Consider the following 288,358-nt stretch of genomic DNA (forward strand, 5'->3'; position numbering starts at 1 on the left):
CTGTCAACCTGTAGGTATGTATTTGCATGTGTGTGCACACCCGCTTATGTGCCTGAGTGTGCAAACATGCCCCTATGTACATGTGCTGTCACAGGTAATCCACAGAACTGGTCTTCACCGTTTCTGTTGAGGCCTCTTACAGGACACTTGCCGGCCAGACCACCTGTCCCACCAGTTCCCAGGATTCTCCTCTCCACCTCCCACCCCCACCCAGGAATGTGAGCTTATGGATTCATTCTGCTGCGCCCAGCTTTGGTGTGGGTTCCGGGGACTCGGGTTCACACGTTTGGGAGCCTAGGGCTTCACCTGTCCCAGCAGCCCTGTCTCTGGGTTTGATGAGAACCTAGCAGCCTCCTGGGGAATTGTGGGAGCAGTGTCTTCCCTGCTGGGTCAGGTTAGGAACAGAACTTCTTCTGAAATGTTAAGTTGTCGCATAGGTTTGAGGTCCATCTGTCAGAACTCAAAGAAAAGGTGCTGTAGCGAGTGTAGACACAGGGACGGTAAAGCAGGAGGCACCGCAGACCTTCAAACCAGAGACCCGAGGACATCAAGGCATCCTACAGACTTTGATTCCTAAAGGCCTAACGCCAGTCTCCATAGCCCACCTGAGCCAGAACCTTTGCACCCTGCCCAGCCGTGTCAGGGCAGGTCCTCCTATGACCTCATCAGGACCCATTGTGACGGTTCCAGCCCGCAGGTGTGATGCTGTGGCCCGGCCTGGATTTCTCTGGGTGAATTGAGAGGAGCTGTGGAGTGGTGCCCTGTGCGACTTTATTGTTTCTAGCGAGGTTGTGTGTGGTTTCTTGTTTGTTTTTATGTGTGCTATGTATGTGTGTATGTGTCAGTGTGTGTAGGTGTGTGTTTACAGGTTTGCTTGTGTGTTTGGCTTGTGTGTGTGTGTGTATAGGTTCGCTTTAGTGTGTACATCTGTGAGTGTATATCTTGTGTGTGTACGTGTGTGAAACTATATACATAGGTTCACGTGTGTGTGTGTGTGTGTGCCCACACACACGCGTGTTAGGGGCACCTCTGTGCGGAAGAGTCAGAATCTGACCTGTGAAGGGCAGAGGTCAACCCGGCTGCTGTCTCTAAGGTAGGCATCAATCTTACTCACTTTGAGGCAGAGTCTCTCACTGGCTGGAGCTGGTCAAGCGTCTAGACCGGCTTGCCGGTGACTTCCAGGGTTCTGCTGTGCCAACCTCACAATCTCAGATTAGAAGCCTATGTGGCTGATCTGGCTTTTTAAAATGTGAGATCAAGAGATTGAATCCGGTCCTATTCTTACATGGTCATCTAGTTACATTCTGGACTACCTCCCCCGAGCCATTAACTGCGTGGGTTTTGTTTGTTTGTTTGTTTTTTGCTTTGTTTTGTTTGGTCTGTGTGCATGTCTGTGCACCACATGTGTGCCTGGTACCCCAGGAGGGCATTGGTCCCCTGGAATTACAGATAACTGTAAGCTGGCCTGTGGGTGCTGGGAATTGATCTGAGTCCTCAGGAAGAGCAGTCAGTGCTCTTATAACCTGAACCATTGAGCAATGTCTCCAGCTCTCGTGCCTAGATTTGTATGTTTGCCTTTTTTACTTTTATTTTTATTTTGGAGTTTTGTTTAGAATTTTCTGAGTTTTTATTTTTTGCTTTTGGAGGGTGGGGGTTCTGAGACAGGCTTTCTCTGTGTAGCTTTGGAGCCTTCCCTGGAACTCAGAGACCATATTGGCTTCAAATTCACAGAGATCTGCCTGCCTCTGTTTCCTGAGTGCTGGGATTAAAGCATGTGCCACCACCACCCAGTGCTTTTTGATTTTTTAATGTGTGTTGAACCATCCCTGCATCTCTGGAATGAAGTCATGGTGGATAACCTTTTTGATGTATTCTTGAATTTGGTTTGTAAATATTTTATTGAGACTATTTTGCATGTATGTTCATAAGGAAAATTGGTATGCAATTTTCTTTTTTGCTGAGTCTTTGTGTGGTTCAGATATCAGAGTTATTGTGGCCTTGTAGAAAGAATTAGGCAATGTTCCTTCTGTTTCTATTTTGTGGAATAATTTGAGGAGTATTGGCATTAATTCTTCTTTAAAATTCTGGTAGAATTCTGTGCTGAATCAATCTGGTCCTGAGTTATTTTTGTTTGGGAGACTCTTAATTATTGCTTCTATTTCATTAGGGATTATTAGGTTCATTTAAATTGCTAATCTGGTCTTACTTTTACTTTGGTAGGCTGTATAAAGAAATGTAGCAATTTCTTTTAGACTTTTTCAGTTTGGTAGAATACAGATTTTTTTTAAAGTATTCTCTGAATATCCCTGGTATCTGTTGTAGGTGGACTTTTCTTTCCCACCCACCAGTTCCCAAACAACCAACACAGAGACACAATATTAATTATAAATGCTCAGTCAATAGCTCAGGCTTATTACTAACTAGCTGTTAAAACTTAAATTAATTCATATTTATTATCTAAGTTCTACCACATGACTTATAGCTTGTTATCTCATCTTGTGCATATCCTGGTTCCTCTGTGTGAGAAGGGTGTATTCGCCCGGTATGCTTAAATAAACACATCAGCTCAAAACAACAGTTATAATTTAATAATTGAAAGGGACTCATGCAACTGGAATAAAAGTTCCGATGTCCAAATGGGTCAACACCGCATGCAGAGAGTGAGTACACCTGGATCTCCAGGTTTTCTTCCCTGAGGACCAGGTCACCACACCCAAGCAAAATGTGATTGGCTGAGTTCCCCATCATCTCCCCCTTTTGTCTAAACAAGATTGAACCAAATCCAATACAACTATATACAATAGGAACAGATACCAAATATAAAATTACAAGCAATAAACAATATTAAGCAAGAAACACATAACAAAAGTTTTACTGAGCATTTTATTTTAAGGAGTCTAAATAATGTATTTAAATTGAGTTTAGCTAAATCATGAAGAGGGTAACTATAATTATCCAATCTTTAACTCCATCACTTGAGTAAACAGGAAGTACAATCGAGAAACTTCCAAAATGTACAACAAATGACAGAGACAACTGACTGCCTGGGCAATCACCCGAAGTCTCATTTGCAATGTTGAGGCAACCAACTTTGGCTAAGGCCTAATGTAACTGACATACCATTTTCAAAGGCAAGAAACTTTATAGAACTATCTTACCCTGGTTTGGCAGGATATAACAGTCCTGTTTTATCCATTTACGGATACTCTGTATCACTGTCAGTGGTTGAGGTATGGGCATCTCTTTGCCCAAAGGCCAGTTCTGCCAAGAAGACAAGCTCCAAGTGGAGTGTCTTTGGTGCTCAACATTCTCTCAGGAGTAGAGCAGTGTTGCCAGGAGTGACTGAGTCTCACTACCACGGAACTCTAGGTTAGATTAAAGGCCATTTTCTACAGCTCTTTGAAGTGGTTGAAGATTATACTATCCATACTATATTAATTATATTATAATCTATATGTATCTAAAGCACCTGATTATCCTAAATATAAATATGACAAACATAGATGACTATTGATCTATAATTCTCAAAATCTATCTAACTTAAAGACTAAGAGAATAAGCAACTGTGCAATAAATGAGGACAATGACCTCCAAATGTAAACAATGTATATCATTACATAAACAATATGTAAGTATTTAATCAGAGGTGAAATGTACACTGTAATATGGTAAATATATATATATATCAGTACATAAAAAATGTTTTAAACAGAGGTAGAAGCATACTCGCATACAATATTCAATGTAATTTAACTTTGTATCAATATACAAGAATCAATGCCAATATAATTGTCTAAAAACAATAACTCACAAATACCAATCCATTATCCCATTACCAATTATTCCTCTTTTTTTTTCAAGAACACCCCTGAGCCTATAAAATATCTCCCCCATCCCTCAACCACATAGCAATTATAACCAACCCCTAAATGATGTCCCTAAACCTGAGGGCAAACTCTGCTGGGAGAGGGGACGTTGTCCTCTAAAATTGCTTTCGGCTGTCATGGGGGTGACGTTCTTCTTAGGGGATCCTGTGAAAGTAAATGATGGGAAAATTCCAAGATCAATATTTGGTCTGGTAAAATTGCAAATAGTCTCCGAATGTTTTGTAGAGGTCTGGCCAGAATGTTGTAAAAGATGGCACCATTTCCTCTAACCAAGTTGGAACTGTCATGTGCATCTGGTACCAAAAACAGGTCTTGTAGTGGAGCTATCAGTATCATGACGTCATATCAACCAGGTGGAGTTGTTGTTGTGGGGCCCCATCTTCTTCCTGAAAACTTCAAAGATTATTGCAGGAAAATTTATTGTTTCTTATGGGAAACTTAAGCATTACCTATATAGACATATACAGACATATATATTCAATGAAAGGTATGATAAAGACAGAAACAGATATGAGGAAAGGCAAAGAAAGTTTATAAATTATTATTATAACTTTTTTCTAAGAATCCTGGATTTAGTCTGTAAAGACCGCATCATATTCCTATTGTCAAACCATATTTTGAAAAAACTATAGAATATGAGAAAAAAGGTGAATCCTAGAAATAACCAAGCAAGAGGGATATCATAAGTATCTTGTAAAACCTCACCTATGGTGTAAGTAAAAAATCTCTGGAAGCCCTGAATGGTTAGATTGTCTGGCATTTTCCTTTTTTTAAATTTGAAATAAATCTTACCTGTGTTTTTTTCAAATCAGCAAGAGTAGGTGCAATAACCGTTGCCTGCCAGTAGGTGGCGGGGTGTACCTGAATCCACATGGCTGGCGAATGATAATGAAAAAAATAATCTGAAAGAAATACTCGAATCAAGAAGTTAAACTCACAGACCGTGTACTGTGTGAATTACTTAACCACACTAGGAAGATCTCCTGCTCAGATGGCTGTAGAGCCGGGCGGCAGGCAGCACAGGAAGATGGGAAGCGAATCTGATCTCCATGGGCAGCGTGGAGCAAGGGCCGGCAGCGCAGCCTTCGGGTTCCTGCAGGCAGAGTGCAGCACGGGGTGCACACAAAGGTGCAGGTATCTATGACCAAATGAATACAGTGCAGCCCCATCTGATCGGAGACTTAAAGGGCTCTAGGAACCCCACATTGGGCACCAAGTGAAGGGCATATTCGACTGATACACTTAAATAAACAGACCAGCTCAAAACAACAGATATAATTTAATAATTGAAAGACAAGGAAACTCACGCGACTGGAGTAAAAGTTCTGATGTCCAAACGGGTCAGGCGAACACCGCGCACAGAGAGTGAGCACACCTGGATCTCCAGGTTTTCTTCCCTGGTGACCAGGTTGCCACACCCAAGCAAAATGTGATTGGCTGAGCTCCCCCATCACGTGTATGGCTGGTGACTCCTCTGACTCTTCCCTCTTCTTCCCAGAGTCTTTTGTGCCTGATTTTCCCACCTATACATCCTGTCTAGCTACCTGTCAGTAATCTTTTTATTAAACCAATCCAAATAACAAATCTTCACAATGTACAATGCCCCCCTTTTCATCTCTAATTTTATTAATTTGGATCTTCCCTCTCTACCTTTCCGTAAGTTGGCTAAGGGTTTATCAATCTTACTGATTTTCTCAAAGAACCAACACTTTATTTCACTGATTCTTTGTATTGTTTCTATTTTATTAATTTCAGCCTTGAGTTTGTTTCTTGTCATCTACCTTTTTGGGTGTTAATCCTCCTTTTTGTTATAGACTCTAGAATCCAGAACTTTCAGATGTGCTGCTAAGTAGTTAATACAAGATCTCTCCAATTTTTCTAGAGTCTCTGTTGCAAAGTTGGGTGTTATTCTAATGGGTCTGCCTTTATGTGTTACTTGATCTTTTTCCCTTGAAGCTCTTAATATTATTTCTTTTTTCTGTATGTTTAACGTGTTCTGGATAAATTCTTTTTTGGTACTGTCTATTTGGTGTTCTACATGCTTCTTTAGGTTGGGGAAATTTCCTTCTATGATTTTGTTGATAATATTTTTTGTGCCTTTGACCTAGGTTTCTTCCTCTCTATTCCCATTATTCATAGATTTTTGTCTTTTTGTGGTGTCCCAGATTTCCTGGATGGTTTTTACCTGGATTTTTTGAGACATTTTCTTTGACGAAGGGATACATTTCTCTCCCCTTGTCTTCAACACCTGAGATACTCTCTCCCATGTCTTGTAAACTGTTGGTGAAGCTTTCTGCTGAGGTTTTTTGCTGGACTTCTAAAATTTTCATTTCCAGCTTCATCTCAGTTTTGGGTTTTCTTTAGTGACTCTATTTGCACCTTCATGATTTGAACTGTGTTCATTATTTCATTCCACTGTTCAAGTTTCACAGACTTCAGTGGGGATTTATTAATATCATTTTTAAGGTCCTTAAACATATTCATAAATGCTATTGTTAATCCTTAGGTCTGAGCATTTCACAGAGCCTGTTGCATGGGTACTGGGCTCTGGAGGAAGCACATTGTTTTGTCTGTTGATGCTTGTGTTTAGGCTGCTGTCTAGGCCTCTGGTCTAGGATGATTGGGACATTTCTAGGTGTTGGTACATGATCTAGTTGTTGTTGGGTGGGTTCTGTCCCTTGGTGTTTGAGGCTCTCTCTAGACCTTGGGAATGTGTGATACCTGTGGGCTTCCTGGTAGAGTGTGTTGCTGCAGATTGGGAGGTCCTCGAGAAGAATAAAGGTAGGCTACAGAGAAAGGCTAAAAGGGGCTTCAGCAAAGAGCTAAAGGGATCCTAGACACCCCAAAAGTCAGAGTCCCCAGTGTTGGCAAAGGCTGTTTGTTTCCTGACCACTCAAATCCAATTAATTACATAGAAACTATATTGATTATAACACTGTTTGGCCTATTAGCTCAGGCTTCTTATTAACTAACCCTTATATCTTAAATTAACCGATTTTTATTAATCTGTGTATCACCACGAGGCTGTGACCTACTGGTAAGGTACTGGGGCAGCTGTCTCCTTTGGAAGCTACATGGCATCTCCCTGACTCCACCTACATTCTCTCTACATCTCTGTTCGGATTTCCCGCTTGATTTTACTCTACTAAGCCATTGGCCAGAACAGCTCCTTTAATAACTAATGGTAATAAAACATATTCATAGCATACAGAGGGGAATCCCACATCACCCCAGTGAGTTGGCAGTATGGTAGGAAAGGGGACCCTGCAAACAGATTGGCGTAAGGCAAAATATAATGCAGAGAGACAAGGATGAAAGGGGTGGGGACCCTGGTTCTCCAGTGAATGGAGTTGAGGTGGGAGGAGGGGCACCGGTAGGCGAGGTGTTACCAGGCTGAGGTGAGAATGGAGAGACCATCCTAGAGAACAGGAAGTCTAATTACCAGAATCCCTGCCGGGGTGGAGTGGGGTGGGGGTGGGTTTGGGTGGTGGAAGTCCCAGGTAGAAAGCATTTGCGTTTCTAGGTATCAGGTAAGGAGGGTAAAGCTGGGTGCACAGCAGCATTCAGTGAGTTCCCAAGGAACAGAGGTAGAGTGGGAGGAAAGAGGCACTTACAACCTTTACTGCAGGGCCAGGGATGCGACTGGAAATCCTGTAACGGAGGATTGGAAGGAGAATGAACATCACTGCCCCAGTCCCAGCCCAGTGTGGTCACCGGGTGTTCCAAGTAGAGAGTCCCTTAGACTTCGTTTTTGATTTTAGCTCTTTTCTCTCACATCTTTTTCATTATTCTTACTTTATTTTTTCTAGGTTTTACTATCCTTTATTTCATCCTCCTTTTCTTCTTTTATTTGTTTGTTTTTAGGTAGCATTTGTAGCAATCTTAGCTACAATGACTTCATCCAGTGAGGAGGGGTCACCAGAGACCAGCCCAGTGCCTAGTATTTTTGAAGAGGAAAGCTTCCAGTCTCAATACAGAGTCCTGAGGACCATCGGCCAGGGGAGCAACGCTAAGGTCCAGCTGGCCCACCACCGCCTCACAGGTACCCCCGTGGCTGTTAAAGTGCTTCAAAAGAAGAAGAAGTGGTGTCACTTAATCATGTCTGAGGTAGATATCATGATGATGGTCAACCACCCCAACATCATCTCACTCCTCCAAGTGATTGAGTCTGAGAAGAGAATATACCTCGTCATGGAGCTGGCTGAGGGACAACAGCTTTATCAATACATCCGAAAGACTGGCCACCTGCAGGAGGACGAGGCCCGGGGGATATTCAGGCAAATACTAGCAGGTGTGAGCTACTGCCATGAGCTTGGAATAGTCCATCGGGACCTGAAACCGGACAATATCATGCTGGATAGGAATGGAAAAGTCAAAATCATCGACTTTGGCCTTGGCACACAAGTCGAACCTGGGCAGAGGCTGAACCGGCACTGTGGTGCTTACTCCTTTGGGGCCCCCGAACTCTTCCTTGGCAAGCTATATGATGGCCCCAAGATTGACATATGGACCGTGGGAGTCGTCTTATATTTCATGGTAGTCGGGAAGGTCCCATTTGATGCTGTCACCGTACCAGAACTGCGAAGGCAGGTTGTGGCAGGGAAGTATACTGTCCCCTTGAACATGTCAGAACTACTCCAGGACCTGCTTAGCCGCTTAATGACAGTCAACCCCAAGTTTAGGCCCACAGTGACCGAGGTGATGACACACCCCTGGCTCAGGGAAGACTTGGAGGCTTCAACAAATCAATGTGAGGAAATGGTCCCCAGCTTGCCTGACCCGGCAATTGTAGAAGCCATGGAATATATGGGGTTCCAAGCCCAGGATATCAAAGATTCGTTACGCCAAAGAAAGTATAATCAGACCATGGCGTCCTATTGCTTACTGCAAGAGCAGGCTCTCCAGGGGCATGGCTGCACAACCCGGGCTCAGCCCAAGAATCCAGGGGCGACTCCATTCCCTTCCCTTGAAGATCCTGCTGCTTTCCCTCTAGAACTGAGGAGGAGGGGAAGTGAGCCGGCCCTTGGCACATTACTCAGAGGGCCAGCCACTTATGGTCATGTGCCTGCCTATGGCCAGCAGGTGGGTCAAAGAGGAAGCAGACGTCCCACTGGGTCTGCTCTGCAGAGGCCATCCACACCGGATCAAACTCACCAACGTGCCAAGAGTGCTCCCTGCATTTACTCAACGAGCAGCAGCAGTGAGAACATGGAAGACTTAGGCTCCCACGGCCCCTCAGCAGAGGACAAGCCCACCCACAGACAGGGCCAGCCCAGGGGCTTGAAGGGATGGATAAGGAGGATAGGAAGCACCCTGAGGGGACTGTGTTGCTGCTTTCCCTCAAGAAAGAAACCTCGCCGAGGGCAGAACCGAGTCTCCCCTCAGAAATGAGGCACAAGGAGGGAGACTGGAGAACAAGCAGCAGGTATGGCCCATGTATCTTTGTGCTTTGTCCCCCCTGGTCCCCTCCTCTATTACTGACTTCCACATCCCTGCCACCCTTCAGCAGAATTCCTATCTTCTCTAAGCACATTACTTTCCATCCCAAGCCTCTCCCTGCTTCTGTATTTCTCCTCTTCACACCATGGACTCAATACTACTGATGTGAACTGTTGGGACCTAATGGAGTCCTGGCCTTCCTACTCACCTCCCCTGTTGGTGACCTTTCTTGCCCTTGTTCTGAGTTTCTGAGAAACTTATAAATTTCTATAGTTTCAGAGTTGTTTACCAACCCTGCTTCCTGAGTACACATTGCCTTGGCCCTAACCTGAGGATCCAGCAATGAAGATCTCCATACTGTTGACCCACCTGTGTGGGTTAGGTATAAACTCCCCTTGGTGATGTATAATAAAGGGCTTCTGATTCTGCACCATCCAGAGCTGATGTCCTTCACTCGGACTTGGCATCCAGGCTGCGCTGACACGCAAGTGGAGGTCCCACTGAGATCCAAGAAAGAGGGAAATGGTCAGAGTCGTCCTGGGCTGGCAGGGATGCATTGGGAAATCAATCAAGATGGGAACTGCTAGCAGAAAAGAGAATTGCAATTTCAGGTAAAAGGACTGTTAGAGCAACAAGGAACAGCGGTAAAAGAAAGAACCATAGAAACCTTTATTAAAACTATAGAGCAGGCCAGTCCTTGTTTATTATGGGAGGCAGTCTGAATGTTTCAGATTGGGAAGAGGTGCACAGAGACCTACAAAAGAAACCACAACAAGAGGTCCCTGACAGCTTTCCCACTGCGACCTTTTCACTGTGGTGGTTAAAGATGCTCTGTTAATGGACAGGGTGAAAGTTAAACAGGAGGAAGAAGCAGCTAAGGAAGTTTTAAAAGAAATTCAGGAAGAAGAGACCCACCACTCTCTGTGTTCTGTAGAGGATCAGGAAGGGGAGAAAGGGGCATGTGGCAGTAGTAATGGGAAAAATGTTGGGAGAGGATCATTATAGAAAATCCACTCTGCCCAGCTCAGAAAACAGTCAGTCGCTAGGCAGGAGTCTGATGATTCTGAGTTTTTAGAGGATAGTGAGGGATCATCAGAAGATGAGGAGGAAATAATACATAGGGAGATAAGAGATCTCTGTAGAAAACTGAAAAAATATAAAGTAGAAGAAGATTCACCCCCAACTCCTTCAGCCCCATCGGCTGATAATGATGAAGGGTGGTGGGTGGTCACATTCAAACAAGGATGAAAGTAGAGGGGTATGTTTCCACTCTGCACACATGGTGGCACCTATAATGGAAGTACCAGATCCTAACAATCTGGGGCAGGTGACGTACCAACATTTTCCATTACAGTTTAAGGAGATGAAGCAATTAAAGGAAGCTGTTGTTACATATGGGGCCCAACCACCATTCACATTGGCCACGGTGGAACCTTTTTCCACTCTGAATTTAACACCTAGTGATTGGCAGCAATTATGACACGCTGTTTTATCTGGGGAAGACTTATCTTCTGTGGTGGGGAGAATACCAGGAAAACTGTTTGCAGACGGCGCGATTAAATGCTTAAGCCGGACAAGCTCAGTGTAATTTAGACATGTTAACTGGAGCTGGGGCTTATGCCAATTTGCAGCAGCAAATTTTGTACAGTCCGGTGGTATTTGCACAAATAGTAGTCACCACTACTAAAGCTTGGGAGGACCTACCCAACAAGACAGCAGGAGATCAGCTGTCTAAAGTTTTACAAGGGCCTTCAGAAACACTTGAGGACTATGTGGATAGGCTATTGCAGTTAGCAGGGAGATTGTTTGGTGACGCCACGGCAGCCATGCTCATAGTAAAACAACTTGCATTTGAAAATGCTAACAAATATCGTAAGGAAAGCCTTACGTCCTCACAAAGCAGAGAGACTATATCAGGATATGCAGAGATACAGATGGGAATCTCATTCAAGGTCAGGCTATAGCAGCAGCTATTCAGCCTCAGGGAAACATGCGAGGACAGGGAGTGGGGGCCAGAGGCCGTAATTGTTTTAACTGCAGAGCTGCTGGCCATTTCCGGAAGGAATGTCCACTGCTGATGACTGGAGGAGGAAAAATGATTGCCGCTCCAGGACAGACATAGATGGGAAATCCCTGCCACCTACCATTAATCAACAGCAGGGAAACTGGTAGAGGGCCCTGCTCCAGGGCCCCAGAACATCGGTATGTTGAGCAATGACCACGGGACCATGGAGGCAGTACCCCAGGAGTGGCTATATTCAATTCTTTCCACAAGGCAATCCTTTTGCTTTGTAGACCTCATCAGAGCCACCCTAGGGAGTGCAGGATTGGACCTCTGCACCTCCGCCTGAGCAGTCTTAATGCCCCAAATGGGAATGCAGGCTCTTCCTACAAATGTATATGGTCCCTTCCTATCGGGGTCTATGGGACTGATTCTGGGAAGGAGCAGAACTATCTTAAGAGGAATTCAGATACACCCAGGTATCATGGATTCTGACTATCAGGGGGAAATCAAGATTATGACATCTGTCTGACAAGGGGTTGTGGCCATTCCTCAAGGTGAGCATATAGCTCAATTAGTACTAATTCCTTATCTGAATTCCAAGAATGCAATTAGCAGATAGAGTTGTGGAAACCTGGGATTTGGATCCTCAGGGCCAGCTGCCTTTTGGATTGCTCAATTGAATGAGTGACCACAGCTCAAAATAAATATAGAAGGGGAAACTTTTGAGGGTATTTTGGATTCTGGAGTGGACGTGTCAGTGCTATCTATGAAATTTTGGCCTTAGGCTTGGCCCCTGGATGACAGTGCTGCACGATTACAAGGAATAAGTCAAGCAACTCCTCAAAAAAGTTCAAAAATACTGAGATGGCATGATGAAGAAGGACATGAGGGGTTTTTCCAGCCATATGTTCTTCCCAGCCTGCCTGTCAATCTATGGGGATGTGATCTCTTAGCAGAGATGGGGGCTGTCTTAACAACACAATCTGTAAAAGTGTCCTCAGGAAAAGCCACCTCTCTGATGAAAGCTATGGGATGGTGACCTGACCAGGGCCTAGGCGCCTTGCATCAGGGCCTGACATCACCTTTAATGCCTGATGACCAGGTTACTAGCCTTCCAGGGGACATTTTTAGTGCAGGTTACTGTCCCACTGCCTGAACCCATACCTATCACATGGTTGTCAGATGACCCCATATAGGTGGAACAGTGGCCCATAACTGAAGAAAAATTGTGGGCAGCCCATGCTCTAGTACAAGAACAATTACTTGCTGGGCATGTAGTGCTATCCACATCCCCCTGGAATACTCCTATTTTTGTAATAAAGAAAAAATCTGGTAAATGGAGGTTTTTTTCAGGACCTTCGTGCAGTAAATAAAACCATGCAAATTATGGGTCCACTGCAGCAAAGGCTCCCCTCTCCTGTGGCTATAACCAAAGATTGGCATCTTATTGTAGTTGATCTAAAGGATTGCTTCTTTGCTATTCCTCTGCATCCTGATTATTGCTTTCAATTTGCTTTCAGCCTATCCTCTATTAATTTTAAAGAACCTGCATTATGCTACCATTGGGTTGTATTACCCCAGGGAATGTCAAATAGCCCCACTATATGCCAATCTCATGTGGCATCAGCACTACATCTCATTAGACAGAAATATTCTGATCTTTATATAATCCATTATATGGTTGATATTTTTGGAAAAAGTGTATGATGCATTCCCTGACATGCAACAAGCCCTAGCAGCTGCTGGATTGATTATTGCACCAGAAAAGGTTCAAGCCATGTCCCCATATTCTTATCTTGGACACATTTTGCAAAAAGAAGAAATTAAACCACAGAAGTTGCAGTTTGGTTGTGCTCATCTTAAGACCTTGCATAATTGGCAATGCTTTTTGGGTGACATGCAATGAATATACCCTTCACTATCAATTCTGGAGATCTTAAACTGTTATATGATATTTTACCTGGGGACATTGACCCTCATCCCCCTGAATGCTTTCTCCTGAAGCCAAAGAAGCTCTAAAATTGCTTATGCAAAGTACAGAACGGGCATTTACAAAGGGTAGATTATGATAAGCCCATACAATTATTAGTGTTAACCTCTCATTTTGCACTAACTTGTGAGTTTTTTTTGGCAAACTGGACCTATTATAAGAGTACATATGCCTGCTTCTTCATGTGTTATTATACCATATTACGATTTAGTTCTGTAGTTGCTCTGGAAAGCTAGGAGGATGAGTATACAAGCCTTTGGCAAATTTCCAGACAAAATTGTACTCACTTATAATAAACATCAATTGTTACATTTACAGCAATATAATGATGATTGGACTCTATATTTATTAACAACTGATGCAATGATTGATAATCATTATACCCACCATTCATTGTTAAATTTCTTTAAGAATCATACTATTATTTTTCCATGGATAGTAAAACCTAGGCCCCTGGTGGGAGCTTGAACAGTTTTTACAGGCGGTTCCCCAAGAGGAAATATTGTGGTAGTTTCTCAAGATCTGATATCTCAAACACCTGTTGGCGATGTCTCTCCTCAGGCAGCTGAAATAACAGCCTGTATATCTAGCATTGCAAATATTTTCTGATGAGCCAATTAATTTATATACTGATAGTATTTACTTGTCTCAAATTATTTTTTTATTTTTATTTTTCCATTCAATTATTTACACTTCCTTCCCTCCTCCCAATCCTCTCCCGCTTCCCCATACCCCCTCCTCCCTCTCTCATCCTGCTTGAGAGAGGGCAGGAAACCCTGACCTGTGGGAAGTCCAAGGACATCCCCCCCCCACATCCAGGCCTAGGGAGCTGTGCATCCATATAGACTAGGGTCCCCAAAAGCCAGAACATGCCATAAAAACAAGTCCCAGTGCCTTTAACAATGGCTTCTCAGTCAGCCCCCATTATCAGCCACAATCAGAGAGTCCGACTTGATCACATTCTCATTCAGACCCAGTCGAGCTGGATTTGGTGAGCTCCCATTAGAACAGGCACACTGCCTCAGTTGGTGGACCAATCCCTCACAGTCCTGACTTCCTTGTTCATCTTCTCCCTCCTTCTGCCTTTCAACTGGACCTTGGGAGCTCAGTCCATTCCTCTGATGAGGGTCTCTGTCTCTATCTCCATCTATCATCAGATGAAGATTCTATGGTGATATTCGAGATAATCATCAGCGTGATAGTTGGGCAAGGACAGTTCAGGCACCCTCTCCTCTGCTGTCCAAGGACCTAGCTGGGGATATCCCCATGGACACCTGGGATCCCCTCTAGAGCCAAGTCTCTTGCCAATCCTAAAATGGATCCCTTAATGTAGGTATCTTCTTTCCTGCTCCTATATCCGCCCTTCCTCCATCTCCACCCTCCCACTCCCCCAGGCTCTTACCAGTCCTTCCCTTCTCCCTTTGCTCTCCCCCTCTCCCCTTTCCCCAACCTCACCCACACCTATGCCCCCACCCTCATGCTCACAACTTTTGCCCTGCAATCTTGTTTGCTTCCAATTTCCAGGAGGATCTATATATGTTTTTCTTTGGATTCACCTTGTTATTTGGCTTCTCTGGGCTTATGAACTATAGGCTTAATGACCTTGGTTTATGGCTAGAGTCCACAAATGAGTGAATACATACCATATTCATCTTTTTGGATCTGGGTTATCTCACTCAGGATATTGTTATCTATTTCCATCCATTTGCATGCAAAATTCAAGATGTCATTGTTTTTTTAGCACTGAGTAGTACTCTAATGCATATATATTCCACACTTTCTTTATCCATTCTTCCATTGATGGGCATCTAGGTTGTTTCCAGGTTCTGGCTATTACAAATAATGCTGCTATGATTGTTTTTTCAAGGTCTGTGAAGAATTTTGTTGGGATTTTGATGGGGATTGGGTTGAATTTATAGATTACTTTTATAGATTGCCACTTTTACTATGTTGATCCTACCCATGCAAGAGCATGGGAGATTCTTCCATTTTCTGGTATCCTCTTCAATTTCTTTCTTCAATGCCTTAAAGTTCTTGTCAAATAGATCTTTCACTTCCTTAGTTAGAGTTACCCCAAGGTACTTTATGCTATTTGTGGCTATTGTAAAAAGGTGAAGTTTCTCTGATTTCCCTCTCTGCTTCTCTATCCTTTGTGTATATGAGGGCTACTGATTTGTTTGAGTTGATTTTGTAACCTGCCACATCACTAAAGGTATTTATCAGCTGTAGGTATTCTTTGGTAGAGTTTTTGGGGTCACTAATGTACACTATCATATCATCTGGCTTGCTATACATTGCTTTTATTATATTTAGGTATGATCCTTGTATCCCTAACCTCTCAAAGACCTTTATCATAAAGGGGTGTTGAATTTTGTCAAATGCTTTTTCAGCATCTAGTGAAATGATCATATGGTTTTTTTTCTTTCAGTTTATTTATATGATGGATTACATTGATAGATTTTCATATGTTGAACCAGCCCTGCCTCTCTGGGATGAAGCCTACTTGATTGTAATGGATAATTTTTTTCATGTATTCTTGGATTCTGTTTGCCAGAATTTTATTGAAAATTTTTGCATCGATGTTCATGAGTGAGATTGGTCTGTAATTCTCTTTCCTTGGTGGGTCTTTGTGTGATTTTGGAATCAGGGTGACTGTAGCTTCATAAAAAGAGTTTGGCAATGAGTCTTCTGTTTCTATTATATGAAACACATTAAGGAGTATAGGTATCAGCTCCTCTTGGAAGTTCTGATAAAATTCTACATTAAAACCATCTGGTCCTGGGCTTTTTTTTGGTTGGGAGGTTTTTTATGGCAGCTTCTATTTCCTCATGACGTATAGGTCTATTTAAATTGTTCACCTGGTCTTGATTTAATTTTGGTAAATGGTATTTATCTAAAAACAAGTCCATTTCTTTTACATTTTCCAACTTTGTGGCATATAAGCTTTTGTAGTAAGACCTAATGATTCTCTGAATTTCCTCAGTGTCTGTTGTTATGTCCCCCTTTTCATTTCTGATCTTGTTAATTTGCGTGTTCTCTCTCTGCCTTTTGATTAGTTTGGATAAAGGTTTGTCAATCTTGTTGACTTTCTCAAAGAACCAACTCTTTGTTTCATTGATTCTTTGGATTGTTTTCTGTATTTCTATTTTGTTGATTTCAGCCCTCAGTTTGGTTATTTCCAGTCTTCTACTCCTCCTGGGTGAGTCTGCTTTTTTTTTTTTTTTTTTTTTTTTTTTTTTTTTTTTTTTTTTTTTTTTTTTTTTTTTTGCTTTCAGCTGTGCTGTTAAGTCTCTAATGTGAGGTTCTCTGTTTTTTTAATGTGGACACTTAGAGCTATGAACTTTCCTCTTAGCACTGCTTTCATAGTGTCCCATAGGTTTGGGTATGTTGTGTCTTTATTTTCATTGAATTCAAGGAAGACTTTAATTTCTTTCTTTATTTCTACCCTGACCCAGGAATGGTTCAGTAGTTGACTGTTCAGTTTCCATGAGTTTGTAGGCTTCCTGGGGGTAGAATTATTGTTAAATTCTAACTTTATTCCATGGTGATCCAATAAGACACAGATGGTTACTAATTTTTTTTGTATCTGTGGAAGTTTGCTTTGTTACTGAGTATGTGATCAATTTTCAAGAAGGTTCCATGAGATGCTGAGAAGAAGGTATATTCTTTCCTATTTGGGTGGAATGTTCTATAGATATCTGTTAAGTCCATTTGATTCATTACCTCCATTAGTTCTCTTATTTCTCTGTTAGGTTTCTGTCTAATTGACCTGTCCATTGGTGAGAGAGGAGTGTTGAAGTCTCCTACTATTAGTGTGTGAGGTTTGATGTGTGCCTTGAATTCTAGTAATGTTTCTTTTACATAAGTGGGTGTTTTTATATTAGGGGCATAGATATTCAGGATGGAAACTTCATCCTGATGAATTGTTCCTGTATGAGTATAAAGTGTACATCTCCATTTCTTCTGATTGATTTTAGTTTGAAGTCAATTTTGTTAGATATTAGTATAGCCACACCCATTTGTTTCTTCGGTCCGTTTGATTAAAAAACCTTTTACCAACCCTTTACTCTGAGTAGATGTCTGTCTTTGTGGTTGAGGTGTGTTTCTTGTAAACAGCACAATGTTGGATCCTGTTTTCACATCCAGTCTCTTAACCTGTGCCTTTTTATAGGTGAATTGAGTCCATTGATATTAAGTGATATTAATGACCAGTGGTTGTTAACTCCGGGGTTTTTTTTTTTTTTGGTGGTAGAGTTTGTGTGTTTCCCTTCTTTGAGTTGTGTTGGTGAAGGGTTGTTAGATGTCTGAGTTATTGTGGGCATTGTTGGGTTCCTTAGGTTGTGATTTTCCTTCTATTACTTTCTGTAAGGCTGGATTTGTGGCTACGTATTGTTTAAATTTGTTTTTATCCTGGAATATCTTGTTTTCTCCATTGCTGGTGAATGAAAGCTTGGCTGGGTATAGCAGTCTGGGCTTGCATCCATGGTCTCTTAGTTTCTGCAGCACATCTATCCAAGACCTTCTGGCTTTCATGGTTTCCATAGAGAAGCCAGGTGTAATTCTGATAGGTTTACCTTTATAAGTTACTTGACCTTTTTCCTTTGCAGCTTTTAATATTCTTTCTTTATTCTGTATATTTTGTGTTTTGATTATTATATGGCAATGGGATTTTTTTGATCCAGTCTGTTCAGTGTTCTGTATGCTTTTTGTACCTTCGTAGGAATATCCTTCTTTAGGTTGGGAAAGTTTTCTTATATAATTTTTGTAGAATACATTTTCTGGGCCTTTGAGCTGTAATTCTTCTCCTTCTACCCCTATTATTCTTAGTTTGGTCTTTTTATGGTGTCCCAGATTTCCTGGATGTTTTGTGATGAGAATTTGTTGGATTTGCTGTTTTCTTTGATCAATGCATTTATTTTCTCTATGGTGTCTTCAGCATCTGAGATTCTTTCTTCTATCTCTTGCATTCTGTTGGTTATGCTTGTCTCTGTAGTCCCTGTTCATTTACTCAGATTTTCCATATCCAGCTGGCCCTCGGTTTGTGTTTTCTTCATTGCCTCCATTTCAGTTTTCAAGTCTTGAACTGTTTCCATTATCTGTTTGATTGTTTTTTATTGGTTTCCTAGGGTATCTTTTAGAGATTCGTTTATTTCTTCAAACTTTTTGTTATTCTTCTCATACATTTCTTTAAGGGAGTTTTTCACATCCTGTTTAAGGGACTCTATCACTTTCATAATGTCTATTTTTTTTCTACTTCTTCTGGATTAGGGTGTTTAAGTCTTCGTGTTGTATGTTCACTGGGTTCTGGTATTATCATGTTCTTTTTCAGATTGTTGGAGGAATTCTTGCCTTGGCACCTGCCCATCTCTTCCCTCAAATGCTCTCCAATGGATCTTCTGGTACAGGATCAGGGCCACTTGCTGGCCAGGACCTTTGCTCCGTACAAGCAGGGCTGGGACGGACTAGTCTGGGAAACTGCGCTGAAGCAATCAAGAGCCCAAGGCCGAATCCCTGCCACGCAGTGCGGGAACTGGAGCTAAAGGCTCCCAAATGCCCGAGTTGGACTCCAAATGAAGGTGTGTGGTTGATCGGCAGTTATGATTCACCAGACTAGCTTTAATATATATAATTCAGTTTTAATAAAGGAAAGGAAAGGGAACTTACAAATCCAAGGTTCCAGCGAGGAGCGCAGGAAAACAAAGAACAGGCCTGCAAGATTTTATAAGTCAATATTAGCCTAAGGGGGACACGCCTTTAGCCAAAGGGGGACACGCCTTACAAAACAAGGTTTTTGGCTAGGCTTCCCCTTCACTTCTAAACTCCATAAGAAGTATCACCTTAATGCTCGGACCCTGCAGCACCATACTGGTTGCCCCAAAGCCACTGCCTTACAAATTACTAGCCAATGTTCCACTTGTGCCCCTTTTCATAATGCACCCATTGCAGGAGTTAACCCCCATGGACTTAAGCCAAATAGCATTTGGCAGATGGATGTAACCCACCTACCTTTGGCTGGAAAACTGAAATACATGTGTGTTTAGATACTTGCTCTAAAGTAGCTTTTGCTTTGTTGCATAGTGGGGAGAAAATTAAGGATGTGATAGCTCATTGCCTGCTGGCTTTTACTTATATGGGCTTACCTAATGTTATTAAAAACAAATAATGGTCCTGCATATACTAGTGGAAAATTTTGAACCTTTTGTGTAGATAATGATATTAGACGTATTACAGGTATTCCATACAACCCCACTGGACAAGCTATAGTAGAAAGAATGCACATGGTTCTAAAACAGTATTTCATAAAAATAAATAGGGGGGAGTATATTCCCTCTCCCAGTACACAATTGGCTTCTATTTTATTTATTTTAAATTTTTATATTGTGGATCGTGAGGGTCACTCGGCCATGGAAAGACATTGGAATAAAATTTCTCAGTCCTTGGGATGGGTACGATGGAAAGACCTTCTTACAGGATGGTGAAAAGAGCCCACACCCCTGTTGGCAAGGGTGATGGGGGCTCTATGTGTTTTTCCCCCAGGTGAGGACAAACCTATTTGGATCCCGGAACGATATATTCGACCCGTGGATAGCACCTTCAAAGGAAGCAACACAGCTATGGGTGGGAATGATGATGGTCAGCATCCTGGTGAGTCTCACCCTAGCAGAGCAAACTGTATGGAGCCTGGAAGGAACCCTCCAGTATTAATGCCAGTGAGCCAGACTAGTCCTTTATACCCATCTTTTTATTCCACCAATTGTTGGAAGGCACAGAATCACTCATATAAATGAAAATTATTCATTCTTACATCACTGTGTAGTACTGACTAATGCTTCCATAGCTGATTTTACTCCAAATGCTACATCTAGCAAGGTTGTGGGACTAAGAAATATTTGGTATTCCATGAATAAGGACACATGATCATGGACCTACCCCAGCTCCCCATTGCTGACCTACAGTAGCTGGCTTTGATCCACAAGGAACTTTGCTTTTGGGAGAGTGTATCAGCCAAAGTCCAGATTTGTTGAGAGGTAGTATTAACATGTGGTGGTACTGCCATGGGCCTGCTGACTTTGGAATAGTACTTAGGGAGATGTTGTTCTTGATTGTTCTTCCAAAGACTGCAGCCTGAGCATTTGCTGGGATGGAAGCTCCTCGGCTGCCCTGTTAGTTCATGTACCAGTGATCATTCCTTTGCCAGTCCAAGATATTCCTAGCACTGAACTGTTCCTTGGGGAGCTGGAGACAGGCAGCAGGGACAAGCAGCACGCTACGTTCCTGATGAGGATCACCTTCTCCATGCCAGTGACTGCAATGTGTCTTACCTAAGCACACGAAGATGACATGAGAATGTCAACCCCTGCAGCTGAGGTGCTGGACAGTGGGGGTGCTGGGAGTGGGGATGTTGGGACAGTAGGAGTGCTGGACAGTGGGGGTGCTGGACAGTGGGGGTGCTGGACAGTGGAAATACTGGGAGTAGGGGTGCTGGACAGTGGGGGTTCTGGGACAGTGGGGGTGCTGAGACAGTGGGGGTGCTGGACAGTGGGGGTGCTGGGACAGTGGGGGTGCTGGGACAGTGGGGGTGCTGAGACAGTGGGGGTGCTGGACAGTGGGGGTGCTGGGACAGTGGGGGTGCTGGGACAGTGGGGGTGCTGGACTGGACAGTAGGGGTGCTGGACAGTGGAAATACTGGGAGTAGGGGTGCTGGACAGTGGGGGTTCTGGGACAGTGGGGGTGCTGGACTGGACAGTAGGGGTGCTGGACAGTGGGGGTGCTGGACAGCTGGGGTGTGGGACAGTGGGGGTGTTGGACAGTGGGGGTGCTGGACAGTGGGGGTGTAGGACAGTGTGGGTTGTTGGAGATGGTGCAGAGGACTATCACAGGTGTGGCAGGCGGCCAGGCCACCACCAATTAGTGAACACTCCTTGTCCAGGTCTTTCTTGTAGACACGCAGACTTCAGCATCCTGAGGAGAGAGTCTTCTCAGGAGCAGGTTCCTGTTGTACCCACGGCTCAGACTGGTGAATACTGACTCTTCAGTGTTCCAGGAATGAACAAGTTCTTCTCTCGTGTCCACATGGGCTGCATCCAGAGTGTGCCAGACAGGAAGCTCAGCCAGCACTCACCCACCAACAGAAGCAATGCACTGGGAAGGCCTCACTTCAGGCTGTGACCTTGGAGCCACTGATTCCTCTGGCAGGTTGGAGAGGGCAAAGCAGCCCGTACTGAGGGATCTTGACAGTGAGAAGGTCGTCCCAGAAGGACTGCAGATGAAAGGGAAATCCTACCAAGGTGGAAATACCACCAAGGGGGAAATCCTACCAAGGGGGAAATGCCACCAAGGGGGATATCCTACCAACGGGGAAATGCTAGGCTCTACTATAAGCCAATAGTTATTGTTATTGCATAAATAAAATTATATGTAATAGGGTTAATGTTTATGCATGAAAATTGTGTGTCTATTAATACATGTTGTCCTAGCTATGTTTTTGTTCCTGTGATAAACTCCATGACCAAAAGCAACTTGGAGAGGAAAAGGATTCATTTCAGCTTGCAGTCCATCATGAAGGCAAGTCAAGGCAGGAACAATTGACCATAAGAACAGAAGCGCAGCCCAGGGAAGAATGTCTTGCTCTCCAGACTGCTCAGGCTAATTACATCATCCGGTCCATCTGCCCAGGGGTGGCACCGACCCATTGGGCCAGGCCCTCCACGTCAGTCATTCATCAGGAAGATGTCCTACAGACTTGCCCACAGGCCAGCCTGATGGGGCGTTTTCTCAAATGAGGTCTCTCTTAGTGTTTGCCAAGTTGACAGAAAACAACCAGGACACACGTAAATCAATAGTGGATGCCCAGGTGGCAGGGAAACACATGTTGGTACATTTGGGAAGACTAGTGTTAAGGTTCAAAGATAACTAATCCAAGAATCCGTCTCTAGGAACAGACCAAGAAATGATGGCACACTATAGGGAGAAGTCGCGTGGGGAAGCTTAAATAGAGTATAGGGGATAGAAAATATCGTAATATAGACAGTTGACTATACACTCCTGGGTGCCCACAGCTCAGGAGCAGAGGGTCCAAGGCTGTGACATCAGACATCCTTACGTGCCAGCCTAATTCAACCAGGAAATGAAACCCACGTTGGCAAGGCTCTCTCTCGCCTTTGTTTGGAGGGAAGGGTTCCTTTCTACCCCTTGAAGTTTTCAAGCATTTCCCACGGGTACCTTCCCAGGCTGGGCTCTGCCCTGGAGCCTTGGGCCAGGAATGTAGGGTCCCCGTAGCAATGCAAGTCTTGATCAGAGCAGCAGGACAGCAGCAAGCGTGGAGGTGATAGGATGGGACACTGGTCAAGCCCTGGAGAGGGGGTGAGGTCATCCTGAAGTGAGAACCCTTTGCTGTCCTGCCTCTTTCAGTCTGTGCCACAGAGAAGACCCTCAGTCCCCAGTCAGGCTCCAGACTTTGGATACCAATGGCACGAAATACATTTCTTTTGGGGACAGGATTTCTCTGTAGCTTTGGAGCCTGTCCTGGAACTAGCTCTTATAGACCAGGCTGGCCTCGAACTCACAGAGATCCACCTGCCTTTGCCTCCCGAGTGCTGGGATTAAAGGTGTGCACCACCACTGCTTGGCTGGAATACACTTTCTTAAGTAGGATACACAGGGCTGTGAGCTATCATCACAGAAAGACATGAAGAAACTCCCACAGATGTGCTACAGAGCTGAGCTCAGAGAAAATCTCAGTTGGAAGGGGAATTTTGAAATTAGACATCTTTGGTCACTTCCCACTTAGTCCCGTCTTACCAAGACCCACTGACAAACAAACTGCTATTATGGTTCAAACTGAGTCCCAAATTTGAATGTTGTACCTCACCCAGCACCTCAGAATGTGGTTTTATTTAGAGACAGGTCAATGGCATAAATGAGCCAAACTGCAGCAGACATGGTCCAGGATGACAGGTGGCTGAGGAGAGGGGACATGGGAACCATTGAGCTGGGGAGGCTGGATCAGGCGTGGGTGCTCCCCCCGGCCTCCCAGAACCAGTCTGCCAACCTTAGACCTGAAGCTCCTGCTTCCAGACTATGAGAAATGAGTCGTCATGAGCCTAGGCATGCCAGGAAGCCACGGTGCTGGGGACAGAGTCCTGGGTCCTCCTCACAATGTCACTGGTGTCAGAACCCATGTGGTGGAGGTCCCCTGCCTCACATGAAATGGTACCCGCTAGATTTCCTACCTCTCTTGGATGGAACCTCTGCCTGGGTTGGGTTGTCCTTCACAGCTGAGCTGGACAGAGCTGTGCTCCAAGCCACACTGCCGTCTCTATGAGCTCTGCTGTGCATGCTGGGAACTTCCAAAGACCTTGGCAAAACTCATCCTTAACCAATCAGAAAAGTTAACGCGGTCAGTACAGTCGGGTAGGTAGAAGGCTAGACCATGCACTGTTCAGAGCTGCCCATCCCTAGGGTGCAATACTGGTAAAGTTGGCCCCGTTGGAGCCTTTTCATCACCCAGGTGTGTGCTTCCAGCTCCAGACACCAGGGGGCCAGCTCTCCCCAGTTTGTTTCTGAGTTTCATGGAATCTCAAACACCAGCCACTGTTCACTATTAGGCACCTTGGTGCCCTCCTCATTGAACACACTGCGAGCTCAACTCTGTCTTCCTTGGCCACATTTCAGCTTCAGCTCTTCCAACCTGGACTCCGCTTCTACGGGTATTTAACGGTGCCGATGACGTCATTTTACTTCTCTCTGGAGTTTCGCTCTCTGCGAGCTGTGGAATGACTGGATGGACGAGAGAGCCCTGCTGTGAACAAGGGCCAGCTCCCAGCCTGGCTCCTCCCAGGACGGCAGGGCAGACTGCAGGCAGATGACTCAAGTGACAAGCTCTCAAGAGGGAGAGCGCAGGGAAAGACAGAGCTGTCAGCTCTACTTTAAGCTCATCAATAAACACAAAGTCCAAACCCTGGGACTGACACCAAACCGAGCAATGTGACACCTGGGGCTCGAAGCCTTTCTCGAAGGTTCTTAGTGATGCTGGCTTTGCTCTCTGGCACCTGCCTTCAGGTGAGGACCAGCATGCTCCTGCACCACACAACCATCTCGCCTCGGACAGCATCTTGAAGAAGTCAAGACAAACCAAGAGAAGATGTGTCACAGGAGGCTGAGGGCCAGTGCCTGGCTTGTGTCCAGAGCCTCGCTGGACACAGAGAGACAGACATTGGGCATGAAAAACTGTCCATCTGTGATGGAGAAAAACGACAAAGCAAAGTCTTAGGCAGCTCTTGCTTCCCAGGCAGTTTCAAAGTCTTTTACAAATATTTCAATTAATCATTTTTTTTCTTTCTGGTTTTTTGAGACAGGTTTTCTCTGTGTAACAGCCCTAGCTGTCCTGGAACTCACTCTGTAGACCAAGCTGGCCTCGAACTCACAGAGATCTGCCTGCCTCTGCCTCCCAAGTGCTGGGATTAAAGGCACGCACTACCACTGACTGACTTAGTTAATCTTTAGACATCTCTGTAAAAATCACACTATTAACACCGCCATTTTACAGATAGAGAAACTGAGGCAGAGAGGACACATATGCAGAAAGTGGCAGAGCCAGGACAAAAGCCCCAAAGTGAAGCTTCATATTCATGTACTTGGGTTGGTGGGATGGCTCAGTGGGTAAAAATGTCACATAAAACCAGAAACCTGAGTTCAATCCCCTGGCCCATATAATGGTAGAAGTATCATTCTACAAGAATGTCCTCTGGCCTGCACACACGTTATGATACATGTCATGAGCACATGAGCACGCACACATATCCACACACAGAGATGCACACACACACACACATGTGAGCACAAGTTATTATACATGTCATGTACACATGCGCATGCACACGCACACACACATACATGCGCACGCACAAACGCGCACACACGCACGGGATAATAAAAACTAAACAATCCACATACCTAACTTCCGCATTACTTTCTGCACAGTGATAAACTACTATGTCCAAAGGCAACTTAAGAAAGTTGATTTTTGCTTATTTCAAACCTCAAGATGGCCATATTGTTTGGGGAGGCATGGGTGGCAGCAGAAACAGGATGCTATGTCCGAAGCTGATCATATTCCTACACCCAGGAAACAGGGAGAACAAGCAGGAAATGGGGCTACACTACAAACCCTCAAAGCCAGCCCACACACATACTTCCTCCAGCGAAGCTCCGTGTCCTAAAAGCTCCATAATCTCTCCCAAAAGTAACACCAAGTAGGGACATGAGCCCATGGGGGATGTTCCTAACAGCCTGTGATCCCCACAAACCTGTATAAAGGTGGAAGAGAAAGCGGACTTCACCAAATTGTCCTCTGGCTTCCACACACATGAAAACACCACACACACACACACACACACACACACACACACACACGATAATAAATAAACAAGAATCCATGAGCTCAACCCCTGTGTCCTACCCTTTCTTTCTCTGAGGTGGGGGTACATCTCTCACACTGTTGCTCAGGCTGATTTTTGAACTTACAGTCTTCTTGGACCTGCTTCCAAAGAGCTGGGGTGTGAGGCATGTGTAACCACACTCGCTTTGTCTGGGGTGCGAGGCGTGCGTGACCACACTTGCTTTGTCTGGGGTGCGAGGCGTACGTGACCACACTCGCTTTGTCTGGGGCATGAGGCATGAGTGACCACACTTGCTTTGCCTGGGCCGTGAGGCGTGAGTAAACACACTCACTTTGTCAGGTTTACTTGGGCAGAGCTCATAGGTGGGATTATTTTGAGTGGTAAAAATGCACAACCAATCTAATGGCACAATTCATAGTGGTCTGTGACTAAGTCCCTTTATTCAAGAGTGTTTCTGCCTACTGCTGGGGTGGGCTCCCATAGTGGTGAGTACACCAGCATGCACAATGAGCGAGAAAATGAATACCATACTCAGGAGATGAGGTTGGCACTGTAGAACATCTCCTAGCTGTGAGGCTTTGCTCGCTGAACAGGGGGAAAATGAGTGCGTGAACTCATTGCGTGCTAATGTGATGTAAGGAGAGGCCAAGTGCATGCTGGGAGTGTGGGGTGTGCGTCCCAGGCTGAGGAGGAAGGGCAGGGAGTCCAGATGACTCTTCTGATGAGAAATGAGTAAAGACCAGCATGACGGTAAGCCCCCCCCCCCCCATGGTGTGGTCTCTTGCCACAGGGCTCTTCCATCTCAGCCAAGGGTTTCAGGCTCATCTGGGAGGCTAAGCTGCTTTGAGTGATCCTAAACTGTTCTTCCCAAAAGACATCCTCCCTCGTGGAGAGAGGCTTAGGGACATCGTCACAACTCACAAGCAGAAGTCTGCCCAGCAGAGTTGATGCCAGTCAGTATACCTGGCAGACCTGCTAAGCACACCCATGACAAACACTCAACAATTGGCCTCCAGAGGATAGCTCTCAGCTGCCTGCGTAGTCATTGGGAGGAACCCGAATGTGTGACACAGAGAGGACTTTTCTAAAAGCAACATTAGGGCTCACAAATGACTGTGTCTCGGGCTGGGACACACGCTGAGTCCCTCATGTCTACAGCTGAGGAATAAGTGCATGAGACCTAGGGACTCCAGCACCCTCTGACAGCTCATGGGCCCACATCAAGTCCCCAAGCAGTATCAGTCTTAGGCTGGAAACTCCCTACCCCTACCCTCCAACCCTGGAGCTAACCAGCCTTGGCCCCAAATGTGTTTACTATGTAAATTCCCAGGATGGGGAGCAGGGGAATAGCAGGTGGCCTTCATGGACACAGTGGACAGGTGGATGTCTGTTTAGGCAGCATGTATATTTGCAAGAATGGTCTATGGCCACACTATTCGACATAGCTGATCTCGTCTGAAGACTCCGGTTTGACAGAGTTTAAAGCACATGCCTTGCAGGTGGCAAACATGGGGTCACTCAGACAGGTCCATCTCTCTGTAAGCTCCTGCAGCACCATCCTCTGGCCATCAGGGTCAAGGAGCCAGCATAGGAGCAGCTGGCTCGCTGTGTGTTATTCCTTCTGTTTGGGGAGCACAGCAGTTTAGGCTCAATGCAGGGAATGTTTACACTCATAACTGGATGAAGAGAATGCTGAGAATCTGCCCTCTGCATTGACAGAGTGAAGTCCAGCGCTGGGGAGGACACTAGAGGATGTAGGGAGGGCACACGCGTTGCCAGGCTGGAATGAGCTGCTCCGTGCTTCCAGCCCTATGCTCCTCCCCTAACTCTGGCTTCTTTGCAAGTGACCAGGAAGCCAGCCACACTGGGGAATGGTGCATCTCAGGGTCCTCTGTGTCCAAACCAGGACATCTGGCAACAGAGGCAGGAAGGTGGCATTGCAGGCGTTTGCCAAGTGTTACCTGTAATGCATCAGCCTCAGGGCCCTGACTACTGACCATCACTCTGCCTGGCCCAGTACTGGCCACTGCATCCAGCCCTGGCTCCAGGATGACTCTAGCTGCCCTCCTAGGATCCCTGGGTGCTGCAGGTGGCAGAGGTGCTGCCAGTGTTCCCCTCCTGGCTGCAGGCATAGCTGGAAGAATAGCCAGAGTGTACTTCACTGCTGTATTGGGGTGAGCCCTGCCTTTGGGAAAGAGCCCTGTTCAGAGAGTAAACAGGATCTAGGAACACAGCATTGTGATGCAGTGTTGAGAGCCTAGATCCATGTCCTGGGAATGTTTCTATTATCTCAAAGTGACAGACACTGACTTTACCTGATGAGGAAGAGAGCTGGCCACAAGCATCCAGGAAGTCTATATAACATGGTACAGCAAGGAGCAAGACCTCAGCCTGAGTGGGGAGGGTTGGCAGGAGGGTCAGACTGTCCCAGCTAAACTCATTCCTGGCACTAGTCCCTGCCTGTTCAGAGCCTGTAGTGAAGCAGGGCTTCTCTGATGCTGTCCCCAAGTAGGACAGGAAAGACTCTGGAGCTGAATGACCTGCCCCTGCTCAGAGCTGATCCTTAGAAATTCCAGGTGTTTGCTCATCTTGGCTGGTAGCTGGTGTCCTGCTCGGCCATACAGCTGTGACTTCGTAGTGCCCGTCCACTGTGGTCACATGGCCTACTTCTTCTTAACCACCTGTTGCAGAAGGAACGAATGTCATGGTTCTGGCCTCTGTGTGGTCCTGCCATCCTCCGAGGAGCTGAAGGAGCATCTCCTGGGAATCAGGGCTCCATCACTTCCTGTCAGGGCACACAGTGCTCCCGGCTTTGCATCCTGCCTGAGAGTCATGCTATTGCTGGCCTGCATTCCAGCGGCCTCTACACACCCAGAACCACAGCCCTGACCTTTGTCCCTGCTGTCTCTGAGTTCCCGGTCTTTCCCAGTCAGTCTCAACAGGGCCTGCAGACCGTGCAGCCGCATATGGGAGGTGACAACACCCACTCGCACTGATGACAGGGGAGGAGATGGGAGGACCAGTACACTGGTGCCGCCCGAGCGGGAAGCTCGGGACTGTCCAGTCTCTAGTTCACTGTCTTCTGCAGGAAGCAGTAGACAACGCCTAGTTCTAAGAGAGCCCTTGTGTACCTCCCAACAGAAACCACAACCTGGGACCCTGAGATGAGCTCAGAGCTCAGAGACATCCTAGTACTACTGCCTACCTGGGAAGAACTGCGGCTGTCCGTGGAGGTAAGCAGAGAGACAGTGGGGGTTCTGTATCCAGAGGGATCAGGGAGGACAGGTGGGGCCCCTAGAGGGTTGTTGGGTGGACCATGGAGGCTGTGTGTCTAGAGGGAAGGGTGGCAGCAAGGATCATGTATAGAAAGCCCCAGGTACAAGAATACACGGACCTCACGTTACTATGAAGGACACCACTGAGCTATAATAAGCACCGACCTTACCAGTTACCTAGAGGCTAGCATCTTGGCTTCCCTGGTCTCCATGGGGTGCTGGGTTGTATGTTTCCCCCTCCATAGCCAGTGTCATGGGCTTCCCTGTCCCTCGTAGTGTCTGGAGCTTCCATGAGCTGAGTTTTTTACGTGGGACCTGGCTGACCTCCCATTATCCAGGCTGGTGACTACATAGGAAAGAATTTGGCAGCTCCCGAGGGTTCTGAACGTGACTAGATCCTCTAGCCCTTTGCCCCGGCCACACTTTAGATTTTGACACATCTCCAGCTTCTGTCTTCATCTCCACTGTCCTGTAATCAAAGACACAACTATCACGGGGCACACCCTCTTTCCCAGGCCAAACAGCTTCCTCCCTGTCTTTCCTTCTCTCTTGGCTTGCCATCCCTCTACCCAGATACTGTGGGCACGAGTTGTGTTACCCTCAGTTAGGCCTCTTCAGCCCCAGGGACAGGGACTTGCTATCTGCAGAGAGGAACCCTCGCTCTACCTGGAAGTCAGCAAATGCTATGGCGAGGTCACTGGTCTTATGGGATTCCCTCCCATGCCAGGTGGCAGCACTGTGCGGGTACCGAGAGGGGTACTGACATTCCAGGAGGTGACCAGAGATTACCAAGATGGATACTTGCTAGGTTTCACCCTCTGCCCACAACCAGGGCCTCTACAGTACCTTTCCAAGGGAGTTTTTAAAATCAAATCTATCTCACAGGGAAATTCCCATAGCTCCAGAGTGCCCCTAAAGAAAGAGGGCATCTCCTCTCTGGGTTGGAACACATCCTTAGGCTGTTCTCTTTGGGGAACAATGTTTAAATTTGTGCCTTGGAAACAAGTGGATGGCCCAGGCCCTGGTCCCTGGCTCCATCCCCTGCCTAAGCAGATGATACTGCTCCCTCCCTGACTCAGCGTCCCTGCCAGTCCAGGGTCTTATGAGGAAGTTCTGCATTTGGCTTACACCCCTCCTTTATTCCAGGTCACAGCCACAGGGCAAGAGCTCTTCCGGCAGGTGTGTGATATGGCACACATTCGAGAAGCCCACATTTTTGGCCTCAGCATCATCAGAAGTAAGCATTTCTTGGCAACCCCAACACAGGCTGCCCAGGGCCAAAAAAAGGGGGGAGGGGGCCATGGAATTCAGGAGTATCTGCCTTGCCACAGACTCTGCCCACAGATAAACCAATAAGGCTATGTACACACATGCATGGACACTTGTACACATGCACCACAAAATGTACATACTACTCACACAAGTACAAAGCACGTGTGCACACATACACACAAACTCACATGCCACAAACAAGAAGTGCATATAAATATTGATCATACACATAACACAAGCACCCACCACACCTATATGCATAACGCATGCCATATAGTCTCACACACATACAGTTAAACCATGTACTCCCTCATACATTCATGCACATGCAGTTATACCATTCACATTCAAACACACATGCCCATACTTGCATGCTACACATACATGTATAATTATACACACAGTACACGTCCATACATTAGTACACGGGCATACTCACTTGTGCTTAAGCATGCACTCACCTCACACGTCTGTACATTCACATGCTCGTGAATATAAGAACCAAATTGGGCAGGAGACCAAGGACCTCCAACCCAGCAGAGAAGGGCCAGGAGGAAGTGGGGAAGTGGGGAGCTTGGGCAGGCCGTGGAAGGCAGTGTGGAAGTGACCATGTCTGGGCGGGGGACAGCATCCCTCACCTGCATCACACTGTCTCCGGAAGCAGCTCTATCCAGATCTGCCTGCTGTCTGCTCTCTGTATTCTAGTCTCTGTGCTGGCACTGCTTTTTCCGTTGGTGCTCAAGGGCCACACAGCTCCTGTGGGATGTGACGGACACTTTCTTAAGCTCCTCTTAGGGGAGATGATCCTTGGTCAAAAGGCTTTTCCAGGATGCTGCTCTAGAGAGGGCAGCTGGGACATGACTCTATGTCCTGCCTGCAGTCCCTCAGGCCCCCGAAAAGCCTAGAAGAAAAGGTGAAGTGGTGAGGAGTGATGAGGGTGAAGCCGTAGGAGGCGCTAGGTAGAGTCCCCAGAGAAGGCGACTGCAGCAGCTGCAGTGGATAGCCCTGTGCTGGTCAGTGGGGCGCTGTCTGGATGGGGTGAGGTACTTCTCCCTGAACACCCAGAATTCAGTTTCCCTAGAGATTAATTAGTCTTCTGGGGTCATGAGATACCAAGCTACCAGTAACTGGTATCTAGCGTGCAAGGCCAAAGCCCATGGTGTGACCGAGACTAGGCCACATGTTCTAAGACCTTTGTCTTCCTGCTGAGGCTCAGCGTCAATACCGGGAGCTGTTCACACATTAGGACTTTGACAGCTGTGCAGTCACACCTAGAAAGTGGGCTTAGGTAATCAGGGAGCAGCTGCAGGAGGCCATGGGTTCTAAGTCCAGCTCTATTCTAGTTGAGAGGCCTGAAGGGCTGCAAGGTGGAGTAGCCCAGCTGGGTACCAGCTGAGGAAGCCAGGGAGCATACCTTGGGGCTTGCTGGGACTGGGAGTTAGTGTTTGCTCATGCTGTGCCTTCTCCCAGCAGGGACACTCCTCATGGGAGGGGTTCAGCTCCTGCCAGCCAGCCTTACCATCTATCTCCTTCCATGTGTGATGTCAGGGAACAAGGGGTCAGGACACAGACAAGGAAAGAACCTGGGGTTCCCTTCCTCTGAACTGAACAAAAGGTGACAGGCTCTGAGCTCACCTAGGGTCCTGAAGAGAGCAGAAAGCTGCCAGCTGAGCCAAGTATGCCACTCCAGTGTCAGCCATTGTTTGGGGAGCTGCTGGCTGCAAGGCCCAGCTCTTTCTCCTCCACAGGGGCCCCAGGTCACAGCAAGCAGCCAGCTAGGAATTTTATTGAATCTGGACTATGGTCATATTCCTGGATCAGGCTGTACATAGAGCTCTCAGCCTGCCATGTCCAAGAGAGTTGTAAGAAAAACAGTTCTCCACAGGGGTACCACCCTAGGTGTGTTGTGGCCTCTGCTCGCCTGGACTTTGTAGACCCCTGCCACCCTCATGGGGCTGTCCTTGCAATAGGCTCTGAGTTAAAGATGTTTACCCAGGCCTCTCCTGGTGCTGGATATAGGGAGTGGGAGAAGCAGCAGGCTTTTCCATCACTGAATCATGGACCCCTGGGCAAGAGTCCCCTTGGGGACCACTGCCCACCCTGCTCTATCACGTGGAGGCCGACAAGATTGTATTTTGGTGGTCCTGGGAATTGAACCGAGGACCTTACGTGAGTGAGGCAAGCACTCTGCCACTGAGCTACAGCCCCAGCCTTACGATTTCATTGTTTAGAACAGCTTTAGTTTCGTGGCAAAACTGAACAGAACATACAAAATTTCCCATGTGGCGAAAGTTCCAGCCACCTACCCTAGCCACATCATCTAGAAGACAGGAGATTTTTCACATCGCCTGATCTTACAGTGACCAGCAGCATCACTAGAGTCCAGGGCAGACGGGGCACACTCTAGGTCTGGGGAACTCACAGCACCGTCTGGCAGTGCCACTGCGCCAGTCCTTGGGCTCCGTGTCCTCATCCCTCTCCCCACCCCAGAAGCTCGGATCCATTTCCGGCCTCCTCATCCCTATTTTCCAGATTGGAGGTTCACACCGTACAGTGTACAACCCATTAGCCTGAGACTCCTAGTGACATTCAGTGTGTGCTGGCTGGAAATCTCCCTTCTTCTCAACCCTGAGTTTTCTTCCATTGCATTCTCCTGCCTGAGGATGCCTCACACTGAGGAACTTCTTGAACACAGGAAGGTCGGGCAGACCAGATAAGAAAGTTATCTGGTCAAAGTCCTGGGTCTCCCAAAGCCCAAAGTGTGGACAGTTTGTGTTGGGGTCCAGGGCCTTGGAGCTAAGTGACCAGGTTTGAGGGCACAGGAAGGACGTGGAGTCTGGGCCTGACACTTCCCGAGAGCCCTAGGCAGTGGGTGGATACTGTTCTAATTGGGCCACTGCGTACATTTGTGACCCACAGCCTTGAGAACTGGAAGTCAAGGTGATCAGAGCTGGATCCTTCGTGACTTCTCTGCGGCCTGTGACAGCCTCCTTCCTGTGTCTTCCCCTTGTCCCTCTGTGTCTTGGCGAGTCTCAGTCTGGCAGAGCCCTGCTTATCCTTGAATCCCCCTGATGAGCTCCTACAGGTGATGGCTTCAGGAAGCCTCATCTCTGCCTACCCCAGCTGAGGCCTGGGGTGGGGGAGGAGTGCAGGGCCTTCCATAGCGGGAACAGTACTGACTGCTGGTGACTCTGAAAACTCATTCAGCACTCTGCCTTTCCAGACCCACAGCAAGGCTGGCTGGTTCAGAAAGACATCTTAATGGATGGGCCCGCTCCCTTGTGTTAGCCCTGCAGTTGCCTCCTGTGCACTTTCTAATCCCCCAGCCTCTCGTCTATGTGGGCTCTAGCACCCCCAGGCATGTCTGCCAGGCGGCCGCTGAGCCGGAGCGTGGGAGTGGATGACCATGAAATGTGCCTTACCTGATAACAACAAGCCACAACTCTGGACCTGATCATACGGCTCTCACCAGGTCCACAATGCCAGGGTGCCTGCTTCTCAGTGCTTCCCAGACGGTCACTTCTCTCTTGAGTCTGCTCTAAGGCGTTACCTCATTCTGGGCACCAAGTCTGTGAGAATGAGAACGGCAGAGACAAGCTCTTGGGGCTCCACATTCTTCTCTAGGGCCCTTGTTCATGCTTTCCAGCTTAGACAGGCAAGAGACAATAGGTTTCTCCAGAAACATAGGAAAGCTTGTTCTAGCCACAGACACCTCCAGTAACCTTTTCTCAGGGCAGCCCTGCCAGCAAGCATGGCTTGGGTCACCCACGCTGGTCAGTTTGGGTGACGGGTCACAGGTAGCCCTGTGGATGATTAGGTCTGCAGACACTGTCGGCATGCTCTCCCCACAGTGAAGACCAGCCCAGATAGCTCTGCCCTGGGAGGATGCTTGCCATTGCCACAGCCTGAGACGGCCCCTCTTCCCTGCGGTGTCTAATCTCAGTGCTCAGCCTCAGAGGCAGCTGTGCTGACCCAGCTGCATGCAAAGCTCTAAGCCCACAGACAGACTTGCTCCTGCAGGGCTCAGCTCTTGCCTGATGGGATCCCCGGGAAGAATGAGAGTGTCTTCTCTGCCCTGGACTTCTCTCTTCCAGACAATGAGTACGTGTTCCTGGATTTGAAGGAAAAGCTCAGTAAATGCTTCTCAAAGGACTGGAAGATGGAGCCACACAGAGTAAGCGGAGGGAGAAGGAAAGAGCCAGGGCCATCACTGTGGCCAGTGACTAGGAGGGCTCTCGGGTTTGGGAGGGGCAGGTGCTGGGTCAGGCCCATTCTTTGTCCCTGCAGGGTCACCTGTTTGTCCAGAGTTGTCCTCTTGTCTGCTTGCACTGACCTCAAGTCCTGCCACTTACGTCCTAAGAGTTGAGGGTGGGTGGATCGCCAGTCCCATGTCCTCAGTGTGATGCCTGTAGCTGCCCTTGGAGTTTTCCCCTTTAAAGAAAAATAAGATAAAACAATACAATTAACTATCACAACCACTAAGTCTTGGGTATGAGGTGTCCCCAGGTAGGCCTGTGGAAGCTCCCCGGTTGTGCATGCCTCACTGGGGCTTCTTTTCAGGCTCCTGCCTTTTTCTTTGTTCTTCCGACAGAGGGGTCAGATATCCAGGGCGCCCTTTATCATCTTCTTCAGAGTGCAGTTCCACGTGGAGAACGGGAGGGCGATCAGGTAACTACGCTGCCGACAAAGACTGCCCGGGAAGGGAAATACAAGCCACAAGATAGGCAAGTGTCTTCCAGTGTGCTCTGAAAAAGAAAGGTCCTTTCATAAGGATGCGATCCCTTCGAAGCCAGGCAGGTGTCTCCATCTGGTGGCTGTAGCTGAGTCTCAGAGTTGAACTTTAAATGGGAATTGTGCTTCCTGCCAGGTGTCCCAAGTCTACTTGGGCAGGGAGGGTCCTGGGAAGGGTGAGAGAGAACTGGAAGGTTCTTGCTTTGCAAGAGGTAGATCCACTGCCATTAGTGGGCTGCCTCAGTGCCTGATGGGTGTCATCGAAGAACTAGATTCTCTCCAAGCAGAGCTCTGGGAAGTTATCAGCAGGGCTTGGGTGTTCTTGGGATGGCCTTTGGCAAGTGCAAATCTGCTGCTGGTGCCCAGAAATGGTGAATGGGGTCATGGAAGATTCTGGGGTCAGAGGTATGTGACTATAGAAGACTCCATTCTGGAGCATACTAACTGAAGGAGGTTCTAGAGAATGGGAATGTGTGGCCATGTGGAGCGTTCTAGTGATATCTTAGCAGGGAAAACCAGAGGCTGATGCATGGTCTCTGTACTGCAGTGGCCAGCCAGGTTGCTATATTAAAAGATATAGGAGAGTCCTCAGGAGGTTTGCACTGCTTTGGGTTAGCTGATGGTACTGGACAGACTGGCTGACTGGGAGGCAAGTCGGTGGCATGAGTTTGCCCTCGTGCCAGAGACTCAGGACCTCCCTCAAATGGCACCACATGCTCCTGGATCTCAGCTGCTGGAGGGCCACACCCATAGGGACAGACCTTGTCCTTGCCCCTGGCTTCACCCCTGTCTCACTAAGGACCTTGTAACAGGAGATGTCCTCGTGTATGAACAGACTAGGAAGTGGCCACCAAGAGTCCTCAGAGGCCTGTGGACTAGGAATCCAGGCCTGGGGAGGTATAAGGCCAGCTGCAATGGGAGGATTCACTCTTCCTGATCCTTCTGCCCTGCTGCCTTCCAGTGACAAGACAGCCCGGCGCCTGTACTACTGCCACCTGAAGGAGCAGGTCCTGAGGTCCAGGTGCAAGCACAGAGAAGAGGCCTACTTTCTTCTGGCTGCCTGCGGGCTGCAGGCTGACCTGGGAAACCACCAGGAGACGGTTCACGTGGGCAAGTACTTCGAGCCCCACGCCTACTTCCCTCAGTGGGTAAGGCCGTGTGGCACCCTCCTTGGGATGGGCAGGGGGAGGGGGAGGGACTAGGGAGGGACTTGGGCATGGAAACAGAGGGACTCAAGCCCAAGGGGGCTCGCCTACCCAGCAATGGCACTGTGAAGGCTGGCAACACAGTGTAGGAGCCGTGGCCAGGGCAGGCTATGCCTTTGGTTGTGCAGAAGTCAGCCAGCTCACCATCTCTGCACTGCCTTAGCCCACCCAGCCTGTGTAAGGACAAACCAACCTGAGGACCCCTCTGTGCCTCAGTCTCCTCACCTGTGTCCTAGGAGAAGTGAGCACGAGGTACCGCTCCTTTGAGTATAAAATCCTAGCTTCACCGCCAAGCTGAGCAAACGGTTCTGGGGACTGTGGGCCCCGCACACTCTCTCCCATTGGCCCTCCCACGCCCACACCCCTTCTCCTTTTCCATCCTCTGGGCCTTAGGCCCCATGTACCTGCCTTGCAGAGCTATCTCCAAGGCCAGGTTGGAGGCAACTTTACTCAAAGCCTCCCTTAGCCCACACACCCTTCTGTCCCTCACTGGAGCCTGAGCCTTTTGGTTTCAGCCATGGCTTCCTCACTGGGGAGTTCCCCAAGAGTTGCAGCTTTTGGGGTGAAATATGCCCCCAAAAACCTCTAAGGAGGGCTGTTTCTGTGGTCCTTATTAGCATCAGGGTTACACAGGAGAAGGGATCAGGACCAAAGATTTAGGGGCATCGCACAGAGAAAGGGCAGGCTGAGGTCTGAGATAGTGGTGGCTCTGCCCTCAGATTATCAACAACAGGGGACCTGACTACATCCTCAGGCATGTGCCTCGCATGCACCGTGAACAGCGGGGCCTGAGCCCCAAGGAGGCCATAGTCCGCTTCATCAGGGATGCCTGCCGACTCGAGGACGTTCCTGTCCACTTCTTCAGGCTGTACAAGGTCTTCCCCATTGTATCAGGGGTGGGAGGAACCTGGGGCAGGGGTAGGTGTTTCTCCCACGTCTGACAATGTGACTAAGATTCCAGGGTATTGTAGGCAGGACTGTCCTTGGATGAGTGATGAGTTGGAGGGTTACTTGGTCGCTGTTGTAAGGAGGCCGCTTGTTTGTTTCCCCGGCCACCCGGCAGCTCAGACCTGAAATAATCACACAGAAATAATATTATTTAAATCACCTCTTGGTCCATTAGCTCTAGCTTCTTATTGGCTAACTCTTACATCTTAATTTAACCCATCTCCATTAATCTGTGCATCACCACAAGGTCATGGCCTACCAGCAAAGTTTCAGCATGTCTGTCTCTGCCAGCAGCTCCATGGCTTCTCTCTGACACCAGCCTTCTTTCTCCCAGCATTCAGTTTAGTTTTCCCCACCTAGCTAAGTTCTGTCCTTCTATAGGCCCAAATCAGTTTCTTTATTCATTAATGGAAATCACAGCATACAGAGGGGAATCCCACATCAGGTAGCTGTCCTGGAGCTGGCATGCTGGCTTTCTCTGGTGTTTGACTTCTGTTAAACCCAGCTTGCTCAGCTTCTGCTATCTGGTCTGGTCTAGCAGTGGGCTGGTGTGCCTGGCCACTCTGACCACCCCCTCATTCACTGCCTGAACTTAGCATGGCATCTGTTCTCTGGGGATAGGATAGCCCCCCACAGGGGGCACGAAGAGCAGAATTTCGTCTATGGGGTTAACAAGATTCAAACACCTACGGAGCATACCACGCCTGTACCCTGGGAGGGCTGCGTGGTGGCTTGGGCTTATGTAGAACGACAAGAGGAGCCTGAACAGAGCTCCGCATTTGTGGGGCCTCTAGCCTGTCAGACAGACCTCCTTCCACCTGCCCCAGGGCCAGAGCTTTAACCTCTGACCTGTGTCCTTTTAGGAGAAGAAGGATGATCACCCTACCATCCTCCTGGGACTCACTCTGCAAGGAGTGCACATCTCTCGGGTGAGGGCTCCTCCCTGTCTCTTTTCTCCTCCTTCTCCTGCAGTCCCGGTCCCCAGCCTGCACTCTGGTGCCACATTCCTCCACATTCTTTCTATCTTTCAGGAGGCAGACCCCACGCCACAGCCGCTCTTCCACTTCCCCTGGTCACACATTTCGAAGGTGACATTTCTGGTGGGTGTCTGAAGCGGGAGAGGATCCACAACACTCAAGGGCCCTGAGAACGGAGAACCTGCAACTTCATTCTCAGAACAGGATCGGGATCCATGTGGCCTTTCCACACCGCCGGGCATCACCCAGCCCTGCTGGTCCTCACAGCCATGTCTGGAGGCACAGCCACAGTGGTATTCAGCCTCTGAGATATGCACAGCTCTGGCCACCACTGGCTTCTGAGCTCCCACTTAGCAACGACGAGAGAGAACATGGTTCTTTAGAGACACACTGTGCGGCTTCCGTCCTCCTTGCTTATTGCTGAAGCTGTCTCCACTGGAGAGCAGGCTGGCTCTGGGCAGTGACCAGGGCTCAAGGCAAATCCTGAACAGGCAGATAGGTCCTACAAAGAAAGGCTGCCCTAGGATCCCTCTATCTTCTCAGGGCTGGGGACAGACAGTATTGAGCCACAGTAACCAGAGACCTGTTTCCATAGGGACACCAATTCTCTAAACTTCAAGTGTCAGCCAGGGCCCAGTTGGGGCTTATGGTTGACACTGAAGTATTTCTCCCCTGCTGCTGGGACAGTTTCCTGGACTGTAAAATCATGCTGCTCTTCCTGTGTGTCCAGGGGAAGAAGCTGGAAATCCAACCAGAAGGACTGCCGGCAACACAGAAGCAGCTGTTCTACACGGGCTATGCCTGGCGCTCCCACTACCTGCTGCAAATGATTCGTGCCACACACCAGTTCCACCTCAGCTTGCAGCCTGTGCTGCAGTGGCTCCGACAGCTGGAGGAGACAGAAGGTGGGTGTGATATCCAGCTTGGTCCTGTTACTTAGCTAATGGCCACACATCCTCTCTAGGGTCTGCAATACAGAGAATCAACCCTTGAGACTCCCGTCCTGAGGCTGGCCAGCTGTTCCGGGCTTGGCGGCCAGGACACACCTTGTATTGCACCTGTCGTTGCTGGTGGTCATCAGCTCCTACCCCACCCCAGGTGTTTGGATAGAAAACAGTGATGATCTGTCTGTTACTTCACTCTGTACATGATTCTATATAATCTTATTCCTCACATCCTTAGCCCTACAAAGAGCCAGAGATACAACCTGAAGGGAGGGCAGCCTTGGTGCTGCCCTGCCTTGCTTCACACTGAAGCCCACTGCAAAGGCAGGCATGTGTGTGTGTGTATGTGTGTGTGTGTGTGTGTGTGTGTGCATGCACACGCATGTGCATATGTGTGTACCTGAACATATTCAGAGCAGTGAGTGAGTGGACCTCTGTGCCGGTGTTAGGAGGCAGGCCCTTGAGGATGCTGGGTGCATATTCTATATCAGTGCATCCTTTGAGCCAGCAGCTGTGATCTGCTCTCCACTAGTCCTGTCCTGGGTCACAGGGAGCCAGGACTGCTCAGGATGGGTCTGCCGCTAAGGGCATGGCGTCGCAGCCTCGAGAACCACCACAAGAGGATGCCAGGAGGCTGCTGGTGACCAGTTCCATTCATGCTTGTCTGACTGTCACTACGGGCTGCGTGCAGGGGTCACTCCCCGGGGTGTGCTTTGCTCCACATCCATCAGCAGGGTATGGGACTCTGACCAGCGTTGGTCCAGGAATGCAGGAGGCATATTTCATCCTCCAGCACCAACTCTTACGTTGTCTTCCGCACAGAGAAGAAGTGCTACCAGGAATCCTACATCAGTGGCCCACTGGAGTTAGACCTGGATCCACGCAGCAGGAATTACCTGGGCAACGAGGACAACATGGATGGCAGACAACGTCCCTTCCTCTCCCACGCAGCAGGAACCGATGCCCACGCCCAGCGTGGGGCGTGTGAGATGTCCGTGGATGAGCCCACGGGGACTGAGAGTCTCTGTGGGACGACGCCATCCAGGAGTTCCTGGAGCAGCTTCAGCAGCCATGACACCGGTACCAACAGCGGAGGTGAGCAATAGACATTGCTAGTCTGGTTCCCTGGCTGCAGGCCAGAATGGCCACTCAGGGCTGCACAGAATCTCATACAGAGCCACTCGGGGCCAGGCAGATCTGTCACGAACACTGCAGTCACATTCTCAGAGTCTTGTCCAGGCAGCTGGACAAGGGCAGCTGGCCTTGTCTGAAGTTACTTGAGCCACTATCTGTTCCCTAGGCCCCAAAAGAGAGAGGCACTGAGAAGGTGCCATCCCCAGCTCTTAGGGGGCTCCTTGGCTCCCACAAACAGCAACTTCTGCCTCTCCTAACACTAACTGGAGCCACTCTGTGGAAGACAGGATGTCGTATGTCAGATGGAGCCCAGACACCATGGGCTTATCTGAGACTATGTGCTCCTCTCGTGTGTGTGGAATCACAGACAGCTTGTGGCTTTCTTGCTGGCAGTTCAGACAAGCAGACGGCCTCATTTAAGGCAGTCCTGTGAGAGGGGGGTTACGGCAGGAAAGAGCCCAGGGCACAATACAGCACAGCAATGAGGATGAGCCCTGCTCATCTTTCTCCTCCTCATCCTCCTCCTCTTCCTCTACGTCTTTCCAACAGCTCCCCAGAGCCCTTCTCAGGAGTATGAGTCATGCTGATCAGGCCACAGGGTCCAGAGAACGGAGGCCATGCCCCAGGTAAGGTCTCCTCATGGCTTCTGCTCCCTGCCCACCTAGATTTCCAAACTGGGTCCTCTGGGCCCTGAAGAGGCCTCTATGGGCAGCCCTGGAGGTACAGCCAGGTTCTTGGGAACCAAGGGTTTGGCAGTGACTCTGCTTCAGTCTCGGGGACTACATGAGCAGGTTCGCTGAGTGGCACACCAGGTCCAGGGCGGTGTGGCGCCCTCAAGCGGTAGAACGCACACCTTTTCTTGACCTCTATCCCACGGGTTCTAAAGAGTTGCTATCGGCGCCCCAGTCCTAAGACCCTGAGTTCCTACTTACCAAAGGCACCAGATACTAAACCAGAGGCCCTGTAGAACCTCGGCAGAGGACAATGTGGGTTCCATGCTCCTGGACTGACTCTGAACTGGCATGCAAGCCCCTGCCAAACATCCCCCAGGGGACAAAGGAGATCAGGATATTGTTGGCCAGCAAGTGTGTGGACACTGGGCTCACAGAGTTAGGCAGTGCTAGAAACGGGGAGGAGAGAGCCTGAGAGGGCTGTCACAGCAGAGTCCAGGCCTGGGGTAGAGCCAGCTCGTTTAATTGAGGAGCTTACACACCCTCCAAAGCACCCTGAGGCTCTCGGCTAGAGGGCCTTTACTCTGGAAGACTGAAGAACAAAAGAAACAACAAAAAACCAAGAGACCTGCAGACAACAGATTCTATGCATAGCTCTCCCACCTCCGCCATGTGGCAGGGTCCTCCAGGCAGATCCACCGGGAGCATCACTGCGGTGTGGGGGCTACTCTTAGCTGGTGGGATCCACACAGTCTGTGGACAAGTGTGCTTAAGTGAAAGATGGCCATGTTTTGAATCTCAGGTGCTCTCAGGGCTGGTGTGTGGTAACTGTACCCAGAGCTATTCCTCAAAGACATCAAGTAGTTCAGAAAGGAGGGGAAGGAAGCCTGGGCTGGTGTCACGGAGTCCCTAAAAGAACTCCTAGAATGCATCGGAGTGACACAAGAGCCCACAGCCCAGCCTGGGCACCATTAAAGAATCTGATATTATCAGGGGATAATACCAAATCAGTGTTCTGGAGCTGTTGCATGCTGGGTGGTCAGAGGAAGCAGGACGAGGCAGCTTAGAGGGCAATGTTTTATGAGCACTGAGACAGAGCACACAACAAGATGGCCTATCAGGTCCAGGACAGATTGGCTAGGCTAGAATTAGAATGGTCTGGGAGGAGCTGGCATCCTGGAACACAAACAGCACAAAAGGCACCAGTTGTCGGGATGAGAACTACCAACACAGCTGTATCTCTCTAGGCTGGGGAGGCCGACCACAGGGGTGACCAGGACCTCCACAGCCTGGAGCACGTGTGTCTGCACCAGCCTTCCCAACACCTTCTGAGTACTCACCAGCTACACCTGAGGCTGTGCACCGCTGCAGCTGCCGGTGCCCAGAGGCCAGGGCTCCTCTCAATGGCAAGAAGTTCATAAACTACCTCTCCTGGAACTGGCCTGGTGAAGACTCACCCCTGCAGCAGCCTGTGGTGTAGGCAAGAGCTACCCAGCAACCCTGTTTGTGCCAGTCAGCCTTGAAGGTGACTTGCTGGCATCCAGCACCACCAGCTTTTGACCAGGTCTGGGCAAAGCAGTCCCTGGCCCTCAACCCTATCTGCCCGCATATCGATCACCTATTCTTTGCCTGATCACCTGTAGGAGGGGTAGAGCCAGTTCTGACCTTAGCCTAGAGGTAGGGGTGGGCTCTGCTCTTCCTGTCTCTCACCAGGCCAGCATAAGCTCTGAGAGAACCAGGAGTGAACATTAGCCCTGAAGCAGCTGGGCTCTAATCTGTGAGAGGTGTCATAGCGGGGCATAGGCATTAGAGGGCGCCTCATGACTGCAAAGTCAGCCTAGGCTCTGTGGCCAGGCTTTTCCACCAGGACTCTGTAATCCCTTGTCCCATAGCTGGCTTCTAAGTGCTGCACCAAACACAGGGGCTTCTCTTGTAGTGTGTGGCTTAGTCCCACCCAGAGACCCAGAGACCCCTGCAAACAAAACACCATTGGATGTAATGAATTCTTTTCCTGTAAGAACCTCTTACTCTCCCCTCAGGGCTTCCTCCACCTGGGCATGACAGTGTCACCAGGACAGTGGGGTAGGGCTGTTTGGGGGTCTCCTCCACCTCCTCACCACAGCCAGAGAGGTTCAGGAGCTGATGAGCAGGTGTAATCCATGGGCTCTGGGAAGACCCTGGAGTGTGGTGGGTTATCAACCCACAGATCCCTCAGGACTCTTCCCGCCCCGAGTCCAAAGGAGAACCTGATGCCACTTTATTTGGACAAGAGGGGACTTGTGTGTCACCGCTAGTCACAAGTTCTTGGTAGCTGTGCCCAACACTAGGCCTACTGGTGTTGGGGCCCCATCTGGGCCCCCTTCTAGCCCCCACAACCCTGGGCCTACTGGTGTTAGGGCCCCATCTGGGCCCCCTTTGAACCCCCACATTTGCCAGAGTGGAGCACAAGTCTGGCTGGCTGGGTAGGGCAGCACTTCTTCACCTGGGCCTCTCTTCCCTGTGCATCCTGAGCCCAGGCAGAGAGTGTGAAGTTGCACCAACCAGCCAGGATGGTGGCTGAGGTATGACTCATACAGGGGAGCTGATTGAACTGAGGGTTCCATTCCCTGGATGATGTGATAAGAACAGATTGGGAATTGTGGACAGGACAGGGCGGCCAAGGCTGATTCAGGCTCTCCCGAAGACCAATGTACCCCATTGGTACAAAGTGGGGTTAACTAACCCTGACTGAGAGGCATACTATCTTCCATTAGAGAATCTGTGAGAACAAGAAACCCCAGTGTCAGCGGAGGTCTGTGCCAGTGGAGGTGCCAGGCGTGGGGCAGGGCTGATTTCAGGACATGTGCGCCCCGCCCCCACAGACACACAGATACACACGCACACATACACACACCACATTCAGGAACAGGAATGCAGACAGTGATTCCCATGACACGAAGCTATCCCAGGGAGTCAGGATTGTATCCAGCTGCCCTGCCTTAGCGTCCCCTTACCACATATGCCCCTAGAGAGTGTCAGCCAGAGGCAGAAATTCCCCTCTCTGGTGTCCCTATCCCTCAAACTCACGTGAGGTCACTCTGACCCCAAGCAGATCACCTGGCCCTGGGGTTCCTAAGTGACCCCAAGGAATAAAATAGCCCGCCGTTCATTTTTATACTGTTGCTCACAGAGCTGGCTCTTGGCAGAAGTCAAATGTGGGCTGGGACTTGGAAGGGCCTGGGTCTCTGGCTTTGCCAGTGTCTTCTTTACCACCTGTGGAACCAAGGTGTTCCAGACAGAGCTGGGTATGTGCTGGGTGCAGGGTTAAGAGCAGGCAGCACCGTCAGGGTTTGTCCTCCTCTGGGCCTGGATATGCCCTTCCCACCAGAGCATGGCCTGCCATCACAGCTGCTTCTCATTATGTTTATGAATAGCACAGTAAGAGGCCAGCTGGGTCTTCCGTCCTCAGGGAGAAGGCCCCGTGCTCAGTTGTCCCCTGCGAGTCCCGTTGGCCCAGGACTGTGGTTTTCAGTACTCCCAGGAGCAGCAGAGGCCAGTTCAGCTCACTCTCAGTGTGTGTGCGGCAGCAGCTAGAGCTTCATGGAGGTCAGGACCTGTGCTCCGTGTCTTCACAGACAAGAAGACAAAACCATTGGTTGACTCTGAGAAGTCATTTGGGGCCCACAAGGATTCCTATTTCTGTCCTTCCTCTGGGCCTGTGGACAAGCATGGGGAACTATGCCAAGTGTCTCTGACCACCAGATTGTACAAAGCTGCAGACCGCAGTCATGACCCTTGGGACACAGAAAGGACGATTAAAGGCCAGGCTCTCTCCGTGCCACTACCCAAGAGGGTTCAATGGGGCAAGCGAGGAAAGGCGGGGGCATAAAAAGGAGCTGAGGCAAAGTCCCCAGGCTCCTTCCTGTATTCATCTGTGAGACTGGAGAAAGAAAGCCACCACTCACAGTCCCTCTGGTCCCTGGGCAGGGGCTGGAACCCTTTGACTAGTTCCCTAATACATAGTGGCTTGCCATAGGAGCTAGTCCTATAGCAGGGCCAGGATCACGGCAGAGCTAAGCATCCAGATTCGAGAGACCCTCCCAGGAGTGTGCTTGGCCAGCTACGCCCACTAGAGGTGTTTCTACAGTGCCCACAGTGTGCTTGGCCAGCTACACCCACCAGAGGTGTTTCTACAGTGCTCACAGCGTGCTTGGCTGGCTACACCCACCAGAGGTGTTTCTACAGTACCCACAGTGTGCTTGGCCGGGTATACCCACCAGAGGTGTTTCTACTGTGCTCACAGTATGCATGACCAGCTACACCCACCAGAGGTGTTTCTACAGTGCCCATAGTGTGCTTGGCCAGCTACACCCACCAGAGGTGTTTCTACAGTGCTCACAGCATGCATGACCGGCTACACCCACCAGACGTGTTTCTACAGTGCTCACAGCATGTGTGGCCAGCTACACCCACCAGATGTGTTTCTACAGTGCTCACAGCATGCTTGGCTGGGTACACCTACCAGAGGTGTTTCTACAGTGCCCACAGTGTGCTTGGCCAGCTACACCCACCAGAGGTGTTTCTACAGTGCTCACTGGGACTGGAGCTCAAGAGCCTGCTGTAGGCCATTGTGTCCCACGGGAGGAGGACCTCTGGATGAGGCATACAGACAATGGTGGCTGCTTGTGTGATATGGGCAGCAGAGCAGACCTACACAGCAGCTCTGGCTCCCCTCCTCAGCAGGCAGAGGCCAGAGCACTCTTCCTCATCCCCCTTCTGACGGGAGCGCCTTCACTTTGTGAATGTCTCTGACCCCAGGGTCTCATAGCCGTGTGATGCGGGACAGGCAGGGCAACCATCTCAGCACCAAAGAAGACTAAGCTGGGGCTCCCACGGTATGCTGATGTGGTTGCAGTTTTGGAAATATTCAGGGGACAACGTGTGGCTAGGATCTTATCCCTTTCTCCTTGATATCATCACCCTTCTGGTGATGAGTGGTACAAGGGGACCATGCAGACGGGATTCATCCAGGAGCTGTGACAGACAGCCACCGGCTGGGCGTGTTACGGCTCAGTGTAGGGCAGCAGGCTTCCCGGAACTTGGGTTTGCCCCCGGTTTGCTCCATTCTGGAACAGATAGCAGAGTGGAAACATCTGTTATGACTCCCCACACCCCAAGCCAGAGCACATGGTCTTGGAGTCACGCAGGGTCTAGACACAACAGAACCAGCCTCCACACCACACAGCTCCAGTTTGGGGATCTTAAAGGTCTTCTGTGTCCCCAGTAACAAGCCGGGGAGGAAAGGCACTCATGAAATATCCCAGAAACAAGTTACATCCGCTACAGCAGGAGGAAGCTGGCTATTCCAGTCACACGAGGTGGTGAGGGACTAGGGCCCAGCAGGCAACATGGAGGGGGACCATTGCTGGCCATCGCAAGGCACTGGGAGTAGTTCAGCAGCAGCCCTGCTCAGCACATGTAAGGATCCTGCACTGATCCCCAGCACTGCAGGTACTGGCACCCTGAACCTGTGTTTGTCTGCCCACTTTCTAGAGGTTGGGCCTGGAAGCTTTGAATCTTTCCCTCATTTGTCTCTAGAAAGACAGCAGAATTTGTCACACGGATTCATTTTTCTTAAGAGAGCACAGCCCTGGGACCATCTATGAAGGTTTCAGGCCTCAAAACCAGGTTGAAGATGGGGACACTAATCTTGGGACTTCAGTGCCATGAAGAGCAACTGGCTGTAGCACGTTTTAAAAAAAGCCCAGAGATAGAAATTGGGGTCTAACCTGAAAGTCAGAAAAGCAAAACAGCCAGCCACTGGCTCTTATCTCTACCTCAGTCCAAAATGGCGATCACAACTCAAGGAATTCCAGAATGAGACTGTGAGAGCTGTCTCCTCCCATTTTATAATCCTCCCTAAGGTTGGGATTAAAGGCGTGCACCACTACTGCCCTGTTTCTATGGCAAACTAGTGTGGCTACTGGGATTAAAAGTGTGTGTCACCACTGTCTGGTCTGTAAGGCTGACCAGGACAGCTGTTTTATTTCTAATCTTCAGACAAGCTTTATTTATTGAAATACAAATGAAATATCACTACAGCTGGCTTCTGGGGACATGTGAACAAGTCCCCTGCACACTGATGTCTGCTCAGAGCTCCAGTCAGCAGATGGAGGCTTCTGGCTGCTGGGAATGGGGCGGTGGGCTGGTGGTTCTCCACGTCTCACCTGCTTTCCCACCTTGTGGTCCCTCAGACGTTGGTGGCCCTGGCTTCAGGTGTCTGCCCTGAGCTGCTCTTGGCATCTACGCCAAGAATGGCTGGCTAAGCTGGGCAAAGCTGAACCCTGCTGGTCCCCTTGCTCAGTCACCACCTGGGACATGGGGTAGGGCAGGCCAATGGTTCAGGCCTTGGGACAGAAACCAGAAGTCAAGGTTACAGAGTGTCCAGGGCCTGTTGATGGCACCTTCACCCAGTGCATGCTGAGTCCCTGACAGGCTTGATATGTTGGGTTGATGCCCTGTCTGGCCACACTGGGGTTTAGAGTACACAGGGCCAGTTGCTGGTCATTTAGGTTCCTGTCACCTAGTCTTGGGGCATACTTGCCTCTGGGTCTGCAGAGACCAATCTTTGTCTTACCCGACCTGTGGTCACAGTGTCTGACCTTCAGTGCTGAAAAGGCATGGCATACTGTTCTAAATCAACACATTGATCTTCCTACAGATCCTAGTCCTGGGTGGGGACTTCCTCTTAGCCATGGTCAGGGCCCATCATGGCCTAGAAACAATGGAGGAGCAAGGAGCTACCTGTCTGCAGCCTTACCTTCCTCTTACCCCTCCCCTGCATCCCAATTATTGACCAAGCCAGCACCAGTGGATGCAGGGGTCAGCCTCTGGTGGTGGCCAGCCATATCCTGGCTCCCTCCATGAGGGTGCTTGGGCTCCTGAGCAGAACCCCCAGGCCTGCTCGCCTTGACAATTCCCCTGCAGGCCCTGAGACAGAGCATGCTCGTCTGCTGGAACCCTTGCCTGGGGGAACCCATCCCAGGCAAGCCCCTCCTATATGCCCTGATGGGGTACCCTCCAGGGATTTCCTGGGTGTTCTTGTGGCCTCATCAGCCCGTTTCCCCTCTCATCTGGGACTCACCTCTACTGGCTCCCATTCTATAGAGATCAACCTGAGCAGTGGGGGACAGGGGACAGGGGAAAGATGAGCCCTCATCTGGCTGTTCCTCTGTAACCAGCCAGGTCCAGCATCCCCATAGTCCTGTGTGTTGTAAGTCTGAGTTTCTGCGTCAGCCTGGTAAAGCTGAGGCACATCTCAGACCAGCTTAGAACCGAGAAATGGAGTTCTGGTCTAAAACTGTTTCCTAGTAACATGCCCTCTTCAGCTACAGAGAACACCAAGGGTAGGGGACCTGCTAGTCCTCTTCCAGGCATGTGACAATGAGGCTAACCTGTGCCACCCCTGCATCCACGTTGGAACTGGACTTAGGCTGGACTCCAAGGCAAGTGGAACGCACTGTCCTCTGTCTGCCTAAGCTCCAAGAGCCCTAACAGCTACATGCAACTCTATAGAGCACAGCCTGAGGGCTTGCCATGGTTTCCCTTGAATAAGGGCCTCTTGTCACTTATGCCCAGCCTGGAACCTTAGCTCCCTAAGGGGGATTATGTAGTGATGAGCTGTGGGCTGCATTCCCGCCCATTTGATAGACCGCCCCTTAGGTGGGTGGAGTAGACAGAACAGGAAGAGGAAGTGAGGTAGAAGGATCAGTCAGATGCCACGCCTCTCTTAAGTTAGGCAGACCGCCATGCCTCTCCTGAGAGAGAAGCCAGATGCGATGAAGCTCCAGCCCAAGATGGACACACGCTAGAATCTGCCTGGTAAGGCACCACTTTGTGGTGCTACACAGATTATTAGATATGGGTTAGTCAAGATGTGAATAAGAGCCTGAAAATAATGGGCCAGGCAGTGTTTAAAAGAATACAGTTTCTGTGTAATTATTTTGGGGCATAAGCTAGTCAGGAGGCCGAAAGCAGGGCGGCGGGAATGCAGCCCACAGCTCATCACTACAGGATTAGAACTATGAACACACATATCTTTGGTGAATGTGACCCTGGCACTAGGCTAATTCTTGCAAGGCTCGCATAGCCTGTGTTGACCCTCTGGGTTTTCACCTCCATTCCAGAGCTGGGAGGATGGGAATGGGGCTTTAGATTGGCTGGGGCACAGAGATGAAAGCAGGCAGAGCTCAGGTACGGCTTGGGAACCTTAATGTGCAGATCCTGGACCTCGCTATGCATCCCGAGGTGACAGACGCAGCCTCTTACAGGCTCCCTCACTGTGGCAGACAGTCCAGCTCCTTTTCCAGATGTGGGCCCAGCCACGCTCCTGATCCAAGAGAAGTCTCCTCTCTAGCCACTCGGTTCCTGTCACTCTAGGGTCCGGTGATCTGGAGCAAGGTTCATCCCAGGCCCAGGGAGCAAACGGCCATCTTGAGGCCAAGAGAACGCTGTTTATTTCTGAAGTACACACATCCTAAAGCAATGACATGAAGCACATCTCAAGAAAGAGTGGGTGACCCTGCCAGGCCCATCCCTGACCTCTGCATCTGTGAGCTGCGAGGTCTCCTTCTGGGAGCTCTTCGTTCAACCTGCCGTGCTCGAGCCCCAAATTTTAGGCCCCGTAGAGTCTCTGCCATGTGCTTCTGCCCGGGGGATACACACAGAATCATCAGTAACTTTGCATCACCACCTTGAAAAGAATTTAAGATGTCAGGTGTAAAGCATGAAAATGACATTCCTAAGTGCTAGATGGCTATTTGAATGGAGAAGGTCTGCCCACACTCCGAGTAGGGACCATGGACATGGAGAAAGTCTACCCACACTCTGGGTAGACTCTGAGCAGGGACCATGGGCATGGAGAAGGTCTGCCCACACTCCGAGCAGGGACCATGGGCATGGAGAAGGTCTGCCCACACTCCGAGCAGGGACCATGGGCATGGAGAAAGTCTACCCACACTCTGAGCAGGGACAACGGGCATGGAAAAAGTCTGCCCACACTCTGAGCAGGGACCACGGGCATGGAGAAAGCCTGCCCACACTTCGAGCAGAGATCATATCCTAGCAAACAAGAGGTAAAAGTCATCAAGGCCCTGGGCTGGAAGCCATTGAAGGCCACTCATCCCTCATTGGGGTCCTCTCTCCATAGTTTAGAGACCCAGCCATGGAATGTGCATGCCACAATGAAGAGATTGATTGTGAGAGTCCCCCTGAAGAACTTTGTAGTCTAGCTGAAAAGAAAAGAGGAAAGTCCGCTGTTCAGGCCACCCTGCAGAATAGCTACAGCATAGTACCAGCCACGGTGACTAAAAGTCTGAAGACACACTGGGGACAGGACATGGCAGGGGCCTGGCAGAGTTGTAACTTTGCCAAAGATTGTGTGTCGTGGGCAAAGGGACAAGCAGGGCTAGGATTGCTCCCTAAGGCTTGGCTCTCTGTCCCCTCTGTTTTGGGGCCTCTCAGGAAAACGAACCGATGGAATCTTGGAGCAGGTGCGTGAGCTTGCTGTTCCGATAAGGGATGTGGTCACAGTGCTCTGACAGGGCTCCAAGGACATCTGCGAGGGCAGCCAGACTCCGGTTGATGAAGGAGGTCTCCTTCAGTGCCAAACCAGTCACCCCAGACACTGCTGGAGAAACCAGCAACCTGTGAGCATGGACTCAGGGCAGGAGGAAGGCAAGCAGGGATGGTTCTCGGGAGGCACCGTGCAACCTGCCCAGTTTCTGTCAGTCACTAAGATGAGTTCCCCATTTGGGTAACTTCTGATAGCAGTTCCTGTAGGCACAGACCACAGTGTGAAAGTAACAAGGGTCTAACATGGCCTTCTGTGCCAGCTCACGGTCTACTCTGCGTTGCCCGTTGCTGAAGCTGACACTCACCCTGGGGCAGTTCTGGTCCCTGCTCACCTGCACACTCACTGCCAGCCAAGTCCACAAGCTGCAGCTTGGCCAGCACCTGCTCAGATTGGTCTGCAGAGTCCACTGGAACGATGTGCGGAGATGAACCCTGGGGATGGGCAGTCCACCAATTCCCTGCCCCTGCTTTCTTCTGGAGGGAAGCCTGGCTGGACTGTGGGGCTGGGGCAAGGAGAACGACAAACAGAAAATTCACAAGGGTCTGCTCAGCCTTCTGTCAGCGTGAGAGCTGCAAGTTTGCCCTCCAGACCCGACTTCTCCTTCACTTGTGGATATGGAGTTAAGAAGTAGGGTGACAGTCCTCGCCCCTCTGGGGTGGGATAAACAGCATGTTACACTAAGGATGATTAAGCCAGGGCCTCTGTGCCCCCAACACTGAATGATGCTGTTGGAACAATAGTATTGGAACAATGCTGGCAGTGGTGTGAACTAAGACCTCAGACTGAGCTGCTGTCCTTGCTCAATATGCTCTTGCAAACTCTGCAAAGGGCTCATCTTGAGGTGTCCATCCATCTTGCTGTGTGCTGTTCCCAAACAAGTCTCTTAGAAATACTTTTGTTTTAGGCTTAATCAACCTGTCCTTGTTGTGCAAAACAGAAAACAAACCTCCTTTTGTCATAAAAGAAAGCAGAAACCAGAGGTGGTTTTACTACCCAAAGGACAGCCTATGGCACGGCGTGTCTGGGAACGCCTTGGCAGGCAGCTGGGGCTCTCTAAGCATCACGAGGCAGGGGCTGCCTAAGCCTTGCAGTGGTCAGGTCCTGCAGATGGCTGTGGCTAGTTGTAGCTGGGCTGTTACTTAGATCTAATAGATTATGCTGCCCTTGTCAGGCTCTTCTCTGGCAGAATCCAAGATGTCTACACTGGCCTTCCATGTGAGTGAGAACCATGCCCAGGGCTCTGCAGTCCTGCAGTGTATGTAGGATGCTCAGAGCAACAGCTGTCTAGCATGGCATGCGAGGCCATGGGCTTGCTGCATTTAACTGCTGGGGTGAGTCTCATATGGTCAAACTGTGCATGACTCAGGTGGCTGACCCCTAAGCTGCTGCCTTAGCAGTCACTGGCTTTTTACAATGTGGGCTTTGTCTTCACATGTGTGTGTGGGTGTGTATATGCAGACAACCTTGCACTCTAGACAACCGACCCCCAGGGCCATGCGCACTTGGTCCTGAGCGATACCTCGAACTGACCTGGCACAAGTGTCAGCTTACCAGTGCTGCCCAAGGAGGAAGCTGTGGTCAGCGTTGCCGTGACAACCAGATGAGATCGGGAAGAGTTCTGGTGTACCAGGGTGGGGTGCTGTGCTCTGAGTTTCACGCCTCTGTGGATGAGCCCCACAAACTCCACGGCACTGGTGACAGACCTGGCAGAGGACACCCCATTCTGATGTGGGGAGGGAAAGCTGCTCTGTGTTCAGGTTAGCCTAAACTGACTCAGCCGACAGACAGCTCCCATGCGAACTAAGTGTGTCAAGTTCAACACAGACTGGCAGACCTGGAGAAATAGACCTGTAATCACAAACGCTCTTCAAATACAGTAGGGGGATCCCAAGTTCAAGGCTAGCCTGGTCTATACCGTGAGTGTAAGGCTAGCCTGGTCTATACAGTGAGTTCAAGGCTAGCCTGGTCTATACCGTGAGTTCAAGGCTAGCCTGGTCTATACAGTGAGTTCAAGGCTAGCCTGATCTATACCGTGAGTTCAAGGCTAGCCTGGTCTATACCATGAGTTCAAAGCTAGCCTGGTCTATACAGTGAGTTCAAGGTTAGCCTGCTCTATACCGTGAGTTCAAGGCTAGCCTGGTCTATACCATGAGTTCAAAGCTAGCCTGGTCTATACCGTGAGTTCAAAGCTAGCCTGGTCTATACAGTAAGTTCAAGGCTAGCCTGGTCTATACAGTGAGTTCAAGGCTAGCTTGGTCTACACAGTAAGTTCAAGGCTAGCCTGGTCTGCAGAGTGAGTTCAAGGTCAGTTCGGGCAACTTAGTGACATCCTTTATCTAAAAGTGAGGAAGGCTGAGGATATTAGCTCAATGGTGAAGCACTTGTGTGAGAATCAAACTGCCGAGCTTTGAACCTGTACAGCACACCCGTGGCACACTCTGTGAATGATTTCCTAGGTTGGCAGCACTGACTCCATTCCACTCAGGGCTGGGAGTGCACTGCTGTAAGGTTAAGGACCTATCTTGTGGGGGTACTGGACCCCATGAGCAACTCACCTGCAGGTCAGCTTGGGTACTTCTGAACGTCCCTCCTGGGTTGTTACTGCCTGGCACTTAGCCCCAGATATCACTGTAGAACCATCTTTGGCCAGAAGGTCAAAAATGTTGTTGTTATAAATTTCTACTATGGAAACATCAACCTTTGAGCTTCCTGAAGGGTTTTCTGACATGAGCCTAGGAGAAACACAAGAGTTTAGGAATCAAGGAAACTCAGTGGCCCCTCACAGAAAGTGTTATGAGAACGGCTCTTGAGGGCAAATGGTTGCAGCCCCAGGAAGCACAAGGCGCGTGACCTATGAAAAATGGGGTGTGACCCCACTAGCAGCAGGGTCACCGGGGAGAGAAGACCTGGAACCCTATGGGTGAAAGCTATCTTGAGAACAAAGCTACCTCATAGGAGCTGTCTGTCACCAGCTGCCACAGCAACAGCAGCCTTTGGTATTGGGCACCCACTTCGTGAAGAGCTGTGAGGGGCACAGCCTGGGGCCTACACCTGCCCTTTGTCACTCACAGGTGCCCCGGCAGCTGCAGGCCACAGCTTCTGAGCAGTTGTCCCTCTCAAGGTTGGTTTATTTAAAGGCCTATTTGGTGAGGAGATGACTGGGCCATAGTTCCTTCTTTATATACAGTCCATCCACTCAGGCCTCTAACAGATGCCTTCCAGAGGCTGCCTGGGAACTACCTCAGGCTTACAGAAGGCAACTTCAAGACTTACAGATAAAACAGCAAAGCCCAACATGGCAAAAGTGGCTACCAACACTTGCCTTTCTTCTTCCCTCCCCTATGTTCTCCCCACTGCCACTCCAGGCTGGGATGGGATCTCAGGAACAGGGATCAAATGCACTGTTACTGGGCTGTGGGGGAGCCCTGGCTGCCCTGACACCTACTGGCCTCGACAACCGCGTCTGCTCAGGAAGCTGTTCTGAGAACAGGGATGAGAGAGGCCGTCCAGAGGGATGCTGCAGGTCAAACAGCTAGACTGAGAACAGGGCTGTCACGCCCCTGTCCTACACAGGCTGGGAGACCGCATGGCGTATATAGAACATGGCCTCACCTTTATCCCATTCCTTCCTCAGACTGTGTCTCTGAGTGTCAAATTAGAAAATAATAACTAGGATTTAATTCAAAAGACTTTTCCAAACACCACACAAGCTGTTGGCTAAAGTCTACAAACTGCTGAAAACTACAGTCAGAAGGTTTAGCACTCAGTGGCAAAGCATTTGGATGGTGAGCTGTGCATGTCCTGTCTCCAACAACTGTGGGAACTGTGATGAAGTTTATGAGGGTACCAAGGCTAGATCTATGTGTTCCTATCACAAGCATCCATGTGTTCCTGCCACACACATCTATGTGTTCCTACCACACGCATCTATGTGTTCCTACCACACGCATCTATGTGTCCCTACCACATGCATCTATGTGTTCCTGCCACACACATCTATGTATTCCAACCACACACATCTATGTATTTCTGTGTTTCTGATCACTGCTTGACATGTAGGAAAATGTGGCGTGTTTGTGTTGATAAAAATGACAAGGGAGACTAATCCAGAAGGATCAGTGTCATCTTCCGGGGTTAGAAGGGAGGGAGAAGGGTACAGGATAGGAAAAAACCCCTCCCCCTGCACACATACACACCAGAGAAACATTCTCTGACATCAGGCCCAATGTTCCAGTTCCATATGTGGGTAGAACTGACAGCTTGTGTGTGTGGAAGTAACCCACATGCCCTGAACCAATTGCTCTCAAAGTCTAGTCTCGAGTGAGGAGGAAATAAAGAGCAGAACACTCTCCATATTTCTAATATGATTATCCTTGTAAATGAAGGAAGTCAGGCAAGGGGGCGCTGGGTCCCAGTCCATCTCCCAACTGGAAGAAGAAAGATTTCCAACTCTGTCAGATTCGTTCTGATCCAGTCTGTCACTGTGCCCCAGGGGAGGAGACTTCAAACAGGGCCAGATGCAAGGGCATGTTGGGCTGGAATGTTCCACAGAGGCTCATGTGTTTGAACGGTTGGTCCTCGGCTGACAGAGCCATTCTTGAGGGTATTGCCTGGTTGGCAGATGGAAGCTAACAGGGTGGGCCTTGAGAATTATACCACAGCCCCGCTCTGGCCTAAGCTTCCTGCTTCCTGATGGGTGCCATGTGAAGTCACATTACCAGTCCGTGTTGTCCCAGTCACCAAGCTTTCCCCACCCTCTGGACCATGACCCCAAATCAGTCCTTCTTCCCTTAAGTCGTCCCTGGCAATCTGTCACAGGGTTGAGAAAGTACATAAAATTCCAGGAACGAGGGACCTCAAACATTGCTCAGGAATGGGACCCACAGTGAAGTGAAGTTGGTAATCTGATTTCTACATAGTCCCTTGAGTTTCCTATCAGCCAGAAAGGCTTCCCAGGGCTCCTTGGGCCCAAAGCCTTGGGATCCTTCTGGGCTTCTTTGCTGTCCTGATCACCGACTATAGTCTGAGTAGAGATGTGACCGGTTGCATGCAAATGCCTGCTTTAGACTCAATGTGAATGCACCTTAAAATGCAAGTTAAGGCCGAGGAACAGACAGACTCCTTTAAGCAAGCACATGGCTCACGGGAGTGATAAAGTAAGGGTGTTTTGAAGAAAGGTTTCTCCATCTACAAAGATTTTGTTTCAGAACACTATTGCCAGATAAGAGGCAAGCCAGCAGGGGCAGAGCTTACCTATGAGGGAAACTCACTGCTGGATGTGTAGACAGGGAACTTCCTGAACATCTACAGATCCTGGGTCCCTCAACCCTCAGTCACCAAGGTCAGTCCTCTGAGTCAGCTTGAGACAGATCCCCTGTCACTCAGACTGCCCTTGTGCTATCTCTAGCTTGCCCCACTGGGAAGAGGCAGGACAACACAAGATGTCTCCAGCAGATGGCATGCACAAAGCAACCAAGCGCACTCTTTCCACAGGGAGGGAAGTGTCTGGCTGGGACAACCCCCTCAAATTCTGGTATTTTCCAGCTACTTAAAGACATGACCCCCTTTGGGTGTGGGCACAGGTTCTGAGGGGCCACTCTCACCCTCAAAGCTGCGTGACGCGTCTGAGATTTGCAGAGGGTCTGCCCCTGCAGCCCAGTGACCCAGACTGGCAAGTCTCCTGGAAATAGCCATGAACAGTGGAAACTTAGCAAGGATTTTGCAACATTCTTTCCAGAAGCAGTTAGTACATGCAAACTGATAAACACATCTGCTCATGTGCACAAATATTTAATGAACGCTGGTTTACACAGGCGGAGGTGGGAGTTCTTACGTCATTGTCTGGCTCTGGTATTTAGGAGAAGGGCAACACAATAAGAGGATCCCAGAAACAAAGCCACTCGTCGGGGCAGGAGCCCCAAGAAACTGGCCTTGCTGCTCTGTGGGGTTGCTGCCTGCAGGGTGTGGTCCCCAGGAGCCAGGAGCTCCACTAGAGATGTGCAAGGTCCAGCCTCAGGCCTATGTATACCAGGAAAGTGGCCTCCCAAAGGAGCTCTGGTGACAGCCACAGAGGCAGGTCACAAGGCTTACAGTATTCAGGCTGTCCCACTAAGACTACTGAAGACCACCTTTGGGGTTTTCCTTCTAGGATGACTTTGGCTGGTAAAATGATTAGCAGGAGCAGCCAGCACCCTCTGGGGATGTGCTAATGGAACAGGGGAGCCTCTGATAGGCCAAATATACAGGAACGTCTACCATAGCTGAAGCATAGCCTCCCTAGGTCCTCTCTCCCCAAACACAACCTTATCTACCCCTTCTCTCCTGTGAACTGTCTTACTCAGAGCTTGCTCAGGAACTTCTACCCTAACAACAGACCTCCCATGTAAACCCATAGTGAGAACTATGAGTCAAGAACACCCACAAGCGAGGGTCTGCTGCTAGGGATGGTCGAACAGCCCCTGACAAGCCACTGGCTTTGTCCACCTTCCAGCCCCGGCATGTTCTCTCAGGACTCAGTGCCCACTAGCCTCCTGAGGTCTCACCACACGGTATACCTGAAGAGTTCCTCAGCTGCTCTGGGGATGACCCCCAAGTCTTCACGAGCACCTGATGGCAGCGCAGAGTCATCTTCAGAGTGGGGCCCCAACATGGTGTAGCTTTTCCCACTTCCAGTCTGTCCGTACGCCATAATGCATACATTATACCTGAAATTCAAAACTGATTTAGTACACAGACTATAAATGGAGTCTGGGGGTTTCTACCTGGGCACAAACGTCAGTGCTCCTTGGAGAAGCTCTCATTAAGCTAATCAGCTAACGTACCCTCAGCAGGCCCTTGTCTCAGGCTCAGAGGGCCTTTCCCTTGGCCCCTCTGCCAGCCGGTGGCTTCTACCCTGTTAACTCCCAATGTGGTTGCAGGGTGGCTTTATATAAATTCATGGTCCTAAATCAGGCTTGTTAGACCTGACTGGTGCAAGGCTTGCATGGCTCCCTCGGAAGGTGTGCATACTGATGTGCAAAGCTTGCACAGCTCCCTCGGAAGGTGTGCATACTGAATCCAGCACTGAACCTTTAGTTATACTCAGAACAGCCACTTCTAAAGTATTTCCCTTTTTTACGTTCATTTTATTTATTTGCTTGTGTACTGTCAGGGGTGGGGCTGCTCCATGGTCTGTGTGTCACAGCACACGTGTGGAGGTCAGGGGTCACTCCATGGTCTGTGTGTCACAGCACACGTGTGGAGGTCAGTGGTCACTCCATGGTCTGTGTGTCACAGCACACGTGTGGAGGTCAGGGGTCACTCCATGGTCTGTGTGTCACAGCACACGTGTGGAGGTCAGGGGTCACTCCATGGTCTGTGTGTCACAGCACACGTGTGGAGGTCAGGGGTCACTCCATGGTCTGTGTGTCACAGCACACGTGTGGAGGTCAGGGGTCACTCCATGGTCTGTGTGTCATAGCACATGTGTGGAGGTCAGAGGTCACTCCATGGTCTGTGTGTCACAGCACATGTGTGGAGGTCAGGGGGCACCTTGCAGGAGCTGGTTCTCTCCTTCCACCATGTGGGTTTAAAATTACATTTAAGTTTTTGGGATGTCTTGGCTGTAAGGAAGCAGCCTGACCCTACTGCCCAATGCGTACTGCAGACGTTACCAACGGCCTCTTGGAATCACCTGGTTATGTTCAACAACCCATGTACTCCTCACCTTAGAAATTCTGGCTCAGTTATCCCAATTCGGACATATCTGTTTAGCCTAGCAAGTTAAACAAGTTTTCATGAAAGCATTCTGTGTCACATCTGCAGCCACCGGAGAGAAAGCAGAAGCCTCCAAGGCTTATCACTCCATTCTTTGGGGATGGGGACCCCGAGGAGAACAGGGCATAGCAGGTCTCTCAGCCACCAGGTGCTTTCCATCTAGAGCTGCAAAGACTCAGTGTGGCCCACATTCCACACGTCTACCACCTTCCTGAAACCTCCCTAGGCAATGTCCCAAGTGTGGTGGCTTTTGCTTTTTTGCAACCAGCAGGCAAGCTCCTGGTGGGGCCAAGCCACTGGACATGTGGAGCTGAAGGAAGCCCGGCATTTGAAAAGATGCCCTGGGCTGGGTTTAAGATGGAAGGCACGTCTGGTAGGTGGTCTAGCCGCAGTGCCCACTCCACTTAGTTAAAGGATGAACTCCCTGTCATTTCTGGTGAAGGGCCTATTTTGGACAGACGTAAAAACAGATCTGAAGCAGGAAATGCTTCCCAGATGAGGGAGGATTGGCCCATGGACAAGTGGCAGTGGAGAAGATGTGGGTGTCCCAAAGTGGACATTCCTCTGTAGATGGCCAGGTCTCTGGCCACACAGCACCCCGGTAAAAGCAACTCTGTGGTGATGGCAGCTTCTCCTTTGCTAGGAAAGTCTTCTTCGGGAAGTTTGAGAGAGACTTCTCTACCAAAAGAGTTTCTCAGAATGCCTTCGGGTTCCGGGTCTTGGCTCGGAGAGTTGCAGTGCAGCCTCTGCCCCACAGCTCTGACGCCTGCCTGTGCCCAGTAGCTGTGCTAGCTGTGTGTTCCAAGACTAGAAGCATGGTTCTTAAAGAAAACAGCTCCCAGTCAGACACTGTTGCTCTCAGTCACTTCTAAAGTGGTTAAGAATTTAAAAAGAACTGAATGGAATGTTCTGCAGATATCTCTCAGGCCCATTTCATCTGTGATGTCCTTTTTGTTTCTGATCTGGATGCCCTGTCCACTGATAAGAGTGAGTTATTGAAGTCATTGACTGTCTCTGTGTTGGGTGATGGAGGACTCTCATTGGTTAATAAAGAAACTGCCTTGGCTTTTTGATAGGGTAGAATTTAGATAGGTGGAGCAGACAGAACAGAATGCTGGGAAGGAGGGAAGTTAGTCAGATGCCTCAGACAATCGCCATGCCTCTCCTCTCTGGGTCATATGCGATGAAGCTCCAGCCCAAGATGGACGTACGCTAGAATATTCCCTGTAAGCCACCACCTCGTGGTGCTACATAGATTATTAGATATGGGTTAAAGCAAGATATGTGAGAATTAGCTAATAAGAGGCTGAAACTAATGGGCCAGGCAGTGTTTAAGTGAATACAGTTTGTGTGTTGTTATTTCGGGGTATAAGCTAGCCGGTGGCCGGGAGCTGGGCAGGATGAAAAGCAGGCCTGCCCGCAGCCCCTCACTACAGTTGGGGTTAATCTGTGGGTCTATGCTTAACAGTGTTTGTTAAAGTGTTTGTATCAAGTTGGGTACATCCAAGCTTAGTGCATATGTTTACTATGTAATGTTCTCTTAGTGGACATTACATAGTGACCTTTACGTCTTCCGATGAGTGTTGGCTTCTAAATTGTCAGGTATTAGAATAACAAGATTTAACCAGATTGTGATGGTGCATGCCTTTAATCCCAGCACTCGGGAGGCAGAGGCAGGCAGATCTCTGAGTTAGAGGCCAGCCTGGTTTACAGAGGGAGTTTCAGGACAGCTAGGGCTACACAGAGAAATTCTTCATTGAAGAACCAAAGGAAAAAAAAAAGATAGCAACACTTGCTTGTTTCCTGGTTCTGTTTGCTTGGAATACTCTTTTCCATCCTTTTACCCCTAGGAGCTATCTGTCCTTGAAGGTGAGGCAACATCAACACAGAAATAGCTCCTGTTTTCAATAAGCTAGCTTGCTTTTTTTGGATGAGGAATTGAAGTTGTTAACATTCAAGGCCATGATTAAAAGATGTGTATTAATTATTGCCCTTTCATTGTGTGGTGTTTGTTTTCTTAGGCCTACTTTGCCTAACAACTATGCAAACGCCATTTGTTTTCCACTTGTCGGTGTGCTTATCCTTCTGTCTGGCACTAGGCATTCCTTCCAGGAGTCTCTGTAGGGTTGGCTTGCTGTTCATAAATTCCTTTAACCTTCTTTTGTTGTGGAGTGTTTTTCTTTCTCCTTCAATTAGGACAGACAGTTTTGCAGGGCATAGCAAGTAGTCTGGGTTGGCATCTGTGGTCTCTCACTGTTCCAATGCCTCTCGGTTTTTAAAGTTTCCATTGAAAAGTCAGTTGTGGCCTTAAACAGGACATGTATACCACCCCTCTAAGGATCAGGGGACATCCTAGGAGAGAAGACAAAAAGAATGGAAGAGTTTGAAGATGGGGGCAGGGCTGTGAGCTGTTATCTTCTGAGTATGGCATCCATTACAATCACGTGGTCACAGCAACTACAGTCACCTACAGCAGGTTTACATGAGACTGTACCTTTTAGCCAGCAGCAGACACGGGGAGAGGCTCACTGGGTCCTACCCTCTCTGATGAACTACTGGTTACTGGTGGATTCGGGAGTAGGCTGAGTCTTTGTCTTCAGCTGTGGACCCAATGCTAAGTCCACCAGCTCCATTGGCTAGTTCCAAACCTACTGCTATACAGATGGACCCGGTTAAACTCAGTGGGTCACACACAAAACAACATTAACGCGAGACAGACTTAGGGAAGCAGATGCTAACAGAGGTAAGAGGAAGGTAAGGGGCAGTGTGGCACAAGATGGATCAGAATGCAGTGAGTGTGTGTGTGTGTGTGTGTGTGCGCGCATGTGTACCCATGCATGCATGCACATGCCTGTGTGAGATGTCAAGTTGAATTAGTAAATACAAGATAAGACGAAGCTGGATGCCTCTAAAGCCTCACATGGTGAAGAAAGCTGCTCCTCCAGGCTGACAGCGAGCAAGGCGGCTGCAGCCCAGCTCGGAACCCAGGAGCTCACCTGATGCCAGTCCTCACTTTGCTCTGCTCCAGGACAGAGTCTCCACTGACAGACACGGAGCCATGCTGGGGCACCGTCAGGTCTCCTGCCACTCTCCCAGCCCCTGAAGCTCCAGCCATCCTATGGCCAGAATGAGGGACCTTATGTTTAAATGCACTGTGGCCCTGGCCTTCGGAATATCTGAACTCACCCATCCAGAAGGGATATGAGGAGGGGGCGCACATCTCCAAACACCGCTGCCTGAGGTTCTGCTGGGCCATACACTCTGGGAGTAAAGAGAGCACCACATTAAAGAGGCAGAGCACCAAGGCAAACACAGAGCCCTGGGAGAGAGAACGCCCTACAGCTCCCCATACGGAACGCTGTCAGACAAGAGTCAGATGAGAGCCTGCCGTCGTCTACAGAGCCTGCCGTCTACAGAGCCTGCCGTCTATAGAGCTTGGGGTCTGCTGCTTCTCAAGATGGCAGGGGTTAAAGGAGAGCAATGGCAAGCTGCTCACATTACATTAGCGTGTGGGGAGAGCAGGGGTGTGGAAGGAGGGCCGACCCTTGGGAACAGACAATCTTTGGTGGCTTGGACTCTTCTATCCTGTGCCCTGGCCTTTATACTGGGAGGACCACAAGGTCCATGGCCACTCTGTGGAAACTCTGTTGGTCCTGTCCCCTCTAGAGCAGAGGTTCTCCACCTGTGAGTCATGATCTCTGGGGTTTAAAATGGCCTTTTCACAGGGGTTGCCTAAGGTCATCAAAAAAACACAGTCATTACGGTCTATAACAGTAGCAAAATAAAAATAATTTTATGATTGGGGCGGGGGCGGGGGTCACCACAACATGAGGAGCTGAATTAAAGGGTCACGACGTTAGGAAGGTTGAGAACCGCTGCTCTAGGGGCTTCTTTTTTTTTTTTTTTTTTTTTTCCGAGACAGGCTTTCCCTGTAGTTTCTAGAGCCTGTCCTGGAACTAGCTCTTGTAGACCAGGCTGGCCTCGAACTCAGAGATCCACCTGCCTCTGCCTCCCGAGTGCTGGGATTAAAGGCCTGCGCCACCACCGCCCGGCTCTAGGGGCTTCTTGACTGGGGGCTCCATCCTCTTGCTCACTTGCTGGTTGGTCCTGAGGGGCAGGCTGGGAGAACCTGGGTATCTCCAGCTATGGGGGAGGAAGAGGCCCGGGTGGGGCAGTAAGCAGAGCCTAGGCACTTGGGTCCCATCTGTCCTGTCTTGCCTAGGGGATGCCATGACACTGAACCCCATGGCTATTCACTGTTACCCTGACAAAATACTTGTTACCAAAATTGGAAGGGAGAGATTTTTACCTGGAGCATTACCATATGGCTCATCTGTGAACACAGACACAGGAACTTGTAGATGAGGCCCACATCTTCCTAAGCCCTATGGAGCTGGTGTATCTGGACACTGAACCCAGCTCTGCACTTCCCCTTGAGATGGTCTCACCTTTCAAAGGTGTAGGTCTTCTCAGCAGGAGGGCGGCCAGGAAGCGCACACCTCACCAGGACTGTTTCCTAACAGAAGAAAAGCAGAGCAGCAGATTCAGGCAGGCCTCCGTTAATCAGACAGGTCAAGGCTAGCGAGTGCCGCCCAAGGCAACTCCAGCCGTTGCATGCCTCTGTCGGCAGCTTTCCCTGGAATGCAGATGGGGCTGTGCAGGAACAATGCTGGTAATAGAGACAGCAGCCAGATGGCCCCCGGGAAAGGGCATTTGATTCCTGGCCCTTCAGAGATGGGGTCTGCTGATCCCTGACACAAGAACCCATCCTGCTGAGGGTACAGACATCTCAGATTGGGCCCAGGTCCCCGTGGGGCCAGGCAGTCACATTACATAATCACACCTAATAGAGGTGAACTGCCTAGTCTTAAGCCACACCAACTTTAGGTCTTCTTGAAAGGAGGGAGCTTAAGAGAGGGTCTATGAAGGCCAAGCTGGCCTCAAACTTCGGACAATCTTTCTGCCTTTGCTTCCTCAGGTCTTGTTTCACTTACAGCTTATGAAGAGAAGCCAAGGCATTCCAGGGGGAGAAAGAGGCAATAGCTTCCTCCAGCTAAAAACAATCCTGGGTTGTTCCTAGCCCTAACACAAATATGAATTCACAAATAAACAGGGGAGTGGGAAAAAAGAAACAATAGAGTCAGGGAGACAACCTGCAGACATCTGACTCTCCACCTGGAGGGTAAGACCGGGTAGGGGAGATGCTTCCAGAATAATGTATAAAGGGAGCTGATGGATGGGTTCCAAGGAGAGAAGGGCTGGCACACAGACTGACTTTCTGCTCTGAGCTCAACCCCTGGGCCCCATGCAAAGGTGGAAAGAAAACTGTGCAGAGTTGTGTATACACACATAGACACACACAAATAAAGTTCTTAAAGAAAAAATTCATAGTGTGTATGCAGATATACGTATACATCCATGTGAAAAGTGATGCCTGTTTTGGGAGCAGAGCTACAAGCTACAGGACCAGCAGCTCTTCACTCTAGACATGGTCGTTTGTTATTGTCTACAGCTAAAGGATCCATGGAGGCTTCAGGAGTACATTGTTCTCCATCCAGTCACTGTCATGGCTTCCCCGACGACCCCCATACACATAGTAACATCAGCAGGTGCACCATGATGGCTCCCCAACAACCCCACACATAGTGACATCAGCAGGTGCACCATGATGGCTCCCCAACAACCCCCACACACAGTGACATCAGCAGGCACAACATGATGGCTCCCCAACAACCCCCACACATAGTGACATCAGCAGGCACACCATGATGGCTCCCCAACAACCCACACACACATAGTAACATCAGCAGGCACACTATGATGGCTCCCCAACAACCCCACACATAGTGACATCAGCAGGCACAACATGATGGCTCCCCAACAACCCCCCACACACAGTGACATCAGCAGGCACACCATGATGGCTCCCCAACAACCCACACACACATAGTGACATCAGCAGGCACACCATGATGGCTCCCCAACAACCCCCACACACATAGTGACATCAGCAGGTACACCATGATGGCTCCCCAACAACCCACACACACATAGTGACAGCAGCAGGCTCACCGTGATGGTTCCCTGATGAGACACACACACACACACAAACACACACACACCAACATCAGCAGGCACTCAGTGCATCTTCAACTATCTCTGCCATCAGGGCAACACCACAGGCATCCCAGCCGTGTAGGTGTGGCGGGTTACAAAAGTACTGTCAAACAACGGCCTTTGGCAACTCATCTGAGAGTAGACGAAGCCTTGATTGGGCCTACAGAGTCCCTGGACTTGGTTCAGTGTGGTCATGGCTGGCCCTCCCCTGTCCTCAGACCAGCACCTTGGGCATTCCACACATCACCAGTTAAAGGAGGTAGCAGGTACCTGTAGGAGTGACAAGGAAAGTCATTTCCTACCAGGCTACTGAGGCCTTGCTTTGAGTCCCTAGGTCAGGCAGCAACTTCAGCCAAGATTCAGGAGCACAGACAGGGCGGGCCAGTCCACAGGGCAATGGCTGTGCAGGAGAGGCAGAGCTGGGGTGACAGTCTGTCCTAGCACAGGACCATCAAATGCCACAGTGGCCTGTGGAGTCACGTGCAAACTTGCACATCTAGGCGGTGGTGCCATTAGGGAGATAGTGTACAGTGGGTGCCATTTCTGGGAGCCCCTCTCCTCATAGGGTCCACACGCTGGGTAACCATGGCTACCTTACCAGCTGTGCCCCTACATACTGTGCTCTATCCCTGGGTGGTTCTTAATTCTCTTCCCATCTAGAACCCTGAAACATCAACAGCAGCAGACACCCAGAAGAAACAAAGGCTATAGTGTTTTTTCTAAGATCAGGCTGATGGCTTCCTGGCAGGCTCTCACTGTCCTCCACTGACCTTTACCTCACTGTGGCAGGACATTTTTACCGTCAGCCACAAGTGACTCCAAGGCCCCAGCATGACACATACCCAGCTATCTTCAAGTGCCTGAGCTTTAACCCTAAAAAAAAAGTGAAAATGTTAAGGTTTACAATGTCTGTCCCAAACCCCAAGGGATATTATGTTTGGAACACAAAATTCCATGAAAGCTCCCCAGTACCCAGAAGGCTCTTGACCATGTAGAACCATGTAGAACGCTATTCCACAATGGATGTCATGCATAGCAGCATCAGAAACTATCCCAAGAACAATGTTCTATTTTTAGCAAGACAGTTTAAATGCTCTTGCCTGCCTGTGCTCCAAATCTCCCCTTTCACATAACTAAATGTCCCTTATTCACATAAACCAGTGACTTCTCTTGGCTATTAAACAGGGATTTTGTTTTGTTTTGTTTTTGTTTTTTTGTTTTTTGTCCCAATGTTCACACCCTGGTCCCCTGCAGTATAGTGCTCATCTGGATGGGAGTCACCAGATTGACCACGGCCCTTTTCCCAACTGGGCCATGACAGTCTCTGGACTCACTTGCAAGGAAGCACTTACGTGTGTGTGCACGCACACACGCACAGACATACAGACACATGCATGCACATGCACACACACAGACACATGCATGCATAAGTGCACACACAGACATGCACATGTACATACACAGAGATATATACATGTGCACACACAGATATACATACACACACACTGCTTATCATCTATTTCTGAGGCATGTTTTGTGATCTGGGAATTGAGCTCAGGGATTCTCACATGGTAAGCATATAGAGAAACACATAAGGCCCATTCTCTGACCTTTATGATTATTTTCTCATTTGTATCCAGTTCCTAGCATATCTTTAAAAGCCATGAAATCTCAGGGATAAAAAGTAAGTTTTAATCCAAACTCAGGGCACTCATGTATGAGTCCAGTGAGGGGAGGTGCGTAAACTTCAGCCCTGTTTGGCCTGAAACCATCCAAATGCATGGTCAGCACTCACACTGCCCCTCACCCTAGCCTCTCTCGGGCTTAGTCCAGAGTTCTTAGCTGGAGGGGACCCGGTCATCTCACAGAACAGGATGCTCCATGCTCCGGCAGAACAGCAGGTTCGAGATAACTTCACAGTGAACACCAGGGACTGCCCCCACAGGCAGGAAGAGGCCCTGCCATTCATGTTGGGGAAGCAATATCTAGATAGTCCCTGTAGGGGGCAGATACCTGCGTGACACGAGGAATGTAGGTAGATATGTAATCATATTACTACATTTCTTCCTGAGGCAGAGACACTTGAGAACGTTGGCCAAGAAGCTAACTGCCCAAGACAGCAAGGAAAAGGCAGTTTGAGTGTGGTCAGTGTGGGTCCTGTACTGACATCTGAATGGCTATTTATGTTAGTGAATATGTTAATGCTAATGAATATGTTTGTGTTTATGGTGACATTAGCAAAATTACACAGTGTGAAAGCAAAGCCCCCAAGAAGCGCAGCTAAAACTAACCGATGGCTTTTAAAGAGCAGCTACAAGTAGAGAGATGATATTCATGCAAGAACTGACAACTAAAGCAAGAGGCCCCCAGTAGATGACAGCTATCACCTTAAAGTAAGGCTGATGTGGGAGTCCCCCTGTATACTGTGAATGTGTTTTATTACTACTGGTTAATAAGAAAGCTGTTTCAGCCAATAACTTAGCACAGTGAAGTCAGGTGGGAAATCTGAACAGAGAGAGAGTAGGCGGAGTCAAGGAGACACCACGCAGCTGCCGAAGAAGAAAGATGCCAAGAACCTTACCAGTAGGCCACAGCCTCGTGGTGACACACAGATTAATAGAAATGGGTGATTTTAAGATGTAAGAGTTAGCCAGGAATATGCCTAAGCTATTGGCCAAGTAGTATTGTAATTAATATAGTTTCTGTGTGATTATTCTGGTCAGGGTGGATGGGAAATGAACGAGCAGCCTCCATCTAAATAAGGCCCTAAACAACACACAGACCCTAAGATGTGGTGAAGAGCTGGGCTCCATTCCCAGTGCCCTTGAGCCCCAGGGCAGTGGCAGGCCCAAGTATGATATTAGCACAAAGGTTACATCGGGACCAGGACCTGAGAATATGGGAGGAGTAGGGGGGTTAGAAGAGGCAAGGGGTGGGGGAAGGAGATGGGTCACCTCACCTTGGGGAGGCCCTTCCCTCATTTGTTGTCAGGTTCAGGCTGATGACCATTATATGTAGGGGATTGATAGCTTGTCCAGACACAGAGCCTTCTGGAATCCTAGTTTCTAGGGTGTGTGCTCAAGTACCATAGTCACTGGACAACAGAGTTTCTGTGTCCCATGAACTCTGAAACAAGGTGTGCAAACAATGGAAACAAGCCTCCTCTTCCTCTTCGAGCTCCCCTTACTGCTGCTAACTGGCCCACAGGTTCTTTTGCTGTCCCAGCTTGCCAGGTTTGAGTCACCTTCTCTGAGCTTCCTCCCTGTATACCTCCCTCTGTACTGTGGACTGCTCCCTCAGGCCCATTCTCTTTCTCAGATTAGGAACAGGACATCTCTCAAGTCTACCTTCTGCTATGTCATTGATCGACTTTGGGAACACATGTACAACAGCTGATGCTGAAGGCCAAAGGACAGCCTGCTGGAGAACAGACATGGTCTGGGAGTCACGGTGATAGTCACTGGCCAGGTAAATTCAGGTTGCCCACCCACTATCTCCGTAGAGATGAACAGTGGCACACCTTCTCTACCACATTCTCAACCGTCTCGGCCCACACAGCAGTCCTTTGCTGTGCTGTTCTTCTACTGAATGATGGATACACAGGGCAATGCCTGGAAAAGCCCTGGGACCCACGGACCACATTAGCAGCTGCTGTATATTGCAGTTACCTTCCAGGGACAGAACATGCCTTAAGTTCCCTTTCTCACATTAGATGGGCTCTTGCCTTGAGGAAATATGGCCTCTTATTAATGGTGCTAATCTCCTTAACAATTTTAGGCTCTCTTTTAACATAAGTACTGGCTATAATATCAAACTTGCCTTTTTCTCTATGCACTGTATGTTTTGTATTTCCACCCCATTTGCTGTTTTTCATTGAAGACTTATTAAGAGTAATTACTGATAACCGTATGACAGAGTCAATATTGGGATCTCTTGAAATCTCCACCACCAAATAAATTAATCCATTACTTTTAAGTTTAGCCTCAGGTTAAGTTCTTAGGACAAGGACAGAAGGAAGCTATATTTTTACAAAAAAAATCATAAAAAAGGTCTTTAGCAGTTGTTAAAAGTATTGTTCCCCTCTGAATCCCCTTGACCTGGGCTTCCACAGTCTGCATGGCCCTTGGCACTCCTGTCTTCCAAGCTCCTATTAGGGCAACCCACTAAATTCTGCTCACAGCATTCAATCTCTTCTAGTTCAAAGTCCCAAAGTCTTCCATAGTCAAAAAACAAAACAAAACACCAGCATAGTCAGATGGTGCAGCAATAGTCCACTCCTTCATATCAACTTCTGTTTACTTTTAGATTACTGCCATAAGACACCATGAACAAAACAGAGTTTACTGGCACTTAAGCTCCAGAAGGTTGGGGTCCATGATTGCAAGGTGTGGTGGAAGGAGCAGGAAGCTGAAGACTCACACCTTGAACCATAAGTATGAAGCAGAGACAGTGAAAGGGGAATGGGGCAATGTAACATAAGAGCCTGCTTGTCGCCCCAGCCGTCTGGCTAGCTTAGCCCCGAAATAACCACACAGAAACTGTATTCATTAAAACACTGCTTGGCCCATTAGCTCAGGCTTATTATTAACTCTTGTCAGGTATATTAACCTATTATTCTTATCTGTGTTAGCCACATGGCTCAGTACTTTTCTCAGTGGGGTAGGTTACATCCTGCTTCTTTGGTGTCTGGACAGGATTGGAGGAACGGGCTTCCTGCTTCCCAGAATTCTCCTGTTCTCACTGTCCCAACTCTACTTCCTGTCTGGTTTCTCTGCCTATACTTCCTGCCTGGCTACTGGCCAATCAGTATTTATTTAAAATATAATTGACAGAATACAAACAATTCTCCCACACTAGGGCAAGGCTTTGAAACCTCAAAGCCCACCCCCAATGACATTTTTCTTCCAGAAAAGCCATACTTCCTTAATCTACCCAAATAGCATTATCAACTGGGGACCAGGTATGGGGACCAAAACTATGTAGAACAGCTTATTTAAAGTGTCACAGAAATTTAGAAATTCAAGTCAATGGCAGGAAGAACCTCCACTGCAGTCAACCGGTATTTGTTGCAAAGCCAACAAGCTGTTCTCCTGAGTCTTTCAAGTAAGAGGTGGATCAAATGAAAAGTGTAAACAAGCAAGCTGTAGGGTTCTCCAGGACAAGGGCAGCCATGTGAATCTGTTCTTACTTACAGGGTAAGTCGAGAGGTGCTGGGCACTGAGATCACAGGAGGAGCCAACAGAAACTCAAACTCTTCAGGTTTCAGGAATAAAAATATCATGAAAGCCAAGAGATGCAAGGCCATGAACCAACCATTCACTCACTCAGCAGATAAGATTACATGCAGTCCTAACATGCAGACGTACTTATTAAACAGTTTGCATTCTGCTGATATGTCTTAAACACAACCCAAAATGCTACAATCAAAGGAAATATCTTACTTTGTTGAGTAAGACTTGAAAACACTAAGACCTCTGAACGTGATGAGTGGAATTTGGGCAGGGCCCTGGGAGGTCTGCTAAGGGACGGTAGAATAAAGAAGCAACACAATCTGATTTCCCCACCAGCTGGCAGAAACCTGCCCAAGGATGTGTTTTCTCAGTGGGTAATTCATGAGGGTTGACCAGAAGGCTGCAGCCTAGAAAGGCTAGAGTGGGTCCTGTTTAACTACTGGTACTCTGAGAGCTCACCTAAGGAATGAGAGAAAAGGCTAGCAACTTGAGAATGGGATGTCTTTGCAAGAGGGGGGACTTGTTGCTTGTTTTTGTTTGTTTCTTTTTTGAGACACAGTGTCACTATGTAATTCCAGTTGTCATGGAACTCACCATGTGGTCCAGGCTGATGTGGAACTCAGAGATCTACCTGCCTCTGTCTTCCAAGTGGTGGGATTAATGATGTATACCGTGACAATCAGCTGTGGAATGTCTTTAAACCCCAGGTCTTGAAGTCTTTTTTTATAAGTCTCCTTTTGCTTGCCTTAGCAATGCTGGTGCTTGAGGCAATACAAGGTGTGTGAGACAGAACAAAATATACTTTGGGGGATGGTGAGAGGGATTAGAGGTTAAAGGAGCTGTCAAACTGACAATCTGAGATCTATCCCTGGAACCCGTGTCAAGCTGGGAGGAGAGAAGCAAGTCCTGCAAGCTGTCCAGTGACATCTGCATATGTCACATACAAAACGAATAAATGTAATAAAGATGGCTTTAAAGAAAAGAATTTTAAAGACCTTAAAAGCGTTTATTTCCAGAGGCTCTGTTAATTTTTGAAACAATTATTATCATACTTTATCCTTTGTAAAAACAAAAAATAAAAGGCCATCAAATCACTGATTAAAAGTATTTCCAGTGTTGCTGAGATCTATGATGCACCATCTTAAGACTGATCCCTATGAAACAACTTTTGGAGCAGACTGTAACCAACAGCCTTCAGAGCAGGAACTGGAGAGATGGCTCAGTGGCTAGAAACACTGGCTGCCCTTGCACTGGACCTGGGCTTGGCTCTTAGCACCCACAAGGCATCTCCCAGGCATCTGCAACTCCAGTTCTAGGGTATCCAACCCTCTCCTGACCTTTGCAGGCACTGCATACATGCACACCATGTACACACACATGCAGGCTAACCACCAACACAGAGTAGACAGACTCATGCTGCCTGAGTGGCCACACTGACTCTTGTAACCTGAGAGAATGGTCAGACTAACTCTAATGACCTGAGAGAACGGCTACACTGACCCATGTGACTCGAGAGAATGGCCACACTAGCTCCTATGACTTGGGAGAGTGGCTGCATTAACCGTCATGACTGAAAGAGTAGCCACACCAATTCTCACGACCTAGAAGACTAGTCACACTATGCCCATATGTCCTGAGATCTCAAGTTAGACCCAAACCTGCCAGTATTAACAGTCAGTAGCTTTCTAAATTTATTTTGTGATACCTGCAATAAGTTAGAGCAAAATATAAAACCAGCCCGACCCAATATAACTTGATTTTTAGACTTTCTAACGTGTACACTGATACAGAACTGACTGTGTTAGTACCAAGACCCTGCGTTAAACACTTAGCCCACTCAATCTTGTATTCTTGCACACACCTGCTTCTCTTTTTTTTTTAGCACAGTCTAAACTGAAAACAAAAACCATCTCAATCTACTTGTAAAGCTACCACGTGCTTCCTCAAAGGTCAAGGACTCTTAAAACACAATCAACATCTTACTCATCATACCTTGTGAGGTAAGTGCTCTTGAAGAGTGGCTGAGCTCGCCCACTTCCTGTTGCTAGGACCAAATAACTGAAGCTGGGTAAGGCACCAAGAACTTTGTTTGGATCAGCGTTGTTGTTCAAGGATGAGGTGACCTTGGCGGCTTAACCTTTGTCATAGTTCTACATCACATCATAGTTGGCGTGTGTGCCTGAGAGATCTCACGGCAGGATGAGAAGGGACAGGTATCCGGGAACAGTTTGTCCCTTTTTATAACAACCAGTTCTTGCTACACAGGTGCCCTCTAGAAGTGACCTAATCACCTTGCAGTAAGCACCATCTTTTTGTGTGTGGGGGGTATGTGTGTGTGTCACATGAGTGTGTAAGCATGAAGAGACCAAATGAAGATTAGGTACCTTGGTTCATCTCTCTTCCTTACTATCTTGAGACAGGGTCTCTCACAGAAGCACAGGCTACGAGAATATGCTTGTGTACCGCTGCCCCCCATGCTGAGATTACAGCACACACACTCACACCTGGCTGGTGCTAAGGGTTCATGCTTACCTAACAAGTGCTCTTACCCACTTAGCCATCTCCCCTGTTCTAGGCCCTGACTCTTAAAGACTCTACCCATTCCCAATACACCATTCTGGGACCAAGCTTCCAGCACAAGGCCCTTTGGGGGATGTTCATATTCAAACCATGACAGTTACAGAACTTGCCATCCCAAGCATGCCACTTTGACACAGAAGGGTGACTTCTCATTAAAGGCACTTGAGAACAGAAGGCATAAGGACAGCTGACCTTTCTTTCCTCATAAAATTTAGAGATGGAAGTCCCTGATCTCTCTTTCAAATTTGGAGATGGATGTCCCACATAAGGGTGGTTTTCTCACTGAAGGGAGGTCAGACTTGGGTAAGCAGCTTTTATTTATGATAATATCATACCATACCATACCATATCATATTATTTTTTAGTATTTATTTATTCATTATGTATATAGTATTCTATCTGTGTGTATGCCTGCAGGCCAGAGAGGGCACCAGACCTCATTACAGATGGTTGTGAGTCACCATGTGGTTGCTGGGAATTGAACTCAGGACCTTTGGAAGAGCAGGCAATACTCTTAACCACTGAGCCATCTCTCCAGCCCTCATATCATATTATTGACTCATGGCCTAGGAGATCATTTATGTTTTTCTAAGTCCCCAGATGTCCCCAATAGCCTTCACAACTGTGTCTGAGAAAGCCACATGTGATGTAGGTATGTCTTCTATCTATCTAATGATTTCATTGGTTAATTAATAAAGAAACTGCTTGGCCTGATAGTTTAGAACATAGGTAGGTGAAGTAGACAGAACAGGATGCTGGGAGTGAGGCAGATGCCTCAGGCAATTGCCCTGCTTCTCCTCTCTGGGACAGTCGCCATGCTTCTCCTCTCCAAGACAGACGCAAGTTAAGATCTCTCCTGGTAAGCGACCACCTTGTGGTGCTACACAGATTACTAATTATGGGTTAAAGCAAGATGTGAGAATCAACCAATAGGAGGCTGAAACTAATGGGCCAGGCAGTGTTTAAAAGAATACAGTTTCCATGTAATTATTTTGGGTAAAGCTAGCCGGGTGGCGGGACACAGCCCCGCTGTTTCATCTACACTCATGGAAACCACTGTGTAACCGGAGTCATATGTTATAGCCTCTCCCTCCTCTACTCTATCTTTTTTATAATGCATATTTATTTGTTAGGACAATAATATTCATTTTCTAGTGAGGCATCCTTCACTGTTGTTTAATCTTCAGCTTGCTGGTCTGGAGATACAGCTGGATACAGGTACTTTGGTAGCATGTGGACTCATGGCCTGTCATAAGGACATGAGATCATCCCATCTCCAGTTCCGTGCATGCTACTATACCTCCACGAAGACTCTGTCAGCCCCGAGGCCGGCAACATCCACAGAGGACTAAAGGGAGGGCCCAAATGGCTACTGGTGATGTTCCAATTTCATCTTTTGTTCTTAGATGGGATCACCCATAAGGACAAACTTCCCCTCAAAAGCTGCTTATTTCTACTGAAATCTACTTCTCACGGGAAGGGGACCACAGATGGGGAACTCTTTCCCTCCACACTTCTCAGAATGCACGGAGTCTCTAGGTTCTGGTGTAAAGGAGCTCAGACACTTTAGCATATCTTACATTTCAGTTGGCTTTCGTCCCGCCCTGAGATCTGTTTTCAGCCCAGCATCTCTCGCAGTGCATTCTGCATGCTGAGTCATGGTTATCATCTGTGAAACCTCCTTTATCATGGATACAAGGGGCCCAGTACAGTCACCTAGGACTTCCCCACCCCATGAGCACGATACATGTCCAGCCATAGTTGAGTATTGGGCTCTATAGATAAACCAAGATATCTGAAGAGATGGAGAAGAAAGAGTCATGCCCACTTCAAATTCAGAATTGTAAGGTCCATATTCACTTCGCTGCTTTCATGCTTTCTCGTGACTGAAATCTTAGCCCTTGCTTTCTTGGTCTTTTGAACCACAAGGCCAACACTGGTGAGCATGGTACAAAGAATGAAACCAACGCATGCCCCTTCTATCCGAGTGCTTCCCAGTGTAGGGGGCCCAGGACACCCGGATGTGACGCGGCAATGACAGCATCTCTGATGTCACTCACTAGGAACTACTTACATCATCAACAGCGTGGACCGCTTCTCCTAGGGTGGGGCTGCAGAGACAAGACAGCGGTTATCAGAGCGCCATTGTAGGCCACTTCTTCCTGACACCAAACTCTACGTACTGGCTATCTTATGTCTGCTGCTCTGTTTCCACAATGCTTGCCTGGACTCTGGGTGCTCTCCCCTGATGCTCGCTCGGTTCCCGAACCTCTGCCACACATCCCACCTTTCCTTTCATATCTCCATCTCCTGTGTGTGTTCCGAGGGTGGGTCAGCTATGGGCTATGATCCACGCAATAGCTGACGCCCCACCCACCGGCCACGTACCAGTTTTAGGACAGGAATGATAAGGAAAGCCATGTCAGACTGTGTGCCTACAGGAGCTCCAATGCCTACAAGAACCAGGAAACTGAAAAAGCTACTTTATTTCAAAAAGTATGTTTCAAAACAAAAATTGAAGGAGAATAAGCAACCAGAGCATCAGTGGAGGTTCTGACCTAGGAGGGAAAGGAACAGCCTAGTGACCCAGCCATACTGGAAACGTCTGCGTCTGCATCTGAACTATTCCACATTTCGTCTGGAGTGTGGGATGCAGTGGGGTGACTGAGAAAGCACTTCTGATTGCCTCAGTTTACACTCATTTAGACCAAGGATTGGGCGGGGGTGACTGCTACACCCTACAGATGGGCACAGCTGGACAGCTGGACAGAAGCAAGCCTGTGAGCAGGATGTGAAAGGTGCCTTCAGGAGAGCTCACTGCTCTTCAGAGCTAAGTCTCACAGGACATTGCTCTTCTCCAGTCACAGCTTTGGACAAACGGCCGTGGCTAGTGTTGTGAAAGCATCTTTTGCTCCATGGCTAGCAGAATGGAAGATTTGGAAAGAAAATATCTCTGATACCACTAAACACAGAGACAGTATTTGGGTCTTGGCCATATTGCTTCAAGATGTGTGTTTGAATCCTAGTGCCCATACAAGACAGTTCAGGTCTTGCATATCTATAACACATTAGAGATAAAATAGGAGGGTGCATGAGGCTTGCTGGGAGCCAACCAAGATGAAAAGTCAAGCTCCAAGCTCAAGGAGAAATGCTACCTCAAAAGAACAAGATGAAGAATGACAGAAGAGGATACCCAGAACGCTGCTGCAGCCTCTGTGCATGCACCTATACAAACGTGTACACGTGCAACACACATGGCATGTGTCACACTAGGAGTGTGTAATAGACACAGAAAAGGCTCAGCGAGGCCTCTCAGAAGAGCAAAACTGTTATGGGATGGGACAACAGGATCCAATGCATGGAGCAGGCCAGGGAGTCGGTGCCCACTGCAGACCCAAGGAGACCAGCATCGCCCAGGGATAGGGGACAAAGAAGTGAGAGGATAGGAGCAGACACGTCAGCAAGGAAGCTTCTTAGGAGAAGGGGATATGGGACACGGGGCATGTCCTGCTGAGCTTAGTTAGCAAGTACTCATTTAGTTTTACACTATCGCCACCAAGACCTCCTGTAAGTCAAAAGTATCAACTATCACAACTTGACATTCCTTAATCTTGATGAGAGCAGTCTCTGGAAGGAAGGATGAAGGGATGTCCCCTTTGGTGCAACCTGAACGGGAGGCTAGATGGGGCGGGACCCTGCTACTGGACAGGACAGAGACAGCCCAATGGATAAACTAATGCAGATAGATATTCTGGCCACAATGAAAGCTGCTCTCTCTGGGTCTGCCCTGCATCATCAACAAGGAGGGCCATCCCAAAAGACAGCTTCACCTAGGTGTCAGGAGCTACTCAAAGCACAGGGCTGGGAGCACAGGGGCATGCAATTCCTGCCACTATCCTAAGCCTTTCTCTTCCCTTGGGTTGGGATAGCCCTGACCTAAGCTATGCACAGACAGAAAGTGAAAGTCTATTACCAGTTCTGTGAAGTTGAACCAACCAGCTCCTCATCAACTGACACAAAGGGACGAATGCGACAGTGGACTCGGATGTTTCCTGTCAGCTCCTACAACAACAAAGAATTCTCAGCAACACAGAGGCTGGCTCTGCAGCAGGCGCTGGCCTCTGAAGTTTCCCACAGGGTTGCCAGCTCAGTGCAACTCAGGGTTTTTTAATTCAACCTTAACAGATTGTTCCTTAAGGAGCAACAAAAATCCATTTCTTGGTATCAAGGGCATTTTATGAGGAATTTCAAGAATTTGGCTTGTGGTTTGTACCCTGATGATTTACCACCTAGAAGAGAATAAAATGAAGTGACCTGTGCTCACAGCACACAGCCTCCTCCAGGTCAGAGGGCGCAGATAAAGGTAGGCCGCCAGGCTGCACCTGTGCCCCAGACCCTGGTGGGGTCTTGACACCTGGGGGATTGCCTTGAAGCCTTCCATCCGTCTTCTACAAAATACCCAAAGCATCCTGCGCTCAGCCATGACATCACCGCTTTCTAGCCATTCACTCAGTTCAGTCCCACTGCCGTCCCGAGGTGCCTGGAGCCCGCAGAGTCTGGTTGGTTTCTTTCTTCCGATGGAACCACTGCGGTTCCTAACCCAGCAGGCCTCCAGTTAGCACAGCCCTTGGAGCCCTCCCCTGCTTGCCATCTCCAACCCTCATTGCTGGAGACAGTCAGACCCAACATACCTGGTAACCAGGCATCGTGTAACCAAATGACTGGATGCCCTTCAGATAGCCTTGGTTCCACTCCCCCCCCACCTCCACCCCACAGAAAAACACTCAGGAAAATGCGAGGACCATTAGCACACCAATAACTCTGGTAGGAAAGGCTCACACAGGAAAGCAGCCCTGGAATGCTTCAACAGGGTAGGATTAGGGTGTAGGCAACTGAGACCAGGGAAAGGAGGTGGGACCCAGCAAACCCGTATAGTTGCGGAGCATAAGTACTACCTCATATCACCCCAGAAAGGGGGTAGGGAGGAAGGGACGGTCAACATTTGGGCAGAGGACTCCAGCAGTCAAGGTGCTACAACTAAAGCAGAAATACCTACATTTGTCTGGAAGTCATCAAAGTGGCCTCATGATATCCATAGCTTGTGGGAAAATCTTTTGGTACACTGTGAAGATGTATCTCAGCCTAAGGCGCCTTCTGATTGGTTTAATAAAGAGCTGAATGGCCAATAGCTGGGCAGGAGAGACTAGGTGGAACTCCCAGGGAGAGAGGAATTTGGGAAGAATCTGAGGCACTGGGGATTTTGCCAGTGAGACACAGAGGGAGTCAGACATACGGAATGAAGGAAGGATAAAGAGCCGCACGGCAGAGAGTAAATGAACATAAATGGTTAACTTAAGTCTTAACCGGTAGTTGTAAACAAACCTAAGCTAAGACCATGCTTTTATAATTAATAAGAAGTCTCTGTGCCATTATTTGGGATCTGGCAATACAAAGAAAGTCTGATTACAATAGTTACTCAAACATGACCTCACTATGAGAACCTGTGTGGACTCAGGGTGCATCGTTGCTGTGGGGACCCTATGCTCTTCTGCATCTGTCACCCATCTGTCTGGCTTCCTGTATCTAAAGCAGGCTCAGCCCATCACAGGCTCAGCCCATCACAGGCTCAGCCCATCAACAGGGTGCATCGTTGCTGTGGGGACCCTATGCTCTTCTGCATCTGTCACCCATCTGTCTGGCTCAGCCCATCAACACTGTCTCACCCTTTCCAATTTTCTATCATCCTCAGCTATGGGAAGTTTGCCTTCTCATAACAAAGGCATCAGGAAAATGAGGATACACAAAGCCATGGCAGAGCCTAGAGGATATTCGTGAACACTGCGGAGAGCCCTCCGCACACGGCCAGGCTCCTTCTCTCTTCTCTCGCGAGCTTTCTGGCTGGGTACTGAGGAGATCAGTGGGTGGTATACTTCAGCCAGCTGGTCAGCACATCTGGACCTGTCTGTCTGTATGGCATACAGTACTGCCTCCAAATGCTTGCAAGTAGGCTCTGCACATCTGCCCAGGTCTTTAGGACCTGAAGAGAAGTGGGAATGCCTTGTTTTCATGAGCTCTTGTTGGATTCTCCGGGGAGGGGGATGGTGTGGGAAATCCTTTGGATATGTGTTGCTTTTATTGATTAATGAATAAAGAAACTGCCTTGGCCTGTGATAGGGCAGAGGAGAGCTAGGTGGAGAAAACTAAACTGAATGCTGGGAGTATTTGATTGAAAGTGAGACCCCAGCCCTCTAACACCCCTATATCCATGGAGTCTGAGATGAATGATTGGAAGCATCATCCCAGCCTCTGGCCTGGGAGTTACTTTGGTCTGGACTCCAACTCCTAGCCTGTCAAGTGCTGACCCCTTCCCAGGGAGGGTCAGGAGCACGCCCACCAGCTATTTATGCTCGCGCTGGAAAGAGGACTACGTGGTCTCCAGGGTTTGTGTGGGCTTCTCTCCCTGCCATGCTGTCTCAGTCCACCAGAGAGTGCTACATTTATTAAACATGGGCATTTAAATTTGGCCTAATATGGTTTAATTGGAGTTATTTGCATCGGTGGAGCGGCTTTTCTTAAGATTAAACCAAACAGGGAGAAAGAAGGTGGAGTCAAGAGACACCATGGAGACACCAGAGGAGAAAAACACAAGCTGCCAGCTGGAACCTTGCCAGTAGGCCATGAGCCTTGTGGTAAAATATAAAATAGAAAGGGGTTAACCAAAGACATAAGAGCTAGCTAGCAATACGCTTAAGTGATTGGCCAAGCAGTGATTTAAATAATATAGTTTCTGAGTGGTTATTTTGAGTCTGGGCAGCCAGGAACAAACAAATGGCCTCCTACAACAGGGGACTTTTCCTTTAAGAACCAGCAGTGCTGTGAAGATCAAAATGTGTGTGTGTGTGTGTGTGTGTGTGTGTGTGTGCATGTGCACACACACTTGTTTTTTTGATGTGGGATTTCCCTCTGTATGCTATGAATATGTTTTATTACCATTGATTATTAAAGAAACTGTTTCAGCCAATGGCTTAGTAGATAAAGCCAGGCGAGAAATCTGAACAGATATAGATATATATATATATATATATATATATATATATAGAGAGAGAGAGAGAGAGAGAGAGAGAGAGAGAGAGAAAGTAGGCAGAGCCATAGAGATGCCATGTGGCTGCTGAAGCAGAAAGATGCCAGCCACCGACCAGAACCTTACTGGTAGGCCACAGCCTCATTGGTGATAAACAGACTAATAGAAATTGGTTAATTTAAGATGTAAGAGTTAGCTAGAAATATGCCTCAGTCATTGGCTGAACAGTGTTGTAGTTAATAGAGTTTCTGTGTGATTGTTTGGGTCTGAGCAGCCGGAAAACGAATTTGCAGTCTCTGCCTACATTTTTGTTGTTGTTTTAGTCTGCTTTTCTTTCTAAGAGAAAGAAAGAGAACATAAAATTGGGGTAGGGAGGACCTGGGAGGGTTTGGGAAAGGGGAAAACATGATCAGAAATATGATACAGGAAAAGAAATTTTCAATTAAAAAAGTGATTTTAAAAAAGAGAAAATTCCTTAAAATGCTTTAGCCAATGCTTGTTCCACAAGTACCCGGAAACTATCCTCTAAGGCCAGTCAGTGTTCTAAGCACTGAAACAGGCAAGCAGATGGTTCTCAAGGACTGCGGAAGTCCAGGGGAGCTGCGTCATAGGCTTTGGGAAATTAGTAACCGGGGTTCAGAGACACTAAGCAAAACACACCATGGAAGTCACACCTTTGAGAAGTTGGCCAGATGAACTACAGACCTTAGCTGCTTGTGTTAAGTGTGTGGAGGCCTGAGCTTGAACTGCTGGTCCAAGGGACCTTAGGTCTTCTGCCTCTTGGGAAGGCAAGAGATCCTTGCATCCTCCTCTGTGGTTGAGGGAGGCAGAGCAAGACTTTGAGGGACAAAGCTGTTTGTGAGACCCCGAGGACCATGAGATTCTGGGGTTCTTATATCCCGAAAAAGTTACCCCTACTCACCAGTCCCACACCTTATCAGCTTAACTGTCAGTCTCAGGTGTTGTCAATGTTACCGACAGAGACCAAAGCTACGGGTGGGTGCTCTTAACCCTAATACTGTGGCGAACCTCTTTCCCTCCATCACTGCTTCTTGGCTCAGCAGAGTGGCCAGTGGCTTCTTCGTGGAGAGGATGCTTGATCCTAACTGACAATTTCTGGCTTACTCTCACTTCCTCTGCCCTCTCTTGGGCTGTGGCTCCTGCCCCCAGGCATTCCTATGGGATTCTAGCAATTTTGGTCAGCTGTCACTCAGGTGAGGCCTCACGCTCATCCTTGGGCATATTCTGAGTTGCTGAACCACTGTGCTGGCAATGCAGGCACTCACCACCAGGCTGTTATGGAGGGCTCTCCTCCTCTGCTGCTCCAAGTGGTAGCGTGACTCCAGTTCCTGCAAGCACTGCTGTAGGTGTGTAGCCTCTGACTGAGAAGCTGCAGGGACAGGTCACCCCAGGTTACAGTCTGGTTCTCAGGAGGAGACTCTGTTGTCTCCTAGCCAAGAAAAGTTTAAATCATAAGGAGGTTGGTGTGGGGGGTACAGGCTGTGGGCCACAGTGGGTTCTCCAACTGAGGTTCTGGGTGCTCAATGCTCATGGTAACTAGTGATTCTCAAGGAGTCTTGGTCTAATGACCACCCACTGAGGGCTGACATGTCCCCGGCTTGAGCTTGCTCAAGTTATAAAAGTTTCCATGAGGTTACCTCCTCTGTGTGGGACAAGGACACGTGGCAGAAGTTGGGCTGACTTCTGGCTCTTACTATACATCTTGAGACCCAACATTTTCTCTGTCCTATCAGGATGACCCCATCTTTTACAGGAAGACCCACACTGCTTCACACAGACTCCCCGTGCCTGTCTCCGACACAGCAGAGGTGAGAAACCCTACCCTGAGCAATCTACACAGACGCTCTTCAGCTTGGCTCACAGCTGGCCTCTCATCTTCCTCGACCTACAACATGAACTGCTCTGCCTGCTTTCCTGTCAGAGTTATGGAGTGGGGCTGCTTGAGCAAGGGATGTTGGTGAAGGGTACATGCTGTCTTAGTTGACTAGGACCTTCTGAGACTCCCCCACCCCTGGCAACAGGAGGAACAACAGCCCGGGATGCCCTCCTGGCTGCATTTCCCAGGTACAGCATGCACAGCGCTCCTGTGGGTAGTGATCGATGACCATAAAATCATCACACACGCATATCAGCATTTCCTAGGGAGAAGCCAGTTGCTCTACATTCCATTCTTCCCTTTAGTTTGTCATGATTCACTCCTGCTCCTCCTGGGAAGGATGATTGACTCTTCCCATGCAGCATGCAAGTGAAGACCATACACATGTGTACTATACACACACTACACATACTACCAATGTACACAGACCAGACACTCTACATGTATTCATCATGCACAGCACACACACCATTCATGAGCATATGTACACATATCACATCATACATACAACCACACATATGAATACACTATAGACCACACATATACATGTAATGTATACACATTTACCACATACATGTGCACATGTATACAAACATACCATTCACACATATGTATGCACACATACATATGCATACCTACAAGGCCTCAGGAACTGCCAGGAGGATTCTGAAATAAAATGAACTGTACTTTGGAGACTACCATGAAATCCCAGGGCAATCGCTATCTAAGCTAAGATGCTAGCCTAACCACAAAGCAGTAAGCAGATGTATGTTTTGATGCACCTCTTGAAATAACAGCATGATGGTCAGCTTCGGACTTGCCACAGGTGTGGACTGCATGGCACTGGAGAATAAACGGGGCTCTTGTACATGCAGTGCGGCTGGAGGGAGACAAGTGGGACTTCTGGATATGACAACTGAACTGGCAGAAGAGAACTCTTCACTTCCTAGGTTGGAGGAAATCTGACACATGGCCCTGAACATCACAGCTGAGAACATGCTATGTGGGTGTCGGAGGGGAAGAGGTGAGCTACAGGGAAGGCAGGCAGATCGTCAAACACGGGAGGGAGGGCATCTCATCATGGTGTGAGTGGCACAGTGTTTGTCCTTGCCATCACTTAGCATAGGCTAGGAGTAAAAAGAGATGGGGCTGGGGTCCCAGGCTGGTCACTGTTCACAGGGGTCTCACAGTGTGTACTTGGCCATGCTCTCACCTCGAAGAGCCTCGCTGCTCAGCTCTGCCCTCTGCACAACAGCTGTGACGTCAGAAAGGCAGCTCTGGTACTCTTCCTGATAGTTTTGTATGAGCACCAGGAATGAATTCCGAAACTCCTTGACATCTTGTTGAAGCTTCTGTGTAATCAAAGCACAGTTAGCACAACTGATCATGCTATTATCAGCCACTACAGCCTAACTGTACAACTGATCATAAAAGCCCACAGGGTACGGAAGTGGCCTATAGCCAGCCGTCCTGAAGTGACCTGCTATGAAGTAGGGGCATGTAAGGCAGTGGTTCTTCGACAAATATGCAGGGTGAGTGTTCACAATTCCCTTCAGAAGTTCTTTTATGTTTTGTTTGTTTTTGTTATTTTCATTTGTTTGTTTTGTTTTGAGACAGTGTTTCTCTGTGTAACAGCCCAGGTTGTCCTGGAACTCTCTTTGTAGACCAGGCTGGCCTTGAACTCACAAAGATCTGCCTGCCTCTGCCTCCCAAGTACTGGGATTAAAGGCGTGTGCCACCACTGCCCAGCTCCCTCCAACAATTTTAACTCAATATAGCACTTCGAGAGCAGCTCATGATTCCATATATCCCATATTACTAAGGTTCTTAGGAAATACAAACCCAAGTTACATGCCCAGTCTCTGTAATACAGCTCGCTGTGCCATCATGGACATCTGACCCATTTAACAACCTGATCATTTTGGTGGAGCACTGGGGCTGTGTGAAGCAAGAACAAAGCTCTGATGAGCTGTCCAGACCAACTTCTGGAGGTTTCATTACCATGAACTCAGGCCAGTAGGAAGCAACTGCCGTATCTATGTGCATGGTAGAGTTCCAGGAACAGCCTGCATCCGAGTTTTCAGGGAACTCTGAGAACAATGCAGCTAATATCCTGTGCGTCATGTCACACATTCCCCGTCCAACCCCAGCTGTGATCCCAAGGACTTTCAGCGTGATGATTTGACAATGAACAGATGAAACGATGTGGTGTGGTTTAGTGGTCACTCTCAATGATACATGATAACATGCTATGTGAGCTTAACCATATGGTTTTTCTCTTTAGTTAGGAATAGTGGAGTTTGTTTCATAAACAGAAATAAAAATGGCAAAGCTAAGCTGAATCAAGGTGCTTTATCATATAAAGCAGATAGCTGTGTAGCTTATTCAAAGGCAGTCTGGCTATACTACGGTGGGGGAGAATTTGCGAGTGCTATCTGAATTCCTTCTGAACAGACACAGCTTAAACCTTCACATCTGACCATGGCACGTTAATCCTGTTTGCAGATGGATTTTTTTTTTTCCTGTTTCCCATCCTGGTCACATTGTTTTTAACATAAGGTAGAACAATGTTTTTAGTCAATGGTATAAAAATATCTACCACAATCTCACACTGGAGACTTGCCACATTTTCTAAGTCAGATAGCTGCTTTCCTGGCTTTTCCCTCAGAAGCCACCGACAGTCTTAGGGCAGCTCGTATAGGATGCTGAGGCACGGGGTACTTATGTCATTTACAAACACTTTCTAGCACTGTGGGGGCTGGAGAGACAGCTCATCAGTTAACGAGCACTCGGGGTTCAGTTCCCAGCACTCACATAACTGTAACCACAATCTCAGGAGACTGGATGCCCTCTTTTCCCCAAGGGCAACGGCATATAGACAGACTTGCAGGTAAAAGACCCACACATAAAAATTAACAACGGTGACTTATGAGGCTAAGTCTCCACTGCTGCCATCTCAAGTCATTTGTCTACTGGCCACAAGCTACTCATATCTCATCTTCGCTCAGATGCTAATAGTGCTGTAGGCTCTTTACTGAGCAGGGGAGCTGAACCCGTCTGAGAGAGCTTTGTTGAGCCTCTTCTGACACACGTGCTCCCCTAAGCCCTACGCCACTCGGCATCCCGTGCACACATGGTGATTTTGGCAGTGCTGAGGTCACTTCTGCCCTAGTCAGGCAGCAAGATGGAGGAAGGCTGCATGGATGCTTCCCTGCTGATGCTGCCTTGTTCTGAGCAGAGCATCGTGCCAGGCCTCATGCCTGCTCCTGTCCATCCTTTCCTGGTACTGTACAGAGAGAAAGAAAATACAATGTAAGGTTTTAAAACCTTGAAAACACAGCAGGTACCTTCCCCCAAGAAAAGGAAACTGATGGTCCATGATACACACTACACATTGGAGCTTAAACTAGAGTGGGGAGAGTCAGGAAAGGAATCCCAGGAGCACGGACAGTTCAGGGTTACGGGTTGTGGGGCTAGGCCAGGAGGCACTGGCCAGGTAGAAGGGACAGACAAAGCCCAAGCCAAGGCTGTGAGTGACAGACCTCAGGAGAGAAGTGACAGGAAAAGGAGTGCCAACCTGCAGAGAGGCCAACGGCTAGGGCATTCACTTGAGGGTGGTGCTAAACCCAGGAAAGGCTTTCAATAGGAAGGCTTTTCAACAGATACACATTTTAAAAATGATCTTTCTGGATTTCTGTGGAGCATTGTGAGAGGTAACAGAAAGTACTCCCTGTGGCATGCTAGAGGGAGCTGATGGAAGAGAGTTATCTGTCTATGTTACTTTCATTGGTTAATTAATAAAGAAAACTGCCTTGGCCCTTTAAGAGACAGAAAATTAGTTAGGCAGAGTAGACAGAACAGAATTCTGGGTAGCAGGAGTGGGGAGACGCTTCAGGCAGTTGCCATAGTGAGTTGCCATGATTCTCCTCTCTGAGATGGACGCAGGTTAAGATCTCTCCTGGTAAGCCACACCTCGTGGTGCTACACGGATTACTAAATATGGGTTAAAGGAAGATGTGAGAATTAACCAATAAGAGGCTACAGATAATGGGCCAGGCAGTGTTTAAAAGAATACAGTTTCCGTGTAATTATTTCGGGTGTAAAGCTAGCCGGCGGCCGGGTGGCGGGACGCAGCCCCGCTGCTTCCTTCTACAGGGAGCATCTAAGACTTCATGAGGACAGAGAAAATATCCAGGCTCCAGGACAAGACAGGGCTGGCCAGACTTCTACACTGGCCTCCGCAGGTGTCAGTGAAAGGGCCCCAAACAAAGAAGGTGATGACTGTGGGTTCTGCCTCTGTTGCTTTCCTGTGTGTTGGGGGGGGGGGAGTCTATCCTTCCAATGTCTTTATACGTAGTGGATGCTGGCAGGCCCAGCCTCTCAGAGGCACCAGCCACACATCTCAGTGAACCGCACTTGTGCTCACCCCAGCCAAGGGCTCACAGTCTGTGCAATAGCAGAGCAGTGCTCAGTTTTCAGCAGATAAGCCCTCACTCTTTAGAGCAGAGAGAAGAAAGCAGGGCCCAAGCCTCTGATGTGTTCCTGTGATGGAGACAGTGTCTGAACTCCTATGGAAGGGCCCTGTCCAACACAAACTTCTAGTTTCTGGCTCAGTCCCTGATTGACCCTGAGAGCAAATAAGCTCCCTCAAATAGGATGGAAGCAAGAGAAAGGTGCCCCTGGGGATGCCCAGCAATCCGTTGTAGACGTAATGAAGGGCTGTGGCTGGCTCAGGTCTGTCTGCTGGGTTGGTACGGAACTGTTCAGAAGTAAAAAGGCTATAAGGGAAACTGAAAAGGGGGCCTTAGGAACAAGCTTCCACAGCTTGATTAGGGGCTACAGTGCCCTTCCAAGACTCACGCTGACAATGTCCACTGCGGTGATATAAAGGTGGGGTGAAATCATAAAGACTCTACCCTCATAAATGGAAGCGGCTAGACAGTTATTTGCTCATCCACTCTACCACATGAGGACATCTAGGCAGTGCCAATGACAGACATGAGCTGGCCATACACATCAAACCTGCAGTGCCTTAATTTTGGACTCCAAAACTGAAAGTAACAAATGTTCTTTGTAAATGATATGGAGTCTCAGGTATTTTGTTACAGCGACATTCTGCAGACTTAGTAAACACTGAATTGTACAACTTAATGTGGAGGACTTCATGATGCATAAATTATACAACGCATCTACTAAGAAACAGCTGCTGGGTGTATCATTAATGGACTATTCCTTAAAAATTTGTGGGCACCAAGATAAATAATTTAGAATTCATTCCCGTTCCAGCATAGGATGGCATGCTAAGTGTCACCTGGAGAGCTCATTCTACCTCACTGAATGGGACAAAAGATCAAATGAAAGTCACATGTGCAGGAGCTGATTCCAAACACTACTCATGCTGGGTATGTTGGTCTATCAGTGTACAAGACACATGGAAATGTTACCTCTGCCAATTTCAGGTGCAGAATAGCATTTTCTGTTTCCAGTTCAGCTATTCTTTCTTCTTTGACCTACAATCAAGGATCCAAACAGAAAACCCATCAACACAGCGCTTGCTTGGTCACACTGAAATACTGTGAATGCACAGAGAGCACAAGAAAAAGCGGGAACAGTCCCAGCAAAGAACTGCCGGGAAGGTCGCTCAGCTCCTTCACATGCTGCCGAGACAAGACAAGCCCACCTCAGAAAGGCCTGGTTTGCTCTCCCGCTCACACCTCATGGTTCTGGGCTCGCCCTACCAAGGGCAGTCCTGACACTATCAGCAGCAGCCTCATGGACTTACCAGGAATGCAAAACTCCGCACTCTATCCTTTGGTCAGAAAGTACCAGAGGGCAGTGCTGGGAAGTGGGGAGTTTACAGAGGAAGCCATAAAATCAGTCTGCTTCACAAAACAGAAACAGCCAGGCAGTGGTGGCGCACACCTTTAATCCCAGCACTCAAGAGGCAGAGGCAGGCCTGGTCTACAGAGTGAGCTCCAGGGCAGTCAGGGCTATGCTGAAAAACCCTCAAAAAACCAAAAGAAAAAATTATGTGTATGCATTTATGTTATATATAGAATTAAATTATATATAATATATATTCATATTTTATTATTATATATACATATATATAAAATAAAAAGCCAAAAACAGGTCCCTGAAAAAACCCCAACCCTCAACATTGAGTGTGTGTGTGTGTGTGAGAGAGAGATAGAGAGAGAGAGAGACAGAGACAGAGACAGAGAGAGAAAGAGAGAGAGAGAAAGGGTGAGTGTGAGTGAGGTGGGTAGTCTTGGAAGGTCAAGGAGAAGGTGAACAGAGGTTGAACTCAGGAAGGAAGGAAGAGCATGGACCACTATAAAGTGCATGTTTAACTCCCACATATGACTGGTCCTGGTGCGGTCATCTTACTGGGGGCTCAGTGTCCCAATTGTGGATGTGTTATTCCTGCAAACTCAGTCCACCCTGCTGAACATACAGTCTCTGGAATTAAAGATCGGTACCCTGCTGGTGCTCCAGGCTTCACAGAGAATAAATAAGTCCCTCTTTCTAGGGATCCCATCATTCCTGCAAGGCACTGTCTTTCCTGCAGGAGATTCGGTCCTTCCTTTCATAGGTCTAGTCATTTTTGCTAGATTCAGTCTCTCTTGCAGGGACTTCAGTTTCCAGATGGAGATGCTGTCCCTCCTGTTAGAGAATTGCTCTCTAAATCGGCTCACAAAGAACCTATTATCATTAAAGATAAAATATTTTATGTAACTGTGACTATATAAATCCAAAACCTAGGATTTACATTGCATTAACTGTTAAATTTCTTTATTATAAAAAATCTCTGGAATGTTTTGATGAAATTTACTTAATTTATAGATTTCAAACTGTAATAGCAGCTGCAGTTATAAGTCTGGTATGTGTTTGGTCAAATTTATTTCAAAATATTTTGATTTTTTGGATGGTATTGCACATGGAATGTTTTCCTAATTTTACTTGTGTTCATTGCTAGAACATAGAAATGCCATTTACTTCTGCAGATGGATGCTATGTTCTTTGGTCTTGTATAACTCACTTTTTAATGTAAAAGGTTTTAGCACATTCCTTAGGACCATACCTATAATATGGCTTCATCTGCGAGAAGACTGCTTTATTCTTCCTCCTGATGAAATGCCTTTTCCTAGCTTTTGTCCCTAAATGACCGAGCTATTCTACCAGGAAAATGCTGTGCAGCAGTGCCAGTCAGATGTGTTCACCATGAACCTGGGACACAAGCATTCCCAAGTCTGGGCCAAGCAGAACGGGTCTAAGAAGTCTGTGAGGACAATCCTTTTAGGTTTGCTCTGACCCTAGGTCTCTCCAGTGTCTCTGCTAGACCACGGTGTAACCTGTGGCTTATTACGGACTGTAACCTCCACCCCTAACCCCTAATTCACATGGTGAAGTATAAGTCCCTGTAGGTATCTTAGCAGGAGACATTGGAAGACAGTGCCTACAAGGTAATTGATCCCTTGAGGGTAGGTTCTTTTGTAATTTCATCAGTATCCTTCTGAAAGGACTCCAGGACACCATGGGGAAGCAGCCACCTGCAAACCAAGATTTCTGGCCGCACACAGAAACTTCTGCACAGTTGGGGAGGCAGTCCTCCATGAATGAAATGCATTCTTGTGTGTGCGTGAACCTGCAACCCACTGCTGCAGACCCACATCTCCTGTGAGAGCTTCCAGCTGCCCTTACTCGTGGATCACCTCACAGGCAAGGCTTGAGCCTCCTCTGAGCTTACCATGCAGCCTGTACACTACAACTGCGGTGGGGTAAAAACTACATCTCAGACTTCTTGGCCTGCGTGGAACTGCGTGACGGGAGCCCACACACTCAGCTTACCCCAGTGTTGGGTTGGTGAGTACTTTTCCTCTGAGTGGAGTGCCGAGGCACAGGGCCCCAGGATGAAGCTTCTGTATGGCTGAGCTGGGGCTTGGATGGAGAAGAAAAATTTAGCCCTTTTTGCTGGAACAAATGCTTCCTCCTTCAATGTGCACTTTTCGGCAAATTCACAAAGATCTGAAATGCTGCCTGTAGCCCTCACCAGTGTTCCTTGAGCTCCTCATCTTTTACCCTGGAAGCCTTGGCCTTCAAGGTGCAGCTTATGCTGTCGGCTGTATCTCTCTGACCAGGAACTACTACCTGCTACAAAATGTCATTTTGTTTGCTTGTTTTGTTTTTCCGAGACAGGGTTTCTCTGTGTAGCCCCGGCTGTCCTGGAATTCGCTCTATAGACCAGGCTGGCCTCAAACTCAGAAATCTGCTTGTCTCTGCCTCCCATGTGCTGGCATTAAAGGTTTGCACCACTACCACCCAGGAAACTCTCATTTAAAAAAAAGCAGATCAGACCATGTCCTCCCTCCAGTGAGATCACTTCTATAGTGCCTCCAGGACTGGTAGAACAGAGCCTTTAGATGTCTGTCTCAAGTCCGTGTGGCGTAAGCTCCTGTTCCCTCAGCCTCTACGTTGCTTCTAGTGTACCACCTGGCCTGGCTGGTCACGTATCACTCTCCGCAGAGACCTCTCTCTTCTAAGTCCTCAGGTCCGATCCCTACAGACCACCCGTGTGGTGTTGATTATAGATCTTGTAAGGCTCGGGATCCCTGCTCAGCATGGTATTTATATTTGTTTACTTTACCGATCTACTTGTTCTGCTGTGTGCTCTAAGAGGGCAACAGTTAGGATTATATAATTTCTGCTGGGTAACTACTGTAGTCCCCAGACTTGCTCAGTTCATAGATGGTCAGCAGAGCTGAAGGTGCCAGGTTAGAAGACACCGAGATGGATTGAAGGGTCCGCTGAGCGGTCAGGGAGGCCTCACGTGGGAATTGAAGGAAGGGCCTTTAGGGCAGTCGGGAGAAACAGGTCAATCATCCTTAGATTCTGGATGCTGAAAACACAAGGCAGATCAGAGTTGGTCTCGTTCTCCTTCCTGAGAGGGCTCAAGGTGAGATTCACAACTCCCGTTCTCCAAGGTCCCCCACAGCCCTAGGAAGCGTGGTTTCAAAGTCGGGGCTCCCCTCAGACTCACCCGCATTTGATGTTGAAGCTGTTGCAACCTCTCTTTTGAGAAGTCCCACGGCATAAATTTCCCTGGCATTTCCCGACCTCTTTGCAGTAGGCAGCGAGTGAAGGGCGTGGTTAAGTCATGGGATACTTTCCCTGATAGCTTCTGCGCATGCGCCGTGCCTACCCACAGACGTTTCTCTCGGGTACTGCTTACCGGCTCATAGCTCATAGAACATTGGGCGTTGCTCCTCCCTTGAAAGTAGAGCGGGATCCCCACATTGCTTGTAGAATATAAATCACCTTACCATGGCCTGAAAACCTATTTCACCTACATCTCTTCCCAGTCCTCTTTGGTCCTGCTCCCTGATGCATCCTGTACCATCTCAAGAGAGCAGACCATCCCTACAAGGTCAACCCCCACAGACCTGTTCATTTCTCATACGGTTAACAGCTAATTACACACAAGTGGTCTGCTTCTGCCTTCTCACCCCTGACCCCACCTGTGCTTGCAGCCTGCCTAGGAATGCAGGGTCACCACTGCTGGTTCACTGCTTAACGCACAAGGGAATCTCAGTACTGGCGCTGATGCTCCCACATCGGTGAGGAAACGGGTTGAAGTACTACTGAAGGAATAAAATCCTGTCACCAGGGGCGCAAAAATTCTGCCAAGTCAAGCAACTTACATTTTGTTTAATCTTATCATAAATGCATAAATACACCTGAAATCACCTTATTATCTGGGAGAGCAAAGAGAAAAAATTTCTACTTTAGGAGACGTTCTTATGAAGTGTTAGAAACAACAGACAACACTAGGAGAAAACCACGACTTCCCTAAGAGGGAGGGGCACATAGGAGGAGAGGTGCTGAGTCAGCACTGATTCAGTTTCTAAGCATCTCTACAGAATCTAAAAGCACAGCAAATTAAAACGTAGTATACACAAACATTATAATTCCAATATATAAATTCTGGTTTTACCAAAAAGGTTCACCACAAGTCCCTTCAACCCTCAAACATGCCTTCCTTCCTTAAAGGTTTTTTTTTTTTTTTTTTTTTTTTGCATTTTCGCAGCTCATTGCTGACCGTAATACTTTACCATATACCAGGACTCAAAGTTATTTCCCTTTCATCTGAGATTCTATATCCTTGGCCAGTAACTCCCCATTCCCTCATCCCATTTCACCGAGGCCCTGCGCTGTAATGATAGCCGCAGCATTTGCTTTTGGTCTCCTAGAATTAGTAAGTATTCCTTGTACCATGACAGTAAAACATACCGTCATTCCAGTCATCTCGAGTGGGTTCTTATGCCTGAAACGTTCTTATTACCAGGATACCTTTTATGCAACGTGCTTAATCACTGAGAATGTTCAGGGAGTCCAGTGACCAAGATGGGACAGTGAAACTTGAGACATGGTCCCAAGCACAAGCACTGTCATGAAGAAAAGGCCACCCTAGTCCTTAGCTGGTTGGAATCAATCAGATAGCACTTGTACACAGAAAAACAACTGAGGGACGCAGGAGTGACACTCAGCACTGTTTAATGAAGTAGTGACAGATGGAAACTGGAGAGAGGAAGGCTGGCATTACAAATATAAACTTTGTCAGCACTTGGAAAACAAATAGCAAATACACTTAAATAGATACGAAGTTTATTAAAAATAGGCTGCAACTGAAATACAGTAGAAATAGAAAACAACAGCAGTTTGGGTGCTTCCCCACAGTAACACACGCTATGTAACGTGCTCTTACAACACATATTCACATTAGATCTTACTGTCCAGGGATGGCCAAGTCTATTTCACTATGGGTTCCACAAACACACATGCAGAGTTTTCAGATGTTTGCAGGCTCTTGTGTGCATCTGTCTTCCCATGTACCAGCAACAGCAGGTATCTGCTCTTCTCTGGGAGGTATGGATATGCCACCCAAAGGCTGCCAGTGCTCCAGACACAAGGAGATTGCACTTCCTAGGCAGGGCAAGTGTGCACATCCTTCATTAACTCTCAGGACCATTCAATTCTCTTACAGAGGAAACAGCAAAGGCACACTTTCAAATAGGAAAGCTTGATAGACATAAAAAATATTTACATTTTTATTTCAACAATTTATCATACAGTTCTTATTAAAAGTGGTTTTTAGGGTTGCAAATGCCTCTGCTCTATTTGAAAGTGTGCCTATTTTCTTAATGTACAGATATGTAAGAGAATAGTAAGGTCCAAAAAGATAATCTGGACCCACATTAGGGCTTTGTTAAATAGGAAGTGTGCTTGAAATCATAAAGCTTGCAAAAATAAACTCATGTTTTTCTCCTCAGCTGGAAGAATGAAAACACAAATTCACAAATTAAATTTAAACAACTCTATTAAGCTGTGAACGAAATGTAGATTTGAGCCACCACCACGTTGTTCTTACAGTATTTAGTTTAGATGGCACAGTAACTGCTTCCTCCCTTTTCTGACAGCATACCTATACAAATTTTTCTTTACGAAATTTAAAATTTCTGATAGTTACGTTTGATTGCCACCTGTGAGCTCCCTCTCTTCTCAGATGTCTCCGCTCCTACCTACACAAATGCCGTTTAGCTAGAGAGCTCTAGACCCTTTGGAATATCTGAAATACTAGGTTAACTTCCTAACATAACCACCATCTTTAATTTTCACCAATGATCAGTCTAATGATGATTTGGTAATTATAAAAATAAAATTCCCTAAGATTAAATCTTTAAAAATTTGAGATTTTTCAAAATTGAATTATTAATTAGATACTCAATCTCAACATTTAGAATTGACCAGGGGGTTCGCATTAGTCAAGAATGATGTGTTGTGCACCTTACAGATAAGAAACTCCATCTAGCCACCTAATGCACACTATAGCAGATGCAGTGGAGACACCTGCCCTGGGGCTTGGGAGGAGGCAGCTCTACGCTGAGAGTCCTGTTTCCTGAACACAGGTTCCACCAGAACACAGTAACGGTCTGTGTAGCCAAGTGGAGTTTTGAGAAAGAAGATAATTTCTCGGCCTATGGTCCTTGGAATGATGATGGGAAAGAAGAGGGTAGAGGAAATACCCTGTGGTCTTTACTGCCCTTCATTCTGCCCTCTGAGTCCAAGACTCCCAAAGAAGCTAACAAAGAAAGATAACTTCATGTGAGTCAATCAGAAAGAACTAGGCAAGATTTTCTTGGAAAAGTAAAACAAGATTTTAAATTGGAACATCTCTAACTTGAAACCATTTTAGAAACAGAAATTAGAAATCACTTAGAAATAGAACCGTTCCCTCCTCCTCCTCAGGCTCAACCCCACAAAACCACTGCCAAGGGCAGATCTTGTGTGAGCACAAGGTGCTCTCTTTCTCTTCTCACTTGGTGTTCAGCTCATTCTCAAGTTCTGTTAATTTACGAGAAGCTTTTACTTTGTCAGACACATCTTGCCCTTGTGAAAAGAGGCGCTGGCGCTCTTTAAATGTCAGGTTTTCAGGGGCTCCAGAACTGCCAGGTGAGTCTGCTTCTTGGCTGGACAAGAAGAAAACACAAAAGATTATGCATCAAAATACAAGTACCTAGTCTTTAAGTAAATTTTCCTAAGGACCATAAAGTTTCAGTGAGACTTTATGAGACTTCATTGTTGCACACTGCTGTAATTACATGTTGTGGCTGAGACAAACACCTACACTACAGTCCAAGAAGAACTTTAGAAGCCAACATATGCTCATATAGTTAAATTTAAATGAAAAAAGAGGACCGAGACAGTGGCACAGGCCTATAATCAACCTGGGTCAACAGTTAAGACGTCGAGTAAGGAAACTAGGGATGGCTGAGTTAACCAAAGATCACAGGAATACCAGGAATACATGGCAACTAGCCTGTAATTATAGCCTCAAAAGGAAGAGACGGGATTTCCAGAACAAGCAGGTTAGCAATACTAACCATACTGATAAGACAACTCTGTCTCAATGAATAAGGTAAGAATGATTTAAGGATGATTCCTGTCAATATGAAGTCACCACGTGCACCCACATACATTCAAACATGTGGCACATACACACAAACATGCCTGTATGCCTGGTGCCACCCATCCACACTAAAAATGGGGGAAAAAAACAACTCATTGAGTTCAATTTCAGCAAGCAGGCATATCTTGCCAGTTAAACAGGTTTAATTAATGGGGATCCAGTTTAAAAACACAGCATCTCCACAAACCTTCCGTGTACTTGAGAGGCATTACAGACCAGCCCAGTCTAATACTAAGACACAGACCAGCACTGTTAGAAGTGCAGAGAACATCTAGGACGACCAAATGTTTAGCTCAATTCCAGAAGGAAGCAGACTGTCACCACAAGCTGACTGACAGGCCTGGCCTTCACGCCTCTAGCATTTCCATTGTGTAGCAGGCAGGTCCAGGATCCACCCCAAACAGAAGCATGCTATGTAGCAGGCAGGTCCAGGATGCTCGCAACACCAACTTTATTTCTTTTTTTATTTTTATTTTTATTTTTTATTTTTTTTTGGTTTTTCGAGACACCAACTTTAAAAAGGTCTGCACATACAAGTGTGGGGACCCACACCTATAATCACAGCACTAGGGAATCTGAGGCACTGGGACTACCACAAGTTTGAGACCAGCCTGGCTACACAGTAAGTTCTAGACCTACAAAGACAGACCCTGTGGGGGGGGGGGGAGGCACGGACCCTACATTTTCATATGTTGTACAGTGAAAACACCGGAATGCCTGGTGAAATCTGACACGATTCGCAAGGACAAGAATATGAGAATAAACCAGCACAGATTAGACCCAGCTCCGCCCAGCCCTTAAGTACCTTCTCGTGTGCTTCTCTCTTGGGTCCCGGGAAGCATCATGGGCTCCCAAGGTTGTTCCTGCAGATCCCGTGTAAGAAGAGTGCGGTCCTTTTCCAGGAAAAAAAAAGGCCAAGTTAAAGTATTGAATTCTCTCTAAAACTTTACTCATCATTGAGTGTCTGCAGGAAAATAAGCCTCCTTTAATTACTGAGAAAACAAGAAGTCAAAGGCTCTTCATATGCTCAAAGATTCACCAGTTAGAACTCACTACTCTTAGTGGCCCGGTAATCCAATCACCACCATATCCAATAACTGACATTAGGCCTTTTGTTCTTAGATGGAAAAACTGCAACTGTCTTTAAAGAAACAAATCAAAATAATAAAATATCTCAAGTCAGCACATGGCACAATAACCACAAATACAGAAGACAAACCCACGTAAAACTTAAGTGGGAAGTAAGCAAAATATTTTAGACATACTCCCATGCACTGTAGAAGTTTTGTGCTTATTAAATTTTTTGTGAAAATTGTATTTATTTTTATTTTATGTGTGAGTGTTCTACATGTATACCTGAATGCCAGAAAAGGGTATCAGATCCTATTATAGATGGTTATGAGCCACCATGTAGTTGTCGGGATTGAACTAAGGACCTCTGGAAGAGCAGACAGTACTCTTAACCCAGCCATCTCTGCAGCCCCACAAGTTTTCAGACACAATCACTGAGAACAAATGTAACCCTAAAGTTTAAGAGTTAAACTTACATCTATGATTAAAATTCCTTTGTATAGGATAACTACTAGATTTCTTTAAGACAGCTGTAATTATTAAAAGCAAAATAAAGCTTTTGAAACAAATCAGTTACCAAAACCAAACTAGAATAAAATTCCTAGTATTCCACATTAGTGCTGCTGATAAAAAAAATTCCAACGAAACGAAATGTGAGGGCAGAGTCAGACTGCTCCTGTGCGCATCACGTCTGTGAGGGCAGAGTCAGACTGCTCCTGTGTGCATCATGTCTATCCTGGCCAAGAAACCACAGCTGAGCTTGATGCCCAAGTTAGCCAACATTTGCCAAGACTTCAGGCCAAGAGATGAAACGGATAAAGGTTTACCATGTATCAAATTATATATAATGTTGTAATAAATAATATCTCAGTACTATTACAGTACCCAACATAACATTACAAAATAAGGTAAGGGGGCTGGAGAGGGAGTTCGGCTGTTTTAAGAGTACTTGCTGCCCTTGAAGAAGACCAGGGTTGGGTTTCTAGCATACGTGAGAAAGCTTACAACCATCTCAATTTCCTGGTGACACAGACACACATGCAGATAAAACACTCATGAAATAAAAAAAGATCCACATCTAAGAAACCAGCTCCTAATAAAATAAAGTACAAAAGGCTCAGAATATTTGGCAAACATGGACAAGATTGGATTAAACAGACCACAAAATTAACACCATGTTTTTACATTAAAATACTCCTCTTTAGAGACAGGAGAATGAAATTTCTTCCATATAAAGAGCCTATGGGTAGATTATTTTGGATTTATCCAGACAGAGCAAAGCAGCCTTCAAACTGCAACCTCGAAACACCTGAAGTTCCCACGTCACTACAGAGCGTGTCTCTTCAGCAAAGCCTCCTGCAATCCACAGCCAGCTATGACTGTCCGCATGAGTAACCTGCATAGCTCATTTAAATTCAAAACTTTATATTCATGTTGTCTGTTAGTAACAACACTTCTTTGTACTTCTGCACTTTGCTGAGAGTGACACCGGCTTCTTCCATGAGCAAAAATCAGTTCAAATTTTTCCAGAGTGTTTAGAGTTTGCTATAATGTTAAAACACCTGACTATATATACAAAATTGCCAATCACAAGTAATTTCCAAAGAGCTCTAGCAAAACATAAATATCATTTAAAGCCACATTGCCACTGAAATTCTTGATCATTTCAATTCCATAAGCTCTGTATCTCACATGACCCCTTGGCAGAGGCCAAGTCCCACCTGCAGAGGTACGCTTCAGCACGAGGGAGAAGACGAGGCCAGAACGTTGCTGCATGTGCTGCAGGCAGCTCCAGAGAGGTGCGTGAGGTGTGAAATGAAGTAAGTGGTATAACTGAGGGGCCAAAGTTGACAAGTATGTTTCCTAACTATATTGAAACTATCAAATTTGTCCAATGTTCATAAAATTTGATATAAGATCAGTAACCTTTTTCTTCAAAATTTACTGCTATTCCATAAATGCCTTGAAAAAGCACCAAATTCTCAACATTTATAACAGAAATTTTATAAAAAGGATTGGACTTTTTGGCTTTTAGAGTGACTTAATGATACTACTATATACCAAAACAGATTAAAGTCTGATACACATGGGAAAAAGAATTCTGGCGCCAGGTGGTGGAATCCCAGCACTCAGGAGGCAGCACTCGGGAGGCAGAGGCAGGTGGATCTCTGTGAGTTTGAGCCCAGCCTGGTCTATAAGAGCTAGTTCTAGGACAGGCTCCAAAGCGACAGAGAAACCCTGTCTTGAAGAAAACAAAAAACAAAAACAAACCAGAATTCTGGCAAGCTCTTTGCAGGAAATAAACTCCACTGAGTCTTAAGAGAGTTTGGCTTCTCTTAGAACTGCTGAGTTGGTATTTGTGTAAAAGGCAAGCAGAATTTTAAGGCCACTCAACATTCACTAAAATTACACTGCTGTATGCTTGATGCCAGAATTTCCCTTTCATGTACGGCCAAGGAAGTTGAACACCTCAATGTTAACATAACTGAGCATAAATGCAATGCTTGCTACAATTCTGTGGCAACAGCCTCTGTGCTCTGTCATTTACAGCCCCTCCTCCCACTCAAAAGCTCCAAGCCTACAAAGGCTTGAGTGCTATGCTATGAGGTGCAAAAGAGCAAGATAATGAAGGGAGTGGAACAAGTAAGAGGGACAGAGGAAACACTTCAAGATTAAGGTCTGTGGGCAAGGGCTGCCTGTGTTAGGAGTGAAGATGTACTGTTAACAGTTCAGTGGATATTGTAACACCCAACCAAGGCTCCACAAAGGGTGTGAGTCACCACACAGGCCTCAGGAACAGAAGCAAATGTTCTACTCACAGTAAATGACGTGAAGTTAAAGTGCAGGTGATACTCTGGCACTCTGCCTTCAGAGACATTGGTATGTTTGAGAAGGCACTTGCTTGAACAAAGGTAAGAATTACTTGAAGACGTACAGAAAAAAAGCCAAGACCAACAGTACTTGAAATAATTTGGTAATAGTGGAGGACTGACTGTTGTCAGTGGATTAGAGACAGAATGCCTTAAAGTGTAAGACAATTGGAATACCAAGAACAAATTAACAGAGCATTAGCACGAACACCACAATCACAGGCAGAGGGAGATCACATGCTTAAAGTGATCAGGTAATACCCAAGGCCAAGACAAGCATGGTCTCAGTGTACCGTACCAAGTGGCAGGGGTACAGAGATCCCAGGCTCAATCATCAAGACAAGAGAGGTCTGATTCGCCATTCCCTCTTTACCTCTACCTTTCCAGTGGCCAGGCCGGTAGAAGCTCGGTTTGCCTGGAGGGGGTGGGGGTGGGCCTGCTTTGTTAGCAGTACTGTTGGCTTTGGCCAAGGGTAGCTGGAATGAGTTGGAGAGAAAGATGCCATCCGAGGCTGGGCGTGGCTGCTGCGGCTTAAGGGCAGCAAGAGGAAGGTGCTCATGAGACTTTCTTGTGCTGGGGTACTTATCCTGACCTGCTGGGCCGCAGTCCTCCTCCTCCTCATCATCATCATAGGCAACAAACTTGGCAGTGAACAGCGAATCTGGGGAGAGGACCTGTGTTTTGAGGTAGGAGGCGTTTCGCTGAGGTGGGGGAGGAGGGGCGCTGGGTGCTGGGGACAGGGATGGGGGCTCATAGTCCCGTGGAAGTGGAGGTCGGCTCAGCCCAGGGTCTTCGGGCTCCAGCAACCTGCGTGCTGCCTCGTCGTGCTGTCTGCGCCTCTCAGCTTCTAGGCGGCTGTAATACCCTTCTTCCTGTCGCCTCTGCAGGCAGGAATAAACAAGAGTGCAAGAGGTCAAGGGTCAGGGGGCATCAGTGGACCCTCTGAGCCTTCACAGGGAACGACAGGTACACTGATAATCTCTATTGTCACTACACTGGCATGTCCACAGGACATCACATCTCAGTGTCATAATCACTGTAGCAGAAGAAGCAGGCCAACTCAGCCTGTCTTGTCTTGAGATGCATGAATACAGGCAGACTGCCCCACACTAACACAGACTGCTCGGAGGCATGGGATTAGTCAAACCTTAGGACCTTCCTGTCACACAGTTAGACTCTTTATTCTTCTTCTTCTCCTCAAACTTTTCCTCTCCCTTTCTGTTTGGACAGGATATTAACTTACCTGTTTCTTTTGTGTTTCAATAGAAAACCGTAAATAGCAAGAAATATGACCCATTTTCCCAAAGCCACAATCTAATAAGTGTGCTTTCCACAGTTAATGTATGTTTCAAATCTTAGCAAACTCTCTGAGGAACAGAAAATGAGAGCCAAGCATTAATAGTAATAGCAGATATATTCTGACACACACTGTACATTAATAGTAATAGTAGATATATTCTGACACACACTGGACATTTTTATCCAGGCAAACTACAGTTGACAGTATTGAAATTCTTTTAACATTTAAAAAGGCAACAACACAGTTTTGTTAAGGATTGGCAAGAGTTTTAGAGCACAAGAAGAAAATGAAAATATGAAAAGGGATGAGAGAGCAAACAAAATAATCTGCCTTGACTTAAGCAAATGTTCAATGCTAGGAAACCAAGTGCAGCCAGGCTTATATTCATTCAATCATAGAAAACTAACAGTAGGGACTTTGCTGGTATGATGTTTTTTTTCGGTCCTCACTAGGCTGCATCCTTTTCCTGGTCTCTATACAGCTACACACAAGCACACACAGTGAACATACACATCCTAAGAAAGAAAAGGGAAGACTAAAGGCCAGTCCCACTCATTACCCTGGTCCCAATTTCCAGCTTTATTTCTTGTTCTACGTTGTAAAATCCTAAAGGAAAGGTATTTTTATCTTCTTGACTATACCAAATCAGTATGATCTTAATTTGGGTAATTAAGCAACAATGACGTCTGTGGCTTTTAAATGGTACTGTCGAGAACATTAAAATTACATGAAGAACAACCGTTTGGTAACACTGTATGGAGAGGCCAAACCAACCTTTTTCAGTTATACCAAGAACAAATACAATTAAATGACCATGGTGACTTTATCCAGAAAACGGACGCACATGTTTCATAAGAATCACACTGTGGACATTCTGCAGTAAAAATAGTATTTCAGTTTCTTTTTACAGTGACTACTCAATTATAGAAACAGTTACTAAAACACAAGGATGTTTGACATAATATGAAAACACACATTGGAAAAATTAAATAACTGAGAGTTTCTCTACACAGAAAGCACAGCCTGCTTCCCTCTGAGCACACAGCTCTGATGCAAAGACCAGGCTGCTTCATCAAGGCTCCAGCAAGACCCAGGCTGTTCTAATTACAACGAGGCAGCCCCTGAGCTGGAAAAGCACGCTTCCCTGCAGACTGAGAACTCTCGGGGAATAAACAGCAAAGTGAGACCACCACCATAACTTAGAAACTTGGCTCCAGTGATGGACACTTCCTGATTTCCTGCAGGGATCACCACTTCGACTGACATTACACAAATGAAAGACTCTTGGGTAAGTGGGCCCTAAAAGCTCAGTGTTTCTGTTGCTCTCCTACAGTAAAAGTAGGGTATCAGTTACTGCTCTAGATGCAAGTGTGTGGCCTCACATCATCCACTCTGTTTTCATTTAAATGAACCACACCATGTCTATCAATCTTACTCTTAGATGGTCTTTTGACCAATTCATCTCTTCATTAGAAATTTAGACCTTTCTTAAAATTTATGATTTTTTTTTAAAATTTTTTTTGGGGAAGAGGGTGTTCCTATTTACATAGTTCACTGGGACTATCAAGGAAGTAACTGTTAATAAAAACTAAACTTTTCTCCATCCGAAGTAGTGACACTCAGAGCTTCTACCTTCACAGAAGGTTAAGTAACCAAGAAAAATAGCTTCTCTCAAACCACACAGAAACATGCAATCCTCAGTGACAGGGCAGAGCCGACCTGGGCTCAAGGTAGCAGCCTTCTCACCTAAGAGAGCCTCAGCCTCAGACACAGAATGATCTGAGAACTACATCTTAAAGTTCCTGCTTTGAAGAATGTCAAAACTGTTATTTTAAAATTCAACTAGGAAACTTACTTGAGTTAAAACTCACATATAGAGATCAACAGAATATTTGTTGGGTTACACACTAAATTTTCCTTGTGTGTGTTTTACGAGCCATCTATCCTCTTTACCACCAACCAGAATTAAGTAGTTTTATGAATAACCTGTTTGAAATGGTTAATGAGAACCGACCGTCTTGCTATTCTCCTATTGCCTCCCAGAGTTCACACTAAATTCTCACAATAACCGAACAAGCAACACTTTCATAAAAGCCTCCTGGACCCTGTCTGGAAACCAGAGTACTACCATGTCCCAGACCCCAGCTCTGGGGCATGGTGCTCAAGAGTTGGAGGGAAACCAGCTCAGAAGCAAAGGAGCCTGAAGACAGTCCAGAAGAGAGGTAGGCAGGCCAGATGGGGCTAGAGTTTTTGGTCCAATAGCAAAGGCTGGGAGATCCGTCCCTGTTCTGTCTTATGCATCCTAGATACACGTATTTCTAGCCCCCTTTGCCCTAGCCGACCATTTATGTTCAGGCTAATCTGGTAAAAACTAGCTGCCTTTAGAGGACCATGACCTTTTCTTCAGCGTCTCTCTTTACTCGCTCCTCCTCCTGATGGCGGCGGTCTTCCTCTTGTCTCACGCGATCTTCCGCTTCTCGTTTGCGCATTTCTTCCAACTGCTGCTGACGCCTGCGCTCCTCATCCTGCAACTAACAGTAAACTGACTTTAACTTTCACCCCGTAAACCCACTAGCACAGACATGAAAAGCACATCCTTAAACAAGCAGACACAGACACACACCCACACCCACACAGACATGGAAAGTCAAGTAGAAAACACCAGGCTAAATCACTGTTGGACGATTATAAAGCTCATGTATTAATTAGCTCTTATCATTTCAAAGTAAGTTACCTAAAAGCTTTGTTTCCACAGTCCCAATGTTATTTTTCCATTAATCATGACTCAAAGAAACAAGTTATTTCATAACTCATGCATTAATCATGTACAATTTTTTGTTATAGTAAATGTTAGCTACCTCCTACAAATCACCAATAGGCTCTGCTTTAAGAACTACAGATACTACAACCACCCTAAATGTTAAGAAAAGTCCTTTCTCATGTGACATGGGTAGGTCTTGCATAGCAGCACAGAGCTGCTGTCCTGAACCCAGGCGTGGGTGAGTTATTAAAAGCAGTCTCCTTTACTTGGGCACAGGGTGAATGACTAGGGCTCCTCCTTCAGCAATTCCCCACCCTCCATGTATCCACCTGGACTGAGAGTCCCTTCCTAGCTGACAAGACCTCAGACTTGCACTTATGAGTCTGAAACTGGGATTTGGAATAAACTCATCCTGGCTCATTTTTCTGTATATACGCATATGGGGGACCACTGCTGACTCCCCAATATAGGATATTCTGATCTAGGTATGAGCTAGTTTGAAAGTTCTCATGCTTGTCTTAATCCACCACCTGATACTTCTCTGGCTTTTGCTTGTTCAAATTCTACCTTTCTGAAATGACAGAAGGCGCACACCTTTCCCACCCAGTGTCAAGCACTAACAGCTATCTTCCAATGCCTGTGACATGCTTCTCCCTGCTGCTTGTGGCTCCTGACCTCCTGACCATATTTCTCTATTCTTCAAAAGCTCTAGGGTGATCTACAGCAGTGTCTGTGGTCTTATCACAGACAGTGGTAACACTGAAATGGTTGCACAGGTCTGTGCTAAAGCAATACCTACAGTGGCACGATGACATGTCACCAAGAAGACCGTCTCAAATTCTCCACAATTTAAAAGAATCCTAAAATTATTCTGCTGATCTCTAGCTACTGAATACTTCATATAAAATTCCTGTGCGATGCAGCTAAATTTCTATAAAATCACCAGTTTTCCTATACATTGTTTATAGAAAAAACATTTAAACTTCTGGATTTAGATTATATGTGTATGCTTTACAAAAAAGCAAACCAAAATAAATAAATAAACCAAAACAAACAAACAAACAAACAAAAAAACCACAGCTGGGCAGTAGTGGCTGATACCTTTAATCCTAGCACTTGGGAGGCACAGGCAGGTGGATCTCTGTGAGTTTGAGACCAGTCTGGCCTACAGAGTTCTAGGTCAGCCAGGGCTATGCAGAGAAACAATGTCTGAGAAACAAACATAAAAACAAAACAAAACAAAAATCCCACAAAAATCTAGTAATCTTATCCTTTTTCAATGGAATAAAACATTGTATCTAGAGCTGGAGAGATGTGTCAGCAATTAAGGCTACTCTTCTAGTGGGTCTGATTCCCAGCAAACCTGCAATAATCTGTAACCCCAGTCCCAGGGGATCTCATGCCATCTTCTGGCCTCCAAGAGTACCAGGCACAGACATGTATGCAGGCAAAATACTCGTACACAAAAAATTTAAAAAAGTAAAACCCCACTGTATCTAGTACAAAAGAATAAACCAGTCTGTACTTTTGGGTTATTCATGTCCGTAAACAATAAAACGTCTCAGAACTGTCTTCTCAAAAAGACAAAAAGCTTTTTCTTTAACATAAGGTCCAAATAGAGACTGGGATTTAGGGAGTGGATTTTATAGCAGGCATAGACACTGTTTATGAAAAACAAAAGAAACTAGGAATCAAAGTCTTCCCTGAGGACTGCAGTTGAGGGTGCTGGAGCCAACTGTGCACATCCCAGAAGAGAAGTCACAGACAATGTCCAATGTGCACGGATCACTGGGACAAACAGAAGCAGCACCCCACAGAAGCACCAAAATTAAACAGCACAAGAACTAGCAAATGCTCAGAGAAAGAAATTTAAGGGCAAATGCAAAGCTACATTTCCTTTCTCCAGAACTAAGCTCTTCCTGTTGTTCAGCCTGGAAAACACTGCTCACTGGTAAGCTGACTAGTTCAACTACAGCACTCATTGTAATGAGCACAACTGCAGTACAGAGCTGGCAAGAGACATTTTCTCTAAAAAGTATGGTTCTACATTCTCCTAGCTGGTGAGGTGGTCATCCAGGGGTCTTCTCAGTGTATTAAGCTCATAGATTACTGTATTTTTTAAAAAGACAAATTAACGGGTACTTTTATAACTAAGACATTTCTTTCTATTGTTTAGTATATTGTGTACTTCTTACTTTGAAACTTTGAAATGTTTTGTTCCTTTAAAATATCTTCCCCACTTCCCCTCTCTGTAAGCATTAGTGTCTTACAGATGCTGAGCAGAGAAAGGGCGTCTTCTAACTGCTCTGTAGCCAGTGACACCTGCCTGCCTGCTACAGTCTAACCAGGCGCAGGCAAGGCATCTCGGATCCAATCAGGGCAGTCTGAGCCAGTGCTAATGTAAACTTCACACTCTGGAGTGCAGGGGCAGTAGGAATGCCTGGCAGGTTCTGCACCAGTCTGCATTTCTAAAAAGGTATTTCCAGGTCAAACAATAGTGTAGGCTAAAATTTGTGTGTTTATAAATTCACAAAATATACTAACATTATTATCACTGTTCAATTAACAACCACATTCAAGTTATCTTAATATAAAAAGAATGGTGATTTCCTTTATTTGTTGGCATCTGAAATCTGTCAGACTCTTTAAAGGCTTTGTAAAAATTCTTTTCTATACAGCTAATATTTTTTTCTAAAATACAATCCCAATTTTAAGATTAAAAATAAAATAACGTTGAAGACTTAATACTAAAGATGTGTTTGAACAACACAGGGAAGCCTGGTAGGCAGTCCTCTGAGACTTTAGGGCGTGGTCAGAACCTAGATCCACAAAGGACCACCTGTTCCGGCCTAAGGAAAAAGCTCCATGTCCCGAGTCAGAACTGGTGAGAAAACAATGACCCCTCTCAAAGTGGCCGAGGACATTAAAAAGAGGACCCCCTGGAGCAGCACAGAGTAATTCTTCTTAGCACACATGATACAGCTCACACTGTCTTCTTAAAGAAATGTGAATTCTAAGTTCTACACCAAAAAGACAGTGGCCCCTAAGCAAGGTAGAGAGACTCAGCAGTCCAGGACACATCTGAACGCTTCCTTTGATAGTTATTATTCTAATTAGGTCTGAAGTACTTAAAACAGCTCTTGACCCCTGGGCAGCTCAAAGGTTGTGTCTTAGCCTTCTGCACAAAGGCCCAGCCCGACAGTGCTCTGACTTAGCAGGAGAGCCTCTGCACAAAGGCCCAGCCCGACAGTGCTCTGACTTAGTAGGAGAGCCTCTGCACAAAGGCCCAGCCCGACAGTGCTCTGACTTAGCAGGAGAGCCTCTGGAAACAACTTTTCACTTTCTTCACCCCACAGAAGCTCGTTCCTGTGAGTAGTCATGTTACCCAGGGTACCACATGACCCATTCATATGTGGTGACAAGACAAAGCTCAGACAAGCCATTGAAGGACGAACAGGCCCAGTATCTGGCTGGTAGCCCAGTACGTCACTTAATAAAAAGGAAGTGCTTTTGATGAAGCAGAAAATATACATACTGTGACAGGAAAATGCAGGCCAGAAAGCAAACTCATAGTGGTTCTCTGGGGCAGAGGGTTAAGGCTCCCACACTGGGTTTGGACTTTTCCTGGGCCGTAGAAGATTTGTTACGAAGAAATGTAAAATAAACAACAGAGACCTGTGTTATACAGCCATCACCAGGCAGTCAAGGACTAGCTTTTAGACGTCAACTAGTAAACCCAGCAGGCAATGAGAGTAAACAGCCAGGACAGCAAGGTGGGCAGGGGCAACAGTTTCTGAACAGACTGAAATGGGATCATGTAAGGCTGTAAAGTTCACATGACTAACAGGTGTCTCTTGGAATGGGGAGATCGAGGCAGAGTGGCTGTAGTCAAGAGGCACAAGAGGGATTTAGTTCTGCACAGGCTGTATTTGGAAAGTTTCCCCTTTGCCACCAGGAGGAGATGGTATACAGGCATGTTGGTAGCCAAACTTATTGTGCAAGAGGGCTAGACTAGAGCCATGAACGAGATGTCACTGCCATCATTATTGATCTTAAAGTTATGGATCTAGAATGAGCAGGCAGAAGCAGCAGGAGGCAGGCCATGGACCAGCAGTGGCATCAGACAAAGGGAAGAGTAGCCATCAGTTTAGGCAGTCCTCCAACCTTAGGGAACTTAGCTGCTCCTAACAAGATAAAAACCTGCTTCATTTACCCCACGAGTCACCCCAAATCCATCCTGTGACATGCTAAGAACATGTCGTAAGACTGCAGGGAAACACTGCTACCCAGAGACCACATGCTTGCCACTATCCACTCATTCCCTGGAAGAGGTTCCCAAGGCAATCTGCAATTCTGACATGTTAAGAGCAGAAGGCATTGTTGTTAACAATTAGTACCTACTAGGGAACTGGATAGGAAGTGCTTAGAAACAAGAGTGCTTAAGATCAATACTAATAATCAAAATATTCCTTTAAAACAAGAAAAACTGGGAACTGCTGACTGGAAATAAAAAACTTCAATGTAAGCATTATTAAATATTATTCATCAAAGATAACTCTACAGCACTGAAAGCTATCTTTGGGCCAAGAGCTGGCCAGTGTCTGGGCCAGTGCCTCTAGTCAGTGCCTGCTCTGTAGGGGTAAATACTTGATAAATATTTCCTAAATGACTGCCCAATACCAAGAATGACTCCAGGCTGACTAATGTGGTGCACACCTGAAAGCCCAGGAGGACCATGAGTTTGGGGCCATCCTGGCCCACACAGTGACACACTTTCTCAACACAACAACAAAAGTTCTAACCTATGTACAACTTAATACATTAAGTTTGTGTATGGGGTGTATGTTTATTATCTTTGTTTTATATAAAGATCAAAGATACGAAAGTCAGAAAATATTCCTCCGTTCACCAAGGGGGGGGGGTGCTTATAAAAAAGGTTTCTCTCTGGGTACCCTGTCCTCAAGCTAAATAAACAGAAAAGACTGGGCTAGCAGTTGATGGGGTGACCACTATAGTTAAAATTCAAGGAATTTTTAAAGTACTGACTTTTGTTTTAATCATTTAGAAGTTGACCTAGAATAAATACTGAGTTAAGAATGAATATATATATATATATATATATATTCTGACATATATATATATTCTGACATATATATATATTCTGACATATATATATATATATATATATATATGTCAGAATATAACTGTCTATCAGGTAACATAAATACATTACTGAAGCATAAAGAACATTAAATGACCAATCAAATTTCTGATACTAACATTAAGCATGTTGATTTAACAGCAAAATAATCTGCAAGTGTTTGATGGCAGACTATAAATTGGTATATCTGCTAAGTGAACTAACTAAAATCCACATGGTATTAAGAAAAATAGGATGCAGGTTCATAGGAAACCTATTGTTTTACCATAAACAGTGACATCTTAGTTACATTCAAACCTGGGAGCAGAGTCAGTGTCCTTTCAATGAGTTCAGTGACCATACTTATACAATGACTTCTTGTTTCCAGTGCAACAAGAATGACATCATTACCCAGTGCAACCCTTATTTCATTTGTCCACATACTTGAAGTAAGAATACACAGAATCAAATTATGACTAAAACTGTAAGAAGTCAGACCCATAAACAAACAGTGACATTTAAAGTTAACAAGGAAGTAGAGTAACTAATCTAGTAACATTCAGAGGCATGCTTCTAGTCACGGAGCTAGTCTCCTGACCCAGGAGGTTCTAGGGAGAACTGACTACTGAGAACACAGACAGCCATCACCAAAGGAGAAATGAAAATCAAGACAGAAAAAAAAATACCAAAGGGAAAGAAACAAGAACATACCAAATCTAGAACAGAGATTGCTGGCATAGCAGTCTGCTGCAGGTAACAGAGAGGGGGAAAAAAAGAAAGACGAAGTGTGAAAAAAAAAGTTAGGTTTAGACCTGTATTCCGCCACCGGCGTCTTTGCTGCTGTCATGCTTCATCTGCTTTTGGATAACTTGATGAGAAAACTATAGAACCACAGACTAACTTCTAGCATTCAGAAACAGAAAAATGTCCACGTCATTAATATTTTGAGTTTTATCATTAAGAGGCACAAATACAAAAAAAAACCCAAAAACTCCCTTAGTGTTATTTTGAGACTGATATTAAACTAAATATAACTATTAAAATGAAATTTACTAAATATCAAAAAATTCCAAGCATCATAATCCATACTAAAGTCTTCAAAATATTCAAAGTAGTAGCAATTTTGCAAAACTTTGACAAATTTTCAATGAAAATTTCATCTTCACAGAAAAGATTACTAGGATGTTACAAGGCAGTGGCTAACTTTTCCCACTGGGCTCAGCTGTCAGAGAAAGCAAGCGCCGACGCTGTGCGATCCCTGGCCAGCAGCAGCAGCAACCACCAGCTTCCAGCATCTTGGGGTGAGGGCAATACAAAGCCACAATCGTTGTATCTAGCATTAGCTAGTCACGGTAGAAAGGGATACACCAGTTCTGGCCAGTCCAGACAACAAATATACTGGAGTGCCTGAGAGTCTGACCACAGACACAGTGGGAACCAGTCAGTGCACCCTTACAGCAGTAGCCCCAGCTATCAACTGCTCTTTCAGATAAAATGGTTGATGTGACAGACATAGTTATTTTTAAGAATGTTTACTAAGGATACTAGAAAAAATACTAGTAAAATAGTGTAATTGTTAAAATTACATTCTGGTCTTATTTAAGAAAGCCAGTATGTAAAAGGTAATTAAACGGAATCAGAGCAATATATATGTATATGCTTAAATATGTACATATGAAGAAGTATGTGTGTTAATGGATTCAGGAAAAATTCACAGAGCAAGCTGAAAGGGGGGTGATCACACTACTGGACTCTTAACAGTATCATCAAAGATTAAATTTCATCATGCCTTTGGAGTAAGGTGTCTGACCTAGCAGCTGTTTTAACAACCCCTCTCATGCACAACATTAAAAAGAAAAGAAATCAGAAAAAAATGTATAGATAAAAAGTATCAATAAAACTCACTAACATGACGAACAACAGCACTCTGCACAAGTTACTATCAAGTGCCCAAGTTATTAACAATAAATGCCTCTGAACAACCATGCCCGACAGGGAGTAAAGAATCTAGTTTTCACCCAAAATTTGGTATTTTAAGAACTTACTTGCATTAGGCTAAATTTTGCCTACAAAATTTTTATTTGAAAAATAATAAAAATTATTTTTGTAATATGGGAATATAAATTATACCCAAAGTTGTTAGCATCTTTATATTACAACTATAATTATTAAATTAAATATTTGAGGTATCAACTGTAAAGTAAGTGCACAGACCTTCCATCTGGTAATGACACTGAACTTTAAAATTCATGTCCTGAGTTTCCTCTGCTCACAATCAGTATCAGGGCCTGAAGCTTTCCATGGGATGCTCAGTGTTTTTATGACAACTCTGGCTGCTTTGCTCATGGCAAAGCCAAGTGGCTATTATACTTTACAGAGCCCACCAAATCTCAGGTATTTACCATCTGGCTCTGTCAGCCAAGCCCTGATCACAATTGTGAGAGATCATTACTAAGTGCTTGTTTTCTCAACTAAAGTGTAGTGAGGATAACTATGGGGCTGGCTAATTAAAACAATGAAGCCCTAGGGGCCCGGCTCATTCCTGCAACATGTCAGCCAGGGTGAGCAGGTGTAACCAGGGGCCTCTTAACTCTTCCTTGTGATTGTGAATAGTTGTTTCCGCAGAAACACCCAGAAAATACCACAGGGAGCACAGATACGCACAACCAAGGCCTTTCCCCTTTACCCTGGCTCTGCGCTCAGCTTCCAGACGCTGCATGATCAGCATGGTGTCCACATCATCATCTTCTTCTTCCTCATCATCCTCATCCTTCTGCTTGGACTCCTGTAGTCTCTTCTGGAACTGCCACTCCAGCATGAGCTTCCGCAGGCGGTCACTCTCCTCTGCAGTGCGGTCTACCTTGTTCTGCAGCTCATGGATCTCTTTGCTCAGCATGTCCACAATGTGCATTTGCTGTTGCTTCTCCAGCTTCTCCCTGGCATCTCGTTTCCAGGGGTCTGGAGACAGACTATCACCAGAAGACAGTTCTTCTTTACTGATGGTGATGTACTGCAGGTCCCTGCGCTCAATCGTGCGGGGCTGCTGCTGGGGCTGCAGCTCCCGAATGACTGTTTCTTGGGGCCTCTGCAATGTGGAAGGCTTTTCTGGCTTGGTCAATGTGGCCAAAGGAGAGAAGGAAGCAGGATTCAGGGACTGTGTGCGCATCTGCCCCAACTTCCGCTCCTGCTCCCTGCGCTTTCTCTCCCGTTCCTCCTCGAGGCGGGCCTTCTCTTTCTCATACCACCGCTGATGCTCTTCTCTCTTTTTCCGCTCTGCAGCAGCCACCTGAGCAGACTGGGGTCCTACCTGGTTGGCAGGAGGAGGTGGGAGGGGCAAATCCACTGGAATGCTATCAAAATCACTGGTGTAATGGACAGGAGGTGGAGGGGGTGGTGGAGGCAGGTCTGTTCGAATGGGCTGGGAGACAGCGACAGGGGTGGGTAGTACTGCTGCTGGGGTTTTCCAACGTCCAGGACCACTTTTGGTCAGAGTGGAAGCAGGGGTGACTGACTTGGAGGAATGGTTCAGGTGCTCTTGGCTGGATGTGCTGGAATCCACTGAGGAGCTCTGATTGATCCACATATCACTGTCACACTTGCGATCCATGCCAGCCTCTACTCGATGCCGCTCAAGTTGGTAAACCTTCTCTTCTCGAAGCTCTTCCTGGGAACGGGTAACACGCTGAGAAGAGAAAGTAGAAACTGTAATCACCAAAATGTCATACATGCTTCATCTTCACAGAGAACAGACTACAAACACGGTGGAATGAATGTATAACTAGAAACAGACTGTTTTTATGGTTCACTGGCCAAATGACACAGCTGGAAATCGGTCTACAAAAGAAATAAAGATTTTCGGGCTGGAGAGATGGCTCAGCGGTTCTGAGTTCAATTCCCAGCAACCACATGGTGGCTCACAACCATCTGTAATGAGGTCTGGTGCCCTCTTCTGGCCTTCAGGCATACACGCAGACAGAATATTGTGAGAGAGAGAGAGAGAGAGAGAGAGAGAGAGAGAGAGAGAGAGAGAGAGAGAGAGAGAGAGAGAGAGAGAGAGAGAGAGAGAGAGAGGGGGAAGGGAGACAGGTAGACATTCTCTAGATATGAGAGATCATATGATCGATTCTACTCTATCCTCTCGCGCTCATCGAGCGCGCGCGCTGATGAGAGAGAGAGAGAGAGAGATTTTCTGTCTGATGATGCATGCTATTCCTGTCACTCTGGTGCTGGCAGGTAAAGGCATCTCCTCAGACTCCAGAGATGAATGAGTGTAGTAGAAACCAAGAAAAGCAACAAAAACTCCTGACATATAATTCTAACTATTAAGTAGTACTCATTGTATATATCCATGGTTCAATTCTGAATGAATTCTACAACTCAGGACTAGCTTCATGAGCTCTTTGATTGAGCCAAGCATGCAAGAGTAAGTTCCATTCATCTAAGATGTTTTAGCTCCAATGTTACCAAAGAAAAAAGGCAATAGCATTCTCTGATGAGCATAAAGTTTTTGAGTGCATGAGGAAAAAGATTAAAACAAGTATTTTCCCTCCACAAGGCTAGTAATGAAGGCTGCAAAGTAGCATGTATAGAAGCAGCTTATCCTTATAAAAATGATCACTATGATATGTAAATTCTTTATTTCACTTTTATAATGAACAGAAATTGAAAATGTAAACCTGAAAAATAAACTATATTTCCTTTTAAGAAAATATGAATTACCACTTAACCATAACAGGAAAAGTGTAACATTAACTCCATTTACATACAGCTTAATTTTCTACAGGTTCTTCATCCTGGTGGCACCCAACTTACAAACCACACTAGAACATCACGGAGTTATATGCCATCTGTGGAACAGAGACCTGGCCCTGCCATAACACTCAACTCTCTCTGCACCTGCTGCCTAGTGTATTCTTGGTTTGGAGCTAGAGAAGATGTGGTGTGGGCAGGCAGACTCGCCCCCGGAACAGATGTCTACAGGCAGTCTCCTCTTCTCTAGGTGCACAGTCTCTCGCGAGCACAGCCCTCTGCTCTCTGGTGCACAGTCTCTCGCGAGCACAGTCTCTCGTGAGCATAGCCCTTCTGCTCTCTGCCCGTTTGTTTGTATTTTTCCTTTCATCATTAGGCTCAGCTCTAATCCCATGTCTGCTTGAAAAAAGTCTTCTGTGTCCACTCTAATGAGAAATGATTATTTTTGGGATTCCCACTTCATTTACTCTCCAGAACACATATTTATTTACGTGTCCTAGATGGTTTCTCTCTTTAAAGTACAATGCTGGCTTCTTCTCCCAGTCACATCTGACATTACTTCCCAGTTTAACTCCCCAGACTGACATCTCCATCTTTACTGATTTGGACAGAAGTCCAAACTCCTCAGCAGGCTCCTACAATCTTTTAATGAGCCCCGTTTGCCTTTAAAAACATTCTCCGCACAATCACCTGAGATGGACTCTAAACAGGTCAGGTTATTCCCACACCGAGACCCCAGTGGTGCCCACTTTTTTAGCAGCTCTAAGAATAGTGTGTTTTCTGTTTGTTTCACGTCTCAGCCCTACCTCCAGATCATCTGGCAGAGACAGAACCAAGTGCAAGCTATGCCAGTCACTATATTTTTCATTTGCAGTAACTACGCCTTACACTATCGACATTTCATTAACCAAACCTTAAGAGAGATCAGAACTGCTTTTCTTAGGGTGTTCTGAATTTAAGCCTACTCCTTTTTGCCTCAGACTTAAAACAAACATACAAAAATAAGAAGACAACTTTACTGTTGTATTAGTTACCAATTGTGTTTCAAAACTCACTCAGTCTTGAGCTGCAAGATGGTGCTTGCTGTCAAGGCCTGATGATTTGTGTTTGATCCCCAGAACCCGTATGACTGAAGGAGAGAAGTGACCCCTGCAAACTCCTCCAACTTCTGTCCATGTGCACCATGCACTCGCAACAAACCCACACAAAATACATAGTTTTAAAGAAAAATACAGACAGCCATCATTGTCTTTATCCTGCCAAACTACTGCACCATATTCCTTTGAGAGATGATAAAGTTTGTGAATCCATTATTTCTAACCTGGATTGCAATACTGGAATGATTACTTTCTGTGTGCATATGTGGCTTTTCCTCATAATTTGGCCACTGGTTCTGAGGAGGGGCCATCCGATCCTGGGATTTTGAAGCTGGAAAGGTAAAATACTCTCTGGTGTACGTCTGAGTAGGGATGGGATAGGCTTCGGGTCTAGGTGGAGGAGTCTGCTCCTGTAAAATGTAAAGACAAAGAAAAAGAGCTATTTAAAATTGTATGAAAGGCTAACTTAACATCCAGCAATCTGTTTTACAACCTTTTAAAATGCTGTACATTAAATGTTATGCTAAAAATTAAAAACTTGATCCTACACTGTGAATCATGAGAAACATTTTAATTTTTCCAGATTTACTCAGTTAGGACTAATTTTCATTTCCCCCAGATTTATTAATTTAAAATTAACTTATCCAACTAGCATATTAAAAAATAAAAATATTAAATAACAAAAACTCAGGAGTTACGTAGTCAATGTAACTTGTGGAACACTCTATCAGATAACTCAGATAGTCTACAAGTGAGAAAGTCTTTCAGTTCATCTCTCAGACCTCAGTGCAGAGGTTTCCAGTGGAGACAGATGTTATCTTAGCTGCTGTTCCAGAAGCATATGGACTCTTCCCTCCAGGGCTGGGAGGCTGATCTGTTGGGAACAGTTAAGAAAACCAAGTTTCATATTAAATAACAAGTAAAATAAACATAGCAACATTCCTTCAAAGGTAGTAGCCACATCACACACTGGTACGATGTCTAGCAGAAAGCCAGAGACAAAGGTGTACAAGAAGTAACTCCCTACAGCCCCACATCTCTTACTACCACAACTCAGAAAAGGGCTTCCTCCAGGGCCAGTAAATGTTTAGCATCTTTGGTACAGAGACACAAGAGTAAACACTTGATGTTTTCTGAATTTAATAGAGGTCTCTATTAAATAGCCTTCCATTCTTACTTCTTTGTTAGCAATTCTTTAAAATGTAAAAGACCTCAGCTTAAGCTGGCAACTTAATACCCTTTCCCAGAGACATTAGCAATACATTTTGATCTACAGTGTCTACTGAGTCAAGGGTTTTACAAATAAAATTGAAATCTTATTTCCCTCAAAGAATATGATACCTCTAGGAAAACTCCACTCCGGGTAGACAACAATGCAAATAACTGGCAAAGAACAATGCGCCCCACTCACTTCTGGCAGTGCCCAAACGCCCTTAGAGAACGACTCTCCTTACTTGCCACATTGGGGCTGGAACGGTGGTCAGCTCTGTGTTTCATCAGTCTGTCGTCAGCAGGAAGTGTCTTTGGCTCACTGTACTCTGTCCAAGGCAGCTGAGGACTCTCTGGGGAGCCATTTTGAGCTGAATTATTATAGAGCTCAAAACCTTCACTCTTTGGTCTGGGTTTACCTGAGCCACGACGATCTGAAACTGAAATAAAAGTGGATTCATTCATTCTCTGTTCCTCCATTGGTTCGTAGAGTCTGCTTTGAATGCGCTGAAAAACTTCAAAGGATGCATCTAAAATACTTATGTTTCATTCATAACAGTTCTTCGTATAATAGGGTAATTTCACACACACACACACACACACACACACACACACACACACACACACACACACACACACTCCTTTTACAGTTTTAAAAAACAAAAACAAAAACAAGCAAGTAGAACAAGACAAAACCCAGGTCTCACTGGATAGTCATGGCTGGCCTGGAATTCACCAGGAAGACCAGGGTAGACCCAAACTCACAGAAGTCAGGAAGCTATTTTTGTCTCCCAAGTGCTGGGATTAAAGGTGTGTGCCATCACAAACAGCTTTATATATAAAACAATTTCAAACTTTAAAATGTATTCTGACTAGAAAATATTTCATTTAATTGGTATGTATCTATGGGGAAAACTGACATTATTTTCTCAACAAATGAACCATAACTTATTATAAGTAACAAATTAACTATTTTAGAGTAATTTTTAAAAAGCCCTCAAAGGTAAATATGCTCCTCTCACTAGATAGAACACATATTAATACCCATCAGAGTCATGGCATCCCGACTGCCATCACCTGCTGTGATTACCCACTCCTGTCTACAGTGCAGTCTCTCATCTGCTGACCTGGGACTGATTCATTACCCACTCCCCACTTTGGGTTTCAAGATGATGTTCTGCTTTGACACGCCAACACGTGATTTTGTCAGGATACCTTGCTACTTCTCTGCTGCAGTAAATGGGATTCTAGGCTGTCTGACACCTTTCCTGTTGTTGATATACACAACAAGGGCTGGGATGTGCAGGTTCCAAAGCTGACTGGGGAGAAGGCAGCTAACAAAGCTACACTTAACAGACTGTGCACACATTTACTAAAATCTATCATTAAGGCTAATCTGAAGGGTCAAATATCATAGAGTAGTAAGAGTCACAATGTTGTTTTCTTCCTCTCATAGTTTCTAAAATAAATTTTTAGGAAGCTTTAAATTTATATTGATTTTTTTCCTAAAGATTTTAATATAGCTGGAGGGTCAGTTCCCACAAATAAATTACTTTGTTGAAATAACTGAATTTTCTCTGATGAGAAATATGGCAAGACAACATTGCCTTATTTTAGTACAGACAGAATTAAAAGTACTACTGACATACATATGCATATAAATTTCTTCTAAAGAATATGAAATACAATTCCTATCTTAAAGACTTTATGTCCTGATTGTGCCTATCAAAATTCAAAATCTATTCATTCTCACTGGTGCCGAGTATCTACCTACTCTGTACACGATCTATGGAGATAGCAGATAACCAGCCAAACAGGCTGAGGTTAAAGTTCTCTTGAGAGCCAGGGGAACTTGGGTGAACTAGACTGTGGGGTTCAGGTTGGCTGGTGTCCACCTGAATCCTGACCTGGTAGTATTTCTCAGCACCATGCACTCTTGACTTTTAACTTCTTACTTTAAGAACTGGGCAGTAACAGTACCAGCAGCTGCTACACGGGACTTCTGATAACTCCCTTTGTAAAAACAATTATCTTATATGTATGAGTGCTTTGCCTGCATGTATACATGTGCATGTTGGACTGGTGCCCAAGGAGGTCAGAGGAGGGCATCAAATCCTCTGAAAAGGGAATAGCAGACAGTTGTGAGTGCTGGGAACTGATCGCAGGTCCTCTGGAAGAGAGGAGGGTGCTCTTAACTACTGAGCACCTTCCAGCCCCAGTTTATGGAAACTTCAGAGGAGTTACATGACAGTGCAGGATCAGTGTAGGACAGCTACTTGGGCTTGAGCCACTAGTTCTTACTTCTCTGCATCATGGGGGATGGCTGGTTAAGGAGGGTGGCCAGGCCGTGATAGATGGCGCCTTGCTTTGCAACTTCAAGTGTGACCACGGAACTGGTTCTTGTCATGAGTTCTGCTGCCCTAGGAAGAAAATACAGAGTATAAGAAAACTAAGTGCTCACAGGAGAAGCTGTGTTCAGAACACTCAGGCGTAGGTTCCTCAACCTGAGAGCTGCTTTAGGAAATAAGTTTGGCTTTCAGAAAGATTACCTCTTATCTGTATTCTTTTGGAAATTATAAAAACATGTAAATATATCCTATGTTATCATATTAATACTCAGACAATATTTAAAAATTCTACAAGTACTAAGTATATGTGAATATATGTATATTTATATATTCATTTAAAGAAATAGTCTAGACTAAAATATGTATTTATGAGCGAACAGAAAAATGGGATTTATGTACTCTTAAAAATTTTAGAATTAGAAAGGCAGGTGAGGACATGGAGTATTTCAGCACTACTCTTTGAATTCCAATTTCAAAATTAAATTTAAAATATCACTTCAATACAGTAAGACTAAGCTTTAAACACCAATTAGTTATACCTTTCCTGGGAAAGTCCAACCAGACTTCGTCCATCCACACTGAGGAGCTGGTCACCAGCAGCTAGACGTCCATCCTTATCCACCAGAAGGATGCAAGTGTAGGGAGAAAGAAAGGCAGCTGTCAGTCCATAGCAGCACCCTTCCCACCACACAGCCCCCAGCGGGAAGCATCTGCACATCTCACACAGCCCCCCAGCGGGGAGCATCTGCACATCTCACACAGCAGCACAGCGGGGAGCATCTGCACATCTCACACAGCCCCCCAGCGGGGAGCATCTGCACATCTCACACAGCCCCCCAGCGGGGAGCATCTGCTCATCATCTCACACAGCAGCGCCCTTCACTGTCCCCTTCACACGGCACTGACCACATCTGCAGCGCCTCCTTTCACGACAGACTTCACGTAGATTCCCAGCTTATCCTGGCCAGCACCCTATGCAAAAAGAAGGTCAGAGCAACACAATGAAATCACACTGCAGGAAATGAACAACACCCTGCCCACATACACATGGGTAACTTGACCAATTTTCAGGCCTCATTTTATACAAAAACTAGAACTATAAAAACTGCATTAGTAGAAGGTATCTTTTGACAAAAACTAAAGAAACTAGTTAAGAATGTTTCTATTCTATAGTTCAGGTGTAGAAGGTACTATAAAATCAGTCAATTCATGGACAATCTAATGAGAAAACACCCTTCGGCTTGGAATACTCAAAAGGAGTATTTATAAACAGTCTGAACAGTCACAAACCCAAGAGAATGAGAAACTCTTCAAGTGGCCAACCCTTCACCAGGTCGGGACAGAGAGTTGGCTGTGGTGTTGTTAATTTTAAGACAAGAAAAGAACTCTTGCAGCAAGCAGTTATGAACTAAGTAAAAAAATTACCTAGAAAATACTATACTGTAACTCATATATAACTAAAGATTCAAAAACAAATACATAGCATTCTTATAAAAAAAAAAAAAACCCTGATGGAGTCTTCAAGAAAAACTTAGGTATCATAGATAACTTCAGGATCAATATTCTGCTTAGAGATCATAGTATCAACAGATCAGCTTTGATCTGTTCCAATAATAATACTTATTGGAACTATTAAAGCAGTCATGTGCATGAAACCTTACTTGACTATCAGTGGAAGCACAACGGAGTATATATATTTTTGCACTAATAGCAGAAAACACAGTCACTTTAATAGCTATGAGATATCATGTCCTACAAGAAAAAAAGTACCAAAACAGCGATTTCAAAAAATTAAAATAGATTTTTTAAAAAAGTAATAATTTCAAAGATGTGATCTTTATGTGCGAACATGCATAGTTCCTATTAGTGAACAATTTTATTTTCCAGAATTTACTGCTGAAGCTGGCTCCTTTTCCCCTGCAGTAAGGAGGACGATGCAGTCATTAGGTGTGCACAGCAACCACATAACAACTAGGAGAGGTGGCAGTGCCTGCCACAGTGCATTATAGGTTAAAAAAAAAAAAAACCAAAAAAAAAAACAAAAACCAACTGGAATTCTGAAAGAAGATAGTATAAAAAGCCATAAAGAAACTTGCTAAATTGTAACCCAATTTAAAAATGTAACTGGAGGGGATAGTAGAATAAATCTGGTATTAGATGGATTAAAGGATTAAGCAAGGGAAGGGTGAGGAGATGATAGAGAGAAAGGTAGGCTCTATGAAAATTCTCATGTAAATCCCTAAGTCAGAGGCTGACGTCAACATACAGCTGTGAGGGTGGGACAGGAGGAGTCTCGACAGAGGTACACAGCATGGAGTGGGTAGCGCCATCATAGAAGACATGGGATAAATGAAAACTGCAGGGCCAGACATGGGCTCTCTCCCTACAAGCTGCTGGTCAAGGAGGATCCAGAAGTCTCCAAAATAGTGCAGGCTATCGGCACTGCTCTTAGCTGCCCACCATAACTACATGGTTAAAGCCTACCACTAAAAGTACCAAAACTTTGGTTACAGAACATAAAAATCAATCTCAAACCAAAAGGGAAAATTCCTCCCTTGGTTACTAACTTTCAAAGTGTCAGAAGGTACAGTGCAGGCTGCTGGGGGAGAAAAGACACCAATAATTTTATTTAATGCTTGTCCCTGCTTACTAGAATACCAACCTGCAGAGCAAGCTGCACCAAATGCAGGAACAGTGACATGCCTGTGACCGAGGTAACTAAGTGCTTTCTGACTATATTTGTGGCCCACTCCACAGAGGGAATTTAGTGACTGGTGCTATAATCTTGGTCAAGCCTGTGGCTGGGAGTTCATAGAGATCCTATTGGGGAATCTACTATTCTTATTTTCTGAGTGGTTGTGCTGTCAATCTGCCTTCTAAATACTTGTTCATATCCACAGACTTTCTCAGTCTAGGCGGGAGATGCCTCTTTATGCAGTGGGCAGCAGTCAGTGTAGACTCATAACTGTCAAAAGGCTAAGGATGAGTGATGGATTATCAGTCCCAAACTTAACATCTTTTCCAAACCCTCTCCTTCCCCAGCAAAGTTCAAGTAACACTGTAGAAGGGGGTGCGGGGTTGGGAGGAGCTGGAGGGCAGGGAGAACGCTGTGAATGTGCTGACCTCTGGGTATGACAAGGCCATTGCACTCAAAAACTAACAGTGGCTGCAGTTACCTCAAAGTCTAAGTCACCTAAAATTCCAGCACGGGTGGGAGAAGATCTTACAAGGCCTCACCCCTAGGTGAGGAGCTATCGTCAGCTGACAGAGGCTGACAAAAAAAAAAAATCATTCTTTGGGGGTGTGGCCACTGGTAGGTTTCCCATTTGTCAGTGAATGGCTGCATACACTCTGCGTATATGGCATATGGGTAGAACTACAGGGCTTAATAGGACGGACACACACACACACACACACACACACACACACACACGGCATAGTGCTGTATGCTTTTAATCCTAGTGTTCAGAAAGCAGAGGCAGACTTCTGCTCCCTACTAACTGGCAGGAAAGCAGTGCTTACTGAATGTAAGAGCAGCACTGCTGGTGTGGAGAAGAGTCTGATTACAGGTCTGCATTGCAGTTTTGGTAATGCAATGCAGACCTTACAATTTATTTAGCTTTTTATTTTTAATTACATGTATGTGCATAATTATAAAGTATAGATTTGTGCACACGAGTACAGCACTCACAAGACCAGAGGCCCTTGGAGCTAGACTTATGGGTAATTGTGAACCACCCTATATGGGCGCTGGGAATTGAACTCAGGGCCTCTGCATGATCTTAACTGCTGTGTCACTGTTTCAATTACAACTTAAATGGCAAATGTTTATTTTTTAAATAAAAACCAACTACTGTCATCTCTAGCAAGAAAAACATTTGGCAATAATAATATATTTTAGTAGCACTGCTATAAATAACACCAGGTATATATTTTAGAACAATAAATTAATCATGTCATTTCTGGTATGTTCCAGAGTATTATTAACAAACCCCCAAATAATCTTCCTCCCCCAAATAATCTTCCTCTTACTTGGAAAAACTACAGTGAGAATACCCTTTAAAAATCATGGGATAGACTGACCTGAAGTGAAAGTAGCCTGTCTGCCCTTCCCTGCACACTGCTGCTGTCTGCAGTCCCCCACCTGGAGAAATGTCCTAATCATTTTAATCATCTCTTCAGTAATAACACTCCCGAGGTAACAGCTAGGCTCCTTAGTTCACAGCTATTCTAATTCTAGACACCTACTACATAAGCTTACATTGTAGATTCAATACGAACTACAAGTAGTTACTTAAATAACCTCAGATCCTGGCTATTTGAAGTTAGGCAATTTAACACACACATATACAATGTGAAATTTTAATAAGCACACATTTAAATATTCACGCAAAACTGATTATTTGGCAAGTATTTAATGATCCTGTTATGAATCTTAAAGTAGGCACAAACACATCTTCAGCGTCAGAAACATCCTGGCAAAATGAGGAAATGCTTCTAATTCCACCTACCTAGAGAAATCACCTCTTCTAAAGCACATGTGAATTCCACTATCTGCCTGCTGTCTGCAAAGACACATGCTCTCCTTCCTGAGTGCATGTTCAGGTATTAACTTCCCAACACTGCATTTCCAGCTGCACTCTGGGCGCCCCCAAGCCTCCACAATTTAGTGTCCCAGACTCACCCGTCCTGCTCTCCTCACTAGTACTCACATGCAATCCCCTTGTCCCCGTGGAAGGTGGCTACAAAGGCCTGTCTTACAGCTGTCTGTGAAAGTGAGATGGTCTCTCTTCAACTACAGCGCGCCGTCAGTCACACCCTTCCCTAGAAAAACTGTTATATGTTGCACCACAAAAATTCCTGACCATTTTGGGAGTTTTTACTACTTCATCTGAATAGAAATAGCAACATGCTAATTAGTCTAGGGTTTAAAGAAGAAATAACATAGATACATGTAAAAAGAAAATTTGAGGCATCTAATCACTTATATCTTATTTCTAATAATGCACAATATACTTTAGCCTAGTAAAACTAAATTCAAAATTTCTTACCATGAGGTAGCAGTTCCTATTTTATAGACATATAATAATTAAAACTTATTTTATGGTAGTTCTACTAAGTTCCTAAGTAAGAAAGAAAAACAGAGTTTAGAAGTTATCTTTTTGCACATCAGTGTATGGCTGTTCAGACCTTGAAGGGTGCATGTGTGGCCTATTGAAGCACTAACCAGAAGTCAACAATAGAACACAAAACAACAGCTTAAGGGCACCGGCCAAACAGCACTGAACCATTTACAATCCTGCTGTTCAATATCACAGTCACTAGGACACATGTACTCACAATGTGGCTAGTTCAAAATGAAAGATGTTGACTTCAAAAGCACAGCATGAAAGCAAGATGGATAACACCCTATTAATCTTTTTATAGTAATTATGTATTAAAGTATTATTTTGAAAATATTACTTTTAAAAAATAGCTAGGAGAAAGTTTTAAGTTACCTGTGTGACCCACAATCTTTTTACTGAATAGCACTGTTGTAAGAATGAAGGAATTTTTTGGTGCGCTGTAGTTTATCAGTCACCATTATTAGCAATAAATTCATAGTTATGCACAAAAGTGTCAAAGTAACATCTTACTGTAACACATATGTTAACATTACATATTCTGATTTCCAGCCATGAGAAATGCAATGAGAATAATACTGAAATAAATATATAGGGCTAAATAATTTTTTAAAAAACTATTTTTCTAAAGGTAACTAAAATGCTTAAAATGTTTGTTCTACTTAGTTGTCAAATTATAAGATTAAACATAGCTACTGCGAACTTCTCATTTAGTAAGTCAACTCCTTGAACGAAAGGAAGGAGATCTATTAGAAAGCAGCTACATGTTTCCAGGGACACTAGGCACTACCAATTTTGCTAATTATAATATTTAAATGGCTTGAGCAAGGTTAAATGAAAGATATAAAACACATTTTTCCCCTCGTAGAACACCTGAGATCCACACCCATAGCACAGTGTTCAGGGTGGGTCTGCTCGGCCTCTGTGGCCTTCTTGAAGACCACCTAGAAAGCTAGTGAGCAGGCAACGCCCAGAGAAGGCAGGGATCTGGACACCTAGTTATACCAGAGGCACTCAATATTCTAATCTTAAGACTGCACCAGAGAGATAGGTCCTTTTCTTCTGTTTATGTGGAGAAGTAGGGTAAGAGAGGAAAGAGGGCAACTATCTGAACTTTACCTGTAGAAGGTTAGGAAAGAAAGAAAACAAACCATGTCAGAAAACAGGACACCCCCGACCCCCACCCCAGACTAGAGAGACACATGCACACACCTATTAGCTGCCCCAGCCTCTGGTGAGATGTGAAGGTCCAGAAAGAAGGCTGTCCGTCTGTCCTCCTAACTCTCACTGCCTTCTCAGAAGTCTGAAAGGTGCCAGTTCCCTTCTCAGTAGGGAGGCACTACCACAAGAAGCCTGTTCTCCAGCTTGGCTGCCAAAAGAGTGTGTGGGAGTATGCCTCAGTAACAGCATAAAAACATCATTAAACCCAAAAGAGAAAAAAAAAAAAAAAGCCAGAGGAAGAGGTGTCTGCCAAGCAACATAGGGCTTAGCCCATTGTTCTGGGGTGGAGGCCCAGCCTAGACTCCCCAGCTGGAGCACAAAACAATGTGGGCTGGATGACCTAAGAGCCAGGAGCAGCCCAAACGAAACTCCCAGACAGAAACGCTGCTGGGAAGCCCTGTACTCACCCAGCATTTTCCTCACATCTTTTAGTTGCTATCAAAGCCCAAACAAGGGTTTTAAAAACACTCTAAACATCTTTTTCTACCAACTACCTTAATTTTTAAATTGGCTTAAAATGCTTTCTTCACATGAATTTCACCTGCATCAAGTCTCAAAATAAGTTATTCCAACAGATATAGTGGCAAACAAAGAAACTGAGCACAAATCCCATAAACTAAGCTCTAATCTCAGCTGTGTTCTTTCACTGTTTACAGCACTACAAAATCACCAACAAACAACGAAATGACCACATCACCCATCGTCTCTCTCTCTCTCTGAAACAAATGAGAACACCCCCAGGAGCTCTGAAATGGGACATGGGAGGGGCATTTTGACAGGATTGTGCAGAACATCCTCAAGTCTCAAGCCTGAGAGCCCCAAGAAGCTGCTTCTGTGTGACTGCAGAGTATAAACACACCTGGGTTCCTAGGCCTTAAATGAGGGTGAGGTGTGAAGGGGTGTCGTTCTGTTCCTTTGTAAGCACAGAGCAAAAAATTGGTTCTTTAAAGGAACACCGATTATGCTATTAGATTAATACTCCAATGAAATTCGGTATTTCCGTCAATCCCAGAAATAAATACTTATGTAATCATAATCCTGTGAAAAAAAATTACCTTCTTATGTAATTCACTATTTTGTTTTTAGCAAAAACATACATAATACTGTTCAAACTCATAAACCACAGTCACAAGGGATACTGTGTCATTTCAAGAGAAAGACACTTTTTGCATTTCTATGGAAGACCCTTTCCTGACACAGAGGTACTTTGGAACTAAAATAATTTTTTAAAAGAACTTTTTCATTTTTATCAATGTGTGTGTGCATGTGAATTTGTTATGCGTGTGCATGCCCTGGAGTCCTGAAGAAGGCACTGGGGTCTCCTGAACCTACAGTTAGAAGCAGCTGTCTAAACTTGGGTCCTCTGGAAAAACATCTGTGCCCTTAATCTTAAACCATCTCTCCAGGCATGCTTTTAAGAGGAACTGAAAACCCCGAGTCCACTTGTTTAACCAGGTCTTTCCCACGAAGGGTTACAGACCATTACAGAATACAATGGGAATGTCTCAAATGCTTTAAGGACCTAAATTATAGTCTATGTAAGGAACATGTTCTCCAAGAGAGAAGGCAGCTATTAACAGACAGTTTGTTCTCGCTTTTTTAAATTATAGAAATCTTACGGTTTAAGCTAAGATTTAAAAACTAAAAACTCAGTATTTAGTCTAAAAGAAACTATAACATCTTCAAGGCACTACCTACCAACTTATTTCCAGACAAAATCTGTAATATAAATTGACATTTTTATGTTCTTAAAAACACCACCACAACAAAAGGCTACGGAGAAAGCCTACTCTGCAACTACCGATGTAGCTAGAAGTAAGATTTATGAGTATCTGATTAGGTGCTCTTGAAATCACACAGTAGCAGTTACTATTTAAAGCAACTTTTTAAAAACCGTATTATAACTAGTAGTGTTAAAACTTAATTTTTTTCTGAATAAAAATCATAGGAACGTCATATTTTTTATGAACCTTAAGTATTCGCAACATAAACAGAGAACAACAACTATCCAGGTGTGTAATTACCAGCTACATTATACGGCTCATTCTTCATGAGCAAGTTAATTATTGACAGGTTTAAACAGGTTGTGGTGGAAGATGAAACACATTCTTTAAAGATCATAGTTTGCACAAGAACATTAAGGACAACACCCTGAAGAAACTCACCACTGATTCCGTTCTTCCAACAACGGAGAACCACATTTTTATCTCTAGGACAACAGTCTTGAGCTGGAGACCAGTTGTCTACTTCTCAGTTTCAACAGCAACCAACACAACTGGCTTTTCGAGAACGGATTGCCACAACCCTGAGCTGGATGCTGTGACACTGGATGGCATTTATCAACATGAGCTGGAACCAATGTAACACTCAGATTCTTATGCAACCAAGCCACTCTGATTTTCATTCCCTTTGTCCTTTATTAAACTTTAAAGGGTTATAAAAATGAAAGGGAATTGTTTGTATTTTAAAAATCCAAATTAAACAGGAAGCGTCGGCACTGTGTTGTCCCACAGATGAGTAAGAAGTAGCATGCTGAACTCTCCAAAAGCAACGTCTCAGAAAGTAAACTGCAAACCCACACCGCTTCCAAATCATCTGGATTTCATAAAGTTTAACCACCATGTGGAGGGCAAGGAGAAGAACTTAGTAGCAGAACCTGGCTCAGGGTTACAGCAGCAGAGTCATACAACAATTAAAGAGGGAAACGGCCTGGGTTAAACACACAGACTTCCAGCAAACAACACAAGTACAGACACAGGAAGGCATTCGGGGTGACAGGAAAACACAGCAGGGCTGGGTGGAAGTGAGAGCTACGTGTGTATAAGTAGCTACTACCAGTATTTTCTATGGTTTCCTACTCAACCATGAGGACAAACAATCGCCACTAGTCTTAAAGGCACAGAAATGGCCTGCAGAAACAGAGAGATAGGTGGTAGGCAGGGAATACTGGACAGAATGCTGGGAGAAGGAAGGCGGAGAGAGAAGCCATGAAGCCGCTACAGACAGATGTGTTGGAACTTTGCTGGTAGGCCATGACCTCATGTGATGCACAGATTAATGGAGGTGGGTTAAATTAATATGTAAGAACTAGCCAATAAGAAGCTAGAGCGAATGGGCCAATATTTAAATAACACAGTTTTGTGTGATTATTTTGAGTCTAAGCTGGCCGGGGAGATGGGAATGAACAAGCAGCTTCCTCCTGCAAACAGGCAGGATGAGGAGTGTAGTACTGTCCCAACAGCCCACAAAGCCAGAGTGTAAGTGGCACACACGAGACAGGGATGACCATCCTAACTTGTACCAGAGGTCTTCATACCGATCTGTCTTACATTCAAAATGCACTATGAAATCTTAATGGCACGGTGCCTCCATCACTAAGTATAGAGACTTCTCACCTGCACCACACTGTCCTGGCAACCTGCAAACCCAGGAGACTTGTGCTTTCTTTTGCTGAACTTTCATTTCCATACTATAAACATAATAAATACAGTATGAAAATGGGCATGGTGAACAGCTAGCTATTCATCTGTCTCATTCAAAAAACAAGTGCTAATATTCTACTATTTCATATGTTAAAATGGCATTGTGCACTTGACAGAGAATTTTTAATTGTTTCCTTCAGACTGCCCACATACCAATTCCTAAATTTCATCTCTGGCTCTAACTTTTTGTTTGTTTTTTAAGACATGGTTTCTCTGTGTAACTGCCTTGGCTGCTACTTACTGGAACTCACTCTGTAGACCAGGCTGGCCTTGAACTGGCCTCTACCTCTCAATACTGGGATTAATTAAAGACATGACCCCACTACTCCAGGCCCCTCTGGCTCTAACTTTTTGAGCTCCATTATCCAATCCTCTGCTAGGGGGAAAAAAGAAAAGAAAAAAATCCAAACATTTATTTTATCAGGTTCCCAAAATTTCAAGTGTGACATGTTCAATCCTGAATGCACAATTTCCCCTTTTCTTGACAGCTCTACCCACAGGTCCCAGCTGCTCAAGTCAGAACCAAGATTCTTTTCTGAATTTCCCCTCTGACCTGTTATACTCAGCTCATCCCATCTAAATGCTGTCATCAAATAAGTATCTGCCAGCACGGACCATGGCTCAGAAAACTACCAATCCTTCAACAAGGAAGGTAGGGAAACAAGTTCCCGCACGGGGCCTGGCCTCAGCATACCTGTATTTCTGTTAGTGACTACCTTCTGCCACCCCACCGCCTAGGACCCTTCACTGGGAAATGAGGACAGAAAACTCGTGAATTAGTCACTTTTCTCCTGCTATAACAGAAGTACCAGATAAAAGCAACTTAAGGTAAGTTTTTGATGTGGTTTGAGGGCTGAGAGGATATGGCTGTGGGAGTCACACTATATCCACAGTTAAGAAGCACAGAGAGATGCAGGCTGGTGGTCAACTCATGCCTCCATTTTCCTCTTCTGTTTGGTCTAGCTAGAGCATACTCAATGGAATGATGCTGCTACAGTGGTGGGTCTGCCCTTCTCAGTTAAATCTCTTTGGAAACATCCTTGCAGACAACACAATGGTATTACGGTGTCTCCTAGTAATTCTAAGTCCAGTCAAGGTGACAATAAAGATTAACCATCAAAGCCTATAACCCCCACTCCACACAGCAGAGCAGTAATCATATTACGCCTAAGTATAAAAAATACCACTCTGCCAAGACCCACCTTCACAAGGCTGAACCAGTAAGTCAAGACCTGTTCTTGTAAACCAAGTTTAAGGGAACATAGGCTGGACTGTGATTTTAGCTTGGTTTGATGTCCCAATTCTCTACCTGATACCTGACAGAGGAAGAAGAGTGGGCAAGGATGCACAATGAAGCCTGAGCCTGCTATTACGAAAAACTAGGTCCTTTGCATCAGGACACCACAGCAGAGAAATCAAACCCAAGTCACACTGGACTCTACAGAAAACAAGCCATTCTGCACTGGAAAACTTTTTCAACTGGAAATAACATTAACCCTGATTATGGTCACTTTCCAGCAGACTAGTATTAGAGAAAAAGATTATGTCCACAGCACAATACAGAACTGAAGACTTCTTTTTTTTTTTTTCTTTGTAGCACACAAGAGTCAGTCCAGAGCTTCACAAGGATACATATTTACCACTAAGCTATACCCCATCCCAGGAGTTAAGTCTTTCCTGTGTATTAGTGTGGCAGACTGATCTCTGAACTTGTCTCCCCTCTAGAAATGGGCAGTACTTCAGCTATAATCAAGAAGAAAATGGTTCCATGGCTAACATTTTCCTTTCATGTTTCCAAATGTTCTAAGCTTGGGTCAAGTATATTATAATGGTCTAGAAACATGATGTATGATCTGGGTCACATGAGATGAACAAGAATTTTGAACAGTAAATATGATCAGAGGCCTAGGATCTTGGCTCTGACCATTACAGGTGATTTCACAGAACCTAAGTTTCAAGGGGGTACAGGTTCCTTTTGTTTAGTCCTGAACAAACTTGTTGACAGTTCCAGACCCTTCTGCTCATCCATGCCCACCAAGTCTCAGACACCACTGCCTTTTCCCTCCTTCCAAACCCTTCATTTTGTTGTACTGCCAACAAGGCAACAAGACTCCTCTAATCTGTCAGCCCACACTCTTAACACTGTACAGCAAAGCTCTTTCCACCACCTCTGGCTCTCCTTGCAGATGCAGGCTGTTCAAACAAGGTACACACAACACTGGTCATTCTTCCCTGCTTGTGTCCTCACTTCTACCCATAACATACCTCTGTAGGGTCATTTTTCTAAGTTCTTAATTCCAAGAGTCAACTGAAATCCCAGTGTTTGGATGACTATTTTCATGCTCATCAATCTACTTATTTCTTAACTTTTAAAATATAGTTTCACAGTTGACAACTTAGTGCGCCAAAAAAAATAATTAATTAAATAAATAAATGGCTGATTGTGCTGGGCAGTTTTTATCAGCTTGACACAAACTAGTCACTTGGAAAGAGGGAACTTCAATGTAGGAACTGTCTCCATGAGACTGGTCTGTAGGTATGTCTGTAGGGGACTTTCTTGTTACTGTAGGAGAGCCCCAGCCCACTGTGGGCAGTACCATCCCAGAAAGGTGATCCAGGGTTACATAAGAAAACAAACTGAGCAAGCATTGAAAAGAAGGCAATAAGCAGTGTTCTTCCATGGTTTCTGCCTCCATGTCCCTGCCCTGAATTCCCTTGATGATACAGAATGCAACCCGTAGGATGAAACAAAACTCCTCTGCAAGTTGGCGCTGGTCATAGTGTTTATCACAGCAATAGAAAGGAAACTAGAACACACATGCTTTGAAAGTAAAAACAAAAAAAACGAAACACAAGCTCTTATTTCTGTTAACAAGTATTTCTATCTATCCCAACCCTGGGGCTGACTTAGGGAACAACACCACTAGAGAGAAAAAATGTTAGTTGGTTAATAGAGATAATGAAAGTCAAGTCCTAAGGATCAAATTCCAGTTCTGTGAAGTACTAGGCTCAAGAACAAGCACAGGACGCGAGAGCTGTTAGAAAGATGCTGGCGAGGTAGGACACATAAACCTTGTGTTTTGATTTTTTGCTTTGTTTTGTTTTTTGAGACAAGACTGCACTATGCATGCTAGACTGGTCTAGAACTCCACCTTCTTGCCTCTGCCTGCTGAATGCTGGGATTACAGGTTATATGCCATGGTGTCTGCCTTTGAAAGTTGAGTGTGAAGAGCAAAGATCCAAGAAGGAATGATACACAAAATAATACCACATTAGAAAGGCTCATGTGCTTACAATCTGCCCCAAGTCAAGAACCAAGACTTTGGCAAGTTTCTCATTATTTTGCATGGTGCAATGCTGACCTCATGGTCTGCCCTTATACCTCATGCCATGTGTACTGTATGTAAATCAATGGGCAAGGGTAAGAGACTTAATGTAACCTTTAAAAAAATATCAGCAGGGGGAATGAACAAAATGCAGTGACATATTTATGAAAAAAATCATAATTAAACTCATTATATGCTAACTTAAAATTCTCATTAAAAAACATTTGTTCCATTGAAAATACCTGACTATGATTGTGGAAGCTTTTTTCTGTTTTTAAATAATAACTTCAGTCATACTGTTAATTTCTTCTAACGGGAAGAAAGTCCTTTAACAGACTAGTAGGAATTAGATGCCAGGAGGACAGGGAGGGTACGGGAGCTGCCAACACTTCAGATAAATGCACAGCTATGTGCTTGGCTCCACTATACCCTCCAGCAGAGAAGACCTAGAGACTAGAATGGTAGTGTTATTAGGTCCCCATGACTGCCACACACTGAAGGCTGAAAAGATCTGATATCTGATATGACAAAGTGACAGATGTGACGATTTCTCTATTGCCTATGCTCACTTTTCCCATGGTGCCCAACTAGTCTTGACCATGCCTTTAAACTGCTTCCTCTGAGACTGTGCCATCTCAAGGAACCATTCACCACAGCCACATTCTCAAAGGAGCTGATCCTCAGGGAATGCCAGGAGGACAGCAGCTGCCTTCAGGCAGCATGTTCCCTTCTCCCAGAAGCAGAGCTGACATTACTCTGGTCCATGCTGACTCATGGTCATGGATGGGAGAAGATGCTCTCCAGGGGCTCCCGCAGTCCTACCTTTGCTGCTACAATGCTGAGGCCCATTCCATTCTGTTTTTTTAGGGTCACAGTGATTATTTCAGGTTCCTTCCTCAGAGGCTGGGCCTGAAGATAAGAAAAGAGTCTCATTTTATCTCATATGGTTAGAAAGCTAGTTAATTTGTTATAAACAACAAAAAAAGAAAGAGTACAAAAAGTCCACTACCTCAGGTACTTTTCATTTGCTTAAACAGTATTACATCATTTGGCTAAAGTTTAAAAGATGAACCTAGCTACAAATGCCATTCAAATGTTAAGAATTGATTTATGAAACAAGATTAAGCTTCCATTTTCTTCCAGGAACTGATCATAGGCGAGCAGAGGAGGCAGCCAGGGCTTGGACAGATTCAAAGACAGTGGCTTTTGTTGTATTTTGATTTTTAAGGAAAGCATTATTTAAGTCACATATTACACTCATGCCAAATTTCACACCAAAGTGTGAACAAGGCTAAAAACAAAATGAACACTGAATACACACTAAGAGGAAATGTAACTACTAAGATGCACATCGCAGAGACAGTGATTAAATGAAAGGCGAGCAACTGTAAAGACCATGAAAGAACAGGAAGGAGAAAACAAATAAAATTATGTGACATTAAAATTTCTGTTTTATATAGATCAGACTGAAATCTATTTCCTGGGTAATCTGAGAATAAATCCGAGAGATGAACAATCAATGAATCAAAAAAGTAATTGCTTTCGTATAAAATCTGGTCATCAGAAGTTGACACTGTTACTTTGAATTTGACCAAAACAAACAAAGGAAGTCAATAAAAAGAAATGGTCACTTTGTTAGTAGTAAGCCCACATATTTGGTATAATGACAACTATCAATTCAATTTTAGGAGATGGCTCTGATACATGCTTAAATCTAAAGTTTTATATAAACATATATACACATAAAGTATTCATTTTGAAACTGTATTTGAAGCAAATGTAATTTTCCTTAAGATTAATAAAATTTATTATTTCAAAATTATGAATTATCTGATACACATTTAAGACAAGTAGAAATCAGTAGAAAAGTATTTTTTTCCATTGAAAAATATTTTTTGATAAAACTGTTCAAGTTATTAACTAATAGGTTCCAAAAATATGTATGTAGGCTGCCATAAGTGTGATCATAAATATTCTTTATTGCTACAGAACCATTTATCTTACTACACAAAACTGTACAGACCTGGCTCATGAAGTAAATGCATGTGATTTTACAAATCAAAGTTTTAAAATGTTTGAATCAAATTCGTATTAGAAAATCATTTTATAATTTTCCATCATAACATTCTATGTATGCAAAGAATAAATTTTTATCATATCTCTGAAGTCATTATGAACATTTCATATTTTACTCCATCCCAACCTCAAATACTTGCCAGTTCTGTGTTCTCACGCATAAGGTGACTTTCATAATCTGCACCTTCAAAATATATCGTCCAAGTACCTGGTGAACGTGTATGAGGAATCAACCTGCAAAATCCTATAAAGAAAATAACTATTATAAGACAGATAAGACATACTTAATCCCACACAATTTTCAACATGGAAAACAGGACAGATTACTGATTTAAACCATTTTTCTTTTTATGAAAATTGGTGAATTGCTTTGTAAATACAGTCTTACAGAACTATACATTCCACCCGAAAGGAAAACCCTCAATGACATACATATTTGTTTAGCAGAAGAAAGGCATAAGGAACCAGAGAATGACACACAGACATGGGCTGCCAACCCACAACACTAGGCTGGGTTGAATCAATGTCTTACACTACAGACCACTAACTTGCATTCCCTGGGTTGGGCGAGTCCTTTTTCACAACATTTTGTACACATTTCCTCATCTCGTGTGCATTTAAAGTCTTAAAGAATGGTTCTGTTTTGCTGTTTTCTGAGGCAGGAGCTTTGAACTTAGTGTGTAGCCTAGACTAGCCTCAAACTCATGATCCTCCTGCCTTAGCTTTCTGTTACAGGTGAGTGTAGAGCACTTTTTTTTGCCTATTATGTGCAAGGTCCTTAGCTGGATCCCTGATACTCCCACCAAAGTATTTTTGATATCCTTATTCAGGATAGGGAACATATTTTAAAATACCAAGACCTTTATTCAAAGCCATCTCATCTTAATTTATTAAATTAAAATAAATTAAATTAAAAAATAGTATTACATAAGCTTTCCATAATTCTTGCGTAAACAGCCAGTGTTGCTCAAGGTCTCACCATATGTGGACAGCTGCATGTCTGAAGCCTAGCAGTCCAGAGTCTTCCCTGGTTTAGTGTTTTATCAATGGAACATAATTTAGATTGCTGTTATCAGACATGTACTTGTGGAAGAAGGAAGGAGAAATATAAAGAACATCAGCTAAAATAAAAAATATAATGTAATTTCACTTTAAAAATGTTTCAATCCAGCTGCTTCATTGATATGTAATCAGAATCTGTTTTACTTCCTCATGTTTTAGAGAACTATAACGCTATTAAAAATCTGAAATTTCAATAACTGTAAACAATGTTTAAATTTTCGAATGTCCAGTTTCCATAACGAGCTCTGCACTCTCCTGCTCACGGAAGTGGGTTTGTCACAGCCTGAGGCACTCATCAGAACCCAGAATGGGCTGGGCTGGTTTAGTCTTTCACAGAACTGCACAGCATTGGGGGGTAGGGGAGAGTGGGGGGGGGGTGAGAGTGCACAGTAGTTCTTTAATCAGTTTACCAAGAGTAGAGTGTAAAGAATCAAGAAACACTGATGTCAAAATACTCAGCCCACTTTACACCTTAAAAGGCATCTGTGCGCTAGGCTGAATGAACTATAAACATCCAATATGTATAAAATACATGGTTGTCAAAACCAGAATGAAATACCAACTGGCCTAAGATCACTTATCCAAGAGAGCCTAGGGGAAGATATGAAGGAAACTCTTCATCAAATTAAGACCTCACAGTTTCCATACGGCAAATACCCATGGTGCACAAGACAAAACCAGCACATTTATAACTTATGTCCACTGCAAAGTCGGAGCAGATTAGTCTCCTAGCTTACTTATTTACAAAACATTAATTAACACGTTTCTGAGTGTCAGCATGAAGCATGCCTAGGTGAGTATGGACAGGAGTGAGGAAGCCCCGCCAAACCAAAGCTACAGTAACTCAGCACTGTGAAGACAATCCTCATACCACCACTGGGAAGAGAAGACTCACACACGCCCTGGAAGATAAGATACAACCCTCAGACACAGCTTCACTGGGGAGGCATAATGCTCACACCCCTTTACAACAAACTAGCACCCTCGTCCCTGGCTCTGTACACAGTCTTGATGGAAAAGCCTCTGGAAGCATCTCTAGACACGTCTCTCTCATGAGCAGCTCGACTGCCTATCAACAGAAGTAACAGATAAGACTCACTCCTGGGGATAAAGTACCTACCGACCTGCTCTGCTGAGATGCGCACGTAGAAACACACCTTTAAGTACATCTTTAGCAAGCAGTCAAGCCACTTTACTGTGTTCCTAATGCAGGCTTAAGTTTCTTTGTTAAAGATGGATGCCTAGAATGTTCAGACTACTGCAGCAGGGCTCAGTTTCCCTATCTATCTGGACACAGGTCTCCCTGTGCCATAAATGAGGATTCAGGCCTAAACACATCCACTCTCCTTCAAGCGTCACAGTTCTCCTCAACGGCCTCACCCTGCTTCCCCAACCTTGGACTTCGTGTCTGAGCACAGCAGACATGCTAGGAGAGCTAAAGCACAAACTGCTGTGCCAACCACAGAGTTCATGTGAAGAGGTAATCTCTCAATGCCATGATTTTTTTTCGTCACTATACTTCTGAAGATCTAAAATATATTTTTTGTGGTGAAATAGTCACTGAAATTAAAAAAAAAAAATCACACACTACATTTATCTATGGCCATAGTCCCTTCACTAGTCTTACTATTTGTCATTTAATTGAACCCCTATACTTTGGGTTTACTTTCCTACTCATCTGTTATTCTCTACATTGTAAAAAAAATGTAGCAGAGTAGATTAAAATTTGTATTGCCTCAAAGCCCACTTAAAAGTTTTTTATAATTGTCATAGACCAGCAAAACAGTATATTAAAGGTCACAGAGGCAGTCAGGCAAAAGCTGGAGACAGCTACACGTCTGCCTGAGGCGGTAGCCCCAGAAGCTGTGACAGGACACTGGGCACTCAGAGCCTCCCTCAACAGGCAACCTGTCCACTGTCACGCCTCTTAGCTCACTTTGTGAGGAAGAACGGAAAGGAAGCAAGGGTGACCAGCCCGTAACAGTTCGGATGACGGGCAGTGAGCTAGGATCTCTCAGAACCCTGGGAGCCTGTGCTGCCAGGAGAAAGGTGTAATCAAAGGTCCCTTGTTATGGCACCGTGTGGGAAGAGAGCAGGTGCTCAATCAAGGAACACAACACACCCACATGGGTTGTGTCTGGGCATGTGAGATCTTTCATCTCAGTGAAACTCTCTTGAGTCATAGGAATAGTTTCCTTAGGCACAGTTCCATAGGCCTGTCATTCAGAGAGCTAGTGCAAAGCTCCCTTGAACCCAGCTGCGTGCTCCAATTGAGGTATGACAAGTGGTATTTACCTCTCTGGCACAAAGGGTCTAAAAATTCTTGTAAACCATTTGGAATGTTTCTGACGACATCACAGGAATATCCATCTTCTGGCAAAAGAAAAGGTAGCTGTAGGTCAGGGTCCTCCTCCAACTGAACATCTCTGCCATCACTGCGGGCAAGCTCATCAGCTGTGTTCTCAGCAACAGCCACAACACTTTCTATGAGATCCTGCAAAAAACAGATACTGACTCATCAAGAGATTCTGACAATGGGAAGCACTTTGCTGTGTCACAGACATGACCTCGGGGAGAGCACACTCAATAGGATAAAGAAAGTTGGCTTCACAAGGTACTCACACACCCAACACACAATACTTAAAGACAGAACAAGAGGCTGATTAACTCACAACTACATATGGCTTTAAAACACTGTTTTACCACAAGATATTCTCGCTGGGCAGTGGTGGCGCACAACTTTAATTCCAGCACTCAGGAGGCAGAGGCAGGCAAGTCTCTGAGTTCAAAGCCAGCCTGGTCTACAAAATGAATTCCAGGACAGGACAGCCAGGGCTACACTACACAGAGAAACCGTCTCAAAACAAAACAAAACAAAACAACAACCCCCTCCCCCCAAAAAGTAAAAGATGCTCTTCTCTTGTCCAAAGAAGTTGATTTATTTGCACATATTAAGTTGTAAATAATTATTTTTAAAAAACATGAAATTCCATACCGAAAACCTTATGAAATAACTATTAAAAAACAGTAACAAAAATATCTATGATTAGAAGTCTATTAATAAAAGAGCTGCAGAATTGGGGGTTTATAGATAATTTATATTACCAAATAGTCCTGAAACACACATATACACACACATCTGGAGGTGGAGAATAGTGAGAAAGAAAACAAACACGTGAAGCTCAAATGTCTTAATTGTATGATCTATTAAAATGAAGATCCCAGCTCATTTCCCCCACAACTCCAGTATCAGGAGCAAAGCAGCCCTGGGCTCTACCACCATCTTCCTTTTCCATATAGGGTCAACTGCCCAGGCTTATAATGTCACAGAGTTTTGTCTATTCTTGAAATTAACTAGCTGGAAGCCACTGCATATATTTTGCATACACATACAGTTTCTTTTGCAACAACTGCATCGTAATATTCATGCTCATTGTGGAGGCAACGACAATTCATTCTTCACTGTAGAAACATTCCTCACATCACTGTAACATGGTTTTCTGGAGCACTGTATTGCTAACTGGGTTATTTTCATCTGCTGGCTATTTTGTACCTGTCTTTTATTGTTATAACTCAATACTGAACTTCACTTATCCGCCAACTAGCATAATCTAGACACAGCTGGTTCAGATGTAGATGGTATGGCTTGGATCTGAAGCACACATAAAGGCTTATGGATTGAGGGCTTGCATTTATGGGGCGGCCGGGGTGGGGGGTGGCACTCGCTCTGAGCCGTGCTTTTTCCTCAGCAGCAGCAGCCGGCCGGGAGCATGCTGTAGCTGGCTAGAATGGCAGCAGGGCCACGAGCGCTCGTTGGGCAGAGGTGGCTGCACAAGCTGGCAGCAGTGGCCAAGATTGTTCCGCAGCTGGAGAAGGAGGCCCCCCGCCGAGAGGTCTCCAGCAAGGCCAGCAGCCGAAGGCTGAGAGCCAAAGGGAAAGTATCCAAAAAGCCCCACATTGGGCGGCAATTAATGGGGCGTGGTCGATAGGCAGAATTAACCAGACTAGCTTTAATATAAAATATTCAGCTTTAATAAAGGAAAGAAGGGGAACTTACAAAAGCCAGGGTTCCAGCGATTCAGGAGCGCAGGAAACCAAAGAGAGAAAACAAGCACACATCGATGGTTTTATAGGCTATTTGGGGGGGGGGGGGGGAACGACAACACACATCTTATACAGCACTCGATTGGCTGAAGTCCCCCATCATCTTGCTACCCATATGAAAGAAGTGAGGCTTTGGAGAAATGATTAGGTCAAAAGGACTCTTGTCTTTTTCAATGGATTAATAGTTGGTGAATTCAAAATTTGAATGGATTATCACGAAATGGTGGAACCAGGAAAAATTAGGTCTAACTGGAAAAAGGTCGTTGGGGGTGGGGTGGGTGTGAGAGTTGATCTTTAATGGACCCCTTCCTGTATTTGAATTTTTTTTTTTAACTGAAGAGTCCATATATACTTACCCTGTATATACAAAGAAAGAACAGGTCAAAAAAATGATTCTACCCAAGCCTGGCATGGTAAATTTTTAAATGGGGTTACCCATTAAAATCAGCATGGGCAACTTATAGGTAGGTATACCACCATAGAGGAGTTTCCCAAGCACCAGAAATTATTACCTGTTCATATAGCCTTCAGGTGGACAAGGAATCCTGTGAGTCCTCCCCCCTATTCCACTACACAATGTTAGTGGGCTCAATCCTGTGTCTTAAGGGTCTAGTGTAGATTATCAGCTCCTCTAATTTTAAGATGGCAACACCATGTTATGACCAAAGGACAGAGCTCCACAAGTTTTCTGTTTCCTGACGCAGGGAGCAAGCAGCTCATTCACAGCATCTTCTTCACAGTCCTGTCCTCTCCCTTACTCCAGTCCATGATCAGGGACTGAAACTCAGAAACCCTGAGGCCAAATCTTTTCTTTCAACTATTTCTCCCAGGTATTAACTTAAGATGGTAGCATCTGTGGTACAATCAATAAGGATAGATATTATGGATGGATTTCTTACCCTGACGTCCTTATTACAGTATGAGATCAGTATACATAAAATCCCAGGCTCTCTTCTGAGCGAGACTGGTTGTGGAAGACTGCTGTGGCAGTGAAGACTTATGCTGCTGCTGATGGCAGGAATGCACATATGGTATAGGAAAAGAATCCTTAAAGCTTTAAGAGCAGATCTGGCTCTCCAGAACTCAAGCACAGTGCTTTAAACTTCCTTTCCTCTAGTCCTTCCAAAAATTTCCTAAGAAGCAATGTCCCAAATTAAATAATTTCTTTCTTAAAATGCTTACATAATCTATATTCTTTGCATTGAACAGCTAAGGCTTCAGAGTAAAATGATCTCCTATGATAATTTTAGGTAAGCTAACTACTGACACATCACTGAGAAAGCTTTCCTTTTCTTCCCCCTTCATCCTAACCTTCCTGTGCAGACATGCCCACACTACATGGCATCATGGTAATATTCACTTACCGTAGGGATAACAGGCTCATCAGGTGCACAGTGGTAATTTTGTAATAAGGCTTGAAGTTGCAGAGAATTTAACTTAAAGCATGTGCTGTTTATATTTGGAATGTCATCAGGCACATATTTATCCATGGTAAGCAAAGTAGTAGCCTATTTAAAAGAATAAATATTATGAAGTATGATACTAAAAATATTTTTTCATTAAGGCTGAGAGAGTAGGTTAGTGGAAGAGCTCATACTCAGCATCATATGTGAGGTCCTGAGTTCAAATTCCCAGTAACACCAAACATAAAACCCTTTTCTAACAGTAGTTAAGCTAATAAAGTTGTTAATTTGGTTTTGAAATGCAGAATGCTTATAAAGAGGCATTAACATTTAGCAACACATATTAAACTACAAACATACTTTTGAAGGTTCTTCAAAATAGCCTCTTGGATTTACTTTAGTTTTTATGTTTAACATAATTTGATCTAAGTATCAATGCTTATAATACACTTATAAAGGTCTCTTTGAAAGTCTGAATATTTATAAAGTAATCCAGATGATCAATTGTAGGAATAAGAGAATCTTGCTGATACAAATTTTGATAAAAGTGGAGAGCTAACTAGTTTCTCAGGATAAGGAATACCTTTAGAGGAGATGAAGGTATAAAAAACAAAAGCTAATACATTAGAAAAGATTCTAAATGTTGTATGTTTTGAGGTTGCACATACTTATTCCCTTAGTTATAAAAAGCAGTTCCTAGACACTGGAATCTAAAGCTTTCTCTGAGAGCTGTTAAGATAGCAGAATATGACTTGCTAACTAATTATCATCTATACTTCCGTATAAGGCTTTCTAAAGTATATCTTGCTGATCTCAACAAAAACACTTCAATGAAATTGCTATCCTACTGTTTATACACCTTGTTATAGGGTGAATAATGATCCTTGAAATTCTGATATTGGAGGCCTGAGTATTACAGAAAAGGGACCTTGTTTATACCATTGGTTGAAAAAGGAGGGCCGTGCTACTGGTGCTCTTATACAAAACAGACACTTGGACAGACGTACCCAAGAATGCCACATAAAGACTACGGCAAAACTGTCCAACAAATGCCTACGTTGGGCAAGCCAACAGAGGGCGGTAGAACAGATCTGTAACAGTTCCTCAAAAGGTGCTCACATGGCTAGCACTGTGGTTCCGAGCTCTAGTTTCCAGAAGTGGAAGGTAATAAACGCCTGCTAAGACATTGAGTTTTAGCTGCTTTGTTACAGCAGCCAAGGTTTTGCCACATCACTGCCTGACTATATGTGACGAGAAAAAGACTGAACCCAAGTTCTTGTCCATTATAAAATCTGAAATTCACCACAAATACATTAACAGGGAAGAGGGAGAAGCACAGAGAATGGAGTCCAACCTTGTACACACCTGCACAATCCTGCTCAAGTGACAATCAGCTGCCAGCTCTAGTCCCTGCTTCTCTGCCCAGGCTTCAATATGCCCTAGCTGCTGGCGAATAATTGCTCCCCAGTAGTGAGAACACAGGCCTGAATCTGGGTCAGTCACCAATCTGTTGAACAGCCACATGTTGATAAAATGGAAGAGCTGGGAGAACAGCTGGATGGTCAAGGCAGCATTGACCCTGCAGCGCCTCAGCAAGGACATGGCTCCGGTGAGTGTATGCAGCACGTCATCTGTTCAGGACATGGAAGAAAAGTCCAGAGACCAGATGTCATTGCAGACCTTCTGAGTCATACCAACTTTAGACATAGGGAGTTGTAGCAATTAACTGAGAAGTGTCAAATTCAAACAAAAAGCAGGGATGTAGTCTCAAATACATGCAGTTACTAACTAACCACAATTCAAATATAAATTCATCTAGAAGACTTTTTAAGTATTACCAATATAGCAAAAACTATTCATAAATTAACTTAGAAATCCAATAAGACATTGAAGAAACTACCCTGGGGCTGGAAAGACGGCTAAATGGTTAGGAACACTTGCTGATCTTCTGGGAGACCCAAGTTCCTTTCCCAGCTGCAGGTACTCTAGGGCTCTAATGCCCTCTTCTGGCCTCCTTGGGTACTGGCACCCACAGCATATACTCATACAAACATATAACATAAATAAATCTTAAAAAAAGAAACACACCCTTATATATATTTTCAATATATAACAATATATTCAACATTAAGATAAATTTAAGGGCTGAAGAGGTGGCTCAGAAGCTAAGAGTACTAGCTGCACTTGCAGAAGAGCCAGGTTCAGTTCCCAGCCATCTGTGACTCTAGTTCCAGGGAATCCCATGACCTTGTCTGGCCTCTGTGGGCACTAGACACAAACATACATGCGGTCAAAACTCATATACATAAAAAAATTAAAAATTAAAGCATTGTCCTTAGCAGAATGGCACAGCAGAAGTTTGCTGGGCCATTACCAGACAAAGGTCGGCGGCATCAAAAACAAACAAAACTAGGAACTGGAGAGAGGCTCAGCCAGCTCCCTCGGCTCCTGCACCCACATGATGGCTCACAACAGCCTGTAATTCAGTCCAAGAAACCTGACACCCTCTCTGGATTCTGTAACTCTTAATATGGTACAAATAATCAAGCGAAACGCACATATACTTAAAGATTTTTAAAAATTCTTAAAAACTAAACAAAACAAAACAAAAGATACCAAGTTAAATTAAGGTAAATAGTGGAGGAAGGCACACAGACCCTCACCTATTTTTGGTCTTTGCAGACTGTTCTCCTCGGGATCATCCAGAAAGGCTGGCATGTAGTTATTAAGCTCTGACTGAAGACAGTGAACCAAGTACCTGAAAATACATTAATTTTCATAACCTTAGCAAGTTTGCACAGATAGTGTTAAGACCTTTTATTGAGACAATCTTTATTCTTTAAGAATATTTTCTACTAAAAATAACAAAAACTACACTGAGGGACACTGGAATGGAGTCCCAGAGTGCAGTGCTCTAAGTCAGCACATTTTCTTTCCCAAGCTTCTCGGTACACATCTTCAATTAGTTAAATGAAAATCTTTAGTATTAGTTCTGAAAACAGAACAGGAAGCATATAAGTTAACTCTTTCCAGAATGTGTTTCTTACTTAAATGCCATCTGAACCAAGTGTGCCAAAACATCCTGGGCATCTAGTGTGATCCGACTAAGGTCTCGGTCCTGCTTGATGAAGTTGAGAAGTTCAGATGCATTTGCCATCCAGAAAGCAAGTGCCCCGGCAATGTTCTTCTGTTTCTGTGGACAGAAAACATTTCCATTCCAGGCATTAGAAAAATTAGAAATAAATAGGAATGCTCCTGAAAAGCTGAAGATAGACCAGTACCTTCCCATCTTCACCAGGTATTTACCACAGATACCAGATACTTGCAAAGAAATTTAGGTGCATGCAGAGCAACGGAAGTAAATAACCACTGCAGCATCTTGGGATGCATGGACACAGACATACTGGTCTAATTAGATGTAATTTGCAGAATCAGTAGAGAATGGAGATATCATGTATTACCAAATCAAATTGAAGATTATGCATTATCTGGTAATCTGTGTATCATACACACATGTATCCATGGTTACCCACTGCCACCCTGATACTTGTAGTCACTGGCTTGGACACCATGCAACTCAGTATCAAGTACTGATCTATCACGTCCTCTCCCGACCACATTTGCAGGCCAGGCAACCTTAGATGAGATCCAAAGAATAGAAACCAAGGATAAATAATAGAGAAGAAACAGAACTTTTGTCATTTCATATCCACACTGAAGTGCATTAAGCAGAAATTATGAAATGCTGATAAAGTTGCACAGTCAAAAAGGATTTTAGTACTGCATGTTTCAGTTGCTGAATGAGGGTTATGAACTGCTCAGTCCAGGTTTTGTAGGATCATATTTGTAATGGAAGCAGCATGAGAAACTCAGCTAAGCCAACACAGCTAGGATCAGCTCCCAGCAGCATTTCCTACCTGATCAACCTGGTCTACTTCCTGGAGAAAAACAGACGAGGGGAAATCAAGCAGAACGAGAGAAAGAAACTTGTAAACAATCATGATAGTTTAAAAAAATTAAAACACTAACATGAAGGTACGACATGAGGTACGACACTTAGTTATTCCCAAGTTATTTGACATAAAGGGTTGGTTTCATGTTCTTACCATTCGCACAACTGAGTTTTATAGTTTATAAAGATGTCATAATAAAACACAAATGAACATACTGATTTATTTGGAAGACATGCAAAGGAAGGACTTCCAAACACTTTTTTAAAATGATACTGTGGATTTACTACTTAAAGGTAAAGGAGTCCATTCCCCGGAATTAATTATGAAATGAGAATGAAAAGACCAAGAAAAACAATCAAAATAAAAGCAGAAAATCTTAAAAATAAATAAAGAATTCATATTACAGCTATACTAAAGGGAATAAATTTTAAAAATAGAACTTAAATTACTTCTTGAAATTATTTGCTGTCGTAATTTGTTTCCACCAACAGAGTGTTTTACAATGAACCTACTCTGATGTTTGAAAGCCTTTCCTAGATAGCAGTCAAAGTCCTCACTAGCAGACAACAGCAAGGACAAGTTCTCAAAGGCGGTTTGGTGGTTGAAGTACCACAGTCCACACATGGCAAGAGACAGACAATGACTATGAATGATAACTTAAAAGGACATCTGTTTGTTTATATATAAAGTGATGATACCAGAATAACAAAATAGCCATATAAAGTGACTTCCTTTTTACCTATTCTTTAGCTTGGACAAGTCCATCAAACTCCTACTGTGCTAGCCACTCATATGTAAAACAAACATTTGTGGAGAACTGTTGACTTTTTACTAAAAACAACTCAGAGCATTAAAAGACCATCTCAGTTTCCCACAAATTATACTGCCAGGATATTTTTTTTTAAATCATCAAACCATTTAACCAAAGTATTTAACATTGCAATATTACTTTCTTAGCGGAATAAAGGCACTGGTTAAGTTAGAAAAAGTTTAAAGTCTATAAACTTACTTATAATAATGTTTACAATTAAATCCTCAAACTACCTGAATATAAAAAACAGCTGTGTCAATTTTATCCACTATGGATTGTGAGTAGCAGGGCTGTGAAAGAAGTCCATCCCCAGTGAAGTTCACGCTCAAACCCAGCAGCCCTACATCTAGAGGTCACAACTACACACTCCCAACACCACAGCAAGCTCGTGAGAAAGAAGCAAGTGCCTGACAGCAGACACCATGGCCTGTGGAAGGGAGGATAGCTACCCTCTTGGCACTGGTGACATTCTCAAGGTACAGCTGCACACATACACTGTGTGGATTTCACTTCAGTAATTTAGAAAAAACTCAAAGAAAACTGACCATCACCTCAGCACTTTCTCAGTGACTAATTTTAAGATGATTGTGCTGCAACATATAATTTATCTTCATTTATTCTATAATTTCCAGAAAAGTTTAAAAAAGTTTTTATTTACTTTTGACTTTAAAAGCCATGCATTTTATTTATTTTTTTAAAAAGACTCCTAGGCTATAGAGGCAAACTTGCAATCAGCATTTTGGAAACATCACAGAAACTAACAAGACGGCTGGCTGGGCGGACGCTCACCTGGATGACCCCTTCCATCATGCTCACCATCTTGTTGACAGCAGCAATGGCCTTATGCGTGCGCTCTGCAGGGCTGATGTCGGGCCTGTGCTGGCTGGACAATACATACCGGCATGCCATGTACAGCACATATGTCGGTGACAACTTAAAGTGAACTGTAGAGCTATTGGTATAGTTTATAATGGCGGACAAAAAAGAATCTTCCGCTGTAAAAAGATTTTAGAAAAGAAGAAAAATGAACAGAAAGTCTGAATGTCATCTGGAGAAAAGTGGAACAAGAACTCATTCACTAGTAGCAGGATCTAAAAGGACTCACAGCTTTCCCTGAATTCAATGCTGGCAGGCAGGATCAGCTCAGGCCCAGCCGCATCCTGGGTTCTAAAAGAAAAACTGACATCACTTAAATTGCCTTAAAGTAAGGTCAACAGCTAACAATGTCACTGTCTGCCACTTGTTTCCACGTGGAGTTCTGAAGGGCTACACCATAGACAGTAGCTAGAGAGCCTCTTCAGTTCCCCCAGTCACACATTCAGACTGGACAGAAGGCAGGTAATATCCACGCGTCTAGATTATTAATGAGCACTGCATGTTGAAGACAAGGATCTAAGCCACCCAGCTCAGGTAACAGTGAGAAGATACAGGTTTCTAGTATTTGCAGACCAGCTAACTGAAATATTCTCTTCCATTGGAAACAGCTCCATTCTCCTCATTCTCTCACAGCAGGAAAGATGAACAAAAAAAAAAAAAAAAAAAAAAAAAAAAAAACAAAACCAAGGGACTGGAGAAATTGCTTAACGGTTAAAAAAAATGCTGAGAACCAAGTTTGAATCCCAGCACCCTTATAACACACACATAAATATAAACACGCATGCACATACTCTAAAGAAAAACAGAACACAATGTAAGTTAACACAAATTATTATCATTTTAAAAGCAAAATTCTTTCCATTAAACTATATTATTCAATGTTTATTCCAGTCTGTAATTTAACAATTTGAGTTTACCTTAAGAATTTGGGAAAATAATGATTTAAAAGCATGATTATTTCAATACAGATCTTATACTAAAAGTATACTTTTTTTTTTTAGACATGGTCTCACCATAAAGCCCTAGCTGGCATGGAATCCACTATGTAGATCAGGCTGGCCTCAAACTCAAACTCACAGAGACCCGCTTGCCTCCACAATTAACAGTGTATAACCACCTTGCCTTGCAGGGAGTTTCAAATTTTTAAAAGAATTAGTTTGCATAAACTATAGAAATTATTCATTTCATTGTTTTGACAAATTTAGTAAAGGGTTTATATTAACTGGAAAAGGAAAAAAATGTTGATTATTTTTTAAAAAAAGTCACTCCCAACACTCAAAAGAATGTATGTACTTGCTTAAAATTATAATTTTAAACCTATTTGTTAAAATGACTTAGACTTTTATACTATGCCAGTTAAGCACTGCTAACTTCAGCATTATCAATGTGAAATGTGAATTAGGAATTAGAAGAAAGCTTTTCTGTTTCCATCCTGTCTTAATATCAAGAAACAGCATCCCTAGAGTAAATAATAAAACTTTTAGTACTAGCCTTACCTTGCATGAAATTATCAAAATGTTTTTTATAAGAAATAATTTTAATTAGCCTTCACATGGTTATTTTGTTAGAACATATTTACTTATTTATATGGTTTCTCTCTCCTCTTTCCACCTAAGTGAATAGTCACACTTCTCCATCACATATAGCCACATGACTGTGATCATACCAACTCATGCCAAATGTGGTAGCATCCTTGGGAGCTATCCTTGGGAGGTAGAGACAGAAGGATCTCTATGGGTTCCAGATATGTCTGACACACACACACTGAGATCCAAGGCCGCCGAGGACTATACACCAGGACAAACAAACCAAGAAGAGAACCAACACTGATTCAACCCTTCACCGTGGCAGACACCGTAACCCATTACTCTAGACCACCTAAAACAAGTGTAAACACAGAAAGAGAACTACCTTTTATGACACTAATAATCACACTGCCCCTCCCAAAAAATCTTACATGAATAGTCAAAAAACCAGAAGAAAATATTATGATACTTGCTGATAACTACATATTTCATTATTGGACTGAATTTATTAATAATCCTGTGATATACAGTGCCCTCTGCTGGAGGATGGCAAAGTAACAAGACTTTTTATGAACTGACTGTTGACTCTAACTGTAGGGAAGTCTGTTTCTGCTAACCATCTGTTCTGGATCTCTGACAAGAACAGAAAAAACCCCTTTTTCAAAACCCTGTAACAGGTCAATAGTATTCTCAGCTCCCTGCCAACAACATACAGAGTTCATACCGTGTTTCCTTCTCCCCATCAGTGGCTTCTATGGCTCTAAGTCCTATGGTGTCACGTAACAGTGAGTAGGTGGGACACAGTCTGCTACATACTTAAGAGAATCCTGATTTATGAAGAAGGTAACATATTAAAAAGCATAAAAGAAAACAGAAAGCAGAGAAGCTCCATGCTATGAGAAATGAGGCAACAATGTAAAGGAAAGTAACTCACTCTCTGCCTCAGCAGGGAGACAGACCACATGAGAGTCTGGGACACAGAAATGTCTCTCCAAAATTATTTTTGTCTTTACATATTTTTAATTTCTTCTAGAGATGGATACAATAATTCTCTCCATAAAAATGATCACATACTAAAGGAGTTATGAAAACTCCTTTCTCTATATGCTATAGAGCAGCCAACTTAAAAGAGAAAGTGAAACTCAATGTATCTGTATCAGCAAGGCTACTCTGTGGAAAGGAAGGAATGCAATTACTAAACATTCATTTTATTCTTCAATTCAGTAATATAAAAATACTCATAAAAGCCTAGCAAACTTTCTAAACACTGCTGGCTAAATCTATAAATTCAGCAATCTTTACCCCAAAGCCTCCAGGGGTGCTCACTTCTCTCACACTCAGTCACAGTGCATTACCTGCTTTCTCTCCGGCGATAATCTTGCTCCTGGTCCAGTCGGATCATGGGTTTCACCATCCCCCGCTCAGCGGTGCTGGAGGCAGAGGACATCCTGTCACTGTCCAGTCTAGTCGTGCTCTGTTCCAAAGGAAGCCACAGTGTTTTAGAACACCTCACACCCCAGCCAGGCAAGCTTCACACTTGGCGCTGTAGGCAGAAATCAGATGTGGGGCTGCTATGCAGGGAAGGTGAGGGCACAGAACAGATAGTTCAGAAACACGGAGGACACTGGGCCAGAGGCTCATAGCAGTGAATGCAAGAACATGAAAACGGCCATTTTTTTTCAAATAGCAAGGAATAGACTTTAGCAACAAAATACAAAGACAAAATGATTTTGAAATAAAAGTCATTTTACTTCCCCAAGTTACATTCACAAAAATAAAACTGGCCAACAGATGGCACTATTTTTAGGCTTTAAAACTTAAAAAAAAAAAAAAAAAAACTTATAAATGACCAGTAATGGCAATGGAAAAATAAATTCGGGTATGTTTATATGCTTGTATACTAAAGAATTATTTTTAAGTGACTTAAGAAAAAAAACGCTCACAATTAACAGTATAACACAGTACAGAAAGGTATGCAGACAGACAAAAGTCTAATAGTTCAGTTGAAACACATAAGTGAACACAAAGGCATAGGCACACCTGCCTCCCTATGACCTAAGTACTCTGGAAAGGGTCCACCAATGTTAGCAAGAGTCACCTATATACTCTGGGCAATGGACTTTCATTTTCCCTCTATGTTGAGTATATATTCTTACAAGAGAAGGTCTGCTTGGCCTCTCAAGTATTTATTCACTTGTATGTGCCAAGGTTCTGTTGCTGAATGGTACTAATCAAAGCATTAGAGGTACAACAATAATTCATGAAACAGGATCCCTGTGTCCAGAGTTCACAGGTCACATCATCAGTTAGCAAGCAGAGATACCAGGTAGTAATAATAGTTACACAAAAGTCTTACATGTAGTAGTATGACTGGACGCTGCTCAAGAACCTCATCAGGAGGATGGGCTAAGACAAGAAAGGACCATGTAAAAACAAAAAATAAGAGACTCAGATGAGAGAAGAGGGCACACATAAGAACAGAGTATGAGGGGGAGGGGAAGATACTACTCGCAATACCCATGGAAGGAGAGAAATCATAGTATCAGAAGTTGTGAAGACAGGGTGAAGGCCATGATGTGTGGGTTGGAAAAGGTACCAGACTGACAGCAGGGCTCCAACAGAACCAAATGCACGTCTCTAAAATTCAAGAGCAATGACAGCCAGCCAAGGACTGGCCAGTATTACTGAGAGGAACTGCTGCTCACAAAACTGCACTGTCCCTTACGTGAGTACTGAGCACTAATAAGTAAGTTACACAGAGGCATGTGGATGCGTCACAGCCAGAGAAAAAGGGTATGACAGCCCTCATACAGGAGTTGTGCAAAGGAAAGAAAGCAAAGGCAACCTGGGGCAGACTTCAGCTAGGCAAAGCCATAGTTGGTGATATAACTTACTAAAATGAAGAAAATGAGAAATAAGTTTAAAAAAAAAAAGACAGGCTTAATAAGCTATGTTAAATTTGAAATACCTATCAGATATGTAATAGAAAGTCAATCAATCTCTGAAGATTTCAGTTTGGGGAGACCAGGGTCAAGGGCACACATTAAGGGATAGTGACTGTCAAATGGTGTAATCTTAGGCAACATGGCAAGGTGACCAAGGGAACATGCATACATAGAAGAGGCAGGGCCCTAGATCTGACAGCTTAGCGCTCTAATTATTAGAAGCTAAGTATAACAGAGAAAGAGCCACCAAGCCATGACCCAGGGATAAAGACACAGCAACCCTGGAAGCAGAAGAGTATGTATCAAAGAGTGGTTATAAGTAGACACTATTTTAACAAGAACACAGAAAACACAGTAGAGGGCAGGAGCCTGGTATAAGCAACAAACCTTAGAACATATGAACAGTCAACCTCAGACGATTCTTTTCAAGAAATTATGCGAAGAACTGTGTAATAGCACAATGGGGACAGAGACTGGAGGAAATCAGCAAACTGAATCAGTAGAACCTATGTCATATTTTGATATGTATGACAATGTTCCCGGCTTAGCTGAATCATGGTCTCCAACATACCACATCTCAAGAAGACCTCTTCCCCTTAAATCTGGCTCTGACTTGCTTCAACCAATAAAAGTCAGAAAAAATGACTGCAGTCACATGAAGGACCAGTAGCAAGACCAGTAAACCAGCTGCCCTAGTAAACTCAAACTAGTTCGTACAATTATCAATAAATGAAGGGGCTGCTGTTTCAGCTCACCAAGTTTCACAGTGACTTTAATCGAGGAAGAGATCACCAAGAGGAAGAGAGAAATGACTTGTGTATGCAGGAATGAGGAGTGACTTACAGAAGTGAGTAACCAACTGAGATCCAGTATCGTATCAAGGGTGGTAAAGGGAGGAGCAAGGGCACATTATCTTTAGCATGATCTGGCCCAAGACGTTAGATACACACAGCAGCAGCACAGGCACCACACTTACCCACTAGAAAGAGAAGGCACTGTCTTCTGACCTCAGGAAAAGGGGACAGCTAGCTACCATTCATTTATGTCCACAAGCGAGCAGATACAGCAGAGAAGCTACTGTGAAGTCAAGTCTTTACAAAGGAGCTTCTGTTCTTGGGTGTCCTATAACATCCAACCCTCAAGAAGATCAGGTCACGAATCCATAATCACCTACCCTGCTTGCTGGCAATGCTGTCCCACTGTGAATATCTCCTCCCAAATCAAAGGTTGTCTCCTGAACAGCTCTATTGAATGGAAAGAAAATATAAAAATTAAATTTCAACCAACAAGGTAGTACTCTTAACACAGAAAGAGAGATAAGTATTCCAATGTTCAAAGACCATTAATAAACTTATTTTGGAATACAGACTTTAAGACAAAGTGACAGAAATATGCGATCTTTCCTTATCAGGAAGTATACCACACACTCCCGGAGTAAGTACTGTTTTTAAAGCCACATGTTAATAACAAAAAACTGGGGCTGGAGAGATGGCTCTATGGTTAAGAGTACTTGCTGCTCTTGCAGAGAGCTTGAGATCAATTACCAGCAACTGAATAGCTCACAACCATCTGCAACTCCAATTTTAGGGGATCTAACACTCTCTTCTGGCTTCTCTGGGCACCAGGTACAGACATACATGGAGGCAAAACACATACACATAAAGAAAGTAATAAAAACTTTAAAATAATAAAAAAATAGTATTTTCAATAGGAACCAAGCTGAGGCAAGAAAAACTATATATATAATGTTTTTTTTTCAAGATAGGGTTTCTCTATAGTTTCGGAGCCTGTCCTGGAACTATCTCTTTATATATTAAAAAGTAAATACAATACACTTGTCCCAACCAAGTGGAAAAGGAGACTAAAGGTGTCTGTAGGTCAATAAGAATAAGGCAATGGCTACTTCTGGATTGTTCTAACATCTGAGAACTACATGGTTTAATTTCAAAGCTTGATTAATAGACTAAAACATGCAAGCAAAGCTGAAATTTAAACAACCTTTCTATTAGAAATTCCTCTACATAATTCTCTAAGAAAATATCTTGCAACGTAAAGCAATACCATGCTCTAAATAGTAACTTCTAAGAAGTTTTTTACTAAAGGCCAAAATAATCATTAGCTTTCTGCGTGTGACTGTCTTCAAGACATCAGTTTGGGTATTTCAGAGATGTGGATGATACACTGGTTTGTGAATTATGTACACACTATGGCCTTGATGCACCAAGCACCTGCATGTCATTACTGTATTCTGAGTAGTGGGGAAGGTGTGATTCTTACAGCTAAAGGTCATGATATGATGGTGTCTAAGTCAGTACAAAGTCACCTTGGACTTGGGCTACATTCCTGCACACATGTATTATGTATACCCAAGTACATAAATTAAAACAACAACTAAAACCCTGCAACTCAAGGTGAGAAACTAGAAACCCTTCATACACGCCACGTGAAACTTCAATCATCTTTTTGCCTAAACAAGCACATGTCAGTATGTGTTCACGCTGGAGAAAAAAAAATGTTAACTCTGAGCCATAGCACCTGGTCCAAAGTGTCAGATCTGTGACAGTAACCAATGGAGGTTAGGTGGGCGGGTCTCCATGAGTTTGAGGCCAGTTCCAGGCCAGTTAGGGTTACATGAAAAACAAAGGGGCAGTAGTAGAGCCCACTAACACACCAATTTATAGGCTGATTTATGTTTATATTCTTATGTTTACACTGCTGTAGACTTAGAAGTTTTTTGTAAATAACATAAGAGTTATGGCGGCTACCTCTCAATGATCAATACTTTGTTAACCTATAAAATGGGTAACAAAGCAGCTTAACAGTATATGTTTCCAAACTTATAACCAAAAGAAAAGTTACTCTTCACCAATAATAATAATAATAATAATAATAATAATAATAATAATAATAAGTTTAACATACTACATTGCAAGACCGCATGAGAACACTAGGTGGAGCTAAATTGTTCTGAATTCTTAATAGATCACCCTTGTGTTATTAGAGCTGTTTTAAACACTACTGGTTACATATGGTGATGGCCCAAAGAACAGACCAGCTTTAAAAGTAAGAAACTTTAAAACCAGTCAAAACTTCCAATTTCAAGATTAAGTCCAAAAGCAATGCAAATTTTCAATAAACTCCCAATCCATGAAGTTAAGCTTCATTTTTATTTTACATGGATATTTTGCCTGCATGTATCTATGTACAACACGTGTTTGTAGTATACATCAGAAGCCCTGAAGCTGGCATTATAGACAGCTGCCCGACTCAGTGGCTGGGAACCACACTGGGTCCTCTGCAAGAACAGCACCTGCTCTTGAGCACTAAGCCACATCCCACACCCTTCATTTTTATCTTTGAAAAGTGGAAATAAAAGAATGGGGAAATGGGAGTGAGTAAGGTGCCTGACAACCTGAATTAGACCCACAGGACCCACAGGTAGGAGAAGTACAGGCCTGTGAGATATCCTCTCACGCCAGAAAAAGCAGGCACACACAAATGCACTCACACATGCACAGAGAAAATAAAAAATATAATAAAAACCGAAAATAAAGATATTTGCATATAGCTAAAATTACTCTATAGCCAAAACACTCTAAAATCCTTAAGATGAGCTATCACATTCACCCAGGTTTATGTCTTGGGCCCTTGACCATCAGGCCTCCATCCACAGATCTCTTTGAAAGAGCGTGGTCCTGGATGGGGTCCACAAACTTAAACACGTGTGAGGTGCCAAACTGCACTTTCACGCCACTCTGCAGCATGGTAGTCTCTGAGATGCGCTGGCCATCCACGTAGGTCTCTGCATCCATACTTCTGGGAGTCACAGTGACCACTCCATCCATGTTAGTGAGATCACAGTGATGGGGCTGAATTCCTGGGCCAAACAACTGAAGAAAGAAGGAAAAGACAGTTCCATCATCAAGTACACAGTGTTTAAAAAATTCAAGTTCAGCCATGATAAACACAGTCTAACAAGCACTGGACTTTTGTTTTCTTAAGTGGATTTCTCTCTTAATAGTGTAAAATTATGCCAAAATACCTGGGCATTTTTAACATTTAAGAACTTGTTTTCAAGCATACTGTAACTCTGCTTTATTAATCATATGACTGGAGCCCAGGAATTAGTTCAGTAGCACGGTCCTTGGCAATTTGCATGAGGCGTTGAGTTCCAACCCCAGGACGGCTCTGCCCCTAATACACACACAAAGCATCTCATCTTAAACATTAACTAGGTAATAGATGAATTTATATAGAAAATTATCACTTTAAAAAATCTTATTTATGTCTCGAAAAACCAAAAAAAAAAAATCTTATTTACATTTTACTACTGTGTTAAGAACTAATGAATCATATGAATCAGAACTAAAAACACAACCAATTTACTCCTATACAAGTAAAGAACAAAGGTGATTTGGCCAAGCCCAATGTCAAATTCTGACATTCCTTTTTTAAGTTCTTTTTTTTTTTTTTTTTTTTAGCACTTATGTTCTCTTTATTAGGGACTTGACAACATATTAAGGCAAACAAGATAAAAGTAAATGCAAGACTAAAATAAAACACTAAAATTGAATGTATGCATTTAGAAAATAAGATATTTATCTGTAATATAATTCATAGTTTTAGATAAGTAAAAGAAACAATATTTTAATTACAATCAATAAATTAATACATAAAATTTAATACATAATTAATCCACTTGTCCCAAGAACCCATTTAAAACATTGTTATATAAAAAAATATGTAAATGTAAAGTCATGGTCATTTCCTGGCCACATCTTTTTTAAGTTCTTAAGATGCTCAGGTAGTGATGACTGAGAGCTAGGCACGGTCATCCTAAAACAGACCTATCAACTGTTATCAGCACCCTTGCTTTCTAAACAGAAGTGAATAGTCAGACTGGAATGTTAACAAACAGCACACGTTTCTGCAGGTGCATTCTGAATGCAAACACATGAACAGTGACTCACGGAAGACTGGATGACTTATAGGTAAACACAAGGTCTATTATTTTCTTCATTCACATGTGCTTATTAATAACTGATAGGAGGAACAACAGTAAAAGGCTTAGGCAGCAAATATGATCAAGTACCTGGATAGAATTGTCATCAAACTTCTCTGTCCCAACTTCAGTCACACTTAACTGAAGGCGGTATAACTTTGGCTTGTCTCTGGAGTCAGAGCCATCTGTGAAAAGAGGAGGTACAGAGCTCTATTTTTAAAGTCTAATGATCTTACATTTGAAACAAACAAGTTATTTTACTAAGGATAGTATAGTTTTACTTCTCAGGACTTCTTTCCAAAGAGTCTCTAACTAGCATTTTAAACCTTAATACACTAGACAGATACCAGTCAGCTTCTGTTCATATAAAATGTTATATGAACATTATATGTCATTAATTCCAACACTTTCTGATTATACTTTTTCCCCCAGCACACGATCCTTGATCTTCCTTAGTGATTCCGAGGATGGACTTGTATTGAGAAGACAGAGTAAGATGCCAGGGCAGAAGTACCACACTCCCTTAAGTTCACAGCACAAGACAGTGGTGGGCACTGCAGTGCTCTAACTGTGCGACCCTCCCAGCTCACCCAGACCTCCTGAGCCACAGTCTGAACCTCCAGTGTCCAGTGTGCACCACAGTAAAAAATGCTACTGAAATGCTTACTCCCTTTGGGAGGCCTGGGGTCAAAGGCAGAAAGGAAAACTTTGTTTTTTTTTTAATTTGTTCTTGGAGAATTTCATGTATGTTTTGATCATATTCACACCACACCCCAACTCCTCCATACTACCCCTGCATTTGTACCCGTCCATAACTGTGTCCTTTAAAGAAAACATGGAACCCAACTGCCATAAGCCTCCCTTCCTGTGCCAGGTAGGGGTGGAGGAAAGAAAGCAGCACTGCCACTCCAGTCCACGCCCTCTTGCCCACTGTACCCATCTGTAGAACGGGCGTTCACTGAAGCCGTTTTCAGAGTTAGCACATGACAAGTGTCCCTCACAGAACACAAGAACTAATATACAATCCAAGATTTCTACCAACATTCAGTATAGGCTGCAAACACACCGAGCAAGATTTCCTTAAGAAAGTGATTGCAAGCCTGCATAGTTTGTTTCGTGACTGCCCAAGTAACTTTCCGTCATTTACTCAAATCTTAAGCCATGGAATCAGATGTTAGCCACGAGAGGTTCAGAAGCTTGGAGGACTCTGGCATGTACACAGACTATTAAATCTTAAAGTCTCTCAGCTGTGATGCAGTCTGAATTCTTACAAACAAAAACACCATAAACAGCTAAGGTCTCTAGAACCAAGTTTAGTTTTAGAGTACACAAAGTAATATTCTACTGATCTAATTTTCTATTTCTGAAATATTAACAAATCTATAACATCTGGGTGAAGGTAAGATGAGACTGGAGTATGTCAAAGACATATGCCTAATATGGACTTTGCAAAATGGCCTAAGTTGTTTCCCTTCGCCCTGGAATATTTCCATCTATAATAATTCTCAGAAACTCTCGATGTAAATGAGACATCAAATCACAGAAGCTCAACACTGATTAGCTTGATTAATGTCAACACTTCGGATACTGAAGGGAAAAGAAGTTTAAAGCCAGCAACGTGTCTCAATAACAAAACCAAAGCTTTATAGGCTTTTCCTGGACGTGGATTCCTCTCCTCCTGGGATGTTTACTGCCCCATATTGTCATGGGCAGCTCACACTTCATGTCTTTCCTGATTTTCTGAGTATAGGAATCTTGTATCAGAAAGAAGGTTTTCTCAACAGGACCCCATCAATTTCGAGCTCCTTCATAGCTAGGCCACACTGGCCTTCTTTAATAACTGATGTTCTAGAGCAAATAGTCATATTAAAACTGAAAGAAAATAATACAATATAGATACACAAACAACAGAAATGAATTACAAAGGAAAAAAGTAAGTAACCATGTGTGTCGAGGTCACAAGAACACCAAAGACATGTCTGCTAAGAGCAGTGTTCACATTAACAGTCTCCTGCAGCTAAATAAATAAATAAATAAAATTACCTTTTAACATCAACAGACTCAGGGCTGCTTTCCCAGTCTCTCCTTTCTTACTGCACTTTATTGTTATAGAAAAACCACAGACAAACTTGTGTACCGTGTAGAGAACCTAATAGCTACAGGACAAGTGGATGACAGAGCATCTAGTCTAAACTGAGAAAGGGTGGCAAGTGAGGACAGCTGAAGAGCTTGAGCTCTCTCCCAGTGACAGCCCATCTCCAGCTGATGATCACAAGCAGGAGTAATATGGGCGTTCCCTCAACCTCCATTCCAATCGCTCTCCATCTCCAAGGAGCACTCTACAGTCAACCATTCACAGCACCTGGATGCTTCTCCAGTGGGAAACTGAGGATATCTCAAGTACTATAGGCCAGCTCTAAGAAGACCCATGGCAGACACAACAAGCTACCAGAGCCCTAGCCAAGTTTTAGATTGCAACTTTTCCCCAGGTTTTGTGATATTCATGTCTATTTAACATGCCACACATCTTGGGATAGAAACTACTTTTAAACACAAATTCCATGACCATCTAACACACAGCTGATAGGAAAATACATCCAACATACTTAGAGTACCTGGGTGAGGACTATACCCATTACACGAGGCCATCTATTACACGGGCTTTCCCTTCTGTCTTCACATCAGCACTTAAGACACTTCACATTTGGAGTGAGGGATGCTTAGCCTATTCTCTAAGTATGAAAGGAACACAGCCATAGCACAGCTCAAGAGCACGTAAAGGCCCTTTGCTTGCAGTCTACAGTTCTGGAGTCAATCCTCTGCCTACAATCACTTCCCATAGTGAACCTGGAAAATGAAAGCAGCAAAAAAGCTTCCAATAAATCTTCTGGCTGTTGAACGTAGGGCACTGAGCAGACCTGAACAGAAGGAGACATGTACAGTTCTTTCACATACATAGGGCACTGAGCAGACACAAACAGAAGGAGACATGTACAGTTCTTTCACATACATAGGGCACTGAGCAGACACGAACAGAAGGAGACATGTATACTTCTTTCACATGCAGTGTGTGTTCAGTCAACACTGCTCCCCTCAGAAGTTCTGTTAGTGCCCCATTACGGAGTAGTATTAAGTATAGCATTACCTTCATAGGTGTGATAGCTGTAGTACGCAAAGTGATTCCTTCTCCCTGGGATTAAGAGACATGCCAGGGCCCAGGTGAAGGCAGCATCAGCAGGAGAGAGACCATGCAGAACAGGTGGGAAAGGGAAGGAGGAGAAGAGATGCAAAGGGTGAGCTTCAGTGAGATGTTTCAAAGGAAGAAATGGCAAATTTTACCCACTAGCATTCAGAGCTGTGTGGAAAAGACTACAGCAGCCCCCAGTCAGTGTTTTAGAAACCAGTGCAGACTGTTAAGGAAAACAGCAGGACAATAGGTGAGTCACCAGGAAGCAGGACAGCTGTGTTAACAGTGAGTTAACCTGATAGGAAGTTACCATCCCACTTGGCTGGCTCCTTCTGTTTAAAGCACACAAGAAAATCAGCACCCTGGCTTTCACTCTTCTATAAAACTGTAAATAAACCTGCACCTCAGAAACTCCTGCCAATACCTGGCAGGTATTCCACACTGAAGGCACCCATCTGATTGACAATGTGCCTGGTGGAAATATAGCCCTTATCCATTCCTAACATATATATCAATGTGCATGAATATTTCTCATAATGGAAAATATTCCCTCAGCATACTCCTCTAAAACGGCATCATGACATAACTCTGATGCAACAAAAACCTTATTCTAGCACTCAGGCCTGTCATCAAAACCATTACCTTTAGGACAAAAGTATTATTTCTCTTAGACACCAATGCAATAATAAAGGCAATTCTTATCAGCAGCCCAGAAAACTTGGAAGGGAATGTGGGCCTGGAGAGCCACTGACACTAATATTGAACCGTGCTCATCAGCTGGCATAAGAGAAAGTCTTACTCATATTCACCCCTCTGTCTATATAAGGAACTCAATCAATGTCGCCCAAAGGTAACACATTGCTAAGAAACATATTAGTGAGCATGCAATAATGTGCTTGCTAATATCTGATAAAAAGTAGTACAGAATTTCTCTTTATCTAGGGTCTATTATCTTTTAAAGACAAAATATTCTATGCATGTGATTATTTGAGAGACAAGTAAAAACTAAGCAGTCAAAATGGAAGCACTCATTAGAACATGAGCTGGGATATAATCAGTGTTTTCACCGTTCTGTATCATACAGCCTCTCTGCTATCCACAAAATCTATCTTCTACCACACATTTAAAAATTAGTGTCAACTGCTTAATAACTAAGACTCTTCAACTATCAAACCTAAGTTCTACAACCAATGCACCAGTAGTGCCCCCAACCCCCCACACCCCCGCCAAGACAGGGTTTCTTTGGTTAATAGTCCTGTCTGTCCTGGAATGCTCTGTAGACCAGGCTGATCTCGAACTCACAGGGAGATCCACCTGCCTCTGCCTCCCGAGTGCTGGGCTTAAAAGTATGTGCCACCATCGCCCGGCTCTGATGCAACATTTTAATGACCAGACCACATACTTGAAAAATAGCCTAAAATTTTTCAGTCAAAAACAAATGGTGTTTTCACTGTTCACCTTCTTTCTTTCAGATAAACAAGCACCAATGTTCTCCTTACATTACAGACCACAGTATCACAAGGATATCTCCGATTTACAGTGGAAAAGAAAACTTCAAAATTAATTTCCCGGATAGAGAACTGAGGACAAAGCACAGTGCTTAATTCCCCACAAAGTACTTAGCAACCAAAACAGGTTTTCAAGCATAATTAAATATAAAACTACTTCCCTAGAACCACACTGTCAAGACCATAAATTACAGTACCATTCAAACATTACTATTCTATTCCACATCAATGTAAACCAGCTGTCTCCTAAGACTGTTGAACCACAAAGAATATATCTAAGCTCTAGTAAATTATACTTAAGTAACCTTAGAAATAAAAATGAAAATGAAAAACCAAAGGAGGGAAGAAAAAACCTGCCCAAAGAACTATATATTATTTATGCAATGTATTCTTTTTATGCTATTTTCCTGTAATTATTAACTGACTTTTACTTTAGTTGCTAACTATGAGTCAGTGAATGAAATATCTTTATAACATTCAATAATATAGGTCACATAATAGCACCTTAGTAACTAAATTAGGAATGATGTGATTTTAACTGACTGATTAATGTCATGTAGAGCACATATATGCAAGTACATACTTCATGGGGAATCTGTGTATGTATGAAACACTTAAAGAATGTCAGTGTATTTGTCTACCTGATGACTAAGTTATGGCAACATCTTTAGCTGTAAAAATTCTGTAAGTGATATAATTAGAAGACTAATATGAGGGCTGGAGAGATGGCTCAGAGGTTAAGAGCACTGATTGTTCTTCCAGAGGTCCTGAGTTCAATTCCCAGCAACCACATGATGGCTCACAACCATCTGTGATGAAATCTGGTGCCCTCTTCTGGCCTGCAGGCATACATGCAGACAGAATACTGTAAACAAAATAAATAAATCTTTAAAAAAAAAGAAGACTAGGGGGCTGGAGAGATGGCTCAGAGGTTAAGAGCACTGACTGCCCTTCCAGAGGTCCTGAGTTCAATTCCCAGCCACCACATGGTGGCAGTAATGAGGTCTGGCACCCTCTTCTGGCCAGCAAGCATACATGCAGACAGAACATTGTATACATAATAAATAAATCTTTTAAAAAAAAGACTAATATGAATATAAATTTATGATGTTACTTTAAAACATCCTACTAGTTACTAAGCTAGGTTTCAAAGGCATAGTATTATTAAATCTAAGGATATTCCTTTTGAACACTGTACATAAATCATAAATACTAGTACAATCTCTTTCTCTCATACACATACACGCAGACTGTCTCCAGCTGAGTAAATTTCAATTTTTTGCTAGTACATTAACTAAAGTTTCTTTGGAAAATTTTTCTTAAAAGTAACTGATTACTTAAAACTTTAAATGCTACTCATTAAAGCTTGTTAGATGCATTTTTGTTCATGTGGACTTTATTTTTATGCATGAATTAATGTATTCTGTGGCCTTAATGATGCCTTATTATGAATGTTATACTTTTTAAGTAAATGGACACTTAAAAATAATACATTAAAAAATAGAAACATTTACGTTAAAAGCATACATTTCCCAATAGGGCCAGCTTCCTCACCAGGGCTTAATTCTACTAAGTAGGGCAGTTTCTCAGGAGGAAGAGCAGAACCATAGCCAGATCCATCAACTCTGTCCTTCCCCTTCAGCGGCTTCCCTTCAACGTGTTTCTTCATTTTCTTTGGGATATAGTCCGGTGGTCTCCTCTTCAGTTGAAAGACTAAAATCCCTACAACAGCAACAATAGCAATTATCAATGGAGCAAACGTGGTGGTGATGATAACTGACTGAAAAACATTTGCCCAAAGCAAGAACATGGATTTTAATCACATCTGCCAAGGAGTAGAGGAGCAAAGCTCACCCAACTGATATCTGAACTCAGTGTGTTCTGAAAAACTCTAAACAAGCAATAGAAATAAATTATTTTTAACTGACAGGTAGCTACCAAAGGATAGCATATGCTAGTAAACAGCTTGTTAGTTTAAAAATAAACGAACCTGCACTTGTAGATAGACCTATCAACATTCATACACAAATAAACAAATGATATGGGATTCCCCTCTGTATGCTGTGAATACCACTTTGGATGACTGTCCAGGCAGCAAGATGTCTGTCAATTCTAGAGTTTTGGAAGTTGCTTACAATGTACTTCCTGTTTATTTAGGTAATATTATATCCTTCTGGAGTCTTTGATGGAGTTGAAGAATGTGTGTGTGTGTGTGTGTGTGTGTGTGTATATATATATATATATATATAGTTTTCCTTAGTTATAATAAAAGATAAAGTAGATATGAATATTTTAACTGTAATTCTTGCTTGATACCTATTTTGTTATATGTAATTTTACTATGTGAAAATTAAAACCTTCCTTTTAATTTAAACAGAAAAGGGGAAGTGATGTGGGATTCCCCTATGTATGAATACCACTGGATAATAAACTATCTTAGGCCTGTGCAGGGCAGAATAGAGGTAGGCAGGGAAAACTAAACTACTGGGAGAAAGAAGGCAGAGTCAGGGAGAAGCCATGGAACCCCCCCACCCCCCCCCCCCGGCCCAGACAGACACTGGAAATTTACATGGTAAGCCATAGCCACGTGGTGATAAACAGATTAATGAGATGGTTAGTTTAGAATATAAGAGTTAGCCAGAAATACATTTAAGCTATTGGCCAAACAGTTATTACAAATAATATAGTTTCTGTGTGGTTATTTCAGGAGTCTGGGCAGCCAGGAACACACAAGCATCTCAGTTGATCTGTATTTTATTCAAATGAATTAACTCAAAATTCAAAACAACTTTAAAATAAGGCTTAACTTTTATACCAGTCTAGAATAGTGCAGAATAAGTATTTTAATGAAACTGGAAATGCACTTATTCTTAGGGGTTTTTTTATACTTTTAAACTATCAATCTACACGCCATATGATTATTATATAAGATCAGGAAGGATTTTATATCTTCATTAATATAAAGGCACTCACCTAGAAATCAACTGTATCAATCTTAATGTTAGAAACTATACTTCATAAAAACAGCGTTAAACACTTTGCTGCTTTGAACAGAGAAAAACATCTGACTAGTGACAAATAAGCACCATTCAAGTTGGGCATCCCTAAACCAAACACCTGAAATCCAAAGTGCTACAAATGAAAACAAACCTCAATACAGGCAGCAAGAGAAATACCAATACATTAAAACCTATGGACTAAATTATACACAGGCTATGTGTATAAGGCAAATATAAACAAAGGTGATGCTTAGACTTGCATCCATCTGCAAAGTTATCTCATTATGGATGTAAAAATACTCAAGTCTGAAATGTTCTGGAATCTGAAACACTTTTGGGTTCTGAGTACTTCTAGTAAGGATTATTCAACCTATATATGAAATGGCTGTATTACTGGAAACACTTCAGTCTTCTAGGGTACTTTCCCTACCTAACAAACTTGCTCAAATACCACATAACTCATGTGGATCAGTATGGACATTGTTTCACAGCTCATCAATAACCATGGTCTGTCACTGCTAATAGTCTGGCATTTCACCTGCAATATCATTTTCACATGATACTCAAATAAGCTGAGTGTGGCTCTACAGGCAAAGGTACCACCACACAGATGTTCTACAAGTCTATAAAAACACTGGCCAATGCAGGGATACTCCCCTACTGACCCCCCCCCACACACACACACACACACGTTCCTTGTCATCTGATGAACAAGAGTTAGCAGAAATCTGACAGGCGGATACTGAGGAAATCCCCTAGTAATAAAGTTTCCTATCTACCTTTGTCACTTGGCCATTCCCTGAAGATTTGTAAAGGACACTCGTCATCATCAAGAATAACTTCCTTAGCACCTCTTTCATCAGAATGCTGGGCTCCAGGAGGAAGCATAACCTAATGAAAAAATAATTAGTAATGAATAAAAAAAGAAGATCAGCAAGTACTCAAAAGCAGTATTGCCACTATTTTTGCTCTTACTCTATGGCCCAGGCTATCCTCAAACTTCCAACCTTCCTGTTTCCTGAGTACTGGTGCAGTCCTGTACCTACCTTGAAAGTACTGCTCCGAATGAGCAATGATAGGTAGACAGGCAGACAGGCAGGCAGGCAGACAGACAGACAGACAGACAGACAGACTGAAAGGCAGATATATGATAAATAAAACTATCAAGCACTATAAATAATTTCTACTGGTGACAAAATAAAACATTAACAAAGTATGGGAAACGGTTTCAAACAAAAAGTTTTCTTTGACAGTGAATTTGGCAATTTTTATTCACCTAGCTCTTAAGAAGAACTGGACTATTTGCATTTGTTTATTACAAATTTTCACATGGAAAAACCACACAGAACAGCTAATCTTCAAACAACTTAAGAGAACTCCTCTACTGAGGTCGTCTGCAGTCCAGTCCCTATTCCATCTTTCACATCCAACCAAATATTTATAAAGCAAATTCATGCAATCTGAAATCTTTAAAATCTTTTATTTCTATTGTAAATAACTGTATGGTTTAAATTATAAGCAGACTGTTAGGTATATTACATAACCATCAACAACTGTTTTCAGGCAACTGTTTGATGGCATTGTGTTCTCTGTGCTCTCAGGAAAGGCTGCATGGGATGTGACTGGTGCCTCTACAGACACTGCTGAGCTTACACTTTCTCTTCACTCTGGTCCAGTGTAACGCAATGCAAGAAGCGAAGCCACTGCTTTCAACTTCTTAATGCATTAATAAACCTTAGTGTGCAAAATTATCACTGTGCTCACGCATAAAAGAGATCAAACAATTCTATGGAGATCTATTATTCCTTTTTACAAGGCTTCGAATTAGCTTTAAAGGAAAAGGAATAATAGCATCCCTAAGCTACCGTCATCTTTCTCATTAGCATTTTTAATTAAATTCAATATCCTGCCACTTCAAGATTTGACCTTCAAGTTTCTCTGTCTCTATCTGTATCACTTGTTTTTTCAGGCCACATTTTTTTTTTTTTTTTTTTAGGTGCACAGACGTACTAAGTGCTCGCCGACCAGGCCACATGCTTTCCACATCGCAGACCACTCTCTAGTCTGAAGAGCCTGTTTCTGTTCTCCTGTTTGGCTTTTTGGTCTCCCTCCATCACTGTAAGCTCTTTTAGAGGGCAACTCTTAACTCTGTATTCTAGCAGAATAGCTAACAAACAGAAAAGACCTTAAATACTTAACCAATAATTATCTGAAGAGGTAAAATGAATGAAGGCTATGAAACAGCTATAGTTTATATGGAAAGCTCAGAATATAATGCATTTCTAATTCAGGTAAATCACTAACTAGGCTGCCTAAGATTGCTGAAGAAAGCTGGTCAGACTGGAGCAAAAGGCCAAAAGTAAAGGAGCTCTTCCAGAGAAATCAAGCTCAAAAAGGACTTTCAACAAAGCTCACAGTCTGTTTCTACAACTCTAGGTCCCTGATAAAATTGTTACTTTACTTTCTGATTTTAACAGGAAAAACAAGCCACTTAGTTTAAGATGGAAATGTTACAAAGTTCATTATCATACACCAAACCATGTAGTTCCATAAAATATTAGTATCAAAGATTTATACAAAAACTCCCCCTTGTGAAGTAATTGAGCAATGTCAAGGTTCAGATGCTAGACATTTAAAGCACAGGCCAAAGAGATATACAGATCAACAAAGAACAGAGTACGTGAACTGCACGACACAAAGATGAAACAAGTGACTGAGCAAAGCATTCAGAGGGAGAGAAAACAAAGCCTTTCTGCAATCCTGCTGGATAAATTGGGTATCCCAATAAAAGAAAAAAAATCAAAATAAACATAACTTAAAATGAACACACTGAACTAATACATTAGCTAAAATAAAAATTAAAAGGAATGTGACAACAAGATGGCTCAATGGGTAAAGGCACCTGAAAGAGTCTTCTGAACAGTACAGGACCACCACACTCATGATCTCACCAGGAGCTGTTCCTGCCTGTACAAGACCAGCATAAGATCCGGTCAGTCAGCACCCATCAGAGTGGAGAATGGCTTCCAAGTTCCCACTCCTAGCTAATGAGCTACGGACAGTTGATGACTTCTGGAGGAGGGAGAGTCAGTTTTCTTTAAGGAAATGGTCCCTGAAGGACTGACCATGCTTAGTTGATGGCTCCACACCCATGAATAAATATATTTGAAGCACAAATTGAACACAGTGAGTGAAGGAAGGAAGGAGGGAGGGAGGGAGGGAGGGAGGGAGGGAGGGAGGGAGGAAGGAGTAGGAACATAAAGTTGAGAGAAGGATGGGTGGCAATCTGGAAGGAGCTAGAACAGTGGGTGGGGATGGAGAGTTGAGTGTGATCAAACTACATTATATGCATTCAAGAAATGCTTAAAGAATAAAAATATTAAAAACACAAAAACCTGAAAAGTCATGATAACATATGTCTAGAACCTCAGTACTGGGAGCAAAGAAAACAGGAGGATCCTAAAGCCCACACACCAGCCTAGCCAAAACACTGAGCTTCAGGTTCAGTTAAGAGAGAACCTGCTCAAAATGGAAAGTGACAAACAAAGACACCAACATCAATCTAGCCTCATCTTTCTCCCTCCCTCCCTCCTTCCCTCCCTCCCTCTGTCCCATCCTCCCTCTCCTTCTCCTTCTCCCTCTCCCTCTCTCTCTCTCTCTCTCTCACACACACACACACACACACATGCATACACACTGATGTGGGATTCCCCTTTGTATGTTGTGAGTATGTTTTATTTCCATTGGTTAATAAAGAAGCTACTTCAGCCTATGGCAGAGCAAAATAATATCAGGCGGGAAATTTGAACAGAGATTATATAAAGAGAGTAGGTAGAGTCAAAGAGGTCCAAGAAGCAAGAGGTTCCAGTAAACCACATCCTTGTGGAGATACACAGATTAATAGAAATGGATTAATTTAAGATATAAGAGATACCTAGGAATATGCTTAAGCTGTTGGCCAAAAAGTATTGTAGTTAATATAGTTTCTGTGTGATTATTCATGTCTGGGAGGCCAGAAACAAAAGAGCAGTCTCTGCTTACACACACAATATATTTTCTTTTTAAGTTACTTGCTTTAATAAAACAGTGATCTTTGTCTTAAAATCTATTAGGATTTATTTATTTCTGCTTCCTAACTGGGGATAAATTGTGACCAGCTGCCTCACATTCCAGCTGCCATGCGTTTCTACCACAATGGACTGTATCCTCAAACCACGAGCCAAAATAAACCCTCCTTTCCAAAGCAAAATAAAATTACTGTCAGCTATAATTGGACAATACTGCATTCAATAAAGTGTACAATTACAACTGAGTCAGAAGCTAAGAATTTCTAATTAGTTAATGGATAAATAGAAAATCTGCATTTTACTTAATGTTACAGAATCAATCCTAGGACATAAACAACTACTATATTTGTTGATAACTAGAATCATCACAGAAAGGTTGAATACCTCTGAGAAGATGCAGGTGGTTATTAAATCAGATTTTAATATAAATACAATGGTTGCCTCTGCTGGCTGATCCTGAAGGTGGACCACACTGGACTGAGAGAGCCGTAAAGCACACTGCTGACATGTTGTAGGTGCACTTTCATTGTTGGCTGACCTACCAGTTCAAGTGGGGAGACCAGCCCTGAATTTGATGCCAAGAGGCTGGGTCCCCAGATGAAAGAAAAGGGGGGACGAAAAAGGCAGACAGCACATGCAAGCCCCACTCTTTGTGGACATGTCCACAGTGCAGTTACTGCCTGTGGTCATCACATCCAAGCTTCTTCAAGTCTTTCAACAGAGGGTCAGAGGAGCGGCTCTCCAGGGAGCTATCAGATCTTCACCCTCAAACGAGGATATAAATGGACCCTCTGTGTGTATACAGATCTCCACATCTTGGACTGAAACGCTACCAGGTTTCCTGAATCTCCAACATGCAGCACACTGTGAGTCTATTTTACTTATATATTATATAATTACACACCCATAAATTGGTTGTACTCCTCTATAACTGACTCACTTGATATATGTACAAAATAAAAATTGGAAGAATGTCTATCAAAATGCTAATGATGAAGTTATCTTTTGGTATATTTTTGGGTTATGTTTTATTCAAGTTATCCTTTTTTAAAAGAACACCCATTACTTTTTGTTGCATTTGTTTATTATTCCCATATGTGCATGTAAGCGGGGGGGGGGGATCATACACGTGAATGAATACACATACACACACACAAACACACCTCAAATTAGAAAACAAAACAAACAAACAAAAAGAAAAAAAACCCTTTCCTTTAGATGCAAAGTCTCAGCAGGAATAATCCTTGGGGGCAGTATTAATTCATAGTTCATACCCGGGCAATGCAGTAGTCCTTGGGATTCTCTTTTTCCAGACCATACTTCTCCAGAGATTCCGCTACAGCAAAGTCTGCGGAATCTGTAGTAGACAGCAGGATTGTCTTGTATGGAATATTTGGTTTTAAACTATCTGCATATATTCTCAATGTTCCACCTGGAAAAAAATTATTTTACATCTTTGAGTTAATCTTCATTTTAAGTCAATGACATAAGCTGCTACCCACACACAATCACCTATGAAGAGGGCACTAAAGTACCAACAACAGTGGCACAAATACATTCTACACTGGCACAAATACATTCAGTATCAACCTGGCGTTGATACTGGGTTCTTCTACAGGGAAATGAGGAAGAAGGGCTCCTGAGTCTGACTGTGGTACAGTTCTCTTACTTTCCCTGTTCCCAACTTCCCCTACACCTGTATACTGTAAGACCTATTTCCTCACAAGATATTCCATGACAAAAAAAAAAGATTTAAACAATATGTAACCACAAACCCAGTGTTAGAGAAAGTACTAGAAGGAAAACCCCAACCAAAGGAAGCTAACTGCACCCACAAAAACACAGGCATCTGATAATCCCCCACCAGCATAACCCAAAGAAGGGAAACACACAAACACTACTACTGAAAAATAACAGGAATTAACAACCACTGGTCACTAATATCTCTTAATATCAATGGTCTCAATTCACCTATAAAAAGACAGGGTAAGAGAATGGATACATAAACAGGATCCAGCTTTCTTTTGTGTATAAGAAACACACCTCAACCTCAAAGACAGACGCTACCTCAGAGTAAAGGAATGGGAAAAGGTTTTCCAATTAAATGGACCTAAGAAACAAGCAGGTATAGCTTTCCTAATCTAACAAAATATTTCAAACTAAATTAAGTCAGAAGAGATGGAGAATGGCACTTTTACTCATAACAAGAACAATTCATCAAGATGCAGTCTCAATCCTGAACATCCATGCCCCTAATACAAGAGCACCTACATATGTAAAAGAAACATTACTAAAACCTAAATTGCACATCAAACGCCACACACTAACAGAAGACTTCAACACTCCACTCTCGCCAATGGACATGTCAACCAGACAGAAACTTAACAGAGAAATAAGAGAACTAATAGATGTCATGAATCAAATGGACTTATCAGACATCTATAGAACATTCTATCCAAACACAAAAGAATATACCTTCTTCATAGCACCTCATGGAACCTTCTCTAAAATTGATCACATTCTCAATAACAAAGCAAACATCCACAGACAGAAAAAAATTGGAGTAAGCCCCTGTGTCTTATTGGATCATCATGGATTAAAGTTAGAATTTATCAACAATACTACTCTCAGAAAGCATACAAACTCATGGAAATTAAACAGTGAACTACTGAACCACCCCTGGGTCAAGGAAGAAATAAAGAAATTAAAGACTTCCTTGAATTAAACGAAAATGAAGGCACAACATATTCAAATCTATGAGACACCATGAAAGCAATGCTAAGAAAAAAGTTTATAGCACTAAGTGCCCACATAAAGAAAGCAGAGAAAGCTCACATTAATGATTTAACAGCACACCTGAAAGGTCTAGACCAAAAAGAAGCAGACTCACCCTGAAGGAGTAGAAGACAGGAAATAATCAAATTGAGGGCTTAAATCAACAAAATAGAAACAAAGAAAAACAATACAAAGAATCAATGAAACAAAGAGCTGGTTCTTTGAGAAAAATCAAACAAACCCTTATCCTAACTAATCAAAACGCAGAGAAAAACATCGAAATTGACAAAATCAGAAATGAAAAGGGGACATAACAACAGACCCTGAGGAAATTCAGAGAATCATCAGGTCATACAAAAACCTGTACTCCACAAAATTGGAAAATGTAAAAGAAATGGACATTTTTTTTAGAAAATACCATATACCAAAATTAAATCAAGACCAGGTAAGCAATTTAAATAGACCTATAAACTACAATAAAATAGAAGCTGTCATCAAAAACCTCCCAACCAAAAAAGGCCCTAGGCTAGATGGTGTTAGTGCAGACTTCTACCAGAACTTCCAAGAGTTAAAAGCTATATTCCTCAAAGTGTTCCACATAATAGAAACAGAAGGATCATTGCCAAACTCTTTTTTATGAGGCTACAGTTACCTTGATACCAAAACCACACAAAGACTCAAGAAAGTGAATTACAGACCAATCTCACTCATGAACATGGATGCAAAAACAATAAAATATTGGCAAACTGAATCCAAGAACACATCAAAAAAAATCATCCACCATAAACAAATTGGCTTCATTCCAGAGATGCAGGGCTGGTTTAACATAGGAAAATCTATCAATGTAAACCATCATATAAATAAACTGAAAGAAAAAAAACCATTATGATCATTTCATTAGATGCTGAAAAAGCATTTGGCAAAACCCAACACCCCTTTATGATAAAGGTCTTAGAGAGAACAGGGACACAAGGAATATATCTAAATATAATAAAAGCAATATATAGCAAGCCAACAGCCAACATCAAATTAAATGGAGAGAAACTCAAAGTGATTCCACTAAAATCAGGAACAAGACAAGGCTGTCCACTCTCTCCATATCTCTTCAACATAGTGCTTGAAGTTCTAGCAATAGCAATAAGACAACATAAGGAGATCAAGGGGATTCAAATTAGAAAGGAAGTAGTCAAACTTTTGTTATTTGTAGATGATATGATAGTGCACATATCCCTAAAACTCTACCAGAGAACTCCTACAACTGATAAATACCTTCAGTGATGTGGCAGGATACAAGATCAACTCAAAAAAAAAAAATCAGTAGCCCTCCTATACATAAAGGATAAAGAAGCGGAGAGGGAAATCAGAGAAACATCACCTTTCACAATAGCCACAAATAACATAAAATATCTTGGGGCAACACTAACCAAAGAAGTGAAAGACCTATTTGACAAGAACTTTAAGTCTTTGAAGAAAGAAGTTGAAGAAGATACCAGAAAATGGAAGGATCTCCCATGTTCTTGGATTGGTAAGATCAACATAGTAAAAATGGCAATCCTACCAAAAACAATCTAATAGATTCAATGTAATACACATCAAAATCCCAACACAATTCTTCTCAGACACAATAATCAACTTCATATGGAAAAACAACAACAACAAAAAAAAAACCAGGATAGCCAAAACAATCCTGTACAATAAAGGAACTTCCGGAGGCATCACCATCCCTGACATCAAGCTCTATTACAGAGCTACATTATGAAAACAGCTTGGTATTGGCATAAAAACAAAGAGGTTGACCAATGGAATTGAATCGAAGACCCGGATATTAATCCACACGCCTATGAACACCTGATTTTTGACAAGGAAGCTAAAATTATACAATTGAAAAAAGAAAGTATCTTCAGCAAATGGTGCTGGCATAACTGGATTCAACAGGTAGAAGAATGAAAATAGATCTATATCGTCATGCACCAAACTCAAGTCCAAATGGATTAAAGACCTCAATATAAATCTGACCACACTGAACCCGATACAAGAGAAAGTGGGAAGTAGTCTTCAATGCATGGGCACAGGAGACTACTTCCTAAATATAACCCCAGTAGCACAGACACTGAGAGCAACAATAAATAAATGGGACCTCCTGAAACTGAGAAGCTTCTGTAAAGCAAAGGACACAGTCAATAAAGCAAAAAGGCAGCCTACAGAATGGGAAAAGATCTTCACCAATCCCACATTAGACAAAGGTCTGATCTCCAAAATATATAAAGAACTCAAGAAATTAGACATTAAAATTCTAAATAGCCCAACTAAAAAATGGGGTACTGAACTAAACAGAGAGTTCTCAATAGAAAAATCTCAAATGGTCAAAAGATACTTAAGGAAATGTTCAACATTCTTAGCGATCAGGGAAATGCAAATCAAAACAACTCTGAGATTTCATCTTACACCTGAAAAAATGGCTAAGATCAAAAACACCAATGATAGCTTATTCTGGAGAAAATGTAGAGTAAGAGGAACACTCCTCCATTGCTGGTGGGAATGCAAATTTGTACAACCACTTTGGAAATCAGAATGGTGGTTTCTCACAAAATTAAGAATCAACTTACCTCAGGATCCAGCAAGATCACTCTTGGGCATATACCCAAAAGATGCTCAATCACACTACAAAGACATTTGTTCAACTATGTGTATAGCAGTATTATTTGTAAGAGCCAGAACCTGGAAACAACCTAGATGGCCCTCACCCAAAGAATGGATAAAGAAAATGTGGCACATTTACACATTAGAGTACTAAGCAGCAGTAAAAGTCTAAAGTTGATAGAAAAGTTTGCTAACTTCCCAAACTTAAAACTGGTAGCTTATTAACAAAATATAAAGATTTTTTCCATCAAAATACTACCAATGACTATAGAAAATAAATACTGGGGGCACAGGCTATCTGATACTCAATAAGCTTACTATTTTCTTAAAAACATCAATGTTGCATTCAAGACCTCATTAGAAAATACTTTGTCACTAAGCATGTTGTATCTGGATACTCTCAGCCAGCTATCTCTTCGTGACTCACACACTTCTGCGCTACCTGAATATTCCTCCAGTAAAAGCACGATTTCATTTTCCAAAGTACATGTACGTAACCATGTCAGACTCCTTCTTACAGTGCAAAAGTATCTTCAGGGTTGGCATGTAGTTAGCATGCATAATTATCTCTCAGTGGTCCTTTTGTTAGCAGTGTTCTTCCTTGTTTTCCTCTGCCTCTCTAAATCTTTTTTTTTTTTTTAAGTTGACAAGACAGGCATTCTCTGTATGGCTCTGGCTTTCCTGAAACTCGATCTGCAGACCAGGCTAGCCTGGAACTCAGAGATCCACCTGCCTCTGCCCTTCAAGTGCAGGGATTAAAAGTGTGGGTCCCCACCGCTCGGATCTCTCTAAACATGTTTTTCTTTTTCTATACATAAGTTTTGGTGCACAAGATAACAAGACAGTATATACCTAAACAAAGTCTTTTGAATCCCAAAAGGACTTTGTAAGAATAATTATGGAACAAAGAAGCCCCTTGTTCTCCTCAACTCTGTGTGTTTGCTTCTGAGCAGATCTTAATATGTAGCCCAAGCTGACCCCAAACTTGTCTCAGCCTCTGCCATGGTTTGAATGTGAATGTCACAGACATTTGAACATTTTGGTCACCAGCTGGCTGACAGTGCTGTTTGGTAATGTTGCTGAACCTTTAGGAGAATGAACTCTCCCTGGAGGAAACTGATCACTGGGGGAAAGTTTGAGACATCATAGCCCAGTCCCACCTCTGTTCACTCCTTGCTTTCTAAGCACAGATGCAATAGGACCAGTCAGGCTGCTACTCATGCTATCATGATGCCGCCGGCCATGTGCTCCTCGCCATGACAGACTGTATACCCTTCAAAGTGCTTCTGTATAGACATTTTATCACAGCAATGAGGAAATAACTATCACACTGCTAGGTTTATAGACATGCACTCCCCAAACTGCCTTATAGTTTGTTTTTCTTTTAAAATCATTAACACAACAATTCCTATAAAGTATCCAATTAAGACTTAAGGCACTGAAGGCTGAAACAAGTTTACAATGCTAAGGCAGCAAGAGAGCTATAGGCCTACTCTCCTCCACAGCTCTGGACTACTGAACCCTTGTAATCAAACCTACTATACAGTCACAGGGCATAAAGCAGGTGACCTTGCACTGCTGGAGTGTTCACCCTGAGTGAAGCTGAGAGGACTGCCTGGGAAGACAGGGCACAGAGCACAACTGCTGCAGCCATACATGTCAGACGACCACTGTGACAACACCTGGAAAGTAGGAAAATCCTTTCGCTAAGACTTGGATTGGAGAGAAAAAGTCGCAGAATGAAGTGATTTTCTCAACAATGAACTATTATTAAGAAGGCTGTAAAGAAATTCTACACATCCCACCATCAGATCTTCTATCAAGTAAGCTAGCTCTGCAGTATACTGGATAGCATGGTAGTGGCCCAAGCAGCAATAACCTGGAAGGTATGGTACTAAAGAAATAGAGGGTGATGACATGTGACTAAACTTGAGGGGGTTATGGTAAGATTAATGATACAGCCCTCTAATACAGTTATTTATTTCTGAAACGTCAAAATGGTTGTCCTATTACTTTTAAGAAGTAAAACTACTTATAACAAGTATTTTCTTTGCTGGATACATTCCCCAGTTAGGTGTAAGTCAAAGTTTTACTCAAACAGTTCAAACAATGATGCCAACTATTTCAACTCTCTTTATCAAATCTACTTCCCACAGAAACACTAAGCACTGCAAAATACTATGAAGAAACAAGGCAAGAAAACCCTGTGCTAATATGGCCTGCATTGCCATGTACACAACAGAAGCCACATTCCTGTAATGTATTGCATTTGTACAGTGTCAAAACTCCAAAGCAAGAAAATAAAACAAGCTGGGTGGTGGCGGCACACACCTTTAATCCCAGCACAAAAATCACAAAAGTTTAAAGGAAGGAGGGCTACTTGCAAGTTCTCCAATGCAAAGAAACAGATCCCTCCCCACTTCCACATGAAAGAAAGCCACTGAAACCACAGGCGTATCAACTGGCTCCAGGAGTGCTCTCATAAACCAAAGGAAAACAGATGTAAGTGAACTTGAATTGATGCAGAGGAATCTTAAACCCAGAGTTCATGAGAAGTTTTAATAATCACTGGCCACTTTAGAGGACACTAAAAAAAAATATTCTTGCCACACGAATAGCTTTATTTTACACCTGTAATCTATATCCTAATCAAGAAAACAACAACAAAAAAAAAAACAGAAGGGGAAAACAATAATCATCGCATCAGAGGATGTCACCAAAATCTATAAGACGAAAAAACCTAGTGCCTTAGTTAAGGCTTCTATAGATGCAAACAACACCATAAGCAAAAGCAACTTGGGGAGGAAAGGGTTTATGTCGCTTACAGCGGTCCATCAATTACTGAGAAGTCAGGGCAGGAACGTAAGAGCAACACCAAGCAGAGACCATGGAGGATCCCTGCTCACTGGCTTGCTCCTCATGGCTTGCTCAACTGCTTTCTTTTACAACCCAGAACATCAGCCAGAGGTGACAACACCCACAGCAAGCTGGACCCTCCCACATCAATCATTAATCAAGACAATATCCCAGAGACTCGCCTGCAGGCCCATCTTAAGAGGCATTTTCTTAACTAAGATTCCTTCTTCCCAATATGTTCAGGCTTGTATCAGTTGATAAAAGCCAACCACACAGCTAAGGTTTTTAACAAAACAACAAGAACACAAATGAAACTAAATGGAGTTCTAGAATGACAGACTTAAAATTATATAATTCGTGTGTGTGTGTGTGTTGGTTCAGGAGTTATATTTTATTATGACTCTTGACCCTTCATGAAAATGTACTAAAATATTTATAGAGAACTAGTAAGTGTGTAATCTGTCTCAAAAAGTAGTTTGGGATTTAGAAAGCAACACATAGAAAGAAAAGAATGTGTGAGTTAATAATTTTCAAGACTGTGGTAATTATCTTTCCTGTCTTTTGTCTATGTCTAATGTTTTCAGGGTTGAGGGGTGGAGGAGAAGGGCCATGTGGCTAAGTATGTGACTAATGCCATCTCTACATAAAAAGAATTCTGTGCCGGGCGGTGGTGGCACATGCCTTTAATCCCAGCACTCGGGAGGCAGAGGCAGGCGGATCTCTGAGTTCAAGGCCAGCCTGGTCTACAAGAGCTAGCTCCAGGACAGGCTCTAGAAACTACAGGGAAACCCTGTCTCGAAAAAAGAAAAAAAAAAGAATTCTGTAAGACATACACGGGACATATTTGCTACTAAAAGGCTACTTCACCTTTTCTAGTGTAAGAAATACATTTATAAAAAGTACAACTGAATAGATTCCACCATGAAGAAAAGCAATTCTCTCTGTACCTGAGTCAGGCCGCCCATCTGAGCTCCGAAACTCTTGCATTCTTTTCTCAAGCTTTTGTTGCCGCCGCCGTTTCATTACTACCTCAGGATTAGAAATTGTCCGAGTAAAGCTCGTTTCAGGCATGTCTTTGTAAACTTCAGCAGCCAGTCGAGAATTCTCGCTGTAAGAAGAAAAGATCACCAACAATATTTTACACATTTTTCCTCTCAGAAATACATACATCGCAATGGCAAGTGTCATCTGTGTGCGTCTGTTCCCTTATAGGTCTGCTGTTTACTAGTACCATGTGATAATTACCAGAGATTAAAAACATTTCTCAGTAAGGTGGCGGTGCATGGCTTTAATCCCAGCACTCAGGTGGCAGAGGCAGGTAGATCTGAGAGTTTAAAGCCAGTCAACTGTACAAAGTGATGGGCAGAGACTAAATATAAGGTATAATGAAAAAAAACAAATACTTGAATAAATTTTAACAGTATCAACATAATTACAATCAATATGTAATCATAAAATAATTAATCTCAAAATAAGTCACACTTTAATCTATCAGGTTAAACGATTTAATTCATCTGAAATAGTTCATTTTCTAAACCAAATAATGTACCTCTCATAAAGCAAACCAAGGAAAGAGCAGTCACATGGTGTCCTATTTAAACTTTCCTTTTCCTGATGCTTTCCACACAGAAGCAGCATGTCCATTCACCTTTTATCTCTTGCTTAACTCCATTCACAATCAACTACACAGGCATCACTCATAAGAGGCTACACCAGCAACAGAGTTTCTGCGATAAAAACAGAAATGTCCAAGCTGCATCTGAATTTGAGAAGGAAAATCTGCTCAGTGGCCTAGTCCTGCCAACTCTGGTCAGTTTTATTATGAGCAGAATATAGAACCATAATTGCTTCAAAGTCACAGAAACGAGTTTCAAAGGATAGCTGAAGATAACTGAATTTGGTGGTCTTATCAGAAAAAAACATTAACTAGTGTTTGCCTAAAGTGAGCAGAGTCTTCCTCTCTTGAGAGGGCCACCGGCTACATGTAGAAGGACAAGTTTCCAAAGTAAACCTGGCAGTGTCATTCAGCTTTGCCATCATTTTCCCATCACTGAATCAAGTTTGCTGTATTATACACACTTGGTTTGTAGCACACACAGTGGCAAAAATATTTCCAGAAAGACCTACCTGTCATCCCCTTGTGAAGGCCTTTCTTCCTTATCAGAGGCTTGTCTCAGTGCCTCTTTTTCTCTCTTCTTTTTTTCCTTCTTTTCTTTCTTTGAAAGAGTTCTCTTGAAGTTCTGAATGACGCCTTCTTTGTCCTGCTTCTCAGGTCCATTACTCTGAGCCTTCTGGTAAAAGTAACATCATTAGCCCACTAACCATGACCCAGGATCCCACACCGCCTTCACCGCAGAAGCCAAACAAGTAAACAAACTCAAACAGGAAGGGGCCAGGGTGGGGAGAGTAACACTGTAAAATTTGTCGCATCCAAGCAAACTGTACACTCAAGATGCATGCATTTTACCATATGTAAATCTCACTTCAATTTAAAACTAACAAGAAAATGAAAATCCAAATTCACACACAAAATAGGATGCAATAAAAAATGGAAAGAAAGAAAATGAGGTACAAATCAGGAAATCTGATTTTTAATAAGTAAAACTCAAAAGTTACCATAAAGTAACTTGAAAGAAGGGAATCTACTAGAGATAAGGAGGAAAACGTCTACTGAATAGGTATTTTTCTATTGCAAAGAAAATGCTAGCATAGCTATCTATAAGCTAGTTTTCATGACCAAAGTTGTAACTATTTCTGGAAAATGTGTGATTTATTTTACTTATCTTGTTATTAGTTGCTTATCCTAGTTTGAATTTGTTTTTTGTTTTTCAAGACAGGGTTTCTCTGTAGCTTTGGAGCCTGTCCTAGAAGTCACCTCTGTATACCAGGCTGGCCTTGAACTCAGAGATCGCTGCCTCCGCCTTCTGAGTACTGGGAATAAGGTGTGCACCACCACCGCCTGGCCTTAGTCTGAATTTTTAACCTATAAACTTGGCCTGTTAACACACAAAGCTACATTACTTTTAAGTAGTTTAATACATAAAGAAGAAAAATAATAGTTATGATATGGAAGAGGGGAAAAACAAAGCTTTGTTATAAGAGTTGAATGAAAAAAGAACATTATTATTATTATTCCTTTTTTCTTTCATAGACACTTATGACATTGTATTGGTCCTAAGAAGAGTTCATACATTCCAGTAAGGGTCAGTGGTCAACAGCAAAGTAAACAGATGGGAATAACCCCAGTTGCAATCAGGGTATAAAGCAAGGATAGCAAAGCCATGGGACCCATTCTACTTTACACATATTTGTCACAAATGTAGGTAACGCACCAGAACCTAGTGACAGAGGAAGGCCAAGAGCACTTCATGTAGCTATCCAGGATAGCACACAACATGGGACACGAGACAGCAGGAAACAGCCTTTCATAAGGCGAAAATTTAGACAATATTTTCAACCTCTGTATTTGCTATCACTTGTTAATACCAAAATATTACATAAGATGCACTCACTGAGCATACAACGACACACTTTCCAGTTATCTCAGTGGAGTATGATGTAATCCTGCCTCCAGGAACTGGCCCCAGGAAATATGAGTCAAAGCAAACCCTTTCTCCTTTACATGGTTTTTTGTCAGGGTAGCTTACCATAGCAACAAAAGAGCAACTGCAACAGTCTACCACACCACCCAAAAACCCATGGACATTTTCTGACTCCTCATATCTCATCAATATGAAAATGCATTAAATGTGCCTTAGGAAGCTGCACATACAAGTAGGGTACTCAACATTTCCTCTGTCCCTTGTATTCCCACAGGAACAACTTTGATTTTGTAATTTGGAAGAAAGCTAAAAATGACAAATTAGTTATCAGCGTTTTCTCAAAAGCATACAGAACTCTTCTTTTTGAACAGTGGGTGACCAGGTGAACTATGAAACAGGAAGAACAGGGTGTTTCCCAAATGTGTTTTTGGAGGTAAAGGACCATAGGGAAAAAAACAGAGAGAAGCTACTATGGCAGAACATAAGCCCTGTCCATTCCACTGACCCAGCCCTGAACTGCAGCTGGCATCAGACACAGGGACTGCTCCCACCTTGGCAGGAATGGCGTCATTCTCATTCTTAAGGACGAATCTACCTTCCCGATCATCTTTGTTCCAGTTCAACTGCACAACTAGAGGCTTCTCATCAATGTCTAATCTTCTTTCTTCTTCAAAACATGAAATGAAAAAAAAAAAAAAAGAAAAAGAAAAAGCCGTGGTCATTTCATGGCAGGAGCACAATATCTGCCATTAGAGATAACTAATTTATGCACATAAGATACTTAAGTCCCTCAATTACCTGCTGATAGATTGAAATGTATTGTTTATAATCTCAAATCACTTTGAAACAGTCCAGCACCTTGATGCTACTGCTCTACCATACTAGACACCGACCACGTAAAAGACATTGTTAAGAATGTCAAATCGGTTTTAATTAGTAGGCTATTTTGTTGCTAGTGTGTTTGTCATGGTAGATTCAGTGCCAGACACTGACCAGGAAAGAATACTTCCTTTATTCTGATCTAACTGAGGAAACTAAAGAGATGAACATTTCTCTATATCCAACTATCTCGTATACAACTAGAAGATAAGGAAGTCATGTTAATGGTACATACAATCCCACTGATGCCTCAGATCTTCCTTATCAAGAAATGGCAACAGCCCATCACCTGTCTCAAGTGATGGATGCACTAGTCTTCCCTTCAATCAAACTGTCCTCTGACCTCCATACACACACTCCATGACATGTGCACACTACTCCAATAAGATTAAACAAATAAATAAATAATCAATTTATTTTTCCTATGACTGAACCAAGGGTTGGACCCAGGCTTTAGCCCATGAAAGCAAAGCAGATAAGAAGTGGGGCCCAGAGAGAGTAGGCCACAAATAAGCTCTGATATGTGTAAGGAGCAGATGTACCTACCAGACACTAAAAGAACCCTGGCTCCAAGTGAGCTCCTGTTCTACAACATCTGCTGCAAATGTTCTGCCAGTATTGTACGGATGCAAAAGGAAGTCCTGTGTCAGAGAAGCTCACCAGGTTCAGGAGGCACAATTCTCATTAGTGTCGTTATAATCAAGAATAAAATACAAAGTTTAGCTTTCCTTTCATTTATATGTACTATTTTTTAAAAAGCTAACCAAGTCTTTGTTAAATATTAACTATTTGAAGCTACATAATACAAGAAAGTACTATGTATTCTTTTTGGCCAAATAATTCACTATCCAAAGATTGTACTCAGATGCTGAGGCTAGAGATATAGCTTGGTGGTAGACAGCTTGCCTAACATGCTTGAGACTTCTGGCTTTAATCCACAGCATGAAATAAAACAGAAAACAAAGAGAACAAAGAAAGAAGATAAGGAAGAACACATGAAGAGTTTTTTGAAAACTTATAATTTTAGAACTCAAATTCTAATCTTTCATATTATTCTAAGGCCCTTGGTGGTGATATTCGAATAAACAAACACACTGAACAGACGTTTCTTTTCTTGTTATCCTATTTATAGAGATTTGCAGGTCAAAGAAAACATATCTCCCAGAAAATCACCTGGAACAGAGAACACCCTCTGCAGCTGATTTTGATCTGGTTAAAATTTACACAGGGAGTCATAAAATAATAAATACAGACCATATCATACATTCCTGAAAAAAGGTGTGTAAACACTTGAAAAATCAACATATCAAAAATATTTCAATCTTATTTCAAATGTACAAAGAAAGTTATATACATAAAAATAAAAAATTATTATGTCTTAAAAACTTTATAGCTGAAAATTAAGATGTATTGAAATTGGTGTTGTGCCATATATAACCTTTTTAGCAATATTTGTTGTACTTAATACTTTTTAATACGTTATTAAACATTTTCAAAAAGTATCTATAAAATATTTACATTTTTGCATTTCTAGTCAGCCTAATTTGTGGTATTGAGTTGCAAGACACTTTTATTAACTGCTGTTAGACAGCAATTTCCTGGTGGAGAAAACCTCCATCTTAAAGAAAAGCACATTAAGACAAAGAGTCTGCAAAAGAGATGTCAATAGGGAGGCACAACTCAACAGCTTCAGGAAGTACCTAAAACTGATCAGATTCTCTAGGCTCCCTACCTCCACAAACATATATATGCAGTAAGGACTGCTGAGACACTCTCAGACAAATTAAGCTAAAGCTCTGACTAGCTGAGCTACAAAGGAGCAGAGACCAGTCAAGCTGACCAGAAAGAGCAACCTCCAATCTGTTGATATTTGTGGTACGCTATAGCTTTTCGGCTTTCAAGAGCTGTCACCCATATGGGATTGGGCTTTTTATGATATAGCTGTCTTTAAGTCATTTCTGCTCTTATAAATAGCCCCCTCACTCATATTCCTCTAAGTAAACTCCCCCAAAAACTCAGTGGTTCATCAAGATGGGCTCTGGTCTATTGTTGATTCTCTATCTGGGGAAAGTAAATATTTGCTCATGTTTCCCCAGTAATAGTCTCACGCAACAATTGCTAATGTTAAAACAAGTAGAAATTACAAAATATAAGGAGATTTTCCTCAAGATGTCCAACTGTTTTCAAAGAATAATAAAAATGTGCTGTTAACAGAATGCAAAAATATATGGCAAAATCACTGATTTAACTTATACATATTTATCTGAGTTACAAGTAACCATGGCATCATGTAATAGCTGAGATTTTATACAAAAGCATGGAGCACCACAATACTATTGATATATAAGACACTCAAGATAGGTTGGGTGAATCTTTTTTAATGAAATGTTAATGGCATTTATTTTGAAGAAATAATCATTGAGCTGGTTATTTTAAAGAAATAAATCATTGGCTTAGAGGTTAAGAGCACTGACTGCTCTTCCAGAGGTCCTGAGTTCAATTCCCAGTACCACATGGTGGCTCACACCATCAGTAATGAGATCTGATGCCCTCTTCTGGCCTGAAGGCATACATGCAAGAAGAACCCTGTATACATAATTAATAAATAAGTCTTTTTAAAAAGAAATAATCATATATAAAATATGTTATCATAACTTCTATAGTTATGTACAAGAATTCGAACAGTTCTCAGACTTAAAATAGTTTGCCATCCTGCCCAATAACTGTTGAACAGGGTAAGAAAGAAAAGGAGTCGAGCAGCAAGCCTGGGGACCTGCTTATCACACGCACAAGCCCATGACCCCAGGTCAGGACACAGCCTCCACTGACCTCCACTGACATGCACTTCATAGAGGGAATATTTGGGAGAGGACAGCATGCGCATATCAGGGGCGGAACTTCTCTGCCAGTGTTTCAATCACATCTTGAGTGGTTGCCGTGCTAGATACCCGAATGCATTTTGTTGCGAAGTTTCCAGCAGCTTTATCTTGAAATAAAATCTCATGACTCCCATGAAACTCCAGATCCTACAGAAAACAAAGCATGTTACTAGAGAAGTTGCGCTGAAAATATTCACTTTTTAGTAACAATAAATAAAAAGACTATCCATCAGTTGTTTTTTTCAAATGTTTATCACAAACATCTTAGAAGGTAAGTAATAGATTTTTAGTATTCAAATGTGATTTTGGACAAGTTGTCTAGAACAGCAATTTCTTACCTGGAAGTCGAAGGACTCTTTCACAGGGGTTACCCTACAACCATCAGAAAACACAGACATAGCAAAGTTACAGTTATGAAGTAGCAATGAAAACAATTTTATCGCTGGTGTTCACCCCAGCATGAGGAACTATACTAACAGGTTGAAGCATCAGGAAGGTTGAGAACTACTAGTCTAGAGTTCTCTCACATATAAAACAAGGGCAGTAGAGCAGCTGGTATCAACTGCAGCTGATATTTACTTAGTTCTTAGCCCAGTGTCACGCACAGCATGGCATACATTGCTGTCTTTACAACCATGCTGTTTAACAGACACTATTACTAACCCCTCTTCAAGATCTCACCATTGAGCGTATGATTTCTGCACATCTGTAATCTTAGGCATTTGGGAGGGATGCAGGAGGTTAGGGGTTCAAGGCCCGCTTGTAATAATTCTATCTCAAGAAGGGAGAAAATGCCAGCTAACAGAATTAAAACCAAAATCCACAGCCTAGAAAGCCCATACCTGCACTGCCAAAGTGTGCCCACCTCTAAGCTCTTAAAAATACCCGACATTTCCCTAATCCCAACAGTAGCATTTTAAATAAAGACACTTTAACTCATTTTCTATATGAATTATCATGCTAAATGAACATTTCAGGTAGATCTTAAATCTTATGGAGAAAAGTGAGGGTGGATTTCCAGCCAAGGTGTTTGGTTTCACATTCTCCCCCTAACTCTAAGATAAGCCAAAGTTCACACAACTGTGAGCCTCCTTTTATTTTCTTAACAAATACAGTAATTTCCAACAAAATTCCAAAAGATAGTTTGCATCCAGGTATAGGTCATATCCATGTCTCTAGCAGGAATAAAGACTTAGCTGTGTTATTAACACCACAGATTCTTCTTTCTGTTCACCCTTTTCATCTAATTATAAAATCAGAAACTGAGCAGGGGTAAAGCACAATCTTTTCATTTATTTATTGAAGGGGGTGGTACATACATACGACTTGTGTTTCAGTTGAGATCAAGGACAACTTGTAACAGTCAGCTCTCTCCTCCTCCCATGTCCAGATATGAAACTATGTCACCAGGCTCAGTGATAATTACCCTAACATGTTGACCTTTATGCTTTCTTTGTAGGAGCTTTTCCTTCTCTCGAAAGTCAAATTCTCACTCCATGACCAATAAACCTCTCCAGTTTTCCCCCATCAACAACTTTTTCTGCAGATATTAATAAATCAAAAACACTAACAAAAAGCAGGGGCTTGGAGAGATGACTCAGAGGTTAAGAGCACAGGCTGCTCTTCTGGAGGTCCTGAGTTCAATTCCCATCAAACACATAGTGGCTCACAACCATCTATAATAAGATCTGGTGCCTTCTTCTGGTGTAAAGGCATATATGCAGGTGGATAAATTATCTGAACCAGAACCTGAAAATTAATGTTAGTAACATTAACACTGTCTACAGGCCAGCCGCTGTATCAAATACTCGTACGCGCTATTTCCCCATCTCTCTTTCATCCTGTCTCTGTTTCAGAGTCCCTCTTTCCCCCTAGCCCACTGGACTTATGGTCTCTTCTCTACAGGTTTCTAAGATACCTCGGGGGGTGGGGGGGTGGAAGACACAATAAAACCAAGCTATATAAATCTAAGTTTCTCTATTCGGGAGCCCTATTTTCACCACAAGTTTGCAAGATTTTCCCTACCACCAGCCTGAAGACATATTATATCAATGAACACTCTTTTAAGTATCCCAAACACTTGCACAACTGTCCTGAGTCCCCCAAAGCAATCTCTAGTAGGTGTCACACCATAAAGGCAGGTAAACGTCCATAGCACTTAAGCATTCTGCTACCAAGCAACCTGTCCCATTTATACTAATAAAACAAGTCAGATGTACCTGTCAAGAAGGCATCAGTTTCTCTGAGAACTAGCAAGTAAATCAAGTAAATCAGCTGGCAGTAAAGAACCAAACTAAGCAAACAAAGTAAACGAAAAAACCACGTAGACACAAAACCTGCTACTAGTAGGCAAGGAAGGCACGCTCGCCAACATTCCAAGGAGAACCAACTGTTTTTAGACAGGGGCAGACACAGAGAAGTAGGCAAACCACTGCACTGTCCTCACAGGAAGCCACTTGTGCTGTGCAACTTTTACAAAGAAAGGAAACTCAAGTATAAATCTCTTTCTTACTTATGTGGTCAGCTACTACCCTTCCAGGGGAGTGAGGAGGCAGTCTTCACCCCAAAGCCACTCTTGGTACTCCTGCTGATCTTTGTAATGAAACAATTCTTCAGGTCTTGTCAAGCTGAAATAAAACAGCCTATAAAAAACTTGGCCATGACTTAATTAACACTACATAAGTGTTAATGGGTAATTTAGTTTCACGTTCCACACAAATAGTCAAGTATACTTTATAACCAGAATAGTCCCTTAATAATTAAGATTAACATTGTTTAGTTCCTCAGCCAATTTTAATCTGGTTGGTGTGAATAAATCTACCAAGTTTTATCAGACCTAAAATAAAATCAATTGCCTGAGCTAAAATTTGGGTTGATAGTGACCCAATAGACAAATTGTAATAACTGTATGATATTGTAATTAACAAACAGTAAAGAGCTTACTAAACATTGGGTATTAAGAATTCTACATTTAGACGGGCGGTGGTGGCGCACGCCTTTAATCCCAGCACTCGGGAGACAGAGGCAGGCGGATCTTTGTGAGTTCGAGACCAGCCTGGTCTACAAGAGCTAGTTCCAGGACAGGCTCCAAAGCTACAGAGAAACCCTGTCTCGAAAAACAAAACAAAAAAAAAAAAAAATTCTACATTTAATTATCAATCTAAGAGTTGAGTTCTAACATCATCAGCATTAAGTGAGGGAAAAGAGAGGGGTTAAGTACACTGTCCACAGGGGGAAAAAAAGCTTCTGCCCTGCTTCCATCTCAAGAAAATTATGCCAGTAATTATTTCTTTGGTCTTACAGTAGATACAAGAAAAGTCTGGGAAGAAATAAATGAATAGAAAAAAAAATCTAGAGCCCAGAAGCTATACATTCCAGTTTCCTTAACTAGTTAAAAAAAAAAAAATCCCGTGTGTACAAGACCCTATTTCAACCCCTAGCAAGTACTGTGAAAACAAAAAAATGACCAGGCAAATTAGTACACTTCTGTAATCTCTGCACTTGAAAGACTGAGGCAGAAAGGACTGCTGTTTGAGTTGCACTTAGGCTAGGTAGTAAGTTCTAGGTCAGCCTGTATTAAACAGCAAGACTCTAAGGAAAACAACCACCACTTCTCAATAAACTTGGGCGGGTGTGTGTGTGTGTGTGTGTGTGTCTGTGGAGGACAAGGGTTAGGGTCGATTTCTTAAAAACCTCTCCACCCAGTTTGGTTGTAGTCAGTTGCAGACTGCTAACTCCTGGACTTCTATTATTTCACATATTAAGAAAAATTTTTTCCAATATTCATTATTTAGTACTTCTGTAAGTAGGCAATTTTGGTTCACTTCAACAAATACTCTGCCTGTGATGGTTAATCTCAACTGGCACCTTACTGAGATCTAGAAGCCCCTAGGAAATGGGCCTCTAGGAAAGTCTTCTGAAGTTCTCTTCATTAACTGAGGTGGGAAGAAACTGTACAAGAAATTTCGCTCAGTAAATTCCAACACAAGACAGGAACAGGGAGAAGGCTCATGCTCAAAACCCTAAAGCAACTAAAGGAATGCAAAGACATACATAAAACTCCTATAGGCCAGGTACAGTAGCTGGTAGCATACGGCTCAAATCCCAGCACACAGGAAATTAAGGCTAAGGTTTGGGCTACACATTGAGTTCAAACCAGCCAGAGCTACCAAGGTCTCTGTCCAAAATGAACACACACCTCTCATGTCATAACACAATCAACAAAAAAGTTCCAACTTGTATTGCAAAAGCTTTTAAATATACAAAAGAATAAACCACTATCCATGACAAAACCATCTCAAGATGATACAACGAACCTTTCCTCAACAATTTTAGCTGGCAAAAATCCAAAGGCTTGACAAACATACACTATCATGGGGCTGAAGAAAAAAAGAACATATCCAAGGCCCGTAGTTTGCTAAAAATCACAAACACTGGTACAATAATTCGCTTTTGTGGTACTACCACCAAGGATACAATACAGAAAAAATGTGAACTACCTGAGGATCAGATGAACAGATTCCAGTATATGGATGTGTGGTGGCTTAAATGAAAATGCCTGCCACAGACTCGTAGGAAGTATTGGAGATGTGGGTCTTGTTGTCACTGCAAGGTGGGCTTCGGGGGTTTTTAAAAGCCAAGTCTGACCAGTGTCACTCTCTTTCTGCTGCCTGCGGATTCAGAAGCAGTCCTCTACCATGTCTGCCTGCACACCCCGTTTTCCCCCACCTCTGAAACTGTAAGCCTAGCCCCAGTTAAATGTCTTCCTTTATAAGAGTGCTGAGACAACATGTAAGAAGAGATAATGAGAAGGACTCTGTGGACAATGGTGGAGCGCTGCTGAAGAAAAGAGCATGGGAGCAGGTCACTGGAAAGAAAAAACCCTCAGCTGAGGAACTGCCCCAATCAAACTGCTTTTCCTCTGTTTATGAGAGACTGTAGATGGGAAGAAACCAGCCCACTGTAACTGACTCCCTCCTAGGCAGGTATCTATGAGTGCACATAAGAAAGTAGTTGAGCATAAGCAGTCATGAGCCAGAAACAACATTCCTTTATGGTTTTAGCTCAGGTTCCTGACTGGAGTTCCTGTCTGGCTTCCCTTAGAGACGGACTACAACCCAGAAGTGTAGAGTGAAATAAGCCTTTCCCAGATCACTGTCAACAGTGTTTCACACCAACAGGAAGCAAATCACATCATCGAGCATCACAAAAATCTATTACAAAAAAGAGGGGAAACAAACACAACACCATTGATTAAAACAAAAATCCATAAGAGGATGAACCAAAATGCACTCATCAAGGGGCATGGGGAGCTTATTTTCTTTTTTTCGGTTTTTTGAACAGGATTTCTCTCGTGTAACAGCCCTGGCTGTCTTAAAACTCACTTTTAGTCCAGGCTGGCCTCAAACTCTAAGATATCCACTGCCTTCCCCCACCCCCCCCCCCCCCCCTGAGTGCTGAGATTAAAGGCAGTGCACCACCACCACCCAGCAGCAGCATATTTTTAATTATACTTTATTATATAGCTTCATTTTTAGAAACTATGAAATTATTTTTTAATAAATTTAACAAAATATAATCACTAAAAAGATCAATATAAATGAATCTATATAATAAAACTGATTATATTATCACAGAAAATAATCTCCCAAGTGCTCCTAGAAAACCAATTTTTAGTTTTATATTTCCAGTTGAGAATCTACAAATCCCCAGCACAGCCAGCTCTCCACAGGGAAACCTTGTCTCAAAAGATACCAAATTTATATATATCACAGATCTGCATTTAGAGTCAGATAAATAAGATTATTCGTGCATTGTGTTGCTATTTGCATTTTATACGTCCAGTGTCATACACTCTTCTGCCCTTTGGCGATGCCTCCCCCCAAAAGCTTTTTAAAAATTCAGTTTAAAATACATGGATAGCAATTTTAGTGTAAAATTAGTCATTGAAGAAATTGAACACTATTGATAACCAATTATTCTGACATTCAAAATATAAAAGCAGACAACATTTTTTCACATTGGATATCTAAGGAATACTCCAAACAGAATAAGAACAGGAAAAGAGTGAACAAGGCTAGAGCCGTTAATGGAAAAAAATTTTTTGTTTTTTACAATCATATAGACATTTTATTTTCAGAGTTATAGCTTGGGGTTTTATGAATAATTAAAGTATAATGTACAGATGAAAAGCTAACTTCATAATTCTATAAACTTAAACCTTCCTTAAGCTAAAGTTAGATGAAAAGAAAAGCCACAGCTTATGAAAAAGTGACCACAGAAATAGGACTATAATAAAACAGGTTGGCATAAGAACATCTGTTTTCTTTCCACTATGGCTATGTATCTCTGGTATACAATGTATTTCTTGAATTTTTCTTGATTAAATGAATGGATGACTTCTAAAAAAACAAAAGACAAAGTGTAGATATATAAAGGCAGACAAGCAATGACAACTCCACAACTTACATACCTTTTCCCAAGGCTCTGAAGATGACACCTTCAAAGTCCAGATCAGAAAAAGTAATGAATTTCAGCAATAGTGTTATGTTAGGAAACAAGAAGGCTCTCCAAGACTGGCTCCTATAAGAACTCAGCCATCAAAAGACACAGCAGAACACAAGCTTTGAAAAAAACAAAGACTGAAACCTACTGAATCACGGAATACGCAAAAATCCACTAAAGAAGAACAGGAAAGCCAAAAGAACAAAGGTAAAATCAAGTGGGTGATGAAGGCAATAAACTTAAAAAATTTACTCTGCTTTCCTAGAGTTTGGATCAGCTTTCTAAGACGTAGGTGAAGGCCCTGTACGTGGTGGCTGTTATAATTATATTGGCCTGCCCAGTCACCTGGGTACCTTGTCCCTTTTAAGAGACAAGCTCTGCCGGGCGGTGGTGGCGCACGCCTTTAATCCCAGCACTCGGGAGGCAGAGGCAGGCAGATCTCTGTGAGTTCGAGGCCAGCCTGGTCTACAAGAGCTAGTTCCAGGACAGGCTCTAAAAAAGCTGCAGAGAAACCCTGTCTCGAAAAACCAAAAAGAAAAAAGAAAAGAGACAAGCTCTGCCCACTCCCAATCTCTCCCTTCCTGCCAACAAGGCAAGTTGATCTCACGCCTGCCTCTTTTCTTCTCTCTCTCTGTCCCTTCTTCTGTCTGTCAGCAAGCTCTCTCAGCAAGGTGTATCCCTCTATCTCCCTTCTGCAGCAGCCCCTCCCACCCACAGTGGGACCTGCCAGGGTCATTTGCACCAAAAATCTTTGGGTGGCCTCATGTGGCCTCTGAATGGGGTGAGGGTAGGGGGGCAAAGGCAGGAAAGCCTGGCAACAGTTACACTGCTTTGTTTGGACAAGACTCCTCCTATATGTGGCCCTGGCTCGTCTAGAACTAGCCATACAGACCATGCTGGCAGGTTTCTAAGTTAATTCTTCCTGTCTTTACTTCTCAATTTGTAGACTTGCAGGCACAGGCTACGAAGCCCAGAGAATAGAATAAGGTTTCTGAACAAGTAACAACTAAAAATTAATCCATAAATGAATAAATATAAGAGAGTGAGATGCTGCTGCCAGTCCATGTGACCTTTTGTGACTTCACCACAGCTTTGGTTCTGAACACAAAACACAACCACGTTGTACATGCTGCCACAGCACAACGCCAGCTCACACTGCCTGAGACAAATTAGTCCAGACTGGAGACTATGGTACATTAGGAACTGCCTTTTTTTCCTTTTTTACTGTAAATACAAAGTTTTCTGATTTTATAGAAACATGACAGTTTAACTGAAAAAGACTCAGTTATTTTCCTACTGTCACTCCTCATGATACAAGTAAGAATTTTGTATGCCTTTGGATTGGATTGTTGGAATATTTATTGGGTTTTAAAATCTGTTTGAGTTGTTCTACTGAGTTTAATAAATCATTTAATGAACTTTAGCTTGGGATTAGAAATTTCTAATAATGTCTGAAATGGTCCTAAATTTACTTGTCATTTTGTATTATATATTTATGTAATGCAGCACTCAGTATTGATTATGAAATAAAAATATTGATTAACTGAAAAACATTGAAGATGTTCTATGTCCTAAGGTATCAAATGATGGGCTAAGATTTAACATTTTAGGTAAGAATAAATAAACACGTTCATCTAATTAGTGTGCAAATTAATATACGACAGAACTGTGCATTATGTACTAAAGAATTACTTCAAAATAAATTTATGATTTATTATCAGTAACTTCTTGATTTGTATACCTATGCTTTATACCTATATACCTGGTGTCACACTAAAACTTCTTAGGCAATGGGGCTGAAGAGATAGCTTGGCTTTTGAGAGAACTCAGTGCTCTTGCTGAGGACCCAGTTTAGTTCACAGAACCCATAGGGTGATTCACAGCTGTAACCCAGCTGTTGGGAATAGAATGCATTTTCTGACCTCTGCAGGCTTTTGCATGCACTGGTACTCATACACATACACACAAATATACAAAATATTTTTACATTTTTTTTATTCTTAGGCAAAAAAAGTCACAAGTGGAAAAAGAAAGCAGTTGTGGTTTGGATGATGAGGCACTCTATTTCTATTTGTAAAGAATTCTAACCAACAAATGAGAAATGATAAATGAGAAAAGGATGATTTTGTAAACCCTAAGTGATCAGGACAAAGACCTCAAAGATGACAACATTAGAAGGCAGCTAATAAAGAGCCTGACATTAGAGAGGTTATTACAACTTGACATAATATGGTAGGTGTAAAATGCACAGTCCTGGCTAAGTCTTTAAATCTGGAAACCCGCAAAACAACCCTCACTCTGCAGAAAAGCAAATGAAATCTAGAACTGGGAAATTCTATAGAAAAAACAACCTGGAGTTCTCAAAAAGTTTATAGTATTTAAAAGCACTCTAAGATTAAAACAACTAAAAGCAATGTGTGAACTTAGTCTGATAAAAAAAAAGCTAACCACAAAACCATATACTTGAGAGATGGTGGGAAATTTGGATAGAGATAATATTTATTTTTGAATAATAATAAAAAAATAAGGGTAATTTTGTTACTGGCAAGACACACTTAAGTAGAGAAGAAATAAAATGATAGGTTCTGGGATTTATGAAATAGTCCAGCTAAAAATAATAATAAAAAACAATAATAATGCCTGGCATAATGGCCCATACTGTTTGTAAATTCTAGCATTTTGGAGGGAGAGGCAGGCAACTCTCTGTGAGTTCGAGGCCAGCCTAGTCTACAGAGTAAGTTCCAGGACAGCCAAGGCTACACAGTGAAACCCTATCTCAAAAACAGAACAACAACAACAATAAAAAACAACAAAACAATGCCTTAAAAGACATGTCTGAAAACTCTAGTTTGGAAGATGGATTTCACCTGCTTGAAAATTTTCACATTAAAAATTAAAATAGTTGCTGAGAGTGGTGGTACACGAATTTAATGGTAGCAGCTGGGAGGCAGAGGCAGGTGGATCTCTGTGAGTTCAAGGTCAGACCAGTCTACATAGTGAGTTTCAAAACAGCCAGAGCTATGTAGAGACTCTGTCTCAAAAAAATAAAAATAAATAAATGAGGAAGGGAGGGGGAATAGTGATAGTGATGAGATGGCCAAAGAGATAAAGACCTGACCACCCAAATTTGATCCCAGGGCTCCGCACAGTAAAACTGACTCGTACAAGGTGGAGTCATGTACATGTTATAACACACATGACCCCACAAACACATTTAATGAAATGAAATAAAATTGTTAATTTTGTCAGGCATAGTGTTATATGCCTGCAATCTCCTGCACTCAAGTGGCTGAGACTGGAGGACCAGGAGTTCAAGGACAAGAGCTACACAGTGCAACTGTCTTACAAGTAGGCACTTAAAAGTTTCAGTCATTTCACTAAACACATGGCCCTTCTGTGTTTCCTCTGCTGTACAGCAGAACTTATAGACGGAAGTTTCTGTCCCTCCTGATCCTGCAGCCATTCAGTCCCAAAGAACCCCATAGAGAATTATATTAATTAAAAACTGGTTGGCCTGTTAGCTCAGGCTTAGTATTAACTAGCTCTTATAACTTAAATAACCCATTATTCTTATCTATGTTTAGCCACATAGCTTGGTACCTTTTCTCAGTGAGACATTCTCTTCTTGCTTCCTCTGCATCTGGCTAGTGACTGACTCTCTGCCTCTACTCTTCCCAGAATTCTCCTAGTCTGGTAGTGCCTCCTACACTTCCTGCCTGGCTACTCAACAATCAGTGTTTTACTAAACAAATCCTTACAGTGTATAAAAGCATTTTCTCACAGCACATACTACTGCATACTGTGTCATGAGACTTTGTGCTTACTAAGGATTACACCATGTGTCACAAATTGAGGCACTTGATAACATTTTCTGTCTATAAATTCTTAAGTGAACAAGTAGTTTGAAAGTGTGTGTGCAAATCCTATTTGTAACAAGATAAAATAAAAATACAGTATACATTTAAACTCTATGTGTAAAAGAATTGGAATTAAGATTCAGAGAAAAACAAATGACACTATACATTTATAGCCCTAGTGCTGAAGCAGAATCTATACAAATTCAAATTATTTCCAATATTTTAACTTGCTCTACTCACATTAACATATATAAAAGTATGAAACATCTTCCTATTCAAATAACCATGTGCCTGAAACCAACTTCTGCTTTCTGATATTCAAAAGAAAACACAAGTAAACATTAAAACTTATCTTTATAACCTTCTTTGTATGTGTGTGTGTGTGTGTGTGTGTGTGTGTGTAAGTAGAAAGTGTCTGAGTTTCAGTAAGGATAATGCCCCATACAAATAATATGTACTAAGGTTGATAAGCTATCATTCACCCATGTTTGTACTATTTCCATCAATGCAAAATAACTTCTTAAACTATGGCAAGTTAATCAAAGTACATTCACACTAAAACTAAACTCATAGTACTCAATTTATTTCAATTTTTAAAAATTTTCAAGCCACCTATCTAAATTAGCAATATCTTCAAAACTCTACCCTTTTTCACTATTATTAATTAGCAAATAAATATTTAAATATTTACTTTCTTTTTATTGAAAATTCTTTCCATACAATATTCTGATGATTTTAAATTTGAGTAGTTTCTTCAGTATCCTTTTGTTAATGTCTTTCACAACTGACCCAAGACAAGTAAGTGTGGTTGAGAATTACAAAAGAGGTAGAAATGGCACAGAAGAAACAATAACTTTTGAGCAGTCCCTGGAACATAAATATATTACTGCTTCCTGGTGTGTGTGTGGGGGGGGGGGGGGATAAACAACAACAGAAAGGTTGCTGCTTTGCTGACGTATTTAAAAACTTTCCTTGCCATATTAGCAGTGATCCTGAACTATAGTTGGTACCTGGTAGGACCAAGCTCCTCCTGCCTATCTTGTTGCAGGGTTTGCATTACCAAATGACCATAGCAGACTGGAATGTCACTTGGTACCAGGCCTGAGGAAAACAAAAAGGTAGCTGCATACATCAGCAGCCATTTGCGGAAGGAGGTCTGGTTTTTCAGGGAAATTCTGTGTTTATTTAAAAAAAAAAAAAACAAAAAACAAAAAAACAGAGCAAAGTGAACCCAAAGCAAAATAACTACTTTTCAAATGAGTTTTCTTGATATAAGTCACAAAATGAGAAGTATTGAGAACAGAACCAGTCACTGAACTGGATTCTTTTTTTTTTTTTTTTTTTTTTTTTTTGGTTTTTCGAGACAGGGTTTCTCTGTGGCTTTGGAGCCTGTCCTGGAACTAGCTCTTGTAGACCAGGCTGGTCTCGAACTCACAGAGATCCGCCTGCCTCTGCCTCCCGAGTGCTGGGATTAAAGGCGTGCGCCACCACCGCCCGGCTGAACTGGATTCTTAAACAGTCACAGGGAAATGCTGCACCAGAGCAATTGATTCAGGCAAACTTCCAGTTAAACTGATACATCAAGCTTGCGCGCACACACACACCAACAGAGAAAAGGAAAAGCGGTTTCTGGAACACGGTCTTCAATAATGGTGTACATCACTGGGACACACTTAAGACAAGAATACATATATACAGCAAGTGTTATACCATTATGTCTGTCATCACCACAGAGATTCTTTATACACAAGGTTATACTAGTCACATTACCTAATTTAAGGATACATTTTTAAAAATGTGTCACATTTTGGGGGGGGGGGTAGTGCCTATGTGGAGGACAAGTTGCAGGAGTCAGTTCTTGGTGCGGGAGAATTGTCTGTATTCTGTCAATCATGTTTTAAATAAACGCTGGTTGGCCAGGCAGGAAGTATAGGCGGGTCAACAAGACAGGAAGTAGAGGTAGGGCGATAAGAACAGAATTCTGGGAAGGAGGAAGCCCATTCCTCCCAGTCCAGCCCAGACCACCAAAGAGGCAACATGTGACCTGCCCGGCTAAGAAAGGTACGGAGCCGGGTGGCTAGCATAGATAAGAATAATGGGTTAATATAAGCTACAAGAGCTAATAAGTAACCTGAGCTAATGGGTCAATCTGTTTATAACTTATGGAGATCTCCGTGTGATTTTCTTCGGGGCTTGCCAGATGTGGGGTACCGGGTGGGACGGAAACCCCAACGAGCAGGCCAGGCCCCCTCATGCTACAAGTTCTCTCCTTCTATGTGAAACTCAAGAACCACACTCAAGTTGTCAGGCTTCACAACCAGCACCTTTTCCCACTTACTCATGTCAGCCCCTTAAGGATATTTTTGAAAATGTAATATAATTTCTAGATATAACTACACACAACATGAAATTATACAAACAAGCTCTCTTCTTTGTAAGTTATGGAATGCAGGGTCAACCTAAAACATGTAACACCAAACCTATCTTACCAAAACTACCCTTCTCCCGCAAAGAACAACAAACGATAGTTAAAAACAGAGCTGTGATTTTCATCCTGAGAAAAGCAAGATGTTCTGCTACAAAGAGGCAAGCAAAGGAAGACAACAGAAAGGAAAACACAGGAAACAATGACACAACAATGCAAATGTGATTGTACAACCAGGGGCCATGAGGTACCTACCTTGTGGCAAATGTTATCTACAGGGTTTCACTTATCTACTTAAAATTTCAAAACCCTGCAAAAGTGGATACTATCCCAACTGCTGTCTGTTCCATAGACAGACTTACCTGTATACTATTTGTACCTCAGGTTTCAAATGAGTGAATTATTTAAGCAAAGTGAGTTTATTAAGTATGCAGCAAACAAAAATAAAAAGGCAAATGGCAAAGAACAGATAGAAGCAGCTGAGAGATGTCAAAACATCATCAAATCAGGTGCCTCCAACACCCTGCTGAGACAACTGAACGTAGGCAAACATCTTATCAGACACATACCCAACCAGATGCATACCCAAGAGACGTTGGCTAAGGAAGTCCCTGAAGCAGTCATCTGTGTTCCCAACTAAGAGTTCCATGCAGAGCAGACTGGCCTCTCCAGAAATGAGCTTCCCTTTCCCACTGCAGGCATTTTTAGACTATAGGATAAACAGTAACCTAGTTGGAAATGGTTTAACTTCTAGCTGTTCTCAGGGGTGCAATGTTCTTTAGCTACTTACTGTTCTATTACAGAGGCAGAAGGCCTCAGAAAAGGGTCTTCAGATAACACAAGATAAACATGCTTGAATCCAAAGCAAGGGGCTCATCTCTTGATTTAGAGTCAGAATTCAACAAACTCAACAACACATGACAACTTACCAATAGAATTTATATTACAGTGTCTCATGGGGAAAGCAAAACATACAAACTAGCCTTACAAAGATAAAGTAACTTGACCATGCTCACATTGCTCAAGAACTCTCTTGAGCAATTTTGAAACAAGAAGCTACTCTTTCAATCACCCTGCTACATTGCCTCTTACCCTGATATACAAAAATAAGGTTGTAAACATACCCAGTTCTGCCATAAGACAAACTCAATACCCAGGAAGCACTGTATGACACAACAGATTACAAACAAAATAAACATGTTCAAAACATATCTGAGTTTGTGAAAATAAATGAGAACCCCATACAAATAAATAAAGGCTAGAGAAGTATGCATGTGATCACTCAATAACTAGCTTGGGGCAAGAAGCTCGAGCACTAAAAAGAGCTCCCTAGTCTGTTGCTGTGGGACAATGGTCTTTTACCCTGTCACTTGTATTATTTCTAATAAAATGCTGATTGGCCAATAGCCAGGCAGGAAGTATAGGTGGGGCAACAGCGACCAGGCAGGAAGCAGAGGCTTGGCAACGAGAATTCTGGGAAGGAGAAAGGGTCAGTCTGCAGTAGTCACCCAGAGAGAGAGTGATGTGGGAGAGTCTTCTGTTTGAGTTGATTTCATTGGCTAATAAAGAAACTGCCTGGCCCATTTGATAGACCGCCCCTTAGGTGGGTGGAGTAGACAGAACAGGAAGAGGAAGTGAGGTAGAAGGATCAGTAAGATGCCACACCTCTCCTAAGTTAGGCAGACTGCCGTGCCTCTCCTCAGAGAGATGCCAGATGCGATGAAGCTCCAGCCCAAGATGGACGTACGCTAGAATCTACCTGGTAAGGCACCACTTTGTGGTGCTACACAGATTATTAGATATGGGTTAGTCAAGATGTGAGAATTAGACAATAAGAGGCTAGAAATAATGGGCCAGGCAGTGTTTAAAAGAATACAGTTTTCTGTGTAATTATTTTGGGGCATAAGCTAGTCAGGAGGCCGAAAGCAGGGCGGCAGGAACGCAGCCCCTCACTACAGAATGGCGCCCACGTGGATGACTGGATCCACAGAAAGCTTGAGAAAGCTTGGGAAAGAATAGAGTAAAGCATGTTTTCTCAGTAGCAGCAATTTCTCAGGTTTGGCTTTGCTTGTTAGAGCAAGCGCTCTCATCTAAGAGAGGCTTCCTGACTCAGCTTTAGCTGCAAAACCCTGCAGCCCTTTTAAGAGGTCCTGCCACGAAACACTTAAAAATGGTGTTGATGAAAAGCTTTTCAGTTTTCAGCTGTAGCAGGAAAAAAGTTGTGCTGTTTTAAAATGCCAGCTTTCTGGGCCGTCCTACCAGGGCAAACTCTGACTCTTTCAAGCAGGCGTTCCTGACTATGGAGCTTTTGAGTGTTGTTTAACACTGTTGCAGCTTGCTTGCTGGCAGGGACCTTGAACCGCCAAAGAGTTGTGGTACCTCTGCCATGAGGCTGGAAAGCTAGGGAATGGGCTGGATCTAGCCGCCAAAGTCACGGCTTTAGTCCTACTGATAATGTTTGGTAAAGTAAAGACTCATGTAGTCAGAAAGAGAGATATACAGTAAAAGAAAATTCAAAGTCGAAGAAAATGTCTAAGTGGTTTACACTGTGTTAAAAATATATGCAGGCCAAAGGTTAAAATTCTTAAAAGTAAAAAAAAAAGAAAAAGAAAAAGAACAAAAAAGGAAGTAGTTTGTTGTGGTGGTACACACCTTTAATCCCAACACTTGGGAGGCAGAGGTAGATTGACCTCTGTGACTTCAAGGTGTGGCAACACACACCTTTAATCCCAATGCTTGGAAGGCAGAGACAGACAGATCTCTGTGACTTCAAGGTGTGGTAGCATACGCCTTTAATCCCAGAATTTGGAAGGCAGAGGCTGACGGATCTCTGAGAGTTCAAGGACAGCCTGGTCTGCAGAGTTATTCCAGGACAAAGATATACAAAGAACTTATCAAAAATAAAAGTAAAATAACGAAATAGAGGTTAAAATAAAGCCGTACAAAGATGGAAAATATATGGAGAATCTTGATACTGTATACTATTATACTCTCTTTGAATTGTTTGAATGCTGAGGAAGAAGCAATAGCTGCTAAAAGATATTTGTTTACAAATGCTGCTGAACTAATCCAAGATAGATATTTTGAAAATACCTTGACTTCAGAATTTAGATCTAAGGATATGATGCTTTGGAAAGGAGTTTCTTTTGTTTTTACAGAAAATGAGACCGTGTGGATTGCTTCTATCCCAATATGGTATGATAGACCACGGCCTCCTGAAAGGTTGCTGTGAACACCTTCAGAAAATTACTTCACCCAACTGATGCCTGAGATGAACCTGGCACACAGGATACACCATGAAAGACCTAATTAACAGCGTCCCCATTCAGCAGGAAGCAGTTTGGAGAGAAATAACTGCGCCCATTTTCCCAAATATTGTTTATAAATGTTCTTTTACATTTAAAGGGGGATATAATATGGAGATGAGTAATTTGCATTGATATGGATTTGGCTTTAGTGATTTAAATTTAAGGTCAATTTTGTTATATGTATATGTATTTCTGATACTGATTAATGTATTGTGATTGTGTAGTTCATTTAAAAATGTAATGTATATAGGTTGTTAATGGATAGTTATCAATATTAGTAAAACTTGTAGTTATGTTAGTTAGATTTTCTAGCTATATAGAGATTTATTTAAGTTACATAGGCATTCTTCATATCTTTCAAAGACTACAGAATATCGCATTTTAGATGTTTTAATAACTTAAGGCTTTTCATGACAATGAGACACATCAGCTCCTGGCAGCACCAATCTACTTCAAGAGGAAGATGGGCATCGAAGAGGATCCTTATGGAGTTTGATAGCCACTTGGGCAAGAAACTGCTCTTGCCTGGACTGTTGGCAGAAACTGGACACAAAGAACCCAACGAGAGAGGACTGTTGAACTTGCCTAAATGTGAGATGATTCTTTGGGGTTCCTAATTCAAGAAAGAGTCTGCGAGACATTCTGAAGGACACAGCAGATAGTGACTGAACTACCTTTGAAATTTCCTGATCATGGAAATGTCTGCTGGAAACTATGGGCCTGTAGGCTGAAGATGGATGCCCCAACAGTACAAAAGAACTTTGGGTGACTGTCCAGGCAGTGAGATGTCTCTGTCATTTCTAGAGTTTTGGAAGTAGCTTACTTCTTGTTCACCTAGGTAATATTGTGTCCTTCTGGAGTCGCTGATGGAGTTGAAGAATAGATAGATAGTTATAGTTGTTTTCCTTTGTTATGATAAAAGATAAAGTAGATATAAATATTGTAACTGTAATTCTTACTTGATAACTGTTTTGTTATATGTAATTTTACTATGTTAAAGTTAAAGCCTTCTTTTTATTGTTTAAACAGAAAAAGGGGAAATGATGTGGGAGAGTCTTCTGTTTGAGTTGATTTCATTGGCTAATAAAGAAACTGCCTGGCCCATTTGATAGACCGCCCCTTAGGTGGGTGGAGTAGACAGAACAGGAAGAGGAAGTGAGGTAGAAGGATCAGTAAAATGCCACACCTCTCCTAAGTTAGGCAGACTGCCGTGCCTCTCCTCAGAGAGATGCCAGATGCGATGAAGCTCCAGCCCAAGATGGACGTACGCTAGAATCTACCTGGTAAGGCACCACTTTGTGGTGCTACACAGATTATTAGATATGGGTTAGTCAAGATGTGAGAATTAGACAATAAGAGGCTAGAAATAATGGGCCAGGCAGTGTTTAAAAGAATACAGTTTTCTGTGTAATTATTTTGGGGCATAAGCTAGTCAGGAGGCCGAAAGCAGGGCGGCAGGAACGCAGCCCCTCACTACAAGAGAGGAAGCCAGACACAGAGCAAGCAAGATGTGACTGCCTTGCCAAAAAAGGTACCAAGCCATATGGCTAACACAGACAAGATAATGGGCTAATATAAGTTATACGAGTTATAAGAACCCTGAGCTACTAGGTCAACCAGTTTATGATTAATGTAGACCTCTATGTATTTCCTTGGGATTAAATGGCTGTGGGTGGCATGGCTAACATAGAAGAACTGGGTAAAACAGAAACCTTAGTCAACAGTCCATCTTAAGAGTCTAGATCAATTAGTTACCTAAATGTGAAAAGTTAAACTATAAAACTTTAAAATATGGAACATATTCAAACCAGAAGGGGAAGTGTGTAAATACCAAAAGCTGACAAGTCCAAAAAATTTTTTGAAGCTGAATTAAAAGTTTGGATGTAAAGAATGAGAGCAACATACTTTCAGAATACCTTATATACAAAAGATTGTTATTCAACTATATAAAGAATTCCTACAAATTAACTCTAAATCAAAATTTAAATGACAAACATCTCATTGGAAAAACAAGGATAAAATATAAGTAATTCAAAGAGGGTATCATAATGAATACAAACACAAGAAACTATTGAAACTTGAAAACACTGACTAGATTGGAAAGGGAAATATGAGTGTGATCTGGCAAGTGTGAGTGTAACCTGGTAAGTCTGAGTGTGACCTGGCAAGTGTGAGTGTGGCCTGTCAAGTATGAGTGTAACCTGGCAAGTGTGAGTGTGGCCTGGCAAGTGTGAATATGACCTGGTAGCCACCTCAAGGGTTCACTTGCTTAGCGAGTACCTAGTAAATGAATTAGTCACTATTGAACAAACAAAAATGTTTAAATTCCTATGTTTTAACTGTGGAAAAGCATAAGAACATAATTATTCTTAGCTAGAAATAAGAATAACAACCACATTTTATTTAGACAATGGAATTCTATAAAACAATTAAAATGAATTTATGGTATCCAGATTAGTAGTTTTCCTAAGGAGAACAGAAAGAGAGAACCAAAGGTAGAAAAATCTATAGGCTGTCTTTAAGTCCTGAAGTTTCTGAACCTTATTAAATTGAAAGAAATGTATACAATAATGAATCCTTTAGTGATCTGGGAATCACATGAAAAAATAGGCTGATGATAATAAATTAATGCTACATGTAAACAGAGACATGGAGGGAGGGAGGGAGGGAGGGAGGGAGGGAGGGAGGGAGGGAGGGAGGGAGGGAGGGAGGGAGGGAGGGAGGGAAGGGTATATACATAAAAAAGAATAAACAGAAAACAACACCAGCATAACTCTTGAAGCTCGGACAAGGAAGGTTCATTTCACAGTGATGCTTTGATGTCATTTTAAACATCTTAAACATGAAGTAATACAGGAGTGTCAATCTATACTAAACTTATCTTTCATTTATTAACAATTTCATACATGTATATACACTGATCCACCCCCAACTCCCCTTTCTACTCCACACACACAGACAACACATTACCCTCCCACCTTCGGGGCCTCTCCATGGGGGGGGGGTGTGAAGCCCACTGAGTCCAATTAATGCCACCGGTTGGAATAGTCCGTGATAATACTGGCTTGATTGTGGGCAGGACTTACAGAGGTAACCATAGTTACAGTGAATTAGTAAGTACAATGGTCATGTCATGCCCAGATGACAGTATCTCTAAGCATTATTCCCATCCTTTGGCTCTTACATGAAAAAATATAAAGAGGGAATGCTCCCTCTTTTTTTCTTTTTAATGTTTCCTAAGCCACGGAGATAGTGATATAAATGCCCCATTTACAGATGATCATTCAATAATCAGTTATTTTCAGCACTTTGATGAGTTCCTGCCCAGTGCAGAAGAAACTTCTCTGGCCAGGGGTGGGAGCATCAATAATTTATAGGCATAAACATAAATATCTAGAAGGCAGTTTGACAGCCAGACACTGGTGGCACACCCCTTAAATCCCAGCAGTCAGAGACAGAGGCAGGTGGATCTCTGAGTTCAAAGACACCCTATTTCACAGAGCAAGTTCCAGAACAGCCAGGGCTACACAGAGAAAACTTGTCTCAAAAAACAAAATAAAAACAAAACAAAAAAGACAATTTGACATGTTATAATAATTTTTTTAAAGCACACTTAAAGTTAGTAACTGACAAGTACACAAAAGAGGCATTAAGCCTGAAGACAGAATGCTTTTATTCGGTGTTAAATCATTAACTCATGCTCTCCTTACCTATGGGAGATTTTTCTGGGTACAGAAAAATCCCTGCTCTCATGTAGTTTAAGAGGTCAGCAAGAAACACAAATAAGGACCAGTAGGGGTGAACTGAATGAAGTACAGGGGGAAGGGAGAGGAAAGGTGCAATGTCATGTAAGGTAGCTGAAGAAGATGATATCTCATCACAGCCTAACCGTAGGGAAAGAGTACGTCAAGCCAGGAAAAGCAGTGCAGACACCGAGGCGAAATCCAGAGGGCATGTTTAAGAAGCATCAAGAAAAACTGTATCTAGAAGATAATGAGAAACTTTATGACTTACTGAGAGAGAGAACTTACAGGCTTTATAAGTTAAGGTATTCTCTGAGGAATATAAAAAACAAGAGTTTGTCAGAAAAAAATGACTTAAGTATGTATCTGGATGAAATGAAAATAGCACCAGAAATATATGATACAATAAAACCATACCACACAAAACAAAACTTCAACAGTCAGCATGACAGGTAAGTTGGATGAGGATCAATAGTAAGTAGAAGTGGTAAGAAGTAATTGTAAAACAAACCAAAGAGACCTATGGCAGAACTTGCTAATAGGTTAGACAAGGGAAAGGAAGTGTCAGGGATAAATGTCAGGCACCCTGAGGAGGGAGCAGAGCATAACCAGTGAGTCAATTAAGCTAATCTACAATTCCTGGGATGCACCTAGAGATGTCCAGAGAATGATAAGCTATTAAGGAACTGGAGTTCAAGACAATAACCAAGCTCAGAAATATAAATTCAGAACATATTAGTTCTAAAGTCATGAAGATGAAAGATTTTCCCCTAAGGAGCAAATGTGGAGAAAAAGAGTTACACAGACCAAGCTCAGATATTTGCCCTGTATTTCCAGAGGGGGTGGAGGGAAAAAAAAACAAAACAACAAAAACAGCCATGGGTGCCAAGAGAAGAAAAGTGCCATGAATGATCTACCAACTGCTTAGAAATAAGGTAACAAACAGAACAAGACAAAAATGCCTGGTAGTATGAGGTGCTGATAACTCTGAACAGGGTGGACTTCCAGAGAAATGTTCAGAAATGTATCACTCATCCTGAAAATGAACCAATTTAAACTGAAAACAGAGTACAAATACATCCTTTATATATGACTAGTCCACAGAAAATAGATAACAGAATAAAATACTCACCCACCATCTTCACAATGCAATTGTTTGCCAGACTATGCAATCAATGTCAGCTTTACCCTGAGTTTTTCAAGTTTTATAATGTGTAACTCCTCTGAAAATGGCACTTACTAGACAACCAATACTTGGCCACTCCCCCATCCCCATAGAGGATTCTGCAAGTACACTAGAAAACAGAATGTTTTCATGGTTTTTAATGTTAGATATCTTCTTATCCACTATTAATTTATATTTTACTGGTGGGGGCACAGAGATACTTGTGCTCACAGATAAGCACTAGGGAAACCAGGACTGCTACACTTGCAGGGCTGTCTCTTCAAAGGAACCCGTATTCTGCCCAGAAGGCTAGGAATGTAGATGGCTAATCGTCATCCTGGCTTCCTTAGGGCCAGGCCATACCTGGTTTCCCCAGGAATCCCCAGGCTTCCCCAGACCCTTACTAACAGGACAGAGGTAGTCATTAGTCTAGGTGACCACTGCACTATCTGTAGGGCCAGGCAACACCTGCTCCACCTCCCTTACAAACAAGACTGAAGGTAGTTAATAGCCTAGGTGACCTGTGTGCTATCCGTATGACAGAGACCACTCCTGATCCTCCCCCAGGCCTTCAAGATGACACATGTAGTTTATCTGCAGAACCCATCTTCATGGAAGAGGCCAACATATACTCTGAGAAGAGTTTCAGTGGAATTATGCCTTAAGTTTTATTCTGCACACAGGGTTGTGTTATACCAGGAAACTTTTTTCAAATTGTACTGTACTTAAATATGCCTAAAATAAACTGGCCAGTGTCAATTTTTTTTTCTGAACCAACACTAGCTACTGAGTCATGTTAAACTAGACTTTCTTCTTGTCACAGATAAACACGCTGATAGCCATGGTATATGCAGAGACGACACCCCCACACACACACATACATACTTTATTATGCCTGGAGAAATAAACTGAAAAAATGGCTATTTTATCATTTGATATACATATGTGTCACAACAAATAGCTCATTAATTATTTAAGTAATCTGATGTGAGAGTCCCTTCTATAATGCTAGGAATATGTTTTATTTGTTGACGTAAGATGTAAGAGTTAGTTAATTAGAAGCTTGAGCTAATAGGTTAAACAGTGTTGTAATTAATTCAGTTTCTGTGTGATTTTGGGGGGCAGCTGGGAAACAAAAGAGCAGTCTTCTTTTACAAAATGGCACCCATTTGTTTGTGGCTAACCCACTTGGCCAGCCACACACTTTTGGTTTGGTGCTTGGGATTAGGAGGAAAGAGGCTGAGAGCATGTCTGCCGCTCAACACCCCTGCCTGTCTATCTGTCTGTCTATAAATATAACATGTAACACATTGTCATATATATGTATATATACACATACATACACACACTTATATATCACATGTAACACACATGCCATACAGCCTAGAAGTGTGGTAAGCTATACTATCTAGGTTTGTAGTAGTATCATATATGCGATGTTCACAAGACAAATTCTTACGACATACTTCTTCCAATAAAGCTAATTTCTATAACAGTCACTGCTTATTTTTGTTAAGTGTATGCTTTGGTTCTGGAGGAAATCTTTAAGTTCATTTATTTTACACATAGGCACATACAAGGTATAAGAGAAAGGGGTGTGTCTGTATGTACACATATACATATATATTATAACACCTTAGTTCATTTAAAAAAACTAATCAGTACAGAAAGGAGCTAATTGTTAAAGAAAAAATAAGTTTAGTAATTTTTTGTAGTTATTTTGGAAAACAGGGACTTAAAATCAAAAACATCAAAATCAGTTAATACTTAAAAAAATCTTAAAAAAAAAAAACCCACACCTATCTATAACCAATGTTCTTCTAATGTTAATACCACAGGGCTACAGTGTCTTACGGTTTCTATTGCTATGACAAAACCCCATGACCAAAAGTAACTTGGAGAGGAAGGGGTTTATGTCAGCTTATAGCTCAACATTGCAGTCCATTATAAGAGGAAGTCAGGGCACCCAAACCTTAGGGATGCTGCTCACTGCTCACACTTACCCAGGACTACCTGCACTGCTCAAGTGAACCAGACTCTCTTACATCAATCATCCAGGAAATGCCCCACAAGTGTGCCCACAGACTAATCTGGTAAGGGCATTTTTCTCAATGGAGCTTCCCTATTCACAAAGACTCTGGCTTGTGCCAAGCTGACAAAAAACTAGCCAGCACATGCGACTAAACAGACCAGAGCCTAACTTAAGGAAAGGAGGACCGGAGAAATGACAGTAAAGGTGCTTGCTGCCAAGACTGACCACCTCATTCTGATCCCTGGACCCATATGGTAAGAGAAACCAACTTGCACAGGCTTTCCCTTGGTGCAGCATACACATGAAAATAAATTTGTAATGCAATTTAAAAGAAAAAGTGGGAAAGAAAAAGCCTACCCAAGCTCTGGTAAATGTGGTACTTATTAGAATTTTTTAAAAGGTACAAGCTATCAATTACAATCACGGCTAAGATAATTAGTACTTGGGGCACTTAGTGTTCCCTCAGTTTTTCCAGCACCATTTCAAGTAACCTAAAAGTAAGGGGGAATATTTCACTGAGTGGCAAACACCAAAATTACTAAAGTATTAAGAAGGAAAAACCAATTGTAAACATAAGAAATCAGTATTTTGAGCCAGGTGTAGTGGCACACAACTTTAATCCCAGCACCTGGGAGGCAGAGGCAGGCAGATCTCTGTGACTTTAAGGTTAGCCCGGTCTACAAAGAGAACTCCAGGAAAGCCAGAGTTATACAGTGAGATCCTGTCCCAGACAGTGAGAGACAGAAGAGAGATAGACAGATACACAGAGAAAAAAAAATCAGCATTTTTCTTTAAAAGGTTTTTCAACAATTATAAAAACATTCTAACAGAGAAACAAGCATTTCACTTAGAAAGACAATACAGGTGGCAAGAACTACTCATGAAAAGGTGCTCAACCTCATCAACGAGCAAAAAGCTAAAATTCTGAAAATTCTACCTGGTAAGCAGAAGGGGTTAGCTCACACTGTCCAGTGCTAGAAAAGGGCACACCCACATTGAGGGGTGTAGAGTGGAACAACAATTTGGTAATCCAGCTTTCAGTAAATATAATCCCTAAACTCAATCTACTTGTAGCAATCTATTTTATGGAAATACAAGCACAGAAAAGCATACACTGCCTTAATAGTAGCAACTTCAGACAGCTGGGAATTTTACTCTGAGGACTTGATTAAAATATCATGAACTAATTTTAATCCACAAAACTCATTAAATGCAGGTTTTTCATATCACTTGTTACAAGACTCATGATTGTCCCCTCTCTGGAAAACAGGCCATTTACTATTTCCTGGAAAAGACCTACATTATCTTCACTAGCCACCACTGCAAAGTCCCTCTCAGGTTGGTCAGATAGTAAAATTTTAACAGGTCAGGTACAAAGTGGAACAGTACGCCCAAGCAAATCAGTATGTATCATGACATGCTACCAAACCATTAATATTTGCAACTAGCTACATGCATTTCATAACATTTTTTGCTTTAATATAACTTACAAAATGTCTATGGAAATCGTTATGTAAGTGCAATGACTTGGGCCTGACTTCTGAAGCTTTAAATAAAAGGCCGTTATTTACTGCAGTTTGTGTATGATCCAATTTCCTAAAACACACATTCTTTAGTCATAAAGAATGTATGTTCTATTTCGCTTCTTATTGCTATGATAAAACACTGACCAAAAGCAACTTGGGGAAGAAAGAATTTATTTCTTCTTAACTTACATGTCACAGTTTGTCATTGAGCAAAGTCAAGGCAGGAATTTGAGGCAGGGACTGAAGCAGAGATGAGAAAGAAATTCTGCTTGCTTGCCTCTGTGGCTTGCACAACCTGCTTTCTTATGCCAAAGTGAGCTGGGCCCTCCCATATCAACCATTAATCAAGAAAACACCCCAGAGATTCGCCTACAAGCCAACCTTAGGGAGGCATTTTCTTAACCGAGGCTCCTTCTTTCCAGAAGACTCCTAGCTTGCATTAAGTTGACAAAAACTGTCATAGTGTGCATAATGTCCTTGCTCTCAAGTCTCTAAAATGTACAATGTAGGAACCTGCCTTCAAAGTGTTCAGGTTTAGTATAACCCACCACTCGGACGTGTAACTTGTTTGGATACTAATGCTCTATTCTTCAATCTTGAGAACAAAAACGGTTCTTGTACCTTGTACCTAATGTAAGCAACACTGCTATGCCTTTGATTTCCCCACTGCACCTCTATGTCACTGCAGGGAGAATGTCAGAGATGGTTAAAGATCAGAGTCTGGGACACTGGGGCAGGACAAGTCCACAGAGTTCATGTTACATATGAGTATGCTATGCAATGATTAGAAGCAAAGGGGCTAATCAAGTTCCTAAGGAGGCCACATATTTTCACACTGGCCAATCTGTACTGCAATCTCAACTCTGGCCATGTGCACTACAATTCCTGCTGGATCCCCAGGGTTTGGCTCGTTTCCCTCTCTCCTCTACAATACTGTAACATGCCCTCTTCCAGGACTGTCCACCAAATTCAGACATAGTTTTGATTTAACTTTATTTTTCTGATCAGTTTGTCATTAGTAGATGACAAAAAAAATCTCAATGTAGAAATTTTACTAGATACAGTTGAACAAAACCAAGCCAGAATTTCCTGAGAATATTTTCAATTGGTCTCTAGCCTAAAACTGAAAATTAGTCCTGGATCTTGGCACAGGCAAGTCAGCACCTAGGCACTTGTTCTGAAGACCATTTAATTCAGACTCTGCGGTGAGTCACAGCACTAAGACATGAACAGGGAAATAAAGCCCTGTATCTGTACACTGAACAAGACAGCACTACAAACAGGAGCTGCTAGACATCAGGTCTCCAACTCCTCTGGAAGATCCTGGGAGCCAACATAACTAAATTCCTAAGCAAGCGTGAAGTCAATGTATGAAAATTGAATGTGCACTATGTCAGCTACCATCAGTACCTGTGTGCTGTGTAATACTTACCTACTCCATCTCAGACTAACTATATAGTTCTTGTTTTTTGTTGTTTTTCTTATTGAAAGAATGAACAAAAGGGTAATAATCCAGGACTAGAACACAACACCAGGAGGAGAGAAAAAGCCACTAGGGGCACAGGAAAGAAGATTTTCTAGAAAGAGACTTTAGTGCCATCAAGGAAAATAAAAATAAAAAGAGGAGAAAGTGAAGGAGGGAATAAGGAAGGAAGACAGGGAGCAGGGAAGGAGGAGGAGGAAAAAGGCAGTGATCAAAGTCTTTTGTATGTACCACAATGGGCAACTGGTTTTGGCTCTGAAGAAAGGCAACAATGAGGTAGGCTGGAAGCAAGACAGGCAAAGGTCAAATGAGTCAGAAGCACAAAGAAAAAGGAGACTTTACCAACGGTCAGAGTAGAAATAAAGTATTGTAGTAGTTAGATTTAGCAAATAAATAAATAAATAAAATAAAAGAGGGGGCTTTTTAACTAAAAAACAGTAACAAAACACAGCTAGGTAAGGTGCTGACATACGCCTGTAATGCTCCAACTCCAAAAGCAGAGACAGGAGAAAGAGGAGCTTCAGGGCTGGTGTGACTAAATAAGAGAACAGAGAATCTATCTCAAAAAAAAAAAATGAAACAAAACTTATCAAACACTTATCTCTGATGTTAGTTTTCATTTGTTGTTTTGGCATGGGGTCTAAATTAGACCAGATGGGTGTATAGTTGAATAAGGCACAACATGAGGTCCCAATATCAAGGGTCCAATTCTGGAACTGTGGGAATTATAGCCTGTATGCGCCTACACAACCTCACTTTGAGCAGCACTGGGAAGAGAACCCCGAGACCATGAAAGAAACAAACCTACCCCGACTGCCTCTCAACAGAACAGGATAAATAAAAACAAAGATGAATGAATAGAGATACAGAAGGAGGAAGAGAAAGTAACAGAAGAGAAATGATGGACAGCAGCCAAACCTCACAAGAGCAGCCCACAAAAAATGAAAGGCCAGCCTGATGTGGCAGGGCACACCTGTAATCCCAGTGCTCAGAAGGCTCAGGGAGGAGGGCTGCACAGTAAGACCCTGACTCAATGAACAGGCACTAGTAAAAAACGCTCTTTAATAAAACACATCTTTTGAAGTGTTTCTTACAGATACAAAACACATTGGAAATGCATCTGTCAAGGCTCTCTAGAGGAACAGAACCAATCCAGGTAATATGCATTAAAAGGGATTTTACAAGGCTGATTTACACAATACAATCCAGGTCGTACAACAGTGGTTCAATCACACCAGAGCAGCCACACCTTATGCCTCAGGAGTACCAAGCAGAAGGCACTAAAGACCTGGAGAACTGCCAGTTTTCAGTCTACATTAGAAATCCAAAGAAGCTGGGTTATAAACATCAGCAAAAGAATGCAAGCGCAGCAGCAGTGACAACAATAGGGTAGGAATCTGACAGCAAAAGTGATGGCAAGCAGGCAAAGGTTTCTCTCTTCCACCTCCTTTTATTGGGGCTGCCACTGGATGATACTATCTGCATGTAGGCGGGATTTTCTACCTCAAATAACCTATTGAGAGACCCCTAACAGCAGTGCCTCCCCAGCAGTTTGTCTTTTAGTTGATTCCAGATCCAGTTGAGTTGACTACCAATATTAACCACCACAGGCAACTTCTCTGAAACATGACTATTCAGTTGGAGCCTCCAGCTTGTCCCTGTATGATCTGGTAAGTCCCATTCCTCCTCCCTCCCCCCTCAAACCCACCCTCCTCAGAGAATTGCCATCAAAGAAAAGCATCAAAAAGCCCAGTTCCACATTCTTGACAACTATCGCAACTTCCTCCCCTGTTGCTGCCAGCAGCCCAAGTCCCTGCCTAAAGTATGCAACTTTTGACCATACCTGGGCACAAACCCAGCTTGTGACATTCGCATCATCATCCCCTCGCCTACAACCTATATAATGTCCCTGCTTTAGTTCAGACATGTGGCTTCTTTTTCCTCAATCTCTGGGACTGGAGAACCCACCCAGGAGTTGCTTTGCTCAAATGAACCTGCTGTTATACTTTTCAATTTGGTTTGATCTGGCTCATTGTGTTGGCAGAGAAACCTATTAATGGGGTCAGAAAATCTACTAATGACAAACGCTATAGGACAGACAGTGATAATAAGCAGCACCACCATGATGCTAAAGTGCTCCAGGGAGTATTAAAGAAGCTTTGAACACAACTAGGTAGTACTTAAGATCAACTTGACAAAACTTTCCAGTAGGGTGTAGGAAAACTCAGGAGGTATGTCTGCACACTTCTCTAACTTGGACTTCTGGACCGCTCCCTCTCAGGATTCTTAAACAGTTCCTCCCTTCCAGCTCATCCAACCGTAGATGTTCTTGAGATTTCTGCCCTAGGTTTCTTGTCTCTCTGGCACTACACATTGGCTATATCCTCTCTGAGTCAGTCACCCTGAATCCCTGACTCCCATTACTCTTAACTATCTGAGTATGAAGTTTCTAGGAAACCAACAAGCACCTCAAATTAGATGAATTTGAAAAGAACTTTACTTTCCCACTCCAATTCTAACTTATAACTTACCACATACACAATACTCTAGTTAATGGTATCACTGCATATCTGAGTATTCAAGTAAATGCTGGGATTTCCATAAACTCCTTTCTCTCAAACATTTTCTGCTCACTCTCCTAAAAGTCTGAATTTACTTCCTTATAACCTTCATTTTCTCCTCCCAAGAAAACTGTGATACCTTAACTCATTCAGGACACTGCCTCACACAGGCTGGTGAATAAGGCCCAGGTCTCCAGCCAGCTCATCATTGGGATGAAGTTTAACTCAATTTACACTCCAGTGTCTTAGCTGGCACCAGTCTCCTTAATCCCAACTAGACTACCCACAGTCACGCACACAGATACACAAACATCATGTACACAGACAGACAGTATTTCACCTCTAAATTATACTGTGAAAACAACTGGCCCCAAACAATAGCAGCTCTTGCAATTGTTTCTTTTTCGGTTTATGTTTGTTTTTTGAGACAGGGTTTCTCTGTGTAGCTCTGGTGGTCCTGGAACTCACTCTATACCAGGCTTGCCTCAAACTCAGATATCCATCTGCCTCTGCCTCCCGAGTGCTGGGTTAAAGGCATGCAGCATCATTGACTGGCTCTGTTTCTTTCTTATAATAATGTCTCACTTTATGGGCAGTTGAGGGCAAGGCTGAGAGAATGAGCCCTACCTGGAACACACTAATCCTTGGGAGACAGCAATGGAAGCACTGCTCAGGACTCGACACTTCTGCTCAGGAACAGCATCTTTCACAGGCTAAAGGAAGTCCCATAGTAAAGCCTGACAGCCAGAGAAACACACTACAGGTAACTGCCCTCTGACTAATCCCCACAACTACCCAGTTTATAAATGCGTCCCACATCCAATACCTAAAAAGACACTTTTTGTAGTTAACCATTTTTGTTTCAATGTCTTCCACACTAAAATTCAAGCTACGCAAGAAAAAGATCCTATGTCAAGTGTTACATTCTCACTTAGTACACATGTAGACCATGTGTGACTACTAAATGAGTAAACATGAAAATGGAGATGAACAGGGGCACGTGTGTGAGGGGCAGTATCCAGACTGTCCTGCTATGTACTGCTTTTCTTCTTAGGGAGTAGAGGGTGCATTCCTCACTCTCTTACTTGAGATCATCAGCTACTTCAGCCCTTCGTTTTTATAAACTAGCATCTAACAAAGTCTGACAAAGAATAGGTTCTCAATCAGTCCTAGTCTGAATGGACAAATGCTAACTGCTCATAATTTTAGCAGGGCTGAGCCATTACAAACCAAGAAAAAGCAACAGAAACACTTATCTAGGAACTCAGTCTATGATCTAGGCACTAACAACCTCTGAAATTTCTGCTGCTCACCACATCAGTTCATGTGTAATAATATGTAAATAATGTAAATGTTATGATGTAAATCATGAGCATTGTAATGTACAATCTGCAGCACATCTCAAGAACTGAGCTGGTAATACCAACCACCACATTAGTAACAAAACACTAATGATGAAATGTCTGAATACTGAACTAACAGAATATTAACACACCTAATGCATAAGAAGTTTATTCCAAAGCTGTGCAAACTACAAAACGCAGTGTTGGCCGTTTAGGAGACACTTGATTATGTTTAAGTAAAAACTGTATTTTATTCAAGAATATAAATCACAAGAATGAAGAGACAGATGCTATGTTAAAATAGAAATAAAATTATACAATCTAAAAATACAATTATAGTATTTAATGAGATTTATTCTCATAATAAAACTAAGTATAGTAACACACGATTCTTAAATTACTTAGTTAGAAAACCTCTTATTCATAAAAGCATGCAGAAGGCCCTGTCTATCTGCGATTTAAATTTCTACAATTTTAGTGACCTTTGTAAACTACAGCCCAAATAACTGCAGAAATAAACAGTTCTAAGGCTTTGTTTTCTGTGTGCATGCCTGTGTTTGGGTCAGGAGGCCAATGTTTTCCTCAATCCCTCTCCACTTATTTCTGAGATACAGCCTCACACTGAACCTGGAGCTCCCCAATCCAGATAGGCTGACTGGCTGACTGGCAATGAGCATCAGGATCTACCTGTCTCCACCCTCTCACCACAGCATTAGGGTGACAAAGGCACACATCTGCACCCGGGTTTTACAGGGGTACTAATCATTCAAACTCACTTCTTCATGCTCTTATAGCAAGCCCGTTACCAACTGCGCTAACTCCTGTCCAAATCATAATTTTTAAATTGCAAATGGTACCAGGCGTGGTAGCACACACCTTTAATCCCAGCACTCGGGAGACAGGCAGGAAGATTTCTGTAAGTTTGAGGCCAGTCTGGTCTATAGAATTCCAGAACAGCAAGAGCTACACAAAGAAACCTTGTCTAGAAAATAAACAAACAAAAAACAACAACAACAACAACAAAAAATTACAAGTGGTTCTGAGTCCTACCCCAGGACCTGAACTGTATTTTGAGTTTACACACTACACATGCTTTTGCCTGTCATTCAGTAGCCATGTCCATTATCAAATGTATTAGTATGGTACTAAATGTTTATGTTTAAGTAATCTTAACTTTAGTTAATAATGACCTCAAAATGCAGATTTTTGCTTAGTGTATTAAATTATTATTATTGTTGTTCATTTCTGTTCACAATCTATACACTATAAACTATCATAGATGTGTGCATAAAAAGATAGTATACATGTATTTGGTACCATCCCTGGCTTTTAGGGCTCCACTGAAGAATTCCTAATAAATCCCTATCTTACACAAAGAAAAACAAAAATCATCAGTGGAATGAAGTTTCAACAGTTCACCCTTAAGCCTGCCATGTATGAAATTTCTTCTCTTTTGGAATGGCTCACATTCACTCTGTAGATAGTAAGAATCTGCTAGTCACAATCAAATTACTGCCTATAAACCATTTTTCTAAAATTCAAATGTCACCTGGAGAAAACTGATATATGATATATACTATAGTTTTATGAAATTAAATTAGCTAAGCCTTAGCAGAAAGGAGAATCAGGATCTCTATGAGTCACAGAAGAAGAGATTGTTTGGTTTTCAGTTGAGAGCAGGCAAGCTGGGCCAGGTACTGAAGCAGCACAGTCAGAGAGGGAAGGGTCTAATGAGTTGCTGCAGACACCGGCTGGAACTGACAGCGCTCACTGTCTCAGGGTTAGTCTCCCTCTCCTGCCCCAGGAGCACAGGAAAGCTTTCAGCAGAGCTATAAAGTTTTGCTCACACATTCATCACCCATACAATCCAGCTGCTGTGTTGGAGACACAGAAACTCCATACTCTGCCTGTAGTTAGTAAAATACGACATGTATCATCTGGGCTGTCAAAGACAGTAATCTACCTCAAAGAAAGATCGTAATAGAACTTTGGAAGGCAAAATAAAAATCAATATACTACGGACTGCCATCATCTTGATGGCAGGCGCCAGGTGGTGGTGGCACACGCCTTTAATCCCAGCACTTGGGAGGCAGAGGCAGGCTGTGAGTTTGATGCCAGCCTGGTCTACAAGAGCTAGTTCCAGGACAGGCTCCAAAGCTACAGAGAAACCATGCCTTGGAAAAAAAGAAAAAAAGATGGCTTGGCAGGCAAAGGTGCCTCCCCAATCAACCTGATGATCTGAGTTCAATCCAGGAACCCACAGGGTGAAAGGAAAATTGCCTCCTGAACCAAATTGTCCTCAAACTTTCACATGTGACATGGCATGTACTCCCTTGCACGTGAACACGTGCGCTCATCCACATGTGCGTACACACACAATAAATAAATACGTAATTAAAAGACTTAACACACTTAGCCAGGTGTGTTGGCACATGCCTTTAATCCTGGCACTTGGGAGGCAGAAGCAGACACACCAACATGGTCTATAAAGCAAGTTCCAGAACACACAGGGCTGTTACAAAGAAAAACCCAGTCACGAAAACACCAATAAATAAATAAATAACCACTCACACACTCGGGAACATGTGTAAAATGTGTCTATATGTGCATACAGAACATGAGCTAAAGAGACATGCTACTGCATCCTGTCTGTAATTCTTCCTGAATATTCAGTTCAAAATTATTTATTAATAAGTTACCTTCCTATAAAACTTTTAACACTGCTTTTGGATTGCAAACAAACTAATAACAGCCAGTGCAGTCAGACTACCTGCTGAATCGCTCGCTACTACATGACTGACTGGCTGTGTCCCCTTGCACAGTTCTTTACTCATTCATTCACAAGTGGGAATAGCAATAACAAAAGCCACCCTCACTCCAAGGACTGCTGTGAGAGCTGAAGGAGGTAACACATAGAAAGCACTCACACAGCAGCAATAACACAGCGGGCCTCATGAAGTATAGGGTGTCATTACCAGAATAACCTGGGTTTGTTTTAATGACTAAATTCTTAACAGAGATGCAGCCAAGAAATATGATTCATCATTACTAGCTAAAATGGAAATGATTAACCATAACATGTACTCCCCCACTCCTAAACAAAATAAAATCCTGCAAGAAAGTCTGAAACGCAACAAAGAATTTCTTCAGACAGCATACTACTGGATAATTTGTTATCTTTGTTTCTATTAGTACTTTTCAAATATCTAAAGCATGCATTTTATAATAGAAAGAAAACAAACACCTTTAAATACATAGCTTAATACAATGGAGACCCACTAGTAACTTCAAGTCTAAAAGTATTCAAGAGTACTCTCAAATAATCAGCCATAAGTATTTTCAATGTTTTATTCTGATTTAATACTCTTCAATTTATTCATCCCTGATATTCCCCCCAAACAATCTCATGAATGTAATTTTTTGTAAAAAAAAATTAAGCTGTAATCAGAAAATTTGGCATAAAAATCACATTAACTGTAAAATGAATTCAACAAGGTCATCTTTGCCAAACTTGACAGTTTTAAACACTGGAAGCCCTAAACATTACATACAGTAAAATCACTGTCCATGGTACTTATGGCAGGCTCCTCCTCTTAGATAAATGGGAGCTTAACTGACCTAAAGAAGCATTATTACAAAATCCCATCCTCAGTGAATTAAGACCTGCTGTCTGATTTGTATTACCCTTTTAAATTAGTGTTTAATAATAAGCATTTTTCACTGTTTAAAAGTACTATGCCATTAATACAGTTCAGTAATACTGTATATAATATTAAATGTAACAGGTATCCAAATAGCCAAAGAAACTTATACATACCCAGGAATCAACAATATAATATACTGTTGAGAAATAAGTTGCCACTAGATAAAAAATAAGGGAATATTAGATTCTGCTAGTCAGAAATCAAAATATTAAAATTCCAAACGCTCATAATAGCTTTTGGCTGTCTTTGCTTATGTCTGTCTTTCTCTCAAGACTTAGTCTAAGAGAAAAAAGGACATGTCTAGAGCCAGCCAAGACTTGGGCATAACTCAGGTTCTCTACTTAGGAAAGAAGAATAAAATGTCAGTTTAGCCAGACGGTGGTGACCCACACCTTTAATCCTAGTGTGGGAGGATGGGGGAGGTAGGACACAGAGAGGCAGGCAGATCTCTTGAGTTCAAGGCCAGCCAGTCTAGGGACAGAGTTCCGGAGCTACAAAGTGAAACCTTGTCATCTTGTCTAGAAATCACAGCCCCTCAGAAAAGAAAAGAAAAAGAAAAAGAGGTCAGTTTTTTTTGTCCTATTCTGATATGGGTGTGGGGGTGTGTAGTTGCCTGTTTTCTAATGAGAGGGAAGAAGATATGGATTTGGGATGGTTGGGCGGGGAGGTAGGGAGGATGGGGGGGTTGAGGAAGGAGAAATCATGATCAGAGTATTTTTTTTAAAAAAAAAGCTACTTCAATTAGAAAAAAAGGTCACCCAAGTGCTAGAACTCATAGTTTAGTCTTAGACAAGGAAATTCAGCATCCTACTTACACCACAGACACTACACTGCTGCTCTCTGTTCCCCGTGCACTCTTGAAAATGGGCCTGGGACTAAAAAGAACACACACAAGACTGATCTGGGTCATATCCACAAATGGGTTAGAATAATAAACCTTAATGGTTACTACTGTAGCCAGGTGTGGCCAGTATTACTGAATAACAAGAATGTTAAAAAAAAAAAAGCTTACATTGTATCACTAATAGCTAAAAATTAAAATGGAGTAAATAAAATAAAACACAGATGTTGTAATCCACTCTCCCATAAGCCTTATACTCATTTAAAATATACATTTACACTGTAGCCCCACTTGAAAATGTCATGCACAGAAATCAAACTTCAGAATACTTATCATCATCATCTGCTGTGGAAAATGCCTTCAACCAATAGCCTTTAAGATACCGGCCCACTTTGGGTGTGGTTCCATGTACTATAAATGCAGACAAAAAGCATGCTTGGGCCTCTTGGCTGCAGGGTTTGGTTCCAGTTCCCAGCACTCAGAGGACTGCAGATGGCTACTCTTTCTGTGAGTTTATAAATAAACCTTTGTTATACTCCATTCTGGGCTATTGTGAAACTCTTTTGTACACCAACAAATCGATGACCAACGTGGGGCCCAAGCCCACATCCTTGAGATTAGGAGTCTCATGCTCTACCAACTGAGCTCATCATCGCTAGTGCTAGGGATTAAATCTAAGATTTTGTGCACACTAGGCAAGCACTTTATCACTGAGCATTATGGTCAGCCTTAAGACAAAAAAATATAGCCATCTCTAAATATTTTATTTAGGGCATAGTTCTTAAATTGTAGTCCCCAAATCCTTGGAGTATTCTGTGGCTCTTTCAGGCCATGTAAAGAAGTTACTTTGTAATAGACAGGACTAGCCTCTCCCCTGTGCTAGCATTTACACAAGTGGCCAAAAACTGCAATGAGTAAAAGTGACAACATCTTGGATTTCATACTCAGCATGTTTGTAGAAAGTTATGTAATATCAAAATAAAATAGGCTTTAAATGTACTGATCTCCTATAGTGGCCACATTGTTGTGTTTCCTCCACAATTACAGAGTAGAAACTAGACACAAAGCAAAAGGAGCAACACATCATGCCTTCATTCAGAGCAGTGCTTCCATAGAACACTAGATATCAGAGTTGGCAAGGACCTTTTTTAAATAGAACACCAATGGGACAGGAAATAATCCAAAGTAACTACATAAAAAAAAATTTCTGTACAGCAAAGGAAACAATCAGCAGAATTAACAGCCTGTTGAATGAAAGAAAATCTTGACCAGCTATTCCAAACAAGAGGCTAATATCCAGAATTTCTAAAGAGTTGTAGAAATTAAATACCAAGGAAACAAAACCTCCGATCAACAAATGATGAATAGATGGTTTAAAAAAATAAAAACTGCAATAACTGTTTTTAATAATGATCAATATCCCTAGTCATCAGAGAAACGCAAATTAAAACTACTTTTGAGATACTGCTTCACTTCAGTCAGAATGGTATCATTAACAAATCTGACAATGGGGCTAGAGAGATGGTTCCTCTTCCAGAGGACCCAGGTTCAAGTCCCAGCACCCACATGGCAGCTCATAACTGTCTGTTAACTCCAGTTCCAGAGAATCTGACACCCTCACAGAGACATACATGCAGGCAAAACACCCAATGCATATGAAATAAATAATAATAATAATAATAATAATAATAATAATAATAATAATAAACAAATCTGACATTAAGTGCTGGAGAGCATGTAAAGGAAACCTTTATTCACTAGGTAGTGGTATAAACTAATACAGCCACTGTGGAAATCGGTTTGGAAATTACTAAAAAAATTCAAAGTAGAACTATTATCTGGCCCAGCTCTTCCACTCCTGGCTGTACACCCAGAAGTTCAGACCTCATCATAGAGATAGCTGCACCATTTTTTCTGTTGCCTTATTCACTATAGCAAGGAAATGGAACCAACACAGCTTTCCCAGCAACAGTGAGTGAATGGACAATGAAAATTTGGTATACATAAAAAATTAAATACTTCTCAAACCAGGCAGTGGTGGTGCACACCTCTAATCCCAGCACTCAGGGGGCAGAGGCAGGAGGATCTCTTTGAATTGGATGCCAGGCTGGTCTATGAAATGAGTTCTAGGACAGGCTCCAAAGCTACAAAGAAACCCTATTTCGAAAAACCTAAATAAAAAACAAAACAAAAAATAAAATACCTCTCAGCTTTAGAGAAAAATTAGGTTTATAATTTTGTAAAAATTTGGACGGAATTAGAACATTAAATGAGGTTCCATACCTTCAGCAAGAAAAAAGTTGCATATTCCCTTCTCACGTGTGGACTCTAGACAAGACTATTTGTGTACATGTATGGGTGTGAGAAATCCTTCTGTCTATGTGTTGCTTTTATTGGTTAATGAAAAAAGAAACTGCCTTGGCCTGTTGATAAGACAAAACTTAGGTAAGCGGGGAAGCCTAAACAGAATGCTGGGAGGAAGAAGGCTGAGTCAGAGAGATGCCATGGAGTTGCCAGAGTAAGAAATGCAGAAACTTTGCTGGTAAGCCACTGCCACGTGACAATACAAAGATTAATGGAGATGGGTTAAATTAAGATGTAGGAGTTAGCCCATAAGAAGCTAGAGCTAATGGGCCAAGGAGTGATTTAATTAAAACAGTTTCTGTGTGATTATTTGGGTTCTGGGCAATCGGGACAAACAAGCAACCTCCTCACTACACATGTAAACAAATATACTTGTGGGTACACTATAGCATGAACAAAAGAGAACAAGAAAGGCTAAATGTGGGGATGAGGAAGGACTGAATGCAGGTAATATATACAAGTTATGAAAGAACTTGTTTTTCTAGTCTAACTCTTGCAGATTTTTTGGTTTTGGTGGTGGCTAAGTACATAAACTATACACAATACTAAAAATGTAAAATTTAATGTGAGACTTTGCAGCTTCTGTTCCAGATGCCGATTCTAACTGTATATTAAATTCATGAAGCTGTACAGACTTTGGATCTGGTTAATTTGCGTGTGTAATATTTATAATTACTTGTAAGTTTCTTTTATAATTAACTTCATCAAAACAAAGAAAAAGAAATCAGGTCTTCTACAAAGCACTGCTCTGGATGTATAAAATGAACAAGTTCTCCAAGGATTAACAGGAATGCAAAGGACAGCATTTACCTGTTTCCTTTTTAAAAAAAAAAAATGTTGATTTTTTATTTAAATTTTTAATTTTTTTACTATTTTATGTGTACATATTTTATTTTACATTTTATGCTTGTGTGTATATCTGTGCAGCACATGTGTGCCGTGCATCACAGGGGACATAAGAGGGCATCAGATCCATTGGAATTAAGAGTTACAGAAGATTGTGAGCTGCCACATAGGTGCTAGGACTCAAACCCAAGTCTTCTGGAAGAGTAGCCAAAACTCTTAACCACTGAGCTATCTCTCCAGCCCCGTCTGATCTCCTTCAAGAGAGCACATGAAACCAAGCAGCAGAGAACCAGGAGCTACAATTCTGACCAAGCACAAGAACGACTCCTAACCAGCGAGGAAGGTGAATAGCGAATGGGCATTCTTCTCTTCAGTCATCATTCGGCAAGCCAAACTCCTCTAAAAACAACTTATGGCACGTTCCTCGACACAGAGCTGGACCCACTGAAGTGTGTCCTCAGTATGATTCCACCTTAGCAAAATACAAAACGGTTTCACACACACACACACACACACACACACACACACACACACACACACACCGAGTCTGTGAAAAGGGTCTGGAACTGCAAAGTCTAACAAGTTCAGAAGGGCAGTAAGTGAAAGAGTAGTTGCATCCAGACCATTCTACACTACCGAAGAGCTAAGAGAAGCAATGCTAGTCTATGCCTAGTGTCCTGTTGTAATTAACAACAACCAGTTTAAGTCACACAGTGTTCAGAATAGTGACCCTCCTGCAGTGTAATGGCATTCACAAGGTAAAGCATATTATATATATATATATATGTATATATATATATATAAATCAATTTCCAAGTCTCTAAATAATTTCAATCCTGACACATGCCTGTAAACTTGAATTATGTAGTCTCGTATTCTTCCACTTTTAGGCTCATTAACATTAGGAAACTACTCTCCAACATTATAAGTGTTCTGTCTAGCTGCTTAGTTTCACTTTGTGAAGTATATTCACTCTCTAAATTATATGATATGGGTCATTAACATATGCAAAACTGGGAGCGAATTTTTGTTGTTACTGTTGCTAGAATAAAATTCAAGTCAGGGATGGAGAAAGAAATCTAAGCCAGATAACCTGAGACCAGCAAACACAGTCAATCGCCCTTGCTATCTCCCAGACTGTTTTAATCCAGCTCTGAACTCCTAAGTGCTTGCAATCAAAACTGTTTTCAAAGCTCTTATTTTTCTGGGTTTTATTTTATAATATCTACATGTATGTAATAATGTATCTTGGTGATAGGGCATGAGTTTAAACATTAAATTTGTTTAATTTATGTTACACCTTATAAACAGAGCCTACCTATAATTCTATACAATATTCTCATTGTGCCTACATTTTTACTACAATCTGTCATATTAGGTCAGATGTAGATTTTTCCACTTGTGGTAGCATGTTAGCATTCAGACTATTTTGGATTCCAGAGCATTTTGGACTTTGGATTTCGAACTGAGCAGAGATGTTAAGAAAAATGTGCTCGTGAATAAACAAAGTCCAGCCTTGATAGCACGTACACACCTGCCATCAACTCCCAGGGAGAGAGACGCCAACAGGCAGGCTACCCAGGGGTCTTCAGGCCTTATTATAATGTCACTGTTAGCAAACACTTAACCTACCCAGAACAGATAAAGAATCACTGGGATGTTTGTAACTTGTATGTAGGTAGGTATGTTACGTGTGTTACAAGTATAAATGCAAGTCAAGCACCAATACCGAAGCTTGTCCTAGGCATCTTCTAGGTAAATGAGCTGAGTCTACATATAACTCTGCTAACCAAACTTCTCAACAATCAGTGCTCTCCCTAATGTGGAAATAACTTTCAATTATTAAGGCACTACAGTTTTTAGCATAGATTTCCCTTTTATTTATAATAACAGAAGATAAGTTTATATCTAAATCGTTATTATATCATTTTTGACATTACCCCAAAGTTCAAGTCTGGTAAAACTGTTTAAAAACAAGTTAACCTATGCACCAGAATAATAACCAATGTCTAGCAATAATGCTCTACAGATTACAATTACTCAGTTCACCCATAATAACGTAACAGTAAACTTGTGTTTTTCATTATGAAAGCCAACATCTACTGATAGTCTAATGTTGTCTTTTAATTGCAGTTAAAATTCCATAAAAATATACAGTTACAAAATATTTCACTGGGCCAACAAATTGCATTCATTTTCACTGGCATAGAACAACGAATTAAAACTGGTCTAAATGCCATTCCAACATATGTACCTAAGCAGTCACCACTATACCAGTGCTGTGTCTAGGCTGCCAAGCACCAGGTTAAAAGGACAAGGTAAGTGACGTCCCTGTTCCTTGAACAGACTGCTGCAAACTCACCAGCAACAAAGCTCCCAGAAAACAAGGAGCTACAGAAACCTTCCACAACAGTTCAGTGTCATTCTGACGTGAGGAAACTTTGTCATTGCAGGCCTAGTGCTATGGCACTCTGTAGAATCAGACACCACCAGATGTCAGCTGCTAATTCTCAAACCCCCTTCCCGCAACTGGTAGTATGGAGAACTGCTATCGGGGTGCTTGTAGAGGCCAGTGACACCTAACTGGTTGGTATGTCTGAAGACACCAACCTGACCCAGACAGCCAACCAGCATGCTGCAGGAGTACAGCATTTAAGTACAGAATTTAAGAAATGCCACCATGGGAAACATTTCCTTGTCAACCTCATTTTTCTCTTCTTCCCATTACCAACTGTTCTGGTTTTCCCCCCATGGCGTCAAACAGTACCTAAGTATATGATTGTAAGTGGGAAAACAGGGAGTATAAATCAGGCACTGGCAGTTCTCCAACTTCCACTTATGTGTGAATTTCAAACAGAAATGCGGAGTATAAAGCATATACACAAGTCAGAAAGTTTGGGAAAACAACCATCTAACAATCACAAATTAACCTGCTAAAAAATTTCTGGACAATGCCATCAACTGAAGATGTTGTAAGTAAATACATTCTCTCTCCCCTCTCTCCCCTCCCCACCCCCCTTGGCTGGGGCAGGAGAAACACTAGCACCAAGGCTAGTCAGAGCTACTTAGGGAGATTCTGTCTCACACAGTAACAATAAAAAAGTAACAGGATGGCCAGGCACCTTCACAGGGCTCTTTAATTCCAGCACTTGAAAGGCAGAAGCCGGCAAATCTCTGTAAGTTCGAGGTCAGCCTAATCTACATAACATGTTAAGTTCAAGGACAGCTAGGGCTGTTACATAGAAAAAAATCAGAAAAAAAAACTAAAGAAAGAAAAGAAACAGCAGGACGCCTATAAATATTTAATCTTAACAACCACCTGTTTCACTTACAGTTACAAGAAAGATTTTTATCAGTACCAATTCTTAAACTACCATGGTTCCCTTAAAATTTTCAAATATAATTATAGTATGACAAAGCATCATTACAACCTAAGCATCAGTCTAGAATAAAGATGTAGCTATAATAAGCTATGCAATTAGCACACTTCCTAGTCCACCTCTGACAGCCTCCAAGTTATTTTTTGCACACATCTTTCAGGTAATATCACCACATGACTTCTAAGATTAACCAAGGAATCAGAATGAATCATGTTCACCAACAATAAAGCATATGTGGGTGTCCACACAAATTGTGGGCTATTTTTCCTCCAGAGGAAAAAAAAACTAAATAAACAAATGACCAAAAGGTATCACATGAAGTTAAAAGGTCAATAACTTAGCAAAGCTTATCAGTATAAGCTTTATGCAAAAGAATAAAACAAATCTTTATTATGTAAACCATTTTCAATAACAAGCATCTACCACATATTTTGTCAGGAATAAAGGCATACACAAAGAAAACTGTATTAAGTATTTCTTTCCAAAGATTTCTTACTTTTGTGTAATGAGAGGGAGAAAACCCAGTAAGTTTGATGACAACTCTTGGTGAGGCCCTCCTCTAAAGAGCCACAGGGATACCCTGCCATCATAAATCATCAAATATCCCAAAAGCAATGAAGCCCTAACTTGAAGAGTCCCAAAATGCTTCGAGAACATGTTTATTAGCTTCTACGGTGGTCAAGTTATTAATTCAGCTTAACATCAGTCTCCCAGCCATAAAATGTTAACACTCTGTGAAGATCGTGAACTATTTTCATGAAGTACCTAGGACCAAGTAAGGGAACAACTGAAAAGTTGTCAACAGCAACTTGCTGGTTCCTTCAAAGTGCCCCTTTACACTAAAAGGTGAGCAGGAAGGAAAAGGCAAACTTATCCAGGATGATGCCAAAACATATTCTAATTTTCTTTAAAAGTAAATATAATTCAAGTTTATCATCTTGCTTATATAGAAAGCAAAGAATTATTACCAGTGATCAAAGCTGCCAGGAACCAAGTCACAGATGACTAATGGAGTTTAAATGTGATAACAGATACTGAACACTACACCAAAAATAAGCAAACAAAAGAAAAAACTCACTATACTCTTACAAACATAAGACTGACCAACTAAACAAATATAAGGCTTAACTCTTCCACAAATCAACTTCTGCAATGAAGCTGAAAAATGTTTATTGAACATCTACTAAGAGTTGGTATAATATCTATCCTCTTGCAGGAGATTGCTTGATTTATAACAGCCAGATGGAATAAAAAGCAAGTTAGATGGCAAAATTATTCTGATACAAGCTTTGACAAACCAGGCTGAATGCACTGGCCTAAGACTACTGACTGCCTTAGAGAACTGAATTTACTTTCATGATATAATGTGTTAAGCATAAAGCTCTGCTTCAAATTGAAGAACAGAATGATTTAATAGTATCCAAAGATTCTCCAAAAAAAAATAAAACAAAATGTGAGCTAGCCATTACGTAGCAATAAAGCTAAGAATAATTAAATTAGACATTTTTGGAAAAAAAAACCATTATGAAAAACTTTCAATTACAAGTCATTTCTAAAAATGGAAATGTTCAGATGTGAGGATAATGTAATATGAAAAAGATAATCTTGTTTTTTAAAGCCCTTTAATTTTTTTAACTGTCTACACAACTCTTCATCTGCAGAATAACCTGGGGAGGGAGAGGCCTCCCAAAAAAACATGCCAACTTTAATAACTGCTCATATCTTCAAGACGAAATAAGTTTCAACTTAATGCTTATAAAGTAGATCAAGTTAAATCGAATAATTTATCTGAAATTCTTTAAAGTTAACGCCTCAATTTAAGACTAAAACTTGAGCTGACTGCTGCTTCTCGACTTAAGAATTCTCAAAGAAAGAAAATCCACATGACTAGCAATATTCTACCTCCAAATTTTATCCTGCCATTAAAAAAGACCAAGCTAATTTATTTTGAAAGACAAGATAATGTTGAAACTAAATTACTAGATGGTTCCTTTCTAAAGAGCCTCTAGGAATGAAAACTAACTACACAGTAAATTTGCTTACTAAAACGTAACTCGTAAAATCATTATAGAAGATGAATTATGAATCAGGAGTAACTTAACACCGGTGTTCAAACTGGCAACCTGAACATAATAATTTACCTTAGCTTGTCAATTAGGGCTCGAGAGGAAGGGCTCTAACTAGGTCAAGTGTGCTCACAAGAAGGTGAGACAAGCCTTCCTCCACAGGCAACATTAAGTCAAAAGGTGAAAGCCAAGATTCAATCTGCAGAGACGGTTCCGATCTACCAGACACGTTTTCCCGGCTAAGCGCTGCTGTAGTCGAGCAAGCACCTTCTTTTTATAACAAATCACAACTAGAGCTATTTCCTGATCCAGCACAAATCCTAGATAAAGTGTGGGCTTGTGTAGTGGAAGTCCGCCTCAATCATCCCCGCTGTCACAGAGGCTTCCCGCCAGCCAGCCAGCCCCGTCCGCACCAGCCCTCGGGTACGAGGCGGCGAGAAACCTGCCTCCATCCGACCCCACCCCCAGAATCGCCCCGAACTCCTCCCGCGGCTCGGAGACGACCAGCCGCCGCCGCACCGTGCCGGAGCCGGGATGGCCCGCCGCCCTGCCCCGCCAGGCTCGGGTGCACGCGCGCAGTGGGCGCCCGGGGCTCACACCGCCGCGAGCACCGGCCGGTCACGTGCCGCGCGCGGAGGGGGGCCGAGATCCGCGTCCCGACACTAGGAAGACGCCATCAAAGACACTGGCCGCGGCGACGAGGGACACGTCCGCCCCGGGGCGCGGGGTACTCCGCAGGGGAGGGAAGCCCTCGGCCCGCAGCGGGCCGCGTGGGGGAGGTGGGGCCCGGGAGGCACAGGTGGGTTGTGCGGGCACAGGTGGGCGGCCAGGTGGAGTCCTGCGTGCTCTGAGGACACCGGGACCCACCTAGAACGGGTCCCGGTGACACAGGTGGAGTCTGCGGACACACGTGGGTGGCAGAGAAGGGGGGGGAGAATCCCAGGGACACGCGTGCAGCTCCAGGTGCGTCCCTGGGCGCAGGTGGCCAGCCCGCCCGCTCCGCGGGCCACCGAGCCGCCTCGGACCCCGCCCGGGCGGCGGGGCGCGGCGAGAGGCGACAAGGACGACCGACCCCCTAGGGACCCTGCCGGCCAGCACGGTGGGCGGAGGCCGAGGGGGACAGGGCCGCGGGCGAGGGCGGGTCCGCGGTCTGGCGGGCGGGCGAGTCGGCGGGGGAGGGGCGGCCGCGGGACCCCGCTGCGCTCTGCCTCCCTCCGCGTCGCCGGCCTGCGCGCGCCCCCTCCCTCCCCTCGCCTCGGCGGCGGCGGCTGCGGCCGCGGCGCTTACCTCGGTCGGCTGGCTGATCTCGAACAGGTCCAGCCGGTTGGCGTTCCAATGGTGAATGATGTCGGCCAGCTTCCGCCGCTCCTCGTCGCGGCCGCCTGCCGACATGGTCGCGGCCGCTTCTCCTCCTCCTCCTCCTCCTCCTCTTCTTCACGGGCGGCCGGGCCCGAACACCGCAGGCCGCTTCACCCACCACAGCCGCCGCCGCGGCCGCCGCCTCCGCTGCCTCCGCCGCCCGCGCGTCCTCCGCCGGGCTCGGCCCGCGTCCGGCCCGCGCCGCCTCCCTCAGCCCGCCTCAGCCGCGGCCGGTGCGCCGAGCGCCGCCCCCCCCCCCCCGCCCGCCTGCCGCCGTGCGCGCCGGCCGTGCGCGTCCCCGTGCGCGTGCGCGCCGCGCACCTCGGCGCCGCTCCGCTAGGTGCTGCAGCGTGGCCCCGCGCTCGGGGCTGGGGCTGGGGGGCGGGGGCGCGCCGGGAGTCCGCGCGCTCGGCGCCGGGTGCCGCCGTCCCGAGCCCTCGCGACCGCGGGGTTCCGGACCGGAGTGGCTAGGTCCAGACGGGAGCCTCTGGGTTCTACGAGCGCGCCGGGTCCGCCCTGAGCAGGCTGAGGTGTGGCGGGCTGCCGGGCGGCGCGGCGTCCTGACGGCTGGGGCGGGCCCGGAGCTGCCGAGCCGGGTGGACAGGTGGGCGTGGGCAAGCGCGGCCGGCGGAACTGGCTGGCCGTCCCGCCGAGGCCCTGACCCCTGGGGGTGCACTGGCTGCCGGGGTCAGATGCACGCTGACCTTTCTCCGGAGGAAAGATAAATTATTATGGTTGTGGGTGAGCGTCAGTGCAAATGTTTTCCCGAGTCCTCCTCCGGCTCCGGGTGCTGTTTGAATCCCCCGCATTCCTCAGCCCTGGGCAGGGAGCGGCAGCGGCCTTTGTGTCTCAGGGGAGCGCATGCCACCTCGGAGGAGACAGCGGACCAGAGTTAAAGAACAGGGAGGACATTAGCGTGAGATTTTTGTTTTTTCAAAATCTTTTAAAGGGTCCCAGTGAAACTAGAAACGTAAAACTTAACTTCAACAGCAAATGTTGTGGGTTTTACAGACGTCTGTTTCTTTGTCTTTTTCATGCCCTCCTCCCTGCCAAAAATATTTGTTCGCTGGAGAGCATATCCCGAAACAGCGATTTACCCCCATTCATCCAGGTAAAATTGATTCTGGCATTCTCTGTGATATTCTGGAAGGAAGAGCCCTCAGCGAGGCTGAAAAGTGATACGCCCTATTTGACGCGGCCTCTGTCACCGTTTCCAGTGTGAAGATGTGTTTTCTCTCTGCCAGTTGGATTTCTGCTTTTGTGGGAGAGAAGAGCATCTGCCCCCCATGCTTTGTCTGCTCCGCGACGGCCATGGCACAGCAGAGCTACATAAGGAAGCTTTTCAGCCCAGGAGCCGGGTGTTGAACTCGTGCCATGGGGAATGAATTCTTCAATAGACCCCTCGTCCTCTGCTGGAAGTTAAAGAGGGGCGGTTTGCAGAAAAGCATATGTGTGCGAATGTGTCTTCCTGTCCTGGCGTTCCGTTCTTTTGTGCCTTTAAGTTCTGCTTCTGTGTGGACTCGTTTTTTTTTTTATTGCTATGAGTTCCCTGGTGGCAGTGCAGCTCAGGACCCTCGCCAGCCTACACACACACACACACACACACACACAATGTAGCTCCTACTGATAGCAGCAGTGTAAACTGATTCTGACAGTTAAGAGCTTTATTCCTGCTGAGCAATGACTGGCTCTTACAGAATTAGTTTGCAAAGCTAGCAATTAGATAACTAATGTCCATGATACTGTATTGCTAAAGGGAAAATCCAGTATTGCTAGAAATCAAGTATGGACTCCACAGAGTTGTTTTTATGGGGAATATGTGTGTGTGTATGTGTGCGCGCGCGCCAGTAGAGAAGCCACTGTACAGTGGAGGGTTTATAGATGGCTTCAGTCACTGTCATTTATCATTGGATTCTGATTTACGTAAAGGCTCCATCTATATCAGTTTGAGCAGTGAATCGGTTACCAAACTATAATTCATAATAACTCATTAGTTTATTGATAAAGGCTTAAAAGCAGTCTGAAATATCCAGAATACCTGTGATTCTCAGTCATAAATGCTCCAAGAACTATTTTGTATTTAGCTTTAGGTTGAACCATTCCTCCAGTAATTGTCATTGAGACACAAGGAGAAGTGGGGAGTGGTTACCCAGGCCTCTGCTCCAAGAATAGGGATGTGGGGTAGGAAGATCAGGATTTATATAAGTTCAAGAAAAAGAAAAAGGTACCAAAATAATACTCTGAATCATGTGTTGTGATATCCCATGTAAGAATAAACAGACATGGCCATCATGATGGTAATAATCCATAACCTGAATATGAGGGGACAGGGACTTAGGCTGGAAGATTGCAAATCCTTGGGCAACTTAGGAAAACCATGTCTCAAAATCAGGGCTTACTGAGGCTGTGGTTGAGTGTTACAGAGGGTCCTGACACACATGAGGCCCTGGGTTCTGTCATCGTATCAGAAAAAGAATTATGCCTAAAGAAAGTCAAATGATGTGTAAAAATAAAATCATGATCCTTCTTGGTTCATAGCACGATGACTGGTCATGCATGATGGCATGATATAGAAAAGAAGGAAGAAAAGCCTAAGATTCTGTACGTTTTGTTAACCACATCCGTACAGAATCAGTGAAGGATGATTGTGTGTGACGCCAGAGAAGGCTGCCCTGGATGAGGCCGACTTTATAATCTGCTGATCGGTTTTGAAATTTGTTTCCACTTTATATTTAGCTCCTGATTTCCCCTTCTAAATGTGTTAAAATAGTTATATATTAAAGAATAAGAACCATCAGTTAGCTTGTTTTTCTCTCTTTTTTGACAGTCTCCTGTATCTCAGGCTGGCCTTGTCATTAAGTAGCCAAAGATGGATGACTCGACCTTCGAACCCTCCTCCCTTTGTTCTCCAGAATAGCAGACTGGGGTGGGGGGGGGGGGTGTCACTACTTCCAGCTTATGCAGTACTGGGGGTTTGAACACTTGGCTTCCTGTATGCCTGACAAGTCCTCTACCAACTGAACTACATCCCTAGCCCTTTGAAATTTATTTTTAATAAAGTATTTTTAAAAACCAAATTCTACAACCAACAATATGCACGAAACCTTTTTCTGCCTTAATGTGCACAAGCCCCAGAAAATAAGTAGAACCAGGAACAAGATTAATGCATCTAAGAAAAGCAAACTACTCAAACTGAGCAACTATGTTAAATAACCAGCAGATCACTTGACTACGAATAACTTCCATAATTTGGCAATTTAGTATAATGTTGAAATATTGCGGTTTTATAATTGCGCAAGCCAACTTACAAACCATTCTAATGAATAAATCAATTCAGAGGATGTTCTTTTAAACAGAATATACAGGTAAAGGGTGTCATAAAAGCGAAGGCGGCCAGAGCACGTTGGTGTAGATTGGTCCACAGAAGCCTCTACCCAGGAGGGCAGCTCTAGCTCCTTAGCCATGGAACCCAGAAGCTAACTCCTTTTCAGGACCTACCGCCTAGAAAGGGCAATGTTGATTAGTTTCTTGAAACAAGAAACTAGGGAAGGGAGGGAAAAAGGAAGGAAGGAATTTCTAGATTAGGTTTTCATAGACACTGCTACTTTATTTAATAAACATATCTTTCAACTCTATTTCATCATATTTCCATGTGCTTGTTATTTAGTCATATTTTAGATTACCTAGTAAAATTTCCAGAAAGCTGCTTCTCCAAAGAATTGTGACAGAAAACGTTTGTAGAAGCAGGGGGTGGTGGTGCTTGCCTTTCATCGCAGCAGGCAGAACTCTGACTCACGGGTCAACCTGCCAGGCTCTGTGGTAGGACCCTGTCTCAAGAAAAAGGGAGATGCAGCGGGACTTGATCATAAAAGGTTTAATCTACCACATGCTGTTTGTATGACTTCACCTCCTACCTGGTGTGGATAGGCAAAACAAGCTGCCGAATCATATAGCCCAGTGGTGGAGTAGATGCCTAGCAAGCCATAGGCCCTGTGTTCAATCCACAGAACTGAAAACATAAAAGTACTGCCAAGATAAGCCACACGATAAACCAGATTCCCACAGCATATCTTCACAAGCCCTGTAACAGCACGAGAAAGATACTGTGAATACACAGATTTATCAACTATCTTGTACATTTCATGTCTTTTCTAGTAAAAATTATACATATGCATAATATTTCATGTATGGGGTATATAATTTTGTTGAAAAACTGATATTCTAAAATGTAAATTCCCATTAAATCCTTTTTAATATGACAAGGTCTCGGTATGAAACCTACCAAGCACTGGGCCCTGGGTGACCTGAAACTCACCATGAAGACAAGCCCCACCTCCAATTCTCAGAGATCTGCCTGTCTCTGCATCCTGCACATGAGGATTGAAGGTGTGCACCACCATACCTGGCTTCCCAAGGTGTAGCCCAGTCCGGCCTCTGCCTTCTCAGCATAGCCTGCTGGAACAGGCCACCACAATCAACAAATTTTATTATAGATGTAAAAAGTACATATTAACCGAAAAGTAGATGCCATTTTACAATGCCCTACCAATAATAACAATTAGAGGAACAAAAAACAGTGTTGAGAAAACCTTGTTCGTGGAACTCTGTAAGTATGTCTAAGAACGTTCTCTAAAAAAAATATGTACTAGTATGTCTGTAGATCAAAAATATGAGATGAAGGGTTTCCACTTGCTTTTGAAAATGCAATGCCACTTAAACATTTTAAAAGTGCTGCTGACTCTCAGTTAAGGCCACGAGAAGTGTGTACTTGACTGTGGCCTTCTGTTACCATGGTGTTATGGATGCGTGCCCTGAAACACTCCGCCACACACATCTGAAACATGCACCAAGAATGAAGAGGAAATGTGGGTGTCGAGTAACGGAAGCAGCCAGGACGTAGCTGACCACCCCTTTCTGAAAGGGCATACAAGATGGCAAGAAGGGGCTGACAATGGAGTCCTGCTGGACACTGGGATATTGCAAATGGGTGGGGAATGCTGGCTAAGCATGCTGGGGAGGAGAAAGCTACTGCAAGTACAGCATGCAGGTGTGACTTGCATCACCAGAAGAGAAGCCACCGATACAGCCTTCTTTCCAGTAACTATGCTAACCCATCCAGTGGGTGAATCAGTTTCATCCATCCCTTAGTCACGACCCTTCCTAGCAAGAGAGAAGCTGAGCAAAGAGACTGCTGAGAGTCACATAAGCTAACAAACCAGAGATTCCTAAAGTGCAGGAAGAGGTTAATGTAAAAACACCATCACAATCAGCAATCAAGCGAGAAATCCACTCCAGAGGAATAAATCTAATATCCTGAAAAGAGCTTAAAAATAAATGTGTTTTAGGAGCTTTATAAAGCCGGGCAGTAGTGGCACATGCCTTTCATCCCAGCACTTGGGAGGCAGAGGCCAGCCTGATCTACAAAGTGAGTTCCAGGGCAGGACTGTTACAGAGAAACCCTGCCACGAAAAACAAACTAAAAAACAAAAAGAAAGAAAGAAATGCATGAAAAGGTACCCTGGAGAGGGCTAAGAAATGATAAGGTAAAGAAGGAAAGCTGGGAACAGTGGGGCACGCTTGTGTCTCTAGCTCTCAGGAGCATAAGGAGTATGAGATCAAGGTCAGAGGCTACACAGAGAGACTTTGCCTCTCAAAAACAAGAAATTATATAAGATATGTATGTGATTTCAAATGCCTTACATCTAACAAATATGCCTTCAACCTAATCCCAAACATAGCACATGAGACTCAGGAAGAGGCCAGTAATCTGAGTTTCAAGTCTCCCTCACATGAATGTGAGGTGGGTGGGCATGGAGAATCAACAGCTGAAATGAATTTTCAGATTACATTTGACCTTGAGACTTTCCGAGGTCACGTGTTTCCTTCTGCTCAGGTGAGCCTGTCTCCACGCCAGCACTGAACATGTGCGTGCACGTATGCGCGCGCGCGCGCGCGCACACACACACACACACGATCAGAGGACCAGCACTAGCCCACAGCCACAACTCCCAGGTTTGTGATCCACCTCTGACACTAGGTCTGTAAACAGTTTCCTCACGCGGAGATAAACAAGGAAGATGGACTGCATTAGCTGCCCTCCTGAGCTGCTACAAGGTCAAATCCAGTGAAGGTTTGCAGATTATTTTCCAAGGATCTGTTTGAGATAAGACAGTATTCAGTGTCTGTTCTGGATTTAAACCTTAACCACTTGAGAGACATTCTCAAGAGCTCTGAGGGAAACTGTATACAAGTACCACATAGAAAAGAGGAAAATCATTAAATTTTACCTAATACATCTTTTTATTTTAATTACTAGAAGGCACTGCATTAGAACTGCCATTTGTTCGGAAGATTTTGGCAAAGTTCTGAAGTCTTTGCAGGACTTTACGCTGTAAGAGGCTGTAATATCTTGCTGTGGGTTTTGTGTGTGTGTGTGTGTGTGTGTGTGCGCGTGCGTGCGTGCTTTGGAAAGGAGTGGGCTGTGTTATCCTAATTGTTTTCTTTCCAGTAAGTTTAATGAATTTGACACATTATATATTGTACCTTTTTAAGCTCTGCATTCTCACCTATCCTTACCAGATGCCATGCTCCTGCGGCCCCTACTCTGAGTCTCTGGGCTCCTTGCCAAGCCTCCCTTTCCTCTGCTGCCACTCGCTCTAAATGCTTGATTCAGAGACTCATCTCTTTGACCCCGGTGCTACCCTGAACACTCCCTTCTTGCTCAGAGTCCGCCCCTTTGTCTAATCCTAGCAGCTCTTCCTGTTTCACCCTCCTCTCTGTGCATTCTCTCCTCACTGCAAACCAAGCGTCCTCGACACTGCTCTGGACATGCCCCGTTTGTGATCACCCCAGGGAAGCCCTCGCGTCAAAGGCAACTCTGCAGCTATTTTGGCAGCCGTGCTCTCATTCCCTTACATCTCCAGCTTCATCCCTCCACTCCTCTCTAGGTGGAAGCCCCTTGTCAGCCACCGGATGAAATCCTGACCTTCTCTGTTGTTTATGAGCTTCATCTCGGCATTGCTGAGCTCACAGAATTTCTCTTTCCATCCTGTACAATAAGCACGGCCACATGACTTGTTCTGGTCAATGAGCCATGAAGAACTGGTGTGTCACTTCTGATGTGAGTGCTATACTGCCTTGTCTTTCCTTGCTGCAATGACTGGGGAAAGAGACTTGAATGACTGGAGATGTCACAATGCCCGGGACTTAGGGCTCAGCCACAGCCATGGCACGATGGCTCTGGAGGGCCAACAAGTCCCCACAGTATTATTTACGAAAATTAGCCCAGAACTGGATTTGAGGTCCCTTCTTAGAGCGAGATAATGTGGCACATCTAGACTCAGATATGTCCATAGGCCCAGCTAAAGTGTTCTCTGCCACTCAAAAGCTCCCGCCAGCCCCTCCTGCAGACCCCTGGGGCTCTTTGTCTCCTCTTGGAAATCATATCTCAAAGTAATAAAACCAATATGGATACGGTCCTGAGTTCATCCAGCTGCCATTGGCCGGTTAATGCCCAAGGATCTTTCCAAAACACATTTCCTAATCTGGATACTTGATGTCATTCCTTGTGGCATTTTTTTTTAAAAGCAAGCAACACTGCAGCAACATGTGTGTGATACTCACCGTTGTTAAAGTTCTCAACACACATCTTTTCTCTCCTTGGAATTAACACCAAGTATGAAACAAGGAAAATATCAGAAAATAGTATTTTAATTTGTGACTTGTGAGACAGTTACAAGACTGTGTAGACAAATACTTCCACTTAGCATGCTCACCCAAGTGTGCTTTCTCACGGTGCAGATGCCATCTGTGATAGTTAATATGGCAAAACATAACTATATCATGTCATTAGGTCATCAAGGATGGGCTGGGTGTGGTGGCACATGCCGTTCATCAGAGCACTCGAGAGGGAGGCTAAGGTAGATCTGTGTGAGTTAGAAGCCAGCCTGGTCTACAGAGTTACAGGCCAGCAAGGACAACACAGTACTTTCCTGTCTCGAAATAATAGTAATAATAATAATAATATAGTAATAATAATTTAAAATTACAGATTAAGCTGGAGAGATGATTCTGTGGTTAAAAGTGTGCATCACTCTTGCAGAAGACGCCAGTTCTATTCATAACACCCCTATCTGACGCCTCACAACAGGAACTCCAGCTTCAGGGGATCCAGAACCTTCCTTAGGGCACTATACCCACATGTGCAAACCCACACTGGGACATACACACACACAATTAAAAGTAAACCTTTAAGTTATTATAGATAATTCTTTTAAAAGTTTTTTTTTTAAACAGGGTTTTGTGTAGCCCAGGCTCCAAACCTCCTGCTGCAGCTCCCTAGGTGCTAGGATTTTAGGCATGAACCATTTTACACACACACACACACACACACACACACACATCTGAGTCTTACAGTGAATTTTAATTGAGTGGTCACAAGAAAAGCCAATTTAAAAAAACTATCAATTATAAGAAACGTTGAACACCATAAAATGGAATCTTTTAAAGTTATTCAGATCTGTCTTGAGTTTCATTTGGTCTGGGTATCTATCTGAAATGTATGACAATGCTTGATTTAAGGCGTTTAGTTTGATGGCTTAGCAGAGATTTAAGTAGACATCAGTGGTGAGATGAATAAATGTGTGCTTATTGTAGATTGGCTCAGGTCTTTGATAGGCAGAAACCAGTCCTCGTTTAGACACTAAACTCTTTAAATGACTATGTGTTGTAGATAACTGGGCCCACACAGTTTCAGCAGGCAAGCGTGAGGCATGGCGTGGACGAAAATACATTATTAATGAAATCTTGTACTCGGCAGCTTCAGTAATTTGTGGTTGTAATTCCTATGAGAAATATACAATATCATTAGCTTCTTTTAAAGTATCAATCTCAGCAGCTGGTTATGAGAGATTTTGTATGATTCTAGATGTTACCTTGAATTGGGACACCAGAAAATAAGTTTTCTGGCTCAGTATTCCCCACCAGAGGGTAATATTTAACCCGTAGTTTCCCACACAGTTGTTAAAGAAAACAGTATTACAGTTTGAACTGGAATGCTGAGATAGCCAGAAAATAGAAATAAAAGAAAAATCAAAACGACTTACAATTAATTTTAACAGCTAGATATAAGATACCAGTTAACAGAATCTAAGTTGCAGAAGACGCAAGAGAAGGAAAGTGCCCAGTTCTTGAAGATCCATCTCACGATGGACTTGCTTTGGCAAAAAAATAAAACAGGTAAACTTTAAATATTTCTTAGAGAATGGTGATAATCCCAAAGAAAGAATCAGGTTCCAAATAACACTGATATTTTTAACTGAGAAAGATCGGCGGCCTTTACCTACCTGAAATCTCTCTAAGGTCGCTTGGAGAGTTCACAGACAAGCCTCTGGGGAAGAACCCTAATCCCTAATTAGATTGTCTGAGGAAGCAGCTCTGGGGAAGATTGTTATTTTTTTACTTTGCAATTATATTTTCTTAGATGCAGGTAGACAATAATTATGAATGTGCTTCTGTCTTTGCAAAAGCACACAGATTAATTAATGAGCGCCCTCATTGGATCCAGGCGGAGGACTTGGAGGGCAGAGCCAGAATGGTGCCGCGCATGTGCAGTACCCGTGAACACGGGAGCAGGCTCCTCTTCACACACTATCTTCAGGTGAGAAAGTCGTGAGAGGTCACTGAGTGTGTAGGTGAAAGCTTGCTCCAGTCTGGGCCGGCTGTGCTCAGCACCTTGTGTCACACTGAGGTCTCCCTGTAGCAACCTCACGGAAGTTTTCTTACTTAACCATCATGGGTTTCCTTTACTTCTTCATTCGGGAGAAGCCAGCCTAGCCTACTGCACTCTGTAGCGGCTGCTATTCTGTCCTGTGTGCTCTTGCAATATTGCTTTCTAAGTCATTTGCTCCCCCTTAACACTACATTACTGAAAGGACTTAACTGATGAAGATTTCTTATGTGAAGCACATATAGGAAAGAATTTAAAAGAAATTTACAAACAATTGAAGGAACACCATCCCCATCCCCAAAGCCTTGCTCCCGTCTCTCCCAAAATGTCTCCTCATCTTCTGGCAAAGTTGAGCACTATCCTGACTTCTGGCCTCGTAGGTAAAGTCATCTTACTTTTGAAGTTTATAAAAATAGAACCATACACGTTGTGTCTGTGTTGCATGGTTGGTTTCTGTTGCTCAAGTCATGTGTCTTTGTGTGTGGGAGACGCAGCACCCATCAGGGTGAACCTGAGATTGTTCCAGGTTTTCACTCTTTAAGGAAGGCGCTAGCGTGCACAGCTCCAGATGTCCCCGTGTACAGCCTGGGTGCATACGTCATTTGGAGCTGAGGTGTACATTTCCATCAGCAGCTCCTCCGGGCTGCAGTGGGCGATGTCCTTCTCTAACCATGCTGGTGGGTGATGTTCCAAGACTTTGGAGTCTCAGTTCACATTTTCCTCATTTTTAATGAAAACATTTCCTCACATAGTAATTGTTTGGGTACTACCTTTTATGACGTCTTGAAGTCGTCTGGGGCATGTGTGTGCATGCGCATGTGCACATGCAAGCGTGCATGCATAAACATATGTGTACATATATGTGAAGGCCAGAGGTCATCTTTGGTTCCATTTCTCAGTTACCACCCACCTTGTTTTGTGAGACAGTCTCTCACTGACTTGGAGTTTGGCAACTAGGTTAAGCTGTCTGGCCAAGCCCTGGGGATCCTCCTGCTTCTGCCTCCACACTGCAGGGGTTATAAGCAGGTACCAGGCGCCCAGCTTTTACCTGGGTTCTGGGCATCAAACTCAGGTCCTCGTGTGTGTGCGGCGAGCACTTTGTGGACCAAGCTGTGTCCTTACCCACTGGGTCGTCTGTCTTCGTTACCTGCTGGAGACTAATACACTCTGGCCGTGACGTTTTGATGCTGTCACGATCACCATGTCCCCCGCCCCCGCTGGTCTTCTCCCTGTAGCATTGCCCTTTGCTCTTAGATTTAGATTCTGATTTATCAGTCTTTTTCTTTATGATTATGGTTCTTTGATAAGCTGTTTGAGAAATTTTCTCCATGTCAGAATTATAACGGTTTTATTTCAATTCATCAAGTCTTTTTGTTAGACCTTTCACACTTAGATAATATACCAAATACTAACTTGGGGGTTCAATTCAGGTTGTGTTTTTCTAAGCAGCATTTGTTGAAGAAAGCATTCTCAGTGCTGTGTAAGTGGCATCACGGCCTTGAGTGTCTGCGTATCTCACACTCATCCCCTTCCTTTGTGGTTTCGTGGCCTTTAGTGTTTGCGTGTCTCACACTAATCCCCTTCCTTTGTGGCATCATAACCTTGAGTGTCTGCGTGTCTTACAATAATCCCCTTCCTTTGTGGTTTCATGGCCTTGAGTGTCTGCATATCTCACACTCATCCCTTCCCTTATGGCGTCATTGCCTTGAGTGTCTGCGTGTCTCACACTCATCCTCTTCCTTATGACATCATTGTCCTGAGTGTCTGCATGAATCACACTCATCCCCTTCCTTTGTGGTTTCGTGGCCTTTAGTGTCTGTGTGTCTCACACTAATCCCCTTCCTTTGTGATTTGGTGGCCTTTAGTGTCTGCTGTCTCACACTCATCCCCTCCCTTATGACATCATTGCCTTGAGTGTCTGCTGTCTCACACTCATCCCCTCCCTTATGACATCATTGCCTTGAGTGTCTGCGTGTCTCACACTCATCCCCTCCCTCATGGCGTCATTGCTCTGAGTGGCTTGAGTGTCTCTCACTTCCTTTGGCCTCTTTGCTGTCACCTAACAAAGCATTGTCTTAGTCACTGAAGTCACACAGCACGTCTCCCGGCTGATAGAGTGAATTCTTCCACCTTGTTCTTATGAAAGTTTGTCACTATGCTATGACTCCATATAAATTTTATAATCCGCTCGTTAGTTATCATAGGAAATCCAGCTGTGGTTTTTATTAGGCCCACACTGTGTTTCTAGATCACTTTGAGGAAAGTTGATGTATTTATCACAATAATATTCCTAATCCATGGACTATCCCCATTTAATGGAATTATCCTTAATTTTTCTTAATAATGTTGTATAACTTGTCTATATAACCCTTAGGTGTATTTTTAGATTTTTTATGTTAAGTATTTGATACTTTCTGATCTTGTATATGTGATACCTATTTTAATATTTTACTTTCCAATTATTGCTAGTTTACAGAAATATAAATGATTGTTAAAATATGCATATTGTGCCAACAATTTTGTTAGACAAAACTCATTTTTAATTTTGTTTATTATGTATACAATCATGTTAATGTTAGGTCTCAAAAAACCCCCCCGGGACAAATGACTGAGGTGCCAGCTCTCCCAGCTTCACCGGTGGCTCCACCCAGCACTTCTGGCCCCGCCCCCTACCCTAAACCACTCCCTCCCAGGAGCTGGGCTTCCACTTCCCTTCCCCCCCCAGCCCCTCCCCCATCTACTCTTAGCTATGTAGCTCAACCATTTTGGTTGTGTATCTCCTCGGTCTCCTGGTTCGCTCCTGGCCACTTGTCTCCTGGTTCCTTCTCTGGACCAGATGTCTCTGGCTGTTTTCTCCCTCCTGGTTACGGTAAACATTGTCCTCCACAATATCTCGGAGTTGTGTGTCCTCATTTCATGGTTTCCATTCAGTTAGCTACAAGTAGTGACAACTTCATCACCTCTGTCGGGTCTTCTGCCCTTATTGCCCCTGGTTTAGGGTCCAACTCCAACATCTTGTTATTAAATGCTTTTTCAAATACTTTTAAAAAATATTTTTATCATCATCATGAAGTTCCCACTACTCTATTCCCAGCTCACTAAAACTCTTTTGAATTGCAAGCAGATTTAAATTATTTTAAATTATTTCCCATTATTAATTATATGGCTACCACATTTCTCTCTTTTCATAATGATTTTTACTACTCCCAGGAACGAGCCTATAATTTTGTGATATTAGCATTTTTAACACATTGTTGTTACTGATTTTCTGATATAAAGTTGCACAGGAAGATTGGATTAGTCTTTGTCTTTCTTGCCAGGTCTTTATAAGATTTGGACACATGCCTGCATCACAAAAGCTGTTAAGAAGTTTCTCCTTTTTTATACTCTGAACTTCCCACTTCCCTTGAACTTTTATCGAACAAGGTCAGGGAGGAAGAGCTTTATGAATAGATATCATTCCTGGAGCAGTTACAGGTCTATTGAAATCCTCTGTTTCTTCTGAAATCCATATCGTTAAGTTTCATTTTTCTGAAATCATGTCCAGTTTTTCTCACAATTTCAAATCCACCAGCATGAAGATATAATACAGTGTTGAGGTAATATCAGTGTGAGGAACCTACAGTGATAACTGTCATTCTGGAGGTTGATCATTTTCATTTCCAAATTTAATTTGAAGAGCCAGCTCTTACTGGATGTCATGACTCAGGCCTCAGGCCAGAACTTGGGTGTGGGAGTCGAAGAATGGAGGATTTAAGGCTGCCAGGGCTACAGGAAATGAATCCCTGTCTCAAAAACAAAAGAACAAAAAAAAAAAGAGTAAAACATACCTTGCTTTCTATGTGAAATAGTTATATAAAACTTCCCAGCTAATCTGAGACCCTTAGTGTAGAAATATTTATGTCTGAATTTTGTGATTTTCAAGATTCTATATCTATGAATAAAATATATTTGCAAAGCATGTATCAAGGGGAGGGAGGAATGTGAGTTCCAGAGCCACAAGGCACCGTTCTGATTGTCTGGACGTCTGGACGTCTTCACTGATGCGCTCACAGGTAAAAACTCAGCACAGTGAAAATGATGAAGATGGACTCGAGGTAGGGGCTGGGGTGGCCATTGGACCTCTTTGCTCTTCTTCCCAATATGGCCTATTTATACCTCCATCTATGATTCTGAAAAAGCAAAAGCAGTGCAGTACACTGTCTAAACTATCAATAAGCAGTTTTATTTAGAAGGGAAATTGTGGCCCAGTGAAACAGTTAAGCGGTAAAAAGTCTGCCGTTCAAACCTGACGACCCATGTTCAATCCCTGCAGCCCACAGTGGGCGGAGGAAACCGGTTCTCAAGGGGTTTCCTCGGGCCTCTGCACACTCGCTCACACACAAACATCGTCACACGGACATGAGGGTGTTTTAAAAACGGAAAAAGAAATTTGGGATTTGTAGACCAAGCTGCCTTGAATTTGCATTCTCCTGCTCCAGCCTCCTGAGTGCTGGAATTAGAAGCATGAGCCACCATGCTAGGCCTAATTAGACAATATCTCTGTAAAATGGAGTAGAAGACCCAGCCTCCCCTCTCCTTGCAGCAGACACAGTGAATGTCGCTGTTTAACCAGAGTGGCTTCCTGTTGTGGTTTTCATTTCTTGAAGTGGTTAGATTTAAGCAAAAACGTGGTTGCTGGGTTTTTTTCTGGCCCTTTTCAGACATTGAACCTGAAAAGTTTTACCCCCATTCCCATCCCTTAAAAAAAAAAAAAAAAAAAACAAACACATATGGTATAAATGTAAACAGACATGACATTGATAATAAAATTATTTCAATTGTCGAATCCCCTTTCCGCTTCTAGATATAAGCTATAATCTTTAGATTTAATTGGTTCTTTTCCCAAGAAAAATGATTCCTGGTAAGAAGTCTTTGCAGAAATGCATATGAAACCTACACTAAAAAAAATTGATTTTGCTGGTGTTGCTGGCACATGCCTTTAATCCCGGCACTCGGGAGGCAGAGGCAAGCGGATCTCTGAGTTTGAGGCCAGCTTGGTCTACAGAGCGAGTTTCAGGACAGCCAGAGCTACACAGAGAAACCCTGCATCAAACAACAATAATGTCTTTTAGGGCCTATGACTCCACTGGTAGAGCCTGCCTAATACCCATAAAGCCATGAGTTTGATCACCAGTGCACGATAGTACACATCTCAGCACTTAGGAGACACAGGCAGGAGGAGCAGAAATTTAAGGTCTTCCTTTACTCCATAGAAAGTTTGAGGCTAGCCTGAGCTATGTAAAGACCCTTGCGTCAAAATAAAAGTGAATAAAAAAAATTTAAAAGTTCGGAGATCCAACTTGTTTTTTATTTGTAAATATAAAATCAGCTTCACGTTTTAAAAGTCATAGAGCCAAACTGAAGGGTGACAAACTATGAGCTGTAAGTGTCAGGGTCCAGGCGGGTGGTGGCCCCCGCTTGGCCTCGTGTTCCAAAACGCATCAGGAGTCCCGGCACTCACCTTCCTTCCTGCTGCTTTGCTTCTCTTTCCCTTTTTAAAGGTTATTATGACGGCTCTGTGTCTGAGTATGGTATGTGCCTCCCTCAGAGGCCAGAAGCACGGATTCCCTTGGGGTTGTGACCTGCCTGTGCAGTGCTGGGAAGGAAGCTGGGGTCCTCTGGAAAAACAGTGTGTGCTCCTAACCACTGAGCATCCCTCTGGTCTCTGACTTGCTTTCTCATTCTGCTCAGGAAAGTGGCAGCGTAACTGCCAGCCTGGGACGCACTGCGAAAGAAGCTGGTGGTCGTACGGATGTCGTGGACATGGTTATGTCTTCAGGGTGTGGGAAAGGTAAATTCGGGGGCCATGGTAGGATTTGTCCCTCATCTGCTGATTGATTAGTCGTGCCTCGTGCTATTCTGCGTATGGTTCGGAGGGGTGAGTTCTGCAACCTCTCTTTAGAGGTGAGCTCTGATTCTTCATTTTAGTAGACAGGCTGTCATTTAGTAGGCTGCTTACCTTTTGAATGATTTACTATCTATATTAAGTGAAATGATATTGGTCCCTGTTGGGAGGACATTCCCCCATGCATGGGCCACCTTTCTAACTCTGGGAGAGGATGAACTGTCTTGAGATGGTAAAGGACTCTCAGGCGAGCACAGGTCAGATTTGCCTGTCGCATATTGTGAATGATAGGGATTTCCTGAGCTTGGACACAGCTATGACACAAGCTCACCATGTCTTCTACAGCCCCCTCTGACTCTCTGTGTCACCCCCCAAGGGACTTGTTCAGTAAGGGAAGCTGGCACGGACAAGAAATGTGAAGGGCAGACTGATTGCAGCAAGGGAGTCTTTGCTTCTGAGTCAGGGAGCACAAGCCTTTTGCCAAAACCATAGTACCAGGTAGGGTGGCGAGGCTGGCAGCTTGCCAACTTTCAGGAGGGCTATGAGAATGGCCTGACACTCTGGGAAGAAAGAAACTACGCAGCCTTAGTGAATGTTTATCCGCACGTCATTGGCCTTTTTTCAGGTTTCAGTTACGAAGTATAATAATTAACAGCTCTCAATACCTGACCATGAGGAGATCGACTTGACGAACCGAGAGGTGAAAGTGGGTACACTTTCCCGCCTTTTCCAGATCCTTCCAAACAAAGGCTTCAAGCTTCCAGTACTTATTTAAAAATGCGATCAGCCCCCATATGCCTCTGGTACAGCACAGCGTGTGCTCGTAAGCAAACAGATACCACCGTTTGTCCAGAGGTTCTGTCTCACTGTGACTTCTTACTGTGTTTTCTAGGGGATAGGAGGGTGGGTTACGAGTAGATAACATGAAGAAAAATGAGCAGCTGTTCTTACCGAGAGACGTGAGCCGCACACTTGTTAAGCCACAGAACTGTGGGATGGACTTGCGTGCTTTTTCAACGGTAAATTCTGAGTAAGGATCTCATAGCTCCGTAGTGTTTTAGAAAGGACTCGTCTATTCCTACTCTCTCCCTGATCTCCTGGGCATCTGCCAAGGTGCGTATCACCTGCCAACATGGCAGTGAGCACAGCTGGCAAATCAACCACTGGACAGGTTTCTCGTGTTTAAAAAAAAATCACAGCAGAGTTCCTTGTAGAACTTTCTCAGGCAGAGTGAAACAGCATTTCTTTGTCAAACCATTTTATTAGACCTTCTGCCTGAAGCACGCATCCAGACTGGTCCTGTGGGTGCTGCCTGTGGCTGGAAAGGCCTCTCTACAGCATTTCTGGGGATTCACCTTCTGGGAACGGTATCCCAGAAGGCGTGTCCTTGCCTGTGAGCCTGAGTTTCCCAGAAGGCAGTTTTGAACTTGCTTTTTAGTTTATAAAACGCTCCCCCATCCCCACCACTCACCCCATGCTTTCTTACATTTGCAACGGATGCACATGACTATTGGACTAGTCACTAGCATACACTGCATGTGACAGAAAGCCTTCCCTCAGCCATACCACACCAGTGCATGACGGCAGCTGCACAGAAGTGTGAAGGCCACCTTCTGATGACTTCAGTTCCTGGTGCCCTGAGCTGGGAAAGCAGGCAATCCTGCTGCTGGCACATTCCTTTGGCGTGATTGTTTCCCAACACCGAGGCCATATCTTCATCTGTAAACAGAGGCCGTGACACCTGCTCTGGCGCTGTGGGAACCACACTGACGCCTCGTAAAGGCAGCCCTGGCTGGTGGGAAGCTTCTCCCTCACCTCCTCTCTGTCCACACACTCCTTCACCTCACAGGAAGCTCAGGCTGCAGCAAGTGATAGGACAAGGGCAGCCTGTTCAGAGGGCGTAAGCACACGGTCAGTGTCTGGTAGAGTTCCCCTTGGGGCGGTTCTTGTAATTGCCGTGCGCAATGCATATGATCCCCGTAAATGCGGCAGAGGAAGAGCCCATGTGGAAACCGACAGGAAGCAGGCAGAATATGTGTTGCCATGCTCCCCGCTTCCTTTCTACACTCCTGGATGGGGAATACTATCGTGACATTGATTTTCTTAATGACAAAATACAAGGCTAGTAGCTGAGGACCAGCAAGAATTAAAGAGGTGTGCAAAAAGCAAGAGGGACCCCTGTAGCTATGAGTCCCCAGGGAACTTGAATCTAGGGAACCTGTACTTGTCAAGCTGGGTGCAGGGTTTTACAGTGCAAGACCCGAGGAGGAGCTCACTGAGGCAAGTCCTGAGGGTAAAGGAAGGAGAGAGACTGCATATTCTGACAATCAGAGCAAGGCTTGCTGGTCGTCCTCTGTCCGGCCCCACCTCTCCTGTGCCCAGCAAGGCGGGTCTTTGTTCTGTTGGATCTGAGCCACAGACAGCACAGGCTAGGGATAAAGGGCAGCATGGGAAAGCCAAGGCCTTCCTTCTTGCTTGCTCCTCACCGCACCAGGTCAGGCAACCCTCAGAGCCAACTGGGCTCTAGGTGCCATTCATCTGGCCCCGGCCCCTGGCAGACTCACAAGTGGCAAAGCCTCCAGCTTCCCGCGCTAGCTAGTTCCGGCTGCTCTCTTTATAAAAGCCTGTTTGCTTTGCTGACGCTTAATTCACAGAGCATGATAGTGGTGGTTTCTGGAGCATGGGGAGTTGAATAGCCATCACTAAGATCTCAAAAAGAGACCTGGTGTCTGTTCATGGTCCTTTAACATTTCCCCCAGTGCCTCCAGCACTTGGGAACCACCTACCTAATTTCTGTGCCTCTAGAGCTGCTGGTCCTTGAGGCTTCAGATGAAGGGTCAGAAGACATTCTTCACCCTTAGTCTTGTCTACACCTGTGTAAACAATCCCTCCACAGAATGCCCCTCTGTTAACCCTTTAATAGGCACTTCATCTTTTTGGGACCTTTGGCTTAGACTTGTTTACCAGTTCAGCGGGAAGAAGAGAGCAGCAGAGAACAAAGAGCAGGAAGGGCTCCCGGATATGGCCATGGGTGTAGATAGTGCAGTAAACATGATAAACACAGAAACTGGGCATTGTGAGAGCTGAGGGACCACTGCGGCCCTTTAGGTTAACTTGCTTGCAGGGCCCTGGTGAGAACGTCCAGCAGCATGAGGTGCAGAAGATCACAGCCAATGACAAGGTGTACCCTAAGTATCTCCTCCTTGCTTCAGTCTTAGAACTAAGCCCCAGAAAAAGACCCCACAAGTACCCCAGTCCTTTATTTGCCCTCCTGGACGCAGTAAGGGTGTCAGTATTCCCATAAACCTTCTAGAAGAGTCTACATCCCTCCCTGCCTTGATCCCTCCCTCCCCATAGGCCACTTGATTGATCTCTTCAGAACATTCCAGAACCTTTACTTTTCCTGTTTCTTTCTATTCATCGAATCATGTAAGCCGTCATGTCCAATACAATGGGAGGCTGCTTTTAATGGACAGAAAGGAAGAAGATGAGAGGTGACGGGTAGAGGTGCCATGACCTTCTCAAGGGCGAGGCGTGTATCCACGCCCCTACCTGCCCTGCACGGCAGTAAGGGAAGACTGCGGATGACCTTGAGGGAGCATCTGCAAGAGAGGGCGTGAGGGAGAAGAGAAACTCAAGCAAGGGGTGACAAAGAGTCACAGAAATTTAAGAAGCATAAAAGAACAGTTGCTGGGACTTGAGAAGAGGGGGAGCTCCAGGTGTAGAGCTTTTGAAGGACAGAGACGTTGGTGATTCTCTGGTCTCATCCGCTGGGCGGAAATGGGGAGCTTCTACAAGGATATCTGTCTCTGAAGCTGGTCTTGAAGACTGCCCCTCTCTCTCCCTCTCTCTCTCTCTCTCTCTCTCTCTCTCTCTCTCTCTCTCTCTCTCTCTCTCTCTCTCTCTCTCGTGTGCGTGTGCGTGTGTGTGTGTGTGTGTGTGTGTGTGTGTGTGTGATTTTGGCCTTATTAAAGCAGGACTAGGAAGCGGGTAAGGAGGAGGGGAAGTGTGACTTCTCTGTGGAGAACTGTGATAGTCAAGGGAGAAGAAGGGGGGATGTGGGATGGAGAAAACAGAAGTCAATGAGGGCCCGAGATGGCGGAGAGAGGGCTGGGAATAGGACCAGCCGCATGAGACAGCACAGGGCCCTGGGCAGACGCGCTGGGATAGATTGCCTTCCTCGGAAGTGTCTTCAGACTTCTCCAGTCTGCTTTCTGTCCGTGGGACCTCACTTCCTGTGCATTCTGGCAAATGTACTTCCTGTTTGGGGATGAAAGTGTTCCTGGGGAGGCATCTACCTCGCTTCCTCTTGCCTCCTGGCCCTTGCACGATACCAAGGGTGCTCAGCATGAGACCTAAGCTGGTGTTCTTGTAGAACAGGAGCCTGGAAACCAGGAAAGCCTGTCTGCTGTCAACGGCTGCATCTTGAGTCACCATAAGAGTCAAACCTTCATTCCAACCCTTAAAAAAAAAAGCCCATTATTAACTTGAACCACGCCCCTCATAAACAGGCTTACATGCTGCCCCATTTATACACGTGAAGGGCAACATTAAATAATGGCAGGTCCACAGCACACACAGCCAGTGAAGCAGCGTGTCGCGGAAGGTGGCTTTCACAGCCCTAAGTACGAGGTTGGCCTTCTGCTTGTTTCATTTTGAGATAAATATGGGTTTTTAGGGGAAAAAAAATCACAGCCTGTGGAAATTTCATTTATTGTCAGAAGCCTGTCTGTTTTTCTTAATTCAGTTGGTAATTTTTATTGTGTTGTCCTGTTGCTCTCTGTTGAGAGGGGGTCTTACTTCACATCCCACAAAGTTTACACGCAAAGTGTCTTTGTGTTTCTCCCCTCCGGCATCATAACCCTCTGATATCTTTGGCGAAGGACTATCCCTTTTCGGCCACAGATGGGAAAGTCAGTCACTGAGAAATGGAGTGAGCAGCTCAAGCCTGTGAGCGCCCAGCTGATGCAGTGGGGCCAGACCCACACCCCTCCCCTCCCTCCCCACCTCCCTTCCCCCCCTGAAACTCCAGCCTCCATGGTCATCTTGGGAGCAGGACCTGGTAACAATGCTCAGGGCTGGACTGCCTCTGCGGCGTGAGTCTTCAGCTGGAATGTGTCATCTAGAAACATCCTGGGCGGTTTTTCACGAAGTTCAATGTCACAGAACAGTACAGCTAAGAGAACCTCAGAAGCCATTAAAGCCAGTCCCAAATCTCCTATATTACAGTCAAATAAGAAATAACAATAGATATAATTCCATTAAATTTTTTATAAGATTCAGAAAAGTAGTTTTTATTTTAATAAGATACTAAGTAAAAAAACAGATTGAGGAGTAGTAGTGTGTGCATTTAATCCCAACACTTCAGGAGACAAGGGCAGGCAGATCTCTGAGTTTGAGGCCAGCGTGGTCCACAGTTCCAGAACGGCCAGGGCTATATATAGAAATCCTGTCTTGAAAAAATGAAAAACAAACAACAACAACAACAACAACAAACCACACACCTGATTGAAACCACCAGATCGGGGGGGGGGGGGGGGGGTTAGGGTTTTGTTTGTTTGTTTGTTGAGGCAGGTTTTCTCTGTGCAACAGGATGGCCTCAATCTCACAGAGATCCTCCTGCCTCTGCCCCTGGAGTGCTGGGATTGAGCAAGCGTGCCACTACCACCCGGCTACCCTCAGATAGTTTGAAATGGTAAAAACTAGCATTGTCCAGCAGGAATTTAACACAACACAAATATGATTTAAACCTTCCTTTAGCTACCTTATGGCAGTACAAAGAAACAGATAAAAATTGTTGTAATAATATACTTCATTTTGCCCCATATGAACAAAATAGTGTAGTCTGGCATATTTCATACAAATATTGCCAGTGAAGTTTTTATAGTCTCCTGATTTTATATCACTGTAACTTTTTTGGAGGCTTAACATATCTTAAACCCCATCTGAGTGGCGGCTTGTTCTCTGGGGAATGCCGGATTGTCTCCTTTATAACCATGGATTACCTCTATCCTGCCGTCATTTGAGAAATGAGCTGCCTGGTTTCTGTGAGGCTGATACTCTTCAGTGATTTCCTGAAATGTCCAGAATACCTTTATTATAAGTTTCCACTTTTAGTTGGATGACCAGAGTCACATTTGCTCAGGGAGCCCAGGCCATTGTCTATTTCTGCTTCCTGGATAATGAGGGAAGCAGCACCTGCCCGTAATCCCAGCGCGGGTCAGTGAGGCAGGGGAATCAGAGGTTGGCGTCTCTGCTGACGTACACAAGGAGACACCGTCTCAACAATCATAGAAACAATAAGGAAATGTAAGTTAACGCGACACACACATGTATGCTTGGTACAGCATTATCTTTTTGGATCCCTAGCTCAGGACGCCACCTCTTGAGCACTTGCCAATAGAGGCCAACGCTGCTGCGAGTCATCTTTACACCGAGGTCATTTCCCCAGCTGCTGCCAGAACACAAACCTTCACACCCTGATACTTTAATTCCAGTCTCTGATACATACGTCTTTTGTTGTGCTGGTTTCTTAGGAAACGGCATCCAGAGCCTTGGGAAGGGTCAGCAGGAAAGGTATTTGAGGAATTACCAACCTGAAACATGACCCATCTAGAGAAGTGTTACTGGGAAAGACAGGCAGCAGGAGACCACGGCTCCCACATGAACAGGATGCTCTAGAATAGAAGAAGCACAAGGTCATTGTCTGGTAGTGTTCCTCTTGGGGCAGTTGCTATGTACCGTACACACACTCTCTGTAGCAGGCTGTGGAGCAGCCCGTGTGACGATGGGTAAGAAGCAGGCACCGCGTGTGCATGCTGCCACACTCCCCACTTCCTCCCCACACACTGTTATGACACTGATATTTTTTCCTTACTAACAAGGTGCACATTTTAGAAAACCCTTCAGAAATGTGTTTCCTTGAACTGAAGCTAACAGGAAAGTCGAAGTCCAGAAGAAGAGACGGTGGTGCTGCAAGTTCAAGCCCCCAACACCACCCATCCTTAGCATGCTTAGAGTAGCATTGGTGAGTGACAGCCCTGATGCAGGGGGCAGCTGGGAAAGAAATGGCAGGAAGGGATGTCGATGTCACTTGTCCTTTATAAAGACAATCGCTGCATCCGAGAGCTGCTGCGTATGTTAATACAACAGCCTTAGTGGCACATGGGAACTCTCCTGGGAACTGTGGATCACGGCTGCTGAGTCCTAGGCGGAAAACTGGACAGCGAGGCCCCACCTCTGCAGGTGAGGTGACTCATTGAGGTGGAGTCCTGGGTTGTGACAGGAGAGTCCAAGAGTCTCCCTCGCCTGCTTTCTGGGCTCACTCCATCTCAGCTTGGAATTGCACGGCTATTGTGAAATTGTATGGGTTGGGACTCCCTGCAGTGGCCATCAATGCCTGGAAATCCACTACATCCTCTCATTGTGTGTGGGGAGAGCTGGACCAGACTGGTGGACGGATAGCTGCCAGCAAGCATGCAGACGTGGCTCCACTGAGCTCTAGGAAGAGGCAGACACTGGCTTAGACCTGGAGCAGCTCAGCCCTGTGTGACAGACATGATCGTGGCCAGAGATCATGGCTAGATACTTCCAGAAGCATGCACACCCCCGGATAAACTATTTTGTGGAAAGGTGCTGTGCAGGCTGCTGCTCTCTGAGGCTTCTCGGCTGCTGCCTCTGCCCAGTTTCTCCACACTGGCCGAGCCTTCTGTACAGCACGGAAAGATGGGAACTGAACCTCGTGCTGGAGACTCGGTTTCTGTGTAACTCATTTGCGAGTGCCTGTCACAGTCGTGGGAGTTCTCGGCGCTCTCTCTCCAAAGCAATGGCTTTATTCCAACATCTGACCCCAAGCACGCCATAGTCTCTAACACTCTTCGTCACTCAGGAAATGTGATATTAATACATGTCATGGGGAAATAAGGATGTAGTGGCTGAGACTGACAGGGAATGTTCACCTAGTACAATAGAGAGGATTTCAGTGACTGTGGAGATACGGCTTGTCAGAAACAAGATAGTGTTTAAAATTCAATGTGTGTGTGTGTGTGTGTGTGTGTGTGTGTGTGTGTGTGTCTGTCTGTCTGTCTGTCTCTATGGAGTTATTTCTCTTCTTCTGCATTTATATGTGTTCCAGGGGTTGAACTTTAGGCTACTAGGCTTATGTGGCAAGCACTTTTGCCTGCTGAGTGATCTCAACAACCCAGAAACTGGGTAGTTTTTTTTTTTTTGTTTTTTTTTTAAAAAAATACTTACATGAGTGGACTGATCTGGGAAAAAGCCAAGCAGCTTCAGGGTTTTAGACGGCAGATCCACCAGGGATGCAGACTGGTTGATAGGAGGCCTGACTCGTGAGATGTGCTAGCACCACAATTGTTGGTGGAGGCTGCTTGTTCGTCCGGCTGCCCAGACCCAAAATAAGCACACAGAAACTAAAACATTAATTAAAACACTGTGTGGCCTATTAGCTTATGCATATTTCTAACTAGCTATTACATCTTAAATTAACCTATTTCTTTTCATCTGTGTATAGCTATGTGGTTGTGGCCTACCGGTAAGGTTCCGCCCAGCGTCCAGCGTCTGTCTCCTGTGACTGACACCTACATGGCTTCTCCTTGACTCCGCCCACTCTCTCTCTACATCTCTGTTTAGATTTCCCACCTGGCTTCACTTTGCTAAGCCATAGGCTAAACGCAGCTTCTTTTTAAACCAATGGTATTCACGGCATACAGAGGGGAATCCCATACCACACAGTTGAGCTCAAGTTCCCCGGCATGCCTGTGTCCCCTAGTGTTTGTGAACACGCATGTCAGAGACCTGCAGAAACTAATCTGAGACCGAGTGAAAAGACACTATAGACCAGGCACGGGCCTGGCACTTCCAGAAGATAAGGAAAAGGAATGTGTAGCAAGGCTAGACCATACGCTGTCTTTTAGTAGGAGGCTAACCCCAAACCATGGAGACATTTGACAAGTGCACTGTACATAAGATAAGTCAGCTCTAAAACTGTGTTTAGTTTTAAGCCATGCTGTAGTCTGTTTCTCATTGCTGTAACACAGTACCGCACATAAACCAGAGTTATTCCTCATGGTATGGTAGGCTGGGGAGTTCAATATCATGGAGTCAGCCTCTGACTTGGTGCTGTATCACGGCATGGCGTACGCCATTCCAGGATGTGAGAGGGTGTTCTGGCCAGCTCTCGTCTCTCTACCTCTTTTTATAAAGCAGCAGATGCTATCAGGGAGCTGTACCATTATACCCTCAGTAACCTAATTGCTTCTTGTAGCTTTTACCTCAAAATCCCATTAACATGTGAATTACATGTGAATTTGGGCTCATGCTTCAAACACATGGGCTTTGGAGGAGGTTCATGTAAGCCATAGCAACAAGAGAGGAACATTAAAAAATAAAACAATTCCCTGGGGGGTGGTGGCGCACACTTAATCCCAGCACTTGGGAGGCAGAGGCAGGCAGATCTCTGTGAGTTCGAGACCAGGCTGGTCTACAAGAGCTAGTTCCAGGACAGGCTCTAAAGCCACAGAGAAACCCTGTCTCAGAAAAAAAAAATAAAATAAAAATAAAAATAAACAATTCTTTGTTTTGGAGGCACTGTATTTTAAAATACCCCAGTCAATCTGAAAAAACGTTGGCATCCTTACAAAAATTCCTGACCCACAAAGACCTCCAGTGTCAACTTCAGCATCTCGTAACTGCCGCATGCAGCCTTTCCCCATACTCATAAGCCGGCATTGCACGCCGTCATGTGTGAAGCATTGCACAGCGTCATGTGTGAAAGCATTGCACAGTGTCATGTGTGAAGCATTGCACAGCGTCATGTGTGAAGCATTGCACAGCATCATGTGTGAAGAGCTACCATTCCTCTTGTTTGCACTCAGAGCTCCACTTCCCAGGACTATGGCAAAAAATCTCTGTGGCCTGGTTGCTAAGATACTGTCTAGTTTAAAGCTCAGTTTCCAAAGGGTTAATAAGACATGAATCACCCACAGCAGTCCTCTTGCCTGTGGCTGAGGGAGGAAGGCCATAGCTCTGGGCTCAGCACCTCATCCCTTCTCACACAAGCCCTTGGCCATGAGCGGATCTGCAGCAGCTCCAAGAGCACAGGATAATAACAACGTGGTCCTTTCCTCAGGAACATGTGGATAACTACTGTTGTCTTCCTCAACACCACTCAGTCAGTGGGCTGCAGGGCCAGGTGTTCTGCTGATGCTAACCAGGCTGGGACTGAGTTCCTCCCACATATTCTTTTTTTTTTTGGTTTTTCGAGACAGGGTTTCCCTGTAGTTTCTAGAGCCTGTCCTGGAGCTAGCTCTTGTAGACCAGGCTGGCCTCGAACTCAGAGATCCGCCTGCCTCTGCCTCCCGAGTGCTGGGATTAAAGGCGTGCGCCACCACCGCCCGGCCTCCCACATATTCTTTACTGATTTTTTTTAAAAAGAAAGAGAATTACATTCTTCTTAAAATTTTATGAATCTGATTTTTGATGCATTTGATGGGCCTATTACTCTAAACTCTGAAACTTGATTGTAATTTGTTCTCATTGTGTATGAAAGTAGATAGGTAGAAAAAATAGATATGTCAAATCAAGGCACTGTGATAATTATGATAATTGTCTGAAATCTTTTATTTGGTAAATGTGGAAACTTGGAATAAGAAGAGTTAAGAAACGTGCCGAGAACTCACTCAGTATTTAAGTCTCTCTCCGTGACAAGCACGAGGCTCCATTGCTCATAAGAACGGGGCCAACCGCAAGCCAGTCCTCCTGATGTGTTTGTGTCCCCAGGGCTCTTTTTAACCTCCTTACAAATCAGAGCAGCCTCCCTGGCAGTTACCCCCAAGTCTAGCAAGGAGAGGAATGCCATCTTTGTCCTGGCTGGGTGCACGCTGGCACAGTTCTCTCTGTGGAAGTGCACAGGGAAGCTTTGAACCCTGGCCTCCAATAGCTGGAGTAGAGGGTGACCTAAGTCCTCTCACTTGGTGCTTTGCAGTGGCTGGGGACTCTACAACAAGGTGTGTGGACTTGTTGCAGAAGAGTAAAGTATGCTATGCTCATAGGGATTAGAAATGCTGCCATTTTTGCTTTCTTGGACTGGCATACTACTATACAAAACATCACCTTTCTTAGCCGGGCAGTGGTAGCACATGCCTTTAATCCCAGCACTTGGGAGGCAGAGGCAGGCGGATCTCTGTGAGTTCGAGGCCAGCCTGGTCTACAAGAGCAAGTTCCAGGACAGCCAGAGCTGTTACAGAGACAAACCTTGTCTCGAAAATAAAAACAAAACAAAGCAAAACAAATCACCTTTCTTCAAATGTGCAGATTATCTAATCAAAAAGGAAAGATAAAAAGTATAAAGACAAAAGACTCAAAGACGTAAATTAACTCCCAGGCTGCCATTGCTGATGCAGTGGTTGGTGGCCTTCCAACAGCTCTCAAGCCTTCCCACAACCTCTGACTTTCCTCCTGTGTCACCGAAGAGTAGCTGAAGGTTAGTTGCAAAACTGGTGACAAAGGTCCTATTCGGCGGCTCTTCTTGATTTACTTGGATTTCCTCATTCCAGCATGCTATTTTTGGAACCTTAAATGCAGTATGGGTCTAAAAAGATAAAATTACTATTCAAGGAGGAAAACCTGTGGTAGAAGTTTGTTAAATCCTGCCTTCGTGACCCCTTGCCGTAGAGGTTGGGAATTGACTCCAGGAGAAGATGAACCTGCCTGTGGGAGCATCTGAATCCTCTACCCTGTGTCAGGAGCAAAGCCTGGGAACTAACAGCCCTTAACTTAGGCTTGTTAGATGCTGTCACTCACTTGCTGGTGAGGAAAACTGGAGTTTCTACTGAAGGTTTGCCAGCCTTTCCCAGACTGCACAGTCAGAAACAGAGCAGGCACTACCTGACGGGTGTGGGTGACCTTAGTGTGATGTGCTCAGTGGAAGGTCGAGTTACAGTGACACAGGACACAGATAGCAGAGGGGTGGACTGGAATGCACCATCTGGAAAGTCCCAAAGTCTGGTCCATGGAGGGCAGAGATCCCCAAGGTCTGCAAGATCAAAACTGTTTTCAGCGTCATGTGACCCATGACTACCAAGCTGAATATAATGCTATCCATAATAAAGATGAAAGTGCTCCTTCCTTGCTGTGTGAGGTGGCTGCTCACTGGCACTGGCTCCAGGCAGGAGAGGAGGGAGAGGAGGGAGAGGAGGAGGGAGAGGAGGGAGAGGAGGGAGAGGAGGAAGAAGAGGGAGAGGAGGAAGAGGAGGGAGAGGAGGGAGAGGAGGGAGAGGAGGGAGAGGAGGAGGGAAGCACCCAAGTGAGAAAATGCTGGTTCCGCTTGAGACTGAGCAGCGGGCTAGTCACTCACCCCAGCAGGTTTCTGCTCCTCTGTGGCATGAATGCAAACGGAAGGAGCAGCCTTGAAGAAGGGCAGGTTTCACCTCAGGGACATTCTGTCCACTTTCTCGCTGGACTACCACCAAGTAGCAGGTATACTACGGTCATCCAAGTTTTGGTACTTCGGTGGGCATTTCTAGAAAAGAAATCATCTCCTAAAAAAATTAACTGGCAGTATTGCTTGGCAATGACACTTAAGATTCTGTGTGAAAATTAGCTTCGGAAAAACATGTGTTCACCAGTATGAGCTTGTCGGTTTCTCAGCACTTGGAGACTATCTGGGGAGGTCAGTGTCAGTATTTTTACTAATGGTGTCCTTTTAATATCAAGCTAAACAGGCCTACATGGGAAGACATGCACGATTCAGTGAATCCAGACATGAGAGTGAGCCATCAGAGCACAAAGCTCGGCCTGTGGATTCTAATGAGTATAAAAAACTCTGATTTCAGATTCTCAGGTCAATGAGCACTTAAGAAATTATCTTCCACAACTACCCAAAAAGGCTGCCGCAGTGTTCCCTTTTCTGTGTTCAGTCACAGCGGTCTGTCACCATGAGATGGACAGATGTAGAGCAGTCTGTCACCGTGAGCCGGACACAGATGTGGACCTGAGGTTGACTTTGAGTATGCTAAAGCCTCACCTAACAATATTTGCAAAAGTGTTACCTTTTGAACTGTGTGTCCCATTTTTATTAGAAGATGTAAGTACTTTTCATAAGAACACAAATCATTTTTATTAATATGCAATAGGTTCATTATTGTTGTTTTTGAATGGTTCAATATTTTGGAAAATTCCCAGTTTTTATTTCTAATAAAGTATATATTGATAGAAATTACCTAAGCAAGCAAAACCACAGATAAATTTTGAGAGTAGAAATGGTCCTGAGACCAAGAAGGCTGAGAACTTTGCTGTTGGTGTGGAGGTTGTGTGTTCCTGGGGACACGGATGACAGCAGGCCTGTTTGGGGTTCACTAACATGGCTGGAGAACTGTAGAAGCAAGAGAAAGGTTAGAGAGAAATGGGGGTTTGTGATAGAGTTGAGTGGTGGTGGATAGGGAGGACTTCAGGTCACGTGTGAAACTCGCCTCCAAGACGCAGGAGACAAACTCACCTGCCAGCTCTAAAGCTGCCAGAATTCCCCAGAATGGAAGTTTTTGCATCTAAACGGTCTTAAGACTAAGACCAATATATCAGCTGCCAAATGAATGCCCAGGCTATTGCCTGTCCTATAGATTCCAGACTTGACAGTTCTCAAGTCACACAAACCATTTCCCTAAAATCAAAACTGAGTCGCAATACGTGAATGGTTAGGAAGGTTGCAGAGATGCCAAAGAGGTTGCCTTCTCTGATGATCAATTTTCTCATTTTGCCCCAGGAGGAAGACTGACTTGTGAGAGATAAATTATGGATCTAGAACTGCTCACAGACAGAGGCCACAACATTCCCTTTTCATAATCATCGTGTAAGGCATGGCTACCATGGAGGACTGCCATCCAGAGACACTCTTCCTTCTGGGGGGAAGGAACGTAGCCTGATCGATGTCGCAAGGCAGCTCTGAGGTACATCCATTTATAGACTGATGTGTCTACCAAGATGCTGTGCTATTTGTATTCATGACTGACAATTCCTCAGTGTAGATGTGGCCTGGTAGCTACCACAAAAATATAAAATGGCCTCATTCATGAGAATGGTTTACATTACATCTCATGATCTTTAATTCTTGTCTTTTTTCTTCTTTCAGTTTTATTTTTAAACAAGGCTTCACATACCCCAGGTCGACCTTGAATACATTCTGGAATCCACGCCTGGTCTAGAACTCCTTATCCTTCTGCATCAACTTTCCGAGTGCTGGGATGTGAGCAACATGTGAGCTGCTCCACCCAGCTTGATTCTTCTCATCCTTTTCCAGTCCTCATCTTCTTGTGGACCCTGAATAATTGCTGGGGTCTTGAAGAAGAGACTCATGTTCCTTATTACCTGCCTGGTGTCTGTGTGAGGCCTTCATGTTACCCGTGGGAAGTGAAGATGAGTCTTAAGCTAGCGTCATCTCCCTCATCAGAGCTGCAGGCTTTGGTTACCAGAGACACAGCTCCCCATTTTGGTATGCTGTGGAGACTGCTAGACCTGGTGCTTTTCTGTAGCTCCAGAGGCATTAGGAAGGATAGACCAAAGAGAGAGTAAGCCGGTTTCGGCAAGAGCAGGTGATTCACACACGCCCCTGGAAAACGTTCTGCGGGAAAGCAATTAAGAGTGCGTTTGGCAGGTGGCGAGAAGGCATGTCAACATCTCATTTATTCTACAGCAGCAGAGGGCTTTTGTTTGAGCTCGCCAAACACTTTCCACTCTTTCCTTTTTCATAGGAAGCAGATGAGACCGTTGTCCATCTTTAACTTCCTACCCCGGCATTTGAGCATGCCAACGTGATAGGACCCAAGAGCAAGTTGGCGACTTGGTATTGAATGAGGGGAGAAAGAACATCAGCTCCCGTTCCCCCGAGATCTTCCTCCCAAAGTCTGGTTTGCTTTGAGCTGAGGAAACACACTGGAGCTACAGCCCAGAGGCAGAGAAAAGGCAGAGGGTGTACAGAGGAAACCAGAGACGTGAGGGTAGACCAGGCACCAGGCCTGGTGGGCTAGACAGAGGCGGACAGTCTGCCGTGGTCAGTAATTACTAGCCTTCTACATTCCCCGGGCAAAGGAGGGACCGTCTGGGACAGCAGTCTGGACAGGGGTGTAGAAGGGGAGGGGACACTGGGACAGGTGGGCAGGTAGGGTGCCTGTGAGAACACAGATAGGAGATAGTGGAGATTGTGGGGGTGGTACCCACAGAGGGCAGGCAGCATGCCATGGGGATCCTGGGACTTTGGGGGAGAATGTGGGGAAGGGGATCACAGCGGAAGGGATGTTACCAAAGAGTAGCTCTGTGCTGATGACTTCAACCAGGGTGGCTGGGCATGGCAGGAGAACACGAGACAAGAGACCTGTAGTCTGACCCTGAGTGACGGTGACATTTTAAGAGACTCCTGTTTCATCATCGAGGATAATGACCCACTACTGCAGTGTGAGAACCATTAATTAACATTTGCACAGGGATCCTGGCCAGAGACAAGAGAGCATTTGGAAAAGGCTTCTAGGCCTCTGTGTGAGACAAGCAGATAATAAGGTTCCCTCCAAAAGCAGGCCTGCAAGACCTGAACTCAATTACAAGGAGATAAAAGCAGCGGTAGCCATAGAAGTCTGCTGTGACTGGGTGTGGGGTGAGAGTGTGCGTCTCTGTCATCGGCACTGGCTACCACAGTGTTGCCCCCACAAAGTCATTGTCTATTCTAGACGACAGCTCCTGCAGATACGTTCCCAGATACTTCAGTTTGTGTATTCAACCCTTGTGATGGGGTTACGAGGTCAAACTCGAGAGGAGAAGCAGCGCTGGAACCCAGTTACCTTAGATGGGTAGAGCCTAGTGAAGGCCACCCTGCCAAGTGCACCCCTGCAGGGCTGAAGCTGATGCTTATCGCCCTGTGATTATTCCAGAGGAATTTTTCATTCGCATTGGATTTCTTCCAGATTCTTGATACTTACATTAAAGCAGAGGCAGCGCTGGGGCAAAACATAATTAACTTGCATTTACTCAAAAGCAGAAGCCTTCAAATCCCTTACTATAAGCTAAGTTCACTGAAATTTCTCTTCCCTGGCAGTGGCCCCCTTCCCAGCGCCAGCCCAGCTCCACTCTGCAGTCTAAGAATGGCAGCCATGCCCGTCTCATCTTCCGGCTTTATCCCCTGGACCGGGGCCTCTGAACTCAGCCTGGGTCAGAGCCAGGACCTGGGTCTGTGCTGGGAGAGACGAAGCATGGAGTCTGCCCTATGTGGGGAAGACCTGCTGCTCGATGCTCGGGACAGGTAGTGATGCTCCGGTGTCTTGGCGAATTCAGGCCACCCCAGCCCAAGTGCCAGGCCCCGAGTCTTCCTGTTGGGAAAACTCTGTTCCCTTGGCTTTAGCAAGCCTCTCTTCTGGCAGCAACCTGCTCCCCTTTTATAAAGAAAGAATCCGTTCTAAAGCAGCCTGTCTAACTCTCTGGGCAAGACTTTACTTCCCACTATAAACAAATCTGATGTGCTCTAATTGTGGTTCAGGCTTCACCTCGAACACTGGAAAGAGAAGTGTGTGTGTATGTGTGTGTGTGTGTGTGTGTGTGTGTGTGTGTGTGTGGTTTAGCCACCTGGACACTAAGAAGCTAGACAGGGACCTCCTGAGGTGTGCACAGCACATGTGTGACTGGACTGACTGCCGCTCAGCCCTCGATAGGCCACCTCTTTCTGGGTGCCAGGAAACTACCCATGTGCATACATTCAGAGAGAGAGAAGCAGAACATTTCTTTAAACAAAATGCCCATATTTTATCACACCTTCTCCAGCCTTCGGTTAGTAGACCAGCAGACTGAATTCCATGGACTGAATTTCTTAATGAATAAGCAAACCAAAGGAATGAAGAAGTCAAGTTTGTAGCTGACAAGAAGCAAATGGATAGGAGATCCCAGTAGGTGGGGCCTGGATCAGTATCAAGAGAGATGGGGGGTACAACATTTCCTAGTCTCCTCCAGACCCAGAGCTCTGAACACACAAAGCACACATCCCCACAGCTTAAGAGGTCCTCATCTGGAACCCTCACCACTTTCAAAGATAAGAACACTGAGTGAAGGAGCCTGAGAATACAGGCCCATTCTCTGAAAGTGTTCCATATACTTTGGTGTGCTGACTAGAACAGAGCAGCACGGGAGGCTCTGGCAATCTGTTGTCTATAGCCCGACATGACTGTAGTTCCTGCAGGTGAGGAGCACAGCAGAGCACAGAGGACCCACTGGCAGGACACGGAGCAACACTGCAGGTGACACTGCGTAAGATCAGGGAACGGCAGCAGAGGAACAAACACAGCTGACTCCTTGTTCTCCCCGGTGACACAGTCACTGCATCGGCAGAAGAACACGGATGATCTCCAGGCACTACTGTCATGGTCCTACATCATATCCGTTGAGGGCCCAGTGTTAGCATTCTGTCCAGCAAGAGCCATGAGCCAGAAGTCTCAGCTGTGTCCTCAGTGGTTGTAGATGGCACCAGAGGAGCTGAGGTAACGAGATATTTTTACAAAAACATAAATCATAAGGTAAACTTATTGGGTCATGCTAAGAATTACAGGGGTGTCTCACTTCTCCTCCCTCTTAGAAACCTTGGGTTTTTTTGGTGTGTTGCATTTCTTTAAAACACACAAAGCAGTGGCTACAAAAGCCAACACAGAATCTTACAAACAAGCAGCACTCTGTGTACATGTACTAACATTTCCTTTAAATTTCACAACTGTGCGTCTTCTCAATCTTCAGGGCACAGAGAAGGAATGATGTAAATAAGATTTACTGCCTGGAATGCCTGGCACTGTGTACATAGACTGGCCTGGAATGGGACTTGATGTTATGCAAGAGAGGGTCTTACACTTACACACACACACACACACACACACACACACACACACACACACATGTGGTTGAACCTAAAATCAGTTTGAGCTGGTCGTGGTGGCACAGTTGGGAGGCTGGAGCAGGAAGACTGAGAGTTCGAGGCCAGATTAGGCTCCACAGTGAGATCCTGTTTTAAAAACCTCAAAGGAACCAACCCATCAAATATAACGTAGCAATCTGACTCTTTTTCAACAAAACACAACTCATTATTGATAGTGTCATAAATTCTAGGTACAAATAGCACTACTGTTAATAATATTTTAGAAGGCTTTTGTTTTTGGAGACAGGGTCTCAGACTTGTTATATTCAGGATAATACTGGACTCCTGGTCCTCCTGCCTCTGCCTCTAAAATTCTGAGATAATAGGATTTCACCACCTTTGATTTAAAAATACTAAATCTGCTACATTTTAGAGCTAGGGAGATCTTGTTCTGCTAAAGGTGGAGAGTTATATATTAGGTACTTTTCTCATCACTGTGAGGAAAAGTCCAGAGAAAGCAACCTAAGGGAGGAAGAGCTTATTTTGGCTTCAGGGTTGAAAGATCAGCCTGTTGTAGCAAAGAAGGCATGGCGCTGGGAGCTTGCTCTCCTCTGAGGAGATCAAAAAAAAGGGGGGGGGGACAGGGAACAGGGAGGGACTCAAGAATTCAAGAAAGAAAAAGAAACTCATGATAATCACTGGAGAAAATAACTATGAAAAATTATTATAGATTTTGTTGTGGTTTTGTTTTTTGAGACATGGTCTTTCTAGGTGGCCCTGACTGTCCTACAACTTGCTCTGTAGACTATATTGGCTTTGAACTAAGAGATCTGCCTAAGTCATGCAGTGTCCTTTCTGTTATTGTTGCTTTGTTGTTGTTCTCTTTCTGCTACATTGCAAGCATATGAAGAGCAGAGATATTTGTTGTTGCTGATTTTGAATCTAACAGGAAGGGTGCCTTGCTCAGAGAAGATATTTCTGAGTCAACAGAGTCACACAGACTAAGAAGATGGAGCAATGGAGGCAAGCTAGAACACAATATTTGTGCAATGTAGGCTATAAAATTTAAAACAAAGACATAAAGTAGCCTGCTTTAAGAAGGATAACCATCAATTCATCCATTGAAATGTTCTTGTGGTTTGGTGGGAAAAGTAAAGAAATAAAAAAAAAAAAGCAAACATAAAGGTTGATAAACCCTGTGAATTCTGAGACTAGATTAAGGGGCATAGACCTCTGTAGATAAAGTTCATCCAAATAGTTAATATGACTTCTCAATAAACAGTCACATGACAGTGTGACTGAGGCCAGAGCACTCTCCCTTGATTGGTATTCAGAGTGGAAGTGGTTTCTGCACCACCAAGTTCCACCACTGCTTTTTATGTTTCCCAGCCACCCAGACCCAGATAATCACACAAAACTATATTAATTACAACACAGTTTGGCCAATGACTCAGGCATATTCCTAGCTAGCTCATACATCTTAAATTAACCCATTTATATCAATCTGTGTATTGCCACAAGGCTGTGGCCTACCTGTAAGTTTCCAGCATCCTTCTCCTTCAGCAGCTACAAGGCATCTGCCTGACTCTGCCTTCTCTCTCCCTGCATTTAGTTTGGTTTTCCCACCTATATTCTGCCCTGCCATATGACCAAATCAGTTTTTCTTTATTAACCAATGATTTTAAAAAAAAAAAAAAAAAAAAAAAAAAACCTTATTCACAGCATACAGAGGGGAATCGCATGTCAACCAAGTTTATCAGTGATGATACTTGACATTCTCTCTTCAGACTGATGTCACCTAACAACTATTTAATGAAGTGGGAAGGTGCCAGGAGACATTTCAGGGACAGTCATGTTAAACCATGGCTCATTCAAAGGCAGCTCTATAAGCCGAGCAGAAATCATACACCTTTTAGGTATTTGTAAATGACTTAAAGATTATTAAAACAATTTGATGAAAAATATGTACTGGAATGAACATTTATTGGTCAGCGGCTATGTGTGAGTTTTAGTATCAAAATACAAATAATATACTACTACATTTCCCCCTTTTGTCTAAAATAAAAGGTTATAAATAATACAAGAAAAACTACATACAATAAGTACAATGACTGTATACAATATGGACAGGCAATAAGTACATCAACAATGTCTAGTCCATTTGCATTCAACAAATTCAGAGAAAACACATCTATCCTATTTTGGTGAGTTCAAATTTTTGTACAACTTGCATTACCATCCCAAACTATCTTTTGATATCTCTCAACCTTACATACTTTACATCTCTTTAGCAAATTTCTTTTCCGAGTCTCATAAACAAGGGAGACTAACTATTTAGTCTTCAACTATCTCAGAGACCTGAGAAGGAAATAATATTAACTGAGTAAACAGGAAGAGCAAGCAATTTCTACAAAGTGTGAGTGATGACAGAAGCAGCTGGCTGCCTGGACAGTCACCCAAAGTTCCTCTGCAACATTGGGGCATCCATCTTTGGCTTACAAGCCTAGCATCTCTGACAGACTTTTCTGTGAAGTGGGGTAGTCTGAAGGGCTGTTCTACCTTGTCTTGGCAATGTTTTGCAGTCACTTTCTTTGATGTCCTGCTTGTTTAATTAGGACAGCACACTGTCAGCAGTCAAGGCAAGGGCATTTTCTTGTCCAGTGGCTTACTTTTGCACCAAAGACAGTAAACTCCATGTGGAGTTTCTTGTAGGCTCATATTATCTTCTCTGAAGTAGATTGGTGCTGCCAGGAGCAGACATGTCTTATTGTCATAAAAATGAAGAACCTAACTTATTAAAACATTTTGAATGTCATAGTCTGTAGATATCTGAAGTGTTTGAAGATGACCTGTCTATCCAAAAATATATCTTTGTTTGACCTTGAAAACATACTTAAACATACTAGGTGACTAATTGCTAACCCTGTATTATTTTTTTTTTTTTTTTCTTTTTTTTTTTTTTTGGTTTTTCGAGACAGGGTTTCTCTGTGGCTTTGGAGCCTGTCCTGGAACTAGCTCTTGTAGACCAGGCTGGTCTCGAACTCACAGAGATCCGCCTGCCTCTGCCTCCCTAGTGCTGGCCTGTATTATTTTCTTATTATCAGATTTATTTATCAAAATGCAAATAGTATACCACTTCAACCTCCTATGTCTGGAAGTGGGCTTTCCAGCTTGTATAGGTTCTCAAGGCATCTTCTGCTTCCATGCATTTCCATGCATGCACTGCATGTTGGGAAATCCAGTGTTGGGTTTACAACAAAGCTCACTACACACCTGGACCAGAAGGAGACAAGCAGTAGTATGGCTGGACATGCTCAAGGTCTGGAGAAGGTGATTGAAGCCCAGTGGCAGCTGGCAAGCGTTTGGGGATTAGAATCAGGACACAGGCTTGTTGTTGTGGGATGATGTGGGACCCACAGGCTGAGGTCCTAAGAGCCGTGCAGGGATGGGCGTGCAGAGAAAGTGTTCACAGGGCAGCACGGGGCAGCTCCTTCGCAGGTGTGAGGCACACAACAGGGTGGAGTGCTAGGACGCCAGCTCAGGCTGGAGCTTGGCTCCCTGGCAGTTGGTGAAGGGGCATGGGCGTTCTAGAAAGACAGGCTCATGTGGGTTGGGTTTACAGGTTTTATATGACACTCGAGAGGGTCCCCAGAGGTTCCTGTGCTGGAAGCGCAACCTACAGCGTGATGTGATGTGACAGCTGGATCTTTAAGAAGGGGATGGGCCTAGTGGGTCCTGTGGGCTCAGAGTCCATTCATTCTGATCTAGGGTACACGGGTTCACACAAGTGTGAACTGGTTCCAGTGTTGTAAAAAGAACGAGTCTGGCCTCCTGGGCCTCTGGCTTCCTATCTTGTCATTTGGTTTATTTGACACTAGAGCCTATGATATCATCTGCCAGGAGGCCGTCACCACAGCTAGAAGATGCCTGTGCCATGACCTGAAATCTCTGGTACCAACGTGAGATAAATTAACCTCTTCTTAAAATAAAGTAACCCGCTCCAGGTATTCTGTTATAGCAACACCAAATGGCTGAGACAGCTGGGCCGGAGGCAAATAGCTGAGCAGGCGTTGGAGGTGCTGATAAGAGAGAGGAGGTGGTGGGGGCTCACACAGAGATCTCCTTGCTTAGGAACAGGGATGTGTGAAGAAGTAGCAGTCTTCAGAATGCTCCTCAGGAGGGAAACTGAGGTTGAAAGGCAGATAATTTGGGCCCACACAGCATCTGAGCTGGTGCCATGCTTCAGAGTAGACGAATTGTGATAAGCTCGAACCTGGGCTCTGGGAGATGTTGGAGACCAGAGCCAGGCTACAGTTCCTGCTTGGAGGAGGAGTTGGAGCCTGGAAAAATAGAATACAAAGTGTGGACTTCATGGCTCTGTGCTTGGCTCAAGCTGGAAGGTGTTGGAAGTCTGATGGGGCTGAGCAAGGTGGGCATCAGATCCAGCTCTGGGGGGTGGGGCAGGGAGCATCCCTCAACTCTTGATGTGAAAATGTGCACTCGGGACTTTTTAGGTTCTCCTAATACGGAAACTGAGTCATCACCTGAGGGTACCATAGGGGAAAGCTGGTGCTGCCCACCCTAGCATCATGGTCCATAATTTGTGGTGAGTCCCATGTCCTGGGAAAGACACGGTACATTGTCTGTTGACAAGGTAGATTTGCTGACTGTCTTGTACACTTTAGGGCCTCCTTGGACAATGCCACCTCTGGGGCCACATTTTACGTGAGAGAACCGTACTGTGGACTCACTCTCCTCTCAGAAGGCTTCACAGGGTAAAACATAGTGAGTAGATGGGGGAGGGGAGGAAAGAGTTGATGGGCCCTGCACTGTTGGGTCTGTAATGCCTGTCCCGAAGGCCCTACCTGTATTGTTGGCTGCGCCTACTACCTTGGCTGTGTCTCATGTGACTTCTCTGGTCCACGGTTGAGTGTGATCATCCTTGGTTCTGTTGTCTCTCTTGACTGTCCTCCAGCATCCGAAGCATTAGTCTCTGTCAATCGTTCTATGAAGCTCATGGGATATGTGTATGTCTCTCATATGGTTATCCGATAAAAGTGGCCAAGGCTTTTATAGTGTAACACGAACCATTGGAAGGAGAAAGGTAGTCTCCGTCGAGGTTAGAGCAAACCGGACATTAATGACTGATCACCAGCTCTTTGTCACAGCTTGTATGTTTGTTACAAATGAGCCTGATCTTGTATTTTCTAGTCTAAGTTTGACCATCCATCCTGTTTATTCAGCTAAAATTTGGTCTCTGTACAGAACTAAATTAAACCTTGGCATATTACACTGATTATCACCGAGGGAAACTGAGCATTGGGAGACTACCTTTTGAAAAATAAGGCTATTTCACAGAAAATGATAGCAATAAAAATTTCCCTGAGGATTGTTTCAGGCATGTTCGTGTTCTAATTAGAGAGCCATAATTTAACCTGAAAAAGAAAAAGAATGAAACTAGGTAAGTAATGTGTGCATCATAAGATCATTTTAGTAAAACCAAGAGGAAATACATAGCCACTGAAAGAAAGGTTCACAAGACCCCAAGTGTGGAAATAAGGTAACAAAGTCAACATCTATTTTGTGTGTGGGTCACATATGGGGCCAGGACCTGTCCTTCCCCATGGTGAATCATGTAGAACCATGGCCTGTTTTTTCCCATGAACCTGTTCCCACAGACTGAGTGCTTCAGAGGCCTTCAGACGTGGCCTCTGTGACTGCTCTGGCAGGAATTCCAGGGGGTGAATTTGTGCTCCTTTCTGCATGAGGGATGCTGCCCCTGCTCACGCTGGTACTGGTGCCCAGGTCAGAAGAGATGGAGAAGCCACCACTGGAGATAGACCAACTCAACTGCATTTGTCTCACTGGTATGACAGGAAATGATTTTAGGGAGGTGTGTGGGCAAGAACGTGGGCTGTGACGTGGCTGCCCACAGACCAATCAGAGAGCAAAGCCAGCTCCGCACAATGCATCTCGTTCCTCCCTGAGACATGCTCTTACTAAAACTCATTATGAGGACCAGGCTGGCTGCTAACTTAAGAGATCCACGTGCATCTGCCTCCTCCAAGTGCTGGGATTAAAGGGGTGTACCACCATGCTTGCTAGGCTTTCTCCTTTTCATCCCTCTGGGGCTGTAGCCCATGGCACAATACCACCTGCTTATAGTGGGATATTTGTACACTGTGTGAAGGTGTATTGTTGTGATTGGAGTAATAAAAAACTGAACGGCCAATAGCTAGGCAGGAGGTATAGGCAGAATTTCCAGGCAGAGAAAGAAAAAGGAGGAGGAATAAAGATGCATGGGAAATGCCAGGAGACAAGAGGTGCAAGATGAACAGGGGTAGCACCACATGATAGAACGTTGATTAATATAAATGGGTTAATTTAAGTTATAAGGAAGAACAAGTTAGGAACAAGCATAAGCTATAAGCTGAGCTTTCATAATTAATAAAAAGTCTCTGTGTCATTATTTGGGAGCTGGCTGGCAGGATAGAAAAAGGCTCTTGCTTTTTCTTTTAGGGTGGACCTTCCCTTCTCAGCTAATATCCTCAATGGCCACCAGAGGTGGGTTTTCACTGGGACTCAGCCTACCCAGGTTGACAAGAAGGCTTGTCATCACAAATCTAGTTTTTGCTGAGGAACATAGACGCCAGATCTCCTAGAGATAGTGGCCTATTCTCCCACAGGTCAGACGGAGTTGTACATTTTTCCCCATGAGGCCTGTGACCCAGCCTCTCTTGGGAGTCTCCGTCACAGGAGAGAACTCCTGAACCCATGTAGACTCCTACCCTGCACCCATCACAGCTCCCAGGATCGAAATCAGCCTGTGCAGGTTGCTTTCTAACCACCACAAACACTAACAGGCACAAGGTCACCAAGGATCAAATGGAGGAGCGCACAGGACAGCGAGCCAGGACATCATAATAACTGCTGAAGGGCCTACTGGGTGCCACCGGCTGCTTTATACTTCACACACAACCACACTACCAGGAAGCTCCCCCTGCTCCTGGTGTTTAGAGGGGTCCTGGGGGCTCAAGCCACTAAGCTGTATGCACCACAGGTGTACCTGACCTCAGGGAGCGGAAGCCCAGCCTGATTAACTAGCTAGGGTTTTCCTGTCTCTTCTTGACAAGGCACATGATGGAAGACCCTCTAGGCTTTGGGGGAAGAAAGTTATGCACTGAGTTTTGCCTGAAAAAGGCATCTTGGTGTGCAGCTGAAGGAGCCCACAGCAGTGTGGTCAAGCAGCAGCAAAACCCAAAACAAAACAGAAAAGCCTTCCTCCCGAAGAATGGCAGATCCCAGTTTGTGGGATTGTTGGATCCGTTCTCTACTGGATAACTGCATCCAGGCCACCAGATTCAATCTCATCATCATTGGAGCCAAAAATGAGGGCTCAGCCTCACTCCATGAGGGGAATAAAGTGCACTAAAGGTCAAAGGTTTCAGGTATTTCAGATGTGAGGCTCATTCCTGGTCCACTGTCCCCAGATGTCTCCAGCATCTTTCTGGTTTTGCCTGGCTCCAGCGTAGCTCAGAAATTAGTGCTCTGAGCTTATAGCATCATACTGATGCTATACTCCAACCTCTGAGGAAAAGGAATCATAAAAAGATGCCAAAACTAGGACACCCAGTGTTAAAGGAGCCTGCTTGAGCCTCCGACGTCAGAATGGAAACAAAGCACACATAAAGATCTGTGCCTAGGCCCAGCTCAGCTTTTACTCTTAGAGTTTGCATTCATCCCCCAAAGAGCCCTTGGTAGAGACAGTAAATCCCAATTTAATTCAGCTCGGTTTTTGTGTGCAAATATTCTTTTCCACGGAGGCCATGTGTGCTTTTACATCTTGGTTTCATTCCCGAGTGCTGAGCTATGCTTTAAAGCCTGGGGCCAGGGGGAAAGAGCCCAGAGTGTGTAACCTTATGATTAATTCAAATGTCCTTGGCCAGTGAATGAATGCCTTTGAAGATGACTGACCTTGAGGTAAGTAATACAGGAGTCAGAATTCACTGAGAAAAGACCCCCAGGGAGCGCTGCCACCAAAGCTTATCAGATTGGAAGTCAGCTTTCCTGGAGACACACTTCTGTCTCATCTCTGTGGGACCCCTGGAAGAAGTATGCCAGAATTTGCACGGGCAAGCCATCTTGTATTTGCTAACTGTGTCCAGATGTGACCTCTTCCAGGACAGCTGTCTGCTGTCCCAGGTCTGCCTGTGGATTCCTACGGTTCCTTCGCACTCATGGCTCTCCTGTTGTTCTCAGAGGGCTGGGCTGGGCAGACCTGGCCAGGAGCATCCATCGTCCATCTTAAACATACGAACAATAGACTTGCTCTCTTTCCAGAATCCTGCACACCTTCAGCCTTTCAAGAACAAGGAGAACAGCAGAGATGTTAGACCTCTTGCCCAAATCATTGCCCCTATGACGAAGAGGGCCGAGACAGAAGTGTTCTGCTGATTCTCAGAGTAGGCTGAGCCCACGGTATGGGAAGGTTTCAACATTCTCAAAGCCAGGAGACTGTGTCTTAGCATAGGATTGAAAATAGAGCTCCATTCTCTGAGTCCAGAAAGCAGAGGTTTGGTTCACCGGTGAGTGGAGCCATCATCAACGTGTGACTTCTGTGATGAGCTGGATACCTGGGGCTTCTAGAGTATACTTGAGTCCTGTCCTCTGCCAAGCTGACAGCAGGGAAGTGCTGATCCCTGTACTTAGCAACTAATAGCCTAAGCTCTGAACCCTTGAAGTCCAGGCTACTGGAAGCCCAGGACATAGTCAGAAACCCCATGGGGCTTTTGTACTATTTTAAACTCTCCAGGGATGAGTGTACTTTGCCTATTTACTGTTGGATACACATTTTCAATGCATGGTAGTCTCTAGGAACAGGGAAGTAACTTTGCCATCATGGTGCACAATTAATAATAAAAACATGTTGTATTTAAGACCATAGCATGAGTCCTGAATGTCCCTCAAAGATTCATGTGTTAAAGTGTTCCTCTCTGTAATAAATAAAATAATGGTCCGTTTTTAAAGGTGACGTGAGTCAGCTTAGGTCGCACTACAGATGAACAGAAACACTGGACTCACACGACCTCCCACACCACACATGTCTAGTCAAACCCCACAACTCTAACTAGAAAATTAGAGTAATTAGCTTGCCTGCAATGTCAGGCCCCTGATACACTCCAAAGTAAACAGGATCCAAAACACGAGGATGGACCCGCACTAAGTCATTGTGAAGAAATAGGCAAACCCAAGGAGCAGAAGGAAAGAAGAGACCCAGATGACACAGAAGATAGTGCCCTCCTGATGACTCAGTCAGCGGAGATAAGGAAGAAGGGACCTGTGTGAGGGTCATAAAAGCTGCTTTCTGTGTTCAATCAGTGCGCCTGCCATTCTGAGCTGAAGTCTTGCCCTGCAAAACCAAAAACAAACCAACAACAACAAAAAAACCCAACAAATGCCTCTCTTTGGCGGCTCTGAGTCTCCTCCTTTTGGCGGCTCTGAGTCTCCAGTGCTCTTATTATGAAGAAACAGTCCACGTTTCTCGTATCCCCAGTCGGTGACACTACTGAACAGAACAGACCCTTCAAGAGGTGGGACCTAGCGGGAGGAAGTGAGACGTTTGGGTTATTTTCCGCTGTTGTAGAGCCCACCATGGTAAGGTAGTGTGAGCCCAAGGCAGCTGCTTACACGGCAGGGAAGGCATGGCAGTCTGAGCATGGGCAACTGGTCACATTGAATTTTCAGTCAAGAAGCAGAGAGATGAATTCTGGTGTTGAGCCCCTTTTAATCCAGCCTGGGACCCCAAGCTGTGGGATGGTGCCACCCACATTTAAGATGGGGCTTCTCACCTTATTGAACCCAGTCTAGAAACTTCCTCACAGGCATATCAAGAATTTGTCTCCTAGGTTATTCTGATCATGCCAAACTGGCAGTGTCATCCTACTCAGGAGGCCGTGGGGGAGGGGCCCTTCTAGGTTCTGGGACTTCAGTCTCTTCCTTTTGCCTTTGGTCTTCTGGATGACACGACATAAGTCGTTCTCTCTGCTCATAGCCTCTCAAAAGGCCCCAAATCATGAGGCCAGCTCATCAAGGATGAAAATCTCCCAGACTGAAGCCAAAATTGGTCTTTCCTCCTTGGGTCTCTTACCTCAAGTCTTTTTTCGCAGTGACAGAATGCTGATGGACCCATATTCGTGAAATCCTGCTCCTTTTCCTGTCACTCTCTTTTTTTTCTGCCTTGGAATCTGGATCTGTCAGCCACCGTGGCCTCGGTGGTTGTGCTGAGCACAGAAAGAGTTCCCACGGTTGAGGATTTTAGACTAGGACCAGTACAGAATGGATGTCCAGAATCAGCCTGGGTGCCTGATACTGCAGAGAGCAACAGAGGCTCACTCATTTGGCTCCTGCTCGTCCTGCATGCTTTTGGGATCATCGTGAGTTGAGCCCGGGACAGGTAAAGCAGGTCACTAGACAAGGGGCCAAAGACATAACGGTCTCTCTTAAGTACGTCATGCTCTGCACAGGTGATGCAGACATTCCAAGCCCAGACCCTGCCATGTGTGAATTCTCATAACAAAGGGTCAGAAAGCCAGTCTTTCATGAGCCGCAGAGAGCCCACAATGGACGTCGGTGTGCAGTGCTAACTACTGTGAAAGTCATCATTACCATTAGCTGGTTTTGTCCCGGAAAACATCTGGTTGATGAAGCTTGTCCTAAAGGGAAGAAGGAACTTCTGGGCATGCATCCAACATAGGTGCTACAAACAGATTCTGAGCTTCAAACTCTGAAGGAAATGAGCTCATTCTTTATTCCTTTCATTCTGATTTTGAGCCTTGAACTCTGTTTTTGCAGGCAGAAACCCTGCAGAAGCTTGGATAGATCAGACACAGCGAGAGCTACAGAGCAAGGGTTCTTTGCATAGCTCAGTCTTAGGGCTGTGTACATCGGCTGTTTTGGGAAGCCCCAACTACTGTGTATATTATTTATTGATCAAAGCTGCTCTCCTTTCTTCTGCCCCCAGTGGGATCACAAAGACTCCATTATGTAGGCACTTGCATGGTCCCCTGGCAGTAGCTTGCGTGCTGACATTTGATTTTATGCTGGTGGAAACAAGATCAAGAAAGCCCAGAGTTTGGCAGTTTACAACAGAGGTTATCCCAGGAGCCGGTTTCACCTGTCACAGAGCGCGTGGGATAACTAAGCTGGAAGATGAGATGTGTCTGGTTATAATTCTCCCAATCAGTGCAACCAAGGTCTTATGTCATTCCAGTCCAGGTGACTTGTCATAGAAAGCCTGGTTGCTCTTCTTCTGTCAGTCAGGTTTATGCTCCAGAAAGGATGCAGTCTTCTCTAGGACTCAGGTAAAGTTTGGGGGAAAGGGTGAGTCAGAGGTGAGAGGCTGTCTCAGGAAGTGCCAGGGTGGCACAAAGTGCGGAGAAAGGAGGCAAGGCAAGCGTCGGGATGAGGCCAGAAAAGCAGCAGCGGAGAAGGCAGCAGCGAAACCATCTAGGGGTCTTTTGTGCTACAGAAGGCCTGACCATTCTCAGTCAGCTGGTCCACCATTCTCAGCCAGCTGGTCCCCGGTTTCTCTGCACACCTGGTCTAATCTGCATGGCACCGTAGCTAGTAAGGTGTGTCTCCATCTTGTCCTTCCCTTTGCTAGGGCCTTCTTTGGACTGTTGCCCAGCCAGTAGCAACACATGAGATTCATTAGTGTCAGATCAACCATACATAGATGGTGGGTGGGTTGGTGGGTGTATGGAGGAGGGAAAGGAAAGAGAGAGAGAGAGAGAGAGAGAGAGAGAGAGAGAGAGAGAGAGAGGAGCAGGAGGAGGAGGAGGAGGAGGAGAATATACAGTGAATGACTCTAAGGTAGTGTGCTGGACCAAGGGAGGAAGAGCAGCGGGTGAATGGCCACCAGCTCTATGATGCTACTCAGATGTTTTAAGTCCCAGTGCCCAACACACTCACTATGTGGCCTTAGGGAACCTGGGCCTTCCTTGGTGTTCTGAACTGCACAGTGTAAAGAGAGGCCATGGGAAGGATCCAATGCATTAACACCAGAAGAGTGCTTAGAAAAGCCATCCAAAATCTGTGGTCTTTGCTATTCTCGTTAACTAAGTGGCAAAACCTCCCAGCTGCTCAGTTTCTTGGGCAGGAGGAAACTCCTTTGTGCTGCAGAGGACATGGATCGCGGAGCCTCTGAACCGAGCTGGGAAGCCAGGGACGGAGCCAACATTTTTCATAGTTTCAAAATGCTTCCTCACCTTTGACCCTGGCATGTCAAGGATGACAGGAAGCTTTGTGCAGCACTGTAGTCTTGGCTGAGGGTGAATGAAGTCTTTAAGAAACCATCCAGCTGGTTTTCCTAGGATGACTTTGGCTCGGGGCACTGTGTCCAAAACCCTTAGGCTGTATGGCCAGCATTGTCCCACACAGCTTCCTCTGTGCCCACGCATTTATCCACTTAGGAAACAGTTGCCGGGCACCTGCTCTTTGGAAAGGTGCAGTTCTGGGTTCACCACCTTGTTTTCCTCTCCTGCAAAGGCCTTTCCTAAAATGTTTGGCCTTCTGTTCTGCAGTCAGATCTGGGTTTGGCAAGCATGGCCTAGGAAGCTTCCAGAACAGTGCTGGAGGCAGCAATGGGTGGTTTTAACATAGCTCTTCCCCTTGCTTCTTTCCCCCACTTTTTTTTTCAGATCTAACTACAATGTGTTTCCTTAATTCTAGACCTGGTGAACTTTCCTATGGAAGGCTAATCTGCCAGGCATCTCCCAGGACGGTGACAGTCCAGTTGATCTGAATCAGGGGGATAAGTAAACCTCAGTATGGGAAGTATCTCTCTCCCTCTCTCTCTCTCTCTCTCTCTCTCTCTCTCTCTCTCTCTCTCTCTCTCTCTCTCTCTCAGGTTTTTATTTCTTGGACTTTTCCCTGATGTGTTTTTCCATTTCCAGAGCAGAATCATAGGGTCCTGAACCGACGAAGATCTCATGTATACATGGAACATGAGGGACAGGGTTAGCCCAGAAACAGCTCCACGGGCCTGGAAATGGGGAGGCACGACTGTGTGTGGAATTGAGAAGGAACCCTAAAATTGCCCCAAGCCATCAGTTCTGTGCCGGGAAGTCCACAGTAAATGACGACAGAGTCCCCTCCGCCAGCCCGCAGCCAGCTGTCCTTGCCCTCCTCTTTACCACCTGTATGTGTTTGCACCTTGTCACCTCGTGTCCTAGAAAACATGGTCTCCTGGGAGCCAGGACACACCTGCAGATCACTGGACTGTGGCTAGAGAGGTTATACACGCCCACCTGTATTGTGGATGCCCCTATATTAAACTTAGTTTTTTTTTTTTCTCTTCTACCCAGGTCCCAAATAAATACACAGACACTCATTCTTACTTATAAATGCTCAGCCTTAGCTTGGTTTGTTTCTAGACAGCTTTTCTTAAATTATCCCATCTACCTTTTACCTTTGGGCATTTCCCTTTCTCTATTCTATACACCTTTCTTTTCTTCTTACTCCATGGCTGACTGGGTGGCTGGTTCCTGGTGTCTGCCTCTCCTCCCTCTTCTTCTGTTTAATCCTCTTTGCCTGGAAGTCCCGCCCATTTCTCTCTCTCCTACTTTGCTATTGGCCGATCAGCTCTTATTAGGCTAATCAGGTGTTTAGACTGGCAGGGTAACACAGCTTCACAGAGTTAAACAAATGCAGCATAAAAAACTGCAGCACATCTGTGCATCAATAAACAACGCTCCACAGCATAGACCAATGTAACACGTCTTAAACGGATATTCCACAACGGAACCTGTCATTGGACTGGGCCTGCCAGGTTTCTGCTCTACCTTCTCTTGGGCCCTTCATCTGTGTGCTCATTCCCTGTCTCAGACAAACAGCAGAGCTCTGCCTTCTCCGTCCCTTCCCCTGGGTCCTGTCCCTCTTTCCTTTCTAGCTCTCTCTAATTCATATATAGAAGTGCTGTGATTTCTTACTCCCCCAAACAGATCATGAGCTCATTCCAGTCTCATTTCATCTCCCATCAAGAGTCCAAGGGCACGGTGACCTCTCCCTCAGGCTGTCCGTCATTGGCTCTGGGTCTTGGCTGCCTCATCCCCTGTGAGGCAGCTACTTCTCCACCTCCTTTTCGGGGTCCCTCACCCTGCCTCTCAGTAGACTGTCTTAGGGCTTGCTTTTTAGCTCAGGTCTCTACTCTTCACCTCCAGGTTTGTGGTTTTGAGCCTCAGCCCAGGGCTGTCTCTCAGTCTAAGCTCCAGCCCCCCTTCTCTGTTTTCTGACCCACGGGAATGTCTGCAGAGCACCGGTGGAGACGCCTGGTGACCCTTCCAAACCACGACCTAAGTCCCTGTGATGGAGGAACCAGTTCCTCCCCACTCTTGCCTTCTCAGATGAAGCCTACGCTATGTCCCTGTTGCGCCAGCCATTCCTCCCTCTGTCCTGAAATTCATGTCCGTCACCTCCATGCCCAGTTCAGTGTTGACTCTGACTTCAGAAAATGCCTAGAGCAGAATCACGGGCAGGCTGTCTGTGTTTATGGAGTTCAATAGCCCCAAATCCTATCATATAGATACAGAAGAGACTCACAGGCCCCCAGGAATGGCTAGAGTCTGTGGTTACTGTGGGACAATGCCACACGAATGGGCCAAGCCCGAGACTTCACTGGCCCTGGTCTCTTTACTGCCTGGGACAGACGATGAGACAAACGGAAGGGCTATGGCCATACGCAGTCTCAAGATGCTGTGTGAGCAGGGAGAGGAAGCGAGAGACCATGGCCTTGTACTGTTCCCGTCCTCATCTCCCACACCCCCTCCCAGGCTATGCGACTGCATTTTCAGGAGAGTTCTGTGCCTATGTTCCAGGATGGGAAGCTCTAGAGAAACATCCAGAAAAGACACCGGCAGGCCATGGAGACGGCAGGTGATGATGACAGGTGTTGTTCTACTCTGGGACTCAGGGCTAGGTCGATAATTAAGGTAAAATGGCTGAAGGCCTTGCTTTCGCTTTCCCTTCATGGAGCTGCACAAGCAGGGCCTCGCTCAGCGGGAACTGGTTGTAGCTGTGGGACACAAGGAAGCAGGGCTCACCAAGGGCTGTACCTTGTCTGCACGGTCACCTCAGGATGGTCTAGGTTTCCAGGGCAAAGCTAGGAAAAGTGTATGTCTAACTTGCCACAGAGGCATCCCCTGGGCCCTCTGAACGGATGTCTTGTTTTCTATGGAGGCCCCACTTACCTTTGCTTGATTCTGTTGTAAGATCTATTTATTTTCAAGCCTGGGCACCTGGGGTCTAGCCTTAGGCACCTGGGGTCTAGCCTTAGGCCTCTTCTGACCTCTCTCAAGTTAGCAAGCAGAGGACAAGACTTCAGACTCCACAATGGGGAGGAAAGGAGTCTTCTGGAGCAATTCACTCAGAGCCTTGCCTGGGGACTTCAACACAGCAAAGCCCCCAGCCCCGTCTAGAAAGCAGTGAGGTCCCACGGTCCAGGCACCACTATTGTCACCCTTAGGCCTGGGGCCTGCTGCTTTTGAAAGACTCTAAACTCCTTTCTCGTGTTGCTGTTCTACCTATCAACTGTGCTGCCCACTCCCTGTGGGGCCACTCCAACCAAAGTCCAGCTGTCCCCAGAAAGGAAAAGCCCAGCTAGAGAGCCACGTCTCATGGTTGATGTCACCCACGTTTTCTATAATTGATGTTGGCTGCTTATGTGGACATAGGATGGATGACCTGACGGCCACCCCTCTCAGGGCTTGAGTTTAAATGGCTTTTCTTCACTCCAGTAAGAAACACACGGTTGAGCCACTCTCCTTGTAGACAGGCTCACAGTGGGGAGGTGGAAGGTTGTGCTGAGATGCTTCGGAAGCAGTTGCTTTTACGGCTGCTGGCAGATGTATGAGGTGGTACAACACCCAGGAGAAAAGGCCATATGGTGCACCACAATCACTGATACACTCAGCCCAGCATCCTTTAATGTGAAAGACATGCATTGGTACGCCTGCAGAATGGCATGTGCACATGCGCATCAGTATGCCTGCAGCATGGCATGTGCACATGTGCATTGGTACGCCTGCAGAATGGCACATGCACATGTGCATCAGTACACCTGCAGAACGGTATGTTCACATGTGCATTGGTATGCCTGCAGAATGGCATGTGCACATGTGCATCAGTACACCTGCAGAACGGCATGTGTACATGTGCATCAGTACACCTCAGAATGTCATGTGCATTGGTATGCCTGCAGCATGGATGTACACATGTGCATCGGTACACCTGCAGTATGGCATGTGCACATGTGCATCAGTACACCTGCAGAATGGCATGTTCACAGGGCCGCTCATGGTAACATAGCTTGTAAGCACAAAAGATTGAGAATGACTCAGATGCAACTTCTCTAGGTGTGGCTGAAGAATATGAAGCTGTCGGAGACTAAAGAAAGATGTCTACAAACTGCCAGGGGAAGAGCTCCGGAACTCAGTGGGAAGAAGTAAACACAGAGCTACATAGAAAGCATGGGATTGTAACACACATTATACCATCAGCTTGCATGTATGTGAAGAAACAGAAAGACAAGTAGTCCGAAGACCGAGAGTTAGGGAGAAGGCTGTGCTGGAGCTGCACAGACAGGAGAGGGGCTCCTTGGGAGTGAGGCCTCTGCTGCCTGCATCTTTCAGTGTCATGCTAGGATGTAAACAATGCCAAGTGTCATCTAGCTCAGCAGAAACCTAGAGATGGGACAACCAGGATCGTGGTCCTGTATCTCCTCTTCTCTGCTGGGGATCCTTGAGGCTCGCTCTGGGGCCGGCACCTCCAAAAGCTTTCAGTCTGAGGGCACTATGGCCCCTGCCTCCAACGCAGTGTCTGAACATTTACTACAGCGTCTGTTTCGTGCAGCTTACATAACAGTCATTAACCCGCTTGTCTCCCCTCGGTGATACCGTGCTCCAGGGGAAGGCTTCCGTGTGACTCATCTCGGCAGTTGACACTCGGTGACTCAGCTGACATCTGTAGAGTGAATGATTTAGGGGATTCCGAGAAGACCATGCCTACATTAGGAGGCCTGGCAGCCAGGTTTGTGACAGAGATTCTCCAGGAGGAACTGGGGCGCTCAAGACCTAGGGGAACAAATGCCATCTCTGCACTGACTATAAAGTGCCAAGTCTACCCAGACATCCTCCAGTATGACATCTGTCCTGTGTTGGTCCCAGGGAACAGCAATCTTAGTGCCCTGACCTGAGGCCAGTGATCTCCTGCATTGTGCCTTCCCAGCACAGCCATCTTGCCCAGAGAAGGCATGGAAGATTTCATTGGTGTACGCAGAATAAGTAATGGGGACAATAATTACGGGGTTTTAATTAATGCCTTTTCTTTCTCATTCTCAGAGCTACTCACTGAAATGGCCGTGTGTGCAGGGCGGAGGCACAGGCCAGGGTCTTCATCTCAGGCAGACGAGGCTGTGTGGATGGGGACTGGGAGGCCGTGAGGTTAACTGGTGCTGAGATTCGTGATCTTCAGTAACATCACTCAGCATTCCAACAGCGTGGCTCATCCTGAGAGCCCAAAGCAGGAGGCAGACAGCTGGCAGGCATCGAGGCCCATCTCAGCCTCTGTCCACTTGAACTTGAATTGGGTATACAGCCCTATAAAACCAGGGCGCCTTCTACATAAAGCTGAAGGAAGCATGGAGGTGTTCTCTTTACTCTCAGTGACTCATGGGACACTGCTGGGCATTTGAGATCCAGGGGGATTTCAGGTGACAGCAGGGACATTTTGCCCCGTGCCCATCTTTAAACTTGCCGCCATTACCAAAATATAAACCAGTTCCTGTTTACATGAGTCTCTGACTGGCCCACGCTGGTGGAGCCCAGTGTGTTAGGCATGTCTCCTCTCCCCGCAGGGAAGGAAGGGGAAGGAGGAGAAAACTGACCATGTGATGTTTGCTGAGGGTTTCTACAGTGTGTGCTTACTGTGGTACTGAGGATTGTTGTGTGTACTAGTGAATATAATTTCCCCAGCAACCCTTCAGGCAGGCTCCATTTCACTCCACTTTTTAGTAGGATCATTAAAGAAGCATAGGAAGATTAAATCACACGGCTCAGAACCACACAGCCAGTGAGTGGAAAGTACCACACACCTCATCTGCTAACCCCCAAACAAAACAAACAAAAAAAGCACTTTTCTGTAGTATCCTGACCTTTTTGAAAGAGAAAATGCCTTCTGAACACACACCTAAGTTCTGCTTTAAAGTTGAGAACCAACAGCAACAAAAACCCACTGAAGCTATTAAAAGATTTAACAGAAGTTTGAGGAGCTGGCACTCCGGAACTGTGGTGACCAGAGGGTTGTGGTACCTGGCACGGCTCTAGAGGTGCTTTATTTCCTCCCCCCACTCCCCCCACCCCCGTGGAAAGCATGAGCCAGGTCCCTGAGGCATCCTGGGGCCTCTCAGCATGGCTCCTGCTGCGGCAGCTTCTGGGTGTTGGCAGGAATGTGGACCCCAGGCCCTGGTGTAGGCCCTGCCCTTAGCCACATGCCCACGTCAGGATCCTGCCTCTGAGCTGCCCTAAGCCCCAGTTCCGTGATTCACAGTCTTTGAGATTGTGGCTATGATGTAACAGGTGGTGCGGTTAGCTGAGTGCAGTCATCGATGGCAGGATGACTTCCCTGGCACTGGGTACCAGTGCCCAGCCCAGCACCAGCCACAGCCAATGGCCGTCTCCTTTGTTGAGATGGGTTTGGATCAAGCTTGCTTTTCTTAATCGCCGCTTAGAGGGAAGGCCTGATTATTTACTCATGGGGCAGGAAAATTGAAACTAGGTGTTTGCCCCCATGTGCCCGGTACAGGCCGTGGCAGAGCCATGATGAAGGCTTGCTAGAGCATCCAGCACACTTGCTGGGTTCTGGGGTCACTGCGCCACCGAGTGTAAGCTGTACCTAGGCATCTGCATTTTACAAAGCTACTGGGGTTGAAGGCATGATCTTACTTTGGGCCTTCTGGGTCAACATAAAGAGAAGCTAGCCAGCAATATGGAGGACAATGGCTCCTCCAGAAAAGAGGAAGGTCAGGTGATCACTGCATCAGGTGGAACCCTAAGCAAAGGGAGCCCCATGACTCAGGTGCCTTTTAGTCTCCAGGCATGTGCCCCACTGCATCATGCTCTGCCCCCTGATTCTGGAGAAATGGGTTCACAAATTCTTCTTGAAGCCACACTATCAGGGCTAAGATCTCTGCATGAACCCAGGTGGCTGCATCTGACATGCTGAACAGCCAGCCCAGCTCTATTATGTAACTTACTATTGAAATCACAAACAAGCCTGGCTTCCCCGGGGCCAGTTGGTAAGCAGACCAACAGGTTCCGCCAGGGGTTGGCCCTGGAACCTAGTATGGGTGACCAGAGCTTGAGGTGACTGTGACTACTGCATTTGCAGAGAGGTGAGTCAGGAAGCCCTGGGCTGGATCTGGAACAGTTGGTCCAGGGCCTCCAGCCTTCCTGTGGCAGACAGGCCTCCCTGGGATGGGGGACACCTCTGGGCCATTGTCAATGAGAAGCCCAGAGCAGGGTCTGAGCACCAGGCTAGGCAGATATAGGGAGCCTATATACTATACTATATATACTATGAGGAGCCTGGAATTTAAATCAATCTTTCTCTCTCCCCTCCTTCCCTCCCTTCCTTCCTCCCTCCCCCCTCCCTCCTCCCTCTCTTTCTTGTTTTTCGAGGCAGGTTTTCTCTGTATAACTCTGACTGTTCTGGAACTCACTCTGTAGACCAGGCTGGCCTTGAACTCACAGAGATCTGCCTGCCTCTGCCTCCCTGAGTACTGGGATTAAAGGCATATGCCATCAACACCCAGCCTAGAATTTGAATCTTGCAATAGACAAAAGGATTAGCTGCTATAGGAGCACACACATACACACACACACACACACACACACACACACACACACACACACACACACACACATATATATATATATATATATATATATATATATATATATATATATACCTAAGGAAGCATTTCCACCAAAAAGTGACTGTCCCAGGACCTCCAGGCTGAATGCTGTGGAACATTGTGCATTCCAAACACCAGAGAGCTCAAGACTGACTCCATGGGTCACCAACAGGCGACTTTGCATCAAATTCAGTGGCACAGTTTTTACAGGGATGCGTGGGCGTCTGGAAGCTGGGTGGGGAGGGAATGAAGACTCTCAATAGAAGGAGAGAAACAGAATGTTCCTGGAACTTGGAATGCCCCGTGAGGACGAGCTTAAATGCTAAGCATTCAGTTTAAGAGACATTAGATTGTGAGCTTTTCCTCTTAAAAGTTGGCTATAACATGAAGCCGATTTTAAAAGAAGCACGGCTCACATCTCCCCTAGGGAAGAGGGATGAGGCCCCTCTCCTACAGCAAGCTTTCTCCGTTTTCAGAACGTGCGTCTCCTTTGTCTTTGGAATGTTCCCTGCTGTATTAAATGTAAGGTCTTCCTGCACTGTGGCCCTAAACTTTCCAGGTTTTCCAGGATGAAGAACTCTACAAACCAGAAAAGCTTCAAACCTCTTCCCCAGAAACGCGTGCCCACAGACAGAACCCTACAGCGGCACCGAGAAATTCGACATTTTAATTTTCACTATTTACTTATTTATTTGGAGACAAGGTCTCATTTAGTCCAGGCTGGCCTTAAACTTAGTATGTAACTGTGGATCCCCCTGCCTCCACCTGCTGAGTGCTGGGATTAGCCCCACTCTGCCTGGTTCATTGTGTTGAGCACTGAGCCCAGGGTTTCAAGCTTGTTAGGAAAGCAAGCCTTCTACCAACTGAGCACAGCCCAGGCCACAGGAATTTCAGGCTCACTGGTGACTTGACCTTAAGCCCTGCCCTCCTTCCGTGGTCTAGGTGATGTCCCTTTGCCTTCTGCTCAGGCGCCTTGCCAAGGGCTGTGACTTGGAACCATTAACCGAGTGGTCAGCGTTTGTAATCAGTCACGGCTCACCGCCAATGTTTTCAAGCAGTCAAATCAAACTAAGGTGTGTCCTTTCCACCGCACCAAAGGGTGACTTGATTCTCCACGGGGCGGGGCCCTCTCCTAGGTGACCAAGGGCATTGGGAATAGGAGACCGTGACCGTGGCGTGGCAGGAGGGGCGTGGCAGGAGGGGCGTGGCAGGAGGGGCGTGGCAGGAGGGGCGGTGCTGTTAGTGCCGAGTCTGTAGGTTCTACGATCCTGTCTGAACCTGTTTCTTCTAGGCCACTGACAATGATGTGGGTTCCAGATTGATGCCCTCTCCTCGGCAGGGGGGATGGGTAGCAGAGGGACAGACACATGACCTGTGGCACCCCAAACCGTAGCTGGAGCTTGAGTGCATTCTTGCTACATAGGGCTCCTCCATGCCTAGGTGACAGGGCTGTTCATTAGGGTACCGTGTACAGGGAAGTTCCTGGGGCATCCCATCTGCACGGGGACCTCAGCTTCAGAGGTAGATGGGAACCAGTGCCCCCCCCCCTCACTGCCCGTTCAACGTAAGGGAACATTGAGGTCACCCCAGGTCAGGCACTGGCTGCTCCTACAGCCAAGAGCACAAGATCTCCCTGGCTTGCTTGCTTCTGAGTAACAGAGCCCTTTAGGGCACAGGTGTGGGCTGTTTTCCACCGGGTGAGACAGGGAACTCAGTAAGCACATGCAGCAGTGGTCGTTCCTTCATGGCTGCCCCTTCTCTCCCAGTACGCATGTGCACAGACATGCACACACTGCCAACAAGTCTGATGAGGGATTAAATACATACGATTTCATACCGCACCCCCCACCCCAGCAAGGACACGAATCAACACAGTAACAATGCAAGAAGAAGAAATGTTTGAAAATGAGAATTCGCTCTCTGTACCTAGACCCAGCATTCATTTAAAACAAGCGTTTTCACATTTATATCACTCAGACTGGTAAATAGGCACACGCCAGCGCTGCTCTAAATACATTATTTATTTTGTTTAAAAATTTATAGAGTGCTCATCAATAATGCAACTCAGAGAAGAATAAAAACTCACTTCAGGGCATACCTCACCTGGGGGCTCTTCCTTCATTACCTCTGTAAGCACTCCTGGTGAGGCTGGCCAGTGAGAGAGACAGCAGTCAGGTGGCCAGAGGAGGCAGGCTATTGAACACGCATCCGCCCACGGCGGTGTCCTGGCAACCCAGGGCCTCGTACACGTCACTGCTGTTGGCTTGTGGTAAACCCCAAACCTAAAGACTTTGCTATCCTGTTGAAGCCTGAAGTTTGCAAAAACAGCTCCTGAGGGATTAGGGTCTGAGGGAGTGATGCAGGCTCACCTGTTCTCGGGAATGCACCGTCACCGTCACCATGGAGGGAGGATGGAGAAAGAAGAACCGAGGTATCGAGTGCCACTTCACCTTCCGTCAAGAAGCTCCCCAAATTTGCTTTGAATTTGTTCTCTGCGAAACCCCCCCAGATCACAGCTCCTGTAACGCTAATCATTAACACATCCTGCGTGACCTGACCAGGCACCGATAAGTTCCTGTGGGGTCTAAACGGCTCTGAACCAGTGCTTAGGAAACCAATGGAGTCAGTTTTTGTTCAGACAGAGTTGAGGCCCGGCCAGAGGTGCGTCCTGTAAACCCAACACCCAGGAGACACAGGCCTTGCTCCACAGAATACCCCTGCCTGTGCCTCAGAAAATCCAAGGAGGGGACGAGTGGAGGAGGAGACTCTTCGGTGCTGGCGCTCCTGGCTTATGTGGGTCCAGAACCCCTCCACTCTTTCCCACGACACCCTGAACAGCAGGTGGTTGTCGGAACACCCAGTGTATACAGACTGAGGTATATACTAGAGGCACAGACTTTCCCCCAGCTGCTCCTCCACTTCCTGTGTCAGCCAGAACAGCACCGCAAGGGCCAGCACCAGGCCAGTTAGAGCCAGGGCACGAAAGTCAGAAATATCTCCAGGCCTGGGCTAAAATGTAAACCCAGGAGGAGCTAACAGGGCCAGCAGCTCAGGAGGCAGAGCAGAAAGCAGGGCCTAGGCTGCTTTTTGAAAAAAATTAAGTTGGGAGTCTGAAGTTTTGCCATTTTATTATTTTGCCTTTTTGTATATGTATACTATACGTATTAACCACTCTCAGGTCCCACCTCCCTGCCAACCTCTGTCCACACCCCTTACCACAAATCTCTCACTTTTACATATACTAGTTTTGTTTTGTGAGCCACATAGATTAGCCAATGACCATGGGTTTGGAGCTCTGATGGGCTCAGCAATGGGAATAACTAAAGCCAGTTGTAATCTGGATCCATCCTTCCTTCCTTCCTTCCTTCCTTCCTTCCTTCCTTCCTTCCTTCCTGCCTTCTCTCCTTCCCTCCCTCCCTTCTTCCCCTTCATCCTTTCTTTTTGAGATAGGATTTCTCTGTGTAGCCCTGGCTGTCCTGGAACTAGCTCTGTAGATAAGGCTGGCCTTATATTCAGAGATCCTCCTGCCTCTGCCTTCTTAGTGCCGGGATTAAATGCACATGCTACCACAACTGGCTGAGTAAGGATTCGCCAGCAGCCCCTTATATTATTTTATATTATATTATATATTAATTTCTAGCTTCTGTTATGAACACAGATCCCTATGTGAAGAGCCTATGTCCCGAACAGTCCCTGTAACATTGTTAGAGAGATGCGGAGTCTAGAACTGAAACCTGTAACGCTGTGTGACTGACCTAGTGCTAAGCTCGGGAATCTACCGCCCGTGGTGTGAGGAGGGCAGTGTGTAAAGTGCTATCGCAGTTCTCGTGACTCAAGCTGCGTGACAATGGTGCTCAGAATCCATTGCTCCCTGGAAGGAGAGGATGCTGTGCCCAGAACACTGCCACAGACCATGTCTGCACCAGAACCAGCCATGCTCACCCAGAGAGAGCATGCCTCAGGAATTCTGAAGTCCTCCTATCTCCACCCAGACCCAGGCATCTCTTATCTGAGGTGGGAAATGTCATGGATCCCCCAGGCAAGGTACAGAAAGAAAACTTTCACCACTGGACAAAGGCAAGGTAACCCAGCTGTCCTTCAAGAATAGGGTGAGTAAAACCTCACAAAAATGCTTAGCGTTTAGCAAGAACTTCCTGTCCCAAAGCCGGAGGCAAGGGTACTGAAGCTTCTCAGGGTGCGTGTATGTGTGTGTGTGTGTGTGTGTGTGTGTGTGTGTGTGTGTGTGTGTGTACCAGATGAGGTGATGAGGCATACCTCCCCTCTTCTTTCTTGACTTGAATTTCTACAATGAGAAGTTTATCCTTTTATCTCCTGGGTCCAAAGCCTGTAATCTCTGGAATCCAAAAGCTGGACTCAGATTTCAAGCCCAGGACCTGCCCTCTGCCCTGTCCACAGCAGGTTGTTTAATTCTTCAGGGTTTTTGGCTTTCTTATCTTGGAGGCGAGCCTGTTAAGAGATAAGCCAGCATTCCTAAGACAGGCACCTCCCCCAGCCAAAGGTGTCTCCTTTAGCCTAGTGAGGCCTCAAACAAAAATGGATCACCAAAAACGCTACCTATGATGTAACCTGGTAAAGAATTTGAAATTTCTCAATGACTGAAATCTAAACCACCTGGAAATGTCGGCATTCTGTAGTGGAAGCTACGGGCTAGGCTGGAGGGTGCAGAGTTTGTGGGAAGGAGCTGAGTGACTCAGGCTTCTTTAAATAAGCAAAGATGCTTCCTAACCCTCCAGCCCTGGAGGGTGGCGGCAGTGGAGGAACTTCAGAGTTGATGGCTACCATTGACAGGTGAGCATGGTGCAGTGCATCTTTAATTCCAGCAGTTGGGAGGTAGAGGCAGGTGGGTCTCCATGAGTCTGAGGCCAGCCTGGTCTACAGGACAGCCAGAGCCTATGTATAGAGATCCTGTCACCCTGTCTCAAAAGGAAGGAAGGAAGGAAGGAAGGAAGGAAGGAAGGAAGGAAGGAAGGAAGGAAGGAAGGAAGGAAAGCAGGCAGGCAGGCAGGCAGGCCAACCAACCAACCGAAAAACAAACAAGAACCCTACAACTAGTCCCCAGAAAGAGGCCTGTCTGATCCAAGCCAGTTTCTACATTCAAATCCAGAACTTCACGCCTGGATACTCTGTGGACATCTCTTTCTGGATGAAGCTTCAGGGTGGCTCATAGCTTAGAGGTTGTGGGGATTAAAGTCATGCAGGCACCGATTGCTGTAGATCACTCTTCTGAACACAAAGTTCTAATGGTAGTGACAGATGGAGCTAAAGTGGGGGGGGGGTGGTCTTCTGCTACTTCTCATGGGCCTTTGGAATTCAGAGATCACAATCTGAGTAGTTCTTGCTCCCCAAGACAATTAGGACCGTGGTTCTGGGATAGTCAATAATATTCCTACCCAGGAATGCTTCCATTTTCAATCCCAGGAGCTGAAGTTCAAGTTCAGGTCCATGTGACTCCATGTTGTTGACCCCACCCTCAAGATCAGGGCAGCTGAGCCATGGCTGACCCTCTCTGCTGTCAGTTGCACCACTGTGAGCCCTTTCTGCTCAGATGACCTTGCAGCTGTGATCTGGGGTCAGGTGACCTCCTTTCTCCTTCATGCTCAGCTTTTGCGCATTCTGGTTTCTCTACATTTCTGAACACAAACTCATATCGGTCAACATTCAACCAGAGAAAGGGAGCCAGTAGATGGGATATGATTCGGTGCAAAGAATTAGCTTAGGTGGCTTCTGGGGTGAGCAATTCTACATGGCAGGCCACCATAAAGGACAGGTTGTGACCACTGCCACAAGCTGAACTGACTGTTGATGGAGGGTGTTGTTGCTTAAGAATGCTCCAATCACCCATGGATACCTTCAACTGATGAACTGCCTCACTGAAGCTCAATGATAATGGAGTTTATTTGAAGCTGTTGCCTTCACAATGTTGGCTGCATCCATTAGAGTGTCTAACCAATGGCAGGAGTTGGACCCAGCCTAGACTATGACAGATAAGTGAGCTCTTGCGGTCTGCCCTTGACAAGTCACCACCAATGCCATTCTTCTGCCTGCAATGGTGCTATCGTTTACAACCAAACATACAGTTAGCCATTCCTTCTAGGAGCACACCTGACTTGTCTGAAAGTCACTCTTCCCCTTGACAGCCTGAGCTTCACAAACTGTCAGTATAGCAAGTTGCTTGCTATGGCTTCATCTCAGGTTAGACAACGAAGAAAGAAGAAAAGAGGAACATGGATATAGACACTCAGAACCAAACCAGGAAGACGTCTCCCAACAGTACAGTCCTCTCACCTGCAACTGGTCTTGGGGTTCAAACCAGTATTCATAGTTGCAGATGGCACCCAACTTAAGATGACCGGGCTTGTGATCAGTCAACGTTCGTCTGGTGTAGCAGTGGTAGTTTCTAGGTTCAAAGAAACCCAGGACAAATGGCTGAGTGCCTACTAGCATATCCAAGTGGAAGCTGGCCACCAGGCTCTCTCAGCGTGTACTTGTTATAGCAAGTACCTGTTACAGAGTCCTGGCTGCCCTCTGCCCCTCCTCCCCTGCCCTAAGTCTTGTCATCCTCTCAGCTGTGCTTCTCTTCTCCCGGATTCTGATTCCTCCATAACACAGCCATTTTGGCCACATATTCTCTTGATTCTCTCTTAGCCTCTTGATCCTCAGGTCCTCATTCTCTTGGTTCTTCTTCCTCTCCTGGGGGAGGAGTCAACGCATTGTTGCTAAGCCTGATGCCCAGTGGGTTAGGTGTATTATTACTTTACTGTTATTATTGAGACAAAGTGTTATGAGTGTGCTGTGCCAGAAACATGGAAACATTTGTGTCCTCCCACAGTGTCATAATTTATTGAATGACAATAAATTCTGCTATGTTGGTTTCTGGTGTTGTAACTTACTAAATAATCCCAATTTCCCTTGATAGCCTGCCCCTGACAATCACATGTTGTTTGGTTCTAATCTTAATTAGTGATATTATCTCTCAGATCACACAGTAAGCTTCTTACAAGCATGTGTGTGTATATGTAAAACATTAATATAATTAATCTTTATCAATAAAAAATCGGGACTCAAATACTGGTGTAAGAACCTGAAAGATCTGAGAACGAGGAACAGCTGCCAGTTGCTTCCTACCTCTGCCTCTGCCCAAAATGGCTAAAATCCTCTCTCCACCCCACCTTACTACTTCCTATCTCCTCTCTATCTACAGTCCTCCAAACCTCTATGGTTAATTTTGGTCAGCTAGTGGCTGGCTCCACCCTCTGACTCCAAGCAATTTTTGTTAGAACACAATCAAAATATCACACACACGCGTGTGTGTGTGGTGTGTTACAGAATGGCTACAAAAGGATTAAAGAGGACACAGGGTTAAAAGAGGACTTGCAGAAGCTCACGTAGATGTTAGAATAGGTAACATGGTTGTGCTGGTTAGTTTTTTGTCAACCTGACACAAGCTAGAGTCATTTGAAAGAGGGAACCTCACTTGAGAAAACATCTTCATAAGATCCATCTGTGATGAATTTTCTTAATTAGTGCTCAGTGGTGGAGGGCCCAGTCCAATGTGGGTGGTATCATCCCTGGGTTAGAGATTCCAGGTTCTATAAGAAAGCAGGCTAAGCAAGCCATAAGGGGCAAGCCAGTAAGCAGCTCCCCTCCATGGCCTCAGCATCAGCTCCTGCCTCCAGGTTCCTGCCTTGTTTGTGCCCCTGTCTTAACTTCCTTCAGTGATAAATAGTGATATGGAAGTGCAAACCAAATAAACCCTTTCCTCTCCAACTTGTTTGTCGGTCATGGTGATTTTTTGTTTGTTTGTTTGGTTGGTTGGTTGGTTGGTTTTTCAAGACAGGGTTTCCCTGTGTAACAGTCCTAGCTGTCCTGGAACTAGCTCTTGTAGACCAAGCTCAAACTCACAGGGATTTACCTGCTTCTGCCTCCCGAGTGCTGGGATTAAAGGCAAGCGCCACCACCGCCCAGCGAGTCGTGGTGTTTCATTGCAGCAATAGAACTCTAGTTACAAGTTGGTACCAGGAATGGGGTATTGTTGTGACAGACCTGACCATGTTTTGGGAAGGATCATGGAAGGAATTTGGAGCTTTGAGCTAGAAAAGCCACTGAGTGTTGAGAGCCCAGCGGGGCATTTTGTAGGAGGTTGGAAGATGAGGACGTTGAGAGCAGTGCAGAGGATGGAGCCTGGCTTGCGGAAGTTCGGAGGTCATTCTGGTCAGTTGGGACTGAGGAGTCGGCAGTGATCAACAAGGGACCAGCACCACTGAAGTGAAGCCTTTGCATTCCTGGGACAACTCACGCTGGTCAGCTGGAGCTAAGACGTTAGTGGCGATTTAAGAAGACACGTCATTGAGGTGAGATCTTCTGAGAACTGTTTCCTAAGGGTCAGCACACAGAAGCTGTGTTCCAGCTGTGGCTGAGGTTGTGTCTTGTGCTGGCAGCCACACTTGGTACAGTCAGAACCACCCGGGCGGTACTGGTTTTGAAGGGGTCATGGAGAGTAGCTGAAACTTGGCATTGGGAGAGGCCGGGAGAGGCCATTGGTGAGGGTGCAGCCTCGGTGGCAGTTGAAGGCACAAGAGTAAAGGGGCATGCCAAGAAGTTGAGGCTTGGCACCATGAAGAGAGCCTAGGAGAAGTTGTAGATGAAAGTGTAGCCCAGTCATAGCAAACAAACCCAGCATATTGGAGATGCCAGTGCCGTAGGATGACCACCAAGAATAGCAAGCAGCAGTGAGTGGAGCCTGTGGAAGCCTAGAGGGCAGAGCCAATGAAGTGACCCAAGCCCTGTGGAGGAGTCCAGAAGATGGTGAGTGAACCCAGATATTGGACATTGCTTTGATCTGATCGTGAGGGTGCCTTGGTATTTCCCTCTTTAAGTGAGGAAGTATTTGCTTTATTTTTTATTTTACTGAGCCCATGGTTGAGAGAACTTGAATTTGAAAAAACTTTGGGTTTTAAGCGAATGGCTATTTTAAAGGGACTGAAATTTTAATGTGTTTGAATTTGTAAAGACTGTTGGGATTTTTAAAGTTATTTATGATTTTATGTGGGATCTTGGGGTTGTGGCTTAATAATAATGCATTTGTGTGCCACGGTGACAAGGGGTTGGTTGTGCTGGCTGGTTTTTATGTCAACTTGACACAAATTAGAGTTGTCTGAAAAGAGGGAATCTCACTTGAGAAAATACTTACATAAGATCTGACTGTAAGGCATTTTCATAATTAGTGATCAATGGGGAGGGTCCAGCCCATTGTAGGTGGTGTCATCCCTGGGCTGGTGGTCCTGGGTTGTATAAGAAAGTAGGCTGAGGGACCAGTAAGCAGTAATCCTACATGGCCTCGGCATCATCTCCTCCTTCCAGGTTCCTTCTCTGCTTGAATTCTTGTCCTGACTT

The 288,358-nt window shown here is 44.2% G+C and overlaps 4 protein-coding genes and 1 long non-coding RNA gene across 5 annotated transcripts; 3 read left to right on the top strand and 2 right to left on the bottom strand.

Moving 5' to 3' along the window:
• The first annotated feature begins 7,778 nt into the window (after nucleotides 1-7,778).
• LOC119820681 (sperm motility kinase 2B-like) lies at nucleotides 7,779-9,278 on the top strand. Its single transcript, XM_038339209.1, has one exon. It carries the CDS (start codon nucleotides 7,779-7,781, stop codon nucleotides 9,276-9,278), a length of 1,500 nt encoding a protein of 499 aa, XP_038195137.1.
• Nucleotides 9,279-28,919: 19,641 nt separating this feature from the next.
• Frmd1 (FERM domain containing 1) lies at nucleotides 28,920-42,359 on the top strand. The gene is made up of 11 exons (XM_042055517.1): nucleotides 28,920-28,955; nucleotides 30,144-30,234; nucleotides 34,364-34,443; nucleotides 34,861-34,937; nucleotides 35,962-36,148; nucleotides 36,925-37,080; nucleotides 38,017-38,082; nucleotides 38,185-38,253; nucleotides 38,861-39,035; nucleotides 39,897-40,169; nucleotides 42,193-42,359. The coding sequence occupies exons 2-11, from the start codon at nucleotides 30,186-30,188 to the stop codon at nucleotides 42,357-42,359; spliced, it is 1,299 nt and encodes a 432-aa protein (XP_041911451.1). The 5' UTR covers nucleotides 28,920-28,955; nucleotides 30,144-30,185.
• Nucleotides 42,360-47,259: 4,900 nt separating this feature from the next.
• Nucleotides 47,260-83,277, bottom strand: Kif25 (kinesin family member 25). The gene is made up of 15 exons (XM_042055518.1): nucleotides 82,996-83,277; nucleotides 82,367-82,505; nucleotides 80,483-80,646; nucleotides 76,149-76,237; nucleotides 74,250-74,286; nucleotides 62,696-62,763; nucleotides 61,434-61,508; nucleotides 57,047-57,196; nucleotides 53,048-53,224; nucleotides 52,044-52,195; nucleotides 50,824-50,994; nucleotides 50,391-50,546; nucleotides 49,460-49,610; nucleotides 49,187-49,350; nucleotides 47,260-47,528 (listed from the first exon to the last, which is right to left on the bottom strand). Exons 1-15 carry the CDS (start codon nucleotides 83,275-83,277, stop codon nucleotides 47,260-47,262), a joined length of 2,244 nt encoding a protein of 747 aa, XP_041911452.1.
• Nucleotides 83,278-91,690: 8,413 nt separating this feature from the next.
• Nucleotides 91,691-225,641, bottom strand: Afdn (afadin, adherens junction formation factor). The gene is given in 34 exon segments (XM_038338341.1): nucleotides 91,691-93,680; nucleotides 94,986-95,073; nucleotides 98,714-99,002; nucleotides 101,818-101,952; nucleotides 110,009-111,004; nucleotides 113,393-113,578; nucleotides 113,951-114,042; nucleotides 114,623-114,817; nucleotides 116,679-116,797; nucleotides 117,265-117,338; nucleotides 117,632-117,697; nucleotides 130,700-130,786; nucleotides 132,094-132,197; nucleotides 135,311-135,509; nucleotides 138,484-138,627; nucleotides 139,888-140,153; nucleotides 141,186-141,280; nucleotides 141,570-141,715; nucleotides 142,440-142,460; nucleotides 144,076-144,281; nucleotides 144,392-144,453; nucleotides 147,044-147,162; nucleotides 149,808-149,877; nucleotides 152,261-152,523; nucleotides 153,726-153,820; nucleotides 159,885-160,052; nucleotides 162,109-162,220; nucleotides 166,671-166,828; nucleotides 174,615-174,775; nucleotides 175,795-175,958; nucleotides 177,761-177,876; nucleotides 180,918-180,978; nucleotides 180,980-181,114; nucleotides 225,403-225,641. Coding segments are annotated over 34 exon segments (5,451 nt in total). The 5' UTR covers nucleotides 225,508-225,641; the 3' UTR covers nucleotides 91,691-93,526.
• A 262-nt stretch (nucleotides 225,642-225,903) lies between these two features.
• LOC119820827 lies at nucleotides 225,904-228,551 on the top strand. The gene is made up of 2 exons (XR_005286539.1): nucleotides 225,904-226,585; nucleotides 226,692-228,551. It is a non-coding gene; the product is annotated as an uncharacterized LOC119820827 (long non-coding RNA).
• The last annotated feature ends 59,807 nt before the right edge of the window (nucleotides 228,552-288,358 follow it).

This window comes from Arvicola amphibius, chromosome 8, assembly GCF_903992535.2.
Source record: "Arvicola amphibius chromosome 8, mArvAmp1.2, whole genome shotgun sequence".
Taxonomy (NCBI): Eukaryota; Metazoa; Chordata; class Mammalia; order Rodentia; family Cricetidae; genus Arvicola; species Arvicola amphibius.

What these genes read in the sequence shown, in the direction of transcription:
- LOC119820681 (XM_038339209.1), top strand. Translation starts at nt 7,779, where the DNA reads ATGACTTCATCCAGTGAGGAGGGGTCACCAGAGACCAGCCCAGTGCCT.
- Kif25 (XM_042055518.1), bottom strand. Translation starts at nt 83,277, where the DNA reads ATGACGCACAGGATATTAGCTGCATTGTTCTCAGAGTTCCCTGAAAAC. An exon ending in GCAGCTGAGGAACTCTTCAG is followed by an intron (nt 53,225 to 57,046) that starts GTATACCGTGTG and finishes TGTTTCTCCTAG; the next exon opens with GCTCATGTCAGAAAACCCTT. An exon ending in CCTGCTCCAAGATTCCATCG is followed by an intron (nt 49,611 to 50,390) that starts GTTCGTTTTCCT and finishes ATTCTTTTCAAG; the next exon opens with GTGGTGATGCAAAGTTACTG.
- Frmd1 (XM_042055517.1), top strand. Translation starts at nt 30,186, where the DNA reads ATGGCACACATTCGAGAAGCCCACATTTTTGGCCTCAGCATCATCAGA. An exon ending in ACTTCTTCAGGCTGTACAAG is followed by an intron (nt 37,081 to 38,016) that starts GTCTTCCCCATT and finishes GTGTCCTTTTAG; the next exon opens with GAGAAGAAGGATGATCACCC. An exon ending in ACAGCTGGAGGAGACAGAAG is followed by an intron (nt 39,036 to 39,896) that starts GTGGGTGTGATA and finishes TCTTCCGCACAG; the next exon opens with AGAAGAAGTGCTACCAGGAA.